General features: G+C 40.5%; 1 protein-coding gene across 3 annotated transcripts; it reads right to left on the bottom strand.

Moving 5' to 3' along the window:
• Positions 1-75362: 75362 nt before the first annotated feature.
• FAM110B (family with sequence similarity 110 member B) lies at positions 75363-196299 on the bottom strand. 3 transcript variants are annotated; one of them, XM_032125984.1, is made up of 3 exons: positions 196156-196299; positions 165616-165746; positions 75363-79120 (listed from the first exon to the last, which is right to left on the bottom strand). In XM_032125984.1, the coding sequence occupies exon 3, from the start codon at positions 78816-78818 to the stop codon at positions 77706-77708; it is 1113 nt and encodes a 370-aa protein (XP_031981875.1). In that variant the 5' UTR covers positions 78819-79120; positions 165616-165746; positions 196156-196299; the 3' UTR covers positions 75363-77705. The 3 variants fall into 3 exon arrangements, with proteins under 3 accessions (XP_031981875.1, XP_031981882.1, XP_031981892.1); XM_032125991.1 differs by lacking the exon at positions 196156-196299 and adding an exon at positions 195436-195705; XM_032126001.1 differs by lacking the exons at positions 165616-165746; positions 196156-196299 and adding an exon at positions 144352-144490.
• Positions 196300-288358: the final 92059 nt, after the last annotated feature.

Here is a 288358-nt window from a genome sequence, read left to right as displayed (position 1 = left end):
CCTCCCATTAATCTGCATTAGTGGTGGCAGCCCATGGCGGAGTCCTAGAACCTGCCACACCTTGCAAGCTGAGAGATGATGAACACCACCTGTGCCATTTCAGTACATGTGAGCTTTGGAAAAAGACATCACCTGAAAAACATCTATAAAGAATGAATCCTGGAAAAAGAGATGTCTCCACTGAGTCTTTGAAGTGCTCTGTACAAAGCAAAAGCAGGGGAGTTCAGGAAAGGTCACCTGTTGGGGCATAAATTGGTGGATTGATGCTTGCAGGGTTCTGTAAACTAGAGTAGCTGTGAGTCAACTGCAACTTATTTTTGGAAGTAAAATGTTTTTCTTCCATTAATTTTCTTTTTTTAATATCAGGTTTGGGCCCTGCTCAAATTGGGATGAAAAATTAGAATCTTGAAATATATTCATGAACAAAATTATGTAGGTCACTTTTTTTTAAACTATTTCATCACTATTTAGTTTAGATAACTTGAAGTAGCTTGAATTTCCAAATAAATAGCTTAGTAGATTTGGAGCATCCCAGTTACTAACATGCTAATAGATATTTTGACAGATTCAAAATTTGCTGGTTTTCCCCAAAATGTTTTTAGGGACAAATATTTGTTGAAACCAAAGCCCTTTCCTCACTAACACGTCAGCTCTGACAATCTTGCACTATGCAGTCAAAAAAATCACTCAAGTGAGAAATTTCTGCTCAACTGTATTTATAAGAGGGGAGGGTTAGGTAGTTCTGCAGTCCTGCTGCTTTGGTTTTCCCTGCAGATGACTATGAAAATACTCATGTGGAAGTTCTTCACCTAGTAATATAGTCCCTCACCTGAGTCAAGGCACTCTCGTGTTATATGTCTTGCTGTGGCACTACATTTCAAACTGTCTGATGTGAAATCATATTAACAAGTTGTGGTAGATCTAGTGAAAGAGTAAGGTAGAAATGGTCCCAGGTTGGATAGTGAGGGGGGGTTGTGTTCACATTCACCACAAATTAGGGAAAAGCTGCTGGTTGCTACAGCACTGAAAAGCAACATTAGCAGGGCTCACATTATTAAAAGAATTTCTGAAGAGTTAATTCATACTTCTGTTGTGATTTGCTATTCAGGAACCACAAGCTTTTCATGGGTCCATCTGCTTTTAAAAATCAGGTTGTTGGAAGTTTCCTCTAGTGTGTTTATGTAAACCTTGATTCCTCTCTCTGACTTGTTTCGTATTTAAGTGAAAAGCACTTTAAAACAAAAGCGTCTTCAACACTCCTCATTTTCCATTTTACTGTATAATTCTATGTGATCATACACTAGTAAAGGCGAAACCTTCCCAAGATGGATATTTCAAGTCTGCACAGTTATGATGGAGCCAAACTCCCTGGAAAGACACTTCCACATGGAGTATTTTACATAGTCCAAATCTCATGGGTGTCTGCACAAGCAGACTGTAGGACATTTCGGTTCTTTTTGAAATTGCTTGGTATTACATGGTATCAGTTTCTTATTCTACTGGATTTTTATTCAATTTTCTCTCCAAACTTTTCAAATTTTATCACTATTAGAAACTGTTGATTTGTTAAGGGCTGCTCTTATGTTGCTCTTCCCTCATGACTGTGGAATTACATTCAGTATTGCTAGCTTCACCAAGTAGCTGGCATTGGCCCAAGAGTCAAAGGTACTAGCAAGGTGTAGCACTTTCAGATATGCTGACATTAGTCTAGCAAAGCCAGAACAAATGCTGTGGGTGAGCTCTATCAGCATACCTCTTCCAGGAGAGAAATGATAGCAAGATAAAGATCTTTGATCAACAGAGAGATTTCTTTTGTAGTGATGTCTCTGGCATGGCACATCTGTGAAGCAATTAGATGCTGCATTAGTATTAGGAAACAAATGAACTGATTTTTATTGTGAAAGAAAAGGGAAAAAACATGGTGAATTGCTCAACAGAATATTGTTGCATTAAGTAATGCAAAATAAGCATATTTTGAGCCATTGAGGGACTATTCTATATTTCTCCTATTAGTAATGACATTTAGCTCAAATTGCTTGTCTAAATATACCCTGAATTTTCAAACCCCCTCTGCTTCTGAATGTGAGTGGAGTATGGGATTGCACAGTTGAACTTCTGGATCATTTCACTCGTCAGAAGCTGCTTTCAATGCTAAACCAAGGAGGTCACTATGTGGAATCTGTATTGGAGTCTGGAGGTTTGATTGGAAAGTGTGCGATGGTTTAAGGTGAAATACGGATTACAGGATTCAGGATTGTGATCTGTGATTTGATGAGTTGCTACTTGTCAACCACATGGAGATAGCTGTTCACGTGTGTTCTTAGTGAGTGACAAAAATAAAGAAACATGACTTAGATTACCCATCTTTGAGTGAATATTGTAGCCTTACAAAAAGTTCAAGTTAGAAAGTTGGGTGTTCTGATTTAGGTTATGATATCTTGGAAAGGGTTAAAAATAAGAGTGTTGAAAGAGACATAATGTAACAGGAGCGGTTCAGTCATCAGAATAATTATGCTGGTAGCAGAGTCCAAAACTTTTTCACATGTAGAAGTTGGAAAGCCTTCAGGCTGTAATGTGATCTGTGCAGGTTAACTGTCCTGACATAGTCAATTATTGTACCTTTCCTTACAACTGAAGGTGAAGTTTGCCAGAAATCAACAGCTGAAGACTATAGAAAGCAAAATTCAAATGCTGAATTCTATGAATGGTGGAAATTGAGATTTACAAGGAGACATTCTTTGTATTTTAATTTACCCAAAGTTATCAGTTGAACCTGTATTTTATGTATTTCCACAACACCTTTGAGCAAAGTCAGCATGTCTGTCCTCTATGCAATATAACTTTATGACAGAGAGGCTGATTTTTTCCAAGTTACTCAAGTGGCTACAGACACAGAAAGAATGTTTAACAGGATTTGGTGTTTAAATACTTTAAAAAATCTGGTCATAAGTGATTTGCTTAGGATTACACTGCAAACCTGTGATGGAGACTTGAACTGAGGTTTCAGGAAAGGTCTCTCTGAAAAAGTTTAGTTCCAGAAGCATGCACTAATATTTGCCAATTTTTTGCAATGACTTTATTTCCGTCAACTTCTGACACAGCACAGGTTCTCTTTTGTTTAGTTTTGCTGAAATTGGGGATGAAACAGCTTCCTTCCTGTTGTAACAAACTACCTCTGCATCCTGGAAACTCACTTCTGATACAGTGTTTCTAACTTTGTTCTTATTCTGAATATACATTAAATTCATTTGTTCTTTGACTTTGAGGGACCATGGCATGAGGTCAATACTAAGAAGTGGTCAGAATTTTAAATATAGATTACAGACAGTTCTTGTTGACATTTGAAAAATCTGAGCTCTTCTATTAACTGTATGCATTATAGGTCAGTTAAAAATTAATACAGGATGGAAGTAAATTACTTCCTTCTTCATGGTTTAAGAAAAGGAAAATTAATCTGAAATTGAAAAGTTTTTTAACAAACCAGTCTTATAGGGCTGAATAAATTAAACTGTCAGACTTTAGTCATTACACATCTTCCTGTGTGAAGCATGGAAATTGGAAGCACAGACTGTGCATATTATGTTAATACTATTTACTCTACTTGGTATCCATGACGTATCCTGGTGAGACTAAGCTGCAACAGAATTATGCCTTACAGGAAAGAAAGAGAAATAAGGTTAATGAAACAGCATCTTGGCACTAGAGCTAAGTAAAACACATCTCTGACTAGAGTGCTGAGCAGCACTGGGCGTATTCATGAGCTATTCTGCAGATGCTATGGCTCACATTAGCATGTATAACACCAAATCATCCTGTCAAAGAACCCTTTTGCTGTTCAACGGCGTAACAAGGCATTGATTGTGATTGTTGGATTATAGAGTCTGTCTACTGAGATTCGTGCAAGATGTTAAAATGACACAAAGGACCATATTCTTCACTAGAATCCAGACGTGCTGCTTTCATAAAATACATTGTCCCCAAAATATTAGGAAAGACTACATTTAGGAGTGACTTTCTGTTTTATTATGCTTTAGTATTCTGAAGTGTCTTACATGGTGTTTCAATTTCACAGTAAACAAACTTTTCAGTTCCGCCAAAGAGGTATTTATCTTAAAATCATTTATAGAAAACCTATTGATTTTCCCCAGGGTAGAGTTTTATTTTGTCATATTGAGTGACATCCTGAAACCTGTGGCATTATCTGAGAGTAAACAATTTCTTTTCAGGTAAAGATGAGACAAAGCTAATGAGTATTTTTGTCTGCTCTACATTGCATTGACTTTGACAGAACAAACACTAAAGCACTATTGGATACTGGACCATTCTTTTATGCTATATAATATAGATCCTGTATAATACAGTTAGTGACTATCTCTAGGGCTACAACTAGCCTCCCATCCTCCATTATGCTGTCACCAACTAGTTTTACTTTGGGAAATCTTAGCATTTATTATAGTCACTAAAAGACTGAGTTAGCATTAGTTCACTAATACAACATACATGCAAGCTGTGGTATGGATATGCAGGTGATGCTCATTCTCTGGACTTAGCATAGTAGCACTTTGTGCAGTTACGTGGTGATTCTGCAGCCGGAACACAAATGCCCCTACTATATTTGCTTTGGGGTCAACTCCAAGAGTCATAGCACTGCAAAGACAGGTGAGATCATGGCACTGGGGGCCACCAGTTCTGCACTGTGGCTATCAAAATCCAGTTGCAACTTTATAGGTAATGACATTCTGAAAGGGTTTTTATGCCTATTAGTGCTAACCAGTCAGTGAGTGAGCAGATCCCCATTGCTGAGCCCTGACCCCAGAACAAGGTGAGCATCACAACAGATGGGAGAGGTTGCTCCCTCCAGCCAGCCACAAGAACTTGTTCACATCATCCCAGACCAGTGCTGAGGATTTCTGGACCAAGGCTGTGGTAGATACGCTCTGTGGCATGACTGGAAAGGAACAGCAATGCCTTTTCCTGGCCATGGGATGAATTTTCTGGCTCTGGAAATAGCACTTGTAAAGGAAGTCTGAACAAAATTTTAGAAAGAAATTCTTTACTGTGAGACTGGTGGGACACTGGAACAGGTTGACCAGGTTGTGGATGCCCCATCCCTGTTAGTGTTCAAGGACAGGTTGGATGGGGCTTTGAGCAACCTGGTCTAGTGGGAGGTGTCTCTGCCCATGGCAGCAAGGGGTTGGAACTAGATGACGCTTGAGGTCCCTTCCAACCCTTAATATTGTATAATTCTGTGATTCTATATGAGTGTTCTGGCAAGAGTGAAATGGTGAAAAAAACATCACTTCAGAAAGATTGATCAATTTTCATTGTATTTTTTTTCTTCACAGTAAGGCACAACAACCATTTTCTACCACTTGGGTCCCCAGATGCACGGGCAGTCAAGGCTATTACATATTAAATAGCAGAGTCCTTACTGGTGTTGCTGAGTGTGAGAGTTCCAGATACATCCATGGACTGGCCAAGAGATGTCCAAAAATAGATAAAAGGTCAAAAGATTAAAAAGAAAGGTAAAAAAAATATGTATAGTGACAGCAAGTGTGGTGAGTGGGAGATGGGGAGAGATGAGGAGACATTCTTGTGGCTTAAAACAGGCCAATATGTCGCTAAGAGAGGCTCAAAACTCAAGAATTTGGTCTGAGAGCAGTTGAAGTCATGCTCATTTCTGCAAATAGGCTATTTGATGTCAAAGAAATTTCTGAAAGTTATGAAGCTGAGTACATTGACAATTTTCTTGCCCTTGGTATGCATCTTGAAGGTTGTACTATGATGCAATTTGGAGGCAGATATTTCTGCTGAAAGAAAGTAGAATTTTCTGAGCCATTGGTCACAGGCACAAAATGACCTAAAATGAAAGCTGAATTATAGCTCTGATGCAATATAATATATAAGAATCTATTTTAAAGTGACATATAGCACTATTTTGAGAAGATTCTAATTTATTTTTTTTAATTAGACAGAAAGTGACTGATGAAATTATTTGCATTTAGCACTGTGGAATGCAGTGAACTAATTTATACTTGACATTAATATTTCTGTTTAAACCAACATAACCTATTCTTAATTTGCTTTGCTGATCAAAATATACAGCTGTAATAAATTTGAGGATGAGAGGAAATTACCAAGTTCCAAAAGGCTGTTTCACAGCATGTTTTACCAAGTGACAATTTGGGCAGAGCATCTAGAGAATCTATAATCCAATTTCTCTTTATTAACAGTAAAGCTAAATGCATTACTTCATTCACTTTAGATTCAACAACAAGTAAGAAAAAGTTATGACTGGATAAATGTAGCATATGAAAAGAAGAAAAACCCAAATATAGTTAAAAATAATATAGACCCCAGGATAATACCTTTGCTAAAAGACATGGAACAATAAAGGAATGTAGGTGACCACCTGATGGGAAAATGGAGGGAACCCTTTAAGGATACCTCAGATACTTCTGCAGCTGACTCAGTGATGAATATACTTAATATACACTTAGTTAATTTTGCTATTTCATTTTAAAATTTCTTTTGAAAGGGTGGTAGGGAGTCACAAAATTCACTGGATAAGAAATAGATTGCTGCAAAATAAAAAAAAAAATCTGAGAAAGAAATAAGATTATGCAATATATGTGTCACTTAGGAGGTTATACTCTAATTAAAAGAATTAATCCTAGGCAAATTTACATGAGAAAGGAAGAAATCATGGAAGCTCAGTGTGGTTTTTGTGCAATGTTAATTTTATTGGTCTTTATGCTTTTGTCCAGACAACATAAGTGGGCTGTAGAATACAAAACAAGGCTGGAAAACTGCTGTGTATCTGCTTCCCTTTGTTCTGAGGGAGTGACAAATATGGTTCCCACCAGACTTCAAAAGGCCAGTCTAAATGGCTGAAAGATACCAAACCCTGGAACTGTATAAATACTCATGAACTATTAAAATAAAATGTTTAAATCCAAATAACAGGACCTTTCTATAATCTACAAATATTTCACTACATAAACAGACCCCCTCAGCGTGGTGCAGAATGTAAAGGGAGTAAGTCTCCCTTGAAGGAAGGCTTCTGCAGAAAGCTGGCATTTGAGTTAAAATTGCTCTTTGATTCAGACTTCACCAATCTGACAAGCCTCACACACTATGTAAGACACAACAACTGCTTATCGAGCAGGGAAATGTCAAAAAGCAACATGATTTATTTGCCAGCACTACAGGAAATGCACTCTACACTACAATCAGCTTGACCTAAGGCCCTTTAAATTTAACAAGAGAATTTTATAAGTCCTGAGCAACTACGCCTTCAGGAAATCATGGAGAAGAATAAGCCACTTCATCGAACTCTCCTGACTGCACTGGTGTGGTGGTATTCTTAATGTTTTCTCTCTCACCTCCATCTGGTGCTGGTACTAGCCAAATACTGATATACTCACTTGCTTTCCTGCTGGAAAAGAACGACCAGTTTTATAGCCCCATGTCCTCCTTTTACAACAGCTCCATCAGCAGTGTTAAGAGATTTCTAAAAGTGCTGGGCAAACCTCAGCATCCACACACCACCGCAGTCAAAATGGGCCACTTGAAGCCATTACACCCAGCTGAGTTCCAAAGGTCAGATTTTGGCAAACAGTCCTTGGGAAGGGAACAAATTGTTATGTTTCCTTTGCATGGGGGAGGTTTTTTTAAAAGAGAAGGACTCAGGACATTGCATAGGAATGTGGGGCTCCTCCTTTGAGAGAATACCCATGCACTAAATGAAATACAGAAGCATTTTTTATCTCCTCACCTAAATAACAAGGTTCTGGACTGCACCCACAAGGCAGTGGGAGCTAGTGGAGCTGAAGCAAACAGGCAGGTGACAGAGGGAAAATTTTTTAGAAAGCCAGATCTGGAGGTCTGGTCATGCTATTGTCTGTACTACATTTGAGAAATAAATATATCTGGTTAATATACAGTGACTGGCATTTTCTAAGCATTAAGGGATTTTGGATCCAATGCCTTGCAAACCCTCAGCAGCAGGTGTGATTCCCTGGCTGCCCTTGAAAACCCAACCATGGGAGAGATGTGTTAGTTTTGGAGAAGTATGGAAATATCCTACCTACATTGTGAATAGTATAGCTTTGAAAACAATACAATGACATTTTTCAGGTGGTCCAGCCATGTCATCTCTTATGGTTGGGTTGAGGTAGGGTTTGAGGCCCTGCATCAGACCCTGTATTGATGTAACAGTTAAGTGTTGGCTCATGCAAATATGTGTGGAGAAGAAATGCCTGCAGTCTCACTTTTCCCTAGGTACAACAGTGCATAAATATTTCAGCTCTAAGTGCTTCATCAGGCAGTATTGTCAGTGTTTCCTTTGTGAAATGTGGTAAGTCAGAGGGATTTGTCCCATGAAGCACCAAATGAACCCTGCTGCTGTAAGTGACCTTTTGGATATGATTAGTTGGATTTATTTTTAAAATACTGTGATTATTTATTCTACAAGTCAAATTTATCTTGCCAGACTGAGGCTAGAATGCAGGTAGGACTGAACCTTGACATTTTAACAATATTTTATTTTATAAACTTCAGGCTATGTTTGGTGAATTTTATTATGTTACAAAACTAGAAGGAAGAGAATGGATAACTTTTTTGCTTCTTTGCGGAGATTTTTATATTGAGCTTCATCAAAGGCAGCAGAGCCTTAAAAGCCCATACAACAGCCTATTCTATTCAGTTCCAAGAATATGTCATGTGGTTACATACTGAGCAGGGTTGTGTGCAACAGCAGACTTAGCTGAGCTGACTGAAGAAAATGTTATCATTAGCTCTGTAGGCAAACAACATTAGGAGACAGAAAACACTTGTGGAAGCCAATATGATTAAATCACTACTTGCTAGTCACGATCATGTTGCCTGTTATGTCCAAAAATACCAATGCAGTTACTGAAGGTAGGACTAACAAAGAGTTCAAGTGTCAAATCTTTGAGGGGGAAAAAGTATCAGGCTTATCCCTTCCTTTTTTTCCAGGCTAAAACAGAAAAAGTCTTGATTAAAGGAAATGATATCATGGGATTTTCTAAGCAACATTCAAGATACAGAATAGGAAGTTCAGCAGTAGAAATGAGTCAAAACGTCAAGTAGATATTGTTAGGCAGTCTAGCTTTTGCAAAAGGTTCCTCATGATTTCCATACTAATTAACCAATAGAAGATGATCCTTTCTCTGGCAAATTACCATACTTCATACATATACAATACAACAATCACTGTGGGTTACGGAGGTATCAGGCAGTGACTTGTAATGAGTCACCTTAGGACCAGAACTGACCTCACTGTGCAGTCAGCTCTGCCACCCTACACATCTGGGCTGCATCTGGCCACCTGCTGGGACAATCCATGCAATGCTGGGCAGCAGTGCTGCATTGACCCACTCAGGCATCTGGGTTCCCATGACTCTGAGTACCTCTGCAAGACACTCCTTTTTGTGACGTAGATGTACTGCCAGTTGCATGTAAATGGGCGTATGAAAGAGGCCAAGTGGCACTGACTTGCTTGTATCCACTGTACTTAACATTCTACTACTCTAGAGTAGGTTTTTCAAGGAGAGACCCTGTTGAAACAGTCCCAAACAGAGCAGGCTAGCAATTAAGTAATGTGGCACTCAGGGCTTTGGTTTCTGAATTCACTTCTATGCCCTCTTTTGTTTAACCTAATAGTCCTGACCATGCAGTGCAAAGACATTCAGTTACATTGTTCCAGCTCATATAATGTGCTACCTTCGTCCCACTGCAGTGTCCTACTTGGCATGTTACATACAGATGTGTATGTTATTGTTGCTTGAAAGGACTCATTCCTCACTGCACTGCATGCATTATATAAAAAGTTGGTATATAATTTGGTTCTCCAACAGTGAAAAGTATGTAAACAGATGTGTCAAAAACTTCAACCTATGAACAATATCAGCTGTCAGAAAAAAAAATATATGAAGGTTATGTAATGAAATTTGGAGAACCAGAATCAGTTACCAGGCAGTACTTTTAAATGTATCCATTACTAGTGATGAGATTTTAAAGTCTTTCTGCCACCATGCAATGAAATGAACTGTATTGGAGCAAATGTAATAAACACCAGAAATATAATAAGTATCGTAGCCTGCTGCGAAAGGAAATGGTTTCCCTAGCAATAAAAAATGATGCTACCAAAGTACCCTTTCTCTCCTCTTGCTTTCTTGCTGAAAATTTTAAAATTCTCATGTTTATTGGCTGACAAGAAGAATCAAATATCTACTATCCAGCTTCAACTGATGTAAACAGATGCAAAGTGAGTAGATTTCATGCTGATTAGTGACTGGTAAATTTTATCATTTCAGGCTCTATTAAAAATATTAAAGATTTTAACATTAGTGTGCATTTCCAGATGGATACCATGGGAAAAAAATTGCATTATATAACTGGCATGACATTTGAAATGGAGGACATTGGCATATAATCTACAGTGACTTCAGTTCTCATACCATTAGCTCACATGAATATACTTAATGTTTAAATCAAATTCTCGTATTTTGTACTTGGGGGAAGTGGAGAAGAAAGGTTTCATGCTCTCTCCCTATCCTAATAGCTATTAGGAAATAAATATCTTTCAGGTAGTGATTAATTTCTGTATTCTTCCGTTGAAACTTCTTATGAAAAATCAAGCAGGAATTCTGAAAATCTGGTTCCTCTAGGACCTGATTCATCTTTACACTGACACCCATACACCATTCTGACAACATGAAAGGACTTGAAACGATATACATTTTATTTTTGAGATATAATAAAAACTTATTTCCTATTCCTGAAAACAAAAAAAGTATGTGCTTTGTAGATAAAATGTGTAAATCTATAATTCAGATTTCTTAAAAAAAATATACATTCTCTGGTAAAACAACTATATACAAATTCAAACATTCTGTATTGCTCTCCTTGAAAGAAGTAAACAAAACAAATCCCCTCCCTGCAAGTCTCCTGCCTATAGCTTTTTTGACTTCGTTATGAACCTTGGAGCAATGTGTTGTGGGACATGCAAAGCTGGTTTTTGAAATAATGATCATAAAATATTCAGAACAAAGCCAAGGTGTCCACAGCATACATTGCTACTGTTTTGAAAACATATTCAAAAATATATAGTTAACACATTCTGAAAGGATCTGTTCCTTGTGGGGTGAATAAGGCAAGGGACTAAAGAACAGATAGGTGAGTGGATGCTGCACAAAGCAGTAGGACAGCCACACTGAATTATAATACCTTGAGTGGTCTGCAGTGTTGATGGTCAGGAAGAGTATTTTGCATCCACACTGCACAAATGCAATGGCAGTCTGGTGGACTAAAAGCACAATTGTGATTTAAGTACAACTTAAGAGTATTTGCAGTGCTGCCCAGTGTTTAACACCTCCACTAAATGCACATTTCAGTGTGAAGCAAAAGGACTCCATGCCTCAATAAACATGAGAAATTTTGACAACAGTTTTTCTGAAATACTTACTATGGCTGAAAGTAAATCCAGTATTTAAGAGCTTTACATTAGATTCTCATTCCTGCCATAATGTGTCTGTGTGTGACTGAAAGATAGTACTTTAATTCCTGTTGGGCAATGGATCGGATGGCAAACATGTAAAGTACATTGGCCCCTGAGCCTTTGAGACACTTGGGAAACAGTCCTGGTTTTGTGGTATGAAGTATAGATAATATAGTTTAATTTGAAAAGAAAACTTTCCCGTGAAAAGCTGAGCCACAAATATCCTAAGGGAAATGTTCAGATGAATATTATCTGCTTGAATTTCCTCTTTTCCTGTGTGCTCTGTCTTCCAGACCAGCTTGGAGCAGACTCCAAAATTTGATAAATTCACATGAAGTCATCAGTCTCAGAGCCTCTCAAAAGAGCTTGATGCAGAACACCAGGCTGTTGATATTACTGTATTGCTATTGAGAGGGTGAAGCTGACAACAGCTCAGCCATGTTTCAGGGGATGTGAATGTCTCTCATGTTACATAGAGGTCATCAAAGCAAAGTATTTCTAATACAATCTCTTTGCCATGAGTCTCTGGTTTCCTTCTCCTGAATATGGACTTCAGTTTAGACTTCTCCGGCACAACATTTAAAAAATCATAGCCCTTGAATCTTCCAGAGTTAGGTCACCTTCTTTTGCAGACTCTTATTCCATGTGTTCAAGGCAGCTGTCACTGTTGTTGAGTCGCATCCACATGTATTCTTCATTGTAGAGGGAAAAAATAGTTTCATTTTAATGGTTTCACTAGATAGAAGGCCAAAGCATTCTATGGCTCTTTACTCTCAGTAGGACTTTATTTTCACTTTAGCCATCTAAAATAACCCTGTAACTCTTCATTTGATCTATGAAAGAGAGTGTCTTGATGCAAGAGATAGCACAAGCTGTATATATGCTTTTAGGAATGTTTTTCCTCCATTCATTTATGGTGCATTTTCATTTCCTAGTGCTCCTACGCTGTCAGTTTTATTTATTTTTGATAGTAGTTGATACTATGATATGCATTATTCTATCAATCCATTAAATATTAATCTAAGAATTTTTTTTTTCTGAAGAACACCAAGAGTTGTATATCTAGTGATTTTTGATGTTCTAAGTCATATAACACCAGCTTGCAGTGCTCTTTCTTTTATCTCTGCCCATATATTTTACTTTCACTACTGCCCTGCACTGGAGTTGGCCAAGGATTACAACGTCATTGCTAAACCTAAAAAATATGTGAGAATTGAATCACAAGAATAATTTCAGACAGGAAAGCAAATCCCAATTTTATATCACCTTTTCTTCTTCCAAATATCCCATCAGTAATTATGGCATGTAACGTGTGTTCACAGGGTGTCCTAAAAGTGGAAGGACTGGTCACACTGAGTGAAGAGTGGGGTAGGTTCACTCAGAGAGGCATTTTTATCAGATGGTTAAAGGGTGAGGGGGCTATGCCTGGTGTGTCACCCCACAGCAGACACAAACCCAGATGGCCAGTCCCAACCCAGCTCATCCCATGGGAAATCTCCCCTGACAGCTTCATAGACTTCCACACCTCCTCCTACTCCAAACTCCCAGTCATGTGTTCTACCTGCTCCATAGGTATTTCTGAGAAGTCACTACCTTTTTTTATCGCCTCTCTTGCTTTATTGCAGGTCTTGCTGACTTTAGAGTTATTCTCCCACCTCCAGCTCCAAAGCTGAGTGCCCTGTCCCAGATGGCAAGGAAGGAGGCCACCAGTCTCACTGTGGAGGATAGTGTCTTGGTAGCAGTGCTATGGCTCCACTGATCAGGGGAGGTTGCAGCAGCCTGGAGGGTGACTGCACACAAAATATGGGGTCCAGGCATGCCTTCAGAAGCCTAGCAGCTTTCAAAGATTCCCTTCCACAAACGTCCTTGATGAGGTTTCTGGAAGGAAGTTGAGGACAGAGGACGATGTGTCAAGGCACTGCTGAGGTTACTCTGGTGGCTGAAAAAGCACATAATTGGCAAGATGTCACCATCCAGCTGTGGTGATGAATAAAATTTCCTTTGGTCCTTCTCAGACAGTTTGCAGCATCATGGGAGAGCACGCAAAGGAAGCGTTCAGCATTACTCGCAGTGCTGATAGTGCTTAGATTGGGTAGTGGCATTTTCAAGTTTTCCGATGAAACTTAAAATATCACAGCTGGCAGCATTTCCAGCATCAGTTGCTAAAACTACTGTGATAAACTGAGTTTTCACTTCTCCTTACTGCATTGAATAAATTGAACTCCCTTCAGCTTGCTACATGCTGAATATTCAAGACCAGACTCCAAACGCTGTGTTTCTGTCAGAGCAGCGCTGACATTAAAAAATCTCCTCACTAATATATGAAGTAGCTTCACCTTTCTGTCCTCAGCCACAAATTCCCTGTCTCCAAATACTGCAGCTGTGCAGTACCACACGAACTACCAGTAGTCTTTCACCCTTGAAGCAGCTTTATGTCACTGCTAGAGCCTGTGTATCATTAAATTATGCTTTGGCATTTTTTTGTGTCTGAGGACCTATGGATATGCATTATTCAAAAAAGAAAAAGCTTTTCCAAGACTTAGCTAGGTTTAGCTGACTGCTTGCTCTTCTGGAAAGCAGAGAGGACTTGCATGGTAACCATGACTCAAAGCAAGCATTCTCAGTGATGTTGTCTGATGCATTGCATTCAGCAGGCAAAACTAATACAAAACTCTGGTTAACATGAAGTCACAGACCATTCCTGTCACACAGCTTCTAGAATTTCTCTGTTGCCAAGGTCTGCAACATATTTTCCACTCTGTAAATATTCAGCTGTTTGTTTGGAGGTTTTGGGGTTTTCTTTAGCTTTTTTAAAAAAATACTTTCACTGCTTAGGTTGTGTTTAAATTCACTGAAAGTAGCTACAGCCGCAGTGAAGGCAATGAGAACACATTCTGATATCATGCGAGGAAGTTCAGTTTCAGGCCACATGAGCACACATCACATCCTGAGTGTGATCTATAATATTGCCTGTGGAGTTATTCCTGCCTGGCAGAAGGACTCCATTAGGACATGGTGCTATAACAAGCTCCTTTTTACCTTCACTGTGATCTCAGAGGGACACTCTTTTATATTCTCTCAGACTTCCTTAGGAACTAATTTATCTTTGCAGAGCTTGTCCTGCTCTTTGGAAGGCAGAGGCTCTTATAATTACAAATCTGTCGAAGAACAGTTCTGGGGAAAGTTATATGCCTCTAGAATACTTTTTTTTAAGTGTATAGAATAAGCTTTTTTCTCCCTCTCTTTTTAAAAGTACTTATCACGGTGAATAATTAATATGATCTGGGAGCAGATGGCAACTTTTATCTGAAGTCTCCTATTCCAGGCGGAGGTAAGTGTTCTGATGACAGAAGGAATGAAGCATTGAGAAGCCTAATTTGGGACAGATAAAGCCGTACAGGTCAGAGAAGATGCCACATGGGGTAAAAGCAGTTTTGGGGAAGGAAGCGGCCACTGAAAACAATGAATAATTTCCTTTCTGAGTGTCTTTCACTAGGGAGACAAAATTACAAACAAAATGCTGAGTGGGATTAGGGCTGTCCTCAGGTCCAGGACCTAGAAGTTCAGAGCTATATGTCACTGTAGGCAGAAAGCAGCTATCTATCTGTACAGCACAGCTAGCTCTCTGTATGTGAGCTCGGTACTTCTGGTACAGCTAGGCATCCTAGAAGTGTCTGAGTTTATTCCTTTCCACATGTAGGAACATCATTTTGACAATGGAACCTAGAAATTGAACCATAAAATGTATTTGTTGAAATGCAGAAATGAGCTTTCCCCAAATTATACAAATTGCAAATGGGCATGAAGGGAAGCTGATTTTCTACATAACTGAATATCCAGTTTCAGGAGACTAAACATGAGGCTTTTGCAGGGTAATGGGATTCTGACAGAAGCCTGTAGTTCATGAACACTGCATTGAACCTTATGGTTCATATGGCCTTGTTGTCTATGAATCAGCACGTTACAATCTGCTAGGCTTTTTTGTTTGGTTGGTTTTTAAAGTCAAGGCAACAATGATGCATCACGCTAGCTTTTATATCTAACACAGCTTCCTAATCAAAAGAGAAAAAAACTTGTCTCCTCTACCGGGGGTTTGCACAGAGATGAGACATGGCAAAAAAGCAGATAAGCAGATGCTTTCACTGAAGTCCCAAGGCTATGGAAGGATCATCCCTCTCTACCTAAGTCAAACACACTGCAGTGAAATACAGGTTCTTTGTATAAATACTGAAGTATAAACTAAAGGCTTCTCTCACATGCAAAAAGCCTGAGAGCAAAGCTAACTTTGCTCCATTCACTGAATGAGGGTTCCTTAAGGATATATTCTTACAGTACTAAACTAAAATTCTCTGGACCCCTTCCATGGAAGTGGTGACAGCCGGAACCACATATCCCATGTAATACTCTACTATCTGGTAAAATAGGTGAGCTGCATGTTGGGAATAGTCCTTGGCTTATACCATCTCCCACACTAAGCCTGGGAGCTGTGAGAAAAACAAATCAGTCAATGCCAAATACATTCCAGAGACCCTTCTAGTGTTTAAAAGTAAATATGATTTCTGTTCTGTGCCTGTGGACACTTCTCAGTGTCATTTCACTTTCTAGAAGAGAGGTCTATTATGAGTTCATTTTTTATGACCTATAAATTTATGTTTTTAAGAGAGGCTGGTGTTACACACAACATCTACAGTGAAATTTGGAACAGCTTTTTTTTCCTTGCTGGCTATTTAAATGGTTTAATACTGTCTCCAATGCCCAGCTCTGAGGCTGAACTTTTTTGAAAGTGCAAACAGATGTAGAAACAGAGGTAGATGCTTTTGTTAGCAAACAAGCTACCACTTCTTACTAATGCCAGACAATTTTTGAAAGGAATTTTGTAGTGCTCATGATTAAATGGATGGATATACACACTGGGATAGCTTGTTTTTCCTAACAAAGCTAATAATAATGGATCACTTTCAGATGATTGTGTTTGTTTTTTCCACACTATTTTGGCTTTCCATAAAGAAAATTCTCTGCTTTAGAAGAGAACTAGGATTAAGTACAATTAAGAACTGATCTAACTTTTCCTAGTAATAGGTATAGGGAAAACAGGTGAACCTTGAGAAAAGCTAAGGATGAACTGTAGTGAAATACATATTTTATCCATTAGACTCACAGCTTTCCTACAGGAATGTACATATGTTAAAGTAGTCTCAGGAGAGCTGTTATTCCTTGCTAGCAGCAACATCATGCTGTGAATTACAAATATAAAAACATACATGGTTCATATAGGGCTGTTGTACATATAATATCAGTCTTTCTCTGGACACACCTAGAAAAAATACTATTCCATTAATTTCACTAAGGCCAGTATACCAGTCAGAGGATTGTTTGGAAACAGTAAAAAGAATACAACTGAAATTATTAAATTTAGTTTGATTCACCTCATCCAGTACCTCCCACCTTATCTAATGGTAGAACTTGATAAAGATCAGGACTGTTCATTTTAATTAAAATAAACAGATCCATGTAGCTAGAGGAACTGCATTATTTGTAATTCCAAAGAGCTACCAATTCTGCTAGACTAGGTTTGTAACTGCAGTAATCAGAAGCCCAATTAATGTTAGGTGATCATCCCTTTAAAAAACTTGTGTTTGGGCCTCTCTATGGAAATCATACCAATTTGGATGAATTCAGATAGGTCTGAATGCCCCAAGTCCAACATACCTACCAGACTGGTTTGAGGCTGGTAGCCAAATACCACTTTAGCATGGTGCACAAAAGTACCATTTTATTTTGAGATCAGACAAAAGAGGGGTCCACAAATCCCTGAGGCATGTGACAAACATCTAAAGTATTCATGCAAGGTACTGCAAGGGGAGAAAGTTTTCTGTCAGATGACTTAAAATCACCCGGTTACAGCCTGATAGTTGAAAACCCTCTGTGCTAGTCTTTCTAAGCAGTAAGTGAGAATTTCCTGTTCCCTCCATGTTTCCCTGGGTCAAAAAAGGGACAGCTGTCACAGTAGTAGAGTTTTTGGCACCCATGCATGTAGGTACATGTAATACAGTGATAGCTTTAGCCATAGAGAGTTAACAGGTGAGGTCCAAATATTGTAGTAGAAGAAATCTCATTGCTAAGTTGTGAGCATGTGTGCAATTGTGGGCAGGATTGAAGCCAAAGTTAGGAAAAAGGCATGATTTCAGTGATCTTGCTGTGGCTGCATATAGTGTAACAGCAAAAGCAATTTAGACCATGGAAGTTAAGGGGTTTTATTGACAAGGTAGATCATGTTGTACAGTTCCCATGTGGTCCTATAAGTGCACCATCAGCCAGCTAACCCAGCTAGCAGAAAGTGTAACTCAGATGGATTTAATGAGATATATTTAATAAGTACATTCACAATCAAGTTCAACACACTGGATTTTTTTGTTTTCCCCAGGCTTGTGACAAAGCCTGTGACCAGCTGTGAAAGTTAATTGTATGTTATGTTGTAACCGTCTGGGTCTGGCAGAGAACCTTTACCCTATGGTATATTTTTGTCCCTTGGCAGCAACACAGAAGGAAGGAAGGAAGGTTGAATTTCATTTTCCCCTGGTTTGATGTATAACTAGTATGGCAATGTGTTGGGACATATTTTTATGCTGCAATGAGTTCTAGATGTACTCTTTTAAGATTTCGACTTTTTACTTCCGTAAAGTGGAATACAGACTCTTGAGGGTTCATTTTTGTTTAGCCCAGGTAAATCCTGCAATAGTGCTTGCCTAGTTTGCCACTGCAGTAAACACTGAAGGAAATTTTCCATATTCTTTTATACCCTTACAAGGCTTTGTTTTTCTCATCCAAGACATAACTTGGTGGTTTTTTCTGCTTTGCTGTTTCACACCTTATCATGCCTTTATTAATAATACTTTACCATCCCTTTATTAATACTGCTGTGATACCCATCTATTCCAGTTGCATGGCAGGCAGTATTTGCATTCTAAGCCATCCTATTTGGCTTTTACTGATTGAGTTATTTGAAATCATGGCAGCCATTTTGAGTGGTCGGTTCCAACAGCAATTATGATAATAAAATTATTTGTATCAGTCAGATGATTTGTAAAGTCTCCTTTTCTTTGGCTTTGTGAATAGTCTCTGCTGCAGCTTCCTGAGGACTACACAACCACATCAAAACCAGAAAGCAGCTGAATTTTTTTTTATGGGGTTTATATTAAGAATGTGCTTGGGCATTCCTTATCTCATGGTGGGTTATGGGTTTGTTTCTTTGCTCCTGCAAACTCATAGATTGGCACGTCATACCAGAATGAGTGGCAGTGAATGGATCGGATGGAATGGGCATATTGCAGGATTCCTTTCCTTGTGTTTCAGAAGCATCTGTTTTTTCTTTTGTCAAATCGACATTTTATGATCAAACAGGAGAAGGACATCATCTTCTTTTCCTGCTTCCCAACGTCCCTAATCGATCAAATTTTTTGTGAATGAAAGTTAAATGTTTGCAAAACAGTAATTACTATACTATTTTGTGTATATACTATATAGTGTAGTACATGTATATATATATATACTATAGTGTGATTTGAAAGTTAAATACTAATTGAATTACATGACCTGAAGTGAAGAATTTTAAGGTATTTTAACCTGCTCCCTACAGATTGTTTAGGTATTAGCTGAGGAGCTTTACAAAAAGCATGTTCAAAGTTATTAAAGGCAGAATAAAATCAGCCTCCCCAAACTCACATTTGCATGATTTATAATACAATAGAATCACTGAATTGTTTAGGTTGGAAAAGACCTTTAAGATAATTGAGTCCAATCATTAATCTGCTATTGACAAGGCCATCACTTAAACAAGCCCTATGTGCCACATCTACACATATTTTAAATATCCCCAGGGATGGTAACTCTACCAGTTCCCTGTGAAGCATTTTCCATTGCCTGACAACGCTTTTGGTAAAGAAGTTTTCTTAATATGCAATCTAAGCCTCCCCTTGCGCAGCTTGAGGCCATTTCCTGTTGCTCCATCATTACCTGGGAGAAGAGACTGATCCTCACCAGGCTAAAACCTCCTCTCAGGAAGTTGTAGATGGTGATAATGTACCCCTTGAGCCTCCTTTTCTCCAGGCTAAACAACCCCCAGCTCCCTCAGCTGCTCCCTCTGTGCTCCAGACCCTTCACCAGCTTTGTTGCTCTTCTCTGGACACATTTTTAATAGTCTTTAAAAAAACCCAGGAGGCTTTCTGGTAGCATTTTGAACCTAAGATGCACAGTCATCAGTTTGCTATAAAGTGGATCCTCTTAGACAGACTTGTGGTTTGCTTGTCTGGCTTTGGCTCTTCTGTCTGCTTGGCCTCTGCAAACCTGTTAAAGCTGTGCTCTTGCTCTGGGCAGCACTAGAGCTGAGCTCAAGGGTTCCATGCAAAGAATGTTGCTCCTTGGTCTAACTTGGTTTCCATTAAGCTGGTGAGGCTTTAGAAATAAAACAGAGAAAGCACCTGGGAGAAGCAGGAGCACTGCCTGGAAGTGACAGAAGTTTATAGGGTGCGGGAACTTCAGTTTAAATTGACCCCTTCAGCATGGAAATAGATGCATTGGGCTGGCATCACCAGCACTGTGGGCACCTTGGTACCCCTCTACAGTCCAAGTCCTGCAGGTAGCTCTACTGTGCTCTTAGGTGTAGACCTGCTGTGGCATGGGACCTGCTTGTTAGGCAAACCACCTGCTGCTGGTAAGGGGATGTTCTGTGGCTCCTGGCTCCTAGACTGGGAAAGCAATTCATCTTCAGCTGCAGGTGAGGTTAATAAAAATCAGACCTTGTAGGGGTGGTAAATTATTCATTTAAAAGTTACACTGATAGTCTAGTCTTAATAAACTTTAGTAATTCTCATCCACTCTGACGCTGCTACTTTCCTACAGGAGGCTGATAGGAAGATAACACTGCACTTGGGGAAATCATCTTCTCACATAATTCAAATCAACACTTCACCACAGATACCTTTTAGTGTTTTCAAATAAATGTTATTGGATTGTGTATTTCCTGTGACCAGTTTCACTTTTGCCTGTTGGCATGCCCTCAATACTTCTCTGAGCACATCCCCTCAAAAGGGAAAGACATTTTCCCTTTTTCTGTGTGTTCCTTTTTACCTGTACTAGTTTGAAAACAAACCAGTGGGAGGCACTAAGTCAGAATAACAATTTAATGGAAATTAAAGAAAAGGGGAAAAAAAAAGGTAAAAGAAAACACTGGTTCAAACTGACAGAGTCAAGGTACAACCTGACACCCTGTTAGGCAGGGTGGTGGTAGCAGTCTGGTAGAACGGTGGCTGCAGTCCTCTGAAGCAGTGATCGTGTAGTAAAACAGTCTGCTCTTCCTCAGAAAGTCCAATGGTGGCTGTGTAGCTCCTGTCCTCTGGAAATCCAGTGGGAAGCCGGTGTCTCTGGTGTTCAGAGTCCCAGATTATATCCACGATGGGATGCTTGGTTCCTCCCTCTGGGTGGAGCATCTCACAATGGGGTAACAAGTCATGAGGCCAAGTGTTGATTAGGCTCATTAACAGAAGATAGTCCGGAGGGAGTTATCTCTGAGTCATGCGTCAGGACAATGATGGGCAATTAACAGCAAGACAGTCTGGGGGGAGGAGGCAAGGAAACACTGCCCCACCTGATTTCAACAGCTGATGGGGATGGTAATAGAATACACTGCAACCCAGGACATTACCTGTTCTAAGTATTTGCAGCTGATAATTTCCCAGATTCCCTCCCAGAACCCTCCTGTCGATCGACTTCTGCTCTCCCTTCCTGACAATGACTGGTTCAGCCTATGTTCTGTATTCTGCGTATCTGCTCTGTGGAAGTGCAAATTCTTCTTCAGCATCACAGAAGATATGTTGAAAGGATCATTATCTCCACTGGATAGGGATCAAGCACTTTACAGAGCTGCTTATCCTTGATATCCACCTGGAAGCTTTGACCAACACAGGACATGCTCAAATTCTTGTAGATAGACAGAGATTTTGCAAAATCACATCTGCTCTGATTGTGGACATCACCTTGATCTGGGTTCAGCCTGCACACCTGATTGCCTCAGCTTCTTAGTTAAAAAGTAGGAGTCCCATGCTTATCAGGTAGTTTGGAGTAAATGTGTTCAAAATTGTGAGCTGGCATAAAATGTTAAGTAATTTATATGGTCGTGGAGAATTTAATCTCCAAATTAGTTTTAGAAACAACTCTGAGCTAAGCAGAAACTGAAAAAAAGAGGCATTTTGGAGAATTCTGCTGCTTAAATAATGGGAAATATATGAATACATACCATCAAGAAATTACAGAATTTTTGTTTAATATAATAGCACTATGACTGTAGTTAACATCCATAGGATAAACTACGAAGTGTTGTTAAAAATTGAATCATCAAGGAGAAAAAGATCATCCATCTATTTCCTAATGAGGTCTTCCAAACAGAACCCTACATAACCTTTACTCTGTAGGTACCTAACCTGCAAAACGTATTTGTTCATTCACTGCCCACAATACTGTATAAATATTATAAATGAGCAAATGTTACAGTATATACCATAGAAAAATGCATTTCCTCCATTTATTTTCTGTTACTAGATCTTTCCACAAAATTGCAAGTTCCAGAATGAAAGGTCAAATACTATAAAATAGAGATGTCATTAAATATTCCAAAAGATTTCTCTCTAGAGTTACAGCTTCAGAGTGGGTTTCTGATAAATTCCATAAATGGAATGATTTTTATTTTGGTGCTCTGCTTCCTGTATTAAATGGGGGAAGAAGAGGAGTCACCATAACAACTGTTCTACCACCAAGAAAAGCAGCATTTTCTTAGAACAGTACATCTATCATATAAATATATCTATAAATATATATTTGGGGTGTATTGTCTAAGATTGACAGCAATTACATCACTGCTGGCACAATTAAATGAAGAAGCACACCAATGTCCTAGCACTCACAGGGCCATAATTTCTCCTTTTTATTTTCCTCACCTTATTTAACCATGTACATTCAGCAATATTTCTACATGGCACCACATAGTTCTAACGTTTCTATTTTTTATTAGTGCAAACCCTAAAAAAATATATTACATGGCACTAACAAAGTTTAGCAGAGAGCAGGATCAGTTTCTTTTGTTCCAGGTGGACCTGGATTGCTCGGGCTATTTGCCTACATGAAGAGCTGTCCTACTGACCTGGCACTTTAGGTAGGTGAGTAGTCTTAGAGGATGTCAAGGCCTGGAGCTTTGATGTAATGTTAATGTCTAATATCACTACTGAGCTTCCTGTGTTAAAAGTGTGTTTACCTCATTATCAGCATCAGTTCTTTCTTCCCATTATAAAGAAAATAACATTTGATACAAACGAGAAAGCAATCTAATCACAGCTGGAGTATTCCCTAGTTCATTCTAAAATTTAAGTGTAGCTGGATAAAATAATTACAACACAGCAGTGTTGGTAAACAAAAGTAATTTACATATAATGTCTCACTCCATACATCCAAAGAGCTCTCTTAATCCCAGGTGGAATTTTCAGTCACAAGATTATGCATGTAATAACAATAGACCTTTTTATCCCTCGAGTCTTCCATTTAGCCTCTGGAGGCAGATAATATCTCATAGCTTGTCAGCATGACAAGGAAAATGCTCTAATCAAACACTCCTGTGGACCATTATAGCACATAATAACAGGGGCTTTTGATGGCTTTATCAGACATGCACTGGAAAGTTCCCTTTCAAAAGACAAACAAATTATTTTGTTTTATTGCAAGGCTTTCAGGTATACATACATTAAGAAGGATAGAAACTGAGAGACAAAATGGAGGGACAAAACTATTATGTCTCCAGTGACACAGAATAATGTGGTTTATAATATATTATGTCTAAGTTGAAATGTTCTCATCACTGATTCCCAGGGTTTTCAACATGATTTCCTGGGTCTGCCCTGGGAGCTGGTAGTGTGCAAAAATCTGCAAATTCTCTTATAACCTTTTGAAGTTTAAAAGCTCCCCAGAGCTTCCCCGCTTCAGGGGTGATTGTGTCAGGACTTGAAAGAATGAAATCAAGCCAGCGTGGAGGAAGCCGGTGTGCAGATTCCTGCAAGGAAAGCCTGAGGGACCACACGGAGCAGTGTGGGTCACTTTCAAGCCCCTATAGAAGAAAGAGCTGTGGAGGATGTTAGATTGTCTAGCTGAGCTGTCTCTAGCTGCTGAGGGGATCTGGTGAGTTCCTGCGATCTCTGAGAATCTGTCATGGACATGAGCAAATTTGCATATGGACTTTGTACATGCTACTGTTTTGCTTACAGGTGAAAGAAGCAGATGGTGGACTGTGCTGTGCACACTGCTGGGATGTGGAAAAGGACAAATAAATTTGCAAAGGACTGAAATTACGTCAAGTTGAAGCATGAGCTAATGAACACTGTGTTGTTAAGCTTTTGGAAGACCGTGTCCCTACTATTTTAAAGGATTTCTTAAAATATATGTTCTTTTCAGTCTTTTTACTGTTCCTCAAACAGCTTCTCTGTATTTTCCTATACAAGGAAATGATGCTATAATTCTTTAACCTTATGATATAATAATATATTTTAGGATGATCAATACACTCTTGGTTTTAGTACTTCTTTGGTTTCTCAAAAACTAGTTGAGGCTAGATGGGACCTCTGGAGATTGTCAAATCCAAACCCTTTGCTTAAAAATGATCAGCTAGAGCAAGTGCCCAAGGTGGTTTTGGATTGGACTTTTGGATATTTCCAAGGATGGAGGCTTCACAGCCTCTCCCTGGAAGAGTTTGGCTATAAACATCCAGTTCATTACAGCTTATCTTCCTGCACAAAAGTGTAGGTTTTCCTATGCTGCCAAGTGCTGATTTTTTTTTAATCTGCACATAAAAATATTACAGACAGCCATTGTTTCCAGCTCAACAGCACATGGTTGGTTTAATAAGAATCAGAGACAATCACTTGCCAGAGACTGGGTAGTAGTGTTCTTGTTACAATCCAGACCACTAGAAAGTTTGCTAGGCAACTTTCCCAGAGCTCAACCACAACGCAAGCGTGTCTGAGAAGAAGCTAAGAGCAATACCCTGAAACTCTGGCATGTGTTAAAGTATCTTACACTGACCTGAGAATTCAGCTTCCAAATATGTTCACAAGAGACCAGGTTAATGCTGCAGAATGGGTGCACCTGCTTTGAAATGTTACAGGCAAGGTGCAAATGATACTTCATTTATGTGATGCAAGCTTAGCATGCAGACAGTTTTAATAAATCCCTTTAAGGCAGCGTAGATAACTTTTTAGAAATTCATTTAACATAAGTCGTCATAAATGATTTCTTCACATTATACACTATCTCAAAGACTGTATGCCATCTGAGCAGATATCAAAATTCTGGGACTGAGCCCACCAGCTGGTGCAGCTGTGGAGGCAATGACAAGGTTGGTGTCACAGCAAAGATGCCAGACACTACATTTAGTTAGCATGCCCAGCAGGTGGACTAATTCACAATTAAGCAACCATCTCTTAGAAATCTATTCCCCTTTTTCTCTGAGCTGAGGTGTGGGCATGATAACCCAGGAAAGAAAAGTGATGGCTTCAGCAAGCACAAATGCAATCTTGAACAACTTAATTAAATAGGGAAGGTGTTATTCATTCCATTCACATAAGGCAATATTCATACTGTAATGAAAACTGTAATAATAAGCCATTGTATTCAACAGGACAAGCTAGTCAAGAAAATACTCTCTCTATATCCCATTTTGACACTTTTGGAAACATAAATGGTTATGATTAACTCTAGAAGTGTTGCCTCGTCTTTTGCAAAACAGATGAGTGGATTTAGGGATTCGTCCAGCAAAAAGGCAGCCAAGGGCTTTGCTACTGCCAACAAATACTCCACAATTTCCTCCACATCACTCTCACCCTTGACCTCACCTCTGAACTGCAATGAGATCTCGTGCTCCCCCTGCCTCTCAGTTTTCTCAGGTATTTTACTTGCCAGATACTCTCTAGGTTTGTTAGATTTTGTTTGCTTGTTTCTGAAATATAAACAAGCCTTGTTAAAACCAGCAGACTGATTTCTGTTGCAGTGCAAAACAGAGCTGTGCCTCCTGGCACAGCAGGCAGGAGTGGGCTTGCAGAGGCAGACTGTGACAAGATCTGCTCCATGCACTGCTCTGCCTGCAGCTCCGTGCTGTGGTTGGGATAAAACCCACTAGCAGGGTGTCCTGAAACCAAACAATGCCTCAAAGAAGTTAAAAGCAGAGAGAATTGAATAGCTAGCTTTTGTTTTTGTTGTTTTTGTTTATGGGGTTTTTTTTAATTATTAAATGTGTAAGGCTAATACTACAACTAAAACAGAGAAACACAATACTCTGACTTCTTTAATCATGGCTCTGGCAGAACATGAAGACAAAAACAGTTTGGCTCACTGTCACATATTTCTTTCTTTAAATAAAGAGTATCTTTAAAGAATCATTTCTAAACCCTGTATCACCTTCAAGAACAGTCAGTGATACTTCGGAAGGATCCCTTCTCCAAGAATACCATTTCTTCAGTACTCGTGGCTTAAGGCTTTTGCCACCCCTGATGCCCATCTTCAATTTTTTTCCATTTCTTTATTTACCATTTTCACAAATAAATATGCTTCAACATGTTTTTCTTCCCTGCCCTGAATTATTCTAACATAAAATACCAATTCTAAATCCTAATGTTTCCTATCCTACTGCACAAGAAATGTAAGTTATTCACATTCACCTCTGCTAATGTGACATATGACAAGTGAATAAAAGTTATAAAGATCTGTGATTTTCCCCAACTATGATTGCACTACTTCAATTCTGTCAATAACACTTTCTTCTCCAAGGTAGTGCCATTGATAGACAATCTGATTTTTTTCACGGCAACCTGTGATTAATCATCTTTCTGCTCATGCCAACATGATCTCCAGGACATTTTCATGATGAGTTTCTAACATCTCAAGCTGGGGGCTAATTTTAAAATAACAAAATGATTCCTTTAAAAATAACTGATATGTACGAAACCCTAATATAATAGATTTGATAGAGACAAACATATAAGGACAAAAAGGAAAATTACGTTAACAATATTCACTTTTGTACATTTTGTCAGCACCCGTGTTTCCCAGGGAAACACTACTGGTTTAAGTGAAGGAAATCATAATTTTCTGAAATTTCTGTGATAAATATGGCAATTGACACTTTAAGAATATGTTTTACCAAACCCGAAGGAGCTATTTTTGTCCTGAAATAGACCATGCAACTGGTAAAATTTTATGGCTTCTAGACATGAATTTATGTTTCACCTTCTCCTTCAGGGACAGCAAATATAGCCTTATTACCAAGAGGAGCAGCCTTTCCTTGGTGTGACAGATAAAGAATTTAATCATTTGCCTTAGGCTTTGTCAAACATTCTTTACTGCTGTGTTGACAATGAAATGTCGTTTAGGTCCTCAGAGCACTAATTTTATTTTACTTATTTGTTTGGATTGGTAAGGAATGACAAAAGAAATAACTGGTTTTTATACTTAAACATCAACTTAAGCAAATAAACCACTCTTGTGTCATTGGGAGAGAAACTGTTTCCAGAATGCCTGCATGTCAACAGATGAGAAAGGGACAGAAACGAAGGTAACAGGGCCCGATAATTTTCTCATTGAAAAGGTCTCATTCATAATTCGTTCACTACAGAGAAATACTTGCACTTCTCAAAGCTTAAATGGGCACCCAGCACCTTTAATTAGTGCTTCATGGGCAGCAGCACGTACCCCACATGCATGGGGACTGGTCTGTGAGGCTGGATCTTGCCTCAGCTCTGTCTCCCAGTCTTTGCTCTCCATCAATATGCACAGGTAAAAAAATTGTGAAACACCTCTGGAATAATGACACACAAGTGATGTATTTTGATTCCCAAGAGCTGTGTATGAGCTACCCCGCTGGTCTGCTGAGGAGGCTGGCACTGAATGAGACCCCACAGCCAGTTGTGCTCCTCCCAGCCTTTTCCTCCTTCCCCTCTCCTACTCTGGTGGTGGAGGTAAGATAGAGTTTGCCAGCTTCTTGGATGTTTGAACATCTTACACCTGTATATTTCAAATTTATTCAAAATACAGCATAAGTACACAAATATTGAGCTCCATCTTCAGTCTGAGTTGAGTTTCCTGCTAGAAAGAGTGTTTCACTTGACTATTTCTGTGGTTATTTGGGATGAAAGAGTTCATTGGGAGGGAGAGCTGCTTCAAAAAGCACAAAGTTACTCCTTTGGGAGCACTGCTATCTGAAATAGCCTCAAAAGAGAACAACAGATCCTATTCAAGCAGGCTCTGGGCTCAGGGTCAGACATAAACCATAGCTTTAGACCAAACCAGAGCACTGAGTCGGAACGTGGCCAGGTCCAGGAAAAAAGAATTGGCTACAAATCTAGACCTGAGCATCACAGCTCAGAGCCTGTTTCAATGCATGCTTCAGTCTTTGTTATTTGTTGCATTCTGACCTAGCAGGATATAAGCAAGTGGCTGCAGGCTGCTGCTGAGCACACTGGGTCGTGTTCTGGTGGCAGCAGTGGGGGCACTTCATGCACAGGGCCCTGTTAATTCGTACACATGTGCAAATGCAGGGATACCACTTTTGGGATGGGGAGCCCTTGACCCAGAGATTGCTGGAGGCAATGCTGAGGGAGTGCCACAGGAGGTATTGCTGTCTCTGCTTTGGTCCCATACCCTCCCAACCCACCTGCTACAAGTTGCTTCTGGAAATTAGGGAGTGAACCAGGTGAAGCTTTTGGCTCCTTTGGTATGGCTGGTCTTAAGTCGTGAAACACAAAGGCATCATTTAGTATATAAATGCTAAGTATCAGCACTGGCATAAAGAAGAAGATAAGCCAGAGCCAAGTGCACACGCTGCGAAATACCCTTTTGCACTGCTTTTATGGGGGCTTTGGGGATTCTGAGTCTCAGAAGTTGCTCCTCTGCCAGCCTTCCTTGGTGGCCTCCTTCCCATGAGAGTTGGGAGTGAGCTGTGCTCTGGTTATCTATAACTGCACCAGGGCCTGGTGGGAGCCCTGGCCAACCAGTATAAGTCAAAAAAAAAGGCTTGGCAGGCTCAGTTCGGTACTGGCTGCTGCCCCCAGAGTGATCTCACCGGGAGAACTGAGGAATACTGCTCCCAGAAAAGATGGGATGCATTTTCACACAACCTGATTTTCCCGAGGAACTACAATCTCAGTCTCCTCAGCAGTGTGAATTATTGTGGTAAGAGGGATGGTGCAGGTGGACAAACACTTCTGTCATTTAAAGTGCACTTGAAATCCTTTGAAAGATAGTAATAGCTCTGTCTTTTCCATTTTAGAAAGACAAGCTACCATTTAGTAGCTGATAGGTCTCAAAACAGCAAACAGATGGGATATTCTTTACCAAAAGTGTTGTTAGTTAAGCTAGTACCTTATTTATTCCAGTGGCAGATTTTAACTAAGGTGGAAGCTTTGGGGCTAACCTCAACATCCAGACTGAATTTGTCAAACAGTGATAGTGATGCCTCCTTCCAAATGCAGTTTTAGATCTACAGAGGAATAGTGTTATGAAAGAGGCTGGTGCTGCACAGACACTATATGGATTACTACATACTTGTGACTATGTCTACCATTTTGTGGAAGTCCAGGGAACTGCCTCGGGGAATGAAGAATGAGCTTGTAGCAGAGCAAAGCTGAAAAACAAATTTCCAGGAGAGTCATCCTCAGCAAACCCTTTTCTGAGATTACAGCTGAAGTAACAGCAACAATTAATAAACAGACATTAATCAAGCTAGCAGATTTCTCTTAGTGAGAGTAATTAGCTACTCTGCCAGTTCCCAGTCTGCTCTGGAGGGTTGATTGGCTTGTAGAAAATTTTCATGGCAGACATATGAATGTACACACCCGGACACAGATCCTGACCAGATTATAAATTAGCTTCAACCGGGGAAGCTTCCATGCATAAAGGCTATTTTGAGAAAGAGAAGTGCTCTGTACAAAGCCACGTAGTGTGATATCTTAATTCCGTGGATGGCAATGGGACATTTTCTAGTTATTTTTATGAAGCTGGGATTTTACCGTCGGTTTTACTCACATGTATTCTCTCTCTGCAAGCTTAATCTTCAGGGGGTTTGAACATCTGTCAGACTGAAGTGGCAGAAGGAGATGGGCTGGGTTTTGTGCAGTGAACATGCTTTGGAATCCAATAATGGATTCAGCTAAAGCGTGAATTACCCTGGCAGCAGATACACTTGGGTAAGCACAACTGAAACAAGGGCTAACTCTAATTTTTGAGTCTGATCTGCTGCCCACCTGTAACACAGGGAAAACTCATGGGAGTACACTTCCTCCATAAATGAAGTTACTCATAGGTACCTTTACTTGACTAATCCCTCACTTTTTCCATCCTAAAGCATACTCCTATGCTAAACTGCAACTGAAGAGTCCATCTGATAGAGTGGATTGGCAGCCTGGGACTAAATAACCATGGAAGCATAAAAAAGAAGGTAAAAGAGAATGAAAAGACAAATATTTGCCTTCTGTGGGGTGCATTCACAAAGAACAATGCTTCTGAAAAGCAAGTAACAATTCTGAGTTCTTAAGCAAGTTGATGAAAGAGAGATCATATTTCCAGAGGTCTAATGCTGGGTACTTGGGAATTCTGCATCTGAAAAGTGAGGAATTCAGAATTGTTATTCACCCAACAGAAATATTGGCTGATATTCTTGGATTTGGTAACATTCCTAATTTTCAAACCTTCTGCTGGGTTTATTTTTTAAACAGGTGTTTTTCAGTTCAAGTGTTCCTCTTCTAATTTCTTGATCTCCTGCTCTCTTGGCTTTTCTCATTAAAGAAAAAGATAGATAAATAGCAAAGTTGAGGGAGCTCATTTCACACAAGAAAACACAGTTTTTTCAGCAACTACTGTGTGTTTCTCTCTTTCTTTTGCTACCGCTGTTTTTTAAGTGCTGACATGAGCAACCCATGTAGCTGGAGGAGGAGGTGTGTATGGTGCAATTTCTGATGCTTGTGTGAGATTACAAAGGCAGCACATAACTGTATGGAGGTGCCTCCAATTGCACAGAGCCTGTAATGTACAAAATGCTATTTCCCAGCTGTTCCTCTCATGTATCAAAGAGTTTACAATTAAATTACTCAAATCCAAAGCCATACAAGACTTCTACCTCTTGTAGTCAGCAGCTTATATATGTATATGAATCAGACAGTAGAGCTGAAGTCAAAGGTCTGAGTCTTGCAAAACAAAGCTATTCAAGGATGTTAAATCTTCACAAGACTGAAACATGACTGGAAAACCAAATGGATAATAGAGTCTGTGTTAACCAGTAATTTCTGCTGGAAGGATTTTTAACTCATCAAAGTAGAGGAAATCAGCTGCATTAGTGTTTTATACAAACTATTAGGCATGTCTGAACTTTCAATTAAGTAGACTAGAAGAAGAATCAAGTGCTGATTTCATTAGAGTCTTTCATTTGTTGCTTACCTTAAGGGTATATATATATAATTTGTGGGCTTTTTATTTACAATTGAAAATAAAATAATAAAACTACTTTTAGCTACTTCCTTGTGAAAAGCAAATATTGCATAGCAAGCCCTGCCTTCTTCAATATTTGTACAGATTGGTAAGGCAGGGATTTATGTGTACGTGTCTAACACTGCAGATGTATATACAACATGCATATATATTTTATATCCTATAAAAGCATAAAGAGAAGAAAGGCTTTCTGGGGTGTGTCAGAATCATTATGAGAACCAATTGATCCAGAATTTGAGACAAGTATTTGTGGCACAATGTTGTGCTGTGAGAGATGCCAAATCCAGCCCTGCATAAACCTATTGAGGTACCAGCCATGCCTAACTGTGTTAAAGGGCATTGCGCCAAATGTGAAGATACGTGACCACTTTCTGCAGGGCTCATCTGGCTATTCTGCTTCTCCAGGCTGAATTTAATGAGACACTTGTTCAGTTTAGAGCTCTCCATTTCTGGCTTCTTGAATATTGTTCACTTTCTGTATAGTGGCACAATGTAAACAGAGGGACAGCATCTTGCTTTTTCTCTATGTATCTCTCTTACAGCATCAAGCTTGGGACATCTACTGGGAATGACCAATGCGTGCATGACCTTTTCTTCCCATGAAGAACTCCAAATTCTGCTTTACTACTTCCATTAGCTATTGGTAAAAATTGCTGTTACTGTCTCATCTGACTATTTGCAAAATAGGGATGCTGTTTGTCATAGAACAAATACAAGTGCCACATTCGAAGATGGGGAGCAAGTTCAGATGCTTGCTTTGGTATTACTGAGGCAACATTTATTTGGAGGAATCAATATATTTTGTTAGATCATCTGATTAAAGTGGGAAAAAAAATTACATACTTGAAAATATAAAAAGTTAGGAGCCTTTCTGCTCATCCTAGACATTATTGTGCCAATCTAGAACCCCAGTTTACAAATAGTCTGTATGCTAACTGTACCCTTTGTGTTTCTTTCTGGCTGTATAAGATAAGAGCTTAGCTTGTTTGTGCATAAATGTGTCCACATGGAACAGATATTCTTAAAATCAGAGAGGAAAATTCATGGAAACAGTGAATATGTTAACCTTTAAATTTCTCATGTGAAAACAATTAACACTTTATTTTATATTACTTTATTAGGAAGTAATAAAGAAGGGCTAAAACTCTAGGGCTTTTCTAATAACTCTGCTAGCTGTAACACTGCTGATAACAAGACGCATCTGCTGATTGTGCTGTTCTGAGTGCTCCCTCCTTTCACCTCTTGCTCCCGTCCACACTCTCATTTTGGCATCTGTAATTAACTGTGGCCTTCAATAATAACTACCATCTCCCAAGCCTATCTTCTTCCCAGGGTTTCAGTAGCAGTATCCATTTCAGGGCCTTAAATCAAGTAATGAAGGAAACTTGTCCTGTTCCTATAACAAGTCAAAGATAATTACTAGGCCCAGAGAAATGAACAATCAGAAAAAATTAAAAGACAAACACTCAAAAAATGAAGGAATAGCCTGTGTCCAGCATCTCTGTGAGGAGGCCTGGGAGCCTAGAAGGAGGGTGTTGAGTCAATGATATCCGTGTGACAGTGACACCCTTCCCATCCAGTAAATCACAGCTTGCGCTCAGTGCCTCATCTATCATCGCATAAGACATGCTGTTAATTTTTAAGGAGTGAGTAATAAGAACAACTCCTACACGTGCACTCCCCCTGCACAGGCACACTTGAAAGGCAGGAGCATCTCTTCCCCATAACTGCCCTGGAGGTGCTTCTTTTTAAAGAACCACGCCATGGGACACGTGGCAGTCCCAGCTGCTGCTGTGAATGCCCCATGGGATGCAGCTCCTAAAGGGTCAGCTCCCGGTCGCACAGAGGCCTCTTAGTAACCCACGGAGAGAAGAGGAAATGAAGGGAAGTGAGTGATAAAGCACGAAACCAGGGGTACCTTCATGCAAATTCTTCCTGGCCCAAGCTTTGGGAAGTCTGACAGAGGCCGAGAGAGTTGCCGTGGTTCCACAAATCGCGCCGTGCCAAATGTGTGGGGGAGGACCTTTGGCAGCAAAGCCTTTATCCGCAGTGGCTGCTGCCTGTCCCTGCAGCTGAGCCCCGTCTGCCCGCACGGCTGGCACAGCTCGCCCAGGGCCGGGAGCCAGCACAGCAGGGCAGAGGCCAAGCGGGGCAGAGCTGCTCAGGGAACTCAGCCTTTGGCAGAGACATTTGGCAGGATTTCCCGCGGTATGGGATATCTGTGGCGTCAGGGGAGCTAAGCTCACCTGGCTTTTGAGACCGCACCAGTCTTCAGAGCTGACAGGATTAAAAATGCTTAGGGTTTGGTGCAATAAGCTTGGCTGCTGCCAAGCATAAATGGGAAAAATCTCACCAATTTCTGTTATTTAACGATGAACAGTCTTCATGTTCCCATTTTAACTGGACAACGCTCCCTTGGGAATTGTGGCAGATAGACAGAGGTCTCAACAGCAGTCTGGGCTCTGTTATAGCTGCAGATGATGGTGAGTGCAATCAGAAGCATGCTCTGCCCCACTTGTGCAGCAAAATCAGTCGGGCTGGAATGTAATCCCAAGGCTGACTACACTGTTTCAATCCAACTTCCCCAAACCGGTGCCATGCAAAGGAAAGTGATGACAGTTACAGAAAAGTAGAACCATATTTCCTTTGAGGATTGCCTCCTTTCCCTAAGAAGTATGTCAATTTAATGTTACCATTAAGTCCTGTGAGTGGTACATGTCAAAATGCTAGTGCTCACTGTTATCTTTCTGTAACTCAGCAGAAAGCTGCTGGTAGAATTGACAGTGATTCTTATATGTGAGACAAATACTGATGTCTTGCTAGAGAGATTTGCATTTTTCAATCAGAAAAAAAAATAATTAAAGGAGACGGTATTATTAAAAGGGCATTAGCAAAGTTTTCCCTCTCTAGACTGACAAAACCCCCTGAGAATACAAAGGACAACACAAGGCAAACATCTGTTCAAATAAAGGGAGTTAGAGAACTGCCTTTTATTGCATTGAAGTAATATTCCACCTATAAAAATTAACCACTCTGTTTTTCCCCACACTTTATACCATCCTCAGTTCTTCTTAGGATTATGTTTACTGGAAAGTTTTGATTGTGTCATTTCTTTTCACTGCAAGCTAATTTATGGTTCCATGTAATTTAATCACATTTTCTTCAGCCTTCTACTACAATACAAGTCTGGGACAAATAAAAAGCCATCATTCAGAGGAATAACATACTTCCTTAACACAAACTGACATAAGAAAGCAGGCTAGGGCTCAGACAATCCCAGACCTGCTCCATTAAGAGATGACATTTTTAACAACAGATCTGTCGGACCCCACTGGAAATAATGGGCCCTCATCACGGCACAACAGGTGATTATGTTCTGGAAATGTTCCAGTGCCAGCTGTGTAGCTGCGTGTTATTTGTAACCTCTGTAATTGCAGCTTTTCAAAACCATTTTTATTTGGAAAGCCAGTATAGAGGACAAAAAACGGCTAAAAACAACCTACCACCATTTGTTCAGAGAAGGAAAAATCAGCATATCAAAGCCTGAATAGTAGTGGCCTGTTTTTCTGAATTGCTGGCTTAGACACCCTTCTTCTAACAAACCCCAAACCTTAATGTAATCATTGTTACATGTTTTCCCCTTTCCTCATAGTCCAGTTACTGTTCCTGCTTACAAATGAATGGATCAACAAGCATCTGCTTAATGCCTGCGAGGGCAATTCCTTCTGAAATATTAAAAGGCTGAGCCTGTTCATCAGGGTTGCTTGAGCAGTAAGTAGAGAGTCTTCTGTGTGTCTGGGGTTGAACCAAGAAGGAGTCAGAGAAATGAGACATCTACATTTGCTCCCAACTAAGCTTCATGTGTTTTCTCAATTGCAGGTGCTTTTAAATATCCTGTTACCATCAGGCTGTGCCGAGAATGAGCCTGAGCAACCACATGAGCCCACTACCACCAGCTCTGGACCCTGCTGCTCCTCTGGTTAGGTCACTATTGTCACACCAAGTCACCATTCGTTCAAAACCACCCATGGAGAGAAGACAATCATTTCCTTTCTTCTGTACAGAGCAAAGCAAACTTTTGACCTCCACATAAATTCTAATTCTTTTGCATTGTTCATCTTGCTTGCCTTGGAACCTCAGGAAAATTCTAGTCCTTGCATTTCTTTCCTTAGGTCACATCTGAATATAGACTTAGAAATTAGTGGGAGAGGGTTACTCTGCCCCCCAAGTTACGAAAATTGCCTACCCGTTATGCAAGTGATGGATTACTAAAGCAGGAATGTGGGTAGTTATATTCCTGGTGGAATAAATAATCTAGGCATGAATCACCTTTTCTCCATTGCTGTATAATCAGAGCAAATACTTTTATATCCACCAAATCATTTCTCAAACCATCCGAGAAAAAAAGTATATAAAAAGAAGTCACATGAGAACGGAAGGAAGTTTAAAGAGCTTTCCTAGGATTTTCAGTTGCCAGGGTAACCATTTTACTCTGTAATCAATATGTTTGGCATGTTTCAATTGCTTTGTGACTGTTCCCACAGACAACATTGAAAGGTGTTTGGGGAAAACACTGGAAGCAAAGACAACTACTAACTTTGGGATAAAATGATTTGGATATGAGAAAAGGAAATAACTTATCCCCCAAATACTCTTCAGATTATATCTGATTTTCTTGAGAAATAGCAGTGTAATTTTGTTTAATAGGTTTGCAGGATTTGAGACGATCCTTTGGAGTATATGAGTTTCAGCACAATGCCTACCAAGCTGCACAAAAGCTACCTTTTAATTTTTTTCCCCATGTAAAATGCATTGCATTGTACACAGTATTCTGTGTCAATCAGTGAAGAATGACCTTTTGAGTGAGCACCTCCTAAGTTTAAAAAAATACATAACAAGCCCACCAACAAGCTGCTTTAGAAAAATAACTGACCAATGTTACCTATTTAAATTTATTATTGATAAGACAATGCAAATATTAGCCACTGATCCAATCCACATTGTTAAGAATTTTAGGAGTATTTTTGCAGTGTTTTCTAACTGAGCCTTTCAGAGTGTTTTAGTAAATACAGGTAAGCATTATTCTTAATCTAAAGGCAGACATATACTGGCAAAAAGAAATAAAACTATTTCCTCAACTCTTTCACAGCAAAGCAGGACATGACTTGTTGCTACAATTATGGTTTATTCCTCTGTAGACATTTCCACCATTCATGTGTCTGCAGCTGCATGGAGCAGAAGCTTGTGACCCAATTCCTCTTACTCATCTCCTCCTGCCCTGTTTCTTCTCTTTCTTGGAGTGGTGCATCACAAGGCCTGCATCAGACGTCTGTGATGGAGCTGACCCAGGTTAAGGAGGTTGCATGACCTAACACCTTGTGTTTCAGAAGGAAAGCAGCAAGGGAGCTTTAATACTTTTGCCGTTTTTCAGAACCTCCTCCTACCCCCGCGTTCTGAACCCATGAGACATCAAAATGTTAGAATAACTATTTATTCAGTTCAGCCTATTTTTCAATGCAGTCTTTTTCAAACAGAGAATCTTCAAAAACTTCACAGCTCAAGATAAAATTAGAAACTGCTTTAAAGAACTTGCGGCAGAGATGGCAAGATTGCAAGAGAGAAGACATAAGGAGATATGTCAGACCAGAAAAGGAAGAAGATTTTATTAAAATGAACGTCTGTATGGATGGGCATTTCCCATAGCTACAAGGCAAAGTGAAAGGGGGAAAAAGAAAAAAAAAATGAAACCAGCTATTAATTTTATCCATTGGCATTTACTTAGATCATAAAGCATCCTTCCATTTGTTTCTGGATGGTATTGTGCAGATTTTGTGGTGTCTGCAGATGCCCCATGTGTAAGTTTCTCAGTTCAATCAGTTCTTACTGAACCAATCCAAATTTTCTTTCTCTGAAAAAATATCAGAGGTCTTGGTGGTGAATTTAGTGACAGGTGACAGATGCTTCTGTCATTGATCATGCCCCTGTTAACTGGTGGTGTGATAAAGGCTGTTCCCCCTCCTGGGAATTGCTGCAAGGCAATTCTGAGATATTCAAGTCAGGTGTTTGCTTGATCTGCGGCGCTTGTGTTCCTTCATCTTACATTGTCTTCTTTAAGTAATAACTACTATTGGTTTTGCTTTCAGTTATAATTAAGGACTTGTTTTTTGGCTATACCAGTGGGACCAGGAGCTCAGGTACCATTGCCTGAGGAAAAATAAGCCTGTGGAGTACAAGCATGTCATGCCAGAGCCTGTTGCTTCCGATAAAGAAAAGGCAAACATTATTTTTGCAAAACAAACTGTAAAGGCTTCCCGTCTCTGTCGGGAAAAAGGATGGACAGCCTGTTTACTGTGAACCACATATGATGGCCTCAGCTTCCTTCAGGCAGGTCAACACTGCAACTCCTGGATCTGCCCTGACCCCAGCATGCACCCAGCTATGTAAAGTAATAGGCAATAGCGTGGCTTTTACAGGGTCTGTTGCAAAAGGCACTATAGCAGTGCAGGTGGCTCCAGCTACTCTTTCTCTTGAAAAGACCTCAGGCATCCAGCTGTGGTGTTAGCAACCCAAGTTTAGCATGTAACTTTCAGTCATGGCGAGAACCCATGATTCCCTTGTTCTTCCTTTTGCATGTTTTCCCCTCATTGGTTAGTATTTTGTCGTCCTGTGTTATGTATGAAGTTATGTATATTCATTTTCCTTCTTTAATATGTATTAGTTCTAGAAAGTTCCTTGTTCCTCGACGCCCCATTGGATCCTTCCCTGAGTCCCTCCTATGTGTTGTTCCCATTGGTTCCCTTCCTGTCACCTGCTTGTCTCTATCCCATTGGCTGAGATCCCTTTCCCCGCCTATTCTGGACCCAGTATAAGATCCCTGGACCCTCCCCCCAATTGGCCTCTTTGTCCCTGTCTTTTCACGGGGATAAACCTGTGTGGAGCACATACGGAGAGTCCCTTCTCTTTACTTCTTTGCCTTGGCCTGTGTGCCTGCTAAACCGTGACAGGAGGATCCAGCCCCTTTGGGTGAGGAGCTCTGCCCCATTTTCATCGTGTGCTGGGCACTGAGTGCCGCCTTCCAGAGGGGTTTCATCGTTGACCTCCGGACTTCTTTGTGTCGGCACATGAGGGGTAGAACCCCCTTCTGCCAGTTCCCAGTGGCTGGAAACCCCTCCAAGGCACCACTCCAGACTGAGTTGAGACATTTGGCAGTTCATCTGTGCTGTCCCCTTGGCTGTGCCATCTCTAGAGCATCAGCAGTACAGAGCTGGCTCTTCCAAGGCTGGGTTGGATGCTCTCATGGTGTTTTCTGATACCATCAGTGATAGCCTTCAAGCCCTTCCCAAATTATTTCTTTTTATTTTTTTTTCCTTACATCTCTGAGAAGGTCATCCTGCATAACAAAAAAAAGGCAAAACTACTTTCTTATCCTCACACTCAAAACCACAAAAATCTCCAGCCCTTTGCCCATATTTTTTTTAACTGTGTGATCAATCTCCTGATGTGGAAGCCTCATCTCATTTTTTTTTTTTTTGCTTTTTCAGGTTGACAACACTGTGCAAAAGTCTGTTTTACCAGCAGGAAGGAACCAGCAATGTGATGGTACCAATTTTTTCAAGTCTAACCCCTCTTGGCCATTCTTATGGAAAGTCCACAGTAATGTGGACAGGGTACCTCTTTCCCTCAGAGACATTCCTGATTTCTAATTTCTCTGCTGTACCACATGCTTGTCTAGGCTACATATTAATTATTAAAAAATACATATTAAACTAGAGTTAGGCTTGAGAATATATACCATTGTGTTAAGGTAATAAAACCTTACAGGGATGTTATAATTATCCCATAAAGAAACATGACAATTCCAGTGATTTGAGATGAAACATAAAAGAAATTAAATTGGGTTAGAGATAGACAAAATGTCTCCAGACTACCTTTACGAGGCTCTCTAGTGAGTTCTTGAGAATTAAAAAAAAAAAAAAGAAAAAAGAGATCAGTTTAAAGTAAAACATCTTTTTCATAAGGAAGTGATCATTGCTTTATGTTCCTTTGCTTTACAAGAACACTATACCTAAACCAGACTAGCTGATGGTGTTTGAAACTTAATTAGTATTGCTGATTGCAGTGTCCGGGTCAACCTCTGGTCTTGGTTTACAGTGCTCTTGAGAGACAGGCTGCAACACGTTGGAGCTCCAGTGAGGACATAAACATGACTTTTGTTTGGACAGAACTTTCCCAGACTTGTTGAGAGTGTGCTCTACTTGCTCTCTTCTCGTAGAAGAAATTACATTGTTCACACTTGACACTGTTGTGTTGTCTGCAGATGTTTCTTAATTGGTTTTAGTTCAAGTGACACCCATATGAGACCTACAAAAAGAAAAATAAAACAAAATTTGATTAAATGTTATGGAAAAAGAAGCTAAGTATAAACCACAAAGATTTGATGAGTAAAGGAAAAAATAAGTCATAGTGGGATATAAGATGGCTTGATTATTACGGTGCATTTTAATTTCCATATTGCATTTGAATTCAGTGGTATTGAGATATACTGACTGTACAGCCAAAATCATAACAATATCAAACTCAGTCAGACTTCACAGGTTCCAACCTTTCCAAGGGCAGCTTGCAACTGTGAAATGATCTATTTATCCATGCAACTGCAAAGCAACCTGTCTGCACACAAAAGGTGGGGAAATGTCAACAAATATCTGTGGTGATTGCCACTAAATTGGAGTTACAGACTGGTTGGAATGCTACAGTCATGCAGAAGAATGATATGTGGGAAAATGAAAGGAGGTGACTTAATCAAAACAACTTTTTCTGTGCATGTGTTTATGTACATAGGCATGTGTGCCTGAAGTAATGAACACTGTGTTTGTCTGGAGGAGGACAAATAGGCCGATGCCAAACTTGTTTTGATGTTGTGTTTAGATTTAGGTACCAGGCAGCAACCAGCTCAGGTTTAGCTGAGCTCAGAAACCAGCTCAGTTGTAGCCACAGTTCAGTATCCAAACTGATTTTGTGTTAATTCCCCTCTTGTGTATTGATTGCCATCTGTTCTCACTGTCGCTTTTTTCATGTTTATATTCACCCTTTATTATTCCACGTTGCAGTATTCTCATTTATTAGTAATGTCAGGATTAGTGTCACCACAAGATGAGCACCACACTCCTATTACCACTCTCTGCTCCTCTGGTTCTGCCACGTTGCCATATGCACATGTGTTGGGTATATAATTTTACTTGTTCTTCAATTAGTTTTGTTCACAGATTGAAGCATCCAGGGGACTCTCTGGTTTACGTGATATATTATATTCCATATGTTGTTCTATATTATCCAATATGATGCAGCAGAAGAGGACTCATCTTGACTACCTTTCTGATATTGAGTTTCTGTGTTGGTTTAACTTCTCAGATCAGCTGAAATGTGGCAAGGGCATGATGGATTTTACTTGTGTGCTCCCTATTTATGCTGTAGGTATCTATTTTGCTACAAGATTAGTCTGGGCTGCTGCAGTTGAGACAGACAGAACCCTGCCAGGGAGGGAGAGAAGGCAACAGCAAGGAATGTTTGTGGATCCAGGGCTGAGCTACTCAAGGACAGATGCTGCATCAGGGAGACTGCATACAGAGGGTCTGGAGGCTTCTGAGCAGGGCAGGAAGCGCAGAAATGCAGCCAGACCTCAGAGGTGATGGAAAGAAAGAAGTTTCCCCAACTGTGTAAAGTTTCTTGCAATTAGGAAGTCAAAAGTTTCCAGTCTGTGAACAAGACTGAAAGAAAGGGCCAAATCTGAAGAGCAGGGGGATGGGATGTGGAGAGGAGAATATTTATTTACAAGATATTATTTTCTAATCTGTTTCAGATGCAGCTGATTTGGGTTTCCTTGGCTGCAACAGTGACTAAACTCTAGCTTGTCTTTTAGTGAAATGGATCTGCAGAGACTAAAACAGTTTTCATGTGCTCAGCAGAAGGAAAAGGTGTAAGGAGATCTACCTCGCAGCTCAGCCTCACATCTAGTCGTGTCATGTTAATTCGAGTAGAGGTCCTTTTTCACCTTTTTATATCTAATTCAAATCCACTCTATTATGCTTTTCTTGAACAAAGCAGACAAAATCCAGCCAGGCTTTTAGCACAAAAGCAGTCCTCTGCTCCAGAAACCAGCATCAGTCCTGGCACTAGTTTTTCCTTTCTTGGTGGTTTGTGCATATATCTAAGTACTTAAATCATCCTCAGCTCCCTTCTGAGGACCCTCACAGAAAGTCACTTCAATAAATCATTCTCTATTTAACAGATGAGGATTCTCTACAAAGCCAGACTTTGCAATGCAATTAACTTGTTAGGGATGTTGTCTATGCAGTTTATCTTACATCAGTCTTAGTCTGTTAGCAACATCCATATGGATCCTTCATGACTTTCAGTCACAAGTGCTACTACCATAGATACAATCTGTGCCCTTGGATATTTTAATAGTCATCAGTAAGTAATAATCATCATAACTACAGTAGTAGTTGCATTTTTTTTATAGTACTTCTCCCACCTTCTTGTCACATGTAAATCTCAGTGCTGCTTCAGGGATTTGACAGTCTTCTTTTTCCTGCTCTTTCCTTGGTTTGATTTTTTGATCCATCTAAGTGTAGTCCAGACTCTCTGTGCTCACAGCCATTGCCTTTGGGCCACAACTGTTCTTTGTACGCCTTTAAAAGGGAGGTTGTTAGAGCCATCGATCAAAATGCATGGTAAATTAAAAGTAGGACTCTCCCTGCTTTTAGATATTTTGTTTGCCACTGTCTACTTTGCCCTCAGCCATTACCCTGTACCTTTTAATCTCTGCAAGCTTCATTCTATTCAGGTGGCACTTCACATCGAGGTGCTAATGAGCCTACAGCTCAAACAATGACACATATGTTGCTAATATAAATGCTAAGCACACTCGTTTGCATGCAAAGTATGTTTTGAAAAATGGGCTGATTATCATGAAGAGAATCAGGAATGTGCAGATGGCCACTCCATCCCCATCCTGCTCTCAGCAAGTGACCCCTGCTCTGTTGTGCCACGAGAGTCCATTATTCCCAGCTCACAATGCTGATACAGCCAGTGCTTCTCCCATCAGAGGATTTTTCCTCGGAGTGTGTCAATATCCCCATCTCCTTCATTTCAGAGGTCACTGTGGCTCAGGTAACAGAACTTTTATTTACAGAATATGAATGAAATCTGGCAAATCCTTGCACAGCATTATAAACTCATTGGGTTTAAAGTATTTTCTTTGTGTTGTTTTCAAAGATTGCCAAGCTACTGGGCTTGGTATGAGGTTCCTGCATGGTCATAGCAGAACACAGCACAATAGAGATCATTTTTCATTAATGCCACTATGCATTTCCAAGACATGGCAACATATAATTCCTTCTCCAGCATAGCTGAAAAGCAGAAGGACTTGGAACATCAAATCAAATTCTCACATAAGAAATGTGAGATTTCTCACCTTCCCATCCCATTCTTCTGCAGATCTTTCACCTGTAGCATCCTTGCCTTTCTGGCTCACATGCTGCTCTCCCACCACAGGTGTGTAATATCACAGCAGTACAAGCTCTCTCTCCTTTAGCCCTTCAGACTTAAGTATTGTGGCTACCTATATCCAGTCAGATGTTTCTTTTTTCTCAAGCTTTTGTGTTATCTAAGCCTCATATTCCAGTTTTTCTATGTAATTCTGACCTCTTGTGTCTTTGAGGATGCTAAGTCTGCCTTCTTTCACTAGCTACATATCTTGTTTGATGGTATCTCTAGTTCCTCTGCCAAATTCACTTTTCTTCTCATCTTGACAGATTTACAGTTTCAGGCACTGAACTCCCATTTTCTTCAAAGTCCAGAGTCTTTGGTCAAAGCTGGAAACGAGAGGGGTGCACCTTCTGCCTATGGTGTTGCCACCTTTCTGCCATCCAGATCTGGTAGGACCCAGAAGCACACCCCTGTTGCACATGAGCTTCCCAGAGCTGCCCTGCCCCCCTCCAGCCTCCTGCTATCACCTTCTCTTGTCAAATTTTTTAATCACACTCTTTAGCCCCCCACGTGGTTACTATTTCTTCTCCTGTTTTCAGCATGAAAATCTTCTGCGCTTTCTTCGCCATTTAGCACACGAGCTCCCAGCCCCATGTGTTTCCCTTGCATGTTCTCATTGCAAAGACTAGGCTAGGCCTTGCCATAGCCTGGGAGAGGTCTTGGCACCAGCACAGCTTCTCCTGTCATCGGAGGGGGGCAGGTGCTGCTCAAGGGAACATTAACACTTCACACCACTGGTGAAGCTGTGCTGGTGAAAACCCCTCTCTCTGCTCACATGGGTGCCAGGTGTGCCTTTCCTCTGCACTGCCTATGCTGGTGGGAATGGGTGTACAAACCAGGAGAGCATGTCAAATTTAATTTAAGTTTTATACATGTTCCCTATAATAATGAGATTGCAGGTACAGGCATACTAACCATTATGTTATATGAAAATTATATTTCCACATTTTCCAGATGAAACATCATACAGATTTCATCTCCTGTTTTTCCTTCTGAAAAGGTCTGGAGGAGAATAATTTTTTTAATCTACTTTCAATTACTACAATTGCACAACCATAAAAACCCTACTAAAATAAAAAAACCTCTGGAAACTATTATAGAGCCATGGAAATGAACTCTTAAATTGCTGTGCTACATTTATTACCTAGCTCAGTAGGCTCTCAGTGGTTTACTATAATTTTAAACTCAATAAAGAGTGCATTCCTCAAAGGGCAGAAAAGACTTCATACCATTATTTTATTGTTGATATCAAGTTAATGCAGAATCATTTCATAATGAATACACTGTTAGTTTCTAGAATTTTTGTATTTTAAAGCAGTTTTCTGGGAAAATAAATGCTGGTGAAACTGAAAATCTCTACTCTTTGACAGTTTCATTTTATGCTATTATTGTTTGGTTGTTTTCTTCCCTAGTGCAATACTGACCTGTAGAAACACTATCCAAGTTACAAGTGTTGGGGAAGATGAAACAGGAAAGCCTTATAAATATGATTGCCTGACAAAAGATTTTGGGAATATGAAAACTACAGGCGACATCGAAATGAAAGCCACTTTTGAAATACCAAGTCTTAGTTACTGAACAACTGGAAAACAATGGTATGGCCGACTGAAGGTAATCCCCTCTTGATTGAACAATACCCTCTGCTTGCAGGCAGGTCCAAGGGTCAGAGCAGACCCTACTAGCTCAGCAGAAGGGGTCCAAAGAGTAGTTTTTAGAAGTTAAGATGTAACACTCTATGGTAATATAAGAACTCTTATAGGCTGTATGTAAATGCTATAGGATTTGTATCTTGTATTAGATTGGTTAGTGACAATTAGAATATTCAGTACAGAAGATGATTTATTGTATTGTAACCAGAACTTCAGACACTCTTACTACTTCTTCTTCACTCTCTGCTCTTACACTCTCTCTCTTACTCTTCGCACACTCTTACACTCTCTCTCTCTCTCCTTACTTACTCGCTTACTCTCTTGCTCTCTTGGGCCTGCTCAGAGCTGCCAGCTCTAGCTCTAAGCGGTGCCCCTATACCCACGCCCTTTGCAATAAACTGCATGTTCCAAGATCTGACTATAGAGATCTCTCGTCACCATCACCGACCGTCTACGCCCGGTCTAGACTGAACCCCAAAGCTCTTACATACAAGCACATTTAATTTAGGTATTCCTATCACCATTTCTGTATACTCTGTTTTTAAGTGACTATTGGAAAGATGATGGTTGGTTTGCTGAACATTTCATTTACTAAAAGAAACCTGTTTACATTGTTCCTCCACAATTAAATCTTTTTAATAGAATATTTCATTGGATATAAAATAAAAATTTATTTCACTGAGGAATAAAGAGCAAGCTCATTTTTGTTTCATTTAAATTCTTTTTTCCCAACCCAATCTCAGTTAAGTTCTGTACTGATGAATCCATCCTTTACAGTTTTACTTACAAGTGGTGCTCCAGTGTTGGTAGAGAAAATTTGTGCAGGCACAGTGGTCACGTTCTTGTATGAATTGTACAGAGGCAATGTAGGGATCCTAGAGTCCACCATCTATTTTCAAGTGTTTGGCACATATACATAAACGTATATAAACAAAGTACTAATACAAAATAAAATACAAATTCCTAAACACCTCAGTGATCATCCCACTCTCACTAATAGAGTCTGGTAACTGCACTGAGAAATTTCCTACCAAGTTTCTGAATCAAATTAGTTTGATACCAGTTGAGATCACTGTTTTGTGAGAAGTTTTACCCAGTCAGTGGAAAATGGTTTAGTCTGGTTGTCAGTGTCAGGACATACATGCAAAGATGCACAGGTTTCACATTTTGGGCAGGTTCAGCATAGTGCTGGACTGACTGTATGATCAGAGCCAACTCTTCTTTCACTGGTAGGACCTCCAGCTTTCCACCAGGACTCACCCTGACTTGGAAGGAAAGGCATGACAGATGGAGAATCCTCCCACCGAAAGTACAGATTCATTGTAGATAAATTTCAGTACACAGTTTTCCATGAAAACATCAAAAAATTGTGCGGGTTGATAGCTCAAAACCTCCTTTGAAAAAAGAACTAGCAAGGACAAATGTCCAAACAGCATACTTGCCCTGCTTTCATCATCCCCCAGTGCTGTGAGACTGGCAATCCCTCCCTTCAGGGAATTCTCCATGGTTCAGTCAGTAGCTTTTAACCCCTAGACATTCTTCAGAGTACAAACGACTAGTCTGGCCCCTGCTCAAAAAGCCAGTTCAAACCATCATCCCAAGGCCTAAGATGTTCTGCAAGCATGTGTGCTTACACCTATGTGATTTTGTGGACACATACCCATTGCTGGCAGTAGGAAGACTGAGATGAGTGTGTTCTCAGACGCCGCAGTCCCTCTTGCAGGATTGCTGGTGAGGTCAGAATTGGCACTTGTGAGGGAGTCACAATCGTTTCACCATTACCCTGTCATGTGTGCTGTGTTTTACCCACTTGGTAGCACTTTGTTCTGCAGCCAGTCTTAGTACTGTCTGTCAAGAGTGACTTCAGTGTGAGTCTAGAGCCTCACAGAACCCTCCTGGAGATGGTTCTCCAAAGGCAGATATACAGTAATAGAGGAGAAACTTTGTTCAGTCAGTCAGCACAAAAGTGGATTGGCAGGAACTTTACAATGCTTGCTACCTGTGAGGAGCTTTGAAAGCCTACAGACCATCAGATGCCTTGCCTACTTATTGAAAGGTTTGCCATTAAAAAAACCCCAAAACAACAGATCTCCTTTGTGGTTCAAGTTTTCTTTTCTTGTCTGTAAAAAAAAAAGAGACTGAGTGGATGTAGAGGGCAGGGGAAGAAGAATTTGAGAGTGCTTTTAAAGCAAAAACGAAGAAATAGTGGGAAAACTGCAGAGAAGAATAAGAGCTGCACTCTTCCCTCTGCAGGATAGAGGAGTGCAAGAAGATAAACAGTGAAGAATGATTTCTCCAGGACAGCTGACTTTACAAAATGAATTGCTAAGTCATGTAGTGCTAATGGCTCTGAAGACATCAGCCATTACAACCTCATATTTAACATATCTAATGATGGGGGAACCTCATCCCCGTGTCTCATTATCCCCAAGTAGGATAAATCACTGGGTTACATCCCAGATGTCCTCTTTTGGCCCAGTAATAAGTGTCTAAAGTGTTATCTTGAATCATACCTTCACTGCTTTTTTCACATTATGCTAAGCAGTTTTTCACAGTTTCTTGTAGGGCAGTAAATGAAGGGCTTAGCTGGTTGGTCTGGCTACTTGTGAGCCTCACCAGTCTGGGTTATCCTGGTGTGGACTCTAAATCTTGTCCAATCTAACTTGGAAAGGTGAAAAGTAGCTGAGTACAAAGAAATTGGATGAAGTGTATCCTCTCATAGCCACTACCTGTGTGCAGCAATGAGTTGTGCAGCAGGAGCAGTGGAATCTCCCCAGCTTGTGACAAGAAGTGGCTTCCTTGATTGCAGGAAGCAATTTAAAATCTTTAAAAAGGTTGCTTACTTTGGAAAGAATTTGAAGTCATTGGCCATGAAACTGGAGGTGTCAGGTTTAGTCGTTCCCTCATGCTAGGAGGACACTGGATGTGGGAGGCAGGATACCTTATTGGGTGCACCAGCTTCTTCTACAGGAGGAGGTGTTTTTTACTTGTTTCTTTGTAGATAAACAATTGGAACAGAAGAGAATGTGACAAATAACTCCAGGTGTGTTTTGGTTTTATGCGTTTGTTATGCTAGCTGCACCAAAGAAAGATGTTGAAATAAACCTTTTATTTAAAGGAAGATTTATTTATAAGGTGGGATCCATGTACTCTTCCTGTCTTGCTGCATATATCTTGGTCTTACCTCAGCTCTTCGACTTCTTGTAATTTTCAGAGAGCATATAAAGATCAGTGTTTGTTAGTAAAGAAAGTAATTCAGATCCAAAGAAGGCTTGTGGATGTCTCTCCTTTACACTACCCCTTATTATTACATCAGGCTTTTCTTTGCCATTTACAGGTTCATTCTCAACAGCTGAGAAGTGTTGTATTTTGCAGACCATGATTCAATATCACCAGACAGAAGGGAAGCTGAATGGTTTTGAAAGTCTACCTGTCATATAAGGCAAATACCACTGTTTTCTTTCAAACCAAAAATGTCAAACACAAAATATTACCGCAGGCCTGGTTCCTACGGTATATCACCGTGTCCCGCAGCTATAGGGAGGAGGAGGAGGAGAAGAAGATCCAGCAGGCAGGAATTGTGCAGCAAGATTGATTTATTTAATTATTTTACAAACTCTTTTATAGACTTTTTTCTTCATAGTCTAATTGGACAAAGGACCAGCCACCCCTTGGGGGTGACTGGCCAAAATCCTAAAACATCCATTATCAAAATATTTTCTACTATACCATAAACAAGACTTTCCAAGGTTGCAGGTGGCTTGGTTGTTTACATTCCCTGCTACCTCTTCTGTGAGAGAGAAAAGTCTCTCACGGACTTAGAAAATAACAAGAAGATCCTCACTAACAGCATTTTTGTACCTACAACAAAAGGTCAGCTCAACCCTAGCAAAACCAATACTCTCATGGCCTGTGTATGCATACGCTGCCCTGTTTATATTCCTCAGATCTTAGCAGCTAAAGTGAGACATGAAAAGTGAAGAAGGAGAGAACAGTGGCCCCTGGGGTGTTGTGGTACTGTTCCAGTGGCCTCTTTGAAGGAGATGATGCTTTAGCTCACCCCAGGGATACCCATGGCTGGTGACACTTCTTTAGACTGGATGTACCTGGTTTTCCTGCTCAGCTGTAATTTCTTTCTTCAGCCCTGAAAATTTTCAAGGGGGAGGTCACTGCTGCTGCAGCAGGAATCACAGACTGAAATGTCAGAGAGCTCAGATATCCTGTGGAATGCACTCAAGTTCCCATGGACCAGTTTCATAACTGAACAAAGAAGATATTGTAATAATTAGAAGAACCTTGTGATTATAGTCACAAGATACTAGCAGATAAGAGTTGAGTGTGTGCTGCGATATGGTCTCAAACAAAGAACATCTGCTTACTGGCTGTGGAAAGTCTCACTCTCTGGATGGAGTCTCCACCTTTTCACAGATTAAAATTAAAACAGAGAAGAGGGAAAAAGTGAAATTAAATGCTATGTTGATGCAAGATGGAAAAAAATTGTGTATCAAAAGAGACACTTGGCCATTTTAATATAAATTTGCCTCTAGAGTAAAGAAATGTGTAGTGGATAGCTAGTGTTATGCTTTAGTATGTTTACTCTGGTGAAATGTTCAGCAGTTCTTCCAAATTTTAGAGCAGGCAGGACAAAAATCACTGTAATATGTAGAGTTTCACAGAGTTATCAAAGAAGGAGCAGTGTGCCTGGCCAATACAGGCAAGTTTCTTAGAAGAGATATGTAGAATGCAGAATGCAAGCTAGGGTGTACATGTACATGTGCATGTGTGTGTGTGTTTAAGAAGACTGGAGCAGGCTGTTATCCTGAGTCTTGACTCTTGCCACTGGCAACGCTGCAGGCTGAGAGTTCCCTGTGCATAGATGGTGAGAGTAGCATAGCCTCCCCTACTCGTGTGGGATTTGGCATCTTGTTATCCCTTCCACAGAGGATAATGGGAACACGGTCTCCCAGAAATAGCAGGATTTACAGGGTGACTTGACAACGGAGAGGGCATTCGGCTCCCCTGTGGTACTCCTGCCCTCAAACAGCTGAGCATTACAGTTTAAGAAGAGCTTGTCTTTTGCCTCTGTTCAGGATCCATGTATTTATGCAGGCTGTGTGTTCAGAATAATGAATACAGAATGCTGTAAACAGTATTCCAAGGCTCAGTGATAAAATTGATCTTTTCCCCCTCTGGTGGTGTCACTGATTCCCCTTCCTTCCTGTATTTCTTCAGCCATCACTTTCTCTGATCACAGAGGCTGCACCTCTGTCATGTGAATTAAACTTAAAGGCTTTTTTCCAGTGTTAATGAGGTGAGGTGCTTTTCCTGCTATGAACGCTTGGTGTGTTTCTGTACAAGAACCTTGCACAGCCTCAGCACTTTTGCTAAGCTGCACGGCATTATTGATTTATCCAGCTTCTGCTGTGAGGGGTTTGGGGTAAAAAGCAGTGACTCAGCTGATGTGCTCAGTGGAGCAGTTTTACATGCTCAGACTGTGCTGCTGTAGCTGCCGAGTGGTTAAAAAAAAAAAAAATCACAGACAAGCCTTTCAATTTGTTTGAAGTAAAGTGCAGGCAGCAGCAGGGTTTTCTGGCAACTTTGCAGAGATTATTGCAAATACTCTTAATGGCAGGACTGATTCTGGGGGATAAGCCTGTGTGCTTCTACAGCACCAGAAGGGGAGACAGCAATCAAGACTCCCAACTTCCCTCTTGGGTGGAGCATGATACACTGAAGCCAAGAACAATCCCACCTGGAGAGCTGGGGTGACTGGAAGGGGAGATGCCTGGAAATGCTGGCCCAGCTACTGAAACAGTTCAATGAATATTGGGGCAGATTTGTGCTGGTGATCTCAGCTCTCTATCTGCATCTGCCTGCCTAGCTATGACAGTGATTTACTCAGGGTGACAACACTCTTAATGTGGTCCCATGGAAACCTGCAGATGTGAAATGCTTGCTATCTCAACACAGAACAAAGCTGAGACCTCTCTGAAGTTCTCACAGACAGGAAGTTCAGCAAGTATTTAACCTGAGGAAGGAGACGGAAAAAGTACAGCTGTCCTGGGAGGAGAAGTGGGGATTGTTTATCTGTTTCTGAAAGATAAATAAGCTGTTCCTGTCTGTGATCTTGCTTATTTGAAGAGCAAGACTCCTAGAAGCTTTTAAATCACCACAGATTCATGGAAGTGTAGGTCAGAAGGCACTATGTGGAGCTTTCTAGTTCAAACTCCTGATAAAAGTATGTTTATCACCAACACTGCATGAATTCATGGCTTTGTCTAATACTTCTAAATATAGAAGAGCTCAAAGGATGGAGATGCTACAACCTCACTGGATGTCATGCTTTGGTGCCGCACTGTCACCTCAGTAAAGATGTCTTGTCTAATGCCTGTCCTGAACCATCAAACACAGAGCTTCTGGTCCTGCACTACAAAGGATTTGCATAATCTCTGCAACACTGGTTATATTCAATAACCTGTGCTATTTATTATCTTCATTATTGACATGGATAAAGGGATGAAGTGCACCCTCAGCAAGTTTGGAGATGACACCGAGCTGAGTGGTGCAGTTGATACACGTGAAAGATGGGATGCCATCCAGGGGGACCTGCACAAGTTCAAGAAGTGGACCCTCATAAGGTTTAACAAGACCAAGTGCAAGGTGCAGCACCTTGATCAGGAGGACCCACTGTCTTTGTGCAGGCTGGGGATGAACAGATCAAGAGCAGTTCTGTGAGAAGGACTTGGTGTTGCTGGTGAGTGAGAGGCTGGACATGACCCAGCCATGGGCACTCACAGCCCAGAAAGCCAAACGTGTCCTGGGCTGCATCCAAAGCAGCGTGGGCAGCAGGGTGAGGGAGGGGATTCTGCCCCTCTACTCTGCTCTGCTCTGGTGAGACCCCACCTGCAGTGCTACATCCAACTCTGGGCTCCCAGCACAGGAAGGACATGGACCTGCTGGAGCAAGTCCAGAGGAGCATCACCAAGATGATTAGAGGGATGGAGCCCCTCTCTGATGAGGAAGGGCTAAGACAATTGTAATTGCTCATCCTGGAAAAGAAAAGGCTTCAGGGTGACCTAATTGTGTCCTTCCAGTGTCTGAAGGGAGCCTACAAGAAAGGTGGAGAGGGACTATTTACAAGATCCTTTAGTGACAGGACTAGGGGAATGGCTTCAAACTGAGAGTAGGTTTAGATTAGATGTTAAGGAGAAATTCTTCACTGTGAGGTTGGTGAGGCACCAGAGCAGGTTGCCCAGAGCAGCTGTGGATGCCCCATCCCTGGAAGGGTTCAAGGCCAGATTGGATGGGGCTTTGAGCAACCTGGAGTAGTGGAATCTGTGATTGGAACTGAATGATCTTTAAGGTGCCTTGCAACCCAAACCATTGCATGATTCTGTGATTCTGCAAAGCTGTAGGCTCCTATTGGAATCCCCCCAGCCTTCTCTCACCAGACTAAACAAGCCCAACCTTTCATTACAGGGTTCATCCTATTGGGACTCTCCTGTTAACCTTCCACTGGATATTCTCCAGTTTCTCCAAGAACAAACAACTTGGAAAACCTGAGAGCCCCACCAATGGAGCAAGACCAGGACTTCTGTGTGTCTCAGGATATGGAGCTGAAACACTCAGGCTTCCCACCACAGTGCTAGAAGCCTGTGCTGTGACACCACAGCTCTCATCTCCAAATGTTTATCCAGGATTCAGGGGTCTGCAGCAGGTAGCCAGATGTACCAAGAGGCACTTTTAGGCAGTTGCACACAGGAGACAAACTGGGTGCATTGAAACAGAACTTTTTTTTCACTGAGCATTTATGTTTTGACAACCTGATGTTCTTCAATTCCAGTAAAACTTCTGAAATCATACGGGTTACTTCAGTAGAAGGGTGTTGGCTGGAGGAAGGGACTTTTGAGGGGCTTAACCCATGCATGCACTCTGAATTGCTCAATAGCCCTGCCTTGCAAAGCAGAAATGGAAAAAAACAGAGAACAGAGTGACCTGAATTCAAAGAGCCTGACAACAAGCCCAGTTGTTGAAAGACTGCAACACAGAAACCTCACAGCGGGATCTCTGAAGCAAGGAGATCTAGGACCTTGGGAAAAAAAACATGGACATACTGACTTGTTGTCCATAACAATCTCCTGGGTATCACTAGATCCATTATATGTTGTTGAGATCTCAGACTGCCATATGTAGGAAAAATATTTTCAGTTGTATTTAACAGTTTTGTAATGTCAAGAAAACTGTCTTACCCTTCTGAGTCCTAAGAGAGCTGCTGTGGGGAAACAGCTGAGCTGCTTTCTTTCAAAGACTGTACTCTCCCTGGATTTATGCATTCAATGACCTTGGCAGACGTACAGAAGAACACTTTACCATAGCAATGGATTGTTTTTCATTTCTTTCCAGATTAGGCACAAACAAATTTTCTCTCATCAAATACACTGATTTTGAAATTCCACTTTTTTACTCCCTCTTCAATAAAAGGATTTTTAAGTGCAGAGAAAAACCACATACTCCAGCTGTATGGTTTCTCTTGCCCTCCTACAGCATCCCAAGATAGTAGATAAAAAGATGATGTTTGAATTCTCTTTTCTGACTCCAGCATTTAAATTGCAGTTGAAGTTACTATCTACATTGGCAGTTTTAGCTCTTTCATGATTAAAACTGATTCTTATTAGCTAGACATGGGAAGATGTGGTATGTTTTCCTTCATCTGAGAATATGCAGGAATATTATTGAGACACAGATGATGGGAATTTGGAGGATTCCCAACTTCAACAGAGTATTTGCTATGCTGGATCAAACAGGTTTTCTATCCCACCCCTCTGCCCCCCAGTCAGGACTGCTGCATTTGGTAATGACTGGGATTCATGTGAGGAAAATAACAAAACCTATCCATGACTGATATTCCATGCCAGCAGTGTAACACTGTAGGTGGAGAGAAGGCAATTTCCTTCTGACCTTGGAAAAGAGCAGCTTAAGCAATGAAGTTACTGTTATGAAGTCCAACAAATGCTGTAGTTAATTTTAAAAATCTATCCCTGCTTATGGAAAAAGAAGTTAACACTGGATGTGAAGGCTATAGTATAGTCAAGAAACACCAGCCAGTACTGTTATTGATATTCAACAGATTTTAATTAAATGTCTGGACATTTACATATTGTAGAAGCTTTTCTTATAAATTGCAAATCTTTTTCAAAGTTGGTTGACCTTCATTCTAGCCCAATGCCTCCACACATTTCTAACTAGAATTACTGCTTCTTGCTGGGAATCTGCCTGCAGGATGTACTCCTACAAGCTTAGCAAGAGCCATCTCTGAGTATGATGAGTTCTTTCCCTAGGAACTTCCACCCTGGAGTCACTCTAAAAATCCTTGGAGGATTAGCCTGCAGCTATCCAGAAAGATAGAGAACTGCTCATGTTTTCAAAGAACACTTGTGTGTTTTGCTCTTATCATGATATTAGTGAAAGCCAGCAAATTACAAAATGTCTCTTAAGCTCACACAAGCTGTTATGGTCATTGGGTGTATAAATGCATCCCAGAAAGCTGGGTTCATTCAATCCCTTAGCCCCACCACTTTTCTTTTTAGTCAAGCATTACAGTTACAGTGTTAGTGATGAAAATACCTGATTGAAGCCTTTAGATTAGAAATTAGGTGGCTTTGCTAAATTGTCTGGTCTGTATTCATGATAATCCTGAAAGTATGATTACGGCAGGTTCATCAGTTGTAAAACAAATATTTATGTTACACATTTTAGCAACATCAGTTTTTTACTCCTAACCTGCGTGCATGGCTCTTCATAGACCGTGGCATCGGCAGCCACTCTAAAAGGTTTGTTCACAGAAACACGACTGATGCCAAATATTTGCTAACTTCCAAAAGATTTCCTTATTTACCTTTTTGTTAAATAGTTCTAATGTGATTTTCATTAGCCCCTCCTGAAGGGCTAATCAGCACAATTTACCTGTGCACACATCACACCGAGGGACTTCTCAGTAGATTATTGACAAAAAGAAGTACCAGAGCTACCATTATGACAACACATATTTACACAGAAGGTGTGGTGTAGTACACAAAAAAGGTCAAACCTTTTGAATTAGAGTATAGCTCTTCTGGCTCAGTTGCTCACTGGTTTATCTTCAGAAGGAGTTGCTGTTCCTTCAAACAGTGTAGCAACATGAAGGCAAAATGGAAGCTGCCATGTTTCCCACAGAGATAAACATCACTGATCTCCAGCTGTTCAGCAGTGCAGTAGTTCTCATGAGTGCAGCCCACTGCTTTTGTTCCAGGTCTGGCTCCCGCTTTGACTGTGACCTGGCTATTGCCATGTGTGGGAGAAGGAAAGCAGGTTGTGCTGCCAGTGGTTTCCCCCACCAGCCTGTCCCTGGACAGGTTCCAGGGGCTTCACACACACCACCATGCCAGCTGGGCTGGCCAGGGTCCAGCTGTGGCTGTTTCTCTGCCTTTCTTCATGTCTGGTGTATCCTCACAAGAATTTCTGGCAAGCAACAAGCACCGAGGGTCTAAATTCATCACAGTTGTTTGCAGAGAGCAGCCTGGAGATCTACATCTTCCCATGCAACCCAGCTGCTGAGAAGAAATACAGACCTCTGGGCCAGACCGGGGTTTAGTCATTCCCCCTCTTTTTTGTCTGGTATCGCACATTCATTCCTAAAATCCTGTCCACCCTCCCACATAGTGGGGAAGAGAGCCACAGCAGTCAGTGCCATGGAAGGATATGGGCACTGGTGACACAGCTGGGGAGAGACATCCATGCTCACCTGGACATGCTGCTCCCCAAGGCTGTCAGCAGAGCAGAGAGCTGCAGGCAGTGGGTCTTGAAGAAATCTACAGAAAGAGAGGAGACTGTAATTTATAAAGATTGTGAGCTTTAGTGAGAGGAGGGGGACATTTGGCTTACACCAACCTTACTTGGGAAAGTAGTTCACAAGTAAATTTATAATGTACAAGTGCATTTATTGTTTCCCCTCTTGACTGGGCCATAAAAGAAGAATAAGTACAAGATAGACAGAAAGAGAAGAAGGTAGGTATTTTGTCTGCTGGGCTTTCACTATACAAGCCATATATTGGTCTAAGGCAGTCGCTATTCAATTTCAACTCAAAATTCAATTGATAAGAAACAACCTTGTAAAACCTTGTCTTCTGCAGAGGCATTTTTTTTCCTTAGGAAAAATATTCTGTAATGCCTTTAAGCCACCTGCAGGTAGACAAGAAAGCAAGATGAAGGATTTTCTCCTGAACTGAGAGCTTTGTGAATGAGACCTGTTCTTCTGAGCTTGCAGAGACACACCGTAGTCCACCTCCGTTTAAAACCCCAGCACAATGTCTACCCAATGAAAATCTCTTATTATACAGATGCAGATGGGACTCTGCTAAATCTTCTAAGCACTGATGCAGTTTGCTTGTCCTCTGAAACCTCAGCAAATTAATAGTACTTCAGCCTCTTACAATTGGAACATGGTTCTCCCCATTTCAGATAAAAAGCACAGAGACAATAAATGGCTTTACATGCACAAAATAATCTCTGTCACACACCTAGACTTTGAACCCAAACTGATGGTGTCCCAGATGTCCCCAGAACAACATACTGGTGAAATAGTGCCCATGGACACATCCTGAAGCTGGATGCTGTGCCATAAATGCAGTTTCATTGCTCACAGGGATGGCAAGGATTGCTCTAAGTGAGCACAGTCCTCTTCTGGGGCTCAGAACAGCTGGACTAATACCTATTATTTTCTGCATTAGAGTTGTTCAAGAGTAAGGAACCCTGAGGCCAAAACCATTAAAAACTTGGAAGAGGGAAAACAAAGACGTAGGAAGAACCATTTGCATTCATACTAAATATCATGAAGGAGTCTTAAATTCTTGGGGTTTATACATGCTGAAGAAACTTTGCAGACCTTACTCCCCTCTCCCCCTTAGCAGAAGCCCAATGTAAAAATATAATTGAGAGATTAAAAAGACCTCACCTTGCATGTTTTCACATATCTGTACTAGGGCTTGGCTAACTTCAGCTCTCTCTAAACAAGTATCTTGCTAGCCCCAGCTGATCAGAGGCTCTCTGTGAGCACATTGGGCTGGCAGAGCAATGCTCTTTCTCAAGAATAAAATCTTTTCACAGCTAGGTTCTGGCTTCTGTGTGAAGCCTTTCAAGTTTACTGCTCTGCCATGGCACTTCTGCTCTGAGAGGTTTCTGCTCTGGTAGGTTTGGTACCCGTGCTCAAGGCTGACCTCTCCTTGTTTAAGTTGGAACCCATGCTGGCTTCAGCTGGCACGGATGGAGGGTCCATAGCCACTTGGATATGTTTTGGTTGGGAATAAGGCTGTCTGCCTCTCTCAAACAACCTTTTGGAAAAGAAGAACTAATCTGCCCTCAGCTTTGGTATCTTAAGTCCTCAATGGACTCCATCCCACTTTTTTCACAATCACTAGTGTAGATTAAAAGGTGCTTGAAGGAGCAGTAGTTCAGCTGCTCTGCTTTCCAGTCTTTGGGAGTCTTGCTTTTATTCTCTAGGCCATAGTTATTCATCAATCTAGCTGTGAAAAGATGTGAGGATTAATTTAGATGTGTTCTCTTTTACATACCAAAAGCAAAGTTGTGGGGATTTTGTTATTTCACAGTTGGGTTCCCAGACAAAAGTATGATTGAAATCTTTAGGGTTTATTACAGTTATGATAATAATGTAGTCTACTTCCTTAAAGAAAGAATTCTTTTAAACAAACATTTTTCTGCCAACACTGTAATTCTAGAAATGGTATACTGCTTCTAATCTTATTCTCCTTCTAACAAGCTTTGGTTAATTCAGACTTCTTTGCTTTAGAAAAAGGGTTTCCTTTGATGAGTCACCATCCCTGGAGGTATTTAGATGTGTAGTTATGGCACTTAGGGACATGGTTTAGTGGTGGACTTGGCAGTTCAGGGTTAATGGTTGGACTCAAGGATTTTAGAAGTCTTTTCCAACATGTATGATCTTATGGGTCTATGATGCTGCTTCGTTTCAGCTGCCATGTTGTGTGAGCTACAGTGACCTGAGTATACCTAATTCCCAGGGTTAGCCAGCAGGTTTTCTCAGTGTGTTTCTTCTATCTCTTTTCCTTCCCAAGACACCTTGGAAGTCTAATTATAGACAGGGTAGGAGTAAGAAGTGGGTAAGGGGACTGGGAGGGGACAGAGCTGAGTTGGCATTACCTTGTGGCAGAGCTCAGCAGGGGGAGAAAGACAGAGCACTGCACTCTCTCCATCCATCTTCTACCTTACTGCCTTCACAGCAGTTTTGGGAAACTATCCTGGAGGAGGTCAGATAGTTTCTGCAGTAGCAAGAAATGAAAATATTTAGAAATTTTGCTTCAGTCAGATGTACTTTCTCTTTCTCTCTCTCTTTTTTCTTAATGGAATCTCTTGCCTAAACATTTCTGTCCCTTTGTCTCCAGTTTCTGTTCTGCTCTTGAAGGCAGAAATTTTGCTCAAGAGATTCATAACAGTAGAAAATAGAAGACAAAAGTTTCATTGATATTTTAGACAACAAAGGAAAAACTGAACAAGAAGGTAATTAAAGTAAAATCTGAAAGCTCTTCATTCTACAAGGTAAAAAAAGTGTCTCTAAATCCCAGTTTAATTTTTCTTGTCATGTTGACTATCCAGCTCCAATGAATAGACAAAATGTTCTAGTGTATCTCCCTTTATGTACATATATTTAATTCTTTTTCCTGTACTTATATTACAAAAGTTTGAGAAGCTGGAAATGGTTATGTGCACAAAGGAAGAGTATTTGCTCTGCAGTCTGATGCGTATTAGGTTTGAAATCTGTTTGAAATAATGAATTGCAATCTACTGTAATTAAATATAAAACATTAATTGAGTGTTACTAGCTAAGGAAACCAAGAAGAGTTTGTAAAGTTTGTATTTCCTTTCACAGACATTTCCCTGCATGCGAGAACTCTGTATGCCAGCCCTTAAAGACTCCATGTCAATCACAAAAGACACTTTTCATTTTCAGATGGGAGAATTGCATGTCTTTACTCAATGTAATATTATATTATTTGAAGTTCAGAATTATTGCATGAAAAGCTTGTGCAAGAATTTTAGCAGTAAACTTCATATTTCTCTCATTGGAGATATTTTGCTATGCATCAGTTCCAGCAGAAAGATTAATATGAGCGGTATCATTGAATTACTTAAATACACAGAATATTCATGATCTATATTGCATGATAATTTGGCTCTGAAAAGCCACACCACAGATTATTATCTTGAGCACTCTGACACTAAGAAGATTCCTTCTCAGAGCAAAAATTCCATCCAGTAGCAAGTAGCTGAATTTATTACATGTAGCTCAGATCCTAATTCTTAAGAGTTAATTGATTCTGTCCCATGTAGTACTTTGAAGGGCAGTTGATGAAAATTACTTTGGGGCAGAAGGTATCTGTCTTTGGGAGACTAATGAACCTAAGGCTTTTTTAGGTTGGAGGAGCACAACATTGCCCAGGATAGGTATGGTAGCAGATGATTACTGTAGCAAAACATCTTTGGTTGCATGGTATTGTGAACCACCTATTTTCTTTTTTTTTCTATCTCCCTGTTGCAAGGAACCTGCTCACTCTAATATATCACTGGGTTGCATGATGTGCCTTCCAGGATCCAGCAAGGTACAAACCCAGGTAATATTGCTCTTTCCCCTTTTACTCACACTAAAGGCAGCCAGTTGCCCAGCACACCAAAGCAAATAAAACAATTCCTAAAATCTCAGTAGCTGCTGGGCTTTTGAAAGGAAAACATTGTGAAGGAAAAGTCTTTCCTTCCAGGCTCTGAGGGGAGAGTGACTGAAGAATGGCTCCAGTGTACAATGAGAATTTGCCTTGAGCAGCATCCAAATGCCAGATTTCACCAGAAGTGCAAGTCTTTTCTGCACCTTGAGTCAAGCCAGAGTCTAGTTGTTATAGATATTTGTATTAGGACACACAGCAGCACGCCCTGCAAAGTAAGGAGGCTCCGTAGCCTCCACCTTGCTCAGAGAGCAGCACCAGCAGTACTCTACTAAGCTGTATGCAGAATGATGTCATTAAGGCCCTCCTAAGGAAGGTTTTTACAGGATTTCCTCCCCATGTTACTTTTAATTCTGTGATATGGATTAGGAGTGAAGCTGAAGCTCTGCAATCCCTTTAGCCCATTACTTCCCAACTTCTCAAGACTCACTGTCAGTAAAAGATAGATGGGTTCAGGTTTATGTCTTTAGCTCCCTGTCCTCCTAAGTGCAGGGGAGTGTTTGCATGGGTTTTGTGTAGCTATCCTTAACCAAACCTCAGTGTTCAACCTGGTTAATCCTCATGACTTCTCTGTGCACACACAATCCAAACAGCCATCTTTCCCAATATTTTACTTTCTTATTTTCTGTTTGTATAACTCCTGTGAGGCTTGCAGGCTGCATCTAGTTCCGTCAGGGAGGTGGCAAAATCATAGCAAATCAGGCTCTTTGCTCTAAAACTTCCCAAAGATCAAAGTTTATTTATCATTAGAAAGTAAATGTCACAATATTATGAAACTGGTGCATCAGGAAAGAACATATCTTCCTCTTTGAAAGTGTTTCTATGTGATGTGACATCATTTTGGTAACATTTGAGCATTTGAGGTAGGACTTGTGTTTCTTTTTTAATGATCTTTCCTTTTTTTTTTTTTTTTTTTTTTTGTTTTTTTTTGTTTTGTTTTTTGTTGTCTTTTTAAGTATGCTGCTCCCACCTACTAAAATAACATTTAAAATAAAGGATTTCATGAAATCTTTTCCTTTTTCAAACTGACTCAAACATCCACCTTGTTGTTTTATTTAATGTGTTTTTCAAGGCTAGAGAAATTCGAATGAGTTATGAATATTAAGAAAGCATGGCTCCTAAGCTCTTCATAAATATACTCAAATTATCAACATACCACAGCAAGAGATGGGTTGCTGGGTGTTTGGGAACACGGGATCCACTCGAAAAAATGATGAAGAAACAGAAAACATGAGCTGATGACATGCTACATCTCACACTGGAGGTGCTCTATGCCAGTCAGGATTGAAGCATCTCACAAAAGCAGCCATTAAAGTCATTAAACTAATGGGACAGAGATTTCCAAAGATGTATTGCTTAAAGCATTGACTGTAGGAACCATGTAGTGATTATATCAGGTAATGTTGGTACATCAGGTGATTACTTTAAGCCAGCAGCCTGAAAATACTCATCATTCATCAGCAGCCAGGTCTAATAAATTATTAATGACATTTGTCAGCTCAGCCTGAAACAAGTATTTATTATTAGTATTGTTTTATCTCAGAGACCTAGAGACACTGGTCAGACAGTCAGTGCTGGGCTGCAGATGGACATCCCACCTGCCAGTCCCTCCATGGTGCCATGGGTCAGCCTCCAAAGCATGGCCAGATACCTCCCCTCTAGCATGGCCTTCATGTGTGCAGGGAGAGGTGGGAGCAGCTCCTACTACTTTCTAGTGCATTAAATTCAAGTTAATAATTTTAAACAAGTGCATTTCTCTAACCATAATAAATATGAAAGTAAAAATGGAGAAAGTCAGTGCAAACGACTTGGGTGGCACAAGTTTAGGAATTATAGTCTTTTTCCATAAGCATTAAAAACCACCTGTATTTTAAATATATCTTTTTGAAGATCAAAATTTGCAACTGTTGAATCTTGGCCTGTAAGTTTTAGTGGAATTACCCCTGAAGGATCCTAATTAGCTGATGCCTCAGAGGGGCTGCCTGAAAACAGAGGCTAGACAAAATTAAGAGAATAAAAGCAGGCATTTATTTGAAGGGCCTTCAAAGGTAAACCTTGGGCAGTCAAAAGCTCCCGAGGGGCTCCAGCCAAGATGGATGACAGGTCACAGGTTTTTCACACTTTTGTATGTTTGGTCCATTTGCATGTCAGGGTTAATTTTCCAATTACAATTTCAGGTAATGATGTCATTACCCCAAGTTTGTTTCCCATTTCTAGAGGTTTAGTTTACATATTTCAGGGCCTGGAACAACAAGGTGTCCTTGAGTCCAGGCCCAGAGAGAGTTTGTTATGTCTAACCAGAATGGCAGAACAGTAGCTAACAGGCTATGGAGTTTTAGAGTTACACACTAAAGCAGTACAGGATCTGAAAAATATAAAAGCTAAATCCTAAGGCATCATCAGGACAAAACTCCTGAAGAACAACAGCACATTTTGGTTTTTAACTTTACCACTCAGAGACTCCTGCAAGTCAGGAGACAGCCTGTAGATGTTTTAATACAAAAATCTTTAATGGCAGTGCGAGTGGCCATTAAAGAGAAATTTATTAGAGAGTCAATCTTGTAAAAAAGAAAACAAGTCCAGACTATATTTTCTTGCACATTTTGGCTTGGACATCTTAAGGAATACTTGCACTCTTAACCGGCTTAGGTGTTTGGTTGGTTGTTTGAGGTTTTTTCATTATAGTGCAGCCAGAATTATATCCTGTAACAACTCTGATAAGACTTGGAAAGGAAACATATATTCTAAGAGTTTTAACTTGGCTTGCTTTATTTTCCCTTTTTTAAAATAGCATTTTTCAGATTATGCTTATATTTCAAGGGTTTTTTTCCCCTCTGTAGATAAACACTATCAGCTTACACCTTCATATCACTGTTAGTGTGCAGCAGGCTACTTAAGTAAATTCTGTTGTCCAGCCTCTGTTGTTACAAACCCATTTTTGTTTTAATATGACTAAATGGGTGTGGAAAGGTAGGAATATTGCCTGTTATTGAAATGTTATAAATACATTGTGTATGGAAAACCTAAGTGATAAAGAGCTTAATTAAGTGTGATTTATATTGATCTATATGATCATAAAATCACCAGAGTTTGGAGCAATCTAATTTGTTTTTAATAAGTGTTGCCTGAATGACTAGTAATTACAGTCATAAACCAATTACTGAACTAAAGCACAGTAAATTTAAAAACAAAACCAGTCACAAGATATTTCATTGGGAAACCCACTAAGTTAAAACAAAAGTTAATTTGTGTTTATATGATACTGGAACTTCAGCAGCACCTGTAACAGGTGAATTTTCAGGTAGTTTCCCATTCTAAACTCACATTTTTGATGTTTCCAGAAAAATTTATGTTTTGGCTTAACAGTTGTAAGCATAGTCCCAAAGCTGTCTTGTTGATTTAAGTGGACACTGTTAATATTATTTCTGTGCTGTGTGTGGGTAAGAAACCCTGAGTAGACCCAGAGGTTGGCAGGCTGGGGTGAGGCCACAGTGAAGGACTCTGGAGAGCAAGTTTACGGATTAATAGAGCAGGAATTGCCCTTGGCAAAGCCAGCAATTGTTGACTGATATATGAACTAGACAAGTAAGAAGCAAAATCATTATTTTCACTCTTTCAAGTCAAATACACTTCAGCAGGAATAAGGCAACATGCAGAGGTCAGGCTGTCTGAGAAATGATGGGAGCCCCACCCACAGTAGCTGGACACTTACACACATATAGCACTATGTGTCATCTCTCTTCTCCTGAAAAGAACTTCCTTTTTAATTAACATATTTCTAAGGAATTTGAGAGGAAGTTTAAAGTGTGATGGCAAAAGGATAATGAAGACACAGATGTACTAAAATTTCCACTGTGTGACACTTAATGGTGCCTGTTATATGAATCAGTTGCTAGAGGGACCTAGGTTCTTCTGAAAGCTTGTGCTCCAGGCATGATGACACTGGGCCTCTATTTCTGAGGGAGCGGAAGAGAAAAGGGAGTTACAAGGAGAAAGTAACTACTCCACGTGGTGAATGGAGATTGACAAACGCTGTAGCTGTCTTTATGTGATCTCTGAAGACAACATTGAGCGTTACACATCTGTAACCCTCACAAGTTCCCACAAGTGTATCAGTAGGGTTCCTCATTAAAATTTGGCAATGACTTACAACAATAACTTATTACCGCAGCCCTAGGGTATATCACCATGTCCTGCAGTCGTAGGAAGGAGGAGAGAAGATCCAGCAGGCAGGAATTGTGCAGCAAGATTGATCTATTTAATTCTTTTACAAACTCTTTTATAGACTTTTTTCTTCATAGTCTAATTGGACAAGGATCAGCCACCCCTCGGGGTGATTGGCTAAAATCCTAAAACATCCATTGTCAAAATATTTTTCTACCGTACTATAAACAAGACTTTTCAAGGCTGCAGGTGTTTGGTTGTTTACATAACTCTGCTACCTCTTCTGTGAGAGAGAAAAGTCTCTCACGGGCTTAGAAAATAGCAAGAAAATCCTTGCTAGCAGCATTTTTGTATCCACAATAACTCACTGAAAGAGAAAACTATAAAACATTATTAGTAATAGATCATCAATCTTGGGAACTGCAATTGCTTAACAACTTTGAAGAACCATGGCTTTTTTTAACAGATAAAAGAATTAGCAAAATCTGAAAATGGAGCAAAACTGTTTTGGTTATGCCAGAGCAAGCAAAGAGCCTGACAACTGCTTCACACTCTAACACAGCAAGGTGCCTGGTCAGAATGATGTCTGGTGAGGCTAACCATCAGCTAATACAAGGTCAGGTGTATTGAAGGGACAGCTGGGTACTAAGCTAGGTGTAAATATTCCAGAAAAAGGGGGTCCTAATAAGGATTGTTCAATGGAATGTGCAGGTGACCCAGGGCAGCTGCTGATGCCATCGCTCCCCAGCCCCATTCTGTCACCGGGATCTAGGTTAGCCTGAACGCTTTGAGCAATGTGTTGCTTTTTTCCTGTTGTTTTGTGAATTGTTTTTTTAACATGGATCATTGCAGCTGAAGTGGGTTAGGGAGAAATGGCATGTGGTGTTGTGCTAACAGGTCTGGTGGCTTTCTGCCTTGTGTATGGCAGGAAGGTGCAAGGCTCTGGTCAGGGGTAACTTCAGACATGGCCTGTGAAGCTCAGCCATCACTCCAACATGTGCTAAGACTGCACAAAGATAAGAGAATACCATTAACGCTACATCAATGGTGCACACAGGGTTATCTTGGCTATGCTAGTCACTTCTGCTAGGACACCTTGGAATGGGTAGGATGAAAATCTCTTCATCTGACAGTCGCTTAGTGTACCCAAGAAAAAGTTAAAGGCAGACACACTCACAGTCTCTGTGCAGGGGGCAAAGCTGTGATAGTGGGCTCTTCAGCCTGGCAAGCAAACATACAGCACAACCTCGGGGCTGCTCTTTGAAACTGGACAAATTCAGACTGCAAAGGAGATTACAATTTATCTAAGCAGGGGGTTATTAACCACTGAAATGATTTATTAAAAGCTGTTGTGGGTTCTCCATCACTGCCTTTGTTCAAATCAAAATAGGATTTCTCAACTGAAATACGGTGTAATTCAAAGGGGAAATATTTCATGCCTGGTTATAATTGGTGTTATAGAGAAAGTCAGGCACAACAATTAAAATTATCTCATCTGGTCTAAAAATTGATGAGTCTGTTTGAAGGGAAAAAATCCCAAACCAAACGTAACAAAACTGACTTAGGAGGAATTAATTTCCAGAGGCTGCATTTCACAACGGCGTATCGCTTTTCACTAGCACAAATCTGTACCTTGGGTACTGCTGCATTGTGCTGCATTTCTCAAAAACACTGTTTAAGGAGACAAGCTACTTTTAAAGGAAGTTGCAGTTGTAATACTTGGGTGAAATCAGAGCCTCAGAGACAGAAATGACAGGAGTTTCATTTCTACAGGAGGTCAGAATTTTATCTGCTTTTTCCCTCCTTTCACAGCCATAAGCATGTCTCATTCTGCAGGATTTTATAGAAGGATACAGGGGATTTTCTGCTCTGCAAGTTGTGGTATTTCTTTTGGAAATGAAGAAAACCCAGCATACACTGGCTGAGTGGTTGGCTTTGATCTGCTGATGTCTTGAAGTCAAGGATTAGATGAACAGAGGAATGTCACTGATATTTTTCAGCTACAGAGGGTTGCAGTTATATCAGCGTGGCATCCTCAGAAATAATGATCTGGTGGTTTTTATAGTTTAGTGTTAGGAAGGTCTCAAAATCAGAGTGAAAACGCAGAGTACATACAAAGAATCACTGCTAGCAGCCCAGAAATTTAACTAAAAATGAAAACATATATGACACATTTTAAATACATTGAAAGAAAACTGATTAGGTGAAAGAGATAATGGATAAAGTTTCCAAAACAAAGGAAAGACAACAACCCTCTTCAGAGCAAGGTTACAGTATGCTTACTGTGCAGAAGAGGTAAATATTTGGTCCTCAATGCAAAGCCTGCTGCATTTTGATACACTGATGTGTTATCCCTGTGCACATACTGAATTGTCAGAGACATTCTGCTTGGCATCCAAGGACCCCAAAGAAGCCTCCTGTCCAGATTCTGACCAGGGCTGGATGCCAAGCTGAAAGGCAGCATTTTGTTTCTCATGTTCACATTCTGAGGTGGCACTTTGTGGTTGCCAACTTGCAGCTGTTTTGCAATCTGAAACCTAATGTGCATAAAGAAAAATCTGTGGCCTCTGTTTATTTAGTTTTCAGTGGTTTACATGTGACAAATGTACATATTTTACAATATTTGGTATGAGCACGGACCCTTTTTCTGTAGTGAACACTCTTGGAGAGCCTATAAAAAGGAGGTTTTATTCCTACATTTTCCTACAGAGAACACATCTCTATGTTTTTCAGATTTTCTCTCAGAAAGAACTGGAAAAAGGAGGGACTGTAACTGCTATAAATGCCTACTTCACCTTACAGATTAGCCTGAAACAACAGCTGGCAGTTGTGCTGACAAAAGCAACCCTGTCTCAGGAAAGAGTTCTCTCTAGAAATGATGGAGAACTCAAAATTCAGATAATTTTGAAAGCTCACAAAGAGCAGAAAACATAAGTCTTTGTGGTGCAGAAGAGCAGGGTCTCAGAGCAGAGACTTGACCATGGGATGTATTGATTTTTGATGCCTGTGAATTCTCCAGGCCCCAAAGATCCACCCAGTTTAGACACGAGTTGCTTCATGCCAGATGCGAACTGGTGCATCAGGGGACACCAGCGGCTTCACTGTCCATCAGCAGCTGTGATACCATGTTGTGAAAATACCTTCACATTGTGCTAAGTGTATGCTCTTACAGAGCACATTAAACAATTCATAGTGGTACAAGGGCTACTCATGTTTTTTGAAGGATACTTGTCTTTGGGAAGTGAGGAAAAGAGAACTTGGTAAAGCAGCTGCCATCTTAGAGCTTAGACCTACTCATTTTAAAGATGGAGCCAACTCCAGTTGTGAGCAGCAGCCCCTGAGCAGTGGGCTGGGACAGCAGCAGGGCCCTTCCACGCTTTAAAGACCACAAATCCCTGGGAGCAGAGATTTATTGCGCTTTCGTAACTCACTTGTCAATCAAATTCTTTACTAGAAATAATGCAGAACTGTTTCAACTGAATTATTTGATTTGGAGTTCCTCTAACTTGAAGGTGGCTTTTTTATTTCCCCTGTTCCACATAAAATTTTCTCAATGTCAGTTCTATTATGCACTTTTGAAAAACAAGCAGGACTCAAAATGAGTTATTTCTTGTGGGAAAACGGTCTGTTGGGAACACATTACACATTCCATTTACTAATCAGAATCTTCTGATAATTTTTACTGTGCATTGCAAATGCAGGCAGCCCGCATTATATCTGCAGTGCTCAGATAGATTGGAACTGCTCCAAACTGCTCCTCAAAAATTTATTTTTAAAATTTTCCATGAACTTACTGTTCCTTCATCCTGGTAATGAATGCATATGTATGCAATGGACTAACTACACACATGCAGTAGTTTAGTAGAGTTACATGTACCATAGCATTAAAAAATAGACTGTCTCTCAAAGAATGTAGAAACTATTGCCTGAAGAAATAAATGCTTCAGCCTGAGGAAGCTGAAAGACTGAAAACATCAGCAAGGAAGATAAATGGCCTCATCTTACAGTAGAAAAAAGAGCAACAGGAAAACTAAAATTTTAGTGATATGCTTCATGAAAAACAGTTTCATATGGCTGGTCATAAATAAAGTGAAGACCCAGGCTGTTGTCAGAAAAATTTCAAGGATGAGCCAAACAGCTGCAGCCCTGGCTTCTGGTTTCACCACTCAAAATCAGAATATAAAGGTCTAGGAGAAAGGACATTCAGCTCCTGAGTAGCTCCCTGTGGAAACATGGGGCTGGGAAAGAAACAGCAGTGGTGAAATACAGGGCAAATATGGAGGCAAGGAACATTGCTCTACAGAAGGGTACCTTCCTACACCATGGTGGGAAGGGACATGTGAGCCAGCGAGCTCCTGAGTGTCTCATTTCTCCCCACACCTGCTAAATCACTGCAGAAATGCTGCTTATTTGCAGCAGCAAAAATGTGGTGGTGTGCACAGTTTATAGTTTTTATAGTTTATATAGTTTTTATAGTTTGAAAAAAGTTGCAGTTTGTTTTCAGCAGAAGCTCTGAGGGTGCCTGGGTTTAGCATCTTGTTCAGCAAGGCAGGTAATTCCTTTCCAAAATCTTTAAAGGATGCAGCTCCTGCCTCCACTGTTGCAGTGCCTCCCCCAAAGGGGGTGGTTTCTGACGGGAACTGACTGAGAAAAATTTCCTGGACTCCTGGACCTTTCCTATCGCTCTCATCTCTGCTGTGTTTCACTGCTGAGAGTACAAAGACCTCCAGTATTCTTATCTTGGCATTCCCCACTTAGGGGAATGAGAGAAGCATTACAAATGAGTCTGTAGAGATGTATCATGAGAGCAGTAATAAAAACTAAAAAACCAGCACTGGTGGCCGTGGCCAGTCAGGTTCTTTGGGAGCCCTGGGCAGTGAAACTGTTCCACATCCCTGCTCTGAAATGCCTGGCATTTAAACCTGGTGACAAGCTCTGCTCCTGCAGACTGTTCTTGAGGAAGATCTTATGGTCAGACTGTCACAGTTAATGTTATTTTCAGGTCACATTTCTGTTCCCCCTTCTACTCTCCTGCAGTCCCTGCACTAAAGCAGCCATCTCTCCCCTCACTGTCCCCCCATACCAGACAGGACATGATCAGGATACACTAACATCAAGGTTGCCCTAAAAATTCATGCTCTCTTTCCTGCTTTCTTGTTTAATGGTTTAAAGACAGCAAGTCTATCTATATTTTTGGAGCCTAAAAACTTACTCGTAGCTGTTGGGAAAGATGTGCAATAGTCAGCATCGGTCAAGAAAATCGTCTCTATGGGGTTTTTTTAATAATATTTTTCTGAAGAGGTTCATCTTCATTACTCAGCTATTCATAACCTACTAACAACCCCATATTATTATCTACATGACCTGCTCTCATCTGGCCCAGTAAAAAAAAGGTGCTGTGTGTCAATAGCTGCCTGGGTTTCATACTGAACTACTTCTCTAACTTAATATAAAAAAAAATAAAGCAAACCACCACTATTCACAAACACATTAAGCCAATGGATTAGATTTACTGCATTTTATGAGGCTATAAATTATTCTTAAAAATACTGTATTAAAACATAAATCAATTGTCTAAGCCTGGCTGGTGGCATGGCTTTGTAGACCTAATCCCTCCTTCCAATGCACTCAGTCTTCCCCACACCTGGCATGTTGTGCTGCATCATGGAGGGGGCTGATGCAGCAGCAGGACTTCCCTGCTCCTGAAGTCACACGAGCTCTGCCCTTCAGTAAGCCCATCAGACCACTGACTTTTGCCCAGTATCTACCGAATGAGTGCTCTGCCAAGATTTCAACCATGGGAAATACCATTTTTTGCTCAGCAAAACACGGTCAGGAAACCCCTTTCCATAAGTTTTCAACACGTTCCATGATTTCACAGCATTACACATCTGTTCACTCAGCAGCCCCCTGAACATAGCGTGACCCTGAGCATCAGCTCTGTGTGGAACGGGTGTGGGAATGAGCCCATGAGAAAGAACTTCAATTCCACACCACAGCTGCCTCTGGGTATCAAAGCATCCATGTCTCTGAGCTACAACAGCACATGAATGTGCTGCACATGGGGGGGAATTGCCAGAACAGGGTCCTGAAGAGCTCTGCTTTCTCACTCTTCTGAAGCAGAGCTGAAAATAGGACAACAACAGAAGTGCACACTCTTCCATGTGACCTCCAAGGACCAGGGTCCATCCTGAAAACCTCAGAAATGATCTCTCAAATAAATAACTGCCCATAAAGATTTTTGGTATCACAGCTGACTACTTAAATGTGGTTTGGAGTAGGGTAAATTTGTTTTCAAGTAGCACTGGTCATACACTGCTCCTGTAAGACCTCCTTGGTGGTTAAAAATGAGCAGCAGAGCACCCCTGAGGCTTGATATGAATATTCATGATGGCTCATTAGTTTGCAGGTTTTCCATAATCTGGTCATTAGCTTTTCAGTAAAAATTCAGAAAGCAAATGATAACGTGTGCTACTTACGTGTAGAAACACACCCTGTGCTGGGCAGGTAGGTCCTGACCTTCTCCTCACACCAGTACTAGCATCTGTGCTTCACCAAAACTCTTCTTTGCCTCATCTCTGCAAGGTTTCACTCCTCCCAGGGCTCCTATCTGCACTGTGTGGAGGGATTTCCCCCTTGTACTTTTTGAGCAGACAGAATAATAGGCGAGAAAGTGGTAGAAAACTAGTGCATGATATTCACAATACAGAGAAAGAAACCCCATCCATCCCCAAATAGACCAAAATTAAGTTCTCACAGTGGGTGAAATGCTGCCTGTCCCACTAAAGATCTGTTGTAAAATTCCCCCTGACTTCAATGGGGCCAGAATTTGGATATTCATTTTTCCATGATCTTCCCAGATGAAGTATCCAGACAGGTTTTAAGGTTTCCTTATGCTAGACAGGTTTTAAGGTTTCCTGTGGGCAAAACCCAGAATCATGGAATGATTTGGGTTAGAAGAGACCTGTAAAGACAATCTAGTCCAATCCCCCCACAATGAGCAGGGACATCTTCAACTAGACCAGGTTGCTCACAGCCCAATCCAACCTTACCTTGAATGTTTCCAGGGATGGGGCATCAACCACCTCTCTGGGCAACCTGTGTTTCACCACACTCAGAGCAAAAAATTTCTTCCAAATATCTAGTCTGACTACCATCTTCCAGCTTACACCCATTATGTCTTGTCCTATTGCTACAGGTCCTATGATATATTTTTGCTCTTATGTATCTATATACACACACACACTTTATTAGCTTCTTTGGCTTTGTTTGACTGTACAGCATTTTGGAGGAAAAAAAACACCACCAAACCTGAAATTTCATCAGGAAAAAAACAGCAAAAAAATTGTTTTACACTATGGCTCCATGCCTGTTCTCCACCTCCTGAATTCAATACCAGAGGATATATGTACTGATACAAACCTTCTATTTTCACTCAGTGTGTACAAGAGGGTTTGTAAGGCTTTGTTGGTTGAACATGATAGAAAAAAATCCAGGGGAAATTTAAAGCACTTTGACAGCTCTTTGTTCAGAGTCATTAAACACAAACCAACCACAGAATCTCTTAGGTTGGAAAAGCCCTTTAAGATCACCAAGTGCAACCATTAACTCAGCACTGCCAAGTTCACCACACATGAACAAAAAACCATATCCCCGAGTGCCACATGTACACGTCTTTTAAACACCTCCAGGGATGGTGACTCTACCATCCAATGCTTCTTCCTCATATCCTGTCACTTGTTCTTTAGGAGAAGAGACTGACTCCCACCCAGCTACAACCTCCTTTCAGGTAGTCATAGAGAGGGCTAAGGTCCCCCCTGAGCCTCCTTTTCTCCAGGCTAAACAACCCCCGCTCCCTGAGCCACCCCTCATAATACTTGTGCTCCAGACCCTTCACCAGCTCCTTTGCCTTTCTCTAGAAATGCTCCAGCACCTCAGTGTCTGTTTTGTAGGAAATACACCACATGGACACAAACCCATGAGCTTGAAGAAAGCATTTTCAGATGGGATGAGTGAGTTTTGTGCCAGATACGTGTAAGCTGATATACTCCGAGGTATGCAAAACATGAATGAAGAAAATCAAGCCTTTGCCAAAACCAAATACTGTAATTTTCATGCAGATACATTAGCCTGTACTTCCCATTCTTATTTGAAGGACAACAGTAGTAAGTACGACTACATTAATTTTCTACTTCCCCCTACAATCAATTTAAAATAAAGAACAAAACCACCACCATCCAAAATTTTAGTAAAATAAAGTTCACATTCAGCTAAGCACTCTTTTATCCTGTTATTTAAGTCACTCCAAATCACCATTGGTACATTTCTAAATGCTGTGTGCTGAGAGTAGCAAAGCTTTTACAGTTCAGAATGGCAAGACAGACTTCATAAAAGATTAATATACTTGAAAAGCAGGTCATTTATTAAAAGATCTTTTAAAAGCTTCCTTTCTTAAAAAGCAAAACTATCTGCCCACCTCCGCATCTTGTCTGAAAGCATTTGCATACACAGCTGTTCTCCAAATTTCAACCCTGTTCCTTTTTTTGTCTTCATGTTTTAAGACATGAATAGCAGGTATTTAGTGAAACAGTAGCAGACTTCAGCAAGTGTCTTCTGCTTCCACACACTGATTTATCCTGCATCCCAGACACCCAGATACCCTTTCCTCATACACAGGATTAAAGTCTCAGACCTTCAGCCCCAGAACTGCGTGAGATGGCAGTTTGGGGACTTCAGCTTCTAAACCTTCTCTTACCACAGCTGAAAGGTTTCCACAATAGCCAGGGTGAGGACAGGCTTTGTCCCTCCTGGATCTTCCACTGTCCTTTTGTTTTACAAGTTCCTTTAGGCAGTGCTCTCTGACCAGCTGCCTGCGAACTGTGCATGCAGCGCAAGTCGTCTGGATGCCAAAGCCATAAGACACACAGGTACCCTGTTACCAAACAGCAGAAGGCAAAACAATAAACATTTCTTAGCCAGTGGGCCCATAGCATTCTGTTCACTGGAAATTGTACCACCTTTGCACACTGCAGTCCTAAAGCCAGCATTTTATTTGGAGACAAAGAAAGAGCAGGAGTATGCACTGAGTGAGATATGACAGAGAAAAAAATACAGGCAATTTTGCACCAAGAGCTTGATACTTCCAAGGTATGTTTGACGTCCTGTTCTTCATGAGTGTTTTCAATCAGTGCATCTTCCTGAAGAAGCACCTCTTGCTGTTTCATCTTGCTTGCAAATAATATGACAGCCCAGAAAATTAAAAATAATCCATTAAAAAAATTACCATCTTTTCAGGACATGGCAGCTCAACTGTTGCCACAGAGTTAGTCTCTTGGGAACAGGCTGTCATGAATACAGTGCTTATAAAAGACAGAACAAGTTGTGGGAAAGTTGCTTTCGAAGGAGGTTAAGCGAGGAGAATATGATGACCTTGGTTATAAGTTTCAAAGGAGAGATGATGTAAAAGTCAGACACCACAAGGGAAGGAACACACAGAAAAGAAGAAGGAAGCTGGGAAAACTCAAAAAGGGTGAGACACCAAGAAAGTGGAGACCACTTGCTGTGCCAAAAGCAAGAAACAGTAATAGCACAGATACTAGCACACTCTTACTCGTCATAAGATCACCATGAAAATTACTTTAAATTTAGAAAAATTACATTCAGGAGACAACTTTTTAGTTCTATAAATGATTGTTTTTCATGCAATTTTTTAAAAAAAGTCACTCCTGTTATTAATCAGTTTTGATGGGCAGCCACAACCAAGTTCCTAAGCAATCTAATGTAGAATATGCTTGAAGGCTGTTCATACCTACCAGGGCAAGACAGATGGTGTAGTGTAGGTGTCTCCACTATAGACTGCACTGCAGCCCAAGGGACATCAACTGAGTATTTAGCAATAATGTAGTAACTGTAACAAATGGTAGGACTCATCCATCGATCACCATTTGGGCTTTCAGGGAGAAAAATAAAGGCATTTAGGGGTTAATACTTCTGATTGAAATGTGCTTATTTAGAGGTTCACTTAACAGATGCCATCATCAGGAGATAAAAGTCCTTACACTGAACAAACAATTTTAATGGCCTTTCCCATTAAGCTACGGATGACATATTTCAAAGGGCAGATTATTGGAGTCTTTCTGCTGACAGCAAGGAATGTCAAATGAATTCAGAGTATCAGTGAATGTTTAAGCCTTGGTAACAAGGATTTTAATATAGAGCTATTTTATACTTCAGGACAAAACACCTTGACCAATTTATTCTCCTTTATAGCACATTTATATCTGCATTTATATTCATTGCCAAAATAGGCAACAGACCCTTACTGTTCATGGGAACAAAACTCCAGATGCTCTTACATCCTAAGCCTAATGTGTTCAGTTACTGGTGTGGCAGCATTAATCACAAAGAACAGGAGTTCTACACCCTTGGAAAAACCTGGGAACCTCCCAGATTTGTTAGACTACTCTGCTTAATAAGAAGTTTCTTACAAACAAATGAGCTCTGAATATAATGTACTAAACATATCATCCCATAACCAATAGGTATCAGGATGACTATTTTTAAGGTTTCGTTCCCTTCCTGTTCTCCTGCAGACTGCAATTATTCAGCTCTGTACTGCAGAGCTCCATTAAGCACTTTGTTTTTCACTGAATGACTAGAATCAAGTGCGTACGGCCTCCACGGATGGATAAACTGCTGTAAAAAGAGGTAAGTCAGCAATACTGATTGGCTCTGTTGTCTGAGCGTGCCTTTTGATTTTTGAATTACTGCCAAAAGCATCACCATTCTCTGTTTACCCTTCAAAAGCCCTCGGTCACTCAGATGGTGCATACCCTCACAGCACAGAGGTCTCCCTTGCAGAAACTACCCATAAAAAAAAAAGACAATTTCAGTATTTGTATTTGTTGAATGTAGATTTGTGGCACAGATCCTCTATCTCTCATTTTTCATGACATTGTTACTATATAACATGAAGTGATTAAAAGACCAGTTTTACTTTGATGCCCACCTCTTTCACTTAGATAAATGGTTATCTCTGTGCAAAGCTGTAGGTAGCTTTCAAAGTGTACTTGGTCACACCGTTTTCCTCTTCCTTTCCCACTCCAGCAAGTCAAATTAACAGAATCACCATAACCTCTGTGGTAGTTTCTTTTGTGTGTGTATGAGTTCCTATCAATCACTGAAGACACACTGCATTTTTCTCCACTGCTGTGGCCAGGACCATCAGTACAGGGACTCAGTACCAGCTTTCACAGGACACCACAGGCTTGCATTTCCCTCCAGAGCTGCAGCAAGAGCTGTTATTTAGCTGCAAACACCTGCTGTGCACTTTGTACCTGGGTAAATGCCTGCTGGACACAGAAGGAGCATGACCAGAACAGGTCCCCGATTAAGCATTTGGGCTGGTTACAACTCTTTGTGAATTCAACATTCAGCACTCAGGAATCTCCTAAGGCAGAGACAAGTAATGCACTCTTGACATGATAGGACTACCTGTCTGCAAAGGCAGATAATATATAATATTATATTATATTATATATAATGGTTATTCCCATTTGAATACAAAAACAATCAGACACCAATGATTTGGGTTTTACGCAAACATACAAGTAAATAACAAGACCATAAATAATTAAATACTATCTGCATAAACAGCAATAAAGCAACAAAAGAAGGCAATTGTTACCTGTTTGTTCAAAGCCTTGTGGACATTTTGCAATCCCATGATTTCTATTACTGCAATCTCACCAGAGCTGCAAGTTCAGCTGATTGTGAAGGTCTAGGTCCTGTAAAATCTTATTCCTGTGCACACTGTAGGAAACAGGGATGGCGAAGGCAGAACATGTGCTGTTTCAAAGGTGCTGCCTAAGATCTTGGGTGAGGAAATGCCCTCTTACAGATAGCTCACAACCCCTTGCGTGATTAAAAGGAAATGATTTTGATTTCTCAAGAGCCTATGGCTTCCCAACAAACCTTGGGAAACAAGTTCAGAATACTAGCATATGCTCTAATCCATTTTCTAGTTATAAAGGCTTCTTTATTACTGTTTTTGGCTGACAACACTTGAGATAGCATGTTTATCATAACTCTTAAAACACTTGAGAGAGAACAATATAAGTGCATTTTTTATTTCAGTTTTAACTTCTTTATTTCATTGCTATACAGCTGCATTACACTTGGCTTTAATCCCTCAAGCATTATTTTCCTTGGCAAAATAGTCACTGAACTGAGCAGAACTTACTGTTGGAAAAATATGCTTGAAAAACCAGTGTGATGTCAATGCCAACTGAAACCCATGGAGCTTAAAATGTCACAAATGTGCCTGTAGCTGAAATACAGAGCTCCTCTTTTTTTTTTTTTTGTCTGAGCTAGGAATGTTGTAAGTCTTAGGTTGTGAAGTCAACTGTAAAAATCATAGAGTAGCTTCCTGAAGCTGAATGTGTGCTGAAACTGAATGTATGCTTGCCCCCCTCCATGAACAACCATTTAGAGAACAATTATATAAAACTGGATGTAGGATAATTCCATAGGAAACAAATGGCTGCATGGCTCCGCATCCAGTCTTGCCTGCATTAACTGTAGCTATCTATAAGAAGTTGGGCTACAGGCTTCTCAGAGAAAAGATAGAACTCGACTTTGTAAAACATCTTTAATATTCAAATATATAAATAAGCACTACTGAAGAATAATTCAGAAGACTGCGGTGATTCATTACGAACAGATGCTATAAACAGGAACAGTAACATTGCTAGGTAAGGAAGAAGCAAGCTATTTTAGGAGTCTTGAAAATCTCTTCTAGTTCTTCAGACAGATCATGCTGCTATAGTTATTTTGTAAAAAATTATATTCTGAAAAGCACTTTAGTAAAAGAAACCTTTTACTGGAACTATTATTTAACCAAGACCTTCTACAGCACTATAACACACTGCAATTGAGTTCCTGATATAATTTTAAGAATGGGAGGGGTGAAAATAAGAACGAAAAACCCTACCATACCTGCACCAGGAGCTATTTATTAGCATAACACTCTTCCTTTTAAAGATTTCATAACAACTGAAGTATATACAAAGTCTTACAGCATTTACACAATAAAAAAGTTTCCTATTAGCTGATGTAGTATAAGGTAGTGCTGCAATTTACTTCAAATCGTGTATACAATAATAGTGAAGCAGACTACTGTACTTTCAACTTCTCCACTACCACACCACCACTGTCAGTTGAAATGACAGTTAATTAAACCACTGGGAAGACACAGATTGTTTAAAGATTTGTAACAGGTTGATTGGCAGCACTAACCATCTTAAGGAGGAAAAGAAAAAGAAAAGAAAAGCTACATACTGTCATGTTTCTACACTTTCCTAGAGCTGGAACAAACTTTCACAGCCTTAGATATAACATATGCAAGACAACGTAATCACATTTTTTCAGATAATAGTTCAGCTACTGAGTGTATTTACTTCTGAATAGGAGGCGTTATATTGATATGGCTGTGTGTTTCCATTTTTGTTCATTAACTGTTCAAATAGGTCTAGAAAAAAAATTAAGACAGCATGGAGTTTGTAGTCATGATGTGTTTTGACTAATAAAGGCATTCAATATCAGCTATAGGATCTAATTATTCCTGTCAAAAGTTTAAGACCAGGAATCTTTGAGTAAAAATCAAACCCACAAAATCTTGTACCTGCGCTGTTTTCATCTGTTAACTCCAACCTTCTTTAAGCTTTTCCAGCTGGGATAATACAAAATCCTTATAATGCTTACACCAACCCAAATGCAAGACTCATTTAGTTTATGAGAGGTCAAGCAGATTCACTAGACTACGTCTGCTGTAAAACAGAGGGAGCTTACCTAGGAAAAAGAAACTTTTACTGAACAGTGCCTTACTACAAGTAGGGATATATAGTTTAACAACAATACATAATTTAAGAACATAGCATTCTTTGCCTTTTAGAAACAGCTTTCGTGTGCCCATAATGCACTTTCTACAAGAGATAAGGCTGCTTTGCCTATCGTCGTATGCCTAAACCTCTTATTTTGGCCAATTTCACTTTTCTTCCCCCCAAAGGGATTCTGTTTCAACTTAGAAACGAGTAACGTCACTTGACAATATCTGTATTAAGACAAGAAGTGACATATATAAAATCCACAAGGAACCACATAAATACCAAAGAAGTCATATAACCTTTCCGTGTAAACACTTTGATTATACTGAAGCCCTAATCAGATTCATGTCTTAAACTTTTGGCAGATAATGTGTATGCTCAGCCAGGCTTTGTAGTTAGTTATTGTTCAAGTGGAAGCCAGGTCAGCTCACATGTTGACAGGCATGCAACTTGGAAACATTGCACAACAAGCAACACAAAGAGATTTGAGAAGGGTACAAGACTTCAAGTAGACTTCACAACCCTTCACAAACTGAATATTCACAGACAAAGATACAGTCCTTGCTTTTTTCTACGGTGGATTTCTCTCTCACACATGGGACACTTTCTGTGACTCTCTAGCTTGCTTGATGCTATATAACCACTTGATGATTCTGGCATTCCTTTCAATGGCAGAAATGCCGTATGGCACACGGTCATTGGCACTGTCATCATTTCTAAGGTCACTGTTGCTGTCCTGAGACTGTTCACAGTCTGAGCTAATCATGCTTGCACTGCGAAAGTTGAGGGATATAATATCAGAGTTAGCCCTTGCAAAGTTTTCCATCCCGAGGTTTTCAAGCTCTTCAGGATCCAGTCCGCAGTAGTTAAAGAACCGTTCGACATCTGCGTCAACGCGAAAGTATCTGTCGCTCAAGTCTGACTTTGATCGCTGTAGGGAGGGTCTTCTACTAACTCCGCATCCAGACTCGACTGCCTCAATCTCTGGGGATTTCAGGGTGGCAATGGCAGCGATTTTGGGCTTTGGAGGCAGAGGTGGGGCTGAACTACTGCAGGGTATTGCTTTTAAGGGCTTTGCACTAGTTACTTTCCTAATGTCTGAAGAGCTGTGAGAGACATGTAAGAAAGTCTCTGCTGACTGATCTAGCAGCCTTCTGCTGACATTGGAGCTGCTCTCCTGTGGGCTGCTCCAGCCCTGCGTGGGGTAAACCTTCAAGGATTCTGCGAATGAGTGTCGGTTCAGCTCTGTTGAATCGGCTCTGTGGGGTGGCCAATTTCGGGGACCGTGCTTATGCCCTGAACCTGAGCTGGAGCCTTCAGAGCTATTGATGATGTTCTTCAAAATCTCGAGTTTCAGATTTTCTCTCTGGACTCCACTCTCAGTCTTTGCATTGTTGCTGAAGACCTTCAGGGTGGGGCTCCCCAGCGCTCGCTTGACCGCGGGACAGACCGGTGGCTTCGCCAGCACTGCCGGCTTCACAGGCTCCTGCTTGGCATTGATGACCTCCTGGCTCTTGACATATTTCGCCTTGTCAGCTTCAAGCCTCTCCACTGCACTCAGTCTTTTTGGATTAGGCTCCGCCTGCCTGCGAAAATAGTCAGGTCCTTTGTTCAGGATGCGGAGAGGAACGGCAGATGTGAAAGTCACGGCAGGGCTGACCGGCTTCACCATGCTACCTGTCGGTAATGTTTCTGTAGGCATGTTTGGTGGTCTTTCCCCCGCAGCCGTTTTGGATTCTTCTCTGGGATCTCCTAAATGCACGGTGCAGAAACATGTACATTAAGCACAATGAGTAGCCGATGAATCCTGGGATCTGAGCGTTAGCAGCAGTGCCTCATCTCACAGCTCATTAAATAACACTGCGTTTCTCTTTTAAAGGCAGCCTTTGTAGGGCAAGGGCACCCGACACAAGTCCGTATTAGTCTGCTCCGCTGACTCCTTTCTTCTCGCTGAAAGATGTGGGATTCTGGCCGTCCCCTTTGCGCTCCACGACCGGCAGCGATCTGAAATGCAGAATAACCAACCACACGTTAGCGGGAGCGCCTGACATCAGAGCGATAGCAACAGCTGCCTCCCGGCCCTCCTCTCCCACCGCCGCCTGGGATGCTGCCGCGGGTGGCACAGCGAGGCAGCGCGCAGGGTGCCCCTGCCCCGCTCCTGCCCAGCACCCCTCTGCATCTTACAAGACATGTATTGCTTGATATGTACACTCTGAGCTTGGATTTAATGAAATTACACTGGGAAATTTAAAAAAAAAAAAAAAAAAAATTCAAAAAAATTAAGAATTAAGCCCCACCACAATACAGCCATATATTTCTACAGGGAGAAGGGGAAGCAGAATGAGACAATTCAGAGACTTAGACCCACCCATCTGCCAGTAAAAGAGAACTTCATATTAATATATTTGCCTTTGTTAAGTTGTATTGTGAACATATTTTATCTCTAAACCCCAAACATTTTTCTCTTTATAGAAAACATACTGTATAAATCTCAGCAATTAAGTGTATTTTCCTTATTCATTAAATTGTCCAGAAAACAATCTGGTCTAAAAAGCAGAGAGCAACAGAGACATGTAGTGTTTTAAGTGCAATGCACAACTGTCCTTGTAAATCTAATTTAAAAAATCAACAGATAAAAACAGGAGATGTCACTAAATCCACCAATTCCAGTTCCAAGTCTGTTTGAACACTAGTACCCACAGCACTGGTGCTCCAGCAATAAAAAAAGGCTTTCAAAGCTCTCATGATCACCTTACAGGCTTAACAGAACAACAGAAAATGGCTTTGTTTTTTTATGCAAGATTTTGGGAAAACGCAAAAACATTCTGACTGGGTTTGAAAAAAAGAACTTGTCTTCAACATGTAGATATAATCATTCAGGTTTTCTATCAGGCAGTAAGTACAAATGAAATTTATCTTCTAAATTATTTTAAGGTTCTATCACTTAGATTGTCACAACAGTCTAAAATCCAACACCACAGATGATATTACAAGTGTTGAAACAATTTTTCCTACATGAGGCACTGAAGGGCACTTATCACAGAATCTACTTCTCAAGCAGTGATTTCGCTAATGGGTCTCATTTGTTTTATTACTGCCCCATTAATCCATGATGCCCTCTTTAATATCCCATTTCTATTATCACTGTGATCTTCAGGGAGAGAAAGAAAAGCAGCTGCTACTTCTTCACTCTGTCCTAAGGAACAGAGAGCAGCATCCTTCCCTGGGATGACTTGCTTTCATGTTACTGTCATCCTGTGTGTGCTCATCCATCAATACCCAACTTACTAATACAGGGTTTACATTGTTTTGACCAAAAAAACCCACAAAAAAATGAAATTCCAGCTTACATTAACAGTAAAAAGAAAACCACCTCAACTACTGATGTTTAGAAATATGTGATATATACATTGAATTTTCTCTATATATTGTCCAAGGTCAAAGCAAGCAAATAAAATATACGAATGCTATAATGAGATTATAGGAAAAAGCTGAGCTTTCTCCTGAAGGCTCACTGTCACAAGCATTCTTCAAATACAAACTAACATATTTAGGTGGGTGATAAACCAGACACGCGTTCAGTGCAATTGAAAGGGTAGTGAAATGTTAATTAAACTTCTCTTTCAATGTTGTTTTATAAATCCTAGAGCTAACTCCTCAGCAGCTTGACTTCCTGAATTTAAACTAAGTCTCTCTGAAAGAGAAAAAGCTTTCCTCATTTGAATCAACATATTTATTGATACTGTTTTGAAATTAAGTATGAAATTTCCAAATGCACAGAAGGCAATTCCAACATGCATCCGCACACACATTTCTCTTCCATACACACAAATCAAATCTTTCCATGTTGCCAGCTCAGAGCTGGATGGCTAAGTGCCTGTATAAACACCCCATTGATGTGTATATTTAATACTTGTGCGTGGAAATAAAAGCTATGTGAGAGCAGGGGTTTCATCCAGAGGAAGAAAACCCCACAAACAATGCAGTTCTCTGTACTAAACACTGTCACCCAACTGAATTACTACTTGAGTAAGCAAGACAAGTTTCCTCCTTGACCACTGTCATGAAAGGTGACCATGGTCCTGCCCCAGAGGACAGCTACCAACTCCATTCTCCTCCTGGTGAGTGGCTCCACACATACCACGCTACAGATCAGAGCTGCGGGAACTGAGGCCTCGGGCTTGAGGCTGCTTTTGGAAGCCTTTTCATTTAACATTTAACATCTTCCTCACTTTGGACAGCCCTCATCAATGTCAGCAAGCATTACTTAGGAGGCTGAGAATACACATTGGCTTCAACACCACACTTAAAAGGAAAAAAAAAATAAGGAAAATAAATCCGACCATGCAAGCATGTTTATCTGAGAGAACAAGCGCGCTTGTTTGCAAGCACGTATGGAGCCAAGTGCCCCGGAGTCAACAGAAACATGCTGCAACTGGCAATGTGCTTCAGGCATCTAGAAAGAAAAGCAAGGACCTGGTGAGGAGCCAGGGCAGAAATGTCCACCTGAGCCAGCACAGAGAGCCTGGGGGGTAACAGCCAAGTGGTTACGTGGCCAGCCATAGAGGCTTTGTACCTGTGGGGCTGCTGGTATAAATTAAGGAACACACACACAGCTAGGAAAAGAAATGAACTTTTTGTGTATTGTTTAAACTACTGCATTTCACTGAAATGCTGCACTTGAATATCACCAGAAAGCTTATTCAGTATTCTCATCTCAGAGAGATAAAAATTACTAACCAGATACAGTTAAAAAAGAAAGCGCAATGAAAGAGAAGTGGATAAATTTAAATAATGAAACTTCTGCCTGTGCTGGTGATGGCTGCAGCCTGATCCTGCTGCTAGCTGGGAAAGTGAGTTCAGTTCCTACCAGCCATGGGCACCTGAAACACCACAGAGACACTACAGAGCCTTGCTACTTATTAATTTTATTGCTAATGATAGAGGTTGAGAGCAGCAGTACAGTGTAGTCTTAGGAAGACTTAGATTCCAGTTGTGAAAATCATCATTGAAGCAACCAGGGTAGAGAAATGGCTTTTTTCTGGCTTAAACTCCAAAGAAACTCACTGATTAGGCATCTGAATTCCCTCTTGTGTACATCTGTGGTACCAGTAATGCCCTGCAGAAATTCAAAGGCAAATAGGTTTTCTTCACCCACGCCCAGAATATGTGTGAAATATACCTAGGGACACAAGAAATGTTCCTTTCTCTCTGTTTACACCCAGATGTCTGCTCTATAGGTGTAATCCTTCTATGGACTGACCTGCATTTTTCAGGATTCACTCTGGATTTCCATTATTGCTCTTCCTCACAATACTACTGGACTTAAGAAATTATTTCAAGAAAAACAAAGACAAAAAACTTATGCATGCATTCAAACATAGTTCTATTTAATACTATGCATACTTTAATAAAACCTTCCTGAAAGTTCTTACTGAGTTCCTCTAATACCCTGCAACTATTGCAGACCTGCTGAGTAGAATACAAAATGCACAAAGTTTTGGGGTTTTAAAACTGCATTTTCAGCCAGACACTTCAATTCAGGATTCCTTTGTTGCAGAGGCAGAGATTCAAAGCATTTAATTCATTCTAGGCATCACACTCTAATCACTCTTAGTCCACAATATGTTTGTCAGATATTCCTATTTAAATAACCAATGCCCTACTTGCATGATTTAGGGGAACACAACACAGCCCAGAACAGCAATAGCTATACAACTAACATTAACTACAAATGTATCTCCTATAAAATATTCTTTCCTTAATTTAAAGCCAAGACATTAGGAGGAGATAAACTATGCAGAAACTTTGGAATCCCAGGCCCATATATTCTAAATATGCAGTTTCTTGAAATGTATGAGAAATTTATGAACAGACCCTATTGTGGCAAGTATTTATTTCTAGCACTGTTATGAATACAATAGTATTGTTCAATAATATAGTCCATTTTTTCCTCTCATACCCAAAACTGCATTCTAAACACAGACTGAATGATGTCAACTGACAGTAAATAGCATGCTTCCACTCCCTGGTTCTGTGGTGCCCTGTAGCTCCTACACATTGGCCACGTTTCAGCCAGTCTATGTCTAAAAGTATCCACAGAAGGGCACTACGTATTTTAGCAGTATTCAAGTTACAAAAAAAGCAGCAAAAAGCAATGTGAAAATGTGGTCCAAATGTAATTAGTGAAATTTCTGTCCTTGACTTTGGTGAGGACATTGCTCAATGAAGCTCTTGCTCTTAATTCATTCCTCTGGCACAGCAGATGAAGGGATTGCACAGAAGGTAGGATGATGCACAGTGGATAAATATAATGAAGGCTGACAGCCTTTACTCTGCTTTCCTTGATATTTAAAGGCCCGTGTCAATTTTATTTTCCAGGTGATAAAATATCACTACCATTACCTCAAGATGCACCATAAACATGACATAAATTCCAGTGTAAGTAATCAAGAAGTGGCTGCACCAGGATTCAAAGAGTTCTCGAAACAAAATCTGCACAGGAACACAGGACACAGATGGAAAATGTCAGGCCCCTCTAACACCTGGATGCACTTCAGAGCTGCAGGTCCCATTACCCATTACCCAAGATGCTGGTTTGTTAACAGTCACTGCAAGGCCTACAAATGAGAGCTTTGCTGAGAACAACTGGTACAGGTCTATGCACTAAGTTATACTAATGTGTATGCCTAAAACTGATACAAGTTCTTCTGTGGGTAATTGTCTCTGTAATCCTCACATATATATGTTACTAAGTTTAAAAATACAGGCAAAGCCTAAGTCAACTTGGCTGAAATTGATAAAAGGTCATCCATATCCAGAATGGCAACAGTATTTCATTTTTTAAACCAATTTTAGATAAAGATGTGTATGCTGTGTAGACTTGATCTCACATAATATTAACTGTCAAGATAAAGCATAAGGAGATAAAATAGTCTTTCAGATATACCATGACTCAAAATACTAATGAAAGTGCCTATTTTCAAATCTGTTCCTCCCTAAAACATGGAACAGTGAACAGTAAGAGTAACATCTATCTGTTCAAGTACACATTTAAACCTTCGAAAGGTCATGAATGATGTGAACTGCAGTGACCTAAAAATAAGAGTGGCAGAATTATGTAGACAAGAGAAATTTCCACCAAGTGGGAAAGTAGTAACTTTGGCAAAGGCAGTCACTTTTCACTGCTGACATACTACTTCCAACCAAAAAACCCCAAACTACAACTAGCATTGTCTGTAATAGCTTATACAGCTGAGCATAATATGGGCTGATATATTTATGCTAATTCTGCTTTGCTCTTACACCAAAGACTTTTAAGACAAAACTCTCCATAAATACAACAGCATCACCACTGAGCACTCTTCCTATTTCAACATGCATTGAAGGTGGTGAGGCTTAAAGCAGAACATTGCCATAACCACAAATGCTAACACTGTTAAGTTGAAGTAGCTGCTGGAAAATCCATGGAGGTATAAACATCTGGAAAGCAGAAAAGCAACCTAGCAACTATAGTTACATACTAACCCAGTAACGTATGCCTAGAGCTCACCGGGAGCTGGACAGAGATGCCTCTTCGAAAGAAAAAACTTTAGAAAGTATTTTGCTTCTTTTTAGCTCTGAAATCCATCACTGTTACATCTCCTACCCAGTAGCAATAATCCACTCTCAGTGATGCTTCTGGGTTAAATACTGTCCTATAGACACCTCACAATGATGAAAACTCTGATTTCTTTCAACAGGCTGCATAAATCCACAAGAAAGGCCAGAAATGACGTTTCCCATTCTTCCAACGAGACAGTACAAACCAATATAAAATGTCTTATTATTTAGAGCAATACTACAGGCTGTGCTTGTAAAAGCTGTAGTGGAAATCAGTTCTGTTTTCTTTGGACTCCTGTGTTGCTTAGACAGTATTGTGTTCTTTGCAATAATTTCAGTTGCTCATTTAAACAAAAAAAATCAGAGAAGGGACTAAAAAATTATAATAAGGAATGCAATTTTTTATTATATTTGTAGCCTTATGTGAATATTTCTATTTCAGTGTTCATTTTATGAGAATGATGCTGTAAACACTTCACAAAGTTTTAGGAAACACCCTTACTGCTTGTTCATCAGCCAGTGTCAATGGTCTCAAGTCCAAACCACTTCTATACTTTTAATTTTGCGTCTCTCCATAAGCATCATGTTTTAAATTTACAGCCTCCTCCTTACAACAAGGCCACAATTCCCAGTTTATCCTGTGGTCTCCAGAGCCTACACAGTTTTCCCAGGATGTTTTATGCACTTTTAGAAATCAACACAATCCCCTTCTTCAATACAGGATACTTGGCCCTGGTGTTCAGTTACATTTCATAGGTTCATCAAACCCTGATAATAGGTCCCTGTCGTACCAAGTCCCACCTGCTGGGTCCCCCTTCTCTGGGAAAAGGGGGGCTTTTACTTCTCTCCTACTTCTCCACCTCCTTTTCACACCGCTTCCCCATTTTTGCAAGATGCAGTAACTCCTGCTCTGCTCTGATGGAAGGAGCAGTGCTATCTGCACTACACTTTTCTTTTCTTCTCCACTGATAGGAAAAGTTAGCATCTCGTCTCCTTGCTCCTGGGAGATGTCCTTCACGGCCATGCTTGGATTTGGCATCCTGGTAAACCACCTTTTTTTTCCTAGTGGTAGCGCTTCCAGTGTGCAGGGGAAAAAAAAGTTAATTGGGGGTTCACTGCTGCAAAGTGGGGGATAACAGAGGGAGGCAGAACAACAAAATAATACCAATTACAAAGCTCAGCAAAAATGTTTTGAATGGAATAGTATTCATTTTAGTTCCCATCTCAAGTCAATGGTAATTCTTAAGAAGTCCACTTTCAGAGAGAGACATACGTTATGCTACCGAAATCCTTATGGCAATAGGTATAGTAGAAATCATATGCACTTGCCAAGAAGGAAATAAAAATCTATCCACAAAAATGTGGAGATACACCTGCAAAACACCCTCCTTCTAGTATTACCACAGATACATCACATCACTAGCAGGATTTTCAGATTCCATCACCCACGTAGCCCCCAAAAACACTGCCAAGTCTGGACCTCAACAACAGAAGCACAAGTGTCATCAGTAATCAGGCAGCTGGGAAACAGCTGTAACTTCTGCAGTGTCCCTCACCAAAAGAATTATAGTCATTAACTCACCTGTAGAACAAACATCTTGATAGCAGTATTTTCAAAATGCCAATTCTGAGTAATTTGTCACACTGGGATAAATTAAACATAGTCCTAAATCCTTAAAATGTTTGAAAACTTGTATGAATGTTAAAGCACTCTACTGCAGCATACCAGCGCAGCTATGGGATTAGATTAGGCCTTAATTACACTATGGAGTAAGCCCTAGAACATAAATCACTTTGGCTTAGAAGAACTTGATATCTTAGAAATACTAAGAAATCAAGCCAGATTTAAATGGACAAAGTGCAAGTATAGATTTTCAAAACAAATGTTTATATTAAATGTGCAGTGTGTCTACCAACACAGCTTTGTAGTCAGAGACTTGAGGACCCCATGACCAGAAGATTTCTGTGTGTTCACCTCCTTCATAACTACTGCTGCAAGACAACATAACCTCAAGCTGAGCCCTCAAAACTCATCAGCACTGAAACACACACACCTAAAATGGCATATTCTGTGGGGAAAGAGAGTGTCTGTTCACCATTAAAGTGGCAGCAGTGCTCATAAAATTTTGGGTGACTGATATTTAGGCTTGGATCTCACCACAAAGCACATGTTCTTCTGCCAGTACTTTTCCCCTCAACTAATAAATTGAGAATTACTTCTGAGCTCTTCTGTCTGCCTATAAGGCCTCAGCTATGTCCTGAACATCAAACCAAGTCAGAACCTGGACACTTTCCCCATCTCACATGTATGACTTCTATGGCTGTACATCTCCCCTATTTCACTTCTATGAAAGGGAACGGTGAGAAATCTGGAATGATCATGACCATGCAGGACAGAAGAGATGTTCAGGGAAAGAGGCCCATGAGCATGGCCTGAGCACCCATGCCACCCAGCATAGGTGAGGCTCTTACTTCTATTAACAGACATGCAAGCAACTAAGCTTGATGATAACTCACAATCTGTAGAAAAACCAGGGATCTCCTCACCTTAGTCATCCATGCTGTCTTATCCAGCAGCTACCTGCCAGCCCTAAAAACGCAGTCAGAGTTGTGGAGGATGACAAAGAAAACACTTCTCCACTAGATTTGGAGTCAAGACTGGAAGCAGGCCTCCAGGGCAGATACTCAAGAGTGCCGGGCTATACCCGGCACTATACAAATGTCTCAATTGTGTGTGTCAACAGCATGGTGCCACTCCTTCCAGTGGTGCCCAGCAACAAGGAGCAGTGGCCAGAAACAAAAACAGAGGAAGTTCCACCTCAACAGGAGGAAGAACTTCTTTACACTGAGGGTGGCAGAGCACCAGAACAGGCTGCCCAGAGAGATTCTGGAGTCTCCCACTTTGGAGACATTCAAAATCCACCTGGACACTTTCCTGTGTCACCGGCTCTAGGCGACCCTGCCTTGGCAGGTGAATTGGATGAGATGATCTCCAGAGGTGCCTTCCAACCCTAACAATTTTGTGATTCAGTATGTAGAGACAGATTCCTCTCCAGCACTTCCTTTCAAAGGCCTCCACTTAAAAAAAAAAGTGTTTGCAAGTTTTCTTTAAATAAAGAGCAAAAAAGACCACATAGGGTGTTGGGGAAGATGAAACAGGAAAGCCTTATAAATATGATTGCTTGACAAAAGATTTTGGGAATATGAAAACTACAGGCGACATCGAAATGAAAGCCACTTTTGAAATACCAAGTCTTAGTTACTGAACAACTGGAAAACAATGGTATGGCTGACTGAAGGTAATCCCCTCTTGATTGAACAATACCCTCTGCTTGCAGGCAGGTCCAAGGGTTAGAGCGGACCCTACTAGCTCAGCAGAAGGGGTCCAAAGAGTAGTTTTTAGAAGTTAAGATGTAACACTCTATGGTAATATAAGAACTCTTATAGGCTGTATGTAAATGCTATAGGATTTGTATCTTGTATTAGATTGGTTAGTGACAATTAGAATATTCAGTACAGAAGATGATTTATTGTATTGTAACCAGGACTTCAGACTTTTCCACTTCCACTCTTGCTCTTATTCTTACTACTTCTCCCTCACTCTCCTTGCTCTTACACTCTCTCTCTCTCTCTCTCTCTCTCTTACCCGCTTACTCTCTTGCTCTCTTGGGCCTGCTCAGAGCTGAGTCTGGCAGCTCTGAGCAGTGCCCCTATACCCACGCCCTTTGCAATAAACCGCCTGTGTCCCAAGATCTGCCTATAGAGATCTCTCGTCACCCGACTGAACCCGTCAGTAACGAACAGTCTGGCGCCCACCGTGATTGCCGAACCCACACCCAGCACCTGCAGTCTGGCGCACAACGTGATTGAACGCCCGGTTCAGCTTTCTCCATCTGTGGGAGACTTCTCCATGGACGGTAACTAAAAGACCAGTTATACCACCTAGAACTTGTCGTGAGCACGGCATACCGTTGCTGCGCATCGTAGTAGCTGGAGCTCTATAATTCTGCCGAGGCAGCCTTCGAGCACGGGGATTACCTGGAGCTCTTGGAGGGAATTGCCTGGCAGTCCTCGAGCACGGGCGGCCACTGCTGCGCAGCGGCTACCTGGAGCTCTTTGAGGAAGTTTGCCGTGACACCCCTCGAGCACGGACACGCTGCTAAGCAGTGCTGACTGGAGCTCTGCAGAGGGAAACCTGCCGCACGCCCCGAGCACAGGCGAGTAGTGCTGAGCACCACCCGTGCTGGAGCTCAGTGCGGACCCACCCGTGAGGTCCTGAGCACGGAAAGCCGTTGCCAAGCGACGCCTGAAACCCGAGCTCTGGGAAAGGACCTAAAAGCGGCGTCCTGACTGCCGAGTGGAGTGCCTGGCCAGCCCCGCACGACAGACGTCTGACTAAGGACGCTGCTCCTGCGACATCATCTAAGTGAGTATCATACTGGTCTAAAAAATGGGACAAACCCACTCTGCCCATGACAGAGATCTCTATAAGCAACTTAAGCATTTACTTATAAGCTCTGGTCCAAGTCAGTTGCCTAAACAGGAGCTAAAAAATCTTTTAGAATGGACTCGAGTTAATTTCCCAAATGCTGACCGTTCAGCCGTCTTTACAAGAGACTTTTGGGACACAGTTGGGGTTAAGCTCTTTAATAATATCTCCTACCGGGATATGGCTGCCGCGCAGCTGCTCCCAGCTTGCAGAGTGCTGGTAGAGCTGTTTGCTGCGATGGCGCCGCCCGCAGCAGTCACCCCGCCGAGCCCGGCTCCTGCTGCGAGCCTGCCCCTTGCCGCCGCAAGCCCTGCTCCTGCTGCGAGCCCACCCCTTGCCGCCGCGAGCCCGCAGCGGGGCACGGCCCCCGCCTCTCCGCCGGACCTTGCGGCTCCAGTACCCGCGGTCCGGCTGACTCGCGCCGCCCCGCCCCCCGCGCTCGCGGTCCCGGCACCCGTTACCCCGGCCCCAGCCACCCCACCGGACCCTACGGCCCCTCCCACCGCTCCCGCCATCCCCGCCCCTGCCATCCCGCTCGTCCCCGCTGTCCCTGCTCCCGCGGTCCCCGCCCTCGGTTCCAGCGTCTCCGCGGCCCCGCCCCTTGCCCCTGCCCCCCCGTGCCCCCCCCCGTTTCCGTCATCGCGGCTCCACCCCCCGCTGCTGCCGTCATTGTTACCCCGCCCCCCGCTGCTGCCATCATGATGGCCCCGTCCCCCGGCGGTACCCCTGCGGGACCAGCGCCTACCCCCCTGCTACCTACGGGTGTTACCCCTCCCCCAGCCGCGCCTGTTATGGCCATGGCTGCCATTATAGCCGGCCCCCCGCAAAGCCAAGTCGCGACCCTTCTTCCAGCCCCCCAGGTCCCCCCCCCCGACACGGCGCCTATGGTAGCCATTGTTCCATCCGCGTCCGTCGCTGCTGCATCTTCACAGTCTCCTGCCGCTCCCGAACCACCGGTGCCTACAGCGCTGGTCACGGCCGCGCTGGTGTCCCCGGCACCCCCTGTGCACGTTACCGCACAAACCCTACCCCCCCACCCTGCCGTTCAAGCGCACACAGCATGCCCCGAGCTGTCCCCCGGCCCCGCGGCAGCACAGACGCCTGTGTCTACTCCCGTCCCTGCTACCGTTCCTGTGCAATTCCCCGATCCCGGCACACCATCGCTTGCGCTGGGACGCGAGCCACTTGGTGCCGGTGCCGCAGTGTCTGCACGGATGTCTGCAGTCTCCTCCGTTCCTGCCGCTGCTCCAGCTCCGTCTCCCGGCACCGCCGCTCCGGCAGCGCCGTTCCTGCCCGCCGCACCACCACCCACCCCAGCCCAGCCTACAAGCTCCCACCAGCAGCACGCCGCGATCCAGCCACCGGCCCTCCTGCCTCCCGCTTCTCAGAATACTGCAGTCCCACCGCCACCGGCATCCATGATCGTCCCATCACCCCCTCCCGCGGCCGCAGCCCCAGCCCCTGGTTCTGCAGTCCTGCCATCTCCCGCTCTGCCCGAACCGCCCGCCACACGGACTGCTGCCATTACAGCCTGCCGCGCTGACCTGATGACGCAACCCACGCATGCGCAATTGCTGCAACACACGCATGCGCAATTGCTGCAACACACGCATGCGCAATTGCTGCAACTCCCAGATCAGCGATATCACTCCGCTCACACTCCTCCAACCACAGCACCGCTCCCGGCACCAGCCGCACATCTTCCCGCGACTCCGCCGCCTGCCTCCCTGACTCCGCCGCCGCTTCCCGGAGCCAACCCAAGCAGCACCAACTCACGCCCGCACCTCCTCGAACACCCAGCCGCGCTATCGCCCTCTGTGCTCCCGGCACCGAATGGGACTACTTTGTATCACCAATCGATCGCACAGCTACAGCCAGGCACACAAGCCGTGCAACAAGGAGAGGGAGGGTGGAATATGACACCTGCTTTTATAAATACAGGACAGACTGAGAACTATTCTGCCCCTGCAAATGCCAACCCCTTAATCCCAATACAAAACAATTCCGAAAAACAACTAAGTCTGTTCCCAAACAGCTCTGGTGTCCCCCCAGTGTTTGGGACAGACTTCTCAACTCAGAAAGAGACACTAAACCCTGAAGATTCGCCTGCATTAATCCCAAAAGTAGAAAACTCCCAAAAATGTTTCAATAATTTTCAATTTACAGACTGGCATGAAGTCAGACGCCAAATTTGCAAAGAAGAAAATCTAAATCCTTTAGCTATGCCTGTACTATTCAGCCAGCAAGCTGGTGGTCCTAGAACATGGCAAGCTATCCCACACCATGAGATTAAAGAGTTGCGGAAAGCAATAAAGGACAGTGGTATCTGCTCTCCATACTTTAAGCAACTGCTAAAAAGTACCCTAAAAGGAACACATCAAACTTTAAAACGCATTTTAAATCAACAGAAAGGGGAAGAAGCCCAGGCTACACCTCAAAGAAGGTTGAATAAAGCCTTGTATGTTTATAATTTCTTGAATAGCTCTGCAGAAGAGCCTGATCCCCCCATTTATAGACATTTCTTAAACAACAAAAAAGCAAAACTGAAAGAGCACCCCCCAGTTTTAATTAAGAATTTAGCGTCAGGAAAAATAGAAAGACCTTATGATCTTATAACGTGGGGAAAGGGATTTGCATGTCTCTCCACAGGTGAAGGAACCAAGTGGATTCCAGCAAAGAACGTGAAGCTGTACCACGCATCAAAGCCCACTGTCAGTTCCACTTCAGCCAGTGACCCCGCGAGTGGAAGCCGAGAAGCCGGCACTGAAATGTGAACTAGGCAGAACCACTGAGAGAAGATTGTCTGCCAGAAACAGCTCAAGAAAAGAATGGAGTTTTAGCATTATTTGCGTAGATGCATGTTGCTTTTAACCTTTTGTTTTTGTTTTTGTAGTGAAGCTTTACCTGTAAATCAGCCAAAGACAAATGTTTGGGTTGCTTTAGCCAAATCTGCAGGCTCCGATACCATCTGTCTATCTGACACAAGCCCTGACAAACCTTTTTCAACCTGTTTAGTTGGAATACCTTTACCAGAAGGTTTTGATAATGTTACTCTTGATAAGTACTGGCCATACGACGATCATCAAGTATCTCCAACTACCAGCCATAAACACCAAACTTATATTGATAATTCTAAAATTGATAAATCTGACCTTCAAGAGCTAGAAATCCTAGGCTCGTTAACTATGGATACCTGCTATTTCTTTCACTTTCTAGGAGAAAACAGTCCTCATTTAAACGTTACCCCATATCACCCAGCTTATAGCAATGTAACTTCTTGGTGCAACCAAGCTAAGCTTCTTATATATGACGAACCTCATGCAGATCGTTTTAACAAACTTCCTATTCGATTCCCTAGAGGAATTTGGCTCATCTGTGGAGACAGAGCCTGGCAAGGTATACCTTCAAAAATAGATGGTGGCCCTTGTGCTCTGGGACAACTTACAATTATTGCTCCCAGTGTCAAAGAAGTAATCAAGAAGAAAAACAGAAAGATTAGATCTTCCTGGGGACATCAGTATGAGAGCGACTGTGATAGTGACTTTCACCCTTGGAACTCTGAAAAATCAATTGTTGCGAGCATTTTTCTTCCTCAGTTAAGTTCCTCAATTGCATTAAAACAGTTAAACAAGTTGGGATGTTGGCTCAGCAAGGAGGTAAATGCCACCTCTACTATGATCAGTGACTTGTTAACCGATGAAGAGGCAGTCAGACATGCGACTTTACAAAATAGAGCTGCCATTGATTATCTTTTATTAGCACATGGGCATGGCTGTGAAGATTTTGAAGGATTATGCTGTATGAACTTATCCGATCATTCTGTTTCCATTCACAAACAGTTACAAAACCTAAGGGACCTAGCTAACCAAATTACAACAGATAACTCGTCTTGGCTAGACAGTTTGTTTGATGGTTGGAGCTTTGCACCTTGGCTAAGGGAACTCTGTAAAATAGGCTTGATTATTCTAGTAGTAATAATTATAGTTTTAGTAGCAGTACCTTGTATACTTCAGTGTGTGCAAAAAATAACGAGTAGGACTATGTCTAATATCTTAATTGTTCATCAGAAAGGGGGAGATGTTGGGGAAGATGAAACAGGAAAGCCTTATAAATATGATTGCTTGACAAAAGATTTTGGGAATATGAAAACTACAGGCAACATCAAAATGAAAGCCACTTTTGAAATACCAAGTCTTAGTTACTGAACAACTGGAAAACAATGGTATGGCCGACTGAAGGTAATCCCCTCTTGATTGAACAATACCCTCTGCTTGCAGGCAGGTCCAAGGGTCAGAGCGGACCCTACTAGCTCAGCAGAAGGGGTCCAAAGAGTAGTTTTTAGAAGTTAAGATGTAACACTCTATGGTAATATAAGAACTCTTATAGGCTGTATGTAAATGCTATAGGATTTGTATCTTGTATTAGATTGGTTAGTGACAATTAGAATATTCAGTACAGAAGATGATTTATTGTATTGTAACCAGGACTTCAGACTTTTCCACTTCCACTCTTGCTCTTATTCTTACTACTTCTCCCTCACTCTCCTTGCTCTTACACTCTCTCTCTCTCTCTCTCTCTCTTACCCGCTTACTCTCTTGCTCTCTTGGGCCTGCTCAGAGCTGAGTCTGGCAGCTCTGAGCAGTGCCCCTATACCCACGCCCTTTTACATTAAACCGACTGTGTCCCAAGATCTGCCTATAGAGATCTCTCGTCTCCGTCCGTCTACGTCCGACCGACCGCCCGTAACCTACAATAGGGTACTTGACAAGGAAATTGGATTACTAACCCTGCTCCAGTGCAATTAAATAATTTCTAGCAAGTAGGACATTTCAGCTGAAATAGGAAGACCAACTTGGTTCTTCCTCAGGAGGTCGGAAACTTGCCCCAGTTTGGGGACTGGGGATTTGATCCAATGTCTCATTTCTCAATAGAGTGCAGCAATGTCTGATTTTATGTACATAAATACTGCTGCCAGCTTGTTCTTGTGAGAAAGGCAAAAATTTACCACACTGTCATAAAAGGGCCGAGGCCCTGAAATATCAAATTGCCATGTTTAGACTCTTATTTACTGATGAAAGTTCTCTAAAACCGTTTACAATGAGAAATTCATTAAAGGAACATAGTATCATAGGCATGAACAGATTTTATGTGAGAAATAACCATCAACCCACTATGAAAACAGCTTCAGTTAGACATTCCCTTGCAGTTACTAATCCTGCAAAACTCCAGAAATGTTCAAATACATGAAGACCCAAAGTAAACAAATACAACCCAGAAAAGAAAACCAATTCCAACAATTTATGCCTTGAAAAAACCAGAAACCAGAAAGAGCTACTATAAATGGAAAAATACATCATACTGAAAATTTCCTTTCCTTAAGAGATTTAATCAGTAAAAGAATCTTTGAAAATGCTTATTTTCAACATTTCAAAACAAAGCTTAATAGCACCTTCCTGAAGTTTCTTACATGTTGTGAAAATATATTTGAAAGAAATAGTGCCCAAGCATACAGAATATTTCTTATACTACTTGTCAAGATTTTACAAGCAAGAAACCAGAAAGCCATCTAGTTATTTATATTTAAATATTTTCTCTCTTATTTTAACAGCTTATCTTGTTGCATGGAAAATTCTTTTAAATAAATTCTATACATGAACACAAGTATTTAATCTTTAGAAGTAAACATTAAAATATAGCTAATTAATGTCTTCTACTGATATTAAAAACTTACAAGACCACCTTTAATAGGCAGTACAGTAGGCACAATTAAAAAACGAGCATGGCAAAACCAGTACCATTAGGAAAATAGTCATGTTCAGCTAGGAGAATACAATAGAGCGACCTAATTTTGACAACTGCGGACTTTGGGCTGCTCTTCTGATCAGCTGTGGGGTCTTGTTTGTCAAAATTCTTTGTACGAAACAACCTTTTCTGTAATGTGAGATATTACTGCAGTCAGGTCAGCATGGCTATTTAAAAATAATGTCTACAACCTAACTGCCCGGAGTTAACCACTTCAAAGCATTGCAGCTTTACACACATGAAATAGTGCACATTTATTTTTTTCTTAAATAAACACACTATAAAAGTTTTGACTATGTAAAAACAAGTCGAGTCTTTTTAAAATTATAACTGGGGAAAAAGGCCCCAACAAAAACAAACCATACATGATTTACAGCAGTGTTCCAGCACTGCAACCTTCAGAGCAACTCAATGAATGGTATCTTTTATTTTTGACTGGTATGGCTATGTTTTTCTCTAGATAAGAGGACATTTTCCCATACCACAGGATAGTTCATTCCGCTTTTCTCCAACCTCATGTCTAAAGGTACATGTTAGAAGTCAGGAAAGAAAACTGAAGGAGTGCATAACACTATGTCTTGAAGACTCATCTGTATATTACAGAGTTCTTCAAGCAGATAGTTAAAAATAACCAGCTTTGGCACTGGAACACAATGCAATTTAGGTCTTCATTGTTATGATGATGTTGCAATTAATGATACAGCTCTATAACTCAACACAAGTGCTACACTTTTGCGTGATCACACGCTTGTGCGTGTAACCCCTCAGACACACCAGCACTGCTACAGTTGCTGAGGTGCTTGCTGCCAGAATACACTGAGTATATTTTCTTCTTGGTTGCTGCATGGGAAATACGTGCCACAGAGTCCACATGTTGAACTACAGATCTTCACAAACTGTTCACAACCTATTTAACTGGAGATGAACATCCAGTTAGCTACTTGTTAATGAGCATCCAAACTTTTGTTTAATATGCAAATTTGACACTCAAAGTGTGGCTTTGTATTACTGTTTATTTTAATGACTCTTCACTAAAACAATATTCTTGGAAAGCCTTGTTTAAGCAATCAGACTGTCCAGACTCTTTTGAATGGTTTTTGTGTATCTGAGGGGTTTGCTGAAGTTATGGTGATGATGCTGGAAATTCTTCCTGACCACAGATTTTAAGAAACTATAAAATCCTCACCATCTTAAAGAAAACAAAAGCTGTATAGAGTCATGACCACTGCATTTAATTAAATGGAGAGAGGAAGGCAGTGTGGAGAGAGTGGAGGCATCCTCTCTCTAAGAAAACAAACAAAACAAACAAACTAAAGAAACCCAAAACCTGGAATTGTGAGCTTGGGAACAGACAAAAGAAGAGTGAGAAATGACAAGACACAGACAGGTAGAAGAGAAATGCAATTAGCCAGGCAAAGAGCAGAGAGAGGAGAAGGTGTTGGGAATAAAGAAGGAGGCACTGAACAGTGAGCTGGGAAGCAGGAATAGATTACAAGGAAAGAGAGGGATTATAGGAAAAAGGAAGAGACACCTCAAGTTCTCTTCCTCAGCTCCTCTCTTGCAGGTCCTACATCCTGCAGAAAGAACAGAGCTGGCATAAGGGTGTTGTGGAGAAAGGTGAAGCTCCCAGTGAAGCTCCTCCTGAGGCAAAGCTCCTGCTAACCCAGACCATTTTTGGGTTGCAGGAGAGAGATACATCTTCTCTCTCCTGCAGCCTCCATGCCTGCAGGGGCACACTTCCTGCTGGGTTTAGAAGGCTGGTGGCAAAGGAGCCAGCACTGGGTGGCTGGCAGGAGGATATCACAGAGGGATAAGCAGGCTCAGAGCCCTGCACCCTTTCAGGAGAAAAATGAATAGTGGAGTAAATCCAGCAGCCAGAAATACTGACCAGTCAATTGAATGAGTGCTGAGGTTTGCTGCAGACCCCTCAGTAAATCCAGTTCTTCCCTTTGGCAACACTTCAGACCCCTTTCACGTGCTGACGGCATGGTGAGATACACAACCAGCTTGTCCCTGGGCAGTGGTGAACTAGGGAAGCTCTCCACCCTGTCCTCACAGGTGCCATAGACTATTGCTTAGAAAGACTGCTTAAATTACTCCATTCCTGCCCCCCCCTTAGAGTATCAAACTACCCCAAGATAGCTACATAGCCATTCTCCCCTAAGATATGTGATACACAGCCACATTAATAGATCTCCCCGCTTCTGTAAACAAAAGTAAATCTCCAAGGGGGAAGTTAAATACAGGATTGATATTGGCTGCCCCAAGTAACAAAATAAATTTATTCCAAACCCAGAAATCAGATAGAGGTATGCCAATCTTGTATCTACTGCTTTATCTTCATTAAGAGATCAGTATCAGCAAACTTTTTAAGTAGTTAGCTGAAATGGAGCATTGCAGGGTTAAGCTGCCTAAGCCAGACAAATAATGGGACACGGAAACCAAGGTGCCAAACCTCAAATGAGGACACGTGGTGTCTGTTTTCTCATCTGTTCACGCCTGCTTCATAAAGGTAACCTCTCCTGCCCAGCTACGCTGCCAGCACACCATCCCCACCACCACTGGGGAACTGAGTCCCTCCACTGAAGATGTCCCTCACTCCCAGTTTCAGCTCATCACTGATCTGGACTGGTTTCAAGATATTCTTTAAAAGCTAATGAAAAGGGAAGGCTGGCTGTGTCACCCCATCCAGGACTGAGTGCTGCTTTCCTCATAAATCACAAATCCAATCTTTTCTGTTGACAAAATGAGCAGTATATTTCCAACAAAACTACAGACCTACTGGAGCTTCTGTATGAACACAAAACATTGAATCCCATTTCTAAGACGGCAGAAATAAATCCCATGCAGCATGACATGAGGAAGGTAAAAATATGAAATGTGACTGTAAAATTAGCGTAGGTTAACTTGTGATCACAAAAATTAACACAGATCTTTAAATGTTCCTGGTGTCAGTCCTTGGCACAGCTAAAATGGTTTTGCTGCCTTAATTTCATGCTGTGTATGAAATGTATCTGGAATTTCAAATTCCCAATTCCTCAGCTGACAGAAATGGCTTCTGAGAAGATTTCCACATTCTGGGAACAGATTTTTACCCTTAAATTAGCCATGTGTACTCTCAGACTTAACATTTTGTCTTGAAATAAAACAGGAGCGATAATTGTTAATTTAAGACCCCACACAATGCAAATTTATGTTCTGGAGCCAAATATGGTGATTGGAAACAGATGAACATGAAATGCCTTCTACTGAGCACAATTAAAACTAAGTATTAGTGAAGTGTGTTGCTAATTTGACACGACACATCAGACATTGATTACTGATTTTTTTCTTTGCTACAATGAAATACCAGAAGTGCCTTATTAGTATTTCAAAAATTGTACAACCCTTGTTACGAAGTACCACACATTCAGCTCCTGTCCCCTCCTGCCCACATGGGTTTCAGCTGGTTTCCATACTCACCAAGGATGAAGCTACTCTTTCCATTATTCCTGACACTGGATTTCCCCCTTTTGTTTAGGAGTTTTAGTGATGAATTAAAGATTTTAAGCTTTAATGCTCATCTTCTGCTCAGACCTTGAGATCAAGCTCAGAGTGTTGTGGATGGACTTGTGCCTGAGGACTGCAAAAAAGCACCCCAGATTTCAAAATGGGCAGGAAAGAGGATACAGAGAACTACCAGCCAGCCAGCCCCACCTTCATCCCCAGAAAGGTGACGGAGTGGCTCATTCTGGAGGCCATCTCTATCCACATGGATGACAAGAAGGTGATCAGGAGTACCAGTTTATTACCTCACTAGTATCAGTTTAGTACCTCACTAAAGGTAAATCATGCTTGACCAACTTGATTGCCTTCTGTGATGAAACAACAACTTGGATGCACGAGGCGAGAGCAGTGGATATTGTCTACCTTGACTTCAGCAAGGCTTTTGACCCTGTCTCTCACAACATCCTCAGAGGCAAACCCAGGAAGTATGGGCTGGATGCCTGGACAGTGAGGCAGATTGAGAACAGGCTGAACAGCAGACCCCAAGGATCATGATTGGTGGCACAGGGTCTAGTCAGAGGCCTGTCACCAGTGGTGTCACTCAGAGTTCTACACTGGGCCCAGTATTGTTTAAATTGTTCATCAGTGATTTGGATGAAGGGGCACATGCCTCTTCAGCAAGTTCACTGAGGACACAAAGCTGGGAGCAGTGGTTGATTCCACAGAGGGCTGTGTGGCCCTTCAGAAGGACCTCGACAGGCTGGAGAGATGGGCAGAGAAGAATCTTCTGAAGTTTAACGAGAGCAAATGCAGGGTCCTGTACCTAGGGAGGAACAACTGCATGCACCAGCACAGGCTGGGGCTGACCTGCTGGAGAGCAGCTCTGCAGAGAAGGCCCTGGGGTCCTGGTGGACAACATCTGTCCATGAGCCTGCAGCGTGCCCTCGTGGCCAAGAAGGCCAATGGTGTCCTGGGCTGCATTAGGAAGGGCATTGCCAGCAGGCCAAAGAAGGTGATCCTGGCCCTCTACTTAGCCCTGGTGAGGCCACGTCTGGAGTGCTGAGTGCAGTTCTGGGCTCCTCAGGACAAGAGAGACATGGGAGCAGGTTCAGCAAAGGGCGATAAAGATGATTAAGGGACTGGAGCACCTCTCTTATAAGGAAAGGCTGAGGGAGTGGGGCCTCCTCAGCCTTGAGAAGAGACAACTGAGAGGGGACCTCATCAATGTCTGTAAGTATCTAAAGGGAGGGTGCCAAGAGGATGGATCCAGGCTCTTCTCAGAGGTGCCAAGCAATAGAAAAAGAGGCAACAGGCAGAATCTGATCCACAGCAAGTTCCACCTGAATATAAGGAAGAACTTCTTTACCAGCAGAACTTCTTTACCAAGCACTGGAACAGATTGCCCAGAGAGGTTGTGGAGTCTCCCTCACTGGAGATATTCAAGAACTGTCTGGACAAAATCCTGTGCCACGTACTTTAGGATGACACTGCTTAAGCAGGGAGGTTGGTCCAGATGACCCACTGTGGTCCCTTTCCACCCAACCCATTCTCTGATTTTGTGTGACTCTGTATTTCGAAAGTAGTAGTAATAAGTAACAGAAAGCTCTGAAGTACTGAGGCTACCAGTGCTTGTTTGCACTAAAGGTCTCTGTCACAAAAAGCTAACACAATCTACTGAATGGAAAAACAGTAACCAAAGTACAGGTTGAGAATAAAGGATGGTAAAAAGCCTGGAACTACTGTAATACTTCCAAAAAGGAGTCAGATTAGTAACAGAAATAAATAGAAAGCTCTGGAGGACTAAGGCAAGAAGTGTTCACTTGCGCTGGAGGTGTCCATTGTAAAAAGCTAGAACAAATTTACTGAATGGCGTGACTGCAACCAAAGTACAGGTTGTGAATAAAAGGTGAGGAAAAGCCTGGAACTACTGGAGTACTTCCAAAAAGGATTCTGCAACATTGAAATACACATTGCTGCATGACTGAGGCCAGCAAAAGAAGAGAAAGCCTCAATCTTTCTGGAAAAGTATGGAACTGTATACTTGCAACTAACGAATCCACCAACCCAATCGACTAGTGAAGGTGGAGAAACTCATTATCACAACACACCTCCACAGACAGCAGAGGAGGACATGGTAAAGTCTTTCTGGAATTGTCCTCCTTTTATCAACCCCTGGGAAAAAATGTGCTTTTTAATTCAAAAAGGTACCTGTAAAAGCAGAATGCCAAACTCCTGTCCACACTCCAAACAGGGGAATGTAATGCTCTAGAGGACTCGGAAAAAAAAGACAAGAAAAGAATATGTGAAAAAGGCATTAAAAAAAACCAAAACACAATGTAGCAGTAACACTGCAGGTGCATACATGTCACTGTTGAAGGTCATGACAGTGACATGTGAAGGACACCAAGGCTAGTCCATGCCAGGAGAAGAGAGGGGAGGAAGTGCAAGGCAGCCACAACAGCAATCAGGACTATTTCACATGAAAGGTGAGATAAATGATGACATCAGCGTGGCTGAAGCCTATGAGCTGTGTAATAATAACAACTAATTAAAACGTCATTTGGGAAGTCTCAGAACACAAGCTCGCATATGACGCAGTACCCGAGGCGCGAGATGAAATGTATCTGTGCTGGGGATCAATGAATAAATGCAAACAAGGCCAAATGTCAAAATGCAATTTTTAATTCACTGATGAAGGACAACACAAAATTGTGCCTTTCAATTTCTTGTTATAGATAAACAATCCCTTTTGTTGTGTTTTTGTCTATTTCCAAATGAAGAAGAGAGAAAATACTGCAAAGAAGAAAACACCACTATTTCTATGATACAAATCTAGTAGAGTATAGAATCAGTTACTTGTAACTGAGGGAAAATATCAACATGTAAATGTTAGTGTTATTTTAGGGCAGCTGCTAGTAGATTTTAACATGAAAATATGGAATCTACAGTGATGATTTGTTTTCCCATATTCAAAGCTAAGGTCAATGAGCAAAGTATTTGTGTTTAAAAATCCTCCATACCTCCCCTGCTGGGAGGGCTGACAGAATATGTTCCAAACTAACAACAAAAAGCATCAAATATCTACTCTTTAATTTTTATACGTCTGTATGTAAAAGTTTTGCTTTTTTTCCCCTTAGACTATTTCCGTTTTCTAATACATTTTAGACAATACTTTTTTAAACCACAGCAGTATTGTATTTACAAAACACTACTCCTGTCTAGTCAATCAACACATCTTTCATTTCATTCATTTCATTGCAATACCTTCTCCTTTTTCTCCCCGAAATTATTAGCTACTTTTTCAAGATTTAAACCAGTTATTAAAGTCCACACAGAAAAAAAAAATCCAAACCTTTGTATTTTGTGTAACCTGCTAAAAATAATTGCAAATATCTTCACAATAAATTGGCTGACAGAAAAGCATGTAATTTTAAAATTTTGAGATAATATTCCTGTAATTAAGCATTTGTGTATGCAATAGGTAAGGGAAAAATAAGTCAGTGTACTCATTTGGGAGGAAAACAGCTCTGCTGTGGGATGCAGCTTTCTATACATCTTTTCATGTGCAAAAAAGCAGTGATGGAGGAAGGGAAGAAGCAGTTTTCCTCTCTGCTTTGGGGCTGGTGACAGCCAGCAGAAGGGCAGAAATGCCAAGCTGAGGAAGACCCACTATCACAATGACTTTTAAGAGAGCTCCAGAACGCAGACACCACTTAAGGCATACACCAAAAAGTTTTCTTCTTCCCATACCAACAAGAATACACTTTTACTTCCTAAATGATACAAGTATATAGGCATAATAACTTACATACATGTGGTTTACTCCAATAGTAGCAATTCAAACAGACACATTTACGATATGAAAGTCACTGTGAACTATATAGTGGAATATGTTGTTTAGTGAACAGCAGTGTACACTATGTTAAGAATGTACAGCCTATTTTATCTTCTAAGTGTTAGAGAGAGGTTACAGTAATAAAAAATGGAAGTATTAATACTGGAGTAGTTCTTGAACAGTGAGTTGCCATAACCCTATGGGGCCACAATAAACATACTGCTCCAGGTCTCAAGGATTTCCTGAGAGGGTATCCATTAAATTGTGAAACTACCAGGAAAGGACATACCACATGGGCTTCACTGAGTTTGGCTCTGGACCCAGGACAGAAATGACTGAGGAAGATACACATACAAAGCTCAAACAGATAAACATTCTGCGAAGCTTTTAGTGCATTCACGTCACGGAACAAAACCCCAACATACTATTTAGCATCTGCAACAGCAGTGTGCACTGACAAAACTGTCAACGGAGAAAGCTTATAGAGTGATGTGGAGGCAGACCAAGTTCTGAACTGCCTAAGTTACAGGCGCTGTGTAAGTTTTTCAACATAACACACAATATTCTAAAGACTACACGTCTCATGCATGGGATCATGAAGCACCAGTGTGGACAACCCTCTGTGTGGACTCATGTCTCCGCCAGCAGGACAGCAAATCCCCAGACAGGCAGCACTGGTAGGTGCAGGATGAACAGCCCAAGGCAGAACCATGTACAAACTGCCCTGTTTAAGCAGATGAACTGTTCTGGTAATAAATGTCCAGTAGCACTTTATCAGTCCAAGATAATGTCCCTCAGCAACACATTTCAGACAAACCTCTCAATCAACACAACACCCGTAACACAGCTGAGAAGGGCCACATACACCACAGTGAATATTTTTAAACATTAACATGGAACTGGAGGCAAAAGTAGAGAAAGTGAAGAGTATACATAAATTTCAGTAGAATTTATGAGCAAGGATTTACCAGGATAGCTAAAAGCACCAGATCCTTCTTTCCCAATTTAATATACTGTTTAGCATAAGAGATGTCACATGAATATTTTTCAAGTTCTAGTAACTTGCGCTGTTGCGGTGAACCATGGCTAAAGCCAGGGCCAGTGTGGCTAAAGCCAGGGCCAGATCAAGTGGACGCAAATGTCCATTGGTTTGATGCTGCCACAGCCCAAAAGCCCTGAGCATTCATAAGGCTGTGAAAAAAATATAAATCCGTGCCTTACCATTGGCGCAGCCCTCCCCTCCCCTTATTTCTCATATTTGGTTATATTTCCAGAGAGTTCTATATTCTTCAGTAGCTAATTGGCCCTTGTTACTCCTCCCCGCCTACCCCTTCTCCCATTTGCTGTAATTCCTCCTCCCCGCCTCAGTAACACCCCCTGGCTGGTGTTCCATTGGCTACTGTGTGTTTTCCACACCCAAACTGCAGGGGGTACAAGACCCCCTGCAAGCCATGCGGTTTCGGCTTTATCTGTGGATTTCCCATTTCTTCAATAAACCCCTTCCCCCAAGAAGAAGTCCCTCCACTTTTTTCCTACCTCCTTCTTGCACCTTTGCCACCGGTGGGCAAGGCGAAGCCGACCCAAAGCTTTGCCTGCCCTCCTGCACCGCCATCGGCTCTGTCGCCCCCTGTTCGGAGCAGCCCAAAGATTGCCCGGTGCCTGGGACAGTGCGCAAGTGCAATTCTCATGTGTTTAGCAAGCACCATGCCAGACCCCTCTCACAGAATTTTGGTTCCTCCAGCTACCTCCCTCTGTGGCCCAGTTCCATCGCAGAACCCAGAAAGGCCACCACCAAGTTACATGCACTCGTTTTTCTCCATAAAAACATGAAAGTAAGATGATAAATAGACAAGAAATAAACAGACTCTGCTTCTCCCGCTCCTTCTGTGGAATTTGCAGTATAATACATGACCAGCCTTTCATTGGAAGAACCAACCTACTTGTGATAAACCACTACCAAATGTTTGGCCTCCAAGAAGGCAACAGAACATATGTCTGACAGCTACTATAATTGATTCTTAGGTGCTTTTTAATTCTTTCTTGGATTTCTTCCTGGATCTGGAGGTCCAGGATTTCATTTCTCTTGTAGTTGTATGGTTCAGATGAAAATACAGCACAGTATGTTGCTGTACAGTTTTACACTGGATGCACAGTAGAGTTTGAAAATGTTTGCTACCGTTGAGAGCTCAGTGCTTCTTCCTGGTGATGGACAGAGCTGCTCCCTGCAGGCAGGTGCAGTGGGGCACAGCTGCCATGGTGTGCACTAACAGCTGTGCACAGTCACCATTCCATTCCTTTCTCATTTACACTCTTTCTTAGATCTTTTTTTCCCCTTTAAGTAACTCAATAAGGTCTGTGCAAGCAGATTTGTATCACAGAATCATAGAAGGGTTTGGGTTTGAAGGGACCTTAAAGATCATCTGGTTCCAACTCCCTGACCATGGCCAGGTATACCTTCCACTAGACCAGCTTGGCTCAAAGCCCCATCCAGCCTGGTTCACTCCAACAGGAAAGACTGATCTCCACAATACTTTCTTTTAGGAATATTAAGTGTCCCCACAGTACTTCTCTAAAAAGTCAATGATGGATATGGTGATATAGTGCCAAACACGTGGTAGCTGAGATACGTGCAAAGAACTGATTGGTCACTGGCTCCTACTAGACAGGTGGAAATGGCCTCAACATGAATAATTAAAGCAACTGTCCTTATCTTTTCAGTTCTCTTTGGGGAAAAAAAAAAAAGAGAGAGAGAAGAGTAAGAGAAAGAAAAATCAAAAAAATACTCTAAACCATCTGAGATCCAAAACAACAGTTGATATCAGACTTCTCAAAATCACAAAAAATCATGACACTGAGTGACAGACACAAAGCTGGTTTCCCTTCTAAGCTTCAGCTAAGATTTAATCTCCTCTGTATGGGCAGAAAATGCCTCACGCCTAGAGAGGGAGCACCCAAACCAAGATAAACTCTGGACTAGCCTCAGACTGTAAAAAAATATTAACTTCAATTACATGGGTGTGAACTACCACATTGTCCTCTGAACTGACATTTCTCTGTAGCTTTTTTCTCTATAAAATCCCAAACTCATTCAAATTTCTCTCCAAAAAGTCCATCTGGAACACCTAGAAAAACAGTCCACAATGGCCGGGCACTGGCATACTGCAGTGGCTCACTATCCTAATTTCAACAGGAAATCTCTTATCTGCTGGTGAAATCAAGGTCAAGTGGAAAATTTTAACAACCAATATGAAGAGATCTGTTGATCATAAACTTATGTTTGTAACTAGATAAATTCTAAACATTTTTACCATTTTTTAGGTATGTATTTTTTTGACCATTTGGGAAGCAAAAGGATATGCAAATCGTTCAGGAAGGAGTGATGCTCCTTTTCAAGACTGACTGACTTGGGGACAGCCACACCCAGGCTGGGTAATGGCAGGACAGAAGCTCTTCTGCCATTTGTGGTGCCAGGCCATTCTAGTAACACAACACATTTAGTAGACTCATTAAACAATATCTTCATAATGAGGTCGAGACCTTTAGAACTAAGAGTCATTGAAATGCAAATGTAACATACAAAATTACAGAAAACTCCACTTGGTTCCACCAGTGATCCCTTTAGCTGGTCCCTTGCCAGTTCAATATTCTTACAATAAAAAGCACCCATGATATGAGAAAAACAAATCTCAGAGTCCTGTGACTGGCATTGCATATTAAAAGTTTAAAAATCTCAAACGAAGGACTGACCAAAGTGTTTGCCATGTAAGCAAGGGCCCAGTGAGGATTTTAAAATGGAGAAAGAGGCCAGCCTAACATCTGGATTTCTTATTTGAGATACATCTGAAGAATGGAAGAGACATCTGTCCCTGGATATTATCAGCAGTGGGACATATAACAAATTCTCAAAGGCATTGTCAAGGACACATCTTCTTCAGCATCTCTTAACTCAAAAGCATGGTGTGCCCCGTGCCTGAGGTAAGCACGAAGGCACTGTGGTAAGGATTCAGGGAGTGTAGTTGATTTTTCCTATTTTTACTTGCTGGAAAACAGAGAGTTTGCTTCCTCAGCCTGGCTCCTCTTCAGATAACCACAGCCTGAGAATTGCCAAACCTTATCTCACTTTAATCTCAGAGATATGAATCTTAATGAAGAATAATTAAAGCAAAGGCTGTTTCGCTTTGCTAATGGAAACTGAAATGAAAGAAAAATGGAATGAAATTATTATAAAACAATTTTCAGGTAGGCAACATCATGCCAACTAAATGCATCTTATGAAAAGCTAAAATATTTATACCTAAATATACTTTCTATAGCTGCTCTGCTTTTTGCCTTCATGCAGGTTCAGAGAAATTTCATCCTTGAACATTAAAATCATAGAAATACCACAACAGGAAAAGAGAAAACCACACATGAAATTTTATTTGAACTACCTGGATGACAACGAATTTTAATTAGGAGACCACACACCAACATTTGCAGACACACAGAGAGGAATACCCTGTGCCCAAGCTGGCCAGCCTGTAAATCAGTGGAGAGGGAGCTCGAAGCTGCTGCCCATGCTCTGCTGAGGAGTACACAGTGCATGGAATACAGCAGGAGGTGGGAACCACAAGTTGCATGACAGAGAAGTTTACTTACAACATGTTTCCCATGACTGAAAAAAACCAATTATGTTAAAACATCTTTCTTTGCAAAAATAGTAATCGCACTGCTTTTTTGAAGAAAGTACCATAATAAAGGGGAAAAATGAAACAAATGCCAAACAATCAAGGCAGTTACACAGCCACAAAAGAGAAATGGAAATGTTTAAGGGAGTGAAATTCAATTCATCACTGACCTTTGCCTGAATGAAACATTGGGAAATTTTGCTGGCTTTGGTACTGCCAGCAAAAGGTGATTTAAAAAGTTTGATGGTTTATATGAAATAGTCATACTTGATGTGTCAGTGATCTTGCTCAAATAGTGTACCTAGTATGTCCCATTATGAAATCCTCTATTTTTTCACTTGCATAGCTGTGGGGTTTTTTGTGTTTTGTTGCATTTTTTTTAAAGAGTCTCACATAATTATGATTCACAAAAATAGCAGGTAACCTCTCATTCTGAGAGTTAACACTGAACAACTTAAGTTGGAGCAGTGTAATTGGAGCACATTTGAAGCTTATTATCTTTCCCAACAGTTAGTCCATGTTATAGATATAAAAATGTTTTTATAAACAGATATACTTTTTCATAATTTTTACCAAAAAAAAAGAAAGATGAATTCAGTGAAAAAGTTAGGCCTGTATTTTTCATGCAAATGCTTAATTAAGCCTAAAGTCAGAGATTCTGTGCATACTTTCAAGAGGTACTTAGCATCCAGAAGTCAAACTGTGACCATGAAATAGGTGCCTGGTGCCTGTGGAGACCAAATTTAGCAATTCAAACTGGAATGTACAAAGTTGAAGACTGCCCTTTGAAATATTAGACTTCATGCACTTTTACTACATAAAGAAGGCACCGTGCAAGACAAAGGAACATAGTCCATTCCTCCTCATATCCCTAGCCCATCACCCTTGGCAGCAGATCATACACATCTCTTACCAACAGCTCTTGCTGAAGAGGAGGAGATGAAAACAGGACGTAGCTGCATATGTGCTTCAAGTACCAAAAGGAGATTCTTGCTTCCTGGCTACAAAAGAATCCCTTTGATTTTTATGCAGCTACCTAATTAAATTTCACTGTGCATATTAAGTTTTCAGATGTCTAGCTATTTTATGCTCAGCCCCAAATCAAAAGAGCACACATTCATAAATGACCCTTTCACTAAAAGAAACCAAACCAAAAACAAAGATAAGGTTTGTTGTATGCAAAGATATCCCCCACTCTAGTTGTTTCCTCAGTTCAACCAAGGAGAAGAGATCATGCACATAACTTCTAACTAGGTCACAGACCCTACCTTTCTAATATTTTATTCATGCACCTCATAAAAGGATGCACATTATTTCAAGTTCCAGGAGGAGCATCATGCTATAAGCAACAGCTCTTCACAAGTGCTGCAATACTGTGTTGGGATTACTTTATTTTAGGGATGGAGAGACAGATCCAATTTCTTCAGTCAGTGAGAAATAACAACATAAAATGAAGTTGTCACTCTTGACATACTATTTGCTTTAACTTATACTCAATAGTTCCTTGATGAGTTGGTGGATTACTCTAAAAGAATTCTCAAATACACTTGTAAGAAGAAAATGCATTGTCCAAAGTCTAAATTAACCACACAGAACTTACATATGTATTAGACAATACCTAATGGTCACAATGTTTTTAGAATATATATACAGAATAACTGTGTGTGAGTTTTCAGCTGGGAGATAGTGGATATCTTAAAAAATTACATGAGAATTCATCAAGTGCCATAGCTCTCTGCTCATTAACCTGGATTGTCCAAGTATGCCTGATCCAGTTTCTTAGGATCTTTACAGTATGATGTCTTCTTTCAGGCCAGTATTTATTATATCTGATTCACTAAGATTTAGAAATTCTATATTGAAATTTTCTATTTTCTCTCCTAGCTAGAAAATGTTGGATATCTACAACACACTCAGCACTGCTGAGAAAGACAAGGGCCTTTGCAGAGGTTAAAAGCAGGCTCTGGGCACTGAGCCAGTCTCCAAATGTTCTTTGCCCTGCTAAACTGTGTTTGGATTTGCTGTGAGAGTATACAGTATCTGCACAGAAACTCTTGAAATACCAGGGGCAACCTAATGTAAAAAATAGAAAAGCAGCAGAAGAAACTATTTAGGAGCCATTTTTCCACTTCATTTGCTAACAGAATATGACTTACACATAGATACTGGACCTAGAGTAGCATCCGCCTTTTTGGGTTGGATGCTTGCATTTGACTGCAGAATATTTAATTTTACACTGCACAACATGTTTTAAGTTCTTCAGGAAAAGAAGTCAGGATCAAGTCTTGCTGGATGGGGATAGCTGTAAAAATGAACATCATGAGAGATAAAAGCAACTGAGTTAAGAATTAACAGTTGCTTTTTTTCTTTTCTATTATCATACATAGATTTTGATGTGACATCATACTCCATGCAAGCACTTGAAAATGTTACTCTTTTGGAGATGTCGTGCAAAAAGGTGAAAAAAGAAAGCGCTTAAGGTCAGTTGACATGAAAAGAGAAACCAGTCTCAGGGTACACAGGGGATGCAGCAGAGAGAAGAATTTTTCTTGTAGACATGCTGCCTGGACCAGCACGGGCTGACCAGTGCCAGACCCATGTTGACCCACCAGAGCCAGTTGTGGAGCTGGAGCATAGGAGGAGAGGGTGAGGGCACTGTGTTTGCTCAGTCCTGAAAAGAGAGGGTTACAGGGAGACCTACCCACTATCTGCTACTGCTTGATGGGAGGGGACACAGACTGTCCTCAAAGGTGCACAGAGAGGGAGGGGAGCATCGACCAGAGCTGCAACATGAGATATTACATGGCAATATTAATGGGAAAAAACTCTTTTTATTTTCAGGGAGGTGAAACACTGAAACAGAAGTCCAGAGGGTTGGCTGGACTTTCATCCTTGGAGATGCTCAAAGCTATTCTGTGCATGGCCCTGAGCAACCTGATCAGATGGGACTCAGGCTGGTCAGCAGGATGGACTAGGTGACCTCTGCAAGTCCCCTCCAACCTATACGATTCTCTGATCTCATCTTGCTACCTCTTGTTTCAGTGGTGCCAAATGTCAGTGTTTCTTTGTCTCACCCTCTCCTCAGCATCAAATGATCCAGACATGGAAGACACAGTAACAAATAAGTGTTTAAATTAATCACCATCTATATCCACTTCTTTCCATTTCTCCTTTTCTCCGTGCTTGAAAGACTGGAATATTTGCTTCTCAGTATGCACTGGGCATTTCCTCTGCTCTTCTGCTTTTTGCATCTCTTGGTGATTTACTTGCCAACAGCACACAAAACAGGATAACTTGAGAAAATCAAGAAAACATGAGGAGGAGAACAAGAACTATATAGAGAAAGAAAAGCATCATCTCTTCCTTTTTATCAGCAGGCACCTGTAACTTATTCAGCAAGGCAGCAACTTAACGGGCAGTGCTGTGCAGGACTGCTTTGTGTACAGCATTAAAGAATCAGTTCAGGAAAGGGGGTGAGAAGGACAAAAAGCTGCTAATGCCAGTGTTTAACTGTCAGTAGAGGCTAAACAGAGGGCTGATGGGCTGTGCCATTCTGTGCATTCTGTGCTGTCATGCTGAATATGTTCCCCAAATTCCCTGTATTGGTGATACAGGTATGCAGGGACACTCATGATATGGTGGGACAACATCAAGCGACAGGTATAACAAATACTGCTATTTAGAAACTGTCGAACCAAAGGAGATGCTCTGATGCCCCAAAACATGTATTAGGCAGGGAAATTTCCGAAGGTACTCCATAAAGTTTTGTGGTATGTATCACATGGACTGAACTAGCCAGTTCAATAATAATGACATGATCTGCTCCTTGCAGCTCATGTTGAGGCAGAACCTCAATGATTTAGTGCAATGATTTAGTCAAAAGAAAATAGAAGATATGCAAGCAATGATTAGGCTGTTTGACTCTCCGCAGTGTTCCTGCCAGGAGTACATGCAAGAACATAGCAGTATTTGCAGTGATACAACTCAGTACCAGTATTCCCAGCAGACACTGAGCAACAGAGATCATTGAATAAATTTTTTCTTTTTAGAGAAGGTAAATAATAGCATTATTAGAGACTGACAGAGGACAAACAAACTAAAGCAACTCAGCAAACCCACACAAAACCTGGGTAATTAAACTCCTGTTTTTCACAGCAAGGATGCCTGGAATCTCAACACTGCAAAACATGTGACTCTCTTCCCCCATTCAATTTTCCTTAAATCAGCTCTTTTCTTCACTATCCCAACCAAACACAAACTACATTTTGAAAGGATCCATTTTAAGAGATAAGCACAACTCCATAATGAAGCTACTGAAATCAAAGCCCAATCCTCTGGTACTTTGTCACATGGCTCCTGGGAAATGCTTCTGGGAGTCATTAAAGAAGCAAGTACTCAGTGGCTCTCATCTTAAAGATGTTCAGTGCAAGACTCACAGCTATCTTATCTGCTAGTCACTAATGCATAGAAGCAAACTTTGCAATGGTAATATCAATGTGCTCAACACCAGTAAATTTCCAAATAGCTTTGCACTGCAGATATTGTCCACACTGGATGTAAGCCATGGTAATACAAATGTGGTTTAAGGTTGGTGAGATTTCCAGCCAGTGTCTCTGCACTGACAACAATCTCTTCTTCAGTTCATTTTCTCATCTTACTGTCTATCCAATCTGACTATTACACCAGCATACCAGGAACCCGCTCCAAAGGAGTACTTATGAGGGTGGAAATGTTTTACTTTAAATATTTTCTATGAAAGAATAAATGCATACAGTTCCCACCTCTGCATCTTTGTTTTCAGGATCCAGGCATTATTAACAACTCTTTTGATAAGGAAACTGTTAGTGTTTTTACACAATAAGAGGTGGTGCTAAGGATTAATAATATGTATATGTAATGTTTATTAATTTCATATGAACAACTTATTTGCACTTATAACCTATACCTCAGCTACAAAGACAGCACAGCTGCCCTCCACTAGTCACCACAGTCACATTGCTTTAATCCTACAATTCCTCCACCAAAACTCACGGTTAAGAAAAGCTCAACCAACGTAAACCGCATCACTTCTGAATCGCTGCTTTGTGAGCTATGGGAATGCCATAGCAGCCACAACGTATTAACTGCAAAGCACTACACCTATCCTGAATTCTCCTTCAGAAAACAGCATACCTGGTGGGACCTAGCACCAGAGCAGCAATAGGTGAGAGGCAGCCAAAGCAGTGCCTGCCCTTTTCAGCCCTTTCAGCTGGCCAAGATGCTGGTGGATGGCTCACCTGTTGGATGAAAGCAGCTCAGAGTAGGATCACCCTGGGAAGGGGCTGTGTTACAATAGCTCTCAGCATAGCTGACTGCTGCAGTGCTCACTGCTATGACAAACTCTGGAGCAAGTCCCAGGAAGCAGGAGTGGAGAGAGGCAGGCAATGCCAGCCCAGCCCAGCCCAGCGGAAGCAGAGGGCACTGTTTACACTGCAGGTCAGCTCCTGTTCCCCTGTCTGACAATGGCAAATCTCTTTGTCACTTGGCAGTTCTGGGAACAGAATATTATCTTGTGAAATTACAACACTGTTTTAATGCTACCATTATTAGCATTGTCTTCAGACAATAAAATGTTCTTTTGCAGTCGCTGTGGGCTCCCAGCAGTGAATACACACTGAGTCACCCTACATTAACTTAAATAGCACAACTGTGTGAACACATGTTCTTCAGTTAAATCTACACACACTCAAAAGTAAAAATAAGCAGATCTCCAAGGAAGAACTCACCTTCTACACAATACAAAAGAACCCTCACTGTGTGCTTCCACAACCTCAACAAACATGTGGCAAAAGGCTTAGTAAGACTACTCTTATTTTCTGATCTGGTAGTAAATGAGTACACAAAGCTGCCCCCAAATGGTTATGTAATTAAAAAAAATGCATGTGCCTTAACCTGGCTTTATCTATCCCAGGACCTTCACAACACAAGCAGAGGTGGCACCAACAAGCAGCCACCGTGCACCACGATGCCAACGCAGAGCAGCTTCCATTCCCCTCCTTTCCCTTCAATTCAGAACAGCATCTCTCAAGAAGAATTATTGCTCAGATGCTTTCTCAATATCTGTAATAACATACCCTTCATGTTATGCTCAACCCCATTCAGAGCAGGAGATACCCAGAAGATCTCAAGGTGGAGCACAGGGACAGTCTACTGCCCAGACATTCGCTCTAATCATAGGGCTCACTGTGCTGCCAATCCACCATGCACTGCTGATACCAATGCACATAAAACCAAAGCAAACAACTGATCTGTGTTCAAACTTGTCTGTGCTTCTGCCCCTTAACTAAACCGTCACTAGGAATAGAAACTGCATAAAGTAAGAGATTCCGTACCTTGAAATGAAACTACAGAAGGCACAGAGGGTTAAAATGAGCACACTTCTTTTTTTTTTATTGTTTTACACCTCTGAAATCATCCAGCACAGTCCTCCTCACACCAAAGCTGCACAGCTGCCTGCAGGCACATTATTTTACACTTCCTGAAACAAAACCTCCTACATCTAACAGCTCTAACACACAACCAGATATACCCCAGCCACATATCGTCATTTTAAAAGGATTTTGCTGTTGTGTGCACTCAAAATACTGGGCACTTAAACAACTGTCCTGCCTGATAGAGCATTACTTCAGTATGATATGAATTCAAGGGATGCAAATTGAGGCAAATAAAGCATTCATTACACCAAAGATACCTTAATTCCCTTTCTCTAAGAGGAGTTCTGATGTGCTCACCAGAAGCTCCTGTCCTTGCCTTACTTCTTGCAGGAACTTCTCTGTCTTCCTGTCCAGTAATTCCTCATGGACAAGAGCTAGGGAAAGGAAGTCCCCAATTGCTTGGCAGGTTTAAGCTCAAGTTAGAAAACATGAGTAAACAATACAGCATACTAAAGCGTTCAAGTGAAGATCTAGCTATAGGAAAACTAATACTAATAAAAAGCCTTTGTTTTTTTACCATAGAGTAAATCTGAGGGGGACGTAGTTTCACAACTCCCCTATGTTTTCGATTTCCCCCTCTCTACCTCAAAGCAACAGTGTCTAACTCAAAGAAAAGCTACTTTCTTGCCTAACTGTGAGGAAAGCTGTGGACTGTAACTTCTTACATATCCAGAATGAAGAGAATACTTAAAAATCTGAAGGAACAGATTTTTTACCCCCATACTGGAATCCTTAATTTCTGCAATTGCCTGTACAGAGCAATGAACAACGTTAGACAAACAGCCAGCAGTCTTAAACTTCATTAAGCCCCGTTTTGGAGCTAGATGGGAGGAGCTGGCAGCTGGCCACCTCACCAGCGACCAAGGCGACAGGACACACTATCTTTTGGAGCTGCTTTTACCCTACACTAATTTCCTCTGTTATCCCTGGCAGGTCTCTTGTGCACCTGCGCAATGCAAGCCTGGTTATCTCTGCCAGCCCAAAAGAGTCGAGCCCAGCCCACAGGGTCCCTCCCCATGGCTGAATTACAGCCAGAACGAGTGTGCCCTTGTCCAAAACATACACTGTGTGCCGAAGGTTTTGTGACTGCTGGGGCTCCCTTGGGTCCCCATGGCACAGTTTATGTGGCGGGCAGAGTCAACAGCTTCCCCAGTTCTCTCTTCTTCACCCAACAGCAACAAAATGCAACATGTCCTGTGCATGGAAAGTGGCTGGAACAGCAATGCCAGAGATACTTGGGACACCTCAACCTGGTGAAGAAGGGTAGCACACTACAGTCACCAAACACTCATGAAAGCTTATCATACTCACCACGAAAACTAATGACTTCAAGCCCACGGACAGAGGGCAAGGAGTAGGGACGAGAGAAATTTGTAGGTGTTTGCACCCAGGTCCCTCCTGCCCTTAAGTTTATTGCTCTTGCATGGATTTCCTTCCCCCAGATGAGGCCATTGAAAGCCTTGCAGGTCATGGGGGGGCTGGTGTCACCCTTGCATGTGACAGTCCACTCCTTCCAGACAAGAGAGCCAGAAACAGCTACTCCAGTACTGAACACAACTAGCGTAAATGACAAAGTAGCAGCGGGATTGAGGGAAATGTTAACACAGTATTCCTGAGCTAACGTTTTCTCTGTTCGACATCACTACCAGGGAGGGAAGGGAGCAAGGTTTCTGGGGCAGGTTGTTATGGCAGCCCTGCACTGCCTTGCATCAAGATTGCCTAAATGGCAAAGTGCAGCACATTCAGCTGAGGGCTATCTCCTCCTGTAAGCCACTGCTGCTTATGTGGAATCAAGATGGATGTTTTTAAACACGCTTCCTAACTGTTGGTATTTTCATAGTAGTTGCCAAGCAGGTGAATCCTTCAAACAATACCGTGTAAAAATGACATAAACCCTCAAAATTTCAGGTCAGACAATTTGCTCTCCTGCTTAACACCCCAGACATTTCAAACAAGGAGAGATGTGCAGTGCACAGGGGTAGTCTTCTAGAAAAGCTGCCTTTCTAGGGCTTACACCTCATCCTCTGCAGCTCCTGGAAGGCTTATGCTTCAACCATGTGAAAATGTTATCACTTATTATTACACTATATTTCATGCTCAATATTTATGCCCTTTTCTCCAGTACCAAAAGCTCATGTTGATACCTTAAACTTTACTGTGCAAATGCAAGACTTCTATTTTTGGGATGCCTTTTTATTTTTTTCCTTTTCTTTCTTCCCCCTCCTCCCTCAGACAGGAAAGTAAGCTTAAGATTTATTCAAAATCCAAGAGCAATGCAATCTTGTTGAAAAAACATCTAAGATGACAAAACACCCTGAGAATTAAAATATATTAAAAACACCAAATTTTTTATTTCACACATTCAATCCTAGAGTGATTTTTATTAGTCTACAGAACATTAAAGCCTTGTAAAGTCAGATTTACAACTGAACTTGAAACAGCCCCATCTATAGCCTATGAAAAGCTGTTATAACACAAATTCTAAGTGTCAAACTTTAGTGAATTATGTAACTCAGCACTTCCCCTCTTTTTTAGCTGTAATGTTATATGAAAAGAAGCTATCACAAAAACTGCCTGACCTTGTGCTGTAAATACCGTATTATTTTATTTATCTCACAGCTGTCATGAAAGTAAAAGTGAAAAACCACTCATTAAATTGCTGATTTTGTGAACTTTTTTGAAAGCTTGAATTTCATTATGAGTTCTGGATTAAAATACATGGATAAAAGCAAAGGGATAAGATAAAATAGGAATGAGTAGGTAGATCAAAAATCAGGTTTTTAAGCTTTGTATTGTAAAATGCATGGGAGGCAACAGTCAACAAGAAATATCTGTCAAAACCACCAATTTGGGCAGTATTCAAAATAAAGAACTGCGTATTTCTTCTTGTTAGATTCTCCTAGTTTCTTGTAATTGCTCCAGGACTTCAGCACAAACATAGAATATTCTGATTTTTGGGCACAATCTTTGGGTAAATCTCTTTTGTTTTCTTCTCAGTAGCTAAAAATAAAATTTAACACGTATTAACATTTACCTAATTTCCACAGTTCACAAAGTGAACAAATACTGCTCATTCTGAAGAAATTTATGTCAGTAAATATGCAAGACCTACATGCATACATGCATTTCTCTTGAAGTACATAGAAGCCCAACAACATGGAGTAAAAACCACACAGAATTGCTAAATAAATCTGTAAGTGCTACATTTTCACAGTGAAGCACCACATTCTATCAACATTACAGCTTTTTCATGTGATGTCATGCATGCACTGGAAAGATAAACACATACCATGCTGCTAGTGAAAACTTCTATACAAGATCGTGATCTTTTTTTACATTACCTTACTAATCCTTATAAAACTGCTTTTCTTCCCCACTTGAATTCAGTTATATTCTTTCATTCATCACCAGTAGAAAGCAAGTAACTGAAATGTCAAATGCCGCCGTTAATACCAGTGTTGCAGGAGAAAGCTTAAATCCTGAAGAGATAATTAGGATTATAGAATCATTAAGGTTAGGAAAGGCCTCTAAGATCACTGATCACTTAGATCACTTAAAATGATTTAACCCAGCACCACCACATTCATAACTAAAGCTGTATCCCCACACCACACTTCCACAAACGGTGATTCCACCACTGCCCTGAGCAGCCTGTTCCAATGCTTGACCACCCTTCCAGTGAAGAAACTTTCCTAATATCCGATCTAAAACCCCAGGGAGGCGACTTGGCGCTGTTTCTTCTTGTCTTTGTACCTGGAAGAAGAGACTGATCCCCCAGCTCATTACAAGCTCCTTTCAGGTAATAGCAGAGAGCAATGAGGTCTCCCCATGAGCCTCCTTTTCTCCAGGCTAAACAACCCCAGCTCCCTCAGCTCCTCCTCATCCCACTGTGGCTCCAAACCCTTCATCTGCTCCATTCCCCTTCTCTGGATACACTAATTGGGAATACATAGTTCTTTTACATTACTTAGATATATGTAAGGGGGTGTGTGTGCGTTTATAGTATTTATTTATATATTTCATTCTGAATGCCAGAAAAATCACTGCTTTCCTGCCCAGCATACTTCTCCATCTCCTGCAGAGAAAGATGAAGATCCTAAGCAAAATGTCATTGTTTATAATACAAAATATTTTATAAAGAGTAAACAGAATCTACCTCATGGATGGGGGAGATAAGAGTAAGTGGGAAATGTCAGAAATACTGTCAGAGTGAACCTATTCATTAAAGAAGTTATTTAGTTCCTAGACTAAAATACCAAAGTAGAAAAATAAATGATGATCACCATCCCCCCAGATCACTCAGATTTCAGAGAGGAGGAAAAAAAATCACTTCTAGACTAACAAAAACGACAGGATATCAAATGTAGTCATCACATCTTGTAAAAACTTTTCTTATTTTCCTCATGATGCAAATTAAAGCTCCTTCTCCCCGCACAAAACCTTCTCTTTCAAGACATTTTCTGGATTAGCTCCAGGGGAAGGGAGAAGCACAGATGAGCTAAAACATGTAACCCAACTTATCAAACACACTGCAAGGCTGGATGCATATGGAAATGAAATATATTCACAAGCAGATAGACTAGATATGTCAGTATGTTTTTGCCATCTCTGATATAAAAATAGGTGTCAGCAAAAACCCAGTATAAATTCTTGCAAGCCCCTGCAGGAATGCTGCTGTTTTCCTCCGGATTGTTCAACCAGCACAACCACTCAAACTCCTCATAATTAAGGAAAAAAAGGGATGGGAGGGGGTCCACCCCTAACCCTCTCTCCTGTTGTGTTCAAAACCCCTACCAAAAACCCCCAAATTTTTCACATTAGTTGTAGAAAGTACTCCTGGGTCATCACCACTGACCCAGGGTTTGTCCCTTGTCCAAGAGGGAATGACAGCATTCCCTTCCTGTGGTACTGGTACCATCACTGGGGGTCAGGAATGAAGTCAGGAGCATTCAGTGGCCTAGAAGCAAACCAAAAAAAATGTATCTGCTTTTAACAGCAAAAGTGATGCAAGGCGTGCTCCTACAAGCTTCACCTTACCGAGGAAAACCTCCCTGGCTTTTTCTGTTCTGTTTTTCTGTGAGCAGGCATCACAACCGGCATGTGTGGGGGCTGATGCCAAGTGCTCCTCAAACTCAACACTCCCACATCTTGAATGTGTGTGCCTGTGCTCATGCACGCATAAAAGACGGTGGCAAACTGTGGCAGCTGTGACCTGAAGGAAGCACCAAGCACAGTCGGCCACCCTCCGAATCAATTTATGCAGACTGCACAGATGCTCTCCTCCAACACCAGTGTGGGCAACGGCAACACACACAATGAAAAAGGAGCTCTCTTAAAAAAATTAAACCAAAAATAAATTACAAAGAGGAATTAGAAATGTTTTGCCTTCAGGCAGCTCTTGGTTTCTCCTCCCACCCAAAAAAAGCTAATGTGTTGCTTTTGTAAGCTATTATTAATTCCTATATACATAAATATAGTGATTTCATGCCTGTTCTCGAAAATTAACAAATTGAACTGCCAAAACACACCCCACTGTATAACCAAAATGCAATATCTTGTGCTTCACTCAAACTTCTCAATTACAACTTGTCTTTTTTCTGCATTTCTTTCTCTTGCTTTCTCTTTTTCCTTCCTTTTTGGCCAAAATTTCCAAACTCCAAATTTTAGTAGATTAAATTGGTAGAAATCTTGCTCCTGAACAAAATCACTTTGTGATCTGCAACTGCAGCAGACAGCCAGGCTGCAGCCTGAGGATGCTGGATCAGCCACGGAGTATGGAGCATTTCAAATTTAGGTCACTTGTGCTTCTCTGACCCCAGTGAACAGCAATGGCGTGTTTTTCCACACTTAACTGTTTTCCTGCTGACCCATGTCTCGAACAAAACAACAAGTCCCAATGCAATTTAAAGAACAAGGTCAGCACAGGAGATACTGAATGCTAAATATGCTATGAAAAGGGCGAAGTGACTGGGAAGAAGAATTCACTTTCCCAGAGTTTGCTGATGGACACTGAAGGTGCAAACACTAAAACTGCACAAACACTCATCCTTTGGCTGTGTTTGCTGCCTGCATGACTGGGACCCGAAGGGGGGAGAGATGGCAGGCAGAAATTGTCACCATGTGAGGCAAAACGGAGCTGAGCCAGCAGCACACACGATAAGAATTATCTCTGCTGGAGGCTGCTCACTGCTGCGCCAGCACCTCGACTCGGCGCTGACAAATGCTGGGGGGAAGCCGGTGCCGCGGCCGGAGCCCACTGAAGATAAATACGGCACCTCGGGCGCTGAGGCTGTCAAAGCAGCAGAGTACCCACCTTGCTGCAAATGAGCCAACCCCGCCACGTTCAACAGAGTAAAACTCCTTGAGGAAGTAGCTGCTTGCTGCAGGAAGGTGGGAAATGTAGCCAGGTCCCAATGGTAGTGGAAGGTGAAAGAGAGAAAGCCCCAACTCTCCTCCCTTGGGGAGGGTTGGAGCAGGAGGCAGGGCAAGCTCCAACTGCTCCTTTGCACAACACCTACTCAAACTGCTTTCTAGTTGTTGGACTCAACATTTGTGGTTTTTTCTCCTATAGTTCTTAAAAAAAGAAAAAAAAGAAAAAAAGGATTATACGCTTTGCACAACACAACTGTTTATACAGAAGAATGGCTCCTGCACAACTGTGGTGTTAAACTACACGTGAATCCAGAGGGGAAAAGCTTAAGGGACAGCAATACGAGGTATTTTAGCTTGCTCCTAACTCTTATCCTACTAGTTCAAAACTCCAGCACTCCCCTGTGGACATCCTCAAGCACAAGCAGCATAGACAGTCCAAAGGAAGGTAACCTGGAAGGAATTTTGCACAGAGGCTATAGGCTTAGCAAAAGATTAACAGAGGGATCAACCAGAGAAGTGACACCTACTGAATACACACTGGCAAATAAAGCAGCCAAGCTTGTCACTGGGCATTGCATAAGATTCCCGAAGGGAAAAACCTATCTGGACAGGCTCTAGTAGGAGGAGGAGCTTTGTTTTAATGAGTTTTGGATAAATGCATGGGTTAATGATGTTTTACCCAGAGGATGAAATAGTGTGGCTGGGAAGATTAGAGCAGTGATCTCCTGTACTTGGCGCTAGTGAGGCTGAATCTTGAATCTTCTGTCCAGTTCTGGGCCCTCCACTACAAGAAAGAAGTTGAGGTGTTGGAGCGTGTCCAGAGAAGGGCAAAGGAGCCCAGGTGAAGGGTCTGGAGCACAAGTACTATGAGGAGCAGCTGAGGGAGCTGGAGTTGTTCATCTTCCTGAAAAGGAGGCTCAGGGTACACCTTCTCACTCTCTCGAACTGCCTGAAAGGATCTTGTAAGTGAGGTGGGGTCAGTCTCTTCTCCCAGGAAACAAGCTACAGGACAAGAGCAAACGGCCTCAAGTTGTGCCACAAAAGGTCTAGATTGGGTACTAGGAAAAAAAATTTCATGAAAAGCCCTGGAACAGGCTGCCCAGGGAAAGGGTTGAGTCACCATTCCTGTAGGTATGTAAAACATAGGGAGATGTGGTGCTCAGGGACATGATTTAATGGTGGCCTTTGCAGTGCTGGGTTAAGGGTTGAACTTGGTGACACTGTATGTCCTTTCCAACCTAAACAATTATTTGATTCTCAGTTTTAAAGAATAGAATAAGAAGATGTGGCAGAATAGATCCAGCTTGGGAAAAAAAAACCAAACCACACTTTATGGAGACGGAGATAGGTTACATGAAAGAGCTGAGAATGAAATTATAAAGGGAAGAAAAGTCAGTATCATCTCTATATTATGACAACAGAAATCAGATCTGTCATAGTAAGTTCATATTGTCTAATTTAGTTAATAGATTTTTAGAAAAACAGCAAAGTTCGTTCATAGGGTACAATTTTTTTCACTGGTGGGAGATTTGCAGGAGAATCAGAAACAGGCAGTGTTCTTATAACTTGCACATATATAAAAGACTAATAAGCAATTAGGAATTACAAACGTTAGGAAAAGGGGCTGATCCTTTCTCCAGTCCTGCCAGCTCTAGATTATTCTCTACCATCTCTTATACAATGGCTTGTAAGATCTAGAACTAGAGACCACAGGTGGCAAAGCCTTTTCCCAGTTTCTGTAGCAGACCATTATCTGGATTTATGCATCTACAAAATGAGTAGTTTTACATTTTCCTCTGTTAATTTCTGATTCTTGTTACATGACCCCTATATTGAAAGTTTCTTTTGTACTTCAGTTTTATTTCTCACATTTGTGCTTTTCTTTCCTGGAATACTTCAAATACTGTTTATAAAAGTATATATAAAGGGTATAAAGCATCTATGACTGACTGCCTAGATTAGGTATCCACACAAGAGAGACACAGAGTTTGTTGCAATGCCAACCAACATCAACAAGGACCCAACTTCAGTGGGGTCAGAATCAGACCTTCAGAGCCACTATTCCCCTCTGCAGTTGGGCATCTTTATATGGCTAACTGTTGTGAGGCTCCCTCCCATTGTATTTCAGACCCTTGCTGGTATTATTCCCAAGTATTTTATGGCATTACCCTTTTTGAAGTCTCTCCACAACATGCAATAGTTTCATTTCGGATTAACTTCTGTAAAGTTAATTGCAGTTTTGCATTTTGTTTTATGTTTCTGACCTCTTTAGGTTCTTTTGAACTTTGAATATTTGTCCAGACATGTATTTTCAGCTCTTCATAATTCAAATGTCATTCATACAGCAGCTGAATCCCCTTCATATCATCAGTTTAGTTTAGAAAGGACAAAAATGAAGCCTTTTGGAGAGGCGAAGCAGGACAAAGTTTTTGAGGAAACGCACAGATAAATCCTGTTTTAACACACTCCCCATCAGATTATTTTGCTGAAGCAATTTTGACTGGAAGTCCTAAAATACTGGCAGAAATGAAACAGAACTTCTTTTGAAGGAAAAAAACCCCAACAACCCAGAATTAAAGTTATATAAGCTTAGACTGACTTCTTTAATAAAGCAATGGGAAGCTGCAAACTGAGGAGAAAACATCAGTAACAGACCCATGGATCAGAGATTATATTGCTGTATTAGAGAAAAATAGACACGACAGAGATGCCCACCTACTGGGAATACTAAATAAAATTGCTGCTTAAAAATTAAGAAATTGCAGAAAATCATTCTTTATAGTTACAGCTAGGTTATTTTTAGCACCTGAGGAATTTTTTTATTTTGCTAGTCTAACAACAGTGCCTCTGCAAACAAAACGCAGGAACTCGGGGAAAAAAAAGAAACAGTTTGTACTGAAGACTTGAGTTTGGAAATGGACAGCTGTTTTCAATAAATTTTCTGCAGTAGACAAATATAGAAAAGAAAGGTGATGTAGGGACCATATGGTGTGTTAATTCCAGTTGTGACAACAGCTCTGTTGTCTGTCTATCCCTTTGCTAGACTGTGAGAAAATGTGCAACTTGTGTCACTGACACCAGGAGCAAAGCCCAGTCTCATCAGGCATGGCAAATATTAATGTATAGGTAAATAAAAGCTTGGAACTGGGACCAAAAATTGAATGACCAGCCTTGCAAGCCATCTCTTTCCTGATGGGGAGCACTGCTGAGTGCACAAAGAGGTAACTTTTTAGGTGTTCAGGGCAGCTTGGATAAACCAAACCAAAATAACCCTGGAGCAAGGAGGAAACATGCAGCTTTTGAAAAAGAGCATACAAGAACAACAAAAAATTATCCATACAGCATGCTTGGAAAAGAAGCCTGGAACACTCTCCTATAAATCCAACCAGTCTGTACTGCACTAGCACAAAACTTAAGTGTCAAACAGGACACTGGCATAGGCACTGTGCGTAAGAGCACCCCACCTTTGTGGGAAGGGACAGCCTCAAGAGCCGGGTGGTGATGCACCCACACCTTCCTTCCAGGCAAAGGAATGAGGAGAGGACAGGGCTGTCCTGTACTGCCAGTCCACAAACTGGCCCACAAACAGCCTGCATCAGGATGCTGGAAACAGGTATTTGGATTTGGAGCATGGAAAGAAGCAAAACAGCCTCTGCTTTCACATTCTGTACCGGAGCATGGCAGCTGTTGGAGGCAGACCTCGGCTTTGCCTCCATGCGTTAGTCTCCTCATCTGGCAGGCAGGCAAATAGTACACTTAGAGAAAACAAAACAAGGCAAACAAAATAACCAACCCCCCAAAAACCAAAACCCTCCAAAACCAAAAAACACAACCCAAACAAAAAACCCCAAACCAAACCCAACGACTCAACACAGAAATAGAAGGAAAAAGAAGGAAACCATCAACACCATCTCCCCCCCCAGCACTCTGAAATCAATTAGATTACGGTAATAAAAAAATCACTCTAATCTATTTCAAGCTTGAAAAACTATAGGATACTGATTCTGTAGCAACTGGAAATGAGAAAAGCCTCTCAGACATCCAGAAAAAACACTGAGTAGCAAGGGGATATGGAACCGGACAAACTAAACAGGGTGCTCAGGCAGGACACAAATTCTTAAACTAACTGCTGTCAAAATACATTTTTGGTAGGTAAATCCAGATAGACCTACAATTTTTTTTATCTCTAGATAATTCCCCAATGTCATTGCTGCTGCTATTGAGCTATAAGGAGCAAAGCACATGAAAAAAGGAAATTGTTCTTGCTAGGTAATGTAATTCAAACTCTAAATATTTATTTACTCTTGCAGGGGAGAGGGAGCAGCTGGAGCACAGCTGGGATAACTCAGCAGCACAAGCCGCCACGTGCTCCCCACGCCAGGGCCTCTGGCTGGACCGGGAGGCTGCAGGGGAAGGAGGAGCAGAGCCAGGCTGGAACACACAACTGTGGTCCCAGCAGTTCCAGCTTCCACTCTCCACCCAGCACACAAACTCAGCCTTAAGACATGGTCCACCTTTGCCCATACTGATGAGACAAGGCTGGATTCCCACCCACCCCATCCCCAGCAGTGCTCCTCTCCGTGCTACATCCAGCATCAGTGTCCCTGGAAGGGTCCCATGGATGTGTGCCCCAACCTCACCCCAAGATCTGGTCAGGAGCCCATTCCAGTCTGAGACCAGCTTCTGTAGGTACCGTTCCAGCACTGGTACGTTACCTCTCTGACCTAAAATGAGGCCATTTTGGCCCAGCAGCACATCACCAGGACACTGAAGAGACTCTGTGTCTGGGCAGGGTCAGACTGCCAAGAGAAGAGGCTTGGTGATGAGGATGGATAACAATGGAATAAGGCCTCTGCAATTGATGAAGGCTGCTGGGATCTGTACTCCACTGGGAATGTGGCTTTGCCTGCATCTCGGGTGGCAGCAAGACCTTTCTCTCTCCTCTGAAAAACCCTTGGGTTACACTGGTGGAACTGCTTGTAGAGAGGCAGAAAAATCAAGATAAAGAATTGATCCAGCATAAAAATAATGCCATCTCCTCAAAAAGAGGTAGGGAAGACAGGGAGGAAAAGCACGATTTAGAGCCTGGCTCAATTGCGAGTGCATTTATAATTGTGAGGAACATGCATGATTTCCTTTATCTTTGTTCAGTTTTTCTTTAAAAATCTTAATTTTAACTACTTTAGTTAATGCATGTGACATGCCCTGTTCACAGCACTGGTTACTGCTTATAAATTCGTACCTGCACAGCATTAATCATGATGGGAAAGCTTGAAATCCTGGCATGAACATGACACCACCTTGTTTTGGTTTGGGGTGTTTCTCCCCTTGAGCTGCAGAGGAGCCCTGCACATGGGAACACTCACTGCATGTTCAGATGAGAAGATATAGCAGCCCTCAGACACAGGCTGAAGTTGTTCTGCTTCAGAGTCAACAACCTTGGAGGCTGGTATGGCACATGAACCATCTCTGTAGTAGAGAGACACCTGAGCATCTGTCAGCTGCATTCTGCTCAAAGATTTAATCCTTGTGACCAGAAGGGCTCAAAATGCCTTTTACTTTTTCTCTTTTTTATTTTAATGAAAGCTCAGAATGTAGAACACCCTCATTTTGCCCAAGCTGGTGTTACAACCTAATTGTACCTGTAGATCTGTCAATTTAGTACCACTTGAAAATTAAGATTAAAACCTACTTCCACTCCCAAAAAAGGATTTCAGAAATTATCATGAAACAAGAAGTACACCAAGTTGCTACAAAGCAGACTTGGTAAAGGAGGTTACTGTTCAGTCAATGCTGTTTTAACTGTGTTTCTTGATATTCCAAACTTTTTGTCACTTATTTTCAGGCAAAAGTCTTCTTTAGTTAGACTGCAGAATCAGTTCAACCAAGATCTAATAAATAATGCTTATTTCCCATGCTAAGATTGGTTTTGCTTAACTTAACTGAGTTAGGTAAAGAAGTGACAAATTCAGTTGTGTGCATGTATATATTGATATGAAACAGAAAAAACATGGTATTTTCTACTGTGAGTGAAGAATTGCTGCCAAAAATCCCCTGTAATGAAAAAGGCCATAATTTAGCAGCACCCCAGGCATTGCTAATCCCACACTAATACAGGCCTTGCTAATCCCACACAACTCCACTTTTTGCCAACCTCAGCCAGAAACAAGGGCTCATGGCAGCCTTTGAGGGTGTTATGAGAACAGGTTCAAGGAATTGAGCCTACGAATTCCTCTACCACGGAGGAAGTTACGCATGACAGGAAGCGTAACAGGCATGCTCCCTACTGCTGGCACCTTTTTTTGGTTGTTTATAAGTTGAGTATCATAGTACTAGTTACACAGCACTTCAACAGAACTATTTTTTTTCAAATATGCAGAAATTAAATGGCAGTAAACTCACTGGTCCAGCTGACACGATTCAATGCCACTGGAAAAAATCTGTGACCATAAACAAGTAAGACCTGTTAACATCCAGGACTCAGAGTGCCATTTACAGTCCCACATACCAGGAGAAGGAAGCATGTACCCCTAATAACAGCCCCCTGTAGCTGGGGGACTAAGCAGCTGCACCTAACATGGCCTTCACATGGGACCCCAAAGTCCAATTCCAAGAAGAAAACAAAAGGATATAATAAGAAACGCTGTGCAACCATTAAGATAAATCTGGTTCAGATGTTTTTAAGAGCATAAGCAAATGTGGATCCTCATGGAAATTTTGGCGGGGGGGGGAAAAGTCCACATGTATCTAGAGGGCTCATCCTAAACATTTAGCACTTACTTTCACAGTAAGTCTTTTCATGTTTTGGTATACTAGTGCAGTGTTCATGTTCTCAAAGCTAGCCTGAAGGGTTTCTAAATTAGTATGTCAATGTTACCATGGTAACATAATGTACTACCAAAATGGACCACTTTTTATACAGCCACTAAAATCAAGTTAGTGACCAAGCAAGTTATAAAAACTCTTGCTTTTTTCAGTTTTGGGGGGCTAGGGGTTTACTGGGCTTTTTCCTTTGTTTGTATTTGGTTCTTTAAACTATTTATGTTTATTTTTCCTATTCCTACACCTTTCTAAAAATATTAGTAAGAATTTGTTTTGTTTATCATGCAGGAATAAACAAACAGAAATAGAATCACCACCACCAGCAAAAAGCAGTTCTCAGGACTTGCTAAGGGTAGCTGTAGTTTCAGTTCCCAGACATACAAAGTTTTACACCCCATCTCTAGTTTTACTTTTGCAGACTGCTCACAAATGGAAGACATTCTTGACTTGTTACAACACTATTTAAAACACACAGACACCTCACTCTCAGAGCTTCTTACACACCAGGATCTTGCTGCCTCTGATACCCTGGGGCATGTTAAATGGCACTGGATGCCCTAAAAGTCAACCTGCCATTCTCAATCAGACAATCTTCAAACTGAGAAAACTCAAGTTAAAAATGTTCTCATACAAAAGTTCAGTGTTCAAAAAACATCATCTTCACGGTCATCACATCCACACAGACCAGAGTATCTGTCCTACATTCACACAAATCTGTTAAAAACATGAGTTTCGTTGTATCTCCAAAAGAAACCATCACCCCGAGAATAAATACTCTCAGTACAGCAAACTCTCACTAGCCTTTGTACAAGGGGTGCTACAGGACCCCATGTGGACAAGGAGCCACATCCACCCAGCAGGATTTCATGCAATGGTCTTTATTTAAACAGCATCAAGTATTTGAATTAAAATCTTGAAGACTTGTTTTTTTTCTGTTCAAGGATAGTATCTAATTGTATATTTTTTGTATCATAAGCCTACTGTAACAACCTCTTCGGGGCATTCCTGTGGTCTTGCTGTTTATAAAAAGAAAAATTAAAAAGATACTGAGATTATATAAATTTATTTCTGACTCTTGCTGTGTTGAAAGAGGAAAATAAAAGTCATTGGTTTATGGTTGTGTCAATAAGAGCTTGACATACTGGTTTACAACATCACTTGCCAATAGCACTGACATTCTAAGTTGATCTCTCAGTTCAATGATTTGTAAAGTCAGAAATACTTTTGTTATGAAAATTAATAAGAATGTTTACTCCCTTTATTAGTGAGAATATGTCAAATATCCAACTTCTCTACTTTTGGTCTGGCTAACTAGTTTTTATTCTTCTAGATGACACTGCCATTTATAGTTGAGAGGTAATGCCTAAGCATATTTGATTAATCTACTGAAACGATTTGCTATAACTTATATTCCTTTCAGAAAACTGGAGGAAAAAGAAGAAACAGTGTCCAAAGGCACTACGCAAATCCTTCCAAAAAGACTTATCTGAGCCCAGAATTGCTCCTTGTCTTCCTCTGCCACACAAAACAACAGTAAAGGAGAGAGTAGCCTGGGATTCTCATCCCACTCCACCCCCAGCTTTCCAAAAAATCACACCTGGAAGATATAAAGGAGAACAACAGTCAAAATATACTATATATATGCGTGTGTGTGTAGTGGCATATATACATGTACATACATACACAATCTTTCTATGTATTTCTATATAGTGCAACAGTTTAACTTGTGTGATTTCCAGTGTGGATGCACTCATTCTGCTGTATGGGTGGAGTTTGGGGAAAGAGGATACCACAATCTTTTCAAAAAACACATATGCATGAATGAGCCACCAAAGTGAAATTACACATAAAGCTCAAATCATTGTCCACCTTCAGCCTGCTTGACTTCCTAACTTTAAATGGTTGGTTTAACAGAACTGTCCAGTCTGCAATACGCTGCAATGATTTGTGTGTGTGGCTTCCTCTTCTGCTGATTACAGCTTTTAGGCTATAACTAAAACAAAAGGTGGCTCAGGGGTTTTCCACATATAGCACTGAACACATACCTGAGCAAAAAAGTTAAAAATACTACAGTCTTTTTTTATTCCTTAAAAAGTACAAAAGTCCTGTATCTGCAGGTGCTCCAAATGTCACAAGAAAACCAAGTTCAAAGGCATTAGCAATTGTACATTCCCCTATTATGTTGTAAAAGATGCAGCGTGAAAAATCCTTTAGGATAATCTTCTCCGAATCATTAATTCCCTTCAATTTACATGAGAAAAGAAACACCAGATCTTTTTACGCAGTTCGTCACAAAAATCACAGCCCGGGGTACTTCTCACTAAACATTGAGGTCTCATAGCCTACTCTTTTCCCAGCTGTTTTGAAGGACAGATTCTTACTTTAGGATTTTCCCGTTTACATCACTGGATAAAATAATCCTCCCTCTCTCCAGAAGTCATAACAGCTGCATCTTAATTGGAAAGAAAAACCAATAAGGACCAGAACCAACAACTGTTACTGCAAACTAGTGGCTCTGAATGCCAAGCAGCTGCCTTTCTGCCAAAAAACAATACATGACTTGTAAAAAGTAAGGTGCTTGAAAACAAATCAAATACCAAAACTAAGCTATTGCCAACAAGCACATTGTATTTTAGTGATAAAAATGCATGAGACACCAGCCAATTTCAAGCTGCAATTACTTGAACATAATCCTTACATGTAAGATATCATTTATAGGAAATAATTTGAAATACCAACTGCAGAACTTATAACTTAATAGATGGGATGCCAACTGCTAAAACAATTCACACACCTGGTTGTTTTTACAATATGTGAACTGATGGGATAGTACAAAAATACAAGTTATTTTCGTTGATGACCACACTGAGAGTGTACCTGTCCTTTGAGGGTAGAGAGCACTTGTGGATCATCAGCAGCAGACCTCTCATGTTATGTCCCCTTTGCCGTACAACTGTCTTCCTTAAAACACCAAAGTTTTACTGGAAAATTTCGCTGCTTGTCAGAGGAATGTCGAGAGCAATATTTATGTACATGCAAATAAATTAAATTGCTATGACAGTGTGAAAGAGCTGTGAATTTGCAAGGGGAGCACAGTACAAGCCTGGGCCCTTCTCCATCACCTTGGCAGTGACATGTGGAAGGAAGGAGAGGGGCTTCTGGGCAGCCCCCCCCCCAGTGCTCCTCATCCCCCTCCCCTCTACCCGCTGCAAAAACAGTCCACGGGTAAGGAAAAAAAATCCCGTTCTGAAGTGTTTTGCAGTTGCTTAGCAACCACTACCAAACCTGAAGAGATTTCAGTCAATGGACTGGCACACCCACCTCTCAATATGCCGACAGGTTCATAGGGAATACACCAACTCAGCCCCAGGATGGCCCCAGCCCCAACAGCAGCATGTCTCTCCTCATCTTTCAAACCTGCTTCCAGCTGCTGCTTTCTTACCCATTCCAAACCCCCCAGAACCACAGAGAGGCACAGCAAAGCACCCACGTGCTGGTGGTAAGATTACTTTTAACTGCCAAGATTCCAGCTGCACCCTTTCCTCGGTTGCCACACACATACAAACCACGACTGCCTTGAAAAGCAGTTGAGATTGAAAAGCTGTCCCTGAACTTGCCCTTCTGTGGTAGAGACCAGGTTTCTTCCCAAGCCATGCAATGTTTAGGCAGTGTCCATTACAGGCAATTCCCACACCTGTAATCAGTTTCGGTGGGAAGCACTGGCCAAATTGCACAAAACTTTTGGCCTTTGTGATCACACCCCATTGTCACAGCAAATGTTCTCAGATTTTAAAACTTTATCTATAGATAGATAGATATAGATGTGTGTATGTGAGTATATACAGATGTTGATGTGGAACAAGGACTCTTCCACCACTCTTCTGTAAACTGCCACTAGATGCATAAATCTACATAAACCTGAAAGGCTGATACAAGGGAGATATGCTGGAAAAAATATTTTCTTTTTCACAGATGCTCCACTCCATAGAAGAGTACATATGGAGGGGAAAAAAAACACACCACACTGCAGTGCAACAAGTTTGATGTTATCAGTATAGAAAATGCTGCTAACTAAAAGTAAAAATTTATGCTGGAAATTAAACCATTTGTAACCAGTATAGGAGTTAGGTTCAGAAACAGCTTTCCAAGTACAGCAACACAGCCAACAAACTGCAGCCACATAAAAGACATGTATCTTGTCCTTTCCACAGCTGGCAGAGGAGAAGGACCACCTACACCACCCAAACTGGCTGGAGAAGCCATACCCACACACCTGCCCGTTTCTCTTCACTGACAGCAATGGCACTGTGGCAACAGGTTTGGCTTAGCCCAGTCAAGGGGATTCCACCCTTGAGGTGAGCTGTCCCAGGGTGAGGGGCTGCAGGGGCCATTCAGGGACCCCTGCTTGTTCCAGCTTCCCTCACTGCAGTTCAGACCAGAGCTGGGAATTGCCTGGCCCCAGTGGTTTTGTGCATTTTCTGTGATCCTTAATGGCAACTGTGAACTTCTCTCACGTGTTACCTTTACACTAAAATAACTTCAACAAAACGTTGCCCCTGTGGTAAACCCAGAAGAAACAGAGCACCACATTTCTAAGACAGAGAAAGGCCCAGAGTCCATTTGAATTTCAAGGTGCATCTCGTTTCCTGTACTTACTTCCATCCTTAAACCAGGAAATTCCTAATTTTAGTCTGTTCCCTCCCTCCCTTAAACTAGTACCCTTTTTCAAAACTTATCTGCCCTAAGTTATCACCAGTGACTTTCACTTATGAAAGTGTGGTGGTACCAAGTGGACCTCTGTGATCATATTTCACAAACAACTCACTTGGTACCTCCAAGGGACCTGTTACATGCTTTAAGCTTGTAATTCTTAGTATAACAAAAACAAATAATACTTTCTCAATTCTTAAGAAAGGCACTGTTTGAAAATCTCTCCTAAATATCTAGTAGCAGTAAATGTTCATAAGTTTTTGATTTCTTTCAACAGTGCCCCAGTGATTTTAATAGCTCTGCACTCCCAAGTGTTTTTATGTGAACGCTGGAAATAGAGGTAAAGGCCTCAATTAAAAGGTTTGGTTGTGGGTTCTTTGGTGATGGGTGGGTTGTTTTTTTTTTTTCCTTTGGTTGTTGCTCTCTTTTTGTTAAGAGTGACCCCACAGTAGTATTCCCAATTGCCTCCACTGGGACCCAGTGCATGCAGCACAGTTTTGAATAATCTGGCAAACAAAACTGGCCTTAAGACTTTCAGGCATCTGTTAAAAAACCCCACCACCAAACCTGAAAGTACAACAACAAAACCCCCTCTGGTCTTCCAGAACAGTATTAAACAGAGTTACTTAATGCTTGGAACCATGACATGGTTTGGACCATGTCACTCCCATTTTGTACATGAAGAAAAGCCCTCAGGGGAAGAAAAGTGCAATAATTACTGCAATTCCTGGCTCCTGAAGGTAGGTTGCATCCCCTCTGCCAAGTCACAATGCAACCCTCAAGTCTTCCTTTGCTCCCACAGCCACCAGATCTGCACAAATCATTTCGTGAAGCTCCAAAAAACACATACTGAGTTTGTTTAGTACCTTCAATACCAAATAGCTCCATAACAAGTTGTATTTCATTTCATTATTCTTTAAGATTTCCTTTATCTTGTATTAACATTATACTTTATCTTCTTTCCCAGGACAATTTGCTTTTGTAACTGATGGTATTTCTCACTGCAGACAAATCCATTCATCTAGAAATGCCACTAGACTAGACTTGTTCTCTGTAATCAGTGACACCACAAAGTTTCTGTTGCATTACAAGCCTTTGCCTATCATCTGCACAGAAAAGTCTTCCCAGCAGATATAATTCTGCAGATGCACCGTTACAAGCACATGCACAGGTCCTTCTGAAAAGATCTTTTTCTAGGTCTTAATTGAAATGTTACTAATACTCATTTTGTAAGATTGCCTGGTGATACTGGGTAAATTAAAAGAAGACCACAACACAGTGGAGCACACTGAATTTATTTAAACAGTATTAGCTCTTCCCAGCTGGAAAGGATGTAAAACAAAGCACAAAGCTTAGTGTTTGAAAGTGTAACAACAAGGTGACTTAGGATAGCATTATGAAGACAAGAAACAAAAAAATTTCGTAATAAATGGAAGATGACATATAATGTTAGGATATCTTACCAAGAGTTTCAATATTGGGTACAACAGAGAAGAAAGAACCAACAAAAGATGTAAAGACAGGTGATACAACCAAAGCCACAGGCTTTGGGAAATGCTCTTTCAAGCAATATTCAGAACTGATGTAAGTGGGACAAGGCTGCTTTCATCCAGGCTTGAAAAGTGACAACACAGTACTTCAGTAGTAGGATGAGACACACGGATGGCAGATTTCAGAGCATGGGCAGATAGAGAAGCCTGCATCTCAGACAGGCTACACTGGGAAAATCTTCAAGATATGGGCTTTCCCTGTTTGTGAGGACCTTGGAAGAAATTGAATAGGACTAGTCAGTTTTTATTCCACTGCTATGGTATGTGGTGATGACTGCTTTTGTTTACATCTCCATTTTTCATTATTATTAAAGAATAACATGTTTAAGACAGGATGAAAAAAGATATTTTCTAATTAAAGTGGATTGCAGAATTTTTACCTTACGGAGAAATTATGAAAGTGGTGTAAGTGCTACTTTGTCTGGAAAGATCATCATAAAGGCTCCTAAAGGCACAAGGCTCTCAGTAGATTAACTTGACAGAAATTGCACTTCCTACACAAGTTAAGTGACCTTTATCACTAAGAAATACTGGGACATTGAAAGGCTCTGAAAAGCCTTTAAAAGCCTCTGAAAGCAAATTAAAGATTCCAGCTGAGCAGAGGACAACTTACAAGAGAGATTAATGCTAACCCTACTTTCATGTACTTAAAAATTATACAGACAAACCCCACATCTATACAGAAATAAAAGTTTTAATCTAACTAGATCAAAGGCAGAACAAGCATTCAAAACTTATGCAGACTATTTAAGGACTTAAGTTTCAAGGGAGAGTACATTTAAAGAAGTACAATTCACCTCAGGTGACAGCTCATGTGAAATAAGGAAATCCCTTGGGGTTCCAAAACTGTGCTAAAATCATACTAGATACAATGGGGACTGAAACAGAATTACATTTACTATGGTTTTCTCTTTGAGAAGGAAAAATGCAATTACTTTTTTTGAGGCTGCATCAGTTTTGCATTCGTAACTGGGCCACCTGACTTCTCCCACAAGTGTAAAAAATTGAAATAAACCAGTAGTAAAAATTAACCTCATCCATCTGTTTCTTAGTCTTACCAATTTATTTTCTAAATGCAATAAACAATTTCATTTTGAAGACAAAACTCAAATGGAGTCCCCAAAGGCATCACCATAGCTTGGTTTCTCTCCTCTTTACAAAAACACTCAGAGCTTTCAAATTTTTCCATAGCAGAGCAAGAGCATTGATGCAGTAGTGCAAGGTACAGGGTCACGTTTTGATTGGTACCTCTGGCTGAAAGAAACCGAACATTGCAATGATCTCAGGCTATTGCAACAATCTCAAAAAGTCACACCTCTGTCACAGTGCTCTGCACAAAAGCCCCGGTTGCAAGTCTATCTTTGTGGAACTTGCAGCTGCTTCATCACCACTGGGCCTGGTGTGACAGGATCCTCCAACTGGCAGGCTTCAGGAAGAAACATCCTAAAAAAGGAGCTCATCCAGCATCTTCACACTTAATGAAAACTCCTTTCCAGCTGTGAGGAAAAGCATTAAACTAACACCCTGGTACATGTTGAAGGCGCTATTGCTAACCCCATTTTGAAGATCTGACATCAAGTTCCTAAAAAAACCTCAGTAAATTCAGAGTAAACTCTGCCTTGAGGAACACCATGTCAATAGTCCAAGTAGCTGAACAGGAACTTCTTCTGACAATTCCATTGTCTCTTCCCTGTGAAGTTTGGAAGGGTAGAACCATGCAAGTAAGCGACAGTGACAATGCTGACAGCCTGTGCTCACTCGCTGCTGGCAACTCTGCACCGACCTCTGGCTTGCAGGGCAGCTTCAGTTACAGGCAGGTCTCACTTTTAGTGAACAATGTCACATCAAACATTTGACCATTTCCAGATATATCATGACAGGGAAAAGAAAAGCAAGTTTCACACTTTAAAATATGAACAAGACTTTTTCTTCTTGCTTCAGATGGCCTAACAGTCCTTGAATTTGGAAATCACAGCAAATTTTATAGATTTAGGAAGAAAAGGGGATGGAGGACAGAGAAAGGAAGGGATGATTAAAAACACAGAGGCAAGGAGGTATAGAAAAGCAAGGAAGGGAGACTGAAGCTGTCAGTGCAAACCCATTCATTCTGTATGTTTGTGATACCTGACAAGACAACTTCACTGCCAGTGGATACCTCTAAATGATTTTCAAAAGACAACTGCATTGACCCAAGAAAGTAATCTATTCAAGAGTAAAAGGCATAACTGCTAAACTAAAATGAATGGTACAGTTCATAAGGATTAAAGGGTTTATCAGATTAATTCTGGAAAATTCAACAGCAAAAAAAAAAGTTCCGAACTTCCTAGTGGCTGTGATTGAAGCTGGTGTGTTAAGCATGGAACTAAGCAAGCTCTCAGAACCAGATATTGGTTTCTTTGATCTTCAAAACAGATTTAATTATTATTGTTGTTATTTTTGCAAGGGCATTTTTAAGAAGTTATTTCAAAACCTGTGAACAAGCAGGAAAAACTAAACCCCACACCATATTTGACCATGAAGCTTCAGAAGAGAGAACACGGCATTGTCATTTACTTAAACAAATAAAAATCCAAATGATTATAGGAACAAAGAGAATGGTTTTTTCAACTTTATATATAAAACCCCAAGTCTGAATGCTCTGTCACTTATCTTGCCCAAGATATAAACGAAAATCTCTTCAACCCCAAACAACATAATACTAATCATGGTCATCATTTAAAGAAGGGGAAATTGACTTTAATGTGGGTTGAAAAGGAGAAAGAAAATGTGTTAACGCTATAAGGCAAGATTCATGGCTCTGATGGGACATGATGAACTGTGCACATGTCCCCCCTCTTCCCCACAAAGTATCCAGTTCATGCTACAAAGGATGCTCACAGCTTCCTCCAATACTACCCCCCAGGATCACCTATACACCAAGAGGCTACATGTAATTTTAGCAGTCAGCCTTGTCCAGCTTTCTAGTTTTTGAGAACACCGTAAGACAGACAGACAGCTGTGGGCTGCAGAAATAGGGCTGAGTACCAGCAAAGCCGTAATTATGCCCATGTAGGACTCCAAAAGGTATTTGAAAAAATCCAAACTATTGAGTACTTTATATAGATACATGAACTCCAGCCAGTTTTTACGTGTTTACTGCTTAATTTAGAGCTACCTTTTTGAAAAAGTGGAGTCTAGCTGAGGGTGAACCTCCCTCTTCTGACCCAGAGCCTTTTGCTCTCTCTTTTCTCTCCTCCAGATCTCCTCCTGGACAATTTGTGCCCACTTACACACAATGTGCACCGGAACAAAGATGCAATTATGTATAAGTAGTGCCCAAGAGAAATCATCTAATAAGGATAAAGCTTTCTTTAAAGCAATTTTATCCAGCATTTGTTTTACTATACAGATGTAGCATATTTATGGGAAAGGAAAAAAAACCCCTCGATGGCTGCATAAAGCATGTGTGGCCTGTACGAAATGGCATTAGGATATTTAAAATATATATATGAAAACATTCTACTCCTCCCTTTTCCATCTCTGATATTCTCCAGCTTGTCCTAGTTTTCAAGTATGTTTACAGTGGAGACAGAAATAGGTGGGTGCATACATACCTATACATGCATACTTTCACACCTAGGGTATACCCAGGAATAAAATGTTAACTGTTTGGATAGCAGAATTCGTATTTAAGAAAACAACATGCCTAGAGTTGCAAGGCCTGCTTGGTCTGCTATTTGGAGACTTCTAGTAACAGAATCACAGAACAGATGAGGCTGGAAAGCACTTCTAGAGCCAGTCTAGTCCAACCCCTTGCTGACAGCAGGGCCACCTAGAGCAGGTTGCCCAGGACCACATCTCAGTTTGGTTCTGATAATCTCCAAAGACAAAGACTTCACAACTTCTCGGGGCAACCTGTGCCAGTGTCTGACCATCCTCAGAGTAAAAGCATTTGCTTACCTTTAAATGGAATTGCCTGTATTTCAGTTTGTGCCCATTGCCTCCTGTGCTATCATGGGAAAGCACGGAGAAGAGCCTGGCTCCATGTTCTTTACTCCCCACAATCAGGTATTTATATACCCTGAAAATTCCATAATTAATTTTAGTGAAAAGCAGGGGGGGGGGGAAAAAAAAAGCTCTGTGTGGTATCCTAAGGATGCTAATGCTTCCAGGACTATGTTCCACAAAGCCAGAAGTAGGAGTAGATATAAAGAATAAATGGTAATTCAACACCAGATGGATTTAGTATCTGTAATGTCTTCTAAGAATGGATGCACGTTTTAAGAGTTAGTTACAGACATGCTTTTGTTGCAAATTTAGGCTTCAGAGTTGCAAATTTAGGCTCCAGTACTTCATGCTGAAATAAAATATGAAAGTATAAGTTGTTTTGTAGCATAAGGAAAGAGAAAATACTTGCAAAAACTCTGTCTCTAAAGAGAGCTCAAAATCAGAGTTAACAGTAAAGAAGCATCCCAGTTTTTCTACACATACCATAGTCATCATCAAGTCACACTATAGATGAAGAACCCAAATCCTGTACACTTTAGCAGAGGATAGGAGCATAATGTGCTTGGCTGTTTTTCTGTAAGGAGTTAGTGAGGGCAGCCTGAAAAACCTCCTCCCAGTGGACAGCCTGTGGCAGGATCCTTTAGGCACCCAGTGTGGCAAATGTGCCAAGTGCCAGCAAAAGAAGAAGAGCAAAATAAATGTGACTTTAAGGCAGATAAGTACCCACACATCTTGGAGCCCTGCAGGCACCAGTGAAGCTGTCAAGGTTCAGGTCAGTAATGTGCCACAACTGTCTGAGACATCTTTGAAGAGCAGGAGGAACGGAAGCAGCTCCTTGGGTCAAGCTCTCACAGAAACACGGCTGATGTGAGGTACCTGTATAAAGGCATGATGGAAAGGAGCCCTGTTTGCAGAAAGTGGTCAGCAAAGCTCATAAATCACTCAAGAAAGGCCTGATCTAGAGATGACAGGGAGATGAACGGAGATGCTTGCTTTCAGTAAAGAGGTAACTGGCTGAGAGGAAAAACGCAGATATGTCAGACTTGAAAAGGTCAGGGGTACAATTTGTATTTGTCAGAATGAGCTTTCCAGGCAGGAGTCAAGGACATCTTGCTCCAACAAATAAATAGGTAATAACTTTGAAAAATCAAGCATCTTTGGTAAGAGAATTTACATTCTTTACCTGTGTGCTGTCCTTGGGCACCTCTGCATAAATTATATTTTTGGATATTATTGTGGTTTAACTCCAGTCAGCAGCCAAGCCCCACACAGCCACTTGCTCACTTCCCCAATGAGCAGGATCAGGGAGAGAATGGGAAGGGTAAAAGCTAGAAAACTCATGGGTTGAGATAAAGACAGTTAACTAGGGAAAACAAAACAAGGAATTTTCTGCTTCCCATGGGCAGGCAGGTGTTCAGCCAACTCCCAGAGAGCAGGGCCCCATCACATGTAACAGTGGCTTGCGAAGACAAACATCATCACTCCAAACATCCACCCTTCCTCCTCCTTCCCCCCACTTTACATACTGAACATGATGCCATATGGTCTGGAATATCCCTTTGGTCAGTTGGGGTCACCTGTCCTGGCTCTGTCTCCTCCCACCCTCCCATGCACCCCCAGCCTCTTCACCAGCGTGGCAGCACGAAAAGCAGAGAAGGCCTTGGCTGTGTGTGAGCCCAGCTGAGCAACAACAAAAACATCTCTGTATTATCATCACTGTGTTCAGCACAAACTCAAAACACAGCCCCATACCAGACACTGTGAAGAAAATTCAACTACCCCAGCTGAAACCAGCGCAGATATCCACCTCCCAAAAAGGGGGAGGTGGCTGCAAAGAGTTCAAAGAGCCCAAGGTAGCATGACAGGTAGAAACTGAAGGGCAGAGAGAGGGATTGGAGAAAGTGGGAATAAAAGAAGAGTAGATTTAAATGGGAAAATGGAGCAGACAAATTTAGAAAGGTGGTGGCAGCAAGGAAAGGAAAACTGTGGTGAACAGAAACAAGAAGCACCAAAACACTGGAGGATAATGACATCATCATATTCTGAGGTCCTGTTCTGCTGCACCCTCTATGGTACCTGTCTTTAACAGAAAATTTACAGCAATTGCAGAGTCCCTGCCAGGCTTTACCCAGTCCCTGGAGAGCTAGGGGCCAAAATAGCAACCTCTGCACTCCACAATATGGTAAAGGAAAATAGGGCATACCACATGGCACAGAACAGTAGGGCTGATGTAACAGTAATGGAAGAGGAAGGAATATAACTTATCACATCCCTCATACATCTTCTGACTAGACTGCTGTTGTAATATCATGGTAGAAATACAAAGCTGCACACTCATTTCCAGATGACTGCAATGCCCAAAATACCCAATGACAATTATGACATTGAGACAGAAGGAAATCATCCTTACCCTGGGAAGTTTGTACTGTAAGTGCTTATATAGACAGGAATAGTTACACTGATCTTATATTTTTTACTCTTTGTAAAGACATTTGCAGTGATGGTTTATAATCCTAAAGCACAGACTATTCAGTCTACCTTGCAACTCCACAGTTTGTGGTCACATAAAAGATAATTCATCTTTATTGTCTCTGTTTCTCCCTTCCACTCTAGCCTTTTTCTGCCTAGATTATACAGGCAGGAAACATTCTACATTCTGGCACAGGCACTGTATCATATTATGCTTTTGTATTATAGGCCAACACACCACATTGTATTAACATCTCTCCTTCAGTAATACTATATACAAAACCAGTACCCAGACCTTAAAAAAAACTCACTTATAACCATGGGCTAAAAGGACCCTAAATAGATGAGTCAAATATTCACAAACTTGTGAAAATGTGCATACCACTGCAAATCTAGTTATTCACATTTCTCTCCAGCTAAACAGCACTAATAACCCATACAAGTCCTCTGACACATCGCTTTACTTTGCTACATAATTGTTTCTACAGACTTCCTAATCAGGAAGTAGAACAACCTCTGGCTTAGTCTACCAACTTTCACAATTCTAAGCTCTCTCAAAAGAAATGCAAGAATTTAATATCCTTCTTTGCCATTAATTGGGGTTTTTATTCAGAAAGGTATGGATGACACAGTAAAATTCTACAATGTTCTACAATACCCAACAGATAAGCAGCCAAGTAAGTAGATGGCCATGGGATCATCATCAATGTATAAATATTGTTTCAATTAACAAACCAATATACTACAGAAGTATGCAACAGCTACACGACAGGGCACAAACCCAAATAACATCTGTTATGGAACAGACAATTAATGTTTAAAAATGACATATACACAAAGTGAGGATCTGGGCTGGAAACTCCAGGTGCTTCATGGAAAGATGAAGCAAACATTTGTGTCTGCAGGTGGCTGAAGCACATCCATGAAAGACAATATGAAATTAAGACAGGAATCTCATTACCAGGATTATGCAGACAATAGCATCCAGGATTACTATTTGCTGGCTGTGTTCTACATTTAATTTATCAAGTCACACTTAATACTGAAGGTAATACATTTAAGAATAATTAAAATTAATCATAACAGGAGATTAAATGTAAAAAATATGAATATCATTTTTGCTTTTAATTCACCATACCACTGTGAGAACTGCAAGAAAGAGCCACTTTCACTCTGTGCTCTATAAAACACAACCCTACTCTTAACATTGCAAATGTCTGACACTCCGCTGCCCAAAGCTAGACATATTTCATCCATGGAGTTTCTAAATCCACATGGTTAGTCCCCAGGATAACTCATGCCAGGCAAGCAGAGCCCTGCAGAAGGGGAAGGCAGGGCAGGGCAGATATTCCCTGCCATTGGCTCTCCTGTGCCCAGTCCCAGGGCATGGGAGGACACATGTCTCTGAACTGGATCAAGAGTTGTCTGCATATGAGAACATGGTCACATTTTGGACCCCGTTAAACAGTGCTGCTGCATCAGTGTGGGAAGAGTGTCACAACAAGGCCTTCCCAAGCTGATGCACACTGTGCTGAGCCCACAGAGGGAATCTCCACCGAGAGGGCTCATCCTGCACCTTCACACCACCCAGCCCAGAAGTCTTCAGATTTGAAGACTAAAATGACCTTCACTCAAAAAAATATAGAAAACAGGCTACTGATTTCCTGTGAACTCTCAAAGTGTTATAATAAGCATTTATAGATGGGCTACTGAATGTCTCAACCTTATAAGCAGACAGTCATTTCATCAGCAAAGTAATAACTGGAGTTGGTTCCAAAAACAGAGGAAAAACAAAAAGGAGCTTTAGGGCACAATGTCACTCTTCTCCTTCTAATACCTTTATGCATATATCACTTGCTGCTACTCGACTTAAAAACTGTAAGGCATGTAAGTACAAATCCTGCAAAATAAACACCATGGTAATACTTTAAACCCCTACGACTTTTCCTGGAGTATCTCTTTCATTGCTAACAGGCTACAAAAAAAACGCGTTAACCTTAAGTATCATCTTTCCCCTTCAGACTTGGTAAGGGTTTAAGCAATGCAAAATTCACTTATATGCATAGCAGTAAAAAGACATAATATCTTAATAGAGAAGAGCTAGTGCAGCACTGTTTATTACAGCCACTCAGTTTACTGCATATATCCCATCTCCAGCCAGCAGCCAAATCTGGTGTTTCTAACATTACTCTTCCAGGAGTATTTCTATTGGATTACGATGAGAATACTGGTATGACATTGGAAGCGTTTTCTACACAAACATATGTTAGAGTTACGCGGTAGAAAATATATATGTGTTTATATATATTTACATGCATATATAAATTAAACACTTGAGATCTTTATTTTCACGACATACTTTTGTGCCTTTACCATACATATGTATATACACATACATACTCTATTGCTGTTGGGAAAGAAACATTAAGTGTTCCTTTTCACATAGCAAAGGACTTGGAGATTTAACTACAGGGCAACACATCAGAAATGAGAACAGTTCACAGAGGCACATAACAAATATGCTATGCATACATCTCCTAACAAAAGAATAATTAAAAATTTCTACATGAAGAAACTCACTGACAAAGCTTGAATACAAAATCTCATTGATAATAATCTGAAGTGTGCTAAATTTCTTGGAGCAATACACTGGTTACAGTTAAAATATGCTTATAGCAAAAAAGAATGTCAACCTTTTAGGGAGCAACAAACTGTTGCTTCAATTTTTTTTCTTAGCTGACCAAGAAGAAAAATAAGGTTGTAACAAAATGAAGCAATAACAAAGTAGCATATTCCTTGCTGTTAAGATATTGCAAAGTTAAATTACAATGTCACCAGTTCTAATTTCACTACTGTCACGTTTTCTTGTGATGCTTGCAAAGATCATCACAGCTCTTTCTGGAGGCAGAGACATCCACGCCTGACCAGCTGCTGGTGCAGCATTTCAGTTTCAGTGGGCAGTGGTATTACCTATACCCACCACCAAAAATATGGTAACTTTTACAGCATTTTTCCAACATACTTTATGTTGCTTACAAATAGTAATAGCCTAATACATGGAGTAGAAAATATCAGCCTCTCTTCTCTTGAAAACCCATTGTCTGGATATGGTAAACATGATTCAGCTGAGGATATTACCATTTACATTTCATTGTTACTAACATTGATTTCAGTTACTCCTTCATGGGATGCAGTTGAAAAGGTTACAAAAACATAGATAAATTACTTAAGGTGAGCCTCTGTTAAAAAAGGCAGAAGGCATAAATCAGAGCATCCTTAAAACACTTTTGGTTGGTAACTTGAGGCAATGAGGGAATATGAAACAGCTCAGGAACAACATGTCTTCACATCCCGAGTCCTCCCTGTCCAGGCTTAACTGTCACAATGCAAAAATGCATTTTCCATGTCTACCTAAAAGAAAACAACTTCGAAAACAACTCCTGGAATATGGAAAAAAACTTGCTCTTGACTAAAATATATACCAAGTTAACTGTTTCAGTCACCAGCAAAACTTCAAACAGTCATGTTCCAGATGTGATTAAACCTCCCAAATACTCATGTTTGAATATACAATCACAAATAATAAAGCATGTGTCTTTGTTGTACCCACTGCCACGTAAAGTTGATAACTGAATAAATGCTCAGATTTAAGGGCATCTACTCAGAAGGTAACACAGTTTCACACCACATACTTTAAAAGGGAACAACCTAAATTTTGCTTTGGTTTATACAACAGAAAAAACCTCTTCAAGGATAAGTGCAGAGGGAAGAATGAAGACTAATACCAAAATAGCTCCTGTTCCTAACACCTTTCTGATCCTGGCTGAGACAATCTACTCGTACCTCGGACGCATGGTGGCAGCCAGCCAGCCAGATGACTGGTGACTTAATATACAAGTTCATGTGGGCTCTGGAGTCTGACACAGACAAGGGCATTAACTCTGAAGCCTCACCAGTCAGCCTTAATATTCAAAACTCATCAAATGAGTCATGACTACATTATGAGACTTTTCTTTAATACTTTATGCTTGCTTCCTTTTGTTCTGAACAGCTTTCACTGTAGAACGTTCTCATTAAATATGCATGCTTTTTATGGGAAAAGTTGTGATCAATTGATGCGTAGGTCAAGTATGAAAAGAACTTAAATGAGTATGATGCTATGATAAATACCATAATAGCCTCAGAACCACCGATTAAAAGATTGGCATATATATATATATCTCTATATCTATATATATATATATATCTTGTTTCTACTGCTGGAGGCAGTTCTCACAATAAACAAGGCTTTGGGCCAAAATTCAGCCTTTGAGAACAATAAATACGTATAAAATACATGTATGTGCAGGCAAAGGATATATTGAAATCTACTAGGCTGAATAGCTTTAGTTTCATTTTGAAAGCCACTTAAAATAAAACCCAGTAGATGAAACAAAGAATCCACCCAAACATGAAGGCTCCAGCATCTTTGTTGAAAGAACAATAGCATGTTACTCGTCATCCCTCTACCTTGTTGCAAGAGAACCACCAAGATAGTTATTGCTATAATCATATTAAAGAATACTTCACAAAATTATTCTTTAAATTAATCACTATTTGCAGATTTATCTTTATATGCTAATAGTTATAAATGCTTTAATTCAATTGCTCGGCAGAAAACATTCCAATAAAAGAAATATTGCCATTAGCATAACAAAAGGCAACCAGTAAAATCACTCCCATGCACAGGCTCAAAATTTCAAATGAAAGCAATATTCTCATATAAATACACTTTATTTTTGAACTGAACCCACTCTAATGATATGTTTTGTAATCTGATGGCTCTCCCACTGGAGTATACATGATATTAATGAAAGCAAGATCAAATTAAACAGATGACATGATTAACAGTATTCATTTCATGCATGACTGTTTTACCGGAGAGATAAAGACCTGAAAGTAATTACCACCAAGTAAAACTCCTTCACTGACCTCTCCGTTCCCAGCTAGCAGTCCTTAAGTAATGATGCCTTGCAACAAAGACCAGTGCCTTTCATCTGTGGGCTTTCTTTTACGCTACAAGCTGAGCACCTCTCCCACTGCCTGCACACAGTACCTCTGTATCTATGTCTGTAATGCAGCATAAAGATTACTGGGGAAACCTATCAAACCGGCAGGCAGCAACCCCGGCCGCCAATAAGCGGGAGGCACATGCAGAATCCAGCACATGCTCGCTGAGGCTCGCAGGCTGGCAGCGCTGCTGAGCAGGCTGCTAATCTAATTATAGCCCTCCGCCGAGCACAGGGCTGCTGAGGCACCGTGCGCGGAAACGGAGCCCGGCACATCACACCTTTCAGCCCACAGCATCAACATTTGGGACTGCTATTTGTCTGGGTGCGTCAGGATAAAATTCCTGTTTGGGTTTTCACGTTACTGTTGTTGTTGTTGTTTTTCTGAGTGATTCACCTATGAGGGGTTTGTCTCCGTCTCTGAAAACAAGGATATATTTAGGTGTGCCCTTTGAGAAGCTGACCACTTGTAGTTTGCTAGGTCTATTTCAAGGAGACAACAAAATGCAGAGGTTTATTCTGCCAGTAGGAATTCTTGTTTTGAATCCAAGCATCGCCAGCATCACACACAGCAGACCTCAGATCAGGTTTTGCACACTACTGCAACCACACACGTGCCTTCAGTGCACAGTAGCCCTACACAAGTCAACAGGACCCCCTCTGTCCGTCCTTTACGTTTACCCGTGGGCAGACACCCAGATGGTCAGAAGGCTTCTGTGTGCATTAGCACATAAAGTCCTAACTAAGCTTTCACGAGGCTAGGGTGCAAATGCCAAGGAAATTTTTGCCATTGTGCAAAACAAATTAAGTCATTTGGAAAATACCATGAGCAAAGACTACTTAGATGTATGGGGAACTAACACAACTAAGTCCTACATGCTTACTTACGCTTATTTTATAAGTAAGTCCACTAAACAAAGGAATGTTACGACCCAAGAGAACATTGTGTGTTTGAAAGATGCTGGGAGCTTCTACATCAGGTAAATAACAGTGAAAAAAAGATACAGACACTTGTTGTTTAGTCTTCCTTGGTAGTACATTTCAATTAATCCTCACTCTGCTTAGCACAAACAGAAAAACACTCTTCAGATGTTTTCTGTTCCCGCATGGTTCATATAATCACCTAAGCTCTACATTGATCAAAAGGTTTTCAAACATCAGTGACAAGATGGAAGTACACAACCGTCTCTTGTGCTACAGCATTATGCACAGACAAACTACAATGCATTTTTAAGATGTTTCACTAAGTTACACATAAACCATATCCATAAACGTTACACTAACAAGATCCTGAACCCCACTGCAATAATGAGTTCTACTGTGCCCATGCTGGCATTTTTCCTAATTCTCTACTCTTATCACCAGCACCATACAGTATCAGGCACAGTCCAAGAGCATTATATTAAAGGCTGTCTATAAACATTTTTAGCATATTGTACTTACTTCAGTACAAAAATTGTATTTGCTACTTTATAAAATTTTACTCATGGAACAAAACCTCAATGTGGTAACAGTGCAAGACCATATTTACTGGAAATATGTAAATAGCTATGTCACAGCTTTCTTAATCTGCCAGCGGAAATTGCTCATAAAGAGTTGCTCTGTGCTAGAAGTAGACTTCATCTCTGTAAGACTAATATTCTCAAAGCTACATATGGCTAGAAATAAAAAAGAAATACAGAAAGAGTGACATTTTGCTCCTTGATTCAACGTTCGGTCAACATTAAGTTTTGTGTTGCAATAAAAGAAGGAGGCTGTTTTATTTAGTCTTTTTTTTAGATTACATCATCTAAGAAGCTCATCAATTTTTACAAATTCTTCTACAAAATACTGTGGAATATTCCAAGTTTCTCAGCCATACTGCTTGAAACCAGGAAACTATATATTTAATGAAGAAAGGCAGGAGAGGCAGTTATACAGTGGTTAAAAAATTAATTTGAATAGTTCAAGAGGCATGTGAAAAAGATGCACAATGATTTGATGATCAGATCTACAATGTTGTTTTTCTAACATTTTGCCAAAGGTAGCAACAGGGGAATAAGACCAATAAAAGTCTTAACCTTAGTCCTCTGATCCAGCTATTGGGAATGCTCACATTTGCTAAGCAAAAGAAAAGATGCATGAACACAAAAAATAAAATCAAGGAACTTAAATCATTCTTCTAATCTAATCCACATTCACAAACCACCAAGGCATGGATGACATGTGAAAAAATGACCAAGAAAACTGAAACAGGAATCAACCAGACCTCAGCTGCTACGCGACTCTCAGTTTCGGCTCCCTCCCATGCAAGCTGCTAAGCCTACGTGTGTGTCCCCCCTCTGCCCAGCAGTGCTCCAAGCCCTCGCTGCTTCACCCTGCTCAGTTCCAGCACGGCTCCCCAGCAGCCAGCCTCCTGCCTCCTCCCACAGAGCTGCTGGCTCCAAGGGCACGTTCAACCCACATCCCCAGCAAGGGCTGCCCTGGCAGCACACTCTCAACATACCATTGCAGCAGGGTGTTTATTCCAGGAGTTGCTTTCTTTTTTAAAACCTCATGGCAGCAGCTGTAGTTGAAGGACCCATAAACAGCTGCAAAGGTGAATTTCAAGAAACACCTATTTGTCTCTGCAACATAATCAATACTCACTAAACCTCTGTGCTTAGCTTAGCAGATCAGCCGGCAGAGTGCCAATGTCTATCTCAATTTTTACACTAGCTTTTAACCATCATCACAATATGCTGGGTCAGGAAGGTATGGGGAACTGCACAGCGGGGCAAATGTTTAGAGCCAGTGGTCATTCACAAGAACCCCCATTTGGCAATGGCATATGGCCGAAACTCCAACTGAGGACAATGCAGAGCTCCACCAGCCTGCCCTGCCACCCGTGGTGATGGCACATGAGCACCTGGACCATGCACTGGACCCATGACAGGATACAGCCACCTATAGATGTGCCAGCAAGAGAAGCCAAGAGAGGTTTCATAAGGACACAGTCACAAGAGACTCCAGCAAGTCTCTGTTGGAAATGAACAAATTGTGAAAGGTACACAAGTTGACCAATATTTGGAAGACTTTCATTGAAAGCAAAAGCCTGTCCCTGGCACAAGTTACCTGCATGTGCTAAGCTTCAAGTTCCTGCTCCTCCGCATGGAAACAGAAGGTCTCTACAAAATTTTTAGCAATTATAAGCAAGTTAGGCTTTCTCCAGCTCAGTTCCTTGACAGAAGAATTTCAATTAAAATTCTCTGAAACCATATGGTCCAAAGCAGATGCCCATCACAGAGGGGAGGAGAGAGGAAAAGCTATGAGGGTATGATGAATTCATCATATGACACTAAACCCAGCTTCCTAAAGTGAAAACTGTCTAGCTAGCACATTAATGAATTTTACACTTCATTTAGGCATATCTAAGTGAATTAACAAACATATTAATATTTTGGGAACAAATAACTTTCTACTAGGTTAGTATCACTTGTATAAGTACTTCCATATCCAATTATTTCAATACAAGAATATCTTAAATAATTCTGATGTGTCTTGCAACTGAACAGGCTTCACTCTGGATACCACTTAACCTTTGGCTTAAAAATGTATCAAATATTGCTTGTAAACTGCTACCTCAGTTACTTAATTAGATTTTGCAAAGTATAGCAAGCATATGGCATGAAAATGAGTTGAGCAAAGTGGTTGGTGAACATGCTGCATTTCTAAAGGCAATAGTGTGGATATTTCCAAGCTGTAGCCTTGAGAGGTTGAACTGAACCAAATACTCTAATGAATATTTTACTTGGCTTGATGCATTCATTAGACTTTTAGAAGTAAGCTAAACCATCCCATGGTTACATTTATGTAACAACAAAATCTTAAGATTTGTCTTAAGATTTTTTGGATGGTACTTCTGACATTTACACAATTTGAAAGATAAGGGGACAGTTTTCCACAAATTTTTCTACATTTCAGTTTTCTTTCCCAAATAAATTTATCTAGCATTATTTTCTTTTTCTTTTGAAAACTACCTTTGATTTCACAATAGTTATTTGCTGAGTTCTTTCCTTTCCTAGCAAGTATTTGGGAAGTCTGCCAGTTGGCGGCAAACTCTTCACTAGGCCCATCATCATTTATGGAGGAAAACAAAACATGGGCCTAGCGTTTGCTGTATAAACTTTTCTCTGGAAGTCACAAATATCTTGAGGTTGGCACTCAGCATCAACAAACTTATTTTCATTTTGTGTAGCACAGAGACATTTCTTGGATTGCTCCAATTCTGATTGGTAAGCAAGCAGTTACCTGTCCACATGTGTGCATATGTCAATGCTCTCAATCATTGAAGTTGGACAGCTAACCTGGAACTTCGAGCTGTTTTTCTTTTCAAATATGCTCATTATATTCATAAATGCCTCAGACAGAATGCCTCTGTAAGCTTAATAACAGGCAGAGAAGTCTCTATATTAATGCCAGAGACTCGTTGCAGGATGGCACTAAGATTGATTCCTACAGACTATTTTTTATAGCATTCTTATTCACTTTTATCTCAGAATCATAAAAAAAGCAAACAGAAAAAATCACCCACATTCCGAAGTACACTACCTCCACAGACCTACACACTGGCAGTAGGTTCATTGCAGACCTAACTGACTAAAAGGATGACACCAGTCCATCACTGCCACCCTGGAGAGCCAGGGAAGGAGTAGTTCAGCTGTCAGTGAGGTGGGTTTCATCCTACTGCTGATGGATGTGGCAAAGAAGGATCTGAAGTGAAGCCTGCAAGAGGTTTACTATGCTGAGCACTTGCACTTCGGACACAAAACCAAATGTGGAATAACGCAGCATTGTTCTGTTTTTAAGAACACACAAATCCCAAACAAAAGGTCATTTAAAAGATTTCTCATTGCCCTGAAGTATGCTTCCCTTCACATACCACTCCAACACATCTCCATACCAATGTCGACTTTCCATTCCTCCTCAAGTTCCATCCATTTTTCCTTCAGTGCAAGGTTTTCTTCCACCATATTTCAGCAATCACCTCAAACTACACAAATATGCTTTGTGCCCTCTTGTATTTCCACCTTATTTTTTCCCCAACTTCCCTTCCTCACAGCTACCAGCAGAGATGCAGTATGAACTGTCCATTTCAAAAGGCGTAACACCTTTCAGCACAACCAAGGCCTTCTCAAGACCAAAACACGTGTGCCTCTTAGCCACCATTTCACAGCCTCTGGCTGACCAGCTAGATGGCCACAAAGTTGGTGAACCAGAGAAAGGGACCACACTGTTTACAATAAGCACAGAAATAGCTTTAAACAGTGCATCCAGAACATGGACATGTATGACTGACTCACATAAAATCAAAAATCATGACCCTAGTGACACAAAAATTGCAAAATATATTATAGAAAAAACAGCCTCTGCTTTCAAACGGTTAAGTGAGAGAGACACATTTTCAGACCAGAACAAACAGATTTTAAAAAAGAGTGCAATAAAAAAACCCAAAAAACTAAACATGGCTGAGGTAAGATGTTGAAGTCCTAGCATAAGATATAATGGTAGCAAAAGTTAACTGCTCACAAGGACATGGGAGGTTAAAACTACACTGGAACAAGCCACAAAAGGGCTTCAAAAGTGGAGATACATTCTTTGTAGTTGCTGGTGGAACATGGGGACCCTAAGAGAATCATTTAAGCCAGAAAGCTGATGACAAATACTGATTTCCCTAGTGAAAAAGCAGAAAGAGCTTGCAATATAGTAAGTAAACTTCCAGCACCTCCACATTATTAATCTCCATCACCCCTGCTGGCATTTTCTTCTTTTCTATTTAGTAGCATCTTCACTATGACCACCTTGCTGAAATGGGTGGCACAACCTGATGCTGAGTATGTCCAACTGAGATAAGACTGGCTTGGGAAAACTTTAAATACAAATCTTCCATTTGGAGGACAGGTGCAATTTTTCAAAAATGCTATGCTGCAAAGAGTGCAAAGGCTGAAAGATGAAGTATAGCATTCCTCCCTTTGAAGAAAAAACTCTGTCAGACTTGCTCACTTCTGTAATTGAGAATGTTTTTTCCAATTCTGAGTAAAAAGAGCAGCTCCAAGGTTTTCTTTGATCTTCTGTGATGACAAAGAAGACCCATCAGGTTCTCTAAACCCCATTGTTTTCTTATTCTTCAAAGACTGTTTTTCACTCTCCTACGTCTCTCTATTCGAGAAGGTGTTTATGTTGAGCTGCAAGATGCAACTAGAAAGCAAGTCAAGGTGCGACTGTTGGAACATGAAGTGGTTCTTTGCAGACACTGATGCATACAGGCACTTGCACAAACTCCTCCTTGCTGCCAGGCAGCTCTCCGGGAGCTCAGAGATTGCAAACCTTTGAGACTTCAAGTCTCCAGTCCACACCCATAATTCAGGGTTTCAGAGCAACTCTAAGATCTTATTACTTTACACCAGAACTGAAGATATTTAGCACAATGAATCCCAGATGAATGCAATGGCTTTGGTTACCACAGAAATCAAGGCTAACAACTTTGAAGGAAGCCTATTAAATGTCAAGCCCTTTTAGCCAAAAGTAAAATAAATTTAGATTTTAATCTTAGAAAGATTGTAATTAAATTTCTAGAAACTGTGCCCATATAAAACCAGAAACTGTGACTCGCCATACTGGAACCCAGTCTCACGGTGTTCTTACAAGAAGCCAGAAGTATTTTGCTGGCACAGATGAAAAGCCTCTCCAGGAAGAGACATTTAATTATTTAATAGAGCAAGCCAAAAGCTCTTTTATGAAAAAGTCATCAGGGCTCTTACTCTGTATAACTTTCCTGAAGAAGAGCATACTTTCATCTTGGGCAGCTTGTACACCTAGCAAGTTAAATTTTGCTGAGCTGATAAGATCCCCATACCCTTCTTCCAAGAACTGCTTGATGCTTCTGCCCAATCCTCTGATGCAAAATGACCACACAAGTCATATAAGAAGAGCTATAAAAACTTAGCATAAATGGAGACAAATGAGTGGCCACTCCTCAAGCCGACAGGCTCCCACTGTTTGCTTTCCATCCTTTTCTGAACATTTGAGCAGACACTCCCCTCCATGCATAGTGCTCCAACTAAGGTGAGGGCAAGAGTGATGAAAGCTGAGAAGTGCTCTGAAGACAGGAAACATGTACCAGGGGAACTCCACGACATTCTGGAGACAAATTACTTACTGTTCTGCCTTCTCAAACCTTCCTTGGGCAAAGCAGCAGGCATTTCTTCATCTTGCCTTTCCTAGTTCTGGAGGAAAAAAAAGTTGCCCAACTTCCCAGCAGCACATGTCTGCATGGCACAGTAGCCCCACATAAGTCACCACTTGTAACACTACTGGTGCCAATAACCAGAATTTCTTCAGGTGGCCACTCTTACTATGTGCCCAAACTGGATGGAACCTTTCAGACCTTTGTCCCAGATGCAACTCCACAGCACTTCCAGAACAAGTTTCTAAAAGCACAAGCATTAGAATTTTCTGTTTTAAATTAAGCAAATTGCAAATACATAACAACCTTCATCTCACAGGCACTGTAATTTAACACTGCTGACACGCACATCATGTTAGTGGGCATTTATTATTTTGTCAAGAATTTATATCAACATAAGATTAGGAAAAATCAGAGCAATGGTTACAGGCCTGAACCTAGTCTTTATTGTAAACTCATATACAGTTTGTGAGCACCAACATACAGCAAGTGTAACTCAGCTTTCCTAATAACATAGCCAGTGAAGCTCAGTACATTTTTGAGATCATTGGTTTCCCACTACATCAAGTGGGTGACATCCCAGCAGTGAGTCCTAAAGTCCTAAGCATATTGGAGGTAGGAAGGGAAATCAGTAATCCCATACAACATAACCTTAATAGCGTAACAGTAACCCTTTTTGTCCCTACAGAAACTAGGCACAAACAGGGGTAAATAAGGTTAAAAGGTGAGCACTCAAAACGAAGCTAAGTCAGAATTGGACCTTTCAGTCAGTCTCAAACATTTATCTCCTGCATGTTCTACAACAATGCAATCTTTACTGACATGAACCAAGAAAGTCTCTTCTTGATGTCTGCCTTAATCAGGATTTAAAGAAGCTACTCCAAAACTAATCCTCAAATAAAACCAGACACTGATATTTTCAAAGCAAATTCCAGGAGTCTGTAGTCAAAACATAAGCAGCACAACCACAGTAAAAGGGCTGCTACAAAAACCATACATTAGCAAGTTTCAGAGCTGCCTGTTTAACACTGACTTCACTGTACACATTATTTGTATTCTACAACAGAAACTGCGTAACTATGAAAAGCGGTATAACTTGAAAAATGTCTTAATTTCTATACTCAGTTGGACTGCTGCCAGCATTTCCACCATATCCCCCTCACTAACACAAATATTCCTTTTTGGAAGGACTGAGGGGAAGCAATGTGAACAACCCTGCACATAGCACTGAGTTTTCATGCTGATCATTTCAGCACACAGGCTGCGGCATGTGCATGGCTAACTTGCAAAAATCTAATCTCACTTACAGTATTCAAGCTGTTCTGAGTACATACCACTTCCCCATTTATATAATTCCATATCTGTTTCATTTAAAACAAACTGAAACAGCTTTGAAATATTGATTCTGGAAAGAATTTAGAAGGCTTGTCTTCTCCTTGGGTACCTGGAATATAATAAACTCTTGTGGTAAACTAGTACACTACATCAGGTAAAAGTACATCAGGTAAATAGCTTCTACTATTATTTTGCAGCACATCAATAAAATGAGACCAAAAACCAACCAAATTAGATGTATGATTTCTTTTTTAAAATTCTACTCTCTATGTTAGAGCAAAGAACTATTTCAGAAGTCTGTATTCATTCAGAACTTGGTATTTAAATTGACTTTCACAGACCTAAGAGTGCATAAAGGAAAAGTCTGAAAATTATTTGTCATGTTTTGCAGTATTCACATCAATTTTTTGGGTTTCTGTATACTTATTATTTCAATTCCCAAAACTAGCAAAAGAAGAAATTTGGAGTAAAACCAGAGACTCCTTAAAGTCTTCCCAATCATATCATATATTAGAACATCTCATGTCTGCCAACACATGGCACCACTCCAGCCTTACTGCAGCTGAGCCTGAGTTAATGTTTGGCAGAACTTACAGGCAACTTCCTCAAGTAAATAAAAATACAAGAGGAAAAAAATATCAAACCAAAGTAACTGGGTGAGTGAGATGGCCTGGATATTAAAAAAAATTAAGTCTAAAATCTGTAGATGCTGCTGGTGGTGAAGGAGATGATGCATGTCTGCACTTGAGAAGTACACTATGTCAGAAAAAGCCTAAACACAACAAAACCAAAAGGAAATTAAAAAAGCATGCATCAAAAAAGAAAAAGGCAACAAAACATACACATAAAAGGTACTAATAGGCAGAGAACTCCAGAAAACAAAGGATGCCTCCCAAGTGGCATTACATCTTCACTCACCTCACCAGCTTTCAAAGCCTGCTGCAGGCAGATCTACAGAACTTGTGAGGAAAACAATAGAATTGTCACAGTTGTATAGATTATTTGCATCTCACTACTACAAATCTCAGGGGAACTTACCAATAACTACTTTGAAAACAAAACTATCCAGGCAAGATCCTTCCCAGCAGCAACACAGGCAGCAGCTCATACTTGCCAACTGTATTTCTTGTAGTGTAGACATAACTTTTTTTACAGATAGACAGATTTAATTTACATCGTCTTCAAGGCAGTCAGATGGAAAAAGAATATTGATTTCTTGTCTGAACCCCTGCAATTCAGCACTTTGATAGAATTAGCCAAAGGGCTGACCCCCCACCACGGTTAAATACCATACTCTGCAGCACAGAGCAATCCTCAGTGGAGGAGGAATGCAGCTAAGGCCTTGGCAAAGACCAACCACCAAAATGAGGGCACTGCTACATGTAGCAGAGAGAAGACATCTCTTCTTAAAAATAGTATCACCTCCAAATGAAAAGTGCAGCCTCTTGGCAGGTGGGGTCAAGTTATGTTGTGTTTGAAGGTACTGTGAAAGGAGACCAAGAGCTTACCCTCCATATGCCTTGACCATCCCAAGTGCGAGCCTGCAGAGGCTGTACTCGTGAGAACACTTGGGAACACTTCCTGCATTGTTTTGGGTTTTTGTTTTTCTAAACATTAATTAAACTCACTGTAGCCTACAACTGAGAAAATGAAGATAGAAACAAGGATAAGAAGATAGAACAAAGCTAAAGATAGGTATAGTTACCTGATGCTTTAGATAACTGGTGAGTCATTTGAGTACTTGCACTAGAATTAAAGCATTCAAAAATTAAAGGCTGCTGTCGTGCAATCTATAAAAGAATGAAAGACTACACTATGTGCATATCCAGGCTGTATGTCACAGATCCCTTCTGCCCCACCCCCCCCATTCCCAAGATTACCTGTACTTTTTGTTACAAGATAAAACAATTTTCTTCTTTATACAAAGTTCTTTAATACAAGTGGTACCATTAATTTGAAGAGACTCAAAATATTAAGCTAACAAGATAGGAAGTAAACATTATCTAGGACACCTTCTCCTGCTTCCCTTAACACTGATATTTAAAATGTTGCCTGTGACTTAAGTAGGTGAGTGCAGCAACTTAGTATAATCAAAAGCAATTGTCCAAGGAAATGTGATCTAATACTTGTAATTTAAAATTATCTTGCAATTTGATCTAGAGAATAGAGAAAACAGAGACATCATTCAGGTGAGTCAACATTTTCATTACAGGCTGCCTATTGCAGTGAAAAATGTGAATGAGCATTGCGAAAGATGTTCCTGTAGAAATGAGTTATTAAGATGCAACTTGAAAAAGTCACAAAGTAAGCATTGTTTATATAGATTTATTCATTTCTTTGAACCCGTACTTGTTAGTAGAACACAGAAAAGAGAGGAGAGATGACAAACAGAAAGCTCTTAGAAGACAAAACACTACAGGAACAATCCACAGGCAACAGAAAACTTCATTTAGAACTGATGCGAATACAGCAAGCTTGAAAATCAGACTGATCACATTTTAATGCCAAATAGTTCCAGATAAAGACAACTTAAATCGCACTGAAATTACTGATTTTTGTCTGAGGTCATGTATCTTAGTCTTTCTTTACTTGAGCACTTCACTCTAGAGTGCTTCTGATCAAATATTGTTTATATGACACAGAAGAAAATACTTCACTCCTTCGAAAGCTTAGAGCCCCTAACCCAGTATAAATTACAAACTGTGGCTGCAACAGGCAGCAGCAATATAAGAGATGCAGTGATGTTATTTTTTAGCTTCTCTTTTGTTAAGCAGTATTAAATAGATCTATGTAAAAACAGGTTTCTTTCTGAAAAATACTTTACAGATCAGAAAACTATCTTGAAGATGTTGACACACACAAAGCAGGGAAGGCTGACTTAGTTTCCAGATTGTGCATTTATCTAGCACAAGTATTTATACTTAAGTCTATTAAGAACTCTGTTAATAAGAAACTTGCTAATTGTTGGGAGTAACAAGCTCTTCTCATTCCTTCATGCAATTATAGGAGGACTCAGGGACAATGGTGGAAAAATAGAACCAGCCGCAAAACAGTACACAGAGAATTGATTTTCTATTCTTTGTACTCTTTGGACTTCAACAGATCACAGAGCTTAGTACCAGTTCCTCTGGAAAAAATTAAATAAGGATTCTTTTCATTCAACACACCTTCGAAGAAACAGGACTAGGTGGAAACATTTTAATTTCATGGCAGAGCAGGTAATTCTGGATCACCCACTATAACCACCATGAAATTAGCTGCTGTTACGGAAGGATAAGGACTATCTTGAAAAGCTACGCTTGGTGCATGATGCAGCTTTTGGTAAGCTGGGAGACAACCCCAGAACTGGCAATGACAGTGGTAAAATTCCAGGACCAAGGTTCTCCACTGGCAATGACAGTGGTAAAATTCCAGGACCAAGGTTCTCACTTACGGCCCACCACCTTGCAGATAAAGAGAGCTGCTTCCTCCACGAAGGAGAGGTGCAGCAGTTCTTGCTGCAGAAAACACGTAGCCACTGCCTTCTGAACAGCTCAATGCCCCATAGCACTACTGGTCAGCGCTAACCAGGTGCAGTGAAAAATCCACAGTGGGCATTCAATGCTCAAGATCAGCAGTCAATTGACTAATGTGACCTACAGGTCCCATTTGGTACACCAAGTCCCTCATGCAACCATATCTATGATATGCAACCATATCTAGGATGCAACAGGAGAGTATCCCACTCATTGCCTCAATTCTGGAAACTTTCTCATTCAGACTGGGCCCCAAAAACCTTTTTGTTAAATAAAAATTAGTATCACCACGAGTTAAATTTCTTTAAAATAGAGAAAAGACCCAATGTAATAAGAACATAGAAAACAACCTTTCTCACATACTACATGTTTTTGAAATTTCCTCCTTCATAAATTTAATTTTAATCTTCCTTGTAAAAATTTTACAAGGTCCAGAATTTAGTTATTGTTAGGTTTTATGGCTCTTTCAGAGAAGTAATAAGATCACATACCTATTATTTTAACAGTGTACCTCTGGTAATTAACGTAGCTGAAAACATCATCGTCTCTGAACATGTATCCACCAAAGAAACAGCAGGAAGACCTAGTCTGTTTAGTTGTTAGGGGTGGGGGTGGAAGATCTGAGCATCTCCTAGGAGAATAAACTTTACAATTGTCACAGCTGAAAGAAAAACTTCCAAAAGAACAAAGCTTGCAACTCATATCAACTTCTGCATATCACCACTGACTAGCAGCTGGGATCTTATCAAACTGTTGATTGTTTGTTTTGCTTTTTTAACAATAAAAAACGAACAGAAGAAAAGGTAGAGGCAATCCATACACTTCTGCCTTTCAAGTCATCTCCTCTTGAGGAACCAACTGCAGAATTTCTGGTTGACATGAGACAATGCAAAATCCACAAAACTCCTTTAGGTATCTGTGTGGTTTCCAGCAGTGAATGCCCAGAGCCACCTGGGAGACAAAAAACAGTGACCACATAGGTTGTGACAATGAGTACTTCACTGGACACTCTACTCCCATGTGAATGCTGCTGTGGGCAGCCAAACAAAACATTGATCCCTGGACATTCATAAATGTGCTCAAAGATTTTCCTTCTCATCAGCACTTTCTTCACCATATTGGCTTGGAGAAGACTACTGTAAGGTGAGACTTGACTGCTTTTTTATCTTGATGAATGCTCATCTTCCTTCTACTAGGTCAGAACTTCAACATTACATGATGGGAAAGGCTAAGTCCACGAGGGGATCCTCCTTGCAGTTTGGGACACCTTAAGTTTTGAAGGCCACATATAGTGCAGACAAAACAGTGCTGAGAAAGACAACTTATTTCTCTTTCTGCAGCTGATGACCTTCATATGACTAATTCTCTGAGAAGATGCAAAGTGCTGAATAATGGAACTCCAGCAAGGACCTAATAAAGCCCTCAAGAAATATCTCAAGAAGCAACAAGAAATGACGATTTGCTGTTTACAGAAGTTTGTGTAAACTGAATAAAAGCCTAAGACTTAGGAAGGACAGAATTCCCTGGTGTGACTTCATGGTAAAGAGACTTTCCTGTCTTTGGAGTGCATTGTATACAGCCATACATAGAGATGTGATTGTCATTCACTGACCTCACTGAGTATCACAGCAAGTTTTGTGGTCCTCTTTTTCCCCCATCATCAACTTCAGATATGGTTCACCAGTATCACAATAATATGGTTGGGTCTGAAATTCTCTGAGAAGTGTGAAATGAGCTGACACCAAACAAAAAACTGAACAAGATCACTCTAGTGGTGAAAGAATGATTCATCTTACAAGATCTTTTCCCTTCTCCTCTCTGCCTCTTGCAACTTTACATTTCTTCACATGTTGGCCCACCCACTCTCAGGGCGACCGCCGATTTTGGGTCATTCTTTAACCGTCAGAAATACCCTGCCAGACTCTCTTATCTCACTGCTTCTCTCACAAGCACTCTGCAGACCTGTACCCCTCTTCTTTTCTGGACTTTGCAACACTAACCGTACTTGAAAGACACAGCTCAGAGGGCCCTATCTCCCTCCACTGCTTTCCATCCACATGCTGCCCATGCTAGGCCCTCCATCTCTACTTTTGCCTCTCCACCACTGTGTCTGCAATGCTTTCTTCTGGGCATGCTCTGTCATCCCTCCTTTGTTTCTGTGAACGTCAGTGACCCCTTCCCTCCCCTCCTACCCTATGCCTGTTACTCCTTCCCCAAGACTTCCCATGTACACCAACCCACTTGCCCCAGCCTCTCACTAACACAAGTCTTTTCACTAAGCAGCTTCCAAACATGGCTCAGCAGTGCTGCTGAGCAGCACAGCAACTTCAGGCTCACCACCAGCCACCTTCTACCTCCACACAGACTGATTTTTCTAGAGAGTGGCAGTGCATATACTTAATCTCTAAACTCTGCTATTCTAATTCTTATGAACTAGAGTAGCAGAAATGAAAGGAGTAGTAGCAGCATAAAGTGCAAGTTCAATAATAAAAAACTGCTAAAAATGCAATCTTCAGCTGGAAACAAGGAAAGAATAAAGACTACAATCTCAACTATGAGCTGCTGTTAGGAAACCACCTGTGATGGGCTTCTTGAGCAAAAGGTATCCCTGGAAGTGAAAAACATACTACAGATTATGAACTTTCAGTAAGCTGGAGATGTGCAACCTTTTCATCTGAGAAACCAAGTTAAAAGAACAGCAGAACAGTTGAACCAGTTGGAAGAAAGAAAACCACATTTTCAGCTACTTCAGCAGGCAAAAAAATGAGATCTTGCGCTTTCCAGAGGTGTGCACTGAGCGAAAACCACAATGGCAAGAAAATGCAGTTTGCTCACCCACATTTATCTTTGAATCACCAGGGACAAAGCTGTTCAAGATACAGACTGGAGGAAACAACCGTTCATTTAGAGGAGCAAGGTTTCTGCAGCTCGTAGAAAACAGACATCAGGCCTATCACATGGAACACACGATGTAGCACGTATTACCTGCGGCATAATCAGTAAGATGAAGACACACCAGTGAATTCATGCATCACTATTCTTTTGCATAGCAGCACAGTTGCATTTTTGTATCGTGTAGCAGAGCTGTAGCACAGCGTAAGAAAAGCTGGTGCCAGCAGAGGGAGGCAGTTGCTCTCCAGGACATGCATCTTCACGTTCCCCGATGCACAGTAGGAAGCCAACAAGTTTGTTTTTGTGGAAGTGAACTCACCCCTCAGCCATTGTGTAAATGTGGCTTTAAATCAAGCTGTAATTAGATTTTGCTGTATTTAACAAAACCCTCTTGTGCTCCTCTTTTCCAGCTCTAGACAGGAAAGAAATATATTTGTGAAAGAAAAAAGGAAAAAAGTTTATGCCTCTTCCCAGAGCATGTCCTGGCATGCATGCAAAAGCAAGTACAAAACATAAAACAATAAGCTTACGGGACACTCAAACTTCACATTACGTAGGAACACAAGGATCTCTCAGCTGGTCCACTGTTAAATAGCAGCTCATCATTATCAATATTCTGCTTCACCACGTTAACCTTGTCAAAAGATACTAACAGTCCAAACGTTGGAGTTTAGCTTCTCTTCACAAATTTAATTTACTTGGCAGAAACAGAAGTGGAAAACCTCTGCTAAAGATTCCAGCAAATTAAGACTGCCACGTAGTCCTTCTAGGACAAATTTTTTTTCCCCTCCTAACTTTTATAGTCATAGCATTCCCATTTCTAACCAAACAGCTTTATCCCCCACTAGCAGTCTTTGTATACTCTGATAAATCCAAAATAAAACTGTGTTGGTTTTTTTTTTTTTCCAAATCTACTTTACTATAATACATGTTGCACAAGGTGGTTTTATTTTGTGTAAGTTCTTTATAGACTAAACTGCATAATTCCACTGCACTTTACACTGCCATATGCAGAACTGCATAGCAAATGAAGTTGAGTACACTCAGAATAATAAACAGCTTCAACTGCATTTTGATTACAGGCTTACAAAGAACTTTATAGTGGTGGCAACAGCAGTGGATACAATGGTAAACTGGTGTAAGGAAGTCAAGAGGACATGCCCAAGGGCACACAGCAAGTCAGCTGCTGTTTTAACAACAAAAAGTTTCTGGTCTTAATCTAGGTCTTCCCTAGTGAGTCAAAACCTACTGATAACTATCTGGTCTTATAAAAGTTTCAGGTCCTTTAGAAGAAAGGAAAAAAGACAACTGCTAATTACTCACTTACAGATATGTAATCACTGCCTAGGATTAAACGGTTTACAAAGTTACTAATTTTTAGGAGAGTCTGTAAAGTGTGCCCTTTCTAAAGCAACTTATTTTAAGAACATATACTCCAATAGCCTAATTCTCTACACATCATCTATTATGCTGCAAGTTTCAAGAAACCTAAGGCTGATTTAGACAACTCAAAAGACAACCTCATTCTGAAGTCAGTTTGCAGTTTAATCTCTAAACACAAAATATCAAGGTAAAAACAAATACTGGAAGGAGATTATCCTCCTACACCCACAGGAGAATTTTTAAATTTGGTTGGTGGTGGTTGGGGTTTTTTTAATAGCCAATATTAGCTCTTCCTGAAGCAGGGAAATGAAGCACCAACCCAAAATGACGATTCAAAAATTCTTACAATGTGCAAAGAGTTTCTGGTTTTGAAATTTATAAATCATCTGAGCAAAAGCTCACAGGTAGTCAGTATCCTAATCCTTACTCCATCTCTACTGATATATAAATAAAAGAAAATAATTTAAACATCCTGCATTAAAGAAACCTAACTAAATCCCATAAAGCAGGTAGTGGAATGGTGTGGTGCCCTAACTAGGAAAGGCAAGTTTCTACACTACCTCCGAAAGTAGAACCATACAGTAGGATTAGCCTTATCTTATTTAAGTTTCTTAACAGCAAGACTGCATCCTCCTGACAGCATACTGTTTCCAGCAGGACTCAAATTCCAAGCAAGAGCAATTCTTAAAATAAAATAGTAATAGCTATGTCTGGCAGAGCCAGAACCATGAGGACAACACGAACACCCAAACCAGTTTATTCAGGTTTGACTCAAGAGGAAAAACTACATTTCAAGCTAGACAAAAATAAGACCCAACACACCTAAGGAAGCTTCCAGACTACCATTTTTAGGTCATGCCCTGTACTTTTTCCTGCTTTTCAATCTGTTTGTAGGAAGGTCAGATCACAAAGTGGATTCCACTGTGGCATTTCAAATCAGATTATTCTCTGCATAATAATTAGTGCCTTTCTTCTCATCACTTGCATACTGTTTTGCTAGTCTGAGAATGTTATTTGTGTTTGCCTCTGAGAAGCTTTTTTTTAATCCCTTCAAAGTACCAGCATCCTGAGCACAGCTATCTCATGCTCCATGAACTTTAGTGCAAATGCTGTAAGCGTTTCTTTTCTTCTTAACAACTTCATTACAGTGTTTACACAGGAATACAGTGCTAGTACTGTAACCATGCAAATATTCTGTAGTAAATGTAAGCTTTATTCAAAGTGTACCTTTAGAAGTCCTTATGGCATACTCTAGCCTGGACTGCCAGCGCTAGCACAGGGAAAATTGCAAAAGGAAAACTAAAATGACAGACCTTTCATGCTAACATGAACTTTGGAACAGTCAAACAGAAAACCTATGCGCCAAACGTGTTTCCAAAATGTGTCAGCTCTTCTTTGCTAACCTATGACATCCCGAGCTATCCCTGCAAAAAGGACCTCAATTCCTCTACATTGTCTTCTCAAGCTGTTTATTCACCATGAGATTGTTAAGTATATGAGAGAAAAATGGCTGGAGGATAAAAAGCCTGGATCACAGTTGCATGAGAAATGGAAGCAGAACTTTTCTTCTTCAAAAGAAGATGAAATGTCCTTCTGGCAAGCTAACAGTCAAGTTGTGATTTTCCTTCTGGTAGAACTCAGTATGACCAGGACACAGACCACCAGCGACAGACTTCCCAAAGAAACACAGCATTTAGGGAGAAAAGCAGCATCGGGGATCTCATTCTAAGGACCATTCTAGAAAAGACCCTCTGCCAAAACTAAAGCTCTTCAGCAAGAGTGAAATCTTGTTAAGGAAAAAAATGAGGAGAGAAACACCAACAGCCTCTTATAGTGGAGATTTTAAATAAAGTCAAAGCTATTAGTGGAGGCAGTGAGGAATAGTAAAGGAAGCAAAAGGCAAAAAATTGGTGTACTATGAAAATCTGCTCTGTTGGCTTCACTTACAAAAAAAACCCCATGGTTCTATTCTAAAAACTTTTTTTGGACTCACACAAAGAACACTTGCATTTTACCTCTTCTAGCAGGAGAGAAATCAAAGAACATTTAATATTCAGAGCTTATTCTGTACAAAGTGGAAAATGATTATGCTAGCCCTTAATGCTCATACTGAAGGAGGGCCTGCTTTTTGGAGTTGCCCTTTCTTTTGTTTGTTTTTAAGGGGGAAAAAAAGACTCCACTCAAAGGTACACATGGCCATGTACACAGATCTGCTTTTGCTGATACCACTACCACACACCTAAGTACTTGAATTGAAGAAATGTAGAAAATCACTGAATGATTTCATGAAAAAAAAAAAATCATAAGCTCACTGAACTTGCTATTTGGAAATCCAATCTAGTATTAATGGCAATAAAGCAAAGAATAAAATCCAACACCACAATATCTCAGAGATACACAGATGCCTGAATAAATCAAAATCACTGGTTTTGGTTTGTGGTACAGAAGTTTACATTTGAATGCAGCTGGATGGCAGTCAGCTAGCCAGCTCCCACAGCAGCCCCTCCAAGCTGTATTGATTTCTAGGGAAGAAAAGGCACTGTAAATCTGCCTGAACAGCATTGCGTCATACTTTTGGTTGGCTTGAAAAAAGTAAATTAAATGTTTTCCATTAGCATGGTAAAGAAGCTATACAGTTTTGTTTTTATTTCAAATAGAGTCTCAAGTTACAGAACACTTTAGCTAACTCTGTGGCAAGGACTACATGCTCTGTGTTTGTGAAGCCAGCAATTCATGCTTATGTGAAACCAGATGTGTGCACTGCACAGTTCCCAGGGCTGGGAAGGCTTTTTTAAAATGTGTTGCTGTTGATTAAAAAAGACTCTGCTTTTCAGTTAAATCATGGAATATACTGAAGCAGAAACAACATGTTCTTGCAGGGAAAGGGAAAGAGGGGGAGAGCAAAGGGTCAGAAGCAGAAGAAAACTTTAAGGGCATAAAAACCACACACACAGAACAGCATAGGAGCAATGCTGTAGTACCACAAAGAGCAGCACAGTTCTGAGAAGCAATAGGCATAACATGATTTGAGGTAACAAGAACCCCTTGATCAATTATTCATATAATTTACAACAACAGTTACAGCTGCATCAATGAAAAAAGAAAAAAAAGAATCTAGGGCAAATATAAAACCTTCACAGCTATGAAGTGTCCTTGATTTTCACCAGAACATTTGGCTGTCTTCTATCATGTGTTTCTAGTTAGCTACAAACCCCTCCAACAAAGGGAAACAAGAGACAGAGAGGCACAGAACAAACTGCCTTGCTGGAAGCAGTGAGTGTGTTCAAGGCTGCATTTCACTCGTGGATGCTGTGCATCACCAAAACCCAACAGTACACTTAACACTGCTGTGTTTGAAATCTGACCACCATAGCATCCCACCTAGATACATCAATGCACCCCATGGGATTACGAGGATACCTTCTGTGAAGTCTTTATTCTCTCGATGCTAAACCTGCACTTCTAAAATAAATAAAAGTTTAAGTAACTTTCAGAAGAAATGCTGTGTCTTTGTAGCGTATTGTTATCTCAACTTGTATTGTTTTGTGTACTCCTAAGGCAAATGTAACAAAGGGAAACATTATGGAGATAAGTATTTCTGGATGGGGTTTTTGCCTTCAGTTTGAAATCACTTTATAATCATCATCATTTTTTCTGCTCTGTCAAGGTTTGACTACAGTGTCCTCATCTGTTCAAGATGACCTTGCTAGTGGACTGGAGAAACACAGGTGCAGCTGAAATCGAAGTGCAAAGCAAAGAGGAACAGCATGGTGCAGCAAAGGGATGAGGGGGCCTCACTGTGCTTGGTGCACTCACTCCCAGACATGTACAGCAGATCATGAGGGGAGGTTATGAGTTGAAGCACTGACCTTGCTAATGGGAAAATTTTACACCAGTTTTGATTTTACTCCACACATAGTAGGACAATGAATTTAGGTCTAGTTCAGAGCTCTAATTTCAGCTTAAATTATTAAGATTAATAAAGGATTAACTAGACGAATCTGCAATTCATCTCAGACGAATCAAGAAATATTAATTTAAGGAGCTTTCCAACAATGAAGTTAATACCTTGCAACAGGTATTTCTTAAAAATGGAGAATATGGCAGACCTTTAGAAGCACCTATGCTCAATCCTAAATAAATCTGTAGGAAACATTTCCACTACTACTCACTTTTTTCAGCCAACTCTCTACACTAAGTTCAATTAATCTTGTCGGTATGAAGGAAAGATACTGCATATATCATCCCTACATTCAAAATCCTGGCAAACAAACAAAACCATAGCATAGTCAAATCTCCCTCAGTGTGTGGGACTGTAACAATGGTAAGTTCAACAAAGTTCTTGGGGTCACATGTCTTTTTCTTCCATCAGCATTTATCCTGTAAAAGCAAGAATGGGTTCTGGAAGCTAAGAAACTACTACAGTGCTGATAAATAGAAAATCATCATATATAAACCTCATTCTTCTCCCATTGCTGAAGATATCAGAGAGAGTTTCCATATTTTTGTGGCCACTCAAAGTGAGCTCTGAATGTGGCACTTGAAGCGGGATATGTTTCTAAAAACAGAGCATGCCATAGAGCTCAGAAACAGCCTGTTCCCTAGTCAAAAAGAACTGCAGATATAGCTTTCTACTAATAATATAAGGAATTACTTCTGGCTCTAACCTACAGTGCATATTATGTTGTTTTCCTCTCCCCTCCCCAGCATTTGCTATTACAACACTTGTATCAGGTAGCACACAAAAGAAGGAGAAAGCTCAGAGATGCACTTGAGTGTTTATTTTGCAAGAAGAAAAATTCTTCTTTTGAAAATTGTATCAGAAAATTCAATTTGTTTGAAAAATGAACCACTTTACCTTGGTGTAAGACTTCTGAACTCCTGCCAAGGCTGTCTGGCCTGTTACGAGGTCTTCACCTTCAGCAGAGGTCTCCAGATGAAGGCAGATTTCTTCACCCTGGAACTCCCAGAGGCTCCCTGCAGTAAAGCCTGGAGACACAGCAACAGGGAAGGAATTTAGCTTCGTCATCAAAGCCACAGTTTTAGAATGGATAACAAGTGTCCTTAAAGGCTGAATCTTGGTTTAAACAATGTAAATTTCCAAAATTAGAACTCTGCATCTTCTTTTGGAGACTGAAAGGCGGCAAAGAGGTGCTTAGCAATACTGCACAAGCATTCAGTCAGCTGTAGATGGTCTCTAACCTTTATACTGCCAGTCCCAACAGCATAATCTCCGAGCTCTGAAATTTAACAGGTGACCTACAGGTATCAATCCTGAATTTCTCTCATGTCATTATATTCCCCACACAGAAATTGCTCAGAGACATGCATTGGAAATGCTTCAGGGCAAAGAGCACAAGTGTGACACATCATCTTCTCAGGAGAGTAAAAGTGCCGTGCCCCTGCAGGCAAAAAACACAGCCTGCAAACCACCCAGCCTCCCTGCACGACCTCCACCCAGCTGACAAAGCAGTCCTTGTTAAATGTCCACTCCAGAATACTATCTTATGCTCAGAAAAATTAAAAATAAAAATGCTTAAATTCCACCATCAGAAGGGAAGGATAAGGAGATTGCCTTCCTGAAATGAATGTGTTTTCACCACTGCTTTTTACATGCAAAACAACCATACAGAATTTAGTAGTTTACAGGCTGTGACCTAAATCCCTGTTTATGTTCTTTTTCTCAAAATGCCACCTGAGGTAAGACCAGCTCTAACCATACAGAAAAGTACTTGGGTGCATGAGATTTCTGTGGTTTGGTTTTATTTGACAGTATGTGGCCAAGCACCCTTACTGGCACAAGCAGATGGCACAGCAGTTTCTTTTAAGCAAACAATTCTGAATGGTTTCAAATCACTTTAATTTTGTAATCAGTTATTCACTCTAGAAACAGGGTTACAGACCATGTGATGAAACGCAGGGTTCCTTTACCAAAAATCTCAAAAATATGTGCAGAAGCACAAATTCAAGAAAACCATTTTTGGTCTCATACTGTTAACAAACCAAACAGGCAGCAATATTCGTCAGATACCAATTACTTTGGGCTTCCTCACTCCCAGTCTTTGGGGAGCCTGACTGAGTTTGGGTCTTGACATTAGCACACAGAAGATAAGAGTTTGTTTGTGTTGGGTGGGTGGATGAAGTCTCACCTTGGGAGACTGATTGCCTTTGAAACACTGGTACAACAGAAACAAGCAACAACGGAGGGATTTCAGACAGATTGGTATCTGCACGTAAATGCTTATAAATCAGGAAAAAATAACAAGAGAACGATGGGCATAAGCATATTCAGAGTGACATAGCATTACAGCTACTCAGCTACTATGAGCCTGCAGCAGTATTGTTATTCTGGTATTTGGTAAAAGAAAAAAAAAATTAAAACATGGTAAGAAAAAAAAAGAGACATTTTTCAACCTTGCCTTGTTTAGTACAATGCACAACAAAAGATTACCAGCCAGAAACACACTCTTGTATTATTACAAATTAATCTGATATCCAAATTACTGTATTTTAAGCAGCAATTCTGAATGATGCTCATTTCAGTCTAAAAACTAAAGCAACTTTGCAAGCAAAAGCATCCCTGTAAGTTCATATTTGACAAGTCAAAGGGAAAAAAGCTAGTAAATCTGTTCCAGCCATGTTCCTTGGCTAACAGCCTGAACAAGTTCAAGTACAAAAACTTTGATTTCCAAGTTGAGTGACAATGTTAACAGCTATGAACTGGTCAGGATAGAAGACATCTCCAAAATCCCCACAAGACTGCTAGATGTACTGCTCAAAAACAAAAACTTGTGACAAAATACTGTAGGGAAAAAAGCCTGTGACTTTTTGTGCAGGTAAATATTCAGCTTCAAAAATTCCTTCCCTTCTGCCTGTTGAAATTAGAGTCCCTTTCTTTTTGCTTCTGCACTAAATTGCTGGTTTAGAATCTGCAAAAAATATAGTCCCAAATTTATATCTGGTGTTAGCAATGTTACCAGTCTCATATGGGAAATAAATAACACTGAGTTGAATATATTCATGTTTAAAGATGAAAGTATGGTATTGAGTGTATGTGTGTATGCATCTGCACAAACATATATATATATATATAAAATAGCTGCAGTTTTCAGTCAGCTTCTCTAAAGTGCTCAGAACTGCACTTTAAAAATATTTTTATGAACCTGTTTTGTATTTATAGACTACATCCTGAGTTTCAGCCTTTATCCAACAAGCTGGAGCCTTTTATGACACATGTAGTTTCCTGCTTCACTGTCCAGTATCAACAAGTCTTTGGGCTATTTTTTTTCTGAAAGGACTTTTCATCCTCAGTTGCTATGTTCTTCGTCTCTTTCATTCTCTTGCTAAGTATAAAATCAAAGTTTTAATACTTACAAAAACACACATCTCATGGAAGAGAAGCCAAATGTAATGTAGAAGGATTCATGAATGAATCAATGGCCTTCTTAGTCTAATAATCCCAAAGGCATCAATCTAAACCTTCAAACCTCACTCAAGTCTACCCTGAGGTTTCCAAAATCCAAACTAAAGTCTTTAAAAATGTAGGATTTCTTTACAAAGAAATAAGCTGATATGGAAGCTCAGCAGCATATGATTAAGCATTTGATAACTTGATGCTTTGATAAGGCATTACCTTAATCTCTCACTGAGGAGAAACATAAGTCAGGAAACTGGAACTAGGCAGCTGGAAGAATCTAGCTACTCAAATAAGTAAGATGTACTTTCTGTGTCAAAAAAAGGTATGAATGCTCTCTGCAGCCAAACCTCAATGAAAGAATAAAGTTATTTAACAAAGCAGAAGAGGTAGAGAAGATCTCAGCTATACACGTAACTAGAAACAAGGGAATATCTACCAATGTATATTGTGAAAAACTATTCAACCTTCTTAATGCAGACCCTGCATTTTCATAGGCAGCACATACAGACTCACTACTCTCACATCTCTAATTTTCAGGTAAAAATCTCGCATCAGGCATAAATTAAAAGATATAGTCAATTTAGAAAACACAATTTTCAGAAACATTAGTGGAGTTTTTTTAGAAAGGATCCATATCCACTAACTCTGGCAGTTTCTACTCCTGCAGACTTATTTTCATGAACATCAACAATAAAACTAAGATATAATCTGTTCCTATATTCAGCATTAAGCCCCTGAAAAGATGGAGGAATCAAAATTAAGATATACAGAAAAATCTCAAATCAGCCACTTCCCACAATTAATATTAATATGTTCATACTTCACACACTGTTACTTTAATTATTATTCTATATTACTTTTGCTGGCTAGTAAAAAGTATCTTCAGTACTGAAGATTTTACTTCTGAGATGGAATAACATTCACGTTTTCTGATTTGATAGCCGGTTGTTAGAAATATTCATCCCAATTCAGATCAAGACTAATAAATTTCATTGCAACAAAAGACACCTATACGATACTGAGAGGAGCCTTACTCCCCACAAAGTTTGATGAAAATACTGCTAATTTACCCAAGCAAGAGTTACACCAACTGGACAACTGGAAGGTAGCAACATCTTTAAAAGTTTCAAGGTTTCACTATCACTATTCTTGCAGCTCTGAGTATCTCACTAGGAGACTCTGGATCAGCACAGCTATCTAGCCACTATATACTGTCAGGGAAAGTTACAGTACATTTATGGAAGCATCAAGTGCACTAATCTCCTAAACGTTAATTATACTGAAACAAAGCTTCAATTAGAAGCAGATCACCAAGTCCAACACACTAATACTTTTGTTTGCTGGTGTGTACGCATGCATTTCTGAGAAACAGATCTACAAGAGACAAAAAGCTGATCTTCATTTTACCTTCATTAGTTTTCTGCCCACATTCTCAGCTACTCTCTTTTCTAGTCTCCAGCATCAAGGGTTTAATTTACAGTGTGTATCAGTTATTAAAATATAACAGGAACAAAAAAAAGCAACACAGAAAAACAGGTTTTCTGGCCGGCACATTACCTGGTTCTGCAGGCTGGGATTTGTTCTTTTAAAGTTAAAAAATAAATTAAAGTATGTATAGACATCGTGACAGAGTAATTAGAGTGCTTAAGCATCAGTGGGCAGCCTGGTAAAACAGGACTCCAAAGATGAGCAAGAAGAGATGGCGTGGTTTTTGAGGAAGGAATTGCCATAGAGGGGAACGAAGGGCAGGGAAATTACAGTACTTGAACAAAGCAGCAACATGGATAGACCTGATGGGTTTCCATGCTGTCACTCTCTTTGTGCACCTGAGGAACAACAGTCAGATGCCAAACAAATTACTGACAACAAAAAAGCAATCAGAATTAGGTCTGCTAAGACAGGTGGCTATCAAAGAGGATAAACACAATTCTTACAGAAAACTATTCCTTCAAGAAACTCCGCAGAAAAGCGACAGATGATGGAAAGTACTCCCTAGGTGAAAGCACAAACACAATTCAAGGGATACCAACTAAAAACTGTGACTGGGAATTTATGAACTGAGTTTATATGCTAATGTGCCACCTCCTAACCTCTTCAGTCTCTGTGAATATACACAACTTGCCAAGGGACTTGAAAGAAGAAAGCCTTTAAACTTGTGAACGTTCCTGGGTTTGGTGACAACAGCCAACTAAGAGTTCAAAGAAAGGCTGCAAAACGAGGAAAACGAGGCACATGATGAAAAATGAGAAAGGAAAACGAGGCACATGATGAAAAGCAAGTATAATGATTCAAGAGTGGGGTAGTGTGAGAAGCAGAAAAGGCCTTGACAATGTGCAAGCTCTGCTCAGGAATAAGAAAAACATCTCTGTGTTATCAACACTGATTTCAGCACAAATCTAAAATGTGTCTCCAGACCAGCTACTATGAAAAAAATTTACTCTATCCCAGCCAAAACCAGCACGAAGTGACACCAGAAGATAGGCTTAAGAAGAGGCCTGGTACCATGATTAATTTTAAGTAAATAAGACTAGGAAATTTACTCAAACCAGTCAGGTTTCTTAAGTTTTCCCTGTGAAAGGGAATAGGAAAATGCCACAGTGCCTTATTACTGCAAACGTTACAGAGAACCATAAAAGAGGGGAACAGAAGTTGAAATAAAGACAAAAAATAAGAGACCTTTTGTAAGTTTTTGGTGAGGTCTCTATCAGTTAAAAAAAAAGCCAATTAAGCTCCTAAAAAGGACATCATTAAAGTAGTTAATTTTTAAATTTTAAAAAAGAGTGTTCTCTCTGAGACCTTATTTATGATCCAGGGAAGATGTCGGTGTACGCTGTCTCAGATTTATTTCCCAAATATAATGGTTTTTGAATGACAGCCTGAGTATAACCCCAGAAGCAAACCAAATTCTGAACTGTCCTCCTTTTGAATCTGTCATTTAGCTTTATTAATTTTTCGTAGTCCCCATGAAAGCATAACCACTTCGTTGTTCATAAGATGCAAGCTAAGTAATTGGTTTGACTTCAGAACAAACATTAGAAGCAACCATATGCTGTCACCATCTTTGCCTGCTATTTGGGAAAAATCTGAAGACAAGACATTGATGCAAATATACATGAGAGCAATTAATTATTTGCAGCTCAAAGAGGAAACATGTATGAATGCCTGCCTGCATTCTCACAACAAATTTTCCAAAAATCAGCAGCACTCAATGGGCAGAATTAGAACTCTACTAAGCATAAGAAAAGAACAGAAATATAAGCAAAACTATGCATGAGACAGACTTTAGATCTAACAAGGGTGACACCTCTCTCTGGCTTTTAATAGTGACAACATTATCATTTTAAGAATGATACTCTGGAATACACAGACACTTTCAAACATCTTTGTATCATCGAAGTTACACAAATGTTCCTTAATGACTTCGGATTTGGACTCATGATTGTTTTTGTTGCAAACCGAGCCACAGTAGGAGAAGTAGGATTTTTACACAAATTATAAAACAAATTTGCTGTAGCTTCTAATCTTTCCATCATCTTGGCAGATCTGTATAAGATAAGCTGTGGAAGAGACATGAGAGTCCTAACCCTCCTGGTAGTGAGCCCCCACATGAGATGTGTTACCTCTCCCTTGGGTGTGACCAAGGGACAACGACCAACATTCAAAGCAGTAAAAGTGACACCCAATTCCATTAAACAATCAGATCAAGGTAGCTCTCAGGTGTTCAGCTCACAGTTAGATGCTGAAGCAAAACCTGCCCAAGCAATTTTGCCAGGGAATGATGCCAGGGTGCTTCTCCAAAGTACCTGAATGACTAGAGGCAGTACGACACTTTCTTCAGATCTACAGGAAATCAGGAAGTAAGAAAGTGCCAAATGGTTACAGAACACCAAACAATGCACATATTTAGGAGGAGTTTTAGGTCACCTTTGTTTGCTCACTGGCCAACACAACAAGAACTGAATTTGTAATATCAGCTTGAGAACTAGAACAAGCACAATTATTAATAATGAGATAGCTGTAAATGCAGAGGAAAACCCACAACCCCCCCCCCCCCCCCCCAAAAAAAAAACCCCACCAAAAAAAAAAAAAAAACCAACCCCAATGAAACAAAAAACCTAGTTAGGCACTTCATAAGAAGAGACAACTAGCAGGAAGGATCAGCTGAGGTAAATAGTCATTGAACATGACTGAAACACAGATGGACATTACAGCCTGTAAAGACAAATTCTCCTCTGGCCTGAAAGACTCTCCAGCTCACATTTCTACATTCAAGTTTCCAAGTAAAGACTTTTCATCAGCAAGTTATTAAAACCCCAAAGTAGCAAGAATTCACTTTATTCCCTATTCTATCTCTACTTGAGGACAGCCAGTTGCTTACCCTACTTCATACCCAGACTGTCACTTCTCTCTTCACAACTCAGTATAACCAGGAAAAAATAACTTGGTTCCTGATTGTTCAACTGTAATTGTTTCTCTTTGGATGTTTTACAGCTGGAGGAGGAAAAGATACAAACAGGTGACCTCAGTTTTGACTTTAAATCAGTCAACAAATGAAATGTTAGTAATAAGAGACATGAAACAGACATATTACCCATGATAGGAAATACTAAATCTACAGCTGGACTTCAAAACAAAACCCTACAGTCCACTTTGCTGGGAATAAGAAGATATACAAAGCTTTGACTTGGGGTCAGGCCACAGGGTCAAATATACAAAGAGGATATAAATCAGAGATTATTTCTAAAACTTACTTTCCAAAGGACAAGACAGTGAGCACAGAAATATTTATGAAAACATATCAACACTGGAAAAAAGGCAAGTACAAGGGCATACAGATGTCAGCCCATCACAGATGTGCTGCCTGCTCTAGCAGTCAGACCTAACCCCTGTCCTCAGCCAAGTTTGGGGACCTGGCTCTCACATCCAGGGTTTAAAGCAGGGGAGCTCCCTTGGACAGTATACAACCAGGGAGTACCCCAGGACTCACACTACTGACCAAGCTGGGGAGTCAGGAAGGCTCAAGTCAAGACACTTCAGAGAACACATACTAAAATCTTTTCCAAGGAACTACGTTAAACCATTACTGTTGTTTTTTAAATGTACCTAATACTGGACTACAGCAAAATACAAGGAGTTTATTGCTCCCCTTTGTGATCTTTTCCAAAATGACACTATCATCATTGATAGGAACAGTAAAACGGTATCACACTTGCAGGGAAAGAGAGTGCTGGGTATAAGATATCGATGATTTAACTTTAATGAGGCTGTGGAAAGAGTCCTTGCATCACACGCAGCACACCATGGAAAAAGGATGTCTTACCAAAAGCCTTCCTCCCTGCACCACAAGAAGTGGAGCCCATCTCCAGACCATGGGCTCAATGCTTAGGACAACTTAGCAGATGGTCATGAAAGCAGGAATTAAGAGTAACATCCCAGCTCTGCAAAAGCCCACCTTCATCAGAGGCATTTAATAATAACATTTTTGTGCCACACAGCACAATTTTGAGAAACAAAGAAGCAAAGAGCAATGTAGTTACCAATGCAGCTCCAGCTTAGAGACAGGCCATTTGAGGCAATTCTGTACAGAAGTAAAAAATACATAAGATGCCACAATTGATCACTTTTCTTTGTTTAAATCTAGTTATAAAGAAATTGTTTATTGTTAATGTAAATTATTACTTAGCAGAATTTCAGTGCAATGGTACAGCACTTCCATATCCCAGAGAAAGCGAATCCAGGACCCTGTTCATTTCCAAGTAGCAGGAAGCTGGCAAACAAGCAAGGGGCAAGCAGCCAAACCAACCACTACTGCTAAGAGTAGCATAAATCAACAGTTTGAATCAGAAGGCTTTACACTTCCTTTCTGAGGACTCGGCCACTTACTGCTTCTTTTAGAAACATTTATCAACTTTGAACTGATGCCTTGAAGTGGCTACCTGAAAACAGAGGCTAGACAAGAATAAGAGAATAAACTAAGTATTTATTTGAAGGGCCTTCAAAGGTACACCTTGGGAGTGTAAAGCCTACAAGGGGCTCCACCAAAGATGGATCCTGGGTTACGGGTTCTCCACACTTTTATAAGTTTGGTCCATTTGTATATCAGGGTTAATTTTCCAATTATAATTTTAGTTAATGATGTAATTATCCCAAGTTTTGCTCCTCCTCTCAAGGCTTTAGTTTACACATATTGGGGCCTGGGACAATCAAGGTGTCCTTGAAGTGCAAACCTAGAGAGGTTTGTAATACCTAACCAGCATGAGAGAACAGCAGCTAACAGGCCACACGAAACTTCAGAGTTACACACTAGGCAGTACAGGATTCGAAAAATATAAAAGTTAAAACCTAAGGCATCGGTATCAGGTCACTATGGAAAGGCATGAAAGCAGCAACAGTTGCAGAGTACCTCCATGGGTTTGACCTTGATTTGAGCCACTTCACTGTGAAATGTCAAAACAGGAGTAAAATTTAAAAGAGTTTTACAATCTCATACTGTTCTGACATAAAACATAACTCAGCATAGCATAACATAGAACTTTGACACTTTTCTTATACTTTATAAATAAAAATACCAGGCGGTCACATCACGTCACCAGACACAGCACAAAAAGCCACAGACAGCCACACAGACAGTCTCCCTTTGACAACTTTTATCCTCATTTAACAGCACTGAGTCCAGGGAAGAAGGAAAGAGCAGAGAGTATTTTTAAAAAAACTTTACAAAATGGAAACAGAATTCTCAAAGTAGAAAGCTACTTCAAAGCACCAGTCATAAAAGGAAAGATGCATAGGAGCTTGCAGGTAGTCACTCACATGCCATCAGTCCATAAGCAAGGACTCTCTTGTATCCTTAAGCCAAAGGGCAACTGAGAGACTGTCCTATCCCATCACCCATTCTGAAACTACTGAGCAATTCTTTTTAAATAATGAGATGGACCTCTAACACTTACACTGGCTAACCTTTGGAATTTCAAAAGAACCCACAGCTAACAAAATTATGCTGGTCATTTGGGTTACAAAAAAATCTCCAAAAAAACACAAGCAACATTTTTCTACATTAAAACAGGCATTTTTCACTGGAGGCACTCACATATCCCTAAAGATGCGCATTTTGATGATTCCACCAGGCTAAAAAAATCTTGATATGTCATTTTTCCTTGTAAAAGTTAACCACATTATGCTCCTGCGGAAAATTCTGTGCAAGTTATTTACAAAGACAGGCACCCAAACAAGTACTAAACCCCAAACATTGAATTTGAACATTCTGAAGGTCAATATGAGGCATCTAAGGAGATGCTTGTGCAACATACAAAATTAAGTATCAAAAGCACTATAGACAAAATGAACAAACTTTAAACATAAGTCCAATATCTAAAAAGGTATCTATCTTAATTTTTATTGCAGTACTACAATTTCTACTCCTACATTTGCACAGTGTGGAAACAACGCATTTTAAATGTCCAGTTATTATCACAGAATCATAGAAGAGTTTGCACTGGAAGGACTTTCAAAGGCCATCGAGTTCAACCCCTCTGCACTGAGCAAGGACATTTTCAACTAGATCAGATTGCTCAGAATGACCTTGAATGCTTCCAGAGATGTGACATCTACTATTGCTCTATGACAAAAAAGGGATAAATTTTCAGAAGCATACTTTCTCAGACCCTGATGAGAAAGTGTTTCATATGATGCAATTCAGGCAGAATATGTTTCAATCTGCTCGACACAAACCAGAAAAGAATTATTTTACTATACTTCCAAGAAAAAGTAGCAGTGACCAAAAGTCACCATTTGATCACTAACTAAAAAAGTTAAAATATGTGGGATGTGAACAGAATTTGACAGGTATTCTTAAAATACATTTGACATTATTCTCTCATGTGTTTTATGTTTTTAAAGATCTTGATAATCTTTGCTCATTGTACATGCAAATAACGTAACAATGCAAGCTAACTATTTAATCCAGCAAATTTCAAGTGAATTTCAATACTTGAAGAGTTGTTGGGAACAAACTTTCTTTGTATTGACAATACTTTAGCATTTACACTGCACAGCAATTTAATCAGGATGTTATAATTTGGTTCTGTGTGGGTGTCAACTGACTTGCTTCAAAGTCTGCTTCACATCCACAGAAGTTATTCACAAAGAAGATGCAATTATATTAATCACATGGGCTTATTACAGTGTCTAAGGCTTCTGCACATCTCCCTTTCGGAAGTTAGGACCTGCAACTCCACATATTGGAACACTTCCCCTGAAAGCAGTAAATATATTTCTTGACTTTTGGTGCACAAAGCCAGTTTTGCTGGTCCTGTAGCAGCACATTAACAGGCTTTCCAAATGCTCCTACATCCACAAGCTCTTAGGCAGGAGCAGGAGAAAAGGAAAGTCAATACAGGAGTCTTGAACATAAACATTTAAACTAAAAATAACCTTTTCTTCTTCAAGTTTGCACTCTTTTATACAGTGCCAGACATCAAAATAGAGACTAAAGTTCTAAACCCTAACATTTGAAGGAACTACACCAGAAACAGCTTCAAAATACCAACACAGAGGGCATCAAAATTAACCTATTTTTTTGTCCATAGTTTACAAACATATGTTTATAAGACTCTTACCTTGATTTAAATAACTTGCAAATTGATGGAAAATTCATTACATCCCCCTGCGTAAATTATTCCATGATGAATTATCCTAATTTAACTACCTTTGCTTTCAGGTCTAGGGTGACACGAAAGATTAAGATAAAATTAAAGGCTTCATACAACTATTTTCCCCAAGTTTGTTTAAACCTCTGATACAGTAGATTACTGTAACTGCAAGAGCCAAGAATTTCTCTATTCTTCCAGTTTACATATTTAACAGCACTCTTCCTAGTGCTTCTAGTTCAGATATATAATACCAGGCCAAGTCACTGGTGCTGTGTAGCTAAACACACAGGGCAGTAGCTGCTGAGGAAGAGGAACAGGGAAACTAGACAAGGCCAAGTGAGAGATTTCATGTTTTAGCATCTCCCAATGAACTACAACAAGAACTGGCAAGATTCCATATTTATTTGTTTATTTTGCTGACAGGGATGTATGTTTTCAGGAAAACAAAAAATTCAGTCCTGTGATCAAATTTTGTTATATCAATACCACAAGACCTCTTTTGGGTAGAATGTGGTCACACATGGATCAGGAGGCTGGGACCATGGCATGGGGACGAACAGCAGGCGAGGGGAAATGCCAAGAGTCCCCAGTCCCAAGCTTGGCTCCACACTGAGAAACAAACACAGAACACACTCCGGTAAAGTTTTATGACGGTGTTCAAAAATACACAGGGAAAGAAAGACACTGGGGTGCTGGAGCACATCCAGAGGAGGGCAACAAAGCTAGTGAAGGGTCTGGAGCACAAGTCTTATGAGGAGCTACTGAGGGAGCTGGGGTTGTTTAGTCTGGAGAAAAGGATGCTCAGGGGGTACCTACTGCTTTCTACAACTCCCTGAGAAGAGGTTGTAGCCAAGTGGGGGTCAGTCTCTTCTACTGAGTAACAAGCGACAGGACAAGAGGAAATGGCCTCAAGCTGTGTGAAGGAAGGTTTAGATTGGACATTAGAAAAAATTTCTTCACCAAAAGAGCTGTCAAGCATTGGAACAGGCTGCCCAAGGAAGTGATGGAGTCACCATACCTCTGTGTAGATGTAGTGCTCAGGGACATGGTTCAGCGGTGGACTTGGTTGGCAGTGTTAGGTTAATGGTTGGACTCAATGGCCTTGGAGGTCTTTTCAAACCTAAATGACTCTATGATTCTAAGGTGAACATCTTAACAGCCTGATGGAAAGGAAAATGCTCCCATCCATGTTTGAGAGCAGCAGTGCTTCCCCAGTGAAAAAGCTTTCTAGCCAGGGAGGATAATTTTTGTGGAATAAAGCTTTAAGTTATTAATAAGAATGAAATCTCTTGACCTAGATTTTCTCCAGATTAAAAAAAAAAAAAACATATACACACAACACAGCCTTCCTCTACAAACACAACCATATTACACTCATCATACAGCAGAGCACTTCAAAACAGATATTTCACAAAGAAAACAAAAAAAGGCTTTTGTGCTCCTCCCTTAGCCAGCTTTGTCTAAGAACATGAATACAGATGATGTTTGATTAAAACAGAAACCTGAACCCCAAGTTGCATGTATGTACTTTTCAAAAGCATTTTACAATTTGATTTTCTTCTTGCCTGCTGTGATAATTGATGAAAACTACACAGGGATTAAAATGAGCACAGGTGCATGTCTACATAGTTCAAAGAGATTTGATCTCAAATGAAAATAATAATAATAGAAAAAAGCTCAAGTATTTTTAGGAGTGGATTTATCATAGCCTAACCAAATAAGCCTAGATTAATAGGATTTTATAGTCCAGATTCCATGTAACTGAAATGTAAAATGTGTATTTCATAACGTATCAGAAACTTTTGTGAGCAGTACCTGATTTACTTGCATTAACAGCCCTCCGCATCATATGTGTCAGAGCAGACCCAGAGAAAAAATAAAGGCACTACAAACAATAAAGAGCACCAAAATACAAGGGCATGTGTAAAAAAGACATTTGGCACTAAATCAACCTTATTTTTAAATTTGTGAGAGGTAAAAGGAAAGTCTACGAGCTGAGAATATCTTTCTGCCAATATACAAATCAGCACAAAACCCGTGCTTATTTTCTTTGCCAAATTTATCCTGCTACAGCTGAGTCTCAACTTCCTTGCACCCATGAGGTCAGGGACCATTTGAAAAGAAATGCACAATACAGCTAATCTTTGTGTCAGCTCATCATACGTAATGCAAAAAACATGATTTTCCCCATTTTTCTGTCCCAGCTTCCTCCAGCAAAGCTAACTAGCATGTTGCTAATCCCAAATTTGTTGCACTACTTTGTTAAACAGATTTAAAAGACAAATACACACAAATCACACAGGATAAAGAATTTATTCTGTGCTCAAGGCTCACTGCTGAGCTTCTATAAAGAATTGAAAAAAACCCAAACCAACAGCACTTAATTATATAGAAAACTAATTTATTTTTCCCAAAGGAAGACTCTACACTTACATAGACATTTTTATACAACAGCTGCTTTCTTTCCTAAACTACCTAAAACACTCCTACAATAACATATATTCAATCTTCTTTCTGAAGCAGAATCCAATATATTTTTTGACCTCTGAATAACAACAGCAGGAGATTACAAATATATGGATCAGAGAGGGAAGAATTCCCTTTCCTCCCTTCCGTCCCCATGCAGGGGGGCAAGCTCAATGACTCCATCCTATGAGACACAAGAGCTAATCAGCACTTCCTCCCAACAGGCTTAATTTCCACTTAAGCACCCTTTTGAGTGGTGAGAATGAGGGAACCCTGGCAATCATTTCACAGAAACACAACAGTGAAATTGTCAACATCTGAAATCTTTCCCAGTGGCCCTGTAACTTCATCTACCTCCATACATTTACCTGCACATCTTAACCACAGATTTACACTTTTGTAGCACCCAAATATAAATTAACTCCAACTCCCTGTCAAACATCTTATTGACTTAGTGGTTTTGGAACCCCTGAAGTTTTGACTTTAGATTTTCACACAACCCTCAGAGGACTCACCAGGGCACCAAGCCCAGTTTTTCAATAGACTGGTAAAGAAATTGAAATTAAGACATGAAAACCTGAAAAAAACCCAAAAAACACCCACCACAAATATATGCTTCTAGTATGTTTTCTTTAATCAAAACCACATCCTGTATCATTACTACACAACTCAAAAATATTTATTTTAAATATGTTAGAACACCAAGAAACTAATTTTCCTGTTGCTTAAACCAGTTTGTATGCTTGCTATTGATTTAACTAATGATGACAGATGATTTAAATAGCTCCCTGAATACAAAACTCTACGGATAAACAAAAGAAACTGCATAAAGAGAAAATAGTCTTTTACCAATTTCTTGTCAATTAAACATATTGCTGAACAAATTTAGTTGCAAGAGCTTGTTCTGGCCAATAATAAATTTTAGATGCAGTTCAATTTTTGCACACCACATTTAAGACTGCAGAGATCATAAAAGTACAAAAAGCAAGACCACTAAAAAAGTGAACAACTATTTTTCACATTTCACAAAATTCTGCAGGTCAATTCAAGCCCTGAAGAAGACAAAAACCTGGTTTTTTTTAAATTATAGCATAAAATTCTGTACACAAGAAACCATACATGTTTACTACAGAGTCTGAAAGTGACAAAGAGGGGACTAAAGCATGCACTGAAAAAACGTAAGACTTCAAATCCAAAATAATTTAAGTACTTTCAAATAACCTAAAATTGCTGTCATTTAGTTTTAATTAACACATAACCAAGTCATTTTTCTGCATGAATTTGCATAGCACATGGCTAATTACTACCTTGTGAAGAGTCTGGGGGGAATAAAAAAAGCATAAATCTTTACATAGTTCATCAACAATAAAAACCAAAATACCACCATGACTGCCTTTTTTTCTTTTTTTGTGAGAGAGCAAGTATAAATAAAAACATGCTTTTTAACAGAGAGGAAACTAAACAGGAATAAGACCGTAAAGTGAATCAGCACAGGAAACCCAGGATTAAGGCTGAAACTTTATTCTAATCCTTCTGTTCACAGAAGTAGCAGTCACCAGGCAGCATGTAGTCTGGGCATGCACCTGCAATACACAGGCAGGATTTAAAAGTACTTACAAGGACAACAAGCTTTGTCTGAGAAAAGTTTCTCTTTGTCTTAGGAGTATCTGCCTTCTCCAAAAAACAAACAATAACCATGCACATCAGCTTGTCAGTGATTTTGCCAGAATGATACCTGGATGAGACACATCCACAACCCATCGTTCCTGGAGATTGACTTGACAGTTAGGAAAAAGCTCAAGAAAAGACAAAAAAAAACCAAAACAAAAATCCTCTTTCTGTGAACATATTAAACAGTTCAAGTTGATAGTCATACCCCACCACTACTCTGTGAACTTTGCATTACCTTTATGTAAATTCCTGGATCAACTGATGAAATCTACCCACTTGGTAAAGGTCTTCACCTTCCTCCGAGGAGCGGAGGAAGAATCCTTCAAACACAATGGAATTCCCCTGACAATTAAATAATATTATCATTTATCTGGTGCTGCAAAATGACTAGTAAAAGAACAAGGCTCATCTTTAAATATCATCTCCTTTTGCCTCACACCACCTTTTCTGATACTTTTGTACTACAACATTAGGTGCTGCAGCAGGAAACTTCCGGCTGGGCGTGGGACCTCAGGAATTCCTGCTGTCTCTATCTGGGAGCTCTTCAGGTGCATCTGGGAGCTAAACAACCATTCTCAAGTCCACAGACCCATTTTGTATCATGGAAAGATTGGGTCACCAATAAAAAGTGCATGGGGAGGGGTTTCTAAATCCTGTGATTATAAGTTTAGCATAGAGTGCAATAAAAAGAGAGCCACAGAGACCAATCTGAGACCAAAGCTACTACTTTCAGTCCTAAGCCATTTTGTTACAAAAGTTTAAATATTAAAGGAGCAAGAGACATTTTACTTACATTGGTGCTGTTTCTCTTGGAGTGGAATTGAATTTGGTGAACTATACCCATAAACTGGGTTCAACTCCATTAGTAGCCAAATACTAACAACAATAAAACCACAATTCAACTCCGTGAAGTGGAAATGCTTGCAGGCTACTTTCTGGCCCTTCCCCTCAAGCATATATAACAAGCTGATTGCCATCAGAAGTGGTTTCATATCACCTCATATTCTTCCACTAGGGTCTTCCATAGCCTGAAGAGTCAGCTGCAGTCCAGCAACACGTATCACAGAGCAAAGGACAACTTACTTATTCCCATACACCATATGGATGCTTGTTCATTTGCAATCAAGCTACAGGATCACATCACTAAGTAAACAAAGAATTTTATGGCATTCATTATTATTTTAAAGCAGTCAGACATCAGCTGCTATATCTAACTAGGAAGAAACTGTCACAGGCAAGCTAACAAGCTCCTAAAAACTGCAACTCACTGAGCTGATACTAAAAGATACTTGGAGAAGTAAAATAGCATTTCAGCTTCCAAACTGAAGATGTTTACATAATTAAGATATGCAAATAAGGATAAACAAAAAAAAGGGGGAAAAAAATCTTAAAAAGCTCTGACTACATCTGCAACCATTTTCCTACTTAGAAAGCCACAGCCTTGACTGACAATCAAGTACTAATACTAATCGTTATTTAAAAATTCATGGTAATTATATAGCTTATCCTTTTAAACAATTTACTGTATTAAATACTAAACAGCTTTATCCTGCATAAAATCAAGCCAAGATACAACAGACCCCCTTCACTGCAATTCTCGGTTTTTCCTTTGAAAAGCAAACTCATTATGCTCTATAAAGAAAATAAAGTCTCTAAAAGACTAAATTCTTTCTTTCTTTCTCAAAGGCAGGCTCTGAAGAGATTGCATAAAAAGATTTTATTCTTGGCTCAAATATGAACATTTGGGAATCACTACTTTTGAGCAAGGACTCACCCACATAAAGGCAGAAGAATTTATTTTGAAAAGTGGTGTGAAATTTCAGGGGGAAAAAAAAACACATGTATTTTGCACTTCCCAGCTTTTGGTACTTTTCCAGTTAAGACAAAAATCTCAAAATAACCTCTTCCCCATATAACTGTTTTTTCATAGATGCTTCCAAGCTATCTTATACCACCAGCAAGAACTTCTACAAGAAAGTAACTATTTCCAGACAATCCAACTCAGAGGATGGACAGGAAGATAAAAGTAAGAGCGTTTCAGATATTTTAGGAGAGAACGTGGGAGAGTGGCCTGGGAATACCTTTCACTGGGTGCCACCTCATGCTGCCTTGTCACCAGTCTGTTCAGCACTCTTCAGAAGATGTAGGGGAGCAATGCCACAGTTCAGAATTCATGGACAACCTCTCAAAGCACAGGGCAGGGCAGGAGTGTGAGCCCAGCCCTCCCACTAAGGACTACGTTCCTACCATAGCTAGCAGTCCTCGGAGGAGCAACGCTTCTCCTTTGGATGCAAACCATGTACTGCAACTGTTTCCCCAGATTCAGGCCAAACCAGCTGCAGAAAGGGAAAGCTCATCTCGAAGATTAGATCGGGTCCCTACAGAAACATTTGGGACTTTTAAACAAAGAGTATTATTTGTGTGTGAACACATGTGGACACCATCATGTTACAGAAAGAATACCAAGGGATAGAGAGGAGGATTCAGTCTTCTGTCTCCAAGATGACTCAAGATTACCTGCAGACATCCACATAACATTTCTCAGCTGTTGAGGAATGTTGCAGATCCCACAGCTAAGGGCGCAAATCAGAAACCAGATCAACTTCTTTCTCCCATCTCATGCATGCATGCTTTCCTGGAAATGTTCTTCTGTGTATTCTCATACTGTTTAATGTAAAGGAATTGCTATTTCTCTCCATTTAAGATGCAAAATCCCAGCTATGACCTGCGAGTGCTCGGCACGGCTGAGCTCCCAGCACAGCAGCCAACTAAGTCACCTGTGGTTCTCCTGCCAAGTGCCCATCACAGAACCAGAGGTGAGACACACCAAAGGATTCAGGAGGGATGGCCAGGTAGATCCTATGGTCCAACCCAAAGGCAAGCCATGCCCTAATCCAGGGCAGAGGCAGGCAAGGCCATGTCCTATGGGCTCCTGCAGGAAGCCTGAACTTGGGGCACAGCAGGGAGGCTTCTGCGCTTTCCAGGGGCTGCCTCTTCCCAAGACCATCGGGAAGCACTGCAAGGTGCCCCCTGCTGCCAGGACAAGCCCAACACGTGCATCCTGCCATCAAGATGGAACGGAGGACTGCAGAAAGACTCTGCCCAAGCAGGCGCTTGGCCTCTGCCATGTTGCAGATGTGCCTCCATGAGCTGCCTTTACAGCAGGAATGGGAAAAAACGGCAGCACATGGTGGCAATTTTGGTAACTGCCCTCCTATCACAGGTATCAGTCTCCAGCAAGAATTACTGTACCAGGCACCAGCTCATCTTTTCTTTTCCCTTTTTATTTAAATATCCACACCCTGGAACGTACATAGGAGTAAATTAAGGCACTTGTATTATATAGGTCAAGTCCTGACCTGTTCATCTACATACATTAGCATACAGGTAAAAGTACTACAGACACGAAAAAGGATGCATTAATGGTTAGCTCAAATACACATCCTAGGCACTGTTAGAAGGGGAAAAAAAAAACAAAAAAAAATTTAAGACAACAGAAAAGTAACAACAGAGACAGTAAGGCAGTACTTAATTTGAATCTTTTTCCCCAAGAAAATTTTCCCTTGTAAATAGTTAGATGTATTTTATGAGTAGACAACATAATAAACCAGACATCTTAATTTCATTTCACTTTACATTTTGTAAGTATTCAGGCTGAAGACCAAATATATAAATCAAGATAATTCAGATCTGTCTTGAAAGCTTTTAAATAATCTGAAAACTTTGTACATGGTTTCCACATAGAATACATCTCTTTTCATGAAGAACATATCCCTTTTCTTCTCAAGTCAAAAGAATTGGTTAAAACAAAAACCATCATGTAACTGAGAACATATAAGCAGGTGTGGTTTGTAATTTCTCATCAGGGAAAAGAAGTTCTCCTAGACTTTAAGCTGCCAACGTCTGTGAAGTTGTGATCAGAGATACAGTATTATTAAAAAAAGGAGAAACTGGACAACAACCGAATGACACACTCCCTTCACTGTCAGGAGCCTTCAGAGGTACAAAGCACAGAAGCCACAATTAACCCAGCCATACACCAGCACTGTAATTCCCTCTTCCATATCCAGCCTCTGCCTCTTCCTTACCCTTAGAGAACACTCACTAGAGGTGCCAGTGAAGTTTACAGGGCAGTGACCACAGACTTTCTGACATTCTCATTTACACTTTTATTAATTGCCATGCCAATGAGCTAGTTGATCATGGAAAAAAATTGTAAGAGCTGTTCAGCGTGGTGAACAAGATATACCTCACCTCAGTTCTGTTTATCTTGTTGTCAGAGACCGCAATCTTTGTGATTATGAAAGTGAGTTCTGACATTGACTTGAGAAAAATCCCAGCCTAGGAAAATCTCTGCACCTCTGTGTAACTCTGCAAAACAACTTCAAAGAAAGAAAAAAAAAGAACTTGTGCCCACGTGACTGTTCTACAGAAGAACAAGAGGCTATTATCTCCACTCCAACATATCAGTTTTTCCAATAACACTAGAAGTGACTTTTAAGAGTTCCATATTCTATATATTGCCTATTGAGAAGGGAAAGGTACGAAGGAAACAATGGGAAATCCACTTGCCACTCCAGAACTGTAATGCAAAAGGAACAACGTGGAGAGCTATTTTATTGCTTCTTTCAGCTCAGTATATTATGGTTCCAAATTACACTCCACTGAAGCCAGACTTCATGGGGAAGCACTCTTCTGTCTGGTTCAATGTCAAGAACAGCTGACATCATTTTCAAATATAACATGGCTTTCAGAATTTGCACTAAGTTGAATGAAGTATTCCATGAAAGCAAATCACTCTGATTAAGGAACAGGTTTTTTTGCTTCTCATTAGAAGTTCAGCTTTAAATTAGTGGAAGTTCTAGGCATGGGAAAAACATAGGAGAAAGACTGGAACCTCACAGCAGGCAGCTTTGCATTAGACAGTATCTGTATCACAACCACCATAATACAAGCTGCCTCCTTGCCTTCATGTCCAGCTCATACTGCAATTCCTCCAGCCTTGAACCCGCAGCAACAGGTGACAGCCACCGGCCTGCAGAGCTGCAATACCAACCACGTTCACTGCAAGGGCTTTTTGGATACCAGTCTTTGTCCTTCCAGTCTCCACCTTGTTGTCCCAGCTCAGCTGGCAACACCTAAAGGGAACAGTGTTTCCCGGGAAAAGGTTCTGGGCACACAGCAAGCGCGAACAAAGGGCACTGCGAGAGTGAGCATGGATCTGTATGGTGGGCAACTCTTCTACTCAGTACCTATGCTGATCCCCTCTGAACAAAATATATAATACTGTCCTGCCCTTCAGCAGTAAAGCAAGCCTACTCTCACTACTAGCATTTGATTAGTCTTGACCACAATGACAGCACAGGAGGCTAATACTCCTCTCTGCTCTCAGGCTCAGTAGCACAGCCCACACAACCCAGTAAAATATACGTAGGAGGCGGAGTGTGAGGATCTGATTTCATGTTGGGGCAAGGCATCTTATAAAAAAATCTTTTCAGTAACAGTCATCCAGAAGTAATATGGAAATCAAATTAGTTGATTGCAACAATCTAAACAGCATCATTTGATATGGTCATAGAGGTTCTTGGATAATGAAAGTTTAGAAGGAGAAATCCTATATTTTATTAAATTCAGCATATGTGGGGGACAGGGCCTCTCCCTACAGCTTTTGCCCTACTGCATTTTAGGCCAAGTAATGAAAACATTAATGCAGCTTAGCCAGCAAAGCACAAGTTAATTCAACTTCTATCTCTCCAAAGCCTATAATTCTCTGGTCTAGTCTTCATGAAGAGCACTTAAAAATGTTTCAAATATAATGTGAATACCCTTAAAATCATCTCTTCACATGCCAGTTTATGAGAGGTATGAATGCTACTCCAGAAGGTACTGCAGAGTGCACAGTTCTCTTCCCAGGCACTGGAAGCACAAGCAGGTGTACCTGCAAGGTTAGGATATAAAAAGCCCAGGAAACATGCAGGTTTCTCCAGGACACTATGGACAAGCCAGTCATGAGGACACAGCTGTTTCACAGCTGCACAGTATCCAAATCATCATGACTGCACAGGCTGCACACCCACTGAAGCCCAGCATGAGCCATAAAGTTGACACAGCTTTGGGTACAGAAGGGGGACAGTAGCAATGCAGGGCACCAAGAGAGGGCATGCCTGGCAAAATTCAAGAGCAGCTTGAGATGTGAGGTGCCACTGGAACCCAGGGAGGACACCATACTCCAAATTCTTCATATAATGCTTACAAAGGGGTCCTCTAGGGCAGTCCTGTATCAATTCTTTCAGCCCAGCATCTGATTTCTTACTCTTCAGAAGATAAGCCATTACCTCCTGGTGCTAAGGGAGGCCTCTTTATTCTTTCATTCACATTCAGCATTTACTCAGAAAATTTTCCTTCATCCTTGACCCCTCCAGCCTGCATAATAATACAGTTGATCAAGAATTGTAGGCCAGTGACTCAATTTTGCATTTTTATTACATTTGAGAGAAAGTCTGCTGCAATAATCTTGTTCTAGGTCATCAGCACTTCTGTTCTTTAGTATATATCCTGGGTAAAGCCCATGTAAACAAACTAGCAGGGTGATACTTCACATAATTCTTTGTCTTTCTGGTCCAATCTCTCATTTCATTCAAGTTTGCTGTCAGTTTCCAGGTTCCTAGGTCAGGAGAGGGTGTTTCACACAACTGCTGAGTATGCCAGGATGGATGGCTTCACAACTGGGGCTACAGCATCAAACAGCACAAGGGTGTAGAACCAAGAGACTTTTAGGAATAAATAGTATCAAAAACTAAAATAAAATTGGAAAGGCCAAGGAGAAGTTGATTGTCCCACCTCTCAGAACTACAATATATCCCATTTAAAATTTCATTCCCAGTAGTAACAATGCAAAGAAGCTCTCAGAAAGCTGTGCAGAAAATTACTGCCCTGAACACTACCAATTTTACATTTGCTGAGTGAAAACCATATGTCTATTTGTGTGCATTTCGGCTATTGCACATTTCATTCATTAAGATGAGAAATTGCTTTTTTTTATGCAATCTGCTACTATTCAGAGAGCAAAACAAAATAATGTCTGGTAGCAGGCTTGCTGGTTTTGGCTTTAGAAGGGTGGGGGTTTTTTTTCCTCTCTTCCTGTGAGAGGAAAGCTTTTCCCAAAGGATTCAAGCAATTTCATAAAACAAATGTAAAAACAAAGACACTTTTGTTTAAGGACTGAAGGGTTTGTTTTGGTTTAAGGGGGATTGAGAGGGAAGGAAGAGAGAAATGATACTGATCATCTTTCAATTAAACAGGGAAAAAAAAAAAAAAAAAAAAAAAAAAGAGTTCTCAGCCCTAAAAGAAATTTGTGTGATAGCACAAAGTTGCTATAATAAACAGGTCATCAGAAGACAAATTGGGATTTATTTTCTAAATAAACAATTTTGTTTATTTTAGTCACAACTGAACACCTCAAATGACTACAGCAAAGATCAGAGGAAAACAACGTTTCTCTCTAAATTAAAGAGAGCATTGTGCACTCCTGTATGCTGTGCTTCATTTGTCAGTGTCTCCTTTTCCTTACAGTCTACCAAACAGAAAGAAAGGGGGGTGAGGGGAAAGACCTGAAATCTGTGGTTTTAAACACACAAAGATTTGGGGGATTCACTTCAGCTAGAAGTTCTGAAGTTCAGCCTAACAAGCATAATTTCATTTGCAGGAAATAGGACCCAATATTACAACAGGAGTAAACATCAAACTTGCACAGAAAGCAGTGAAAGATGGAGACACAGCCCAGCCATAAATAAAGACAAAATTAACTAGAATACCTGAAATCCTTCAGCAAAGTATTCATGGAGGCCTTGCAGGAAATCTGAGTAAGCAGACCTTCACATCTGCAAATATTCCCCAAGCATTTGTACAAACGCATTGCAGAAATCACACATTGTGGAACTGTGATTCTAGTTTCTGACTAGCAGATACTAATTAATAGAATAAACTGATTTATCAGTAAGTCCCTACATATTGTATCAAGTTTTATTATGTAGAGAGATGATCACAAGCGATCTCCAGTGACAAATAACATCTATCCAAATGGAGCAAAAGCAAACCCTGAAGTCTCATTCACACTGTCTACCATTTAAATTCATTCAGGATTGACACTCACTGCAATTATCATTCAACACCCAGAACTAACACACTGGGCCAACTCAACAGTAATAAAATTCAGTAATATTGCAACTCAGAAAGGCAAAACAACACAGATTATAAGAATCTTGTAATTATATACAATATGCACATGGAATGCATCATGTTACTTACTTGTACTTACATGAGCATTTACAAATGTTAGTAATAAATTTGACTTTTTCCAAATATAATGTTGAAGTACATGGTTGCATGAGAAGAGACAAAAGGTTCTTAAGCAAGATTTAAAGTCGCCTAAACCCACTGGAGTTTGACAGGAAGACAAATAACAGATTGACAAACATACCACAGCAACATTAAGTTTTATATATATGAAATAAAGTACAAATAAATTACGCATTATCATCACCATCATCTCCAAAGTGTTCTACCCAAGCATTACTTAGATGATTCTCCTCCACCCTAATTTAAACTGCACATATCTATATATACATGAGACATAGTTTCCATGTGGCCATCTGACCTCCCAAGAAGTAGCATGCACAGAGTAACTTGTCAAATAGAGAGAGACAACATACAAAGGTCATTACAAATCCAAATGTCTGGGTTCACTCACGAATTTGGGTAGTCACTTAAAATAGACTTGTCTAATACTGTGGAGACACACTGGATGAAGAAGACAACTCAGACAATACTGAACTCTACTATTATCTTCCAGTCCAATAAAGTCTTAAAACACTTCCTCCCATTTCTTAATGCAGACTTTTCCAAGACCTCAAATTGTAACAGGAAATTATTTGAGTGATTTTGTTTTTAAAGAACACAACAAAGCACCAGCAGACAAGTGCTCTGCTCTTTGATTTGCTAAAGACTGTTCGAATTTAGGTTGAACCTCTACCTTGTAAATACAAAATACCTTTTCCACCTCATCCATTAATATTTGGGACTTGAAGGCTGTCAACTGAAAGATGCTATAATGCCCAACACAGCCCTAGTCTCATCTTTTTTAACGATTCACCCAACACTTGTAAAATAGAGCAATAGCAATAAATGAAAAATCACAGTAAGCAAACAGCCTAATAATGGATGCTAAAAGCTACCAGGACAATAAATTCAATTTTCCCAGGGATTGTTAAATTATTCTTCTGATGGCTCAACACAATCTTTTCACAATTGCTTCCTATGGGGCATGCTGACACATTGAGTTCATTACATAGCTCCTCTTTAAAGAAAAAAACACACAGGCATTTAAAGCAAACACCTAAAATTCAATAGTTCAGATTTTTAATAAGCTATGCTGGAAAGGAGTTTGCAACTAGATTATTTCTAAGGAAGTAAGACACCTGCCTTATAAATTCAAAACAAACAGACATAAAGCAATAGCAAGATATTGATCTTGCTTTGATGTACAAACACACTCAAAGCACTTTATTTTTCCAACAGTTCCTCTCAAAATACATTCACACAGGTGACATATTCTTTTTTCTTGTTGAAGAAAACTTCCACAAGTTTCACTGGGCATACAAAGACCAGCTACAGGAGGGCTTACAAACAGACAGACTCTGATAGTACAGCAAAGATCAAACTGTGTCAACACGGCATAGCCTTCAAACCACATGCACCATCTTTACATTTTCAATGGGCCAGTCAAGTCTTCAACAGTGCCACTAGAGAAAGTGTCTCAACTGGCACAGCTCATACCTCAATTTCTTCCCAGTGGTTAGGTTGCATTGGCCTTTGCATAGCTCAGCACCAGTGCCTGGGTAAGGTACTGCAAAACGAAGCCACAGACAAGCACACATCCCCCCAGCCCCCACCACGGATCCTCAACAGCCCTGTGCTTCATCTACCGCTCAAGGCTCTGCCCAAGCCCCTCCCCAGGCAGCGCCTCCTACTCCTCCTCCCAGGGGCACAGTCCCCAACAAGAGGATGCAGCCAGTGCCACAAAACACTCCTAAGACCAGAGAGCATGAAATCAGGCACAGGATAAATATGGGCACTCACTCAACAGGAGAACATACCCTTTTATTTATTTATGGGTGCAAGTCAACCAACCTGACCTCCAGCCTGCACGTCCATTTATGCATTTTCTGTTCCACACATATTAATTTCTGGTTATCTTTAATATTTTATGACTTATGCTTGGTTCCACTCCATTATGCACTAAAAAGAGAACAAAACAGTTACTAATGTCATACATAAGTGTTTTTACTTGCTATAAATTCTGTTCACCATCACGTGATTAGACAACACATGCTCCCCAAAAATAAGTGCTTCTGCTCATCACACCTCCTTTACTGAAGTGACTTCTATTTCTGTTGATTAACTGTGAACACCAAAGCATAAAATATGGCAGCTTCAGTTGCCTGAACTGCTCAAATCCTGAACAGTCACATTCAAACTTCAATACTTAGCTGGGACTCAGGAGACGTACAGCTAGGAAGGCATCCAGAATCTGACAGTGAGGAAACTCCTTTTGAATTCCCCATGTAGATTATTCTTGTATTCGTTCATCAAATTATCCTTCTGTACCTCAAGTTTTTAATCCAAAATCACAGCTGAATCTTCAGTTTATGACCCTTCCTCTCCTCCAAGAATTTGCCCCAGGGAATTTCTAAGCAGCTGCTATCTCCCATCTCTGCCATTACGAAGACACAAAAGCCAGAGTAGTTTAAGTTCTGATCTCTCATCTAATTCCAGACTGTTCACACTATGTGATCTTTGTAGCCTGGATGTCCAACTACATGTTCCACTAGGATTTAATATTATCTGTACATAAGTGCCCAGAACTATGTACAGTATATGACACGAAATCTCCCTAATGCCTTGCCTAATAACTTGTCTAACTTCACTGAAGAGCTCTTCCTGAGCATCACGTTTGCTCCCATTTCATGGTCAGTACCAAATAAGAGTCATCCCCATTTGACTATGGCGGTCAGGCCTTTTCCACCAAGCCTGTTTTAAGGGATGACTTGCCAGCTGATAGCAGATGTGTTGCTAATAATCACTCAGTAGATAACTTTGCTTTTAGACCAATTTGACTTCCTGTCATTCCTATTGTTTCAGTCATCACAGATATTCAATTCTTCCTGTGTAATAATCCAACCCACCTCAGTGCTGACTACGTTTCCCAACTGTGCCTCATCAGCAATCGTCCTTTTCATAAAGTTATTTCAGCCAGTATAATGAAGCAAAGAGACCAGTTCCCCACTAATACTGATGCAGGGCATGAATGATTCCTTTATTCATGCAGGCAAATGCACAATTTCTCCTTCAGGGGACACCTCACCATTCTTCAGCCAAGCCCCACACTTCCAATTTAGTTATTTTTGGTGTATATGCATTGAACTGAAACCTTCTGCTCCTATTGTCTGGGATATGCAGTATGTAACCAGTAATAATATGACTTTAGTCTTTCATGACCTAATTGTAGCAAATACATGATGCATTTTATCCTGTTTTCCACTTAGCTTTGTATACTTAATTACTTTTTCCATTCCAAATTTGTTCTAAATCCTTGAATTCTACTGTGACCAGAGTAAAAGGTGTGAAAATTTCATTCTCTTAAAATAAGTAGAACTATACATCTTTTGCTATCTTTCTATCACAACTGCTACATTCAACCTAACAGATAATGCCCAATTCTGTTTTTTTTAACCTGGCTCCAGTGCCCTGTACCAAGTCTTTCAAAGCCCAAAAGCAAACACCTTTAAACTTAGTTGACTGGGAGCAGACATAAGACATTTATTCTGGTCAATTCCATTTGTCACCCTATCTTTCTCCCATATTCAAATCCTCATCTGTATGTAAAACTACACAACTAAAACATGAACTGCTAATTTTAGAGGTATCAAGCATTTTTCATACAGCCTGGTCCTCACAACATCACAGCTAAATTCTCTTCTCCTGCTCTTTTTAATTTTTTTCCCCTTTCCTCATCTTAAATTTCTTCATCCACTAGCTTTTGGCAATTCACATGCTATCCCTGCAGTTTCTGCTCTCCAACAATCAATCTCCTCCTTTACTTCATTCCTTTTAGGTTTTCTGGTAACTTGCAATATCTTATTCTCACAGCAAGGTCCACAGCCCCACTTGGCAAGCTTTTCCTCCTCCTTAAAATGCAGTTTCCAAGCAGCTATTGTACCTTCCACTTAAAACAGTCCAAGACTTTTTTTTTTTTTTTTTTAATTTAAACCTCCAACTCCTACAGGCCTTTAGCTCTGTGGACAACACAAACTAGTTCTTCTAACTTCTCAGAACTCGCCCTATTAAATAAAGCTTCCTTGAAAGAAACACTTTGTAGTTGAAACATACTTACCCTTCAGTTTAATTCAAAATTACTCACTTGTGGCTGATCAACACATGTGCTTAAGGCCTTACGGAATGGAGCCGTAATCTAGCAGCAGAAAACAAGACACACAGTGGGAGACCAGAGATGTTCCAGAATTTAAAGATACACCCTCTAGTTCTGGGCAGGCTGTAAACATAAGCCTTCATTTACTCTGCATTCCACTACAATTAATGGCCAAAATCTACTCTATGATAATTCAGTGTACTGACTTCCAACTTAACTAGTCAGCACTGGGAAACATACAAAAGCACATTTGAGAAACACCTTCCATTTACACACTAGCACACTATCCAAAATGTGCTCTGTAGCTCCAAGCGATCAAAACATGTTCGCAAAGCTGCATCCTATAATTTGACTCAGCTTGGCCTCAGTAAATCAACCTCAGACCTCCACATTTTAAAGTATATACATGAACCTTTAAGAGAAAGCCATCTCCCATACAGTGGAAGACTGCACCTATATTAAGTGCAGCAACAAATGGATCTTCAGCATGTCCACCACAAGCCTAAGAGGGGCAGAGAAGGAAGGTGCTGGTGGCCAAGTGCTACAACACAGAAAGATCCTCTCTAGCAAAGTGACAGTGAATCGCCTCCACATGAATCTGGAAAACATGGTTTCCCTCTTTAGATTGTGATACAGTTTTCTTAACACAGATGCACTGGCAGGAAGGTAGCCCAGGCCTTCTGTGCAGCAGAATGAACTTGCTGGCACAGGCTATCAGTCCCATCGAGGCAGTAAATCACACTTACCACCACATTCCTGGTATGCCTGCACCTATACGGCAGTGCACAGGCACCTGCCTGCTGCCTCCTGATACCCAGAGGGGAAACTCAGTACTGCAGCCTGAAATATCAACTGACATGCTAAGTTACTAACCCACATTAAATGGGGGCCCTGAGAGGGCACGCAGCTCTGTCAGCTCCAACAGCCCCACACCACAGCAAGGGCTGCCCACCATCCATGAAGGATTGATGGTGGTCTCTGCATCCACCTCCCTTGGCCACCAACACCATCAAGTTCATCTCCCATGGAGCACCTCCATGCTGCTGGTGCCTTCTGCTCCCATGACTAGTCTCACCAGTTTAAGTCAAGCCTTTCCAGCAGGGGGGTGGGTGTTCTGCAGCCCTCCAAATCGGGGAGCATGGCACTGGACACTTTGAAAAAGCAATTCATTGTTAGTCATGCACGAGGAAATAGCATCCTACCTTTTACTCCAGAAGTGCTTAAAAGTGTTTTATCCTGTTAATTCTAGGTCACTTGAGCCCACGTGTGGTATGGATTACACCGACCCTTTTAGAGCACTCAACATTTTTAAATAAGTAGGACACTTAACATTAGATGCACATCTAGCTGCACACCACACACCAAGATCTGCCAGTAGGCTTTAAGGCACAACTAAGGAATAGTTGCTTTATAAAGCATGGCTCTCACAGCACACAAGTACAAACATGAAATAATTTATAAATGCCAAATCTGACCCTGTACCACACTAAATCAGTATAGGCATTTTACAAAAAATGCCTGTATTGGATGAACTGAAGTGACCTTTTGCAAAGCCACCCAACAAATCAGCAGCAGATTTACTAACAGTACAAGTATTTACAGCTGAGTGATAAAAAGGTCTACATTAAAGATAAAAGTCGTCCTGATGTTTACAAAATACAACAGCATTGTCATAGCAAGCACAAAGAAGATGTTTCATCCTTAAATATCTGAGTATCTAGAGACTTCAAACACAAGGAAGAATCAACATCCAAAGAACCATAAAATCCAAGCTTAATTAAGTTAACACGACGATTCACTGGAGATGTTAATTTGCCAGTGTCAGGTCTCTGCAAGTTTTAGCCTTCTTCTCTGCACTATGAGCCGCCATATATATTGGACCCTTAGACATCAATAATCCCATTGCTTTCCCTCCTTTTCACAGATGCCTTGTCTGAGCGAGGGAAGGAGAACGAGGAGGAAAAAAACCCACACGTTTAAGTAAATTACCTTTTGGATCAGCCTCCTCTCCTCACCCAGCTGAAGTTTTCTTGAGGTCAGATTAGCACTCAGAAAGGAGAGCAGGCGCCGGCAGGCCCCTTGGCAGGCAGTGCTGTGACAGACGCGGGGCAGACCCAGGGGAGGCAGCCATGTGCTCAGCCCCGCAACCCCCGAAAGGGCATCCCGGGAGGAAGTTCTCACTTCGCACCGACTCGGGGAAATAGCCGCTGGAAGCGATAGCTGCTGGACTCCTCCGAGTTTTCTCCAGGGCCATATGTTTTCCCCTACCATTAGCGAGGCATTTCATAGGAGCCAAACCGCCCTGCCCGCTCCGCCGCGAGCCCGCTCGCGGGCTGGGGGCCGGAGCCGCCGCCCCAGGGGCCGGGGGCGAAGCCGGCTCGGCCGGCGGGGCACCACCCGCGGCACCCACCCCACGGGGCTGCGCTCCGTCCCCGCCGGGAGCCGCCCGCCTGCCGACCCCCGGCGGCGTGGCTGGGCTGGGCAGGGCAGGGCGGCTCCTGCTGCAGCACCCGGCGGGGCGAGCCCCCCGCCCGCCCCCGGGGCGGCGAGGCGCCCCAGCCCCGCTGCAGCCCCTTCGCCAGACGCCCGCCGGGGCTGGTAGCGAGGGGTCCCGCCCGCCCCCGCTGCCCGGGGCCGCCCCCTGCCAGCAGGGGAGCCGCGGGACGGAGCTGCGTTCAGCCCCGAGCCGGCGCCGCGCCTCGCCCTTACCGTCTTGGCCAGCGCGGCGCGGGAGCCCCCGGAGAGGAGCGAGGCGAAGCCGCGGAGAACAGCGAGGAGCCGGGGCCGAGAAAGCCACCGCCGCCACCGCGAGGAGAAGGCGGAGCGGGCGGAGGATCGGCGGCGGAGGGGAGGAGACAGGGGCGGGGGAGGGCCCGGGCTTCTGGCAGCCGCCCTCCCTGCGCAGAGCCGGCGCTTCCTCCCGACGCGCTGCCCAGCCGGGCCGGCGGGGCGGGGAGCTCCGGGTGGCGCTGGGCTCGCCCCTTCCCCGGCCCGCGCCGCACAAAGGGGACCCGCCGCTGCCGCCTTTGTTCGGCCCAGCGGCGCCGGGAGCGGAGGCCGGCGGGTGGCACGCTGGGCGCTTCTCCCACACGGAGATTGTTCCTCCGGCGCTGGCAGGCGCGGAGCAACTTCACCGGAGTTAATTTGGGTCTGTGATGAAAACTGCTCCACCTGTGCCAAATGCTGCTCGGCATTCAGCACTGAAGTCAGCCTACGCGCGGTGCTTCAGCTGCCTGTTTATGCCTCAGGAGCTGACTGGTGACTCCTGTTAAATTAAGGGTGGGTTTTTTATTGCTCGGGGTGGATGGTATCGCAAAGATGCGTTTGTTAGCATTCTATGTTTGGCAGCCACCAAGAAGTATTGAAAAACGAATTTCAGATATACCTTTGCCCCATTACCTGTGGTAGGTCACAGATCTTCTTTCAAACGTAGCTACTCATTTGCCTATTGATCTGGAACATGTCCGGTTAAGGTACCTTTTCCAAAGCTTTTTTTTTGTCATAGTACTTTAGTGCTGATCATATAAATCTCCTCCAAGCTTACCAGTTTAAGTCATTCAGTTCAGGTACCTGAGGTCAATGCATGCAATCCTGTCGTGCCAGTTAAAACAGTAGAAGGGGAAGAATTTTCCCTGATTCACATCTAACTTAGAAGAGACTGACAGAAATGCCCTTGTATGAGGTCTTCTCTGAAGGATAATTAGACTTCAGTCGTTTGCATAGAGGTGGAAGGAGCAGTCACTGTATATACACAAGCGATCTTTTAAGGCAGCAACAAAACTAGACTACCTAAGGGTTGTTTAAACCAGATATAAACCCTAAGCAGGCTCCTTTAAAAGGTCTTTTCACGTAATGTTCATTAAGCCCTAGCTGTTAAAAGACCCCACCTGGGAGCTCTCACTGTGCAGAGCTCTGCTTCCCAGACAGAGGGGCAGAGCAGCACAGGGCCTTAGATACTAAGCCAGCTCCTCAAGTTTAGTACTACACCGTGTTGCATTCCAAAGAAGCAGGTGATTTATCAGTTTCCCTAGCTATTACCTAGAAATTTTCTGCATAGTCCATGAGGTATGTGAGGAAGGAGGGGGACCTGTGGCATGTAAGCTCTTCCACATCATCCACAAGGAGCTTCTGCTTCCTGCATGTCTTAGCATAGCTGCATCAGAAAAAGGGAATGAAAAGTATGTGAGTTTGCACCTTTACTCCTGTAGTGGTACTGTAGAGGGGGAAAAACTTTTTTGTTTTATCTTAAAATTAAAAAATTATGTGCTTGAGGGTAAAAAGCCTGAAAATGTAAAACAGCATAGTAAGCATGAAGAAGCCTGCCTAAGACATCAAGCAGCCTTAAATAAAACCAGTGTGCTAGAGGTGTAAGATACAGCCTACATCCTAGGTGCTATCGAGATCTGCTTGCTGCGTTAGGCACTAGGGCCAGAAGCCAACCATCAGCCCTACAGTGTGTGCTGAATGGATCCTCTGCCACACAATGGCATAGTCATTTGGCACATGTTCAATCCACAGGCACCCCACCTCTTGTGGCCAACTTCTACAGGATGTGCATTCTACCCTTCATTCTTTAGGCTGGATATACGTAGTAAGGGGAGGACTAGGTAAATGCAACTGTAATGTGAAATTAGATGACCTGTTCTGGCCAGATAATTTCCCAATTCCTAGTTCTCATCAATATTTAACTTCAGATCGATATAGAGACGTTTCTAAAGCCTAGGTGCATGTATAGCAGTTGTGCCCTTTCTGACAAACCAAGAACTATGGAGTTGTTTCTTACACTACTACCTGGTAAGTTTTTCACACCCAGGCATCAGATGATGGATAGCTTTATTAAATTATGCCACGCTGTGCAGCTGCTGCCTCTGGGAAGAAGTATGAAATAATACAATTAATGCCTCACATTGTAATATAGCTACTAAAATATGATCTTTATTCTTACTGTCAAGATTAGCAACAGAAGCCTCAGACAGATGACCAACCCAATGAAGCAGTGGTGAGAGGTCCTCCCACTGCAAGGCAAGCTGCAGCCTTGAGATCATCATGAACACCCATGGGCTTCATCACATGCCAGATCCCTTTAATGAAACCAGCACCTTGGCCCTAAGATGACATTTAAGGGTACATTAAATGGTTATCCTTGTACACAAATCTTTGCATTTGGAAACATTATAACCCCTGATTTATAAATCATATCCAAGAAAACAAACTAATTTTATAAACATGCATATACCTGATTAAACTCGCTCAATAAGGCCACTCAGTAGGAGTAAAAATCGTGCATAAGAAATTGTGTCGTCTGGAACTAAGTCAAGAACCCGTGGAAACACACATAAAATTATCACATTCCAGACTGATTTCTTCTTTGTGCTTTCCAAATAACAGATTATTAAAAAATGCATTAATCCTGTCAGTCCATTAAAATATTTCACAACTTTCAAAAGGTTTTGAGATAAAAAAATTTAAAACCCCACCTATTGATCATAACTCTCTTCCTAAATCCATATTCTTATAAGACCAAGAATAAAGCATTTGTTGCTCTAATCAATAGCTTTACTCAGAAACAGCTGACACCACTTAAAATCGTGTTAATTAACACAGGTTCACAAGGTCCAGTTCTAATGCAGACAAGCTGTGTCCACCTTAAACAGAGCCTCGTTATTGTTCATGCTTCTTGAATCTGCCATTAATAGTAAGTCTCCATCTCACAGCTGCTGCTAAACCTAAGGCCTGCTTGCATTCAAAGAGGTTTTCAGTTGTAGTTTGTCATGGTATATGCTATTCACAAAGTCACCTGTAACCATGAGTAAGAATGACTGAGAACAAAGCTGCTCATTTTGCACTTGTTAGCTCTAAAATCCCTGCTGTGAAAAGTTTGGGGTTTTGATATGTCTTCCTTGTGTAGACTTCTGTGCAATGCTCAAATACATTCAAAAATGCAGACTGCTGCCTGAATTACTGCAGCATTCAGGCTGAATTAGCCACAGCAACTCAAGTACTGAGTGGCGTAGCCTTCCTACCTGCCCCTACCCCTGTAGGGTGTACTTACCCTTGTAAATATTGTCTCCAGTCTACTGACCAGGAGGTGTGAGCTGGGGTCAGTGACAAGCTTAGCAGACCAAGCTGTAACCTGCATCAGCTACACCCTCACCTGTAAGAGCTTTGGGGTTCAGTCTGGACCGGGCATAGATGGGGACGGTGACGAGATCTCTATAGGCAGATCTTGGGACAAGCGGTTTATTGCAAAGGGCATGGGTATAGGGGCACTGCTCAGAGCTGCACCTGGCAGCTCTGAGCAGGCCCAAGAGAGCAAGAGAGTAAGCGGGTAAGAGAGAGAGAGAGAGTGTAAGAGCAAGGAGAGTGAGGAAGAAGTAGTAAGAATAAGAGCAAGAGTGGAAGTGGAAAAGCCTGAAGTCCTGGTTACAATACAATAAATCATCTTCTGTACTGAATATTCTAATTGTCACTAACCAATCTAATACAAGATACAAATCCTATAGCATTTACATACAGCCTATAAGAGTTCTTATATTACCATAGAGTGTTACATCTTAACTTCTAAAAACTACTCTTTGGACCCCTTCTGCTGAGCTAGTAGGGTCTGCTCTGACCCTTGGACCTGCCTGCAAGCAGAGGGTATTGTTCAATCAAGAGGGGATTACCTTCAGTCGGCCATACCATTGTTTTCCAGTTGTTCGGTAACTAAGACTTGGTATTTCAAAAGTGGCTTTCATTTCGATGTCACCTGTAGTTTTCATATTCCCAAAATCTTTTGTCAGGCAATCATATTTATAAGGCTTTCCTGTTTCATCTTCCCCAACACTCACCAAATATTTTAGTGTATTTGGCCTTGTTTAAATCCATTAGTGAGGCATGTACATGATCTCTGATGGTCAGCCTGGTCTGCCTGCTCAGCCTACCCAGCCATCTCCTCAGCTGTGCCTGCCGAGGTGAGAGTGAGAAGGCCAGACAAAAGCACTACTTTAGCCATCACAGCTGGATCAGCCTGTGCCTGCACATTACTGAGCTGCATGTACACATTCAACAAAGCTCAGTGAGCAGTATTTCACAAAAAACCAGCTGAGTTTTCTATTCCCACCCTCATGTACATCCAGCTGTTCACAAAAACAAGGTGGTGCAGGACACTCTAGTCCTGTATGTGCTCTGAACAGTATTATGTAAGTTGGGGTTTTTTTCACTTTGATCATAAGCTTTGTAGAAAATGTGTGAGCAACATGTTACTGGAGGCTCTAAATGGTGCAGGTATTTAGGAGTTCTGGGAAAAGTGTTTTCTCAGTATTGTTTGAAGCAGGAGGCTGATGACAAAGGAGAGGTGTTAGTCATGCTGATCCATTCTTCTGGTGCTCAATAACAGGGAGAAACAATCCAGAAACCTCCTCCTCAGCTTCTTGAAGGTCTCAGCAATACTTCGAATCATATAATGGTCTATGCTGGAAGAGACCCTTAAGGTCATCCAGTTCCAGCCCCGCTGCCATAAGCAGGGATAACTTCCAGTAGACAAGGTTGCTCAGAGCCCAGTCCAACCTGGACTTGAAAATTTTCAGGGATAAGAACCTTTTCCAGTGCTTCACCACCCTCACAGTGGAGAATTTCTTCCTTATCTAATCTGAACCTACCCTCTTTCAGTTTAAAGCCATTACCCTTGTCCTGTCTTTAGGACTGGTTATTTTCCAGTTTTGGAAGGTTTGTGGAGGTAACGCCAGCCAAAACGAAGGCACTGAAAGATGTGAGGCAGTGACTATGTCACTTGACATCCTGCCTCAACCCATGCAAGCAGAGAAATACAGACACGTCTGCTCCTGTTTCCTACATACACCTACTTAGAGAACACAGACCCATTAAAGCTGAGCCAGACAGATATCTTTTCTTTAATTAGCTTGTCCTTTTAAGTGTCCCAGGAAAATTGTTATAAGAAATACTATATGATTGCTCAAGAACAAATGAGATATGCTTTTAAACACCCTTTATTACTAACATTGCATAAGCATTCCAACAATCAAATCTAACAGTTTGTTATCATAGTTGCAATCCCTTTGGCTTAGTAGCAGCAAGATGAATAGCATGTCATATCTCTTATCAGCAAATAGCTGCCTGCCTTTGTAAACAAAACTGTCAAGACTGATTCTCCATACACATTTGCAAATTATACTCATTGGTTATGTGTCTTGCGGCATATTTAGTGTGCTGCCAAGGGAATGCTACCTTCACATCAGTTTTATATGTTACCAATATCATAATATTGCCAAGGAACAGGTAGGTACCTTGCCAACTATGGCTTGAATTCACCAATGTGTCCTACAAATCCCCGATGGAAAACCTACTTATTATCTAGTTTAGAAACTTTCAATCCTAGCATGTAATGGGAAGTATATGTGATATTCAGCCTGCTCCATAGAGCCCTGTGTCCTCATCCCAGCACCAGCATTTTACTTACTCTCTGACCAGAAGGAATTCAATTCCTTGTCTCAGTTTAACTGTATGCAATATGATAATAATATCACTTAGTGGTGGAGGAGAGTAAATTAGTTGTAATGTGTACCCTGTGCTCTAAGGATATAGAACAAAATATAAACTTAGTACTATAAGTTCAACCGCCCCCCTTTGACATTTAATGTTTTTTGAATTTTATTTAATCTGCGTAATAAATGCAGAGGACAAAACTGATAGTCACTGACATTTTTTAAAGGGAGAATTCCCTTTTTGTGATTTTTATATGGAAAAAACTCTGACCATACCACATTAACAATAATATAAAATATATTAAAATACTGGTGCTAAAATTGCTGTAATGTTGCTTTCACTTACTCATTTTTCATATGAAAACCACTATCATGCTAGTTTTGACATTTTATGTTAATGATGTGTAATAAAGTAATGTCATTTCAACAGAGAATTTTAATTAGTTGCCAGTAACACAATATATTCTTGTATAATCACAAATTTTGTGTGTGAGGACAACTGCCTTGTTCTCATTACAGGAACTAAAACCACAGAGCATCACATTTCTCAGTATTGTACCAGAGGAATGTAGGAACACACTCATGACCACATTAGGGAATGGCACTAACAACAGAATCAGTAATAGATAGAAAATGTGATGACACTAAACTGTGGATCATAATTCATCCATGGAAAAAGCCCTCACCCTACTCCTGTGCTCACCTCAGCCTGCAGCACTCTGGCTGTTGCACAGCTCTCAAACACTGGGGCAGGCATTTCTTCTCTTCAGCTAATCGAGCCAGCACGGGAAGTGATGCTATCAGAGAAGTCTGGATCAGAAGGGGAGATGAGAAAGTTCCAGCAGATCCTATAGCACACAGCAAACACTAGGGGAGAGTTACTACAGGAGTCATTTATTGCCTTTTGTATGGCTTTCTCCCCTAATTCTCAGGAGCTAGAAAATTTGAGAGGGGTCAAAATTGCCGAGTGTGACCGAGTATCATCCAAGCCAGCTGAGTTGCAGTGTGGATTTTTGAGTGTGAATAAATCCAAAAGCAGTGAGATCTGATTTCAGGGTCTCTCCATTATTTAAGAGTTGTGTGAGGTGCAGAACTAGCTCAGAATAGCATGAGGAAAATGGCAAAACAACTCATGAACTTCTCAAGAACTAAACATGGTTTGGATTGGTAAACCATTAATCCAGAAAGGGGTGTTTGTTTTTTCTTTCTGGAAGAAATCTTGATTTAGCCTTTTTAAAGATGTAATTACTTGTTGTTTTCCTCAGAAAAGAGGGTTAGCTTTACAAGGACCTTGAGAACAGTTAAGGAAGAAAAGAAGGAGTATTAAAAGATGATCATGAACTGATTTATATGTAGAAATTAATAACTTGTTGTATAAACAACTATGATATATCAAAATTAAGATAAATTAATCATAATGTTTATTTCATGGTATCTATTGTATCTGTACAATTTTCTAAGTATGAAGACAGTCTGCTTGTACTGAAGTACTTTGCAGTTACAGTAACCCACTAACGTGACAAGCAAAAATCTTAGTCAAAGTCTGAAATATAAGGTTAGCACATGAAACCTTGTATGCCTTTACAGTTATGTGCATGTTTTTTCTCCTCTTCAGTAAAGCACTCTGCTAGAAGGAACAGATGCCTCTTTCTGAAGGACTTCAGCTGTGAGAATTGCTGCCCTGAACCAGTTCTTTCCTGTTTGTTTTTTTTTTTTTTCCAGTCTCCACTGAGAGGGGTCCAGAAGACTGGTGGTTTTAACTTGCATGAGAGGTTTCACTTCCCCTTTGGCTTAGGGCTGACAGCAACACTCTCTCCCTGCCTCTGCCCCACAGCTGGTGTGGGATCCTACCAGGGCACAGGTTGAGTTGCATCAATGTCCCTCTGTGGTGTGGTGTCAGAGAGGGGTTATTTAAGGCAGTTCAACAGACTACGAAACTACCCCACTTTCCAAGCCTTGCTTTTTCTTTCTCACTTGGCTTCTCCTCCAGGAACAACTCAGCAAGCAGCATAACGTGGCCTTATACATTGTCTAACCCCAAGTGTGCAATGCCACCCTGGCACTCACCCGCAGCAGTCCTCCAACAGCGCTGCAGCTCCGTCCCAGACACTGCCACTCCCAGGCCCTGCTTTGAAGAATGCACCAAATACCCTGGCAAGGGCAGATTGGAAAAAAAAAAAAGGAAAAAAAAATCAATCCATGTTGCTGCATCCAAGCTGCTCAGAAGGGGCTTGCCACCCCCCAGAGTTACCAGCACTTTCTGTTAGGAGGCATGTGATCATACTTATATAGTGCATGTGGGTAGTGACTGTGTCCCTTTCTGTGCTGGCTGTTCCAAGAGCTCCTTTTGACAGCTCAAACATGAAAAGATTTGTTATTTTTTGAAATGTAGTGGTAGAGGTTTTATACTTTAGGCCAGAGTGTTAGTGGAGGCTCTTTGGCGATGTGTGCATTGGGAGTGACAAGCAGTGAATAACTGACATCAGGCATAAGTAATATTTGTAGTCTGACTTTGATATGTTATTCTTTAAAAAATCCAGTCTGTAAATACAGTCTACATTTGTTAGCTTGAAAGGAAGGAAAGGGGATGAGTGCAAATACAGAAGAGAGAAATGAATAACCATGACAAGGAGAAAAAGCAAGCAGAAATAAGCTGGTAAAGATAAAAAGGAGTGGGATTATTAAAAGAGAAAATATAGACATACAAATGGATCAAAACTAATATAAAATTGCTAAAAAGCAGGAGAAAAAACAAAGATGAAAGGAATCACAGTGTAACAGATCAGGAAAAAGAAGAAAGTGTTTATATATTCTAATCTGAATTCCTATACACAGCCAATAATGACTTCAGCACCTTATGAAATAAATGTGGTTTTGTAAAACAGGTATGTGATGAAGTCCCATTGATTGTGAGACATTGGTTTGCAAGTAAAAAGGATGCTGTAAAGTTATTTAAAATAGTACAGCAGGAGTTGGGAGGGTGATGGGTATGTGTAGTGTAGAAGCAATTTGGATGGTGATGAAGTCACACCATAAAACAAATATTATGATTAACCCCCATAAGAACAATGCAGTTTTTCAGCTAGAAATTACTTATTCCAGGGAAGAAATTTGAATGAACTTGTGAGGATCTTTCAGAGACTCCAGGGAAGCCAATGACTGTTATTTTCATTCAGACTTTTTGCTTTTCTTTGTTAATTATTTGTAGACTAGGAATGGCAATGAGACCAGTAATCTAGAAGATGATATGTACTTTTCCTGAGTTCTTTATTCACACACTGCCCATTATTTCCTTTGAGAGCAGGAGCAGCTATAATCTAGCAGGGAACAAATCTTTGAAGTCATTGAAGTATCTTCCAAAAGGAAATATTTTACATCAGAAAAACAGAAGAGAGAGGCATGAGGGGCTTCCAGAACAGGTCAGTGGCTGAAGTAGAGTATCAGTTCCCATGTGGTGGTCTCATTATCACTTCCAAACAGCACTTTTACATAGAAGAGTTGTCAGATGAAACTTCACATCAGTCAGCACACTTTTTCAACTTACTGAACATAACAACAGGAAAACTATGCAAATCAGCATGCTTAAATAGCATAAATCATGGAAGAGACACATTGTCTATCCACAAGAAAAAAAAACCAACAGAATTTTAATATTGTATTAAGGAAGTGGAGCATCAACTGCTTCCTTTGTGTACTTGGCTGCTTATAAGACTTACTTGCTGCAGGAAAGCTATACATTAAACTTTTACAAAGGGATGGAGCCAAGACTGGGTATGGCAGGGTAGGGACTGCACTCAGCTCTGCTTGCAGAGCAGCCGCAGGTGCTAAACAGCCACCACATGTTTGCCTTTCCACAGCTGGGAACGGAGATGCCACCTTTGAAAACATCCTTTGTGTGCTTCTGTTCCAGGAGCTGAATAAATATTTGTTATTTTCTCATTTCACACGGCCTCTGCAAAATTATATTATAAAGTGTGTAAATTGTTAGGAAATCTTGGCTAGAAGGCACTACAGACAGCTAGGCATGTAGTACCTCATTATTTCATAGATTAACTAAAAGTGTTATATCTTGCTTACTTGATTGCTGAGTGCAACAATGCAGATATTTATTTTACACCAAACAGATCTGTTGTAGCTGTTTGTGGAAATGGCAATGTCTTCTAAATTTATCTTTAAAAGGATGTATAGTTACAAAGTAACTATAAAAAAGGATGTAAGTAACCTAAAAAAGGATGTATAAAGTAACCTAAAAAAAAGGATGTATAGTTACAAAGTAACTATAAAAGAGGGGGGATTTTTTGTGAGAAAACAACACTCTGCAAAGATATGGTGTAGCATTATAGTTATGTTACAGAATCTGAAAGTGTAATTTACAACAAAAACTTGTTCATAAAAATTTTATTTGTTTTTTAAATAAATTTATTTAAATGTTTTAAATTTTGCTTATTCTTTCTTTTCCAGAATTTCTGAAATTTATCTTAAGGTCATTCCCAGTTGTTCAAATGGCAGATGTTTTATTAAACATACAATGTACTGGGATGTATCCTACTTTACTCATCAGCCATTTTTCACTAGCAACTAGGAGATTTTATGTGAATGAAATGATGGGAACTATTGGTGCATGTGAAGAAAGATTGGATTCTTGTGTTTTATACCCCACTAAAAGAGCCCTAATACAATTCACAGCTGCAGGAAAAACCCCTGTGCAATATTTAATGGTATATTGTCACAAACTATATATGGAATTTTACTTACAATCATAATTCCTAATTTTGCAATGTTTAACACAGATAAAAAGCACAACCTGAGTTCAGAAACATAAAACATCCCTTTTCACGTGTGCCTCCAACTTAATTTCTCTTTATTTCATATTTTCAGTAATAGACTCCAAGTACGATTCAAGCATTTCCCTGATTTTTGACCAGGTGTATGTAATATTTATAATCTATAAAAAAACCTGTAGGGAACACTATTGACCTTTAGGGAAGTATTTATTTGCTGTTAATGCTGCAGATTTAAATTTAAGCATATATTCAAGGTGTACATTCAGCCTCAAATAGGTTCAGTTCTATGTTAAATGAAGTTTCTTCAGAGATATGTAAAATTGTTAAGAAGGCTGCATATATCTGATTTCAAGGAGAAACATAAACAAATATTCTTGTCTACTAAAGTTTCCAACTTTCATTTATCGTCTGCCTCAGTATATTATGCTCTACCTTACTTGGTTTTGCAAAGCTGTTGTTAATATGATTTATTCATAAAAGAAAGTGACAAAACTATGTTGCTAATCCTCCTGACTCCATAATAAATCCTTGCTTGTTTTCTGTACTCTAATATCTACTTTCAATAATGCAGAAGCAAGTTTAGGTCCTTGGATAATAAAAGTCTCCATATAAAGCAAGTGCTCTTTGGCAAAAAAAAACCCCAAACAAAAAACAAAACAGGATCTCATATCTCTCTAAAATCCCTTGCACTTTGAAAACTTTTGGGGCTTTCATGTGTGAGCTTTGCAGGTGCCAAGCTGTTTCCCTTCACACTCTGTGCATTGCTGTGCTGGGTCATTAAACCAGCCAGGGACAGCTTGGTTTTGTACCCACAGAATGAAGGACAGAGAGAGCAACACATGCTGTCCTTTGCCTTTTTGTTAGATTTGAGGTTGATTTGTGGCAACATATACTTCCTCTTGCTGAAAGAAATTTAGATATACTGAGCAGGAAAGGTTGTACAACTGTTGAATATATTGTGCTTAGTCCCCAGTGGAGTTTTGAGAAGCGTGAAACACATTATATTAGATGGATAATAAGTTAAGACTTCCTCTTTTTTAAACTTTTATTCTTTCTTTTTTTTGTTATTGTACTGTACATATGGAATGTGTTAAACTCAACATGTACCTTTGCTAAAAATACCCAATGTTCAAAATACAGTTTGAAGTTAGAAGCATTTACCTCTGAATCGCTGTCTACATTATGCTACAAACTGCTACTCTTCATAAGAAATCTTGTATTATAAACAACTATCTTCCTGGGCCTCAGGTGACTTTTAATGAAAGCATGTATTCCCTTTGTGTATTCCCTCAAATTTCTTGCCAGGTGTTAATCTTGACATTTTGAAATATTTCATTTTTTAAAACTTCAAAGTATTTTGCAACATTGGCTGTATAAGAGTGCTTGCTAACTTTAAATACTCCATATTTCTAATATTAAGACTTTGTCATTACATGTACCACTAGTAGGAGTAATGGAAACTCTCTCCACCTGAATTAAGTTCTATCATAAGAAGGTGCTAAATCTCACTTGACCAAAATGGGCTACAGAGTACATTTTCCTGCACAATGAGTCCAGGTCTGTCTTGGCGTATCACCTGAGCTTCTCTTGAAGGAAGGAATAGAACAACCATCTCTAGGAACAGAGTGAATCAGATAGAAACAGACTCTGTCCTCAAGGGAGTCACGTTCTGTAATTACCAGCAACATTTCTAATGCTAAAAAGACTTTACAGGTGAAACTGTTGTCATTTTGCATTTTACCCAAGAAGTACCTGGGTGTTTCAATATGGATGTAACAGTTTCTACCCCTTTAGTCAAGTCCTCTAGAAACACTGTAGATACCTTGATTTCCTCTTCTTTGTTTCCTCTCTCTTAAGAGTGTCCCCCTTAAGAGAGCCTGTAAGGAGCTTCCCACATTCCCCCAGCTGCAGAGCACATCTGCACTGGCTGAACCTGTGTCCTCAAGCACCTGCTTGCTCCAGTCCTTTGCAGTCCATGGTGTGGCTGAACAAAGTGACACTACAAAGCCAGCTGCTGGCCCCACCATAGACCTTATTGCTATGGCAGCCCAAAACAGAGAAAAATAATGAAAGGGGAAAAAGAGTTTTCAGCCACCATTCCTCTGTGGAGCTATTGGGAAGGTTACACCTGTGGTTAAGGCAAGAGAAACCACCAAAACAATACATTCTTCCTTCTGAAAAATCACAATTGTACCATGGCATAAAAATCAGAGAATGAGAGAAGTGCTCCACTGTGTATCTTTTCTCCATACAGTATTCGTTGTCTTTCAAAGCTTGAAGAAATATTTTTTTTCAGGAACTGCCATGTGAACCCAAGTCTCACCAACTTCTTGGTGCTTAAGCTACTTTTGAAAAGGAGGCTATGTAGCAGATCTTTAAGTTGGGGATTAAAAAAATTATTATTAGGAGGTATTCATCTGAGTAACATAGCAACTTCTGAAAACTTTACCATGAAACAAAGAATTCATATTTATGGAATTAGTTCAGTTCTCTTAACATACAATAGTTCTCCTGGGATATCATAAGAAATATGAATGCCATGAGTTTGTATACAACAGAAACTGCACTTATTGTAGAACTAAATAAATTCTTCATATATGTGTTTACTTCCAACGTAATATGCGGTATAGCTGGTTGTAAGTAAACAAAAGTGATGCATGTGTGTGCAGTGATTCATATCCACAGCTGAAATATTTCATGTTTCTTTTAATCTGCAGGAAAATATTTGCAAACAGGAATTATTTTTTCTCATCTATGGAATGAATGTATTGTATACTGATCATTATTAGCCATTCATTGTTAAATAATGTAAAAAAAAAACCAAACAAGAAAAAAAATCAACATATCATAATGAAACTATACTTGCATGTTTTATTTGAGGCTTTTATTTCAATAGACTGGCCCTGGGAGTTAATGAATATACTTTCTTCTTATCTGAAACATTAATCTGATACTTGTTTTAGAAGTATTTGGGGGGAAATTACTCCATTATAATAAAGCTGTTGCTAGGAGGCCTGGAGAAACCTAAACCAATTTGGCTTGGAGAAAAAGATAATCAGTGTCTTAGTGCTTTCTTTCTAACGTGCCCCTCGTGCTTTTACCCGAGAGCAGGAAATCAGTGAGTGGAGCATAAATCTCCATTCTGATTGTTTACAGAGCATAATGAGGGCCTCAAGCAAAGAAATGCATCATTTGCTTTGTACCTGCAGCTGAACTGCAATGCGTCCCATTTAATACCCGCCAAATACCATGCTGGACATGGAACAAAAAGCCATCATTTTGGATGAACGCGTTGTTACTCTGCAAGGGTATAATTATTTGGAGGAAAGTTTAAAAAAGTCCATCCCAGAAAACGTTTCTGGTCCTTTCAGATTTTATACCAGTGGCCTCAAATTTCAGTTCTATCATTTTCATTTCTCTCATTTTCTTCCTCGTTAACATCTGATCCTGACATAATTTGCTGCCTTTATTTGTCTTGTCTGCCCCTTTTCCCAAATCCTGTTTCTTTTACTTTTTCTTCAATGCGTATCTCATTCTGGGAGGAATACTGAGATTTTGACATCGTTCCTCTCCCTCCCTACTCCATGAAAAATATACTTCCTATGCTTAGAGCTGTGTTCATTCAATGGCTGCATTTTCCAAGATGAAGCCTCTCTGGGGGCTTCAGTGGCTCTCTGGCCATCTCCAGATTCCCACCCTGTTTTGCTCACCATGCCTTGCCTGCAGCATGGCTTATTCTCTTTCTCATCTCAGTGCCTCTGATCCTCAAATCCAAAACCTCTTTTTTCTCTCTGAGCATGTTGTGTCTATATCTGCTTCTCTACTACTCTCTGTTGGATGTCCCATTGTTTCTCAAGGTCAAGCAGCTCTAAAATGGAACTTCTCTTACTTTTTCCTAAAGTGCCTTCCTTCCCCCATTCCTCTATCACCAGTTTTCTCTGACATGTTGAAGCTCAGTATTAGGTTCGATCTTTCTCACTTCATTCTTCTTACATTAAGACTTTCACTAGTTCTTTTTGCTTATGCTGGATTATTCAAAATAACAACCCCTTTTTAGTGGGTATGTGATAAAAAACAACCAGCACTGATCCTCTCATAATTAGTATTAACCACTTCCTATTACCCTTTTTTTTTAACCTTTGCAATTTATGCCATCTTAAATAAACTTTACCCAACCTAAGGCTCACTCACCACAGTCCCCATACATCTTGCTCCCCTTCTTTTTAAGATTCTTTGCAGCTTCTATGTGACAATGTCTCATCTGACAATACCTCATTCCCTCTACTGTCCTCATCTCTCTCTAGATAATGCTTAAGATTTCCCTTCATCTCTCTTTTTCATGGTAGTCTTACCTCTCCAAGCAAGTTTAGTTTTCCTTCCTTTCTTGTTGTATTCCTTTTCTGGGTTCCTCAATCCTCTAAACATATAAAAATTATTTTATATTAGAATCAACTATTAAGAACAAAAAAACCCCCAAACAACCCCAAAACTGGTCAGAGCATACTTTTCATTTCTGATATTTACAAGTCAAAAGGAGGGCAAGAAAGACATTTGTTGCCTTTCAAAGCAAGAAGAAAATACATTGCTGTTTGTCTGTCGTTATACAAGGTACCACAAAGGATTTCTGTAAGAGGTATTACCTATGCTAAATTTCCTGCAGTCAAACCCCATCAGTGAGACTTTAATTTTTCTGTTGCAACAGTAATTTTCTTAAAGACTTGATCCAACAAGGTACTTAAACACTTGCTTGTGTTCAGACTTGTGAGTGACCTCACTGTAGATACCGGAATTGCACACCTCATATACTTGCAATTAAGCACACAAACAATTGTTCTCCTCAAATTGTGCTTTAAGCTAGCTTAGTGGTTATTGCATTCATTTTGCTTTCAGGGCATAAAAGAAATAATTTAAAGAAACATATCTTGCAAGATCCTGAATTTAAGCAGATTTTTCAGGTTTTAAAATATTTTTAGCTGAGGCATTAACTTTATTCTACAGACTGAGACATTAGTCTTCTGACTTTTATGAAAGTTCATAGATAAAATAAAGAGTATGTTAAAAAAATGTGAAATCTTATACTAAAACCCAGGGATGAAAATTCTTGCAATTTCTTCTCTACCTCACATGAAAAATGCTTTACCATAATGACACATTTTAAAAGTGTATTCCTTGTAATGACTACTGACTTCCTCAGAAATAAAGATATAGATAAATGGATATTGAAATGTAGAAACATATGCCATAGAGCCTTTATTGATGAAAAAAAGGCTTGGTGTTCTTTCACAGAAACTACTCCAAGTTATTATAGCATTAACAGTGGTTCAAACACTTCAAAGTTTAATTGCATTGTGTCGGTGCCAAACCAAAAGGTACAACTGCACACAGAAGAGAAAAAAAGACATAATATATGTTTGGTACTAAAAAATGGATATATCCTTAAAATACCAGCCATCATAGGAGGGGTGCTTGGAATACTGAGTAGCATTTATATAACACATAATAAATTTTAAGCTTACAAAGGAAACAAACTTTTTCTTTATAGTTGAAAGCAGCTCCTTTTCACTCTTTTAACCATTTGCAAGTCAGAATTTCCCATAATAGTGAATAAACCTTCAAAATTTTGCTGTGATGATAAATTCTTACCCCTTCCTCAGGAAAGGAAAGTTTCATGAGTAGATCACGCAATGAGTGTTCAACAAACTCACAGAGAAGCTGTGAATGCAGCTGAAAGAGCTTGGCTCAGTCTCTTGGATTTGAACCATTTTTTCCTCCCAGAAGTTACCCTTTTTTGGATATCTTCCTCCAACAAATGCCGCCCTTTCTGATCTTCACTACTCCTTCCACATATCCTTTTCCAGAAATTACTGCATTAAAGCATCAGAATCTCCCACTGCTTCAAAATATATATCACACTGAGACAATAGCTCTCAAGGTCACTTCCCAGAATCTTTTCTATTGATTAGCATTAAAAACTATTAGATGTCTGGCTGGGTGAGTGCCTATTAGGCTACTGCTAGCAGCTCCTGAGGTTTTAGTCTGTTTATGGACGAGCACATGCATAAATTTGGATCTTTTTCTTCCAGGTATCCTATTGTTACATTTAAATATTACATAAGGTATGGGCTGGGAGCAAACCAAGGGATTTTCTCACATGGTGCACTGTTGAAGAAGAGCACAAAAAGATGAGCTCTGCATGCCCTGAGTGTCCTGGATGGGAGTCAGCACAGCTCTGTGCAGCAGAGAGTCCCTTTCATCTGTGAGATCAGAGGTTCAGCCTCTGTGCCAATCAGACCACCGCAGCTTTTAGCTGGGAACTTTGGATTTGCGTTCCCATTGTTAAATATCTTCATCTGTGCTTGCTGCCAGCTCAGAAGCAGCTTTGGGCATTGGGAGGATGAGTGTTAAGGAAAGGTGTTGACTTCTCACACGTGTGGGGAGAGTTGGTTGGCGTGTGTCTTCTGCCCGGTGCAGGGGAAAGCACTGAGGACAGTGAGATGAGCCTCCTGTGAGCAGGCTCCCTGGCCAAATGCCATCTGCCTAGAGATGTTCTTCCTCCAAAACAGTTATGAAACTATTTTCCCTCTTGCGGTGGCGATGGGCAATGTGCTGCTTGGGATTTCTCAGTTTTTGCCAGACACTTCTGTGGTGTCACTGTATTCAGGCTTTGGGTAGTTCATATTTCTAAAGAAGAGCTGTGTATGATTCCAAAGTTCTTCTCTGTTCCTATCACACAGGGGGGGGGAAATGCTGTGGAGTTAGTTTTCAATGCAAGGGTTAAAAGCTGCTGACTCTGTTTTCTGAGCTGGGGCCCCAGTTCCATCTATACCCATGCAAGTGACACTCATACTCACAAAACTCACTTAATTGAGGACTGAGTCATTCCCTCCTACATTCAAACCCATGCTTCCAACAGCTGGTACACAGTGTCTTTTGCAGCTTTTAGAGTTTTGGGAGGGGTTTGCTGGAATTTTCTTGTATATACTATATATTTCTTGTTAAATCATGGTCACAGTCTTCCTTAATCCTGACATTCCCGGTTTCTGCTGGCAGCCATCAGTAGCTGTTCTTCCTGTTGTCAGTTCTGCTACTGTTGCTCTTATAAAGATGCTTCTGGGAGTTTCGAGAGGTTTGATTCCATTAGGCAAAGACACCAGCATCAGCCTGGTTCCCATGGCTACCAGCTCCTCAGTCTCTACTCAATACAGACTTTTCAGCCACTCTCATCCAAAAAAAAAAAAAAAAAAAAAAAGTAAAATAAAAATCCATCGCTTATCTCAGCACACTGCAAGTTGAATTGCAGCTTCCTCCTGTTATTCACACTGGCAGCAAGAAACCCTAAACTTAAAGAAACACGTGACTGTAAAGGCTCACTGTGACTGTTCCATTCAAGGCTACTGCTGCCACAAATACATCATAGAATCCTATACATAAATCTGTCAGGATCCATCATATAATAACTCCTAGGATTTTTTTCTCTCATGGTTTTCAACTAGAGGATTGAGTGGATAATTCATTTTTCTGGTTTCCTTGAAAAAGTTTGGTCAAATTTTTGGTATTCTCAAATCAAAGAGTAAAATGAACTGTTTGAACCGAAATGAGAATATTTTGTTCCCTGTTTCCACACTGAAGAACAGGTGAGCCAGAATGAAAACATTTCATTTTCAATGAGGGCAATTTTAACAAATGTAAGTAGTAGAAAACACAGATATAGTTCTGAGAACCATTCACAGAGTAAAGTGAGAAATTTAATTTCTGTTCTCTCTTTTTCAGGCAAACCAAAGTCCACTTCCCTGACCGAACAAGAGTTTTTTGCCTTATTTCAATAAGTCCTTAAGGACTTTGCACAAAACCTAACTTAGGTTTAACCGTTTTCTTCCTGCATCATAACATATTCTCTAGTGAGGTAGTTAAAGCAGTCTCCTGAAGTGCCCTTATACTGGGAGAAAATATCAAATTCAGGCTTTTCAGATGCTGAAGGTGTCCCAACCCATTAGCTGGTCAGTGTGGATTTCTTTACTTCTCATTTCTAAATCTAGTCATACACATGGGTAAAATTCACTGAAGTCTACAACTGGATTTAGGATGAAGAAGCTTGGACTGCTATAATTCAATAAACTGTTTTTAAAACTCTCTAGTCTTCTAGAGTTTTACCAAAGCTGCATGTAGAATTTCAGAGGAGATCCAATTAATATCTTACAGTCATTCATTAGCATGTCATAAAACATCTGATGGCCCCAAATACTTGATTTGGGTATAATTTAAACAAGAACAAATCTAGAATGTCTGCAGGTTTCACGCTGATTTACCACTACAATGTATACATTGCCCAAACTGCACAGAACTCTAGAAAACAGAAAATCCTCTGGTAGCACAGTATCAGTGACAGCTGGTCGAAATGCTTGAAACTGTCATTTTGCAAAAAATATTTGCCTTCTTTTGAACTATGAATTAAAACAGTAGCACTGTATATAAAATAGCATGCATTGATTTTTTTTTTCTCAGAACTTTTGAAAAATATTGTCTGAACCAAGGAAAAGCAGCCAGATTTAGAAACAAAAAATTGATTAGCTAACAGAAAATACATTTAAATCCAATTATACAAGCAGACCTTTCTAAAGACATGGTTGCTTTTGGGACAAATATGAGGTGAAATTTTAGTGTGTAGGATTTCTGTACAATTTTCAGTTTGTTCTTTGTCAGGAGCCTGGATTAAATCAACCCTCAAAGTATTTCTCCTACAATGGTACAGCTCTGCTCCACCAAGTGTCTGCCGTCATGGTAATTTAGCTCACTGATCCCTCTGAGGGATAGTTCTCCTAGTGACAGGAATGGTAGGGCTGTCTAGTGTCTGGGTTCCCCCACAAACTTCCCCTTGGCTCTCTGAAAGAGCCGCATGGTGGCATGTAAGGAATGTATACATTTGACTGGGATTTAGGGATAACAAAGGACCAAGCTGGAAGAGTTTCTTCATCACAGGTTTCCTGCTATGTGAGGATCAACTTTTCACCATGTGTGCGACAAGGCTGATGTTTTTGGAAGGCTTCAAATCTCCTGCATATGTGTGGTACAAGTGGTCTCTGTGCACATTAAATACACAGTCGGGGTCACTGTGGGCCGTCTGTGCACCACTCATAGGGAATCTGACACTTTCTATCATCATTAAGCATAATATTCACGCAATACTCAGCACAGGCTTAGTAATGGTCAGAGCAACTAAAACAAATGTAATCAACCCACAATCATTCACTCTCCTTCCATGCTGGGATCCTCTCAGAAATCTCTTCTTCCCAAAGCTGTGAGTAAAAGCAGGATTCATTTGACCATTTGACAAATTCATCTGACCAGAGATATGCACTTCTGGGCAATTCAACCCCTCCCCAGCAGCACCTTAAAATAGGTCAGATGAAACTGCTGCTTAAGACTGCCTATTTCTCTTTTTTGACAGAGAGCCTAAAATGAAAACCTAAGCAATGAACACCCATCTGCCAAAAGCCATTACAGCTGGGTGAGAAGCATTGCACTCAGTCTCTTTCAAAAAGCTTTTAGATAAATCTAGGGGGTTTTTGTGCCTTTTCAGGGCTGCCTGCCGTTGCATCTGTCCTGCCTTCAGTCTGCTTGCCTCTTGCAGGAGGACCTACAGGCAAGCCCGAGGCCAACAGCAGGAGCTAACTCCACTTCCAGTTTTCCTACACATCCACCGGCTGGCTCGGGGACTTCTGTGGATATACACAGGTACCCTGTGTACCTCTTCAAGGTCTCCTCAGCAAGTCTTCCCTCCCCAGACATAATTGTTCCCTTCCAACCCCTGCTACCAGCATATTGAACTGGCTGCTTGGGCACTGGTGTTCCTGGGTAGAGCTAGAGGAGAGTGGATGAAGTAAGAAACTAAACGAGGTGATGAGTCTGGTTTTCGCTCTTGAAACAGGGAAACCAAAGACTGTACCTTCTAAGGATGAAATACATCCTACATTCATTTTAAACTACTACTGGTGATGCTAGTACGTTTCTCCAAATTAAAAGGAATTTATCCTAGGGGAACTATTTTGCCTACTGTCAAACCCATGGATCTGGACCTTGATTTGAATGTAAAAATTGTGCCAGGGGCTCTTCCTCCAGCTTTTCATCTGGGAGAAGTGGAAGTGAATTTGCTCTCTAAAGTCAAGCATGTGTTTATAAAACTTAACTACTCTCTCAAATGAGCTTTTACACTTTTCAAATCATTAACATCCCCTTTGATACCAGTTGCAGTCAACATTTAAAATGACAGCTTTTCTCAGAATTTTCATTACTATAAGATGTAACTCAAAGTAGAATTGCCTGTAATTTCAGGCAGATCAATGAAATCCACCTTATGCATTCAAGAATGTATTGACTGAGTACACTTGAGGAAAAAACCTGTTAATTCTCCAGAATTAGGCTTCTTAAAATCTTCCAGGTACTGCAAGTTAAATTTTGCTTAGTGCTGAAGAACAGACCTGTTTCCTGCTACATTTTTGAAACTCTGCCATAGCCTTTCATCTTGCAAGTGTGTAACTGAAGTTTCAATTAGGACTATTATGTGCAGTCTAATCTCTGTGCAACACAACAGGAACTTTTCAATGATCTCCATGGCAAAAGAAGTACTAAGAAATCAGCACAAGAACTACTTACTACATTTCTGAGGCATCTTTAGCTATGCTAAAGTATGAGTATGAAGTAAGTTAAACATAGTCTGTTAAATCTGTTAACAACTTACCTCCCATTTAATTGGTCCCTCAGGAGTCATTGTTCTTTCATATGGTCTCTTCATAAAAATAATGTACCAATAAAGTAATTAATATGTGTAATATAATGTTTATTTATAAGATGTTCTCTCTACAGTAAGCCGCTCTGACATACTCCCCTCTCTGAAGGTCTCATGAATTAGTAATTAAGGAGGCCTTACTTTTAGAGTATTTCATTTGAACAACATTTTCAGGCATGTGGTATGATTCTTGGTGTGTTCTACACAGGGCCAGGGGTTGGACTTGATGATTCTGCTGGGTGCCTTCCAACTCAGTATATTCTATGATTCTGTACTGATAATTTTCCCTCATCTCATGAGCTTGACTGTGATGAAACTGTGTCCTGTACTTAAACAGGCATGAGAAACTAGGCCTAAGAAGCTGCCAGCATCAAGGGGAGAAATCTGTCCTTCCACTGACAAACAAGATGTCAAGGCTGCTCCCCATCATGGTCAGCAAAGCTCAGCACACGTGCATGAAGAGCAAAGAGAAAATCCAAGAGGGGTGGTAACTCTCCATGCTCTTCGGTAGCTCCAGATGCCTAGGAGACATTTTATTCTGTGTCTTCTAGGTGCCCTTCTGTTTCATGGGGATGAACAGTCCTTGCTTATTCTTGAATCCTGTTGAGCTCCTGAACATCATGTCACTTTGTCTGGAGTGGACATTTTCCTTCTGTGACAGCCTTGGGTGAAAAGTAGAAGGGCTCATAAGAGCTTGGTTGGTACTCTGATACTTTCCCAGTTCCTGATCTATTCCTCTGTACAGTACTAAGGCTACTCATAAATATTCAGAAACCATTTATGCACTCAAATTTTTAGTGTTCTTCAACTAATTGAGTTATATCATCAAGTTTAATTTGCTAACTTTGGGAAATCCACTTTTTTCCCAAATCTTTTTCTTTCTAAAGATGGCATGTATCATCTCTACTACCCTACAGCTCCATGACGTTTTGTACATTTACTGTATCATATGTTAATTCAGGATCAACATCTTGTGTTGATGGTTTGCCTTAGAAGAGGGCTGACACAAAAGCACTGAACCTCCCCACTACCTGGATTGCAAACACCAGAATTTACGGGGCCCCTGTGGTATAGTGATTGAGTCTCTTTTTCTCCCTTAGATAGTATGTGCACATTGGAGCTTTGATAGGTTGAAAAAAAGTGGGATTGCTCAAGAGGTTTCCAAATTACAGGTAACACTTCCAGAACTGAGCTTACATTGCTCACCACCACCGCCATACAGCCCTAGCATTGCTCTACAGGCATTCACACATTTTTATTTCTCTATTCAACATGTATCCATGCTGGCCTATTGGCTTATTTAGCCAATGAAAAACACATTCAATTTCAAATCTGATAAAATTGTGTATGGAAAATTCTTGTTTTGATCAAACTTTCCCAGATTCCAAAAATACAAGAGGTTCATTTGGTTAAGGTAGTGGTGGGAATGGATTTTGCATATCTCACATTTTGAAGATTCGTGTGATTGTTACTTTTTATTGGAATGCAAGTGTTATAAAAATGTTTGTTGAACAAGCACCTTGCCTTCTGCCTCATTGCTCTGATGGTACCTTCCACTGTGTAAAGTTGTATTATATCCACTGAAAGACATAAATGGAGCATAAACTAATACAGCAATGACTAACCAGCCAGGATGTGGATGCCTGAGAGATCCCATCACATATGCCCTTCTTGATTTACTGACACGGTTACAGTCAGGCGAGCTGCTGAAGTTTGACCTCCATTTCATAGGACAGGGTGAACTGCTGACAGATGTTGACCTTACAGGCTTGCATGTCTGCAGTGCTTCCCTGCCATTCACCCAAAATAGCTTCGATTAGCTCATTTTCAGATTGTGCTTCAGTGCCCATTTGTTTTGCCTCGTTCTTGACAAACAAAGTACAATCAATTGGGTACAAAAAATGTTTTCAGTTTTCAGTTAAGTAATTGGCAAGTGATTGGATTTTACACACTTTTAAACACAGTATATCAGAATAAGGAAAAACAACACATCACAGTGTATTTTGTATATATTCTGAATATTTAATAATCTTTGAAACTGAAGCTCCCTCTTTTATTCCATGATTGCAATAATCTGGATTTATTTTGTTCCTGGTAATGAAAGGAAATTGTGTGCAAATTCTATTCCCAGACCAGCCAGATTAACAACTGTAAAACCCTTCAACCCTCTAGTTGGCAAATGATTTATTGACATGACATTCAAATGTGTTTTGCTTCAGCATTAATGACAGGAGTTCCAGAACTTGTCACTAAGGTGATAAATGGATCCTTAAACATACAGCCTTGAAAAACTGCAAACGGTGCCATTTTCCCCCTTCAATTTATTGAAAATCACCTCTCTTTACATTTACAGGAAGTAGCAACTTTTTTTCTGTGCTGCAGTTATAATAGATCACCATTTTGTTTATGAACAGTTAATTACTTTATTTGACCTCGTGTTATTGGGAGGGTGTGGGTTAGTACACAGGAAAAGCACTCTGAAAACAGCTGTTGCAGGACTGGATTTTTTTTGACCTTGAAGAAGATAACTGGAATGAATAAAGCAGCCTAATCAAATGTAATAGTAGTAAAACTGCTATGGTCATGAAATGCACTGATGTCACATTTCCTAATGTGTCTGGTTTCAGCATATCTATGCAAGCTTATAAAAATGAGAAGAGGTTCCCAAGGACAAGTTGTTCCTACACTGAGAAAAAAACATTGACACTGCAGCCTATAGCAGTTGCTAAAATATTTATGCAGATGAAAAAGAAGAGATTTAATCATGTTGTTATAAAATTTGGAGCTCTCTGATATTTGCAAAAGAAAGATGTGAGAAATGGTAAGTTTCACTCTTACTCAAAGTACAGAGAGAAACTGCATTTCTTTTTTATCAAAAGTTTTTACTCTGAAGATTCATCTGTATTTGTGAAAAAGAACCAATTTCAGTGAATTTCTTACTTGGGATTTGGTTTCGCAAAAATGTTGTGAATTCAACAAAATTAGTTCTAATTTCAAACCAAAGAATTCAGACTGTTCATTTTATGATGACTGTTATTTCAGCAAACTGATTTAACCTGTAGGAAAGAAAAAAGAATTCTACAACTTTCAAACAAATATGAAACACTTTTGTCCTGAAAGGTTTAATAATTTCCATTCTTTCGTATTATTAACAGTGACCAAGTTGAGGAAATTTTCCTGATTTTGACCTGGTTTGGGTGAGAAAGCTGACTTTTAATAAAACCTTGGCAGTTTCCCAGGACACAAAGACCATTTTCATTCTTGCGTATTAATACAATTTTGTAATAAACTCAATCTGTTAGTATGAGTCATTTGGTATCTTGAAAATACTCCGCATTCAGGTGTCCCTGATAGGTTCATACCCTTTGCTGGTGTGGGTAGGCAGTATGACACCAACTGGGTATTTCACAGCTCAGACACTGCGCAGCTATCCAGGCATGCTGGAAGCACCCAGGTGTCAGACTGCAAGGGAAGGAGAAGGCAGGAGTGAGAATCAGTGTTGACTGCCCCAAGTTCACTTCCTTGCAGCAGGGACCATGCCAGCCTCCTCAACTCACTGCTTTAAGGTGCCTAAACTGAACTGCTGTTATTCAGATGAAAATTAAGGCTTCTCTGCCAAAGAAAGCAGGAGTAAGCTCAGTGCAAGTGGATCAGTTGCTCTGATGTAAATCTCAGTACAAAATGCCACCCAGACTAGGAATAGCTTCTGCATCTCTGGCACAGACCATCCATTACAAACCCAACAGCCCAGGCACTGCAATTAATACAGTTCCAGTAGTTTTTAAATGCGACTGTACTTTATCACAACTCTAATGTGAAAAATTGGGTTGAATCTCCTGGGAAAACAAACTTCCCTTTTCCAGTGAATCTGCAGCTCTTGTGCATAGCAATCCTCCAGTATTCATTCATCCAGAAAAAGGATAAGTTGAAAGCAGAAAGTGCCCTTGTATATAAAAAGCTTAAAAGTAACAGGGAATTTACTGAACTTTGATGTACTCTGAAAATGTCTGAGGGGTGAAACCTCTCAGAGTATTTCTTTATTAAACATTTTTCCCCATCCTTCATAAGAGTAGCATAGCAATAGCTCTATTATTGACTGTTCTATGAAGATTTATCTTCAGCTTGGACAAATGCAATCAGATTCATAGCTGGTGTATTTCTGAATGACATTTGTTCTGGAAAATGAGGGCCGTTCCTTAGTCAATTGGATTTCCATGTAAAACCCTCTGCTATGATTCCCAGGAGCATTATTCCATGTGAAAGGTTAAAGATAGGTTTCCCAAGTCTTATAGGAAACACTCCTACTGTTCAATAGTGCAGGATGCAATTTAAGGTCAGCATTAGGTAAGAGGAAAATATGAGCTGTTTTATACTTGAACAGAAACCACAAGCCTTGCAAAATACCAGTAAAGTTTCAGTGCTGTGAGAAAAATAGTGATGCATTTTTTATTGTTATGAAATGCCTGATAAAGGCTGAAATAGCATTCATAACAGAGATTTAAGTAAAGCTTTTATTACACTGCTTCCTGGCATTTTATCAAATCAGATGGATGTAGACAACATATAATATTATCAACATCAATCCCACATTCAGACTCTCCAAAACCTCTGAAGACATCTTTAGGAGTGCATGGGGTTTTTTTGCTTATTTGTCAATACCTATGGTGTAAACTGGAGACATAATGTTGCTGTGAAGTAGCTCATTCTGATAACAGGAAACACCTTACCTTGCTCTTAGCCTGTGTTGCTCATTGTTGGCTCCGTTCAGGCTGACTTGCTTTGAGGTGTTTGTGGAGTGCTGGTGACTCAGTGTGGTCCCCAGCAAAGTTGGCTGTTGTCTTCTGTAGCCTCATGTGACCTGTTTTCAAAAAGAAGAGCAGGTGGAGAAGCTATGATAAAGAGAATGGTTAAGATTAGGATGTCATACATCAGCTTGTTTAGGTATATAGTGCTTATTATATGCACTCATACCTGACTTGGAAGGAAGGGTGATCAGTGTGGAAAAGATGAGTCAAGGTGACTTAGAAGACCCAGAGGGCTGAGGAGGAATTAAAACCTGAATTACCCAGATGAATGATGGCAAGTGAATTTCATGCCTGTTTCTGAGAAAAGTACCAGCTACCCAGCCACTAGAGAATTCTCAATTAACATTATCAGCCCAGCAGAGAGGACAGGTTCTCATCATAGCGCCATTAGGGCTCTGCTGAATGCAGTCAATAAAAGACAGGATATGCTGCAGAGATAAGGATGGGATGATAAACTCTGCAGAAGGTATAATGCTATAACCAAGTGTGCCTGCCCATCTAAAATACAAAGAACAGCACTGGAGAGAGGAAAACAGCAGGGTCAGGAAAGAGCGGTGGAAAAACCGGCCTGCAAAGTGGAACTCACTACAACAGAAAGTCAATGAAATCAGGAATTTAAAAAGAATTTTAAAGTGATTATAGATAATGACAAGAGTTTGGGGAAATAGCTAGAAAATCTCATACACAGGCTAATTTTTATTGGGGACATAATGATGAGGGACAACTAACCCACCTGCACTTACAGAGAAGTTCTTAAATCCTACATTGAAACATCTGCTGGACACAGGTTGAAAGTACTGGTCTGCATCTCAAATGTAACAATTCCTGTAGTCATATATTGGTTGAAAATTAGAGAGGAAAGAATGGTACTGAGTCAGTAATATAGTTGCTCATACCTTTACCCCTAAAACATCTAAAAATTATTTTTCAGACCTCACTTGAATTTCTATGGAAAGTTACTGTGAACATGCCTTCTTTGTTCTTGTTCAGACATAAATCAAACAAGAACATTTCCATCAAAAGATCGGCGTGAGACCAACCTCTGAATGCTGACCTCAGAAAAGTAGCCTTGTGCTGCTACAAAATTAGACAATTCTGTGTCTCTGCTCTGAATTAGTTGTTAACCTTCACCCTTTTCCCAACATTAGCAGAAATAGTCATTGCTACTTATCAGTGTTACTCATTGTTTTCAAAACACCTGTGTTTTGAAATCTTTGCCTTGAGATGATTTTGCAAAAATTGCATATGTACAATTAAAACTAATGGGATATGAATACACTTTAGTTAACAAGCCACAAAGACCTGTTTGAAACAGGACTTTTAAGATGTGATTTGAACACTATGATAGAGAACACCTGATGAGTGAAAATCCTGGATTGAAGAAAAGACATGAAATAGTAGACCATTAGAGAGAGAAGTGCTGATGCATTTGTTCTATAGATGTACTTTAAAACTTACTTATCTTTTAATTCCTCCCATTGTAAGCCAAAAGCCAAACTTCATCTATTTCCAATTGATTTCCCTTTTCATAGTCCAGTGAGAATTGTCACACCCTGTATTCAGGGCAAGTTTTGGAAAGCGCTCACTTTCACAGTGCTACCTACTGTCTAAACCAGGCTGGGTTTGAACCAATGTTCCAGGGTATGAATACCTGTGCTTGGCCGAGTGTCCTCTGACAGGGAATTGCTGAAGGTGAGCAGAACTGACAGTTTCTTTGGGTTTAAGGGCCAGGGTGACCCTAGCTTTCTAATTTAAGAGCAGGTTTTGTTCTGTGAGTCCAAAAGTAGCACTGGTTACTCCCTTGCATCTCCAAACTAGACCAAACAGAGAAAAAAAATAAACATGTCTCTCAGCATTTTCTAAGAGCTAGTTTAGATCTCTGCCTGCTTGTTGTGCTGCGTGTCCTGGATCTCATCTGAGGCAGCTGGCACTTCTCATGCACTGCAGGGTGAGCTGCAGCGTCCAAACCAGGGCAGCAGATTCCTCCTGAGGAGGCAGGGGCCACTGGGCATTGCAACACCCCCTGGGAGGTACAGCTGCATTCCATCCTCTAACTCAGCTGTGGAGAGCCTGAGGGCATTCTGGCACTTACTCAGACTTTTGAGAACCCTTTTAATAAATAGCAACAAAGGTAGAACAAAGAGTCAGCATAGCATCACTTATGTGTTTTTGCCACCCTTGTATATGAAGATCATGTAGCCAATAAATAGTCTGATAGAAGAGAAGGAATTATAAATGTCATGTGGTCCAATGCTCAGGACAACACATGTCAGAAAAACCTCAGTGATTTCTGCGTAGAGATCCAAACTTGCATTTGGGGAGAGGAGACAGATCCGACCTTGCTGTGAAGACTTTGTGTCTTCACTGCATACAGTGGCACACTGTTCCAATGGCTAATTATCCACCCTTGCTGCTGGGAACGTGCTATTTCTGGTTTGATTTTGTTTAGCTTCTGCTCCTATTTCATCTCCTTTTTTTTTTTTCTGGTTTTGTTTTGTCTTTCTTGTTATCTTCTCTCTTTGCAAAATTAAAGAGACAGCCACAGCCAGTAATCTTTTTCTTATGTTGGCACTGTTAGACTCTAACTGAATCACTGCTTAGCCAAATTCAGGCTGACCACCTTGGATTTCGGTATCTACATCAGACTTTCCATAGCACAAATTATGTCTGTTGTTCTTTCTGATCCTCCTTTTGTTTGCCCTTTTCTCTTTGACACCAGTATCAAACTGTTCCTGTGCCAGACTTCATTGTCTTGTACACAGAGGTAGTACCTCTCTCTGCTGTAGCTGCCTATCAAACCAAAGATGCCACTTGGCAGGATGAATATTTTCTCTTTAGCCTATGCTGAGTTTGGTGGAGTGGTGCAGCCATGGAAAGGGAGGGAAGGGATGGAAATTTCTTCAGACCAGTACAGAAAAAAGAGCTGCTGCTCCTTCTGGAATAAGGTTGGGGATGATCCCCTATGTGCATGGGACAAGGTGATTTATTGCCAGTGCGGCTGGGCACTTACTGTGCCGCAGGATTTGATCCTGTGAAAACCTGGGGCAGGAGGTCAGGACAACATAGCAGGTTTTGACTGAGCAAATATGAGGATGTGTCACAAGTGGTGTAGGACCTTCACAGTGTCTCTAGCTAATCTAGGTCACCAGCATATCCTCAGGGATCAGAGTGTAACCAGGAAGCAAGGGAGCATCCACCTCAGAAACACTTCATATTAGCAGTCTTGTGTCAGCTTTCACTTGCTTACACCATCTCCATCTCCCATTTCCCTAGTTCCTTCCTGTCTCCCTATATCCTTTGACACACAGTTCTCATCCTTCTGACTGCTGCAGATACCCTGATTTGGACAGGGTATATCTTGTTGGACACAAGAGCTGTACTGGTTGTGCAGAGGCTGGAGGCAGCCAGCTTTTCACTGGATGAATGTCTGTGAACTTCGATAATTCTATTGAACTGTGAATGTCAGGGTTGTAAAACACATACAATGTTTTAAGTATGTGCCTCTGGGTTAGTACCTAAAACTGCTTTCTATCAGAATTGAGAGATCCTTTATGGTTATAGTCCTTTCACTTTCTGCACATTATTTCAGCTATATTTTTAAACAACTGTATTCAAAATTGTTCAACAGACATTTTCTTCGTATATATTTCAAACTACTGCTTATCTAAAAGAGAATTTAAAAAATGAGATATGTGCTGTCACTTATCCTCAGGTTACTTAAGTAAGCTGCTCTTCCTTCTATTCCAGGATTGAATGAATCACATTTTTATAAGCAGAAGGAACCATATCCAAAAGATTTCCAGATAGTCTCTGTGGTCATTAGATCTAAGCACCTGGTAGCTTTAGTAATTTCACTGTGTTATCTGAATCTTTAGGCTTTGAGTCATCTCTCAGTTTGGCTGTATGTTCCTAAGCCAATTTTGAAAAAGGAAATTAGGTTCCTAATTTTTGAAAGCTGAATGGCATCAGAGTGAATTAGGCTCTAAAATCTGGCTTGATTCTGTTCACTATCTGTGCCATGACTGCAAGGCACTGTAAGGCAGCCATGCGCTTGCAAGAATTTGTGGCTTCTTATTTTACACTGAAAAAGTTATCCTAAATACACAATATATTCAGCCATGAAATTTGCTAATGTATTTATATGCTGTTATGACTAACATAGGCATTCTTAATTAATAAGTCACAATTTCTTATTAGGTCCCTACTCACTAAGTGGCATGTGACTCAGTTAAAAGGAAATCATCAGGCAAAGCTCTGGTGAGTGCTTTAGAAATACCGTAATGGCTGCACTGCAATTAATGAAGTGTTAGAGATAATCCATTGCCATCTGTCTTTATTTTGCTAAGCCACTCAAGCAGAGACCATATTTGAAGGGAGAAAAGAAAATCCAGATCTAGAAGAATACTGCAAATGAGTATTCACCAACATTTGTTCCAGTTCCGAGCAGCTGTTCAGTGTGATGGTGTTCATACCTCCTTTTATTCGCTATTCATGATCATTCTCACAAATGAGGTTTTTTCTTCATACAAGTACCTAATTGCGAAGGAGCACGTTGCTATTCTTCTATTCACAGTGTTTTTGCCTCTCAGCCAGAGACCCAAATCAAACTGTCTGACTGGTCGACAGCCGGCTGCTCACAACGACCTGGGAGCAGTTCTGAGGTGAGACTTGCACAAAGGGCTTTGGTACAAAAGTCCCCAGGACTCCCTGTTTCTGAACCTCGAGTGAAAGAGAGAACAAGTACAGAAATGACTGAGATTGTCAGGAATATGGCTTACTAAACCTTTTGGCCAGCTGCAGAGTTTCTTAAGCTCTAAGCTGGGCTGCAGCCCCAGGGGCTTGGAAAGGCTGGTCTGAAGGTAGGAAGCTCTTTGTCTTCTTTTTAATGGTGAGATACTATGGATGCTAAAAAAGTTAGCAGAGAAATTTTCCACCTTTTACAGTCTTCTGTAAAGAAGTCTTTGCATGAGTCTTCTCATGCAAACTAATCTAAGAGACAGTTTGCTATTTTGTAAACTATTTGCAGGTGCAGGGTGTTGTGAGAATGCAGTGGATATTGTTTTGGTTCACTGAAGAAAATATTTTGAAATAGGCGTTGCAGCATTCAGTCAATCACTCTGGGAGGTGTATGATCAAGCACACAACAATGTTATACCACTTTTGCCAACAATGCTATATAAATGAGTCCATAATTAATTAAAGGATTCCATCCCATTTACCCTGGACTCCTGTGTTGTGATTCTAGCCATCCCTGCAGGTTACAGCGACAAGATACAATGAGGGCAACAATCTTTTCAAATGGCCATACTCATATGTGTACTTATATGTACATATGTGGTGGCAGTGCTGCATGGGGATACAGATGGAATTCCCTTGTATCTGCACATCTCAGGCATCTTAAATGATTTTTTGTTCTGGTTCTGGTTCTGCTTCTGCTTCTGCTTCCTCCCCTTCATCATGATGACTCACCTCTCTGTCCTACTTACCCCACTTATGATTGTGTTCATCAAATACAGATACAGGTCAATCATTAATATACTTGCACCACTCTGAAGACAACTGATTCTCTTTTTTAAAAAGTTTAATTAGTCTTTGTCTGGAACACTGACCTACCAGTTGGTCCTATTAAACCAAACAGAAATTACGTGTTAATAATTATAAGTCCGCAGCTCTCTCCAGGCCATGATTTTTATGATAATGAAGCCAAAACTGTGATATAATCAGAAAGTGGTCAGTGAGCATCTTTAAAACAGTGTGAAAAACACTGACCTTTATGAGTGTTTATTCCACTCAGTAAAATGGTCCAAATGAGACACTGACAGTTTTATTACCTAGTGGACTGTAATAAACCAAAATTCTATATTCTTGTTCCACTACAACTATTATTTTGGAACATCTTGAACGATTATGTTCTTCATGTCCAGAAACATAAAATGCAGTAATTCAAGAGACACCAAACAGTTTGCCAAATAGATTTGGACAAAGGTGCTTCATCAATATTTTACCGAGAATGAAAAATGAACATCTCCATTTTATTTATTCTCTCAGGAGCCTAGCAACCTCTCACTGTGCTTCAAGGGAAAACTCAGTGCTTCTGAAATGATGAAGTCTTTCATGCAATCTTTTAAGGAGGTTCCAGTGCCACATGTCCATAATTTTTCATTTATTTTTTTAATGGGAACTTTTTCTTGAATTCATATCTGGCATATTTTTGAGTAGTAATCATTGCAAAGCAGCACCTTGTCTGCATAGGTATTTATTCCTGCAGAGGTCTGCGTTTCGATTTTATCTGTGTGTGAAATGCATTCTGACAGCTCAGCCTGTCAGTAAAAATGAAGGCTGCTTTTACAAAATCAGTCTGCTCATGCACTCCCCAGCAAAACAGGCTACAAAAGTCTAAAAGTTTCATCAGGGAGAGGAAGCCTCTGAGTCTGTTGGTTTCCACTTCATAACTTAATTTTAGTGTTTTCTAGGGTGAAGCAGTTCAAAAAGATGAACAAAGAATGAAGACCTCTCCTTACTTGTTGAGAGCCAAATATTCCCACCTTTACCATTCATGAGCTTTTTATCCATGTTTGATTCCATTGAGGGAAGTGTGCACACATGGCAGAGGGAAAGACATTACCTTTTACAGGCCGTTGCAGAATTGTAACCTAAGTGCTCTGACGGCTTCTTGGCAGTTCCTCCCTCCTTTTACTGAGAAGCCGAGGGAGAGGACACATTCCCATTTGCTTAAAATTGGAGGTTCCTAAAGGAGACGGGGTGGAAACTTTCCTCAGCACCATGAAATGGGCCATTCTTTGGAAACCCCATGCCTGCCTACAGAGAGAATGCCAGGGCAGTGAAATCTTCCTTATTGGCATGGGTCTCTTGGAGAAGATACCGATATGGACAAGCAACTGCACTTTCTCAGCTATCACTCAACCCTTGGCTGTCAGGTGATCCGTGTCACTGCCTTGGGTGCCAGCTAGCAATGATTATGCTATTTGGGGCTCTGTGATGGCAGAAAGTAGGACTTACATTGTACCTTCCTTTCTGATAGCCAGAAAATATCCTTTGACTGGCCTCAGTCCCATTACTGTGAGTGATTTGAATTATAATGATACCTCTAATATTTTTCATAGAAAAATGTGCAGGATGCCATAAACCTCTGGAAAGAATGAACAAACCTGTGGCTTGGAAAGATCAAAAGGAGCTTTTGGTGCATCATTCTGCAATGGAGATTTGCCTGCAGGCTCTTTTTCTGTAGCATTTCTCTTTAGACATTTTCTCAGCATCAGTCTGTTGGTCATTTCATCACAGAAAAGAAGCCTCATTTGCAACATGTGATAAAGTTACAAGCACATATAAAACATCTTAGATCATAAAGATTTTCTCAGAAGTGACTGATAATCAGAGAGATGAACTGACAGGGAGATAGTTGATGTAGAAGTAAGGCCTTGGCCCTAATCTTTCAAGGGAAAGGGAATAGCTGGTTAAAGAAAATGAAAAAAGAATGTCAAATATTCAGGAAGCTGGATAAAAGTCTAAGTTACAGTGCACTTGCACATCCAGAATACCTACTCTGAGAGGACAGTAAAAGTAAATCAGAGTGTCTGTTCTCCCAGCATTCATGTTTCAGTATCGTTTTAGTGTATGTTCCTGGTTTGACAGGATCAGCAGTTCATTGCATTTAAATACATGTTTATCTCTTAAATGATCTTTCAGATCATGTTTACTTGTTTACTTCAGTCCTCAGATGCGGATGTACCCAGTGAAAACTGGCTGCTGTGCATTTTGATGTTACAAGATGCAGAGCACTGCACATCCCTGTATCTGAGGGCACAGTTAAGCCCTCAGAACAGCTGAATTGTGTCTTTGTACAGCAGGGGATTTGATAATTGGGCAGATGAAGCATGAAGGAATGAAGCTAGAGAGCTGGTGGCACAAATTCTGGGCTGAGTCCAACAAATTGCATTGTAAGAATGATTTTTTGACTTTAAAACATCTTTATAGCAGGGCTGTAATGGAGATAAAGCAAATGTTATTTGCTGCTGCAGTATCATTCAAACGACATTCTTCTAGAAGCATGCTATGCTGCTCATAAGCAGGCACAGGGCAGCAGTCAAGTCATTGTGCTGTCTGCATTTGTAGCTGTTCCCACTGAGCAAAATCCTAAGGCCACTCAGTGCCCGCATGACATGGAGCAGGGGCACATCAAAAACATACCCTGTTGTGTTTGGGGTGCAGTTAGAGATAAGAGTAAGTTGGCTTAGAGTTTTAATCAGCAATGATGAGCTGCGTCTCTGCCAGATACGTAGAAAAAACATCTGTAATGTTCATGTCGGTGTTGCATCCAGATTCCTTAGTCAGTTGTGCATGGGAAAAGGAAGTATTTTGAAATATTGCCAACACATGGATATTAGGTTATTACTTTAATTGACTGCATCAGCAAATGCACAGAAGTATCACTTACCAGACAAGTTTCTCTTGGTTAGTCTCTGATAGTGGATTTCTGTTCACATAAATGGAGTTTCTAGAGCTTCCTAAGGAAAGAAATACAAGGAACAGACATCCCATTTATCATCCTTAGGCCAGTGGGAACACTGAATATTTTAACTAAGTTTTGACAAATTGTGTGTAAGTCAGTGATCTAGGAATGAAGTTCTGGAAACCATTGGCTATGCATTTGTAAAAACAAGTAGGAAATTTAATATGTTAGGAGCCAGATAGAAGGAGTATGCCAGTGTTGTGCAGAGACAAACTTACATTTGAGACAGGGAATAAACTGTAGATATAATTACAGAAAAAATTTTGGCTGCACTGAAGGATGTTTTGTCATTGATTTCAGGGCATATAGAATTTCATCCAGAGCAAGTAGGAGTGAACAGTATTTGTTAGGATCGTATCTTTAAGACAGATGCAGGTATAAACTAAAGGACAGATGCCCCAGAAAGAGCAGTAACAGTTAGGAATAAAATTACTGTTTTCCCTGAACAATGAACTTTGTGTATGGTTTTGTAATGACTTTTTTTTTGCTCTTCAGCGCAATGTGTTTTGTCCCTTCTCCTTCTTTAAATTTGATGTTTTCAAGCTTTATGTGAAAGGAAAAAGAATGCAATCCTTAGGTAAGCACTTGCTGCTCCAGGAGAAAAGCTTTTGACATTTGCCTTATGCATGAATGTAGTGGCACTGAGTGCCAATCCCTAGAAAAGAAGTTTCACATCAGTGCAAAAATTGACAGTACTGTGTATGTTGATGCCAACTTTGTGCAGGGCTGTGATCTCTCACTGGATCTGTAGAAGAAATGCCACACTGCCCCTTCTTTCCAGACATGTCAGCAGGTCCTAAGGGCACACTTCTGTTAGCTGAGCTTTCCCATGGCACTCAGCTAAAAAAAGCCACTACTAGTTCCTGACCTGAGATCTCAGTGTCATCTCAAGATGGTTTTTCACAACACCTCTGGTTTAAAAGCTGTAGGAAGCATTCTTATTTTACTTGTTATGCAGAGCTATTGTGCAGAAAGCAAGGCTGCAAGAGGAGCTGTGTGGACACAGAACATATTCTGCCAGTGGCAAAACAGGCCTTATGAACTTGGCTGAAGAATAAACCAAAGTTTGTTTTTAGCAGTAGGGAAAGGACTAAGGGTACATTCTACTCATTCCAGATCTACCTGGGGTCCCAGAGCTTCACAGAGAAGAAATGACAACAGTTCTGTGATGCCAGCGCTTAAGGGACTGTCTTTGCCCTGGGTGACACCTCATGAAGAGGATGTTATCTTAGCTGGACATTATCAGCTGTGTAAACTCAAGACTTGAAAAACTCCCTCTTCTAAGTGCACCATTAAAAATTGAGGAAATATGGTGTCTCCTGAAACACTTTGGCAAGCCTGCAAAGTTTTTAACTTTCCTGCTTCGATTTCCATCCTGGAAAATCAAAAGTGGGGGAAAAGGTTTTTTCTTTTGGTTTGGGTTTTCGTTTTGGGTTGTTTGTTTGTTTGTTTGTTTTTACTTAATATTACAGTGTTTTGAATGCAGAAATTCAAGAAATGTGGAAAATAAATGTGCAATGAAAGAACTGATCTGACTTCCAGAACCTCAGCCAAGATTCAGTGCAGCTGTGGCTCAGCAAGGGGAGATGGGTCAGGAAGTCTGTATCATCCATATTGGTCTGGCTGTTCCAAATATCAATTCTGCTCATTGCTGTTGGATTATACACTGAAGAGAAGAGGAAAATTAACTTGCTCTCTGGAATGCAAGATGAGAAATAGTTTTGCTGCCCAGCCTCACATTTTTGAACTATGATTCTGCTGATATCAGCAGCTGTCTGCTGAATCATCTTTCTCTTTTGCTGCTCCCTTGGTCCTTTTAAAGGAAGAATAACCACAGTGAAACAAGATGGAGTAGAATACAGGTGAATTTCAAAGGGATTACTGCACCAGGGACTGGAGATCCACAAAAAGACACAATAAAGTAACTCACTAATGTAATGTTCATATTACAGGGAACAGTGATGATTTTAACTGTGATCCCAAACACTGGAGTGAGACTGATTCATACAGAAAAGCTCAGACAGGTGGATTTTAATAGGATCTGATTTCCACCCAAATTTTCAGGTGATATGTGGCTCTACTAAAATTGGTGTCAGCTTTACTGCTGGGCATAGAGGAATCTCAGGTTGGATCCAATATGGACATGTCACACTTCAGTCTTTGGAGGAGTTCTCTATATACAGTGAACATAAACTGATGTTCTGAAACGTGAGTTTCAATTGTTTTGATACAAATATTCCAACCAAAGATAGAAGCGGAAACTTCAGAATAGCACAAAAATGATAACACACACACACACATAGACACAGAGACACACACCACTAACACACAGAAATACTTCCAAGCTTTCTGTTACAGAGCCAAAACTTGGCAGCAGGAGATTATTAGCCTGTTTTTCAGACTTTCTGGTCGAATTTTTGTCTCTTTTCCAACAGAATAATTTCACTGTCTTCAAGAGATATGGTCCTCACTTTTCCAAGAAGGATACCACATACAGGCTGGAGAAATACACGTAACTTAACCAGACAAATAAATTTTCCAGATGCTTTTTCTGCTTTTGGTGAAAAATTGGAGGTTTAGTCTTGCCTGTCTAAACATAACAGTAAAGATTTGTTTGCTTTTACAATGAATAATATTCCAGATTATCTTGTGTGGGTTTCAGTTGCTATTTCTGCAAATATATGTATATTTTCTTTTGTCCTATATTTTCTAATTTTTTCAATAAATAGCAAACTACAATAAATATTACTGGCACTGTTTATGAAAGTTTACAAAAGGTTTTAATCCATATCATAGTTTTAAGATAAATTTTCCATTTAGAATTAGTATAGTACAACTGAAAACTGAGAACAAAATATAATATCTAGAGCTGCTATATATATTTATCCCAGCTAAGGAAATGCACTTTCATATTATCACTTCAATGAATTAACACTTCTCCTAATGGAAAATTCAGTTTAAAAAAATTCTCTTGTTTTGTTTTTTGTTTGAATGTTTTGCTTTGTTTTGGTTGGGTTTTTTGTTGTTGTTTGTGTTGGAGGTTTTGTGGGTTACTTTAGATAAAATATCTGTATTTTAGGATTTGGGTCCAATCATCTTCCCCCAGCCTTTGATAATACCACTTGGGTGGCAGGAGAAGTGCTCATAACTAGACTTTGTTTAGTGCTGTGAGTGAGCACTTAGCCCTGAGCCTCCCTGGGACATGTTTCTCCAAAAGCTGATTGAGGAAGGCAAAGTTGGACTTCTGCTCTGAATGTCTTTCCCAAAAGCCCTTCCTTCTCTATTGATACCAAGGTAATTTCAGCTGTACTTTCCAGAGGAATATTACCAAATGCATAAGGAAATGGAGAAGATGTTTAATATTCATGTGCTTTAGGGTGGTGTCTTGGTCAACTTCTCGAATGTAATAAGGTTATGCACAAAAGCTCTAGAAAGCCCTGGCTGATGAGTGCAGGACTGAAAGGAACAATTCTAGTGGGATGGCCCCAGGGTGACCCAGGGCAGCTCGCTAAGCCAGCAAAACCCTACCCTGTTTTTTCCCTTAGTCTTCTGCTGATTCAGGGAGTTGAATCATCTCCCTGGGAGGTCAGAGCAAGGTGAGAATGGAGAGGAGAAGGAAGACGAGGAAGAGCCTGGCCCCTTCAGCAACACTAGTTTTCCAACTCGGCTCAGCCCAGCTCAGTTGATCACCTTTTGGCTCAATTCACATGTAATACTGAGATAAACTTAAAAAAACTGTTCGACACTCAAGACCTACTCATTCACCACCTCCACATGTCACTGAAGAACAGTTTATGCGTGCAGAGTTTCCAATCACTTCATAGATATTTCAATACTAATATTCATGTCTGCATCTTGGGTTTAGTCCTGCTCAACAAGAAACAGATTCTCAGTCCCTGTCAGGTATGCAATTTTTCTGTGGGGGTATGCTGTTCAGTGTGGTCCATTCAGCAGGAACTAGTCAATTTACTTGTGAGTTAATCCGGAAAACCTCTGTGGCTGTCTGAAACAAAGAGGGATTGATGAAAAAAACAGACACAGCCAGTCATTTATTTGGTGATGTGGGTCTGAATAAGAGACGAATAGTAATGGGTTATTTAAACAAGCCTGCTTTATTGTCTTTGTGCTAACAAGATTCTGTGACATTACAGAAGGAGATCATCAAAAGGTCCAGTAAAGTTCCCTGCCCTTTAGTGTAAAATTTCTCCAATTTCCTCCAGGCAAAAACAATCTGCTGACTTGTAGCATCTGCCCTGTGCTGCACAGGCTCTTTTAGGGTGAATGAAATTGTGCTTCCTTCCGCATTTAACAAAGGGAAGTGAAGGAAGAATTGCTTGCCCGATGTATATGCATGTGCTTATAAATAACACTACATATACTGGGCAATGTGTATGTGTGTGTGGTTGTATGCATTACATATATAGAGAGAGACATGCTTATAAGTACATATAGGCAAAAAAATGCCTAAAAATTTTAAACTAGACATGCAAAAGTATGGCTTAGAGTTGATTGAAACAGCCAGGCAGGAAGTGAGTTGATACATTTCTGCTACCGTAATCTCTCTTTAGGTCAAGTACACTGGCAGTAGGAAAAGCATTGCCTTGTCAGCCTGTGTCTGCAAAAAGCAAATACATTCTGGTCGATGCCATCTGCCCCCTTACTGTGACTTAGGCATACAGGATGGGTAATGCCAGAATGTTTTAGCAGGGCTGTCCTGTCTAAGGCAAGTGAAAGTATTCAGTATTTGGTATGTGAAACGGCTGGAGATATGGCAGAGCAGACCAACAGAGATCCAGAAAACATGACCTATGAGGAAAGATTAAAAGACTTGAGCCTGTTTATCCTGAAGAAGAAAAGATTAAGGAGAAGACAAAATAATAGCCTTCAAGTAAAGATGAAAGACAAAAGGAATAAATTGTCTCTAGAAGCATGATGAATCAGATAAGAGGGAATAAAATCAGATTGTATCAAGGAAGATTTAGGTCAGAGACTATGAAAAGTTTCTGCAGGGAGCAAGTGCATATGTACACATGGAAGAGATGTGACTGCCAGCACTGAGGTCTTCAAGAATAGAGCAGAAGAGAAACTGTCTTGAAGGGCCTGGATTATTGTTTTCTGCAGAGGGTTGGAATTCTTAAGGCTCCTGCCAGGCCAATTTTCTGATTTTTTGGTAATTTTCAAGCTGTTTTATCTGGTCCAATGATTTCTGACTAGAAAATTGAATCAGTATGTATCAGGGACCCTTGGGATACGCCAGGGAAAGACTAAGACCTCTGAAGATCATGCATCTGCTACACAAGTATGATGCGCCCAGACAAGGAGAACACAGACCATGAATGAATCTTTTTGGTGTATTATATATGATAGTTGGAGACACTGAAATTGGCTTTGTGTGCACATGCAATGGAGACAAATGCTCCTTTATTTCCCAAAACACAGAGAAATGCATTAAAACAAATGTTCTGGGTTAGGATTAAGCTTGACAAATCCAGGAAACTGAGAGTTAAACTTCTCACTCTTTCCCACAACTGAAAGCTGTTGTGCTTGGTCCATGATGCATAGCTTGAATTTTTGCATAGTTTAGTTAATTTAGAGGATTTAGGAAGGCTTGCTATAAGTATTACGTAACAGTAACATTCTGTTGTATTAAGAATGAATACCAAGGACTTTATCAGAGACAGGAGATGAAGTTTGAATCATGGCAAGGGGATATGTAGAAAATGATGTTGAAATAGATGTAGAAGCAGTTCAAGCATACTAATATATGCTAATTTTTTTTTATCTTCAATTCAGCTTTCTTCTGACCCCTTTTCCAAAGGACCAAACTATGTTGCAAACCAGAAGACCAAGTACTGCATAATACTTCTTGGACTTTCTTGGATGCATAACCCAAAGACTGCTTATGACTTCAGTGGATTTGAATCTTATGAATGCCTGATAGCAGTGCGTCGTGATAATGTAACCAGCAACATAATTTATGTTCATAGTTTTGGAGGAGGGAGAGAAATCATAGAATATGCTTCTTTGAATAGCAGTACATTATTTTATCATAACATTTCACCCTTTCAACACCACAGTCTGTTATTTTTTGAAAAACCCAGATAATGTAGAGAAGGGGATGAGGCTTATACACACAAATGACAATACCCATCAACTCTTTTCCCCCAGCATGCCAGCAGATTGCTCATGAGGTTGGGCTGCTGTCCTGGAACTTTCCAGTCGGATATTTTGCAGAAAAAAAATAATCATTAGACATAAAAGCAAGTAAGGAATGTGAACAGACAGAAAGGGAACAAGGGAGAAATTGACTCTTTAGGAGCAAGGCTGCTAGCAGCAGGCCAGGTGGAAGCCAGTGAGCATTAGAAGTGCTCTCCATGCATAGAGCAGTATTTGCAGACCATCAGCGGCACTGACTGTGTGACCCAGATCCTAGATGCTACAGGTGTTAGGACTGCAGGAATGGTTGGCCATCAGCAGAGGGATTAGCCAGAAGCTGAGACCACCCCCAAAGTACACAGTGGCCTCACTGACTGTCCTCTAACAGGCAGAGCTGGGTGCTGGTAACAGGGTGCATCAACAGCCAACCCCTACCCCTCCCCCCCAAAACAAGTGATCATCCAGGATCCATCCAGGGACACCAGTTGGGAGTAGTAGAAGAAAGGACCAAAGACAGGACTGGAAACAAGGCTACTACACAGATCCAAGGCCTGTCCATGAGTCTGGGCCAAAGGCAAGTCTGAGCCTGAGCTGAAATGGGGCCCCTGGGCCCAAGGAGAGAGGTGGGATAGTACCTTGATGGTCACCAACCCACATGGAACTGTGAGATGGTGACCAAAATTTAGGATTTTATACAGCACTGCTCTGCACAACCAGAGGGATATATAGCCCAGTCTTGAGGAAAGTTAGCAAAATGGAAGTTGGCCTGTTGGGAATAATATGATTTCCCGGTGGACTTCATTAGTTATTTGATCATCCATCATTTGAAACCATTTCCTTTCCTAAGGAGTACACTTTCAACAGTCATATTAGACAATGTCACTTATTAGATCCTCCTTTTACAGACCAAATCTTGCCCAATTACCAAAACAGATAAGTTTGTATTGGCAGAAGCCTGTTACTGTGCAGTGTAAAAAGAGAGGGCATGGAGCACTGGAAAGGTTAATATGTAAGTAAGAAGTAGTTCCTGCTGCTTCAAATTGCTTGCCCCAGTTCTGACCTTAGAGAATGGCGGAGAAAGGAAAATATCATTAAAAAGCTACAGGTAGCGGATTTTGAGCTGCATCTGAACTAAACATATCCAGACAGTGTTTTCTTAGCTCTTTCTACTTGTTTGAACCAAGCTGTGTTCCTGTGAACTTTTCTGAGCATCAAATGTCAAGCCAAATCCAAGATTATTAAGTGATATGCATATCCTTTAACCTGACAGAGCAAAATTAGGTTTGCATTGGCTACTTAACACTGTGAATCAAGCTAAAACAAGCATTGCTTTGTTTCCTAGTCACAGAAGTCAGAAGGTAGCACATGCTCTTGCACAGGAAGTCAAGCACCAATCCTGCCTTTGGGTTTATGGTGTCAGCTGATGCCAAGCAGGCACCAGCCTTTACCCCTGCAAAATTCACATCTTGATGAAAATCCATAAGACAATTCAAGAGCCATTCTCCTGCGGTTGCAAGAATCACAAAAGTGATTCTCCAAACTGTGGAAAAGTTGGTAGAAAAGAGGTCATCTGAACTGTGAGTAAAAAGAACAGAGCTGGGGTTTGGTGCATCCTATGCAATAAATATTTACATAGCTCATTCTGTCTTAAGCCAGGAAATTGAATGCTGTGGCCCAAGTTGTTGGGTTTTTTTGGTTTTCTTTTACAGTGACAAAACACCTGCAAGGTGGGTTAGATGACAATTTTTGGGCACTGCTGAGACCCAAGCAATCTGCTGAGGGTGTTGCTGAAGCTGTGAGTTTGGCAGTTGGAAACTTCAAAGACTTCTATATATTATAGCTCTGGCTGGTATAAACCTTCCATCTCCTGTGACCTGTGGCTAACAGTATAAAATTAGATGGGAAATCTTGTGTTGTCAGCAGCATTCCATGGAGAAGGCTTAGCAGGGCTGGAGCTCCTGGTTCTGCAGTCTCCTCATGTCTCTAGTACTGTAGCAGAAACCTCCCATGTCACAGAGCCTAACTGTGGTCATCACAGCCTTGAGGACAATGAAGAGACACAGGTAAGGAAGTTGTAAGGGATCTAGCACTCTCAGAATTTCCCTTCTGCTGGAATTCCCCAAAGGGCCAAATGGGAACAGCATCTCACCCAGTCCTCCACCAGGTCCAAGTTTTCCTCTACGTTACTCAGAAGCAGGAACAATGGAGTCAAGTTGCAGTACAAAAACAATATTTTAGGAATAGCTGAGCCCTTTTTATTCCAAAGGAAGATCTGTAGGGAGGAAAGTTTCTTTCAACACACAGGATGGGATGTTGCATTTCTGGCATTCTCTGTACAGATATGTATTTCTGATTCAGCTAAAAGTGTCTGGTACGTATTTCGTCAGAATTCTGTCTTAAATAAATCACAGGAAGAAAACCTCTGAAGAACAAGCATAAACTGCCAGCACATCTCTGACACTGAGACACTACTACATGTTCCACACTTTCCTGTCCACAGTAGACTGTGAATGGATAAGGAACAAGCATTTGGAGTGGGTTCAAAAGCATGCCTTACAAAAAAAAAGGTACCTGTAAGATCACAGAGCTCTTGTTTGTTTGTGCTGAAGGCGATGGAAACAACACATCTCTCTGAGGAAGCAAGAAATCTGTTTGACACCAGTGGCTAAAGCTGTCACCTCCCCAAGTAGGTGGGAGCACGTAGAGATGTTACAGGACAACAGCCTGTTCACACCTCCTGGGCTGGAGCCCTATGCCGGTGAACAGAGTGCTTGCTGGAAAATTCAGGTGCTCCCACTGTCTGTTTTCATGCTGTTTTTCCTCACTGCTTATTCCTTGGCTTTTCAGCAGGCTCCATGGGCATCAGAGCATGTGCTCTCCCGGCAGTCACCAACAGTGTCTGCAAACAGGGCTCTGAGCTACGGTGAAGCTGCGTGGTTGCTGGCTGGCTCCTGGCCTCGGTAACCACTGCCCCTGGACTCCAAGCTTCCTAGCCCTCATTCTCCTCACCTGGATGGGGTTATGCAGTGTGTTCCCCGTACTTCACATATTGCTCTCTGGGTTGTGTCTCTAGCTCTTCTGATAGCAGCTGAATAATTTACTGACAGGAAGGTCACCAGTCTGGGGTGGCAGGAGGGGCAGGGTGAAATGGTGTTTACTTCCAATATCCCAGGCCATTCTCCTCTTTCTTCCCTAACCCCATGCTCAGCATACATCTTATGGCCAAGAGTAGCACTTTTGTATTATCCTTGGTTATAATTTCATATTGGGCTGGGGTTGAAGTCACCTCATCTCCAGACATTTCCTGTTCCTGCATTTCTGCAGTGGCTCTGAACATGGCACCTATTGCTATTACCACCCGCAGATACCCTGGGGAAAACTTGCAAGTCTGAAAATTCCTGAGGCAAATATGATTACTTTATAATTACAGAGTAAGTGGTGCAGTCCAGAGTATAAAAGTATTGACAGAGACTGTGACTCAAGGCTTAAATCTGAAGCTCACTTTGATGACTTGGAGCAAGTCTCTGACCTCATTTTTTTCACCTCTTGAGATGTGTAAACTTAATAGTCTCTTACAATGTGTTTGCCCAGACAGACTCTACGAGATCTCTCTTTTCTCTTTAGGAAATCATGTAAGTATCATTGTAATGCAAAGCCAAATAGTTTTATAAAGCCAGAAGAGACCCCAGCAATCTGCACGTTGCCATACACAGTAATAAAGAAAACAATAAGTATTTGAAGAAGGTTAACAATGTTAAGTTTAATTTGCCTCTGTTTGTACTTCCCCCTTTGGACTGTGTGCTATGAGACTCTTGTTCCTTACTTAAAGAGGTAGAATATTTTAGGGAGTTTGAATGCAAAAGCTGATTTACTGGCACTACACTTCAAATGTCACCTCAGAATTTGACACTGTGAAGCCATGAGTAGTTACAGCTGGAATATTTCACAGCACAGCAGTCATAAAGTTATTCCTTAATGCTGGAAAGTTGGATGAATTAAAACATTTGAAAATATTAATGTACCTGCATGTTGTGGATCCCTGTCTCCTTTGCTTGAAGGCAAAGTAAGAACAAATAAGAATATATGGTGGTATTTCTCCTTTGAATTTATTTTACTAATGTCCTTTAAAAAGCCTAGTCACTTTCAAGAAGGTCTTAGATGGAACTCAGGACAGAAATCAAAATTACTTTGACATTTTAGAAAAATGCATTTGAAATATCCAGTTTTCCCCATGTTTTGAATGCTGTTTTCACAGTTCTTTACAAGCCTTATAACCTTATAGTACCTTGCTGACCTCTCCATCAGTGGATAATCAAAAGGCCATCAAGTTCTCATTGGCCATGACTGTCAGATGTCCTTTTAAAGACATGGTTGCTGAGTAACAAGATCTTACACTGCATTCCTTCCTTGAAATATTTGTCCTATTTTTTATATATTCCTGCCAGTAAGTGTATCAGCATTCAGCCAGTGTGCTGGAGGGCAAAATTCTAGCTGGAGATTTTTTTGTATCATGTGGTACTTCCCAAAAGGAAAAATAGCCAGAAAGAGAGAAGAGCTTGCACACATTGTGTTGTGAAGGGCTGTATCAACTTGACTTCCACTTTCATACCATATTTTGCTGGCAGAATTGTTCCTTGAATGGAAATGCTTAAGGACTTTTACTCCCATTTAGCAGTTTGTCCTCTTGAAAAGCCACTGAAACCTAAAGCGCAACTGGGTACACAATGACGTGGCCTGACATGACTGAATGACCTTTTGGATCATAATACAGGATTTCTAAAAGTTCCAATTTCTTATGATGGTGACTGATGTATTGCAAAAAAAAGAAAAAAGACAGAAAGAAGGTGTAATCAAATGGCAACAATACAGAGTTTAGCAAGGATTCCACAAAGACTGCTTAAAGTCTCTTGGGTACACTCCAAAAGCCCTTGAAACACCCCCACATCCCCCCACCCCATCTGAACAGCCTGCTGCAGTGCTCTTTGTGTGTGCATATCTTATGATAGCCTCTATTTGGCTGACTTTTCAGGAAACTTTGGTCCACTTATTGATAAAAAAAGAAGAAAAACAAGCACAGAAAAAATTGAGAAAGCCCAGAGAGTAAAAGGCATTTGGGGACAGACTCTGGACTTTTTCAAGTAATTGGGAACTACAAAAAAATAAAAAGAGGTAGAGCTTTGTCATGAGATGCTGCACTTAGAAGGATTAAGCAGCTGACTATACATCTTTATACCAGTAAAGAAGAAACAAGCACAATATCTGTTCCAGTAATTCCCCTAGGAGTTTGTCTTTTTCATAGATGTTTTGCTCTCAAGGATTGTTTTTCTGTTTTTCGCTCTACTCTCCCCTTAGCCACTAAATGAACTGGTGACAACAAGCTAAACCGTGCATAAAGGCTGAGTGCAGAATCTGTTAAAGCATCCAGCAGATAAAAGGATGGGATAGAGTTCCAGCTTCAACTGCATCATCATGAAAAGCAACACAGAGTGGTAGCTTGTTTCTGGCATTTTCTGTTTTAGAGGAGCACAACTTTGTGACTTTGATGCTAACAGTCTATTTGATTTAAATAATAATATGGAAATAAACATCATATTGAGAGGGAGAATGGGTAGGAGATCAAACGCATTAGCATGCAAGGCATATCTAGTGCACTCATCATCATTTAATATATACTGCGAGCTAAATTCTCTCCTCAGATACAATGGCACAATCCAGATCAATTTTATTGACTTTGATAGAATTAATCTGGCTTCACCATAACGAATGAGGGGAGGGAGAACATTTCTATGCAACAGCTTCTTATGGAAGTTGCCTCTAAATTTGTGTTATTTAATCAAGATCTTCTGTGAATGAACAAATTCCAAGCCATTTCTATCAAAAGCCTTTAAAAGACTTGTTGCTTATTTGCTTGTAATCAAATAATTCTTCAGGAAACCAGCAGATAAGGAGAAAACCTAGTGCAGGGGGAAAAAATGTTTTACAGCACTAATGAATAGACTTGGGGAATATATCTTACTGATGGCTGCTACCCTGCTCCTGCTCTGAAGAATACTTGCCATGACGCTCGGGGCAGTTGCTCTAGAGCTGGGTATTGTGCAGCACTTGGAAAAACACATTCTTCCTCCATATTTAAAGTATTTTTTTGCTTTCCCTCCCCGTGAAACTGGTCTCAGATACCATTTGTGATGCTTCAAGTGCTGCAAACACAGCTCAGGTCTTTCTCTGACCTTCCAGGGAGGGCTCCTCCAGCATATGGCAATAATTTGAGTCCTCCAGATGTTCTCAGGTCCAGATGAACCCGCAGGCAACTCTCGCCTGGTACCAGCTGATAGGGGCTGCAGGGGGAATGGCTGCCTGGAGTAGGGAGAGCAGATAACAACTTCCACAGCTGCTCTGCAGATCCAGGGTGAGGAAAGGGAGGGATGAACAAGGCAGATGAGATGAGGGGGGCACTGAAACCAACCAGTCTGCTCTGATCTTGATGGTGATATATTGCAATCTGAATTCAAACACTGATTGTCTTTTGTCATTTCTGCATTTCTTGGCTACTAGAGAAAAGTTTGCATATGAAAATGCAGTTTACTAGAATTTGCAAAGGACTTCAGATTAGTAAATGAACTCTGTATGTGCTTATTTAATTAATGTAATGAACATGAACTAAGAGATGAAGTTTAGAAAAACAGTAATATGTGTTGTGGGTATATGAGTAAATGAAGCAATTAATTCCAGATTAAATTTTTCAAGTGAAAATTTCCGCATTTGTGAACAAATCCTCTGTTTCCTCATGTAGCTTTAGTTAGGAAAAGATTGGATGAGGGACAAACTATCTTCATAGTTACTAAGTCTGTGCTGATTTTACCTTCTGCTGACCCAGGGTGCACAAGACCCAATTTAAATCCTCTCTCAGCTTTAAGGGAAGTGAGCTCGTATCTCTTAAAAAAGTGGCCTAATCCCTGCATTACTGCTGTTTTGCTGAGGAATTCCCTGGACTGTCATCATTTCTGTTCCTAAGGCTGCTCAAATAACCTGAGAGCTGTGCTAGTGTTTTAATCCAGCAAAAAGAGAAGCAGAACAGGAGGTAAGGTTGCAGAGTAGAATTAGATGGTGATCTGCAGTGGTCCATTACTGGAGCAGTGGTTTGGGGTTGTTTTGACAAAGTAACCGTCTTCAGGAAACTAGAGAACTCCTTCATCCTAAAAAAGCCAGACTTTAAGTTCTTAGATACCAAGATGGAGGTTGTAACATCCCTATTTACATACCCAGGCTTAGTTAAGAGTTAGAGGCCGGCTGATTTAACCTGAAAAAATGCTAATTGTTTCACAAGTTTTGGCTTGCAATTAATTTTTTTTTCTATGAGAAATGACCCTTCTAAGAAAGAGAATTTCAGTCTTTTTGTGCCTGGATTTACTTTGCCAATTAACTGAACAAAAGGTTCTAAAATCACCGGGACACACAGCCAAAATCTCGTGTCTGGTAACTGTTTATTTCCCTTCTGCTGGCAAGGAAGACCAAGGTATTTTTCCTTTTTTTCCCTTTCATTCTTGTCCTTACTTGCCCTCTTTTACCCCTTTTCTGGTTCTTCCCTTCAGCTCTGTTATTTGAGGATTATTCACCCTCTATTTTCCTTTCTCAGTAAGAGTCTTCATGGTTCTTGGGCTGCCAACATCAAAGAGGTTGTAGCAGCTCAGCCGAGCCTCAGGAGAGCAGAACAAAGACATTGGGACTACATAGATGCTGCATGCAATGATCTTGGGCCAGTTCCACTGCATCAAGCACGGGAGCAGGGATGAAAAGGACAGTTGCTTCCCAGGGACCAACCAGGGCTCAGCTTGCACCTGAGTAAAGTACACAATTATTCTGAGAATAAAATTTTCTGGATTTACACAGTTGCCTTACATTTGGGTTTTTTTCTGGTTCATCCCCTTATAGATTATTTTCCAATTACTGCCTTGGAAGCTTTTCTCACATTCTACTTCTATAGCCAGTGGAAAACAAGATAATAAACACACTGTTGGTTTTACTTCATTGTGTTTATTTAATGATATGACTCCAAATGATCCAGTCCTTTGGGGTGGGCTTTAAGGGATTCATGTCTCTGCAGAGAAGCTACTGATTTCATTTTCTGCCTTTCTTGTGGAAAAAGGAGACTGCTTCCATAGGATATAGAGTACGAGCTATGTCCCAAATGATGGTGTGTAACAGAAGAAAGTCTTGAAGACCATGCCTTCTACCCTGCATCAGGCGTAAGAAGACCCTGGGTGGATCTTTAAGATTTTCCATGAGGATTATGGAAGATCTGCAGAAATACAGGGCCATCATTATGAAAAGCTTCAAAAGGGGACAGATAGCAAGGAGTTCATAACTCCCTGTGTCTCTCTCTTTCCATGTTACAGTAGTTACGGGCAGTCCTTGGGGAGAAAAAGGCACTGAAATTTCATTGTCTCCCATATGTGTAATGTCAAAAGGCCTACAAGAGGCAAAAGGAGTTCCTGATTTCTCCTCAGACCCTCTGTTTGATTCATCAGGTTCTAGTTCTCCAAGGTGGGTGTGCCAACACCTCAACGGGAGCAGGAGAAGGAAATAAAGTGCCATGTCTCACCTTCTCCTTATTAGATGCCGTGGGAAGGATTTGTGCATAGAAGCCCTGTACAAGAGAGGGAGTAGAAGGTGGAAATCACGGTCAGCTAAAACAAAGAGCTGTGTTTTACATAACTCTTTATTTGACCATCATCCAGCATGAATCTTGGGTACAGCCTGGGGTAGGTTCCACCATGTTGTGGAATAAACGGCTTTGAAAGCAATTGCTTCTGCAGAGGAAATGAGATTAAATATTTCTTCTTTTAAAAATTAATAGAAAAAAGAGCATTTTCAAAGATGTAGTGAACTTGACAAAATTAAGGAATTTTTATGCAATTACACTATTCCTTCAGCGTATGCTGTTCTTTTGCAACTTCCTTTCTCCTATTTGACCCAGAAAGCCTTAGAGATACATAATTTAGTGGGTACTTCCTATGGTGTTCTAGATGCAAACACAACGAAGAAATGTAACAAAGAAAGAGGCTGTAGGGTTTAATAGAAGTTAAGAGATTCATTTAAGTTGACAGGGATACAAGTAACCCAGATTCGATCTGGCCTGCATACAGATTCAGCCTCTCAGAAGATAAGATATCTACATTTTTTCAGATAATAATCACTAAAAAAAGAACAGTTAATGGCTGTACTCCTCACTCTTCCTTAAGAAAATGTCATGAAATCTGACCATAAATCAGAGAGTATAAAACATAGAGTATGTACAAAAATTAGAGTAAAACAGTAAGATAACAGGACAAATTCAAATTTCTAATTATTAGGTAATACTATTTTACTTGCTGTACAGTTAGAAGTCTGTTCAGTTCCGGGCACCCCGGCACAAGAGGTACAAAGAGCTACTGGAGAGAATCCAGTGAGGTGCTGCTGTGGAATCTCGCCTGCTAGGAAAGGCTGAGACAGCTGGGACTGTTCAACCTCAAGAAGAGATGGCTCGGGGGGATCTCATCAATGTTATAAATACCTCAAAAAGGGATGAAAGGGGGATGGAGCCAGACTCTTCTCAGTGGTGCCCAGCGACAGGACCAGAGGTGATGGGCACAAATGGAAGCTCAGGAGAGTCTCTTCAGAACGTCAGGAAATTCTTTTTTGCTCTGAGGGTGACAGAACACCGGCATGGTTGCCCAGAGAGACTGTGGAACCTCCACCCTTGGAGATAGTTGAAACTTGTATGAACATGGTCCTGGGAAACTGCCTGTAGGTGCCCCTGCTTGATCAGAGAGATTGGACCTGATGGCCTGCAGAGGTCCCATCCCACCTGAACACTTCCGTGGTTCTGTGAAGGGAATTACAGCCCTGCAGCTCATTGGAGCTGAACTGCAGATAGAGTGGTGGTTCAATGAATGAGTGGAATGCTATGAAAATGCGAGGCTTATTTTCCAGTGAAGTCAAGCACATCTTTTCCAGCCTTTTCTTCACTGGAACTAGGATTGTTTAGTGAAGAAGACCAATCCGTAGAATATTTTTTTCCCAAAGCTGAAGAGTAGTGTGACAGATGAGGATGACCCCACTTATAGAAGATTATACTTCACACAGATTACAAATTTTCCACACTGGAACATCAGATTTTGTCTTGTAAGTGAGTTCTATCATTGCTTTCATAGTGAAAGATTTGCAAGGAAAATGTTGAAGCCGAACAGTTACCATTTTGCAATGTATCCTGAAAAAAGATTCCTGGCTGTTAGGCAATGACTCGCAGCTCTGCCTTGCACACAGACAGCACTTCAACTGCTCTTCCTGCTCTCATTTGCATAACCACTGGTTTCACTGCATTATCTTACTCTTGCAATCTGCAGATGGTAAAAGTTTGTAAGGGAAAACAGTGGGATTTTCTTTAGAAGCATTGATTCCCTTATGCAGGCTGTAAAAGAGAGACAGAAGCCATGCACACTTCAAGTTGCCTGAGGGAAGTCATGGTGTAGTCATCTCTGCACTTCTGCTGGGAAAGCACCATCCAAACAATCCATAAACTGTCCTGAGTTTTCCTCCTAATTTTGGAGACTTGTTTATTGTGCAGGAGAGCACTTCAAAAGTTTCCTCAGTCTCCATGTACTGTATTCCTGCAGCAGTAAAAAGACAATTATTCCAAACCCAGGATGGCACAGAGACCTGGGTAAAGGGCCCTGGATGAAGGTTGAAGATGTACTGTCTACAGGAAAAAAAAGGATCCAAACTTCTGTTCAGTCTGATCCCAACTATGTGGGTGCCAGGATCTCTGTCTGCTAGTACCTGCTTCATGGGTTTCCCAAGGAATGCCAGAATATTAAGGAAAATTACATTTGTTGAGTACTGTACAATCACAGAAAGGAGGAAGAACAAGCTGAGATTTTAAACATAAGATTCTCAAGTTCTTTAAAAATTGGATTTTTCTTTTCATGCAGCTGTCTGCTGGACTTTGCCTTTATTTGAATTGGAAGCAGCAGAAGTGCGATTCCTTACACTGTGGGGTTGAAATTGCGGGATGCTGTGGAATGAAACCCTATGGCCAGGAACAGACTGTGCTGTGTGAAGGACTGAGGATATTGGCAATTCTCACAAATGAAGAAATTGTGACTGGATTCCAGTCAGGTGGTGCATGGCTTTGGTAACATTTTTAAAGTATGATGCTTTAAACAGAAATCTACAGGCTTTCACCTGGAGTGAACTGAAGATTTATACATTGAAAAACCAATCAGTAATCTTGTACCAAGATAAATGGCAGAAAGAAACAGTGTCAAACCTTTGACATTTTGGGCAATATTTTGCCCTTGAACTACTGTCCAAGGGTGCTCCTCCTGCATCTACAAGAGCACCAACTGGCATATTAGAAAGTGCACATTATGGATTTTTGTTTCACAGAAGCCTTTTTTCCACTTGATCACAAAAGGAGGTTTAAGAAGCATAATGCCACATAAGAGAAAAGGGCATCTTATGATCAGCACCTGGAAACCGAACATAGGCGAGGAAGAAAAGGCACACAAGGATTTTGACTGGGATATAAAATACCTGATGGTGTACAGCCTAAAGGTTAACGTAGCCCCTTATATTTTGAACATAAGCTGTTTTGAAATAGGTGAATTGAAATGACACAAACAATCCAAAATTAAAGAAAAAAAAGCACTAGTTTAATAACAGTCAGATAACAGATTTTGTTGTGAATTTGAGTAAATAAAACATTGCTTTCTTGCATTTTCTCTGGTTTTCACCTGACATACCAGCACATTTGCCACACAAGCACTGATAGCAGAAGTTTGATGTATTGGCTTGGATTATGGCAGACTTCAAATCAGTTCCTGATTCAGTTCTAGTTTTCCATAACCAGTGCATGCCTGAGTTCTCCAAAGGATACTTTGAATGATAGTACAATAACACTGCCTTTGTCTGATGTGTCTGAGAGTATTTGTCACTGTGCTCTATCTCATACACAGTCTGGTCTTGCAAATAAAAATAACAGCCAACAATTCTATCATGTTCTTAATGCTGATGAAGAAAATCTCTAAGATGCCATTGTAACTGAAGATAAATTATGATCATTATAAAGAAGTGGAACAGAATTCCTGCCTGCTTCCCCTGCCCCCAACAAAATGCATTTTAGATTCACCAAAGCTGCATTTCAGTGGATCACAATATAGGATCCATTCAGTCTGGAATGAGTGTTTGCTACAAATCCTGTAAACCTCCAGTGTGACATTTGCCCTGCAGGCAGACTATGGACATCAGAGACAGTTCAGGCCCTGTACTGGCATTTGCAAAAATAATAGGCTATCCATCAGAACAGTAATTTTCCTCACTCCAGGGTCCCAAGCTGAAAAAAGGTTAGTCCTACAGGCCTAAGGGAAACTGCAGAGCACAATAATGCTCACACCGCCGCATGATGGTTATAATTCCTTGAGCTGATAAACACTGTTGTTGTTGATAACCATCTCAGTTTCTGAAGAAATATTATAAAGTGAGCTCAAGGCTTGGCTCTGAAAAGGTTGTTTATTTTTGCAGAGGTACTATGTAGCTTTATATATTTTGCTGTTGCAAGCGCTAAATTAAACATGATAAAGGCAGAATCTTGAACCCTCAGGCATCTATGACAAAATGCAAATTTACTGCTGCTTAGCTACAGCACCACAAAACTCTTTGTTGGGAGCTCTTCACTCTGTTAGAGAATACAAAATATTTGATCCTTTTCCCTTGATGTCGACAGGGCTTTAACTTCATAGACAGTGGAGGCTGACCCATGATAACGTTGTTTGATCTTGTAATTCCTAACAAATTTTAGCATGGTGTGATGAGGTTTCTCTGCCCCTGGAATACCCCCAGATGTGCAGGAGCTCTCCCCAAGGCCAAGGTAGTGGTTATGGACAGAACTGCAAGGCTGGTCAATGAGATGCATAACAAACAGCTTGAACTCCAGGAGGAGCACACTAAATTGCTCTTACACCCCAAGTGCCTCATCATCACTGCTACTTGCCTTTGCTAAATCTAGCTGCTTTTTCTCTGTCCTCAACAGAATACAGAGGGTAAAAGGAGTGAGTCTGGCAATGAAGTCGCAGCTTCACGGTCTTAGGTAGGGAAAGATGAGAGCAATTTCCTTCTTTCCTATCGAAACTGGATGGTCAGGTTATGTTTTTCATCATGGTCAAGTGGCACTACAGGACATCAAGCCTGTGGGTTTTTGGTTTATTTTTTTCCAAAATTTATTAATGATCTTTATGCATATTGAAATTATTTATCTTGCTTATAGAGCTGCATGAATCCTGGGCATCTTTTCTAATTACTCATGTACTGAAATGTTTGGAATTGCAATGGTTTTTTTTTTGCTTAGGGTTTAAACATTGTATTTGGACAATATTCCATTAAGACCATTTATTAATAAAACACATAATCCTTTGAGTTTTAAAACAATTTGGCTATCACTATTTGCTGAGTTGACATCTGCTCACAAAAAGTTTAACTTCAGTGAGACAGGCTCTTTTCTTGTTTGGAATGACTGTGGCTTGTACTGTGCAGCTCTATTTCCTGAAAGTTTTGACCCAATAGATTTATATTGGTCTGTTTGGTAAAGCTGGTGAAATGAAAAATATCCATTTTTTGTTCAAAGGCTTTTTCTTTTTTGGTCCAATTTCTTGCTTCTTTAATGACTCTTATTATGTGATTTAAAAGCTCATCAGTGTCCTATGGCAGTAAATGTCTTCAGCAAATCCATATCTTCTGTTTTCATGGCTGCTGAGCTGTGGCAGATGTTTATGCAAAGCAAATACTAAGAACATAAAGAAGCCATATCACAAACAAGAAGTTATTTGTGCCACAGAATGTGTCATTTTTATTATACTCTAACACATTGGAGGAGATACAGACACACTAAACCAGAATGTACTTGGTCAGCAAAGGTGATGTGCCGGTTTGGCCAAATTTAGAAATATAGCCTCTGAGAGAAGGCAGGTCACCACCCCTCCCCCACCAGGTTTGGGAAAAAATAAATTTTCCTGGAAGGAAAGTGAAAGAGATAAAAACTATTTATTTAGCAAACACATGGGAAAAGGAAAATAATGATAAATAACAAAATTCTCTTGCTGTGGAGAAAAAACCTGGGAAAGTGTTAAGAGTCCTCCCTTTGGTCTCCTCAGAGCTGGGGCTTGGCCCAGGGCCAGGCCCTCTGTGCTCAGTGGAAAGTCCTCCCGATGTTCTGATAGTGAAGCAGTTCAGTGGAAAAGGGAGAAAAACCGAAATTCCAGGGAAGGAAAAAAGTTCAACTCTCAGTCTCTCTCCAGAGAAAAAGAAACTGAAAATCTGGCCAAAAGCTGACTGGAAAGCAGCAAGCTAGGTGCTTCCTCGCTCCCCTGCCGCAGCTGAAAAAAAAGTTTCTATCTCTGTGTGACCTTGAACAAGCTGCAAACTGCTTTGAAGAAGTTTTGTTGAAGCTTTCCTTCCCCCTCTCAGGCTCAGTTTAAAGACATAGATAGGCACAAGAATTAATTCCGGGGCATAGGGCAGCGATATGGGATACACATCATAAAGTCACCCCAAGACAGGTGATGAAAACATTTGTTGTCCATTCCTGTTTAGCTCCAATAGTTTACACCATGCTAATTGCATTAAGGAACACCTTCTGTTTCAGTGTGCATTGGAATTCCATGGATCCAATAGGCATTGCATATCCATGATCCAACAAGCTTTCCAATAATAATACAGTACACTGGTTTTTATATTTCTGTTTGGTTTGTGTCTTTCTATTTGCTAATATTTTGATGAAAACAAATTTTGGGTGAACAATTGTTTGGATTAGTCTAGTTTGCTATCCAAACTTAGCAGTTACTTTCCAGTGTGTGCATCCAGGATAAGTACCCTTTCTAAATCACAAGGAACAACACAGAATGCAACCACTGTGAAAAGCAAAAAACCTTACTTAAACCTCACATGTGAACATTTACCATTTATGCTGTTAGAGCAGGGGCTGTATCTTCAGAGCTGCCCTTGATAATGATGTTCACTTTTTACAGAAGCGGAAGGAGAGCACAACTTACACAGCTGAGGTGGCCTCTTCCTGTGACCTCCAGTGGCCAACCAACACAGGTTCACGACAACGTTTTCCACAGCAAGTCCTACCAATCAAATCCCAGCTTATTGAATCTTATTCAAGAGGCCTTTATCTTTCTTTTAAAATCAAGTATTTCTAGTCTGACCTTCTAAAAAAGTTCAAAGCTTAAAGCTGCTTGAATTGTTAAAGTTTAAAACTGGGAAGCAAGTAAAAAAGACAAGCAAAACATTTATTTGCCTCATGGTTATAGGTGTTTGGCACTGGCAATATTTACAGCTTTTTACTATTCTTTGAGAATAATGATGTCTAAGACTCTGAAACTAGAAAGATTTGCACAACTGTGTGTCCCCCTTTCGTTGTTGATTCCAGTGCTTTCAGCTTCAATCTGGAGATGCATTTACATTTCTAGTTGTTCCTGGGTCTCCTGTCATACTGTCCTCACCCGCAACAGTCTTTACTGCAGTCATGAATGTTCAGATAAAAGCTACTAGTCTTCTCCTGCTAAGGGTATGAGGAAGGACATATGCAAACATAGGAACTGACTCAAAAAAATAACTAGGACTCTTATGCTTTCCTTTCAGTATCTAAAAGCTCTTGGCCAAGAACAGATTGAAAAGCAATAGGAGTGTGGCTATCACATCATAAAATCTGCTTTCTGGCCTAGTTCCCCTATTTAGTCTACCAACCCCAGAAGGCTTGAAGTAATTCTTGCCTTCCTTCTTCATGCTTTTGGTTTTTAAATGGGAAACCATTGGCATCTTTCTTACAAGAAGTCAAAAGGAAGGGAATGCAAGTGATGCTGGCAAAGGAGCCACCAATAATCAGGGGAAATGACCTTACAAAGAGATTCTCTCCTGTCTGTCACCACTATCCTATGTGAGGGAGAAAGCAGCACTAGCAGGAGACAATCTGCTATATTGTTTCTGCTTCTAGATCAATAAATTAAGTCTCTGCAGCTCCCCTGGAAGATATCCTGCTGTCATTGTGACCTCACTCTAGCACATTCAAGTCAAAGTGAGATTAGTATCTAGCAGCAGCTACTTAATCATGAGCAACAACAACAGTCACCCTGGCTACCTTCACCTGGGATCAGGTTTTTAAATCACGAAGCAGATAGAGTTGCTGAGCTTTTCACCCAGAATGTAAATTAAAGGTAATTTATTAACATGGAGTCAAATCTAGAAAAACAAAAAGTTAGCTGATTTTTTTCCACTGTTATGTAGAAGATTTCTGCTTAACAGAGATTCTCATTGCCCAAGTCAGGGAAACGCAATTGTACAATGCCCTGAACATAGAATTAAATGTAGTAAAATATGCAACTAAAAGAAATTCTTGGTGTCCTGTGTTTTAGCCTAAAACTCTTCACACAGTTGATGATTTCTGTTGACATTGGTTGTTTACTCCCTCAAAGTAAACAATCCTGCGCAGCAAATCTTGGGAGGAAAAAAAAGAAAGAAAGAAAAAAGAAAAAGGGAAAAAGAGGGAGGAAACAAGTCTATAATGATTCAAATCTTCAGGCAGTCAGGATTTTATGTAGTTGCATATGTGGAAACAACAGTTTTGGAATCTCTTGGCTGTTGATTTTGTTTCTTTGTTTAAGGTTTGAATAAATAACTCAGTGATATCTGTGATTCTTTGGTATCTCAACTCTTATTAATTCAAAATTTCCAGGAGAGTTGGTCTGACAGTTTTGTAGGATTATTTAAATAAAAAAGCTGTGAAGTTGTCTTTCGAAGCTTGTGAAGAGATTTGTATCTTTTACTGCTGAAGAAGGTTGATGCCAAATGAACACAGTCTAGGCTCCACAAACACAATTTAAATCTCTCTGGGGAGTATGAATATTTGGCACCTAATTTGGTCAAGATATCTATTTCTGGTTCCTCCTAAGACGGATTCAGAGCTTCAAAGTCACAAGTTTACTCTGACTCACTGTACAAACCCTCTCTTTTTCCACTACACTGGAAGGTCATCAATAGAGAATAACCTAGTTTTTGCGTCCAGGTAATGTGCCCAACACAAGAACATTCTGGCGATATGCGTTCTCTTCTCTTAGTCAATTTCCATTAATTCTTTTTTTTTTTTTAATCCTGTGTAATGGCTGGGTAATATCACAACCACTTTTTCTATCAGATGATGGGTGGCCTATTTAAACTTTTTCTGTTGCCCAGTGATCTATCTTTATTTTTGGTGGAAAAATGACAGTTTGCACACAAGGGAGTATCTGGGCCATTGCTGCATCAAGTAGAGACATCAGTGGAAGGCTATAGAATAATTTACTGAATAAGTGATTGCTAAGGGCATTGTCTTTTTTCTAAGTAATGTAAAAAAACAAAAACTGATCCAGAAGCTTTTTTATTTTTTTGTCTTCACTCTTGGGAAGTAGTTGTTTTGGCATATTTACATGGCAATGAAGTGTTTAGTATATTCTTTCACATCTTATTCTGGTTTTGTGGTTCTTTGGCAAGTGATTAAGCCCTTTTTTACATGCAGCACAAGTTTCGGTTGCCACCGACCCCATCAGTGGAGTTTATGGAAACCATAGCTGGAGAATTTGGTAAGATACTCCTAGGATGCAAAAAACATTACATCAAGATGAAAGTTAAGCACTAAATTAAGGAATGTGAGATGCTTTCACAGACTGAAGAGAATTATAAACTAAAAAGAAAGAACTGATTAGAGAGCAAATTGCAATCAGAATGTTCTAAGACTAATGTCAGCATTAAAATTCACTATGGGGTAGACTCAAATTTAGAATTGATCCCAGACAGGGCAGATGATTCATAACAGTCTTGTAATATGGCATTCTCGCTAAAACTGGACAGATTCCATACATTGTTGCAACCCCAGAAATCCGAGTAATAAAAGATGCACAATGTTTAATTGGAGTTGGCAGTTAAACAAAACATAGCAATGCTGCCACATTTAAATTGATGTCATTTTAAATGATTACATGGTAGAAGATTTCCCACTGTTTATCTGCAGATATTTTGCAAAAATAAAGAAAAATAATGACTCCCATGACCATGGGGCATAGACTGCTGTTTTTCCCTTCTATTTACAGCACAGACCATAGGAGGGAAATTATGCAAGAAAAGCAGCTCATCCATTTTCAAGCCAGGGGTTTCAATTGCAAATGCAGTGTGACAGCAGACATTTTCCTCTGTCAAAAAGTGATAAAGTAACTGAAAAGGAAGAAAATGGGGCCTGCAAATGAATTGGTGATTCAGGAAAAAAAAAGACAGAAGTAGGAGTCAGTGACTGGGAAGCCTGAGATGCTGCTTTGTGAGATGAATACATATAAAATAGGTGGGCTTGGCCAATCCCATGCTTTTGGTTTCAATTTTTTGACCAAACTGATGTTCAGGGAGTAGTACAGATGCACTCATTTCTAGTGGTCTGCAGCCATCTAGTTCACATCCCTTCTGAAACACTAGAGCATAGATGTGTCTGCATTCTTAGCAGTGCCAGCTCTAATTGCTCTTAAAGGTGATACAGGCTTTTAGAGACACAAGAGCTTCAAACTATCAGGATGCCAGAAAGGAAGGGCACCTTCTGATCTATACTGACATGCTGGGATTGTGTACTAGCACTTGCCTGGCAATAGGACTGTCTGGGAATAATACTCTGAAATTCAATCTTCTATCTCAAATTACTCCTCAAGGGTTTCTTAAAATGTTTTCATGAAGTTGTAGAATCTCCTCAGTAATGTTTGCGGTCTCTCCAGTTGCTTTCTTATTTGTGAATAATACATGGCTCACCATCACCATAAGTAATTACTTGGGAGCCTGAAACATCTATTTCTATTCAGATGATCCATTAGTTTCATTGTTCCTTTTTGTTAGCATCCTGCATACATCTGAAAAAACTTACTCTTGAGCCAGTTATGATGCAAATAATTGTTACTGGCTTGAGCAAACTCATGAGCCAGACAGCTACAGGAAAAAAGGGCAATATCTTGCCTATTACTCATTTACTTATAGCAAGTGATCTCCTTCAACAACATACATACAGTCAAAATGTCCCTCTGAAACATATTTCTCATCAAGAAGCTTGAATGCATCAGAGAGTAACTAGATTTCAGTCCAGGTAAACAACAGCATTTCTAGAATTTGACACCTGATGCCCATGTGATTTGTACTTCAAAACATTTGTGCAGTGCAGTAAGACTGGCAAAGCCAAACATCTGATCAGCTCCATGGTTTTTTTTCAATCACAGAACTAAAAAAAGGCTTATCAAGAGTTTCTTCTCCGTGCCAGTGGACAAATTACTCAGTTGCCAAATTTTTTGAAAGATCTGGTTATTCTCAAAGACCTGAGGGGGAGAAAGTCATCAGGGAAGATGTCACAGTTTTATCCTTATCTATTGAGACAGGGCTGTGACTGGGTAAGCAAGCTCACTGCCTTGCTCTCTTGCCTTGCCTACCTGGTACAGGCCAACATTCAACAGACTTGTTTTGTAACGTCACACTCCAATATTCCAGCTGGTCTTTTAACAAGTTACAGAGGAAGAAGGTAATTGTCAAGCCTTTCCCATGTCTGGGACAAAATTAGAAGCATTCTGTAAGGGTTTACAAACACGGTGTGTTGACCTAGTTCTCGTCGTGCTCACTGCGAGCCTGGATCGGCTTAGTTTACCTGGAAATGTGAAGAGAAAAAAAGAAAAAAACAAAAAACAAGCGGAAAGACAAGAACGGACTGAGATAACAACTTAACAGTTGTTAAAAGACAATGCCAGGACAGGAAAATGCCTGGGGATTCAAAGATCTAAAAAATAAAGCTAAAAAAGAAAAAAAATCTGGCAGATTTTAAAAGGAAGGTTTTTTCCAAAATAAATATTCTTTGGTTTTAAAAAAGCTTTTTAGTTATTGAATACCCCTTGCCTCTAACTTTCAAAGAAAGAATGGCCAGGGCAAACATGGTCCAGTGTGCTGTGTAAATACAACAGATAAACAGGACACTGAAGTAGAAGAAGTAGAGGATTTGAGAATCTCATCTTGGATTCAAACATAAGTGCCTGGTAAAAGACAGTCTAATAAGAAAACAGACAAGGTGCAACTGAACAATAATGTCCTGTAAAAAAAATGGATTTGCTGGTAAACTACTTACTGCTTTTCAAAGGAAGGGTCAGACATCTGTGCTAGTCAAATAGAGTGAAAAGGGACGATCTTTTACTTCATGATTTGTATCTGGAAAAACTGGTATATACAAAGCAAGAAAAATATTCTAGTGTCTAGAAAAGAAATCTTTCTTACATTTAGTTTCTTCACTTTCTCACAAAAATTAATTTATTATTTTATTCTAGTACTCAAGTACATAGATCTTGCAACAAATTGAAAACATGTAACTAAGACACAAATAATAACAAATAAATTGCTTCTCTTTCACAAGAGGAGCTTTCCCACAGGGAATAATCATCATCACAACCTTTATCTCCCACTCAAGCAAACCTCAAGGATGACTCAGTCCAGTTTAACCCTCCCCTTCTCTCCACTGTCTGTCCAAACAAAGGAGATTTACAGTGGGCAGTTGTAAGAGCCTGAAATAACCTGATATCCCTCCTTTGCTGAGTATCTTCTCCTTGTACTCTATCTTGAAATGAAGTCATAGCCCTAAATTTGTGATATCCCATTCATTTCCATGGAAACAGATTACCAGTTCACAGGTGTTTATGGCTTCACTGCTACATAAAGACGAGGAACTGATCTCTATGAAAGAAAGCTCTCCCTGGAAACAGCAGCAATAGACGTGGTTTCTGATAGAAATAGACGTATTATCACATTTCTCATTTCCCTTTAAATTCCAATTGACATGCCTGAGACTGGATGCATGGCTGCACTTACATCTTTGTAATTAGTGATGCTTTATTCATAGCGATTCATACCCGCTCTGAAAGACGTTATTTCAGGGCTCCGTTCTACCTTACTTCCTCTTACTTCTGGATTTTCAATTTTTCCTCTTTCACAAGAGGAAAGTCAGAAAGCAAGCATCCTTCTCCACCTTCCATCCTAACTTTTCTCCCGTCATCCATCTTAGCTTTCAGAATCCTCTCCAGCATTATTCATCCCTCATGCCTTTCAATGATCCTTTACAGGTGTCTCTTTTAATTTTGCATCTTATGTCATTTATCCTAGTTTACTAAAAAGCATGGAGACATCCAAGAGGTAGAGGCCTGTCATAGTACCAAAATGAACTAGATTCTGCCTAGTTCAGTAGTTTGGAGTTTGACCCAAATCTTTCAGTCCCAGGGATTATCACCAGTATTTTCCTTGGATTTCTCTTTCCAGCTTTCCATCGCTTGGTTACATTGCTGCAAATTAGGGCTGCCCTCAGGCTGTCCTGATTTTCACTCAAGCTGCCACTTGCCCATTGAGCTGTTTGGAAATGTTGATGTTGGCTGCAGTATAGGCTCGCTCCAACTGTTCATCCACATCTTTTCATCTAGAAGCCACAGGACACTGAATGGGAACAAATGTGTGGTCATTTGTCTTCATAATTGCTTGTAAAGGACCTTGGTGGTCCTGCGCAAGTGTTTCAAAAATATCTCCCCTTCCCGAGTGACTCTGTACCAAATGGCCTGGTGTGAGCTACACCTGTGCTTTCCTTGTGTGCTTCTGGGCTATAAGAATTTTTATTTCCATTTGCCTTGCTGCAGCTGTTCATGCTGCTGATGAGAAGAGAAGTTTGCCAGGGCAGAACCTGCTGTTGCTTAAAAGGAAACCCCAAGTGACCTACTCTCACAGTCAGGCTGTAGACAGGATGAACACTCTGAGATCTGACAGAGACTGCAGAAGCAAGGGACAAGAAAGCATTGATCTAATGAGTCTTTCATCTGAGGAAAGCTGCCCAGTGGGGAGACAGCGTGGGATGACAGAATCAAACAAGTGTCTGAGCTCTGGTTGAAGGCAAGGGAAAGGGGATGTTTATAAACCAGGAGCAGCTGCACAGCAGTCCCTCTGTCCTGGAGCTGAGCACACCTGCCCCTGAGTCATTCACCAGGATGTAAATCCAGGGTGATACTCTGTGATATTAAGTTCAAGGCAAGAGTGAAGTTTGGCCGTTGTGCTACCTGCCTTCTAGATGGCAACCTGCAAACAAACCGCTGACACAGTGAATCCGAAGAAAAGCAGTGAAGTGGATGAGGGATCTGGAGCAAAAGTCATATGAGGAGTGGCTGACTGAACTGGGGTTGTTTTAGCTGGAGAAAAGAAAGCTCAGGTGGGACCTTACTGCTCTCTGAAACTACCTGAAAGGAGGTTGTACTGAAGTGGGGACTGGTTTCTTCTCCCAGGTAAAAAGAAATGGTCTATAGCTGTGCCAGGAAAAGTTTAGATTGGATATTAGGATAAAATTCTTCACTGAAAGGGTGGTCAAGCATTGGAACAGGCTGCCCAGGGAAGTAGTTGAGTCATTATCCCAGGGAAGTGGTTGAGTCATTAACCCCTGAGGTATTCAAAAGTCATGTATGCATGGTGCTTATGGACATGGCTGAGTGGTGACCTTGGCAGTACTAGTTTCACTGCTGAGTTCAGTGATCTTAAAGATCCTTTCCAACCTGAATGATTCTATGATTTTATGTGATAGACTCAAGGGTATAGGGGTAAGAACAGAAAAAGTGGAAGAGCAAAGAAAGTCAGATGTGAATGATCCACACATCTCCATTTGTTTCTTCCAGGAATATGTATTTTAATGCTCTCAGCACCAAAGACACAAAAATCTGCTCTAAGTCAGAACACATTAAAATATTACCATCTATAAATTTTGCAAAACAACTTTAAACAGAAGATGAAATACATACCAAATTAATATATAGACAGAAAATATGATAGCAAAATACGAGGCCATTTTGTTGGTATACTATTTATTAATATACTGTTGAGCTGTCTTCAGTGTAAAAGAGGGGCCTCTGATCATAAAAATGTTCCCAGGGAAGGCCATGACACTACTTGTCTGTGTAATGATAGCAAGTTTGTGCTGTACTTTGGTAGCAGACTATCAGAAACCTTTGTTTGTTTTATCAGCTATTTCATTATGATTTAATATCACAAATAATTCATGGATGTAACCTGAAAAGCACATTTTCATTTTGGTAGGCATTGTGGAAGCTTCTCACGACAGCTTTTCACCTTATGTGAATGTCTTTTATTAGACATTTCCATCAGCTAGTTTCACAAATGGCATAAATAATATGTGTGGCCTTGGTTCATTATACTCGCATTACAAAAGACTAAATGGAGGTTGAACTCCACATCTTTACTGCAGTACCTACAATATTTCTTGCTACTCAAAACACCTTGACTATTCATCATCAAGTATGGAAGCTATCTGCTGTCACTCGAAGCACCCTCTAAATAAGCAGAAGGGCTTGATTTGCTCTCTTGTCTGTATCACTCATCTAAGTGGTCGTTCATGACACTATAAACCACATATTTTTTTGAATTCTTACAGTTCACTTCCTTGAATAAAAGTACCGACATAAATTACCTGCTTTAGGAAAGTGTTGAACATCTGTGGTACCTAGTTGACCTTGGGTGTGCCTGAACAATCCCCTTTTGGTCATTGGTATCCCAGCTGAGGAACTTTAGGAATAGAGATATGTGATAAAGGTGATTCAAACTACACAAAAGTGTAGAAGAGACATGTGACCAGCCGCAGCAGTGAATCCCTGGCAGGTGGAAGCCCTGCTGAAACAGGGTTCTCTGGACAAACAGCAAGGTCTGGTTTCTGCAACCTACATCAGCTTTATTCTCTAAATCACACTGTCAATTCAAACTGTGGGAGATAAGTGCAACTGGCAAAATATGGGGCCAGGACTTTTCCCTTCACGGGAAGCATTGCATTTAATAAAGAGGTTTTTTTCATCCACATAAACACCTAAATAACAAAGACCCTTATGTTGGTAGGAATTAAGCTGTTCTAGCTGCAATCTCGGCCACTCTGTTGCTGTGGAGCTAATCCTAACACAGGAGAAAAGATCCTGCCTTTTTGCTTTATTCCCTGGACAACCAACCTATATAAACAAACTGCTACCTCATTCCCATTGATGGAAAGTGGCCTTACCAGTGGTGCCAGAAGGGCACAATTGAGCCCGTGTCAAAAGAACAAATGGTGTCAGCACATTTCTTAAGAATCTGGATGACAACATCACAACAACACATTAGCCTTGATACAGAAACACAAAAACTTCATTTTAATTATCGGACAGAAATGTGCACAGAGGCAGATTTGGTTTCTGGGTCATGAGGGGCACAATACAACATGTCCAGAGCACAGGCTGTTTTTAACCTGCTTGTCCACGCCCCATGGCTTTCCTTCCCTTTGGCTTATGTATTTGTCTTCCTCCTGTTTTATTCTTTCCCCTCTGAGCTCCTCTCCTCCTGTACAGTTACCTCCAGTTTCACCAGCTCTTCAGTTCTTTACATCATCTCCCTTCCCTTCCCTTCCCGATTGGATAAATCTATTTGCCAGGTCAACAATATCTTTCTGCTTCCTTTAATATTTATAGTGACACTTACCTTTTTCCTCTTTCTTTCTCTGCTATCTTTGATTTGTTTCTCAAAACTACTGCTCTTCTTTTCATAAAGTATCCCAACACCAAGAGAAAAAATAATAATACAACCTGATTTTTCTCATCTTATTTACATTCCTATTCACAACTCTTTCCTCCCTCCCATCCTAAGTTTCTTTTCTTTTTTTTTCTCCTCATACCTGCTCTGTCATTAAAGCTCTGTTCCGTGCCTTGTCACAGTCTCCTAAAAGTGTTTTTTCTTTTTTTTATCATCAAGTATTTTCACTTTCCTGGTGCTTTTCCCCCCTCCTGGTGCAAGGTTTATTGCCTGTCCCGTATTAAAAGTACTCTTGACTTCCCCTTGCTCCTCCAGCTACTGTTCTTTCTTCCTTTCATCTCCAAGCTCATCAAATAATCTCAGGTCACACATTTCAGTTCCATTGAAGATGCCTTCTTCCCCCTACACTCATCTTCAGACACACTTAATGTGCAATGTCCTCTAATCAAAATTTTAAGGAAAATATTCCATCCTTAGATATGCCCTTCACTTTTGTTGGGGCAATCTTAGTCTTTTTCTTGAAATTGCACTTCCTGTCACCAGCTGTTACTCTGGTGTTCCCTGGTCTTCTTACTCTCTTCAGCGTATCTGTCAGAAGCATGTCCTTGCCTTCCCTTACCTCTCAGTGGGGATCCTAAATGTGTCTGTCCTTGCTTCCATTCTCACTCATCTTTGTATCTTACCTCTGTTTAATCTCGTCAACAGAGTACAAATTCAATTATCCTCTCAATACAGATGACCTACAAATCTCTTTCCCTGCCCAAGATCTCTCCTTTAAAATCTTAGCTGAGTATCATGGTTGCACCAAAGTCTCATTAGCTGCAATACTGTTAATCCTGTTTGTGAGTTCTTCTCTGCATCAAACATTAACTCTGTCCCCTGAAATCTCATCATGAGGTAGCACTTCCTCATTTTTTTCTCAGTCAGTGTGATGTCTGTTAGCTCCCACTTCCAGCTAGTTCCTGTTATCACTCTGTGGCATTCATTTATTATTGGTTAACACATATTGCAACTTAATTTTACTGGGAATTAAAAATCTGAGTACTTTTAGAACTAGATTTAAACTTGAACATGCTTAAGAGCTTACTTCCCAGCTGAGTGGTGTGAGAAAAGAGACAACTCTTAGTTAAATAAGAAATTAAAATAATTTATTGAAAACAGAAAAATTGAAAAATTACAGAAATTAGAAAAATATAAAAATTTGGGATCCTATGGCTCGATAGATGGTATGCCCCAGGAGCGCAGGGATCTGAGATCTTCTGGCTGAGACAGCACTGGACCTCAGGTAGAGAAAAAGGACTTGCAGTGCTGAGCTGACTTTTGGCTGGTCCAAAAGTTAAAAAAAAATATTAAAGGCTCCTTAATAGGAGTAAGGCTTTTAATGCCCAGCACTGATGTCCACCACAACCAGCCTGCAAAGAACTCTCACCACTCTCACCGCTCTCTCTCTTTTTGAGGCCTGTCTCATTGTTTTATAGTGCCTTTGCTCCGCCCTAGCCTGCCCACAGCCCGCCCCTTCAGTTTAAAGTGATTGGTGCTTTCCCTTTGACAGATCATCTCCATCCACCAATGGCTCGTCGTTGTCAGAGGGGTGGTATCAGTTGAGATAAGGGTGCTAAAATGCCTTCATTAAAATTCAGGTTGTCGTGGGGCTTGCCTGCAGGGTAATGGCTAAGGGACTAAAAATAGCTGCTGGCTGTTAGAACTGGGGTTTTTGGAGTTAGCCCTTGGACCGAAGTGCAAGTAAAAACACCTAAAAAAATATTAAAATACATCCAACACATCTTAAAACACTTGTAAAAGTATACAGTAAACACAGGAAAGATAACTCTTATGGTGTACAGGTGGTTTGAAGTTTGAAAAGGGATCATAAGTTGGGGATTTTTAACTGGGGAATTTTTAACTGGGAATGGTGCAACTCTCTTAATAAACTACTTTGAACAATTAAAAACACTGCTAATGGAACTTTATTTTTGTACCTGGGCTGATGGGTTAATTTTAACATTCAATTTAAAAATATTTAATTCATAAAGCGCTTAATATGCAAAGACCAAGCACAATTAGGGATTTCATGTATGACAAGCGGCAAGCTATGTAGAATTTCAAAATAAATATTGTCTATTTATTATAAGATATATATTGAAAATATACATTCTCTGTCCTTTGAGATACTACGTCTTATCAGTTATCCAGTCCAATCACTTATCATCATATCTCAGCCAGTTCAATAAAACTTTCTAAAGCTTATCATCATCCAGCTAGATCAGATGTCATTTGACAAGTACCGAGCCCTTCCTTTCGAAACCCTTACCTTGCTGCCATCTCTGTCTACCTCTTCAGCAGATGTCTTAAGCATTCTCTCCGCCTACTGCCATCCTACCTGTTTTTGATGCTAATCAGCCCTGAGTGCTTGCCCTTTCACCATCTCCTTGTTCAAATTTGAAATGAACATTTCTGTGCTGTCTTCTATACAGCCCCTTATACACAATGGGCAACCCACAAGTATGTGCAAAGGTTATTAATTTTCTCTAAAAGCCATGTTAAAACATTCCTTTCCTTTGTAGTCTTGGAAAAAAAACACTGTAAAGGAGAGCTTCTACTACGGTAGGGCTACTGGCATGGACCAATATTATTTCAATGTTTGTTAATTTGTTGTTCTATTTATTGTGTCATGACCTATACTTGACAGAATTTTTTTTGGATCAGGGATCATCTGTTCTGTCCTGGTACAGGATGTTACAAAACAGCATAGACAGCTACCACTTACCATGTGTAGGAACAACAATTTTAGCATGTTGTCCTGAAATAAACTGTCAACTTCTGCTACTATTATTCATCTTATGTAGGGAAAACGAGGAGCAGGTCTTATAGCAAGTTAATTAGCAGTCTCTGTTAAAGGAAAATATGTTTAACTGAGTTTTCTGTTGTTCTCAGCAGGCTCCCCAAGGCAGCAATCCTGGGTGTGCAAACATTGTTGATTAGAGGCTGGTGGAGCATCTCCAGCCTCTGCCTCATGATGCACTGAGAGGTGAGGAAGGCAGGTCTCTGCCTATTTATTGCGCAAGCAGAGATGATAATTTAATCCCTGAATCCAGTGACTTTCACTTGTAAAATCATAAATAGATATTTAGAGAGAAAAATGTTGTTTGTAGCAATGAAATAGCAGGATATCAGCAGCAGCATGGGTGTTTTTCCACAAGGGCAGCCAAGTGTACCAGAGTCACCCAGAAATCTTTAGCCTCAGTGCTTCTCATCACACTCAGTCGGTGGTCTCCTGAAATTCAGTTTTTGGGCTCTGTCCCAATAACTTGGATGACAAATAGCATTTTTTCAAGTGTGTGTACCACTATGATTTGGCAGTATGCCCAGCAGATTCCACCAAGGAAAAGCTGCAGAATAGGAAGGATGGACCTGGATCTGTATTATATTTTCAGATAACGAGAAACACGAGCCCTCTGAAACATTTCAGAGGATATCAAATGGCTTTTTTTTTTTTTTCCATTTATCAGAAAAAAGAAAATAAAGTACTAACTTGGATTCCAAACACTATTTTCCACACAGGGACAGGTATTTAGGGGATACACATTTCTTCCCTCAGTTCAACAAGCCCTCAAACTAGTACCAAAAAAGTACTAGTATCAAAAATGTGTTACCTCAAGTAAACACCCACAGCACATATTTCTCTGAATTGGTGATGATTCAACAGTGGTTGAAAGAGGGCAGAGCTGTGATGCACTCTCTGGCACACGTTGTTGAGTATCTCCTCTATGGGTAACAAGCTTTTGTTTGTATCAAATTAAAAAATAAATTTTAAAAAATTGTGAGAGAAAAGCTGTATATGTGCCTATATGGGAAATTAGATCCATACATGAGATTAGATCTATAGGACAAGTCTATTTCAGTCATTTGCTATTCAGGCCAATTTATGAGCAGGTCTAACAGAGTGGAGTTCCAGCTCAGTGCACACACTCTGATTATTGGTCTACAGAGAGAAGAACTGCAATGATAAGTTGATATTTCACTGTATTAGTTATTCAAATCATGCTTCTTGGTCCATCTTTTACATTAACTTCCACCATAATAATTCTGGTTTGTGGAATACATTTGACATCTATCAATCTATCAATCTATCTATCTATCTCCTAATTAAACACTAGTCAAATATGCTAGTTAGCTTGACATTAGTTTAACACTAGTTAAAAAATTAGTGTTCGTTTTGGTGTTTCTCTGAAAGAATTTCAGTATGAGATATTTTCTGCTTGGGATGTCATTCACTTGAGTTCATGCTAAGAAAGACAATAAAATTAAGTAGCAGCTTGTCATTAGAAGCTTATATATTTCATATTCAGTACACACATGCTTCTTAATCCTAAATAAATTATTTTAATCACAATTTAACTATGCAGCTGCCCTATTAAATTAGAATTAGGGGCTAGAGTCGACAATGCAACTAGTCAGAGTTTCACCATCTGCAGATCAGGCTTTGCATGCCCTACTGGGTATTTTTATAATATTTTAATTTTAAAAGTAGTAATCACCTATGGATATTTAAAACACCTCTGACAGTTGGGACTTATCTATGATTAATGGCTAACCAGGTGTCCCCTTCACTCGTCTGTTTAATTTAGTCATCACTTGCCTGTGTAATTCAGTCATCGTTTAGTGATAAATTGCAGAAAAAAATGTTTTGTTGGTAGAGTAAAAATGAAAGGTGGTAGTTTCTGATATGGAGAGATGCTGAAGATTCACACCTTGACACTGTCCCACACAACATCCTTATCTCTACACTGGAGAGGTATGAATTTGACAGATAGACCACTCAGTGGATAAGGAATTGGCTAGATGGTCGCTCTCAAAGTATTGCAGTCAGTGGCCCCGTAATTCCAAGTAGAGGTTGGTGATGAGTGGCATGGCTCAGGGGTTGATGCTGGGACCAATGATGTTAAACATCTTTGCTGGTGACATGGGCACTGGGGTCCAGTGCACCCTCAGCAAGTTCGCTGGCAACACCAAGCTGTGGTGCAGTTGACTTGCTGGAGGGAAGGAATGCCATCCAGGGGGACCTGGACAGGCTTGAGATGTGGGCCCATGTGAACTTCAAGGAGTTCAACTAGAGCAAGTGCAAGGTCCAGAACATGAGGCAAGGCAATCCCAGGCACAAATACAGGCTGGGCAGAGAATGAATTGAGAGCAGGTCTGAGGCGAAGGACTTGGGTGTGTTGGTTGATGGAAAGCTCAACATGACCCAGCAATGTGCACACACAGCCCAGAAAGCTAACCCTGTCCTGGGCTGCATCAGAAGTGTGGCCAGCAGGGTGGTTCTGCCCCTCTCTACTCTGCTCTCATCACACCCCACCTGGAGTACAGCTCTGGTGCCCCCAGCTTAAGAGGGACACGGACCTGTTGGAATGGGTCTAGAGGAGGGTGAGGAAGATGATCAGAGGGCTGGAGCACCTCTCCTATGACAACAGACAGAGAGCTGCGGTTGTTCAGCCTGGCAAAGAGAAGGCTCAGGAGAGACCTTACGGTACTTAACATGGGCCTACAAGAAAGCTGGAGAGGGAATTTTGACAAGTGCATGTCATGATAGGACAAGGGGCAATGGCTTTAAACTGAATGAAGGTAGGTTTAGATTGGATACAAGGCAGAATTTTTTTAAGATGAGGGTGGTGAGGAAGTAGAACAGGTTGTTAAGAAAGGTTGTGGATGACGCATCCCTGGAAGTGTTCAAGGCCAGATTGGATGGGGCTTTGAGCAACCTTTTCTAGTGGAAGTTATCACTCCTGTGGGGGGGTTTGAACTAGATGATCTTGACTTCCAACCCAAACCATTCGTTGATTCTACTGATGCCTTAGGTTTTAACTTTTGTATTTTTCAAATCCTGTACTGCTTGGTGTGTGACTCTGAAGTTTCTCGTAGCCTTTTAATTTCTGCTCTCTCGTGCTAGGTAGACATAACAAAGCCTCTCTGGGCCTGCTCTTCAAGGACACCCCGACTGTCCTAGGTCCAAAAAGTATAAACCAAAGAGCCTCTAAGGGGGGATAAGCTGAGGGGAATTACATCATTAAACTGAAGCTTTAATTGGAGAATTAACCCTGATATGCAAATGAACCAAACCTATAAAAGTGTGAAGAACTCGTGACCTGTTGTCCATCTTGGGGTCCATGTTGGCAAAAGCCTCTGGCTCCCCAGGGTGTACCTTTGAAGGCCTTTCAAGTAAATACCTACTTTTATTCCTTTACTCCTGTCTAGTCTCTGTGTCTAGGAGACCTCTTAAGGCATCACTATGATCATTTATTAGAAACCTGGGAGTTGCAAACATAGAGGAGTTCACACAAAGCTATTTCTAAGCAATGTTCAGATGCCGAATGTTGAAGTGGCAGAAGTGAGTTCATGTGTTCCATATACTGAAGTTCTGATTCTGTCCTCAGACAAAATGCCCATTAATTTTACTGAATTTTTCCTGAAGTGAAATCTAAAGGACTAGATCATGCCTCTGCATGCATATTTACCTACATGAACCTTCATTGGCTATGGGGCATTTTTGTGGCAAGAATGGGATTTTAGCTTCTGGAGATAGCCAGAGATCCATGTGGTAGTGGCAGATATCACTCAGGATACTCTGGGGGAAATGCATCATTCTGAAGTGGCAGCTAGATGAGACTGTACACCTTGGAGCATATCAACTGGCAGTAAGCACTTCAGATAACCCCATCCCCATTTTCCACCATGTATTCAAACATGCATTTGGAAAGTGTAAAAATATGTAAAATAGGTAGACCTTGGCCATTCCCCTTTGTCAATTGCACCTTAAATACTAGAGATGTTTCTGCCCAACTTCACATGCTCAGCTGTCCTTTTTTAGCAGTTTTGCACAACTTTGCCCAAAGTTTATTCCCACTTCCTTCTGGAAGCAGAACTGAAACTCAGAAAAACTAAGTTATGTGTGAAATGTTCTGCAGAATTTCAGTAATTCCTGGTATGAAATGAACCTCACAGGTCAGGAAAAGAGTTCTCTTTCCCTTCACTGTACACCATTATTTTTATTACCACTCCCTGTTGAGTTACACATCTCCTTCTGAAGGCTTAACTGAACCTTGAACTAGCTTTAAATCTTCTCTGCCTCTAGTGAGGGGATACTGTTAAATTTCTGTATGGAGGGGAATATTCTCATTTCTCACAGACTGTACTTATCATGAAGGGGGAACCAAACATAAATAGAGAGGGAGGTGGTCCAGGTGTTATTAGTCCATCTCTCTTTTTCCATGAATTACCCTGAGGATCTCCCTTAGGCCAGGCACAGCAACTTTAAGACCACCTAGTGACTGGAATAGGGAGGGAGAATATTGGTTGAAAGCAGCTAAAAACCTGGAAACTAGGTACTTGGGATCATCTTAATATAATATAAAGTGTGTGGGCACAAGGCATTAAATTGTACAGCTGGGGATCAATAATCCTCAGCCTTAGGAGCACAAAATAAATGGAGGCTATAAGCAGGGCTACAGCATCATTCAGCAAACATTTGGCAGCCATTTCCATTCGAGAGCCAGGATACGATACTTGGGGAGCATTCCAGCTGCACATGACTGCTTTTATTTGTATGGCTTTGGCAGTATAGCTCCAGCAGCCTGCCTCCCTCATGCCTCAGTTTGGTTGCTACCGCTTTGGTGGTTTTTTTAAGGAATCATGTTTACTGCTTCCAAGTGCTAGATGATCTGTCTTCAGTGAACGTCAAAACTCTCTAACAGTCACTTCTGCTTTTGTCCCTCATATACGTGACCATACCTTTGCCTGTGGCTGCTTACACTTACTTGTGCTCTACTGTTTTGAACCAAATAAATACATTAAAACACATCTAACTTGAAACATGGTTTTAAGCTGTTTAAAGGGAGTCCATATTTGATGGTCAGGTCATTCTGAGGCAATGTTACCTAGTGTTGGCTTCTTGGCAAATTTGCTTGTTAGTTTGCATCTAGCCAACAGGCAGATCAAAAAGAAAAAGGCAACCACCTAAATGTACAGACTAATAAGAGATTTAGGATAACACTATCTTGAGGAAGAATACAATTTTCTCGGAAAATATGACACTGCAACTCAAAAAAGACATGAGCTGCTAAATACATTTTGAAACCTTGCAGGATCATGAGAACAAGACATGATACAATTGGTATCTCTGGATCATGTAATATATGTAATATATTACATGATCTCTGGATCATGTAATATCCATTACTTTTCTTCTTTCACTCCTGTTTGATGGACAGCCTCAGGAAATATTTCAGGGAACATGGAAGAAGACTTGTGGCACATGCAAAAAAGCATCCTTCGGATTTAAGTGCTAATTCCAAGGTTGACAAGGTTGAAGATCTCATTTCTTTCAGTTTGTGTTAAGTGTTTTTGCAGAGTTTGGTGGGCATGCTTTGAAACAGGAGCAGTTTGCAATGGATATAGACAAAATTTATTTTGCTGCGAGGAGAAACCTGCATTGGAACACAGAGCCAGCATGGTTGTGCCATCCCCATCGCTGGAGATTCAGCTGAAAAAGGTCCTGACATACTGGCCCTTACAGATGACCTTACATGGAACAGAAGGATGGACTAGAGACTCTCTGAGTCCCTCCCAACCTGAGTCACCATGTGATTCTTTGAGTCTGAATTGCTTCTTTGAGGAAACATTTTAGAAGCAAGTCCTTTAGAAGGTTTTACATAAGGTAACTGGAAGGAGTTGGAGGAAAAGCATCAACAAAACTCCTGGAACCAAGGAGAAGTTAGAGGTGAGAAAACTCTCTGTGTGAGGCAGGTACCTCTTCTCCCTTCTTCCTGTTCACGGTTACTCTTGCTGACCATTTGAATTACTAAGGGCATTTTCTTGTAGACAAGGTAGAGAGGGTCCATAACCATTAATTAAAAGATGGAGCTCAAGAAAGAGGCACTTTCTCTTTGTATCAGTGTTCAAACAAGGCAAAAGCATTTAAGAAAGGAAAAAAATGATGAAAAACCCAATCATTCTTCTAGGGTTGTCTTATATGTTGTATTAATGATTTATAACAACTATGATCTATGGGAGGAGGGTGAACACAATTGAAATTATGATGCCAAATTTTATTGTTATGTGAAAAAGGATGTCCATGAATCTTAGCTCCAGCTTCAGTCATCTGATGGAATAGAAATTATTGTTTGGGTTTCCAGCCCATTTCTCCAGGACCCAGATCTGTGATGTAAGATGCCCAAAGATAAGATCCATTCCCAGACAGGACATTAATTCAAGGAGCAGCCATTATTTTACCTGCTCACTTTATGATGGCTTTTTCTCCTTTCTTCTGTCTATCGCCTTCTGAATTTTTATTAAAATTTTATTATTATTACCACTTGTCTCATCATCATGCTTTACTTACTTGTTTACAAAAGACACTGCCCTACAACCTGTGTAATTGCATCCATTGGAAGTAGAGGGAATTAGCTCAAATGGTAGAGTGCTCACTCAGCAGGTGAGAGGTGGTGGTGTTGATGCCTGCATCCTACATTTTGGACCACTCAGTGGATAAGGAATTGGCTGGATGGTCACGCTCAAAGAGCTGTGGTCTACAGCTTGATGACCAGGGAGGGACCAGCAACAAGAGTGTGCCTCAGGGGTTCATACTGGGACCAGTATTATTTAGCATGAGAGGAACTTTTCACAAGGTCGTGTAGAGATTGGATAAGGGGTAATGACTTTAAACTCAAAGAGAGTAGGTTTAACTTACATATAGGGAAGAAACTTTTTACTGAGAATTTGGTGAGGCACTGGAATAGGTTGGCCAAAGAAGTTGTGGATGCCCCAACCCTGAAATTTTCAAGACCAGGTTGGATATGTCTTTGAGAAACCTGGTCCAGTGAAAGCTGTCCCTGCCTATGGTAGGGGGAGTTGGTATGAGATGTTCTTGAAGGTCCCTTCCAACCCAAACCATTCTGTGATTCTATGATTTTATGATTCTATGAATGTGCTTGCAGCATTAAGATAGGGATGTTTGTATGCTCATTAGCTTTATGAAAATGAGATGTGAGACAGAGACTAGTTGAAAACCTCCTATAATGCACCCATCTGCACATTTTGAATATCCAGGAACACGAATGTTTAAGATTTGGCTTCCTTGGTGTGATAATCCTATGGACTAAAGCATTTTGGGCTGCAGTGTGTACTAACTCTTGTGCAGTCCAGTCATCTTCTGTCTCTCTGATCTTGTGACCTGTGAATGTACTTTGTATGAGTGCTTTAGGTTACTTCCTCCTGTGAAGGATTTTCCACATGCCTCAATGTGAAGGATTATTGCTTTCCTGCTCCTTTGGTGTAAATCCATCATCTGAAGTATATGTTCCATCTTCTGTAGTCACACAGAAAAGAGGAATTTAATTTCCCTAGACCAGATTTTCAGAGACTCCCTCAGGGACACCTCTGCTGAGCAGTGCCAAATGTGTTCTGTGTCTAATACCTAAAGTGGAGATTTCCAGGCCATAGTCTGTGAGCACAGATAGACTGTTAGGATGAAAAAGGAAGGCTTTCCCAATATTCCTCCTGCTTTAAAATACCAACCCCCCCAGTTATGCAAACAAATAAAGATAGGAGTTGCAGGACTGTTTATGGATGTAGAGTTCAATACCTATCATACACTAAAAGGAATGGGAACATATGGAGCAATAAGTATCTACAGAAAGAAAGCTGTGAATGCACAAATTGTTTGAAGTCCCTGAACTTTATGCATGCACTTCTCTCCACAAACTGAAATGGAAACCTGAAAAGTCCTAGCTGTTAGAATCAAACCAGCCATTCCTAAAGGTAAAATAGTTTTTCTACTTTAAACTTAAATATGTTCCCATCACTAACAAAGAATCATTGCTTTGCTTCCAGAAATAGCGATTAGCTAATTAACGAAGCCGGTTATGCGAAAGACACTCTTGCCTGAGACTGATGCAGAGTAACTCTACATAATGTAGCTGAGGAAGTTGCCATATGGGGAGAAATCATTGGAAGCATGGCACCGGGTGTGAAGTTCTGCTGTCATGTGATAACTGAGATGAATTACTTTTGGGAGAGAGAGTCCTGCAGATAAAGGGTCAGAATTAATGATGCAAATAGTGGAACTCTTGGCAGGAGTTTAGTTCCTATTTAGAGAATTTGTTTTACTAAACCAGAGCTAAGCTAGTGAAAAATCTTTACATAGCTGCTGACTTTTAATTAATTAAGGCATAGATTTTTATGGTTATTAATAAAGTCATGTATATATATGCTCCATCTGTACTTAATACTAAAATTGTTTTAAAGTGATAGGGTTGTGACTATATAGCACACTTGCTGCTAAAATTGTCAGTTCAAATTCAAACTGAAATAAAATACTTCTAGTGTGTGTTGTACTTTAATGACAATAAATTTCTAGAACAATATAATGCTAAAAAATAGTGTTGATTTAGGCTTGATGCTGTTCATAGCCCTTGAATCATTTTCATAAATTTTTGTAACAGGAACAACTCATTACAAGTGTATAAATGTTGTGGTTTATAACCTTTACCCCAAGCAGAATTTCTTGGACAAATTGCATTTAATTACTTGAAATTAATGGTCTCTAAATTTATTAAGCTACACATTCATATGTGGGAGTTAAAGATATGACCTTTCACACAATCTTCATCAGAGGGGAGGGAAGGGAAGGGAAGGGAAGGGAAGGGAAGGGAAGGGAAGGGAAGGGAAGGGAAGGGAAGGGAAGGGAAGGGAAGGGAAGGGAAGGGAAGGGAAGGGAAGGGAAGGGAAGGGAAGGGAAGGGAAGGGAAGGGAAGGGAAGGGAAGGGAAGGGAAGGGAAGGGAAGGGAAGGGAAGGGAAGGGAAGGGAAGGGAAGGGAAGGGAAGGGAAGGGAAGGGAAGGGAAGGGAAGGGAAGGGAAGGGAAGGGAAGGGAAGGGAAGGGAAGGGAAGGGAAGGGAAGGGAAGGGAAGGGAAGGGAAATTCTCAACATTTCCAGAACAGTTCCTAATACCTGGTTTCACCACAACTGTATCGGGAAGAATTTGCTCCAATAAAGCTCCCAGCTGGAGCTGTAATCAAGTCTGTCTTTTATAAACAGACTAACTGACAAACTAACAAATAGCATATGTTGGTGAGAGTAAGACTGGTGAAAGCCAAAGAAATTACCCAGTGCAAATAGAAAACTGAGATATTACTTGTGTATAACAATTGTCTAGGGGAATCTAGAAATATAGCAGTCACAGAGAAACCATCTCTGGAGCATATATTCAACTGGAAAAAAATCCCACTTGGAACAGTATGCCTGAGTTACATAAAGCCTGTATCTTTTTATCTGTTTAGTACCTCCAGGTTCATATGATAGATGCTCTCACTTCAATGAAAAGTCTGTTCCATGCTGGTCTTGCTTAAGATCCTTCATAACATTAGAATTTATTTAAATTTTACTTGGTGTTTTCATCTCTACAGTAGCAACATCTGCTTAAAATGCTCGTTCTTTTTTAATATGCAGTGTTATTGCTGATATGTTCTCACTTTGTTCTTGCATAATGTTAAGAGTTGATTTGCTTTGTTTTGCTCCTCACTTTCCACATAGTAAAAAAGCATCAGTAGAGTTTTCTAGCAGCAAAATAAAGTTGACAGGCTTTTGCAGGGTGTTGTTTTCATCTCTATGGCTATGGTTTCATAGCACGTTCTCACCTGGGACATCTACGAGGCATCTTGCTATGTTCAAAGGACTCAATATGATGCCAGACTAGATCCTAAAATACTTGCACTTACATTAGTATCATGCTGTGATAGGATTAGTATGCTCTGGATTTTTGATTGAAATTATTTTTCAGGTCCAGTTCAACTGGGTATGCCTATACAGCTTTACATGACACTGCAACCTGCTTCCAGCTTACAAACATTAATTACCTCCTGTCATAACTGGTTTCACATCGTTGACATTACTGTAACTCAGTATATTTTAAAGACTGTAACAAAAATTGAGACCTGTTGACTGAATCAATATTTTTATCAATTTAAGAAGTGCATTTGTCAGTACTGGTTTTGACTAGTACCAAAATGAAGCATTTAGGGTCTAATAACTGTAGGAATGTAAGTATTGGTATAAGTTTGACAAAAGTAATTAGTGGGTGACTTTTAGCTAAAATGTAGTCTCTTAATCTTGAATTAGAAAAATAATTACATAATATTGGTGAGCTATGGAATCAAAATAAGGAGATGTATTTAAGAATGTTTCCAAGAATGTTTATTCCAAGAAGCACTGGCATAATCCTCTTCCATCCTCTGATCTTACCACAAAGCCCCTTTTTGTTCCACTTACAACTTCATGCACAATCTTCCATCACTACACAGTATCAGAGTATTAGAAATGTGCTTCTGGTTGCCTGGATTAGGGCCATTTATCATTTCCCCTCCTTGACACTCACAGGTTTAAACAGCGACCAGCTTTGGTAGTTTGGCTGTGATTGCACATTGCTAATGGTTGTTTATGAAAAGTATCCAAGAAGAAAACATAAACAAAGGGGCAAGAAAATAAACACAGTGACAAAAACAATAGCAAAGACTTCATCCAGCTGAACTAGAGGCAAAGGATGTAAATAGAGTCACTGGGTGTTCCCAGTAGAGGAACTCTGCAAGGGTTGTATCTGTGGGAGGGAGAAATTAATTTATTTATAAAAGGATGTGCAAAATGTAAGATGTTGGAATCATCAGCTGTTTTTTTCCCATTGAAAAGCAAACTAACATGTTACTTGCCAAGTTTTTTTATTTGCATGTGGATCTTAACCTTTTCCTGTGTGTGAGCTTCTTGATGAAGTTTTGTAAATTAAAAAAAAATCCCCCCAAACCCCCAACCAAACAACAACAAAAGCCTGACCAGGAATGAAAATGTTACTTATTCTGTACCCTCTACTTTTACTAGAGAAACAGGCTTGTCTCAACTGAAAGATATTCCATAAAACTATCTAATAATGTTTATGAGATAACAAAAGAGGAGCTGGATTCAGATGTCGTTCTACTCTCAAAGAGTGTTATCAAAAGAGAAAAACAAAACTCAAAGGCATGTTGACCACCCACAGCTGCAGCCTCTCATTCCAGAGACCACACTCTCCTCCCTCTAAGCCACAAGGAGGGGAGGCAAGGGGGCAAAAGAGGACACGTTAGCTTTGTTCTAGTTAGCTCATAGAGGTGGATGGACAACTCAGCTGCAGATCCTCAGTGTTCAGCCTCAGCTTTGTATTGATCGTGGTTTTCAAGAGTAATCAATTCTCTTTGGTTTTCAAATCTTTGACCCAGTACAGCTGAAGAGTTTAAAATCTCTGTAACTTCAGCCCAGAAATCTCTATAGGCTATGATTGCCATAGCCAACCTCTGCCAGCAGCAGTTGAAGGGAATTCAGAGAGGGCACCAAGCCTGATTCCTTCCTCTGGTACTCACCCATGACTCACAGCCATGACACTATGGATGTTAGAGGATGCACATGTGTCTAGTCCCTCACTATCTCTTTATGTTACTCTGTCCCTTATTGGACCTGCTCAAGATTGTGTCTCTGTCAGGAATGAGAAAATTAGATTTTATTTCAGAGTGACATGCCTCTCTGCTGGGAAAAACAAACACAAGACCCACCTAAAAATTGTCAAACTGGCATTCAAAAATAAAGGGCACCCAAATTGTTTCTAGTCACTTAAACAGTGAAAGAACATGAAATATACACTGGAAATAAAGTGCCTGAAGCCTGGGGTCAGTCCTTTTTAATGAATTTGTGTGCAGCTCAGCATGATGCTCAGCCCCACAAATCTCAGTCTTTTCTTCCTTCAATATAAACACCAAGACAGTTTTCTGGGCCCATGTCTCAAGCCAGACAAATAAATTCTCCTGAGAGTGGAAGGACCAACAAAAGCCACCTTGCCTTTCCATCTGTTTTTCCTTTGTTTCGTCTTTTAACATACATACAACAGTAATGTATCATTCATAATTACACATTAATCCAAAAGATGCAATGAAATGAAGGAATTCATTTCATCTATCTATTTGGGAGAGAATAAACAGGCAAAACTCAAAGCAGCAATTCTCAAAGCTATGTCTTCTGACCCCCCTTCTTTCTGGAGAGTGTGATGTGCTTGAGCACTTCCCTCTCATCAAATACACATATACCCCATGGCCTTTTCTGCTCCAGACCCTGACTGTTCCAGCCCCTTGCAGACAACCTTTGCAACTCAAGCTCCAGCAAAACCAACTGTGAGCCCATCCAGCCCAACTGTGTCAATTCCTACATTCCAGTTTGGCCTTTTGCTGGCTGCCACCTTAGCTTTGAACTCCTTCTGCAGCCACCATCAGCTTTGCTCAAAATACTAAAGAGAAAAATCTCTTTATCCTTTGCCCCACCCCAGCTCCTCATAACTTGGTTCCTGGTTCACTTTGGCTCCTACTGGATGGAAAATGCAGTAATATTTTCCTCCTGCCCAAGCTCAGTGTGGTTTACCATTTTACTGGGAATGAAAAAAGTTTGAGCTTGCCGGCAGCCAACCGCTTCCTCACATGCCCAGCATGGTCCAGCCCAAGGCACTGACTTCAACCCTCCTCAATTCCAGCCACTATCATGCCTGATAGAATAAATATTATGCTCCCTACAAGGCTCCCAGGTAGGAGGAGACTACTGCATTGGAGGAGAGGACAAAAGGTGAGCAAACAGAATGGAGAGAGAAGAAAGACAAAAGACAGATGAAATTTTTTTGTGAAGACTTCAGCTGAAGATACATTTTCATCTCTCCCAGGAGCTTCTGAGTTGTTTCACCAGTCAGAAACCAGCTGGCTTGAAATATGCTAGAAGACAATTATCAACCAAAAGATGGTACAATAAAAAGAAAAAATCTTTAAGGAACAAATACAACCATAAAGTTGAAAATCCTTAAACAGAAATACTCAAAAAATCTGACTAGATTAGACTTAAATTTATAGAAGATGGAAATCACTGTGACTCAGGTAAGAATGGGAGAATATAAATAGTCTTGGTGGGAGATTTTTCATGTGTTCTATTATGAGCTATTTATGATTCATTTGATACATGAATGAGATGTCTTATTTTATCATAATAGCAACCTTGATTGAATACATTTATCCTCAAGGCTTGTGGAGTAGAAGGCAAGAGGGTGATCAGTACTCTGCAGCTTGGAGTCTCCTGCCATGATGGCTTGTGTCCCTTCACACGCAGCAAAACAGGAGGCAAGGAGAATTGGCATAAGAACTGAGATACTTCATGGCCAGCAGAAAATGCACACTGTGGGTTGAAGTCCAGCTACCGTTTCAGTCATTCTGTGACATCAGATATAATGCTCATCCTTTCATTAAAATGACCATGTTTTGGAAGTAATTTCCCTCATGGCAGCACTGCTCAAACAGGACAAAAACCTACCAGAGCTAACTGATGGAGACAATCAGCAGTCAGGAGCAGATTATGAGTGACAGAGAGTCAAAAGAGAGGAAGCATGTGCAATAGCAGTCCCAATATCCCTCACATCTGCTGCCGTGCTCTGCTTCAGAGACATTTGAGCTGCAGGATGCAGCTGAACCTCAATCTGCAAATAGCCCTTGTGTGTGCAAGGATAACAGCAAACAAATGTTGCTTTTCTGTGGGTTTATCAAACATCATGGACACTCTTCTGTGAAGGAGGAGAATTTTCCTCATTCACAGCCAGAGGAAGTTCATCATAGCACTCTTTATCTTCTGCTAAAGCTTTAAGTTTTAGCTGCTGTTACAAGACAGTTGGCAGGGGTTTGGCCATTTGGCTTTCTGTAAAAAAATATGATACCCTTTTCAGGGGAATTTTCCACACATGGAAATGGTTGTTCTCAGTGAGAGCAAAGCAGACATACTGGAAGCTGTGTGAGTGCGAAGAGCTCATGTAGTGCTACATGACCAGAAAACTCCCTCAGCATCTGATGGTCTATACCTCAGGCAGTCCTGGAGATGGGGTCTTTGTATTTAGTAGTCGCCAGAAACCTTTCCTTACATGAATGTCCCTAATCCTTTTTTGAACTAATGTGAGCTTTAAAAGTCCACATCACAGTAAGGAATTTCATAGTTCAGCTGCTCATTTAATGAAAAATACTCACCTTGACTCTTTGAGCTTAACTCCTACCAGCTTTGTAAGAAAACCACCAGTCCAAACATAGAAGGAGACTGTGAGTCATTATCCTTGGCTTTTCCAGCAGTTTTCATGGGTTTGGTCATCTTCTACCCAGGCTGAAGAGAAGGATTACCCCATATCCTGAAAATTTTGATCATTCTTTCCCACCTCCATGCTTCTCCTCTAATCTTGCTATTTTCCTTCCTAAAAGACTGAGTGAGCAGAGAGGACCACAAAATGTCCAAAACTTTAGTGCGCCATGGAGTTATACAGTAACATACTGTTGTTTTCTAATTGCAGCCTATTCCTCTCATTCCCACCATTCTTTTTGGTTTGTTTTGCTTTGAGTTGCTAGTGTTTTTAACAGATTTATCTATTTATAACCCAAAATCTTGTTTATGCATTAAAACTGTCAGGTCAGACTCTTTTGCTGGGTGAGTAGTGCTGGAGTTCTTCCTTCCCTGTGTGGACCACTTAAATCTCTGTTTATTCAAATAGCACAGGCCTCCATTTCTCAGGTGAATAAGTATTTTCTTTTTATACAAGTTTTTTATAAAGGAAATTATGTGGAGTAATAAGAAGAACAATCAATCCTATTTAAATGAGTGCAAAGGGGAACATTTAGCACTGCTGTCACTCCTCTTTGTGCCTCTCTAGGAAAATTAGCCTTCAGGATCAAATTCTGATGCATAGAAACTATAAAATTGTGGCCCAAGGCAGCAGATGCCTCTCACCCAGCCCCTAAAAGGGCACTGCCTATATATATATCCCACATTATAAAATAGGACAGAATAAGGTGAGATGTTGTTCTGTTAACTAAAGTAGATGTAAGTACAAGATAGGAGTTTTTTAAGACACCACTGGAAATGTCTACAAAGTTTCTCTATGGCCAAGAATGTTATCATCAGTACAGCACAGCAAATCCTAAGAGTGCAAGAAACCCTAAATCAGGGTGACAGCTGCTCAGTTTAAGGTCATGTATCATTATTACAAGACTAAGCATAAGCATGAAATTTGGAGTATCTGTTAAAAAGGAGTAAAAATGAAAGAGGCATCCAGATGACTTTCAGCTATTTAGTGAATTCCTGTCCTGCATCAATATTGTCTTTAATAGCAATTGATAGACTTGTCTTTCGGTATTTTGCTATCTCAAGTTGCAAAAATGTTTCCCATTATTTATATTTTATGATACAGTGCTTCTCTTTTTCCAACCCAAAGATGATCCTGTCATGGAGTGCCCTCTAATTTTTTTATTGAGCCCTTATACTCTAACACTATCCTTACCACCCAGAAATTAAGCGATTAGAGCTGCAAAAATGAATCAAGACCTTGTTGTATCAGGGTTTTATTCTGTGGCAGCTGGACTGAAAGCTGGGATAAAATGATCTGATACACAAAAGCATGAAATATACCAGTGAATTACCAAAGAAATGAAAGCAACCTGGTACATATGGAAGATGTCCCTGCTTATGGCAGGGGGTTGGAACGAGGATTTTTTAGGTCTCTTCCTACCAAAACCTTCTATGATTTTATGATTTCATGCTTAATTGTTAGCAGAAGTTGAGCAAAAGCTCATTATTTTAAGAGCAGTATGCCAAAACACATCTTTAAAAATTAATCCAAGAACAGCAAGGAGAAACTAGTCTATATTGTGCTTCCCACATTATTAAAATAACATGACTACTTTAATAGCAGTTCTCCTCACTTTCTCTTTTCTCTATTTCATTTTTTTTTAATATTCTGTAATGCATTTTCTTGGCTGAGTAAAATGTGCACCAAATTGAATATAGTAACCAACAAAATTGTCAAATGACAGCCATGATATTTTCTGTCAAAAAACTTATTTTTCAGGTTCACACGATCTAACGAGCATAAGGAACACCTGAGAGAAGTTCATACAAAAAAGGTCTCAGAGAGATTATGGAGGACAGAGAAAGGGGCCAAATGAAAATCTGTGCATCTGCCATCCATCAGAAACACGTGTTTCAGGTGGCTGTAATAGATGGTTATGCATGCATCTAGAGAAATAATCTCGCCTCATAAACCCCTAAACTGAAAAGCTGCCTAAGATATAGGATAATTTGATACTGACATATGCATATTTTACTGTCTAGAACTCATTGTAAATCATCCGGCTGTGTGCACTGAGAAATGAAAGGTGTTCAAGGTGAGAGCTTGTAGACATTAATTTGATACTGTATCTAAAATACTGCACCCTCATCACCATTAAGTGATCTATAAAGGATTGAGTAGTTCAGCCAAATAACCTTGGTTAACTATCACAAATTATTGTTCATTTTCTCATCTTATGGCTGAAGAATAAAGCTGAGTATCTTGCTAAAGATCTTTAATTTGCAAGAACTGTGCAGACCCTGTGCAAAAGGCCATTCCATGGAATTCAGCAAATTACTCCTATGCTTATGAAAAACTGCAAGATTTCTTTTATCAATGTGTGGAAGGACTCTCAACTAAAAGGCAATGGGAAGACTTGGAGACAGATAGCCATCAGCTCCTCAGTCTACAAAAGGAAACGTATGGTCTATGTTCATTTACCAGCCATAAAACCCAGCAGCTTGGCTGGATATGTGGGACAGGACATAGTGCTGCTGACTTTCCACTTTGGCTTCTTCCATCACTCACATTCTTCCCTGTTAGCAAACAAAATGGACAGCCTATTTCCAGGCTGACAATCCCAACATCTAGGAGGCTTTGGGATATGGCCTCCATCTTCAATCTCTCCATTTCCATGGGAGGGAGTAAAAACTGGACGTGTGTCAGCAAACTGTGTTGGCATGGCAATGCTTATTTACAACAGGTGGGCAACTCTTGGTGTGCATCAAGAATTTAAAAGGCCAAGGTGCAAGACCATGTTTAAATCACAGAATCATAGAAAGGCTTGGAAATGTTGGAAGACACTTTCAAGATATCTGTTTCCAACCCCCCTGCCATGGGCAGGGACACCTTCCTCTAGTCCAGGTTGCTCAAAGCCCAGTCCAGCCTGGCCTGGAACACTTCCAGGGATGGGCCATCCACAGCTTCTCTGGGCAACCTGTTCCTGTGCCTCAGCACCTCCACAGTAAAGAATTGTTTCCTAATAGCTAAGCTAAAAGTACTCTGAGTTTGAATGCATTTCCCCTTGTCCTGTCACTACATGCTTTTGTAAATAGTCTCTCTCCCAATGGGGAAATATTTGGGGGGAGAAATTAAAGGAATAATGGAGAAGTGATAATGAACAACACATATCATGACAGTAGGGAGGGATGAAGGGGGCAATTTATTTATTTATATTTATTTATGAATGCTAAGGTGAAGAGAGTATTAGAAGAACAGTAACATTTCCAAGATCTGGATCAGGACTTGTAGGAACATGAAATGAAATGTTTAAAAGGACTTTTACAATTACATCACAGAGTAGTTGAGCACAACACTTAAAGTTAGCAAAGGGACAAGACGATTTATATACTGCAGTTCAAGAGAAGGCAGTGAAACAAATGGCAAGTTTTTGGCAAATGATTTTGATATTCAGAAAGGACAAAGATAGTAGTGTTAAGAGGACAAATTGTACATGTTGCTCTGAGTTCTAGGAAATAGTCCCTGGACTATGAGCCCAGCTCACTGTGGTAAATAGCAATAAAGAATATGTTAAAGAGTTTATTCAGTATATGTTGGGGTCCCTTCCCCCTGCCATGGAGCCCTGGGAAGGGGCCCTGGGGGGGAGACATGGGGTTTCCCTGCCCCTGGTCAGCCTCATTCCCCATTGGTTGGTTTGGGTTCCCCGGTGTGGCCAAGGACCCTCAGGTCCCGTGATTATAAGAGTTCCTGAGCAGAGCCCCGGCCATGCGGCTGGAGAAATAAACATCTCTGAACATCTACCACGAATCTGTCCATATATACTTCGTTTCCACAGGACTCCTGGTTTGAAATATACTTGTTACAGTAACCCCCACTGTAACAAGTATATCTAATTTTAATAAGCAATATTTAACATGGCCTCAAGGAAGGTCAACCATTTCAGAAAAAGGTGACCAGCAGCCGTATCAAAAGATGTTTAACCATGATCCTAACATGCAATGCAACAAGTTCAAGCCAAGGCACAGAAGAATTATCTCTCTTTCTCGGAGTCAGATGTTAAACTGCCACTGGAAGGGACCTCTGACAGTCATTCCACCCTTCCTCAAAGCAGAGCTAACACCGAAGGCAGAAAAAGTTCCTTAGGATTGTGTCCAGTCATGTTTTGAGTATTTCCATGGACTGAGATCTCTCAGTTTCTATGTACATCAGTTCCAGTGTTTGCCCTCCTTCTCTGTGAAATGCCAATGATCAGGAGAACAGGCAATTATCAAGACTGACTTCAAAGCCATTTAACTGTGAGGAAATTGAGAAGAACTTAGGTCTGCAGGCTACTGGCAGAAGGGATTTCCCAATAAAAAGACATTATCTTTTGTTGTTTACCAGTTTCCTACCAATACATAGGAGACATTTGCAATATTTTAGAAATTATTTGAGTGTGGTTTAAATGGGTGTCCTCTTCTGGTGCTAACTGAAATAACTTGGCTTTCCCCATTGCATTTACCTCTTGGTCTTCTTATCCTCCCAGCAGAAAATCATATCCCCACAAAAAAATGAGATGTTTTTTCACTGTCTTCCAGCACTGGCACACCTGGAAAATGAACTGCCACACAAGCAAAAATCCTAACAAAAAGACAGAGCCAGATTCAGCAAAAGATTCCACAGGAAGCAGAACTGTGTGAAAGCGCTTGCTTGGCTCCACATTACAACTGACATGAAGTTGTCCATCTTGGCAAAACTGAATTCGTGAGAAATCCAGACCATGCTTGGGAAGGAACATTTCATGGAAATAAAAAGGGACTTCCCTTGTCAGAAAGAAATTTTGGCTTGGGGACTGTTTGACTGAAAACTGCAAACCTGTGCAAATCTGGTGGAATAAAGTTTGTATAAAGAGGAAGGCAGAAAGCAAATGCACAAAAATATGTTGCATCCTAGGTCAGCAATTTTTGTGAGCTCGGATGAAGCTGACTTCATACCCTATATGCCTCTGTTATACATGATCCACAGAGGGAGCAAATGTGCTGCATCCCTGACTGAGGCTTTTGTTGTACTTTTGCAGAAGCAACAGCTGTCCAATCTGCCAACCCTACTGCTATGTGATTCAGCCCCTGGGGACTCATGAAAATGGTAAAAAATTCAAATAGCATGCCCTACACTGCTTTGTGAAGAATGCATTGCTTGTGGGACTGAGTGCAGGATCACAAAACAGGGGACCTACCCTTTAGCGCATGGCAAATCACACAGCTGATCCCACCACAACTGGCAAAAAATTTGCACTTCTCTTTCCCTTCCCCTTCTTTGATACCACACAGTTCCTCCAAGACCCCAGGTCATGTGAGGAACCAAGTCCTTAATGTAATGGGAATGATAGATAAAATCCTGGGGATAAAATCAGCCAAATGAACAAAGGACAAAGCAGATACTTTTGTTTCAGTAAAAAATAGCAATTATTCTTTTGTTTCTTAACCACACATTTATATCACTCCTTTTTCTTTCTTTCCTTTTAAAATTTTTTTTGTTTAAAATGAACTTGCATGCTAGTGGTTATTGCTTTGCCAGTAATGTCTGGTTCTGCCTGATAACATCAAGCTTTGTAAAACAATGTAGTATTGTCTACAATCCCTGCTATTATAGTAAGTTAACAGTCACTGTAAACAGAAGGGCTCTTCGCAGAGAAGATGAACCAAAGACATATTTTGAATTAAACACAAAACGAACACTCCAGCTGGCAAACATTGCAGGAATAGTTCATTCTTTCAAAAAAAATTGCATTGGGTTTGCACTGCCAATAGTATACACAGAGTCATTGTTTCAGTCTCAGCAAGAGGGTTATTTATACACTTTGAATGCGTACTGGTTTCTCTTAAACTTCACAAAAGTAACCCATTAAAATCATACCAAAAGTATGAGGGCTTGTCCTAATGTTTGAGGTTCGTTTTCTCTGGTGGGTGCCACTAAAGCTCATTTTAAACATGTCTCGAGGACAGAGGGGAATATTAGGTCACACAGTCAGATCTATTGTATATCATAGTCCATAAAATTTATTCCAGCTACTTCTTTATGGAGACCAAGGGCTGACATTTGGCTAAAGTGTGTGCCTGGAAGGTTTACCGCCTTGAATCTACCACTTTCTGATGTAACTGGTTCCAGCAGAAATCAACCTCACTATTAAACATTTGTATTGTACTTCCATTTGATTTTCTTTGGCTTTGATTTCCATGCTTAAGTTCCCATTGTGCTTTTCTCTGATCCTTAAAAAAGCTCTTTAATAACTGTTATTTCTTTACCATCCAAGAAGCCTGAACCATCTGAATGCTGTGTATTTTTGGTTCATTGGTACTTCTGTATAAAGCCAGGAGAGGGAAAGCAGAGAAGCAGTTTTGACTGGAATCTAACTAAATTTTGTTTGCCTTGTTGGGGTTTCTTTTTTTTTTTAAAAAAAGTTATTTCAGTTTAAACGGGAACGTCTTGCTATTCAACTTCATTGTTTCTACTTGAAAAAGCTTTCAGCAACTTTCAACTTTTGCAAAAGGTGTCCACCTAGAAACACCTGCCCAAAATGACCCCCAAAACCCAGAAGGAAGTTCAGTAAAATTCATGTTAATTTTTTACCTTATCCAGTCTACTTTTTTTTGTTAGAATGGTTCCATAAACTTACTTTAATCAGCATTTACATGTGATAAGCCCTTCAATTTTTAGCATTATTTAGTATTATGGTGACTTCCCCGAAGTGTACCTGCTACAAAACCTCTGCCATTATTCTTAACTGAATATGTTTGATGTGGAACATAAAATAACCATGACCATTATAAAGGAACATTAGCTGTCTTTACTGTTTTGCCAAAACTAGATGCCTTTTCAGTGGATCAGGAAGGGTTTCATCTGGATGTTACCCTGTATTTCTTGAATTAGGATTGTGTAAAGATTACCTACATGTCTTCAATCCGAAAAAAGTTGACTAGGCAGCAGGTATTACAAAAATACACATGCATTTGACTATATAGGAATGTCTGTCATCTCTGTATAGTCCTCTCACACAGTACCTATGCATCAATAACTAGGCAGAAAAAAATAAGATGAAATTTGCTATTAATTATCTCTAAAAAATCACTCCCTGTGATTCGCAGACAAGACAAAACTAAGAAAATATTTATTTTCCAGATGACAATTTTCCATGCTTCTAATCTGATTTTCATACATGTTGCACAGACCACTATGAAAGTTCATTTTTGGTTTCCCATTCTTGCTTTCATTTAGGAGCATAAATCTAACTTGCATCATGGGAGTATTAAAGGGCAAAATAGCCTCTAAAATGCTATCAATGGCACCTATGCAATTTTAATGGAAATATAAAGAGCATTGCCATCTTTTCTGCCCTCATTACACAAATTATGATATTTTCAGCTCCACTGAGCTGTCAGTATGCCTTGCTATTGGCGTTACAACCAGCATTAGCATCCCTTCCCTTATGAAGGTGATTATGATACACGACTAGTGAAACTTACATTTTAGCCAGCATCAGCACATTGCAATCAATATAATATTATGTCTTCTGTGATCCTAATAATTTTACTACTGAACTTAATTGGCAATCAACAAAATCAGAATGATTACTAGTGAGTAAGGATCCTCATACACTCTAAAGTATTTGCTTTAGAATTAGTGAAAAAGTAGGAAACCTGACAAGAGTTTTCTGTCTGGCAAGTCCTTGGAGACTTATGAAACTTCCCAGACTTCTCATTTTTCAAGAAAAAAAGGCAGTTTTGAAACATTTAAAAGGACCGCAGGCTTTATGGAGCTTTGTGATAACATTTAGAGGGATCAATTTCCTGTTGGGTAAAGGCACACAGACAACTTTCCAGGCAGCTTCCCTAGGCCAGGTAAAAGCCTTCACTGTACTGACCTCAGCTCTGCCATCCTCTGACATACGTACAACTGGCCAAGCTCCCTTGTGCTTCACTGGAGATGGAGCCACCAGATTTACCTGCTTGTGTTGCTCAGGGAAGACAGGCATTAAGCAAGCCTAATGTTTTACCAGATTGGAGAATATATTCAATGGTGAAGGAAACCTTAATAATGATGTTACATCACATTCCTTAATTATGGCCTTTTTTCATATAATCTCTTTTCTGTGTGGAAGTAAAACTGCTGAACAACGGAAAATGCTGCTTTAAGAAGGAGAATAGGTATGTCTGTGAAAACAAACAGATCAATTTAAAATGTAGGAAAAGGATTACTTTCAAGCCTCATGCTCTTTAATGTATCTACACAGTTTATGAGTTCCATCTGGATGATAATAAAAAAAGATACCAATGAAACAGAATTCCCAGAACTCAGATGTACATTTTGGCTTTATTTAGCAGGTTACATATAACATCAGCTGTTTGCTTTTTTTCAGCAAAATGAAGCACCTGAATACACTCTAACTTCTACCAGCCCTTGAGTTAATAAATGTTTTTCTTATAGTCTTATGAACTGGATGCTGGAAAATTCCAAGACCTCACAGCTGACCAAGAGAGCTTGAGATGATGAAACAGCTGAATGAAAAGATTTCAGCAACAGGAAGGGAAATCAGAACAAATTTACATCCATCCCACCCCAAATAATCTCACTGGGAGAACTGTAGTAGTTTGTTTGGCTTTTTGGAATACTGGATGGCAGCAGTACAATGCAGGACCAGGAAATGCCTCTCTGCTTTTGCATCTGCATAGGGCCAGCAAGTGAGCAAGCGAGCCAGCATTTCTTCTATCTCTCACTTTGGCTGAAACAGGAATCTGGCATGGCAAATTGAAGTCCCATTGAAACAAAGCCACTAAGAAAATACAGAGGAAATCCAGTCTCAGACTAGTTCTGCCACTGCAGAGCTTTCACTTTTTATGTAAGATTTTATAGAAAGTGTTTTTACCTTACAAATAGACAGGAAGAGACACAAGGGAGACACAAGAGCAGTTTACTTATTCCTAAATAGTTCCTCTTCCTCTTCTTTGTTTTCCTGATGCACTCCCCTGATACCAGGCTGTCAGTAACACTCAGGCTTTGCTCTGCAGTCAGATATGCTGTGCAGCACTGCCGTGCATGAAGGCTTCTGAATTAGTGTCTGAGTCGAGAGGTGACCCAGGAGCAAGTCATTCAAGTCTAATCTCCCTTCCTTGCAAGGTGCTAGTCCTTCTGGACATATTGCTTTCACAGTCCAAAAGTAATTTTGTCAATTAAGAGCTAATTTTCCCTCTGCTAAAGTCTTTTAAGTCTATCACATGTGGTCCATTATGGCCTGCTAAGTATGATGGCAAAACTAGCAAAGTCGTTATCCACACAGCAGTGGAAGCTGTGTGGAAGTGCATTGCAAAGCAGCCTCCAGTGACCGTGTCCTCTGTGCCACGAATTCCAGTGGGATGGGGAAAATCCCTCAGGAACAGGTCACAAGCCTGTGTACCTTTCAGATCCCATAAATACAACTGCTTTTTTTCTTCCTGTTGTTAACCAGTAAGAAATTGCTTTACTGAAGATAAATATACCTGGT

The sequence above is a fragment of the Corvus moneduloides genome, chromosome 1 (assembly GCF_009650955.1).
Source record: "Corvus moneduloides isolate bCorMon1 chromosome 1, bCorMon1.pri, whole genome shotgun sequence".
Classification (NCBI taxonomy): Eukaryota; Metazoa; Chordata; class Aves; order Passeriformes; family Corvidae; genus Corvus; species Corvus moneduloides.
This window is presented reverse-complemented; position numbering and strand designations above follow the sequence as displayed.

Coding starts and splice junctions, on each gene's coding strand:
- FAM110B (XM_032125984.1), bottom strand. CDS start 78,818: ATGCCTACAGAAACATTACCGACAGGTAGCATGGTGAAGCCGGTCAGC.